General features: G+C 32.4%; 31 protein-coding genes and 2 non-coding genes across 66 annotated transcripts; 15 read left to right on the top strand and 18 right to left on the bottom strand.

Moving 5' to 3' along the window:
* Positions 1 to 3,627: 3,627 nt before the first annotated feature.
* On the bottom strand, positions 3,628 to 11,466 carry LOC137832356 (putative pentatricopeptide repeat-containing protein At3g47840). Of its 6 annotated transcripts, none has more exons than XR_011084561.1 (6): positions 9,959 to 11,466; positions 9,747 to 9,872; positions 9,216 to 9,351; positions 8,663 to 8,855; positions 5,031 to 7,974; positions 3,628 to 4,848 (listed from the first exon to the last, which is right to left on the bottom strand). XR_011084561.1 is itself a non-coding variant. In XM_068640482.1 (6 exons), the coding sequence occupies exons 5-6, from the start codon at positions 8,751 to 8,753 to the stop codon at positions 5,912 to 5,914; spliced, it is 2,154 nt and encodes a 717-aa protein (XP_068496583.1). In that variant the 5' UTR covers positions 8,754 to 8,855; positions 9,216 to 9,351; positions 9,747 to 9,872; positions 9,959 to 10,044; positions 10,977 to 11,460; the 3' UTR covers positions 3,628 to 5,911. The 6 variants fall into 6 exon arrangements, 4 of the variants coding, with proteins under 4 accessions (XP_068496583.1, XP_068496586.1, XP_068496582.1 ...); XR_011084560.1 differs by having other exon boundaries at positions 3,628 to 5,250; positions 5,509 to 7,974; XM_068640482.1 differs by having other exon boundaries at positions 3,628 to 7,974; positions 9,959 to 10,044; positions 10,977 to 11,460.
* On the bottom strand, positions 9,000 to 10,019 carry LOC137833567 (uncharacterized). Its single transcript, XM_068641908.1, has 5 exons — positions 9,954 to 10,019; positions 9,747 to 9,872; positions 9,629 to 9,649; positions 9,216 to 9,351; positions 9,000 to 9,109 (listed from the first exon to the last, which is right to left on the bottom strand). The coding sequence occupies exons 1-5, from the start codon at positions 10,017 to 10,019 to the stop codon at positions 9,000 to 9,002; spliced, it is 459 nt and encodes a 152-aa protein (XP_068498009.1).
* A 7,023-nt stretch (positions 11,467 to 18,489) lies between the features above and the next one.
* On the top strand, positions 18,490 to 25,409 carry LOC137832355 (serine/threonine-protein kinase PBL27). Of its 3 annotated transcripts, none has more exons than XM_068640480.1 (6): positions 18,490 to 18,610; positions 18,813 to 19,206; positions 20,033 to 20,235; positions 20,458 to 20,647; positions 23,621 to 24,012; positions 24,331 to 25,409. In XM_068640480.1, the coding sequence occupies exons 2-6, from the start codon at positions 19,059 to 19,061 to the stop codon at positions 24,937 to 24,939; spliced, it is 1,542 nt and encodes a 513-aa protein (XP_068496581.1). In that variant the 5' UTR covers positions 18,490 to 18,610; positions 18,813 to 19,058; the 3' UTR covers positions 24,940 to 25,409. The 3 variants fall into 3 exon arrangements, with proteins under 3 accessions (XP_068496581.1, XP_068496580.1, XP_068496579.1); XM_068640479.1 differs by having other exon boundaries at positions 18,502 to 18,718; XM_068640478.1 differs by lacking the exon at positions 18,490 to 18,610 and having other exon boundaries at positions 18,752 to 19,206.
* Positions 25,410 to 26,473: 1,064 nt separating this feature from the next.
* On the bottom strand, positions 26,474 to 37,787 carry LOC137832354 (ISWI chromatin-remodeling complex ATPase CHR11). Its single transcript, XM_068640477.1, has 25 exons — positions 37,411 to 37,787; positions 37,005 to 37,133; positions 36,814 to 36,917; positions 33,031 to 33,134; positions 32,007 to 32,104; positions 31,661 to 31,840; positions 31,346 to 31,567; positions 30,556 to 30,690; positions 30,184 to 30,466; positions 30,015 to 30,088; positions 29,656 to 29,876; positions 29,485 to 29,572; positions 29,304 to 29,397; positions 29,028 to 29,216; positions 28,889 to 28,920; positions 28,688 to 28,764; positions 28,495 to 28,584; positions 28,341 to 28,410; positions 28,182 to 28,236; positions 28,038 to 28,096; positions 27,794 to 27,959; positions 27,356 to 27,534; positions 27,041 to 27,256; positions 26,864 to 26,959; positions 26,474 to 26,771 (listed from the first exon to the last, which is right to left on the bottom strand). Exons 1-25 carry the CDS (start codon positions 37,633 to 37,635, stop codon positions 26,754 to 26,756), a joined length of 3,204 nt encoding a protein of 1,067 aa, XP_068496578.1. The 5' UTR covers positions 37,636 to 37,787; the 3' UTR covers positions 26,474 to 26,753.
* A 1,808-nt stretch (positions 37,788 to 39,595) lies between these two features.
* Positions 39,596 to 44,744, top strand: LOC137832353 (lipase-like). Of its 2 annotated transcripts, XM_068640475.1 has the most exons (11): positions 39,596 to 39,844; positions 39,985 to 40,056; positions 40,218 to 40,297; positions 40,877 to 40,942; positions 41,085 to 41,132; positions 41,221 to 41,288; positions 42,048 to 42,120; positions 42,193 to 42,354; positions 43,604 to 43,798; positions 44,060 to 44,148; positions 44,285 to 44,744. In XM_068640475.1, exons 2-11 carry the CDS (start codon positions 39,990 to 39,992, stop codon positions 44,505 to 44,507), a joined length of 1,071 nt encoding a protein of 356 aa, XP_068496576.1. In that variant the 5' UTR covers positions 39,596 to 39,844; positions 39,985 to 39,989; the 3' UTR covers positions 44,508 to 44,744. The 2 variants fall into 2 exon arrangements, with proteins under 2 accessions (XP_068496576.1, XP_068496577.1); XM_068640476.1 differs by lacking the exon at positions 41,085 to 41,132.
* Positions 44,745 to 47,035: 2,291 nt separating this feature from the next.
* LOC137832350 (E3 ubiquitin-protein ligase MIEL1) lies at positions 47,036 to 50,435 on the top strand. 2 transcript variants are annotated; one of them, XM_068640470.1, is made up of 12 exons: positions 47,036 to 47,247; positions 47,499 to 47,586; positions 47,680 to 47,736; positions 47,838 to 47,870; positions 47,966 to 48,043; positions 48,197 to 48,240; positions 48,338 to 48,378; positions 49,154 to 49,236; positions 49,355 to 49,446; positions 49,538 to 49,607; positions 49,744 to 49,785; positions 49,973 to 50,435. In XM_068640470.1, the coding sequence occupies exons 1-12, from the start codon at positions 47,198 to 47,200 to the stop codon at positions 50,096 to 50,098; spliced, it is 804 nt and encodes a 267-aa protein (XP_068496571.1). In that variant the 5' UTR covers positions 47,036 to 47,197; the 3' UTR covers positions 50,099 to 50,435. The 2 variants fall into 2 exon arrangements, with proteins under 2 accessions (XP_068496571.1, XP_068496572.1); XM_068640471.1 differs by having other exon boundaries at positions 47,054 to 47,247; positions 49,562 to 49,607.
* A 715-nt stretch (positions 50,436 to 51,150) lies between these two features.
* On the bottom strand, positions 51,151 to 53,632 carry LOC137832351 (CASP-like protein 1E1). Its single transcript, XM_068640472.1, has 2 exons — positions 53,266 to 53,632; positions 51,151 to 51,658 (listed from the first exon to the last, which is right to left on the bottom strand). The coding sequence occupies exons 1-2, from the start codon at positions 53,514 to 53,516 to the stop codon at positions 51,325 to 51,327; spliced, it is 585 nt and encodes a 194-aa protein (XP_068496573.1). The 5' UTR covers positions 53,517 to 53,632; the 3' UTR covers positions 51,151 to 51,324.
* Positions 53,633 to 55,718: 2,086 nt separating this feature from the next.
* Positions 55,719 to 58,587, bottom strand: LOC137832352 (protein mago nashi homolog). Its single transcript, XM_068640473.1, has 2 exons — positions 58,058 to 58,587; positions 55,719 to 55,999 (listed from the first exon to the last, which is right to left on the bottom strand). The coding sequence occupies exons 1-2, from the start codon at positions 58,451 to 58,453 to the stop codon at positions 55,940 to 55,942; spliced, it is 456 nt and encodes a 151-aa protein (XP_068496574.1). The 5' UTR covers positions 58,454 to 58,587; the 3' UTR covers positions 55,719 to 55,939.
* A 1,359-nt stretch (positions 58,588 to 59,946) lies between these two features.
* Positions 59,947 to 61,768, top strand: LOC137832349 (CASP-like protein 1D1). The gene is made up of 3 exons (XM_068640469.1): positions 59,947 to 60,419; positions 60,888 to 61,014; positions 61,138 to 61,768. Exons 1-3 carry the CDS (start codon positions 60,085 to 60,087, stop codon positions 61,360 to 61,362), a joined length of 687 nt encoding a protein of 228 aa, XP_068496570.1. The 5' UTR covers positions 59,947 to 60,084; the 3' UTR covers positions 61,363 to 61,768.
* A 782-nt stretch (positions 61,769 to 62,550) lies between these two features.
* On the bottom strand, positions 62,551 to 64,151 carry LOC137832348 (divinyl chlorophyllide a 8-vinyl-reductase, chloroplastic). Its single transcript, XM_068640468.1, has one exon. It carries the CDS (start codon positions 64,005 to 64,007, stop codon positions 62,772 to 62,774), a length of 1,236 nt encoding a protein of 411 aa, XP_068496569.1. The 5' UTR covers positions 64,008 to 64,151; the 3' UTR covers positions 62,551 to 62,771.
* Positions 64,152 to 64,930: 779 nt separating this feature from the next.
* LOC137832347 (uncharacterized) lies at positions 64,931 to 67,760 on the bottom strand. Its single transcript, XM_068640467.1, has 8 exons — positions 67,431 to 67,760; positions 67,023 to 67,195; positions 66,835 to 66,928; positions 66,283 to 66,393; positions 66,084 to 66,173; positions 65,662 to 65,747; positions 65,429 to 65,493; positions 64,931 to 65,221 (listed from the first exon to the last, which is right to left on the bottom strand). Exons 1-8 carry the CDS (start codon positions 67,674 to 67,676, stop codon positions 65,115 to 65,117), a joined length of 972 nt encoding a protein of 323 aa, XP_068496568.1. The 5' UTR covers positions 67,677 to 67,760; the 3' UTR covers positions 64,931 to 65,114.
* Positions 67,761 to 69,405: 1,645 nt separating this feature from the next.
* LOC137832346 (probable serine/threonine-protein kinase At1g54610) lies at positions 69,406 to 74,943 on the top strand. Its single transcript, XM_068640465.1, has 7 exons — positions 69,406 to 70,407; positions 70,783 to 71,067; positions 71,179 to 71,496; positions 71,680 to 71,907; positions 73,470 to 73,570; positions 73,864 to 73,975; positions 74,198 to 74,943. The coding sequence occupies exons 1-7, from the start codon at positions 70,069 to 70,071 to the stop codon at positions 74,447 to 74,449; spliced, it is 1,635 nt and encodes a 544-aa protein (XP_068496566.1). The 5' UTR covers positions 69,406 to 70,068; the 3' UTR covers positions 74,450 to 74,943.
* Positions 74,944 to 80,429: 5,486 nt separating this feature from the next.
* LOC137832345 (inactive beta-amylase 9) lies at positions 80,430 to 83,458 on the top strand. Its single transcript, XM_068640464.1, has 3 exons — positions 80,430 to 81,092; positions 81,727 to 82,212; positions 82,317 to 83,458. Exons 1-3 carry the CDS (start codon positions 80,859 to 80,861, stop codon positions 83,193 to 83,195), a joined length of 1,599 nt encoding a protein of 532 aa, XP_068496565.1. The 5' UTR covers positions 80,430 to 80,858; the 3' UTR covers positions 83,196 to 83,458.
* A 1,492-nt stretch (positions 83,459 to 84,950) lies between these two features.
* LOC137832344 (tubby-like F-box protein 3) lies at positions 84,951 to 90,223 on the bottom strand. Its single transcript, XM_068640463.1, has 6 exons — positions 89,451 to 90,223; positions 87,207 to 87,294; positions 86,966 to 87,095; positions 86,697 to 86,876; positions 86,026 to 86,510; positions 84,951 to 85,450 (listed from the first exon to the last, which is right to left on the bottom strand). Exons 1-5 carry the CDS (start codon positions 89,730 to 89,732, stop codon positions 86,039 to 86,041), a joined length of 1,152 nt encoding a protein of 383 aa, XP_068496564.1. The 5' UTR covers positions 89,733 to 90,223; the 3' UTR covers positions 84,951 to 85,450; positions 86,026 to 86,038.
* A 9,738-nt stretch (positions 90,224 to 99,961) lies between these two features.
* On the bottom strand, positions 99,962 to 106,789 carry LOC137832342 (uncharacterized). 17 transcript variants are annotated; one of them, XM_068640445.1, is made up of 14 exons: positions 106,576 to 106,778; positions 106,367 to 106,411; positions 106,052 to 106,154; positions 105,299 to 105,385; positions 104,840 to 104,886; positions 104,345 to 104,402; positions 104,033 to 104,146; positions 103,070 to 103,192; positions 102,333 to 102,444; positions 102,019 to 102,101; positions 101,112 to 101,210; positions 100,749 to 100,954; positions 100,368 to 100,566; positions 99,962 to 100,200 (listed from the first exon to the last, which is right to left on the bottom strand). In XM_068640445.1, the coding sequence occupies exons 3-14, from the start codon at positions 106,131 to 106,133 to the stop codon at positions 100,148 to 100,150; spliced, it is 1,263 nt and encodes a 420-aa protein (XP_068496546.1). In that variant the 5' UTR covers positions 106,134 to 106,154; positions 106,367 to 106,411; positions 106,576 to 106,778; the 3' UTR covers positions 99,962 to 100,147. The 17 variants fall into 17 exon arrangements, with proteins under 17 accessions (XP_068496546.1, XP_068496553.1, XP_068496550.1 ...); XM_068640452.1 differs by having other exon boundaries at positions 102,333 to 102,420; XM_068640449.1 differs by having other exon boundaries at positions 103,070 to 103,186.
* Positions 106,790 to 108,111: 1,322 nt separating this feature from the next.
* On the bottom strand, positions 108,112 to 111,536 carry LOC137832341 (vesicle-associated protein 1-3-like). The gene is made up of 8 exons (XM_068640444.1): positions 111,223 to 111,536; positions 111,084 to 111,154; positions 110,929 to 111,010; positions 110,716 to 110,831; positions 110,497 to 110,625; positions 109,928 to 110,113; positions 109,090 to 109,167; positions 108,112 to 108,529 (listed from the first exon to the last, which is right to left on the bottom strand). The coding sequence occupies exons 1-8, from the start codon at positions 111,269 to 111,271 to the stop codon at positions 108,416 to 108,418; spliced, it is 825 nt and encodes a 274-aa protein (XP_068496545.1). The 5' UTR covers positions 111,272 to 111,536; the 3' UTR covers positions 108,112 to 108,415.
* A 3,662-nt stretch (positions 111,537 to 115,198) lies between these two features.
* On the top strand, positions 115,199 to 117,981 carry LOC137832339 (acyl carrier protein 1, chloroplastic-like). The gene is made up of 4 exons (XM_068640443.1): positions 115,199 to 115,496; positions 116,522 to 116,635; positions 116,977 to 117,099; positions 117,662 to 117,981. The coding sequence occupies exons 1-4, from the start codon at positions 115,440 to 115,442 to the stop codon at positions 117,785 to 117,787; spliced, it is 420 nt and encodes a 139-aa protein (XP_068496544.1). The 5' UTR covers positions 115,199 to 115,439; the 3' UTR covers positions 117,788 to 117,981.
* A 1,204-nt stretch (positions 117,982 to 119,185) lies between these two features.
* LOC137833566 (sugar transport protein 12-like) lies at positions 119,186 to 120,949 on the bottom strand. The gene is made up of 4 exons (XM_068641907.1): positions 120,939 to 120,949; positions 120,751 to 120,896; positions 120,353 to 120,672; positions 119,186 to 120,265 (listed from the first exon to the last, which is right to left on the bottom strand). Exons 1-4 carry the CDS (start codon positions 120,947 to 120,949, stop codon positions 119,186 to 119,188), a joined length of 1,557 nt encoding a protein of 518 aa, XP_068498008.1.
* Positions 120,950 to 124,345: 3,396 nt separating this feature from the next.
* Positions 124,346 to 132,910, bottom strand: LOC137832338 (serine/threonine-protein kinase RUNKEL). 3 transcript variants are annotated; one of them, XR_011084558.1, is made up of 12 exons: positions 132,704 to 132,898; positions 132,506 to 132,595; positions 132,253 to 132,305; positions 131,906 to 131,981; positions 131,553 to 131,614; positions 131,377 to 131,455; positions 131,233 to 131,292; positions 129,438 to 131,096; positions 128,336 to 129,202; positions 126,046 to 127,167; positions 125,897 to 125,966; positions 124,346 to 125,643 (listed from the first exon to the last, which is right to left on the bottom strand). XR_011084558.1 is itself a non-coding variant. In XM_068640442.1 (11 exons), the coding sequence occupies exons 1-10, from the start codon at positions 132,749 to 132,751 to the stop codon at positions 126,052 to 126,054; spliced, it is 4,110 nt and encodes a 1,369-aa protein (XP_068496543.1). In that variant the 5' UTR covers positions 132,752 to 132,899; the 3' UTR covers positions 125,843 to 125,966; positions 126,046 to 126,051. The 3 variants fall into 3 exon arrangements, 2 of the variants coding, with proteins under 2 accessions (XP_068496543.1, XP_068496542.1); XM_068640442.1 differs by lacking the exon at positions 124,346 to 125,643 and having other exon boundaries at positions 125,843 to 125,966; positions 132,704 to 132,899; XM_068640441.1 differs by lacking the exon at positions 124,346 to 125,643 and having other exon boundaries at positions 125,843 to 127,167; positions 132,704 to 132,910.
* Positions 132,911 to 136,926: 4,016 nt separating this feature from the next.
* On the top strand, positions 136,927 to 143,204 carry LOC137833564 (uncharacterized). Its single transcript, XM_068641906.1, has 5 exons — positions 136,927 to 137,507; positions 137,557 to 137,731; positions 138,670 to 138,864; positions 139,229 to 139,486; positions 143,103 to 143,204. The coding sequence occupies exons 1-5, from the start codon at positions 136,927 to 136,929 to the stop codon at positions 143,202 to 143,204; spliced, it is 1,311 nt and encodes a 436-aa protein (XP_068498007.1).
* LOC137832337 (uncharacterized) lies at positions 141,208 to 146,444 on the top strand. Its single transcript, XM_068640440.1, has 3 exons — positions 141,208 to 141,395; positions 141,813 to 141,933; positions 143,103 to 146,444. The coding sequence occupies exon 3, from the start codon at positions 143,286 to 143,288 to the stop codon at positions 146,175 to 146,177; it is 2,892 nt and encodes a 963-aa protein (XP_068496541.1). The 5' UTR covers positions 141,208 to 141,395; positions 141,813 to 141,933; positions 143,103 to 143,285; the 3' UTR covers positions 146,178 to 146,444.
* A 590-nt stretch (positions 146,445 to 147,034) lies between these two features.
* Positions 147,035 to 147,106, top strand: TRNAP-UGG (transfer RNA proline (anticodon UGG)). Its single transcript has one exon. It is a non-coding gene; the product is annotated as a tRNA-Pro (tRNA).
* A 488-nt stretch (positions 147,107 to 147,594) lies between these two features.
* TRNAP-AGG (transfer RNA proline (anticodon AGG)) lies at positions 147,595 to 147,666 on the bottom strand. The gene has a single exon. It is a non-coding gene; the product is annotated as a tRNA-Pro (tRNA).
* A 358-nt stretch (positions 147,667 to 148,024) lies between these two features.
* LOC137832336 (uncharacterized) lies at positions 148,025 to 155,934 on the top strand. 3 transcript variants are annotated; one of them, XM_068640438.1, is made up of 8 exons: positions 148,025 to 148,325; positions 148,434 to 148,772; positions 149,454 to 151,822; positions 151,905 to 152,174; positions 152,807 to 152,887; positions 153,192 to 153,303; positions 153,380 to 153,446; positions 155,600 to 155,934. In XM_068640438.1, exons 1-8 carry the CDS (start codon positions 148,238 to 148,240, stop codon positions 155,646 to 155,648), a joined length of 3,375 nt encoding a protein of 1,124 aa, XP_068496539.1. In that variant the 5' UTR covers positions 148,025 to 148,237; the 3' UTR covers positions 155,649 to 155,934. The 3 variants fall into 3 exon arrangements, with proteins under 3 accessions (XP_068496539.1, XP_068496540.1, XP_068496538.1); XM_068640439.1 differs by having other exon boundaries at positions 148,109 to 148,325; positions 149,439 to 151,822; positions 151,905 to 152,117; XM_068640437.1 differs by having other exon boundaries at positions 148,109 to 148,325; positions 149,439 to 151,822.
* A 1,553-nt stretch (positions 155,935 to 157,487) lies between these two features.
* Positions 157,488 to 161,418, bottom strand: LOC137832333 (uncharacterized). Its single transcript, XM_068640435.1, has 7 exons — positions 160,783 to 161,418; positions 160,177 to 160,326; positions 159,870 to 159,995; positions 159,600 to 159,662; positions 159,070 to 159,186; positions 158,484 to 158,950; positions 157,488 to 158,286 (listed from the first exon to the last, which is right to left on the bottom strand). The coding sequence occupies exons 1-7, from the start codon at positions 161,291 to 161,293 to the stop codon at positions 157,675 to 157,677; spliced, it is 2,046 nt and encodes a 681-aa protein (XP_068496536.1). The 5' UTR covers positions 161,294 to 161,418; the 3' UTR covers positions 157,488 to 157,674.
* A 918-nt stretch (positions 161,419 to 162,336) lies between these two features.
* LOC137832335 (uncharacterized) lies at positions 162,337 to 166,865 on the bottom strand. The gene is made up of 8 exons (XM_068640436.1): positions 166,532 to 166,865; positions 165,223 to 165,621; positions 164,793 to 164,913; positions 164,004 to 164,319; positions 163,685 to 163,757; positions 163,173 to 163,263; positions 163,004 to 163,083; positions 162,337 to 162,687 (listed from the first exon to the last, which is right to left on the bottom strand). The coding sequence occupies exons 1-8, from the start codon at positions 166,583 to 166,585 to the stop codon at positions 162,553 to 162,555; spliced, it is 1,269 nt and encodes a 422-aa protein (XP_068496537.1). The 5' UTR covers positions 166,586 to 166,865; the 3' UTR covers positions 162,337 to 162,552.
* Positions 166,866 to 172,731: 5,866 nt separating this feature from the next.
* Positions 172,732 to 173,616, bottom strand: LOC137833160 (uncharacterized). The gene is made up of 2 exons (XM_068641520.1): positions 173,081 to 173,616; positions 172,732 to 173,006 (listed from the first exon to the last, which is right to left on the bottom strand). The coding sequence occupies exon 1, from the start codon at positions 173,562 to 173,564 to the stop codon at positions 173,085 to 173,087; it is 480 nt and encodes a 159-aa protein (XP_068497621.1). The 5' UTR covers positions 173,565 to 173,616; the 3' UTR covers positions 172,732 to 173,006; positions 173,081 to 173,084.
* Positions 173,617 to 176,567: 2,951 nt separating this feature from the next.
* LOC137832332 (probable 1-deoxy-D-xylulose-5-phosphate synthase, chloroplastic) lies at positions 176,568 to 180,612 on the bottom strand. The gene is made up of 10 exons (XM_068640434.1): positions 180,338 to 180,612; positions 179,925 to 180,053; positions 179,618 to 179,782; positions 179,361 to 179,511; positions 178,666 to 178,937; positions 178,305 to 178,578; positions 177,885 to 178,192; positions 177,503 to 177,784; positions 177,125 to 177,409; positions 176,568 to 177,027 (listed from the first exon to the last, which is right to left on the bottom strand). Exons 1-10 carry the CDS (start codon positions 180,557 to 180,559, stop codon positions 176,878 to 176,880), a joined length of 2,238 nt encoding a protein of 745 aa, XP_068496535.1. The 5' UTR covers positions 180,560 to 180,612; the 3' UTR covers positions 176,568 to 176,877.
* Positions 180,613 to 200,960: 20,348 nt separating this feature from the next.
* On the top strand, positions 200,961 to 215,648 carry LOC137832331 (squamosa promoter-binding-like protein 7). The gene is made up of 10 exons (XM_068640433.1): positions 200,961 to 201,652; positions 201,806 to 201,981; positions 202,278 to 202,492; positions 202,589 to 202,663; positions 202,769 to 202,876; positions 203,225 to 203,339; positions 203,760 to 203,895; positions 207,383 to 207,545; positions 213,460 to 214,017; positions 215,227 to 215,648. The coding sequence occupies exons 1-10, from the start codon at positions 201,198 to 201,200 to the stop codon at positions 215,512 to 215,514; spliced, it is 2,289 nt and encodes a 762-aa protein (XP_068496534.1). The 5' UTR covers positions 200,961 to 201,197; the 3' UTR covers positions 215,515 to 215,648.
* Positions 215,649 to 220,876: 5,228 nt separating this feature from the next.
* Positions 220,877 to 224,803, top strand: LOC137832330 (sugar transporter ERD6-like 16). The gene is made up of 18 exons (XM_068640432.1): positions 220,877 to 221,307; positions 221,525 to 221,587; positions 221,669 to 221,758; positions 222,029 to 222,088; positions 222,179 to 222,244; positions 222,377 to 222,442; positions 222,539 to 222,614; positions 222,714 to 222,778; positions 222,869 to 222,961; positions 223,053 to 223,133; positions 223,222 to 223,306; positions 223,402 to 223,448; positions 223,539 to 223,601; positions 223,697 to 223,756; positions 223,859 to 223,912; positions 224,016 to 224,075; positions 224,266 to 224,380; positions 224,491 to 224,803. Exons 1-18 carry the CDS (start codon positions 220,996 to 220,998, stop codon positions 224,604 to 224,606), a joined length of 1,572 nt encoding a protein of 523 aa, XP_068496533.1. The 5' UTR covers positions 220,877 to 220,995; the 3' UTR covers positions 224,607 to 224,803.
* Positions 224,804 to 226,860: 2,057 nt separating this feature from the next.
* On the top strand, positions 226,861 to 233,316 carry LOC137832329 (LEC14B homolog). 2 transcript variants are annotated; one of them, XM_068640430.1, is made up of 10 exons: positions 226,861 to 227,094; positions 227,538 to 227,933; positions 228,094 to 228,213; positions 228,591 to 228,668; positions 229,283 to 229,456; positions 229,808 to 229,885; positions 231,447 to 231,622; positions 232,211 to 232,366; positions 232,682 to 232,742; positions 232,825 to 233,316. In XM_068640430.1, exons 2-10 carry the CDS (start codon positions 227,553 to 227,555, stop codon positions 233,044 to 233,046), a joined length of 1,446 nt encoding a protein of 481 aa, XP_068496531.1. In that variant the 5' UTR covers positions 226,861 to 227,094; positions 227,538 to 227,552; the 3' UTR covers positions 233,047 to 233,316. The 2 variants fall into 2 exon arrangements, with proteins under 2 accessions (XP_068496531.1, XP_068496532.1); XM_068640431.1 differs by having other exon boundaries at positions 227,091 to 227,206.
* A 4,615-nt stretch (positions 233,317 to 237,931) lies between these two features.
* On the top strand, positions 237,932 to 246,384 carry LOC137832324 (nucleoside hydrolase 3-like). 4 transcript variants are annotated; one of them, XM_068640422.1, is made up of 13 exons: positions 237,932 to 238,267; positions 238,963 to 239,148; positions 239,526 to 239,705; positions 239,935 to 240,045; positions 240,315 to 240,650; positions 241,189 to 241,374; positions 241,479 to 241,766; positions 241,878 to 242,003; positions 243,659 to 243,856; positions 243,938 to 244,191; positions 244,368 to 244,569; positions 245,324 to 245,629; positions 245,991 to 246,384. In XM_068640422.1, exons 2-13 carry the CDS (start codon positions 238,996 to 238,998, stop codon positions 246,282 to 246,284), a joined length of 2,634 nt encoding a protein of 877 aa, XP_068496523.1. In that variant the 5' UTR covers positions 237,932 to 238,267; positions 238,963 to 238,995; the 3' UTR covers positions 246,285 to 246,384. The 4 variants fall into 4 exon arrangements, with proteins under 4 accessions (XP_068496523.1, XP_068496525.1, XP_068496524.1 ...); XM_068640424.1 differs by having other exon boundaries at positions 237,934 to 238,267; positions 244,431 to 244,569; XM_068640423.1 differs by lacking the exon at positions 237,932 to 238,267 and adding an exon at positions 238,599 to 238,724.
* A 1,122-nt stretch (positions 246,385 to 247,506) lies between these two features.
* On the bottom strand, positions 247,507 to 249,575 carry LOC137832328 (histidine-containing phosphotransfer protein 1). The gene is made up of 7 exons (XM_068640429.1): positions 249,316 to 249,575; positions 249,059 to 249,145; positions 248,780 to 248,910; positions 248,392 to 248,460; positions 248,083 to 248,154; positions 247,851 to 247,923; positions 247,507 to 247,758 (listed from the first exon to the last, which is right to left on the bottom strand). The coding sequence occupies exons 2-7, from the start codon at positions 249,116 to 249,118 to the stop codon at positions 247,696 to 247,698; spliced, it is 468 nt and encodes a 155-aa protein (XP_068496530.1). The 5' UTR covers positions 249,119 to 249,145; positions 249,316 to 249,575; the 3' UTR covers positions 247,507 to 247,695.
* Positions 249,576 to 250,717: the final 1,142 nt, after the last annotated feature.

Raw genomic sequence — 250,717 nt, 5'->3', positions numbered from 1 at the left:
ATAATTGATTGATATGTGCATATATATAGAAGTGGATAAATTTGCCTTCGAATACAAATATTCTCATTCTAGTGTTGTTCCATCAACATGTACACGTAATTCATGTGTGGCCTTTCGATATGCTTCTTGGCTATATATAATAGTATAAAAAAAATTCTGAGATTTTAAATTACTTTTTATGAATTTAATTTATATTATCTTTGAATGAAAGAAAAGTTATAACTTATAATACAAGAATGGATCGTTCTTTGTTTTATTTTTTAATTTTAATTAGGATATTTTTATTATTATAAATAATTTGGTCGTTTATGTTTATGTAACAAAAGCTTTAATTGATAAAAAAAAAAAAAAATCAAAGGCAACCCAATGAAAAAAAAAAGGATTATTAGAGACATTTTCCTCGTATTCTCTAATTGGAGTCATGGTATAGATTTTTCCTCTCTTACTTTCTATTACTTTCTACGAGCTCTATGGGCACAAAGAGGACTAACGGGTAAAAATATGTCATTCAGACATCATTAATTATATTAAATATTTTTATTTATTATTTATTCTTTTTTTCTGATAAAAAGAAATCAAGTCTAACCTCAAACTTTAAATACTAAATCCTAAACTCTAAATCCATCATAAGTCTTATTTTCTTCTTTTTTTTTATCTTTTATTTATCTATGTGAAAGGAAAAGTCTTTTTAATCAATTGTGACGTAACTTGGTATTCTTTATATAAAAGATTTAATAATTTTTTTAAGTTTATGTTTGTATCTCTTTTTATTGGAGATTTCATACAGACTATATAAGCTTATGCAAATTTTACTTTAATTGTGTAAGGTTGAGTTAGACTTAAAAGCTCACTTATTAAGATGGTATAAGACTCATTTAGGGCCTAGCGAGAGTTTGTTGCATTTATCGTTATCGAGTCGTTATTGAAACATCTATAAATATATAGTCTCACGCATTAGTTGGAGGGTCTCAGCGTGAGAGGGGATGTTGGAAATTTCACATTGAATAAAGATAAAAAAAAATATTCCATAATATATGAGTGAGTGCAGACCTCGTCTCATAAATCTGTTCGGTAAAGTAAAGTTAAGTTAGGCTTAAAGTCAATTTCTTAAGACTTTTTTTTTATTCTTAATATTTGATGAGAATGATTTTCGATTTCTTCAATTAGTAAATGAATATTTTCTTTATAAATGTGTTCTAAGATGCAAATCTAAAGTCATTTGATGTTCACTATACCATAAGACGTTTGAAAGTTTAATTACATTGCTTAAAAAATTATAATTACACTACAAGAAAAGTTTTAATTAGCTGCCAAAAAAAGTGAGGGTCAAGTAAGGGACATTATTAGTGTCCCCAAATCCTACATAATTGAAACACAAAATTAAATATTAATTATAGTGTGGACAAAGAGGTTTTAAACGGACACTAAAATCATAAAAAGAAAATAGTTGTGTCCCTTATAGTCCCCACTAATTCATTAACAACTTTTGGATTAGTGTCAACTTAATAGGACACTAAACTCACTCTAAGTATCATTTAGTGTCTCCTTTTTACTTTTTGTGTAGATTTTTTGGGGAGGATAATATTATTATTTCTTGTAGTGTTAATTTAAATAATTAAGTAATTTTGGCTAATAAGTTGATGTATATATGTTGTAATTTATAAATACCGGATATAACTTTAATTCCAATTAATAAAAAATAAGTATTGTATTTTTTTTTTGTATAATGAATAAAAACAAGTATTGTATGCAAATAATTTTGGAATCTCATTAGATTTAATTTTTTAAAAGTTTTGGAATGTATCGTTAAAAATATTGGCGTGATCTTAGATATTAGTATTAAATAGGTTGCGAACAATATTAGCTTTGCAAAAGAGGAGTTATTGATTTGTAAGGCACATATTGTCCTTTCTCCAACAAACCAATAACGATAATGTTAAAGATTCTCATCATCTTTTTCTCTTACATTCTTCCACGAATCAAACTAATTATACTTCAATTATTCAATAACTTTTCAAAGTCACATCTCTTCCATCAAAAAGTGAAATATAAATTTCATGACATTTATTGGTGCACTGAAAACCCTATCCTCTTTTTTTTTATTCTATTTAAAATTTTATTCCTAAAAAGTTATCAACTATCCGTTGCCTTTTAGTTTTTTGATAATTTGTTTTATATTTATATAACAATCTCAACAATTATTTAATAAACAGCTATAATTAGACTTATATGATATTTTTCACTTAAAATAATAAAATTTAATATGATCAGTAGTCTAAAAAACTCGTTAACCCAAAAGTAAAGCTTTGAAATTATCTATAATACTTTTTTTCAAGGAATAAATGCATATAATAAAATGGGCATTTAGAATATTTCAATCCTTTTATAGGAATGTCATCCACAATACATTCTCAGTATTTTTTTTCAAGGAATAAATGAATATAATAAAATGGGTATTTAGAATATTTCAATTCTTTTATAGGAATGTCATTCACAATACATTATTAGTATGGTATAACGAGATTTTCACTGTTAAGTGATTTTTATAGGAAGATCCTATCACTTCAACAAATGTTTTTAGTTATGGTTAAAACTGTTTCTTATTTTGACGATAGTTTATATCATCATTATATAGATAAAGAATAAAATGATTATTAATAATAAAAATATTATTGTAGATAAATATGAGGTAGTTGATGAAGAGATTTCGACTCAACATATGACGATAGTTTTGACGACACTGTCATTGTTTGTGGGTTTATAACAACACTTTCTCATTATTTCTCTTTTTCTTTTTTGATGTTCTGATTTATACTTTCTCTCGCTTGATAATTAAGCAACAAATATTTAACATATATTGTACAACCAGCTAGAATGAATAATATTGTATGAAACCATAAAAAAAATATTACAAATGTCAAGTCTGAAAGCTTTAAAACAAAATCCATAAGTGACAGGTAAAATTACAAAAAAAAAGTTTATAAAGTATTGTAATATCATATAGTCTATTGTAAAAAATGATAAAATAAGTTGTCTATGGGAATCTCACGTACTTAATGGATTTATAATCGAAACATGCATGAAATATTACAACAAATAATAACTTTACAACAAATAATAACTTGAATTACTACATAAAATAAACATAACTAGTTTAATTGTGAATTAGTTAAATAATTACCTAGACTTATCCTCTTTCAATGTCAACTTAGATGTTGTCATCCATTGCATTACTTAATATTCATACTCATAGACTTTAGTTTGTTTAATACACTACAGTTCACTATAAGCATAATTAACATATTCAATTGATAAACAAAAACAAGCAAACAACTATATTTTGGCAAAAATTAATTTCCTTGAGGACCTGTTGAATTAATTCAATCTTGATCTGTATGTACATTATATAATCTCCGTGGCTCTTTTAACTGCTGCTTCAAAAGCTGTACTTCCAATGTTCTTTCATTTCTAAAGTTATCTACCTTTATATGAAGTGTACAATAGTCCTGCACTTTCAGCAACTTATTTCATGTGAATAATGTTTCTTGTTTCATTTCCAGATTGCTTACCATTTTGTGAGTTCTCCAAAGAAAGAAAAAGTTATGCCCAAGCTAAGGAGCATTCCCATGTCATGAACATTTTTCTTTAATGAATTAGGAGTTCGCTTTTACAATTAATTACCAAACAGGACATTTGGAGAATGTCTCCTACAAACAATCAAACAAGCGCATCTTCTCTAAAGCCTCATATCAGATTACTCCCTGCAAATAATAGTACATATGAAATGAAACAAGAAACAAAAAATTTGCATTTCAAACCTGTACTAACTAAAAAGCAAACACGTTATCTTCAGTATGGGCAATCTCCTCTGGTTTCAAACTTCCGAGACATGATAGATAACAGCACCCAGCGTCATCGTCAACTCATTTGATCCAACAGTCGTTTTAGCTTTGCATGCATATTTACAATTGAAAAGGTAAGAGAAGGTAGTTATAGAATACAAGAGGACCACAAAGTAACAACAATTTGTGGAAAAAGTTAGTGCCAGGAACAAAGCACGAAAATTAAAATGCTGAATGCAAGAAGACATGATACTCAAAGCTGCTAGATTTACCAATTTTCGTATGCAAAACTACTTTATATATTAGAGTAGCATGCATATATGTTAGAGAACAATGTCTTGTTCGGAACATGAAGTACCACCTCTCCAGTCATACACTCACTGCAACAGTTTTGTATAATTTTACCAGGATGTATGAACAATGACAAGTGAAATGCCCAAATTCCACGACTTAGCTATATAATGTTCAAATACTCATTCAAATTCTTAAGCATACTGAAGAAAAAATGACAAATCGAAACCATTATAATAATGCCAGTTGAAAACCATTTTGGTATGAAATTACTCCCTTTTGCATGACTGATAAGATTGTATATAATCAGCAAAAAGACTTAAATAGCCAACCCCTACTTGACCATTTGCTGGTGAGTATATATACTCTCTTTCCAAATGACAGAATTGATAATTCATAGATTAAATCCATTTTCCAGTCAGCAGCATCCCTATTTCATAGTCCACTGATAGTTTGGCAGACATTAGTAATCAATAATAATAAAATATTATCACCTGCATTTTGATTTCACATTTATTCCCTTTTTGTACAGTTGCAGAGACACGGAAAAAAAATCCATCAGAGCTGAATCTGGGCTGGGTTGCAGGCTTGTGGCTGTGGTCAGCAACTATGAGTGACCTCAAATGCAGTTACCTAAGCCCATTGTTCAGCTATCCATTGAGCAATGCTCGAAATAGGTTGATCCTTATGCTGAATATAGAGATATTACACACATCTGGACAATTTATAATGACCAAAACTATTAGAAAAACAGGGAACGGAAAGATAGATGCAATTTGAGAAAAATAGGAACCTTGTACATTGAAATCATCATAAAAAAAATGTTTAGATCATTCCTCTTCTTTTTAAGTGACTGCCACCTTTTGGCATTAACAAATTATCCGCATGGGTCCATACCAAAATATACTTCACATCGGCACAATTTTCTTCAATATTGACCAATCCAAATCAGTATCAATTGCATGCTCTAAAGCTTTGCAGTAATGATTGTCAGAAAAATGAGGGCTTTCTTTGGATGAAGAATCTGAAGCTGAATCCATGGTAAAGTAATCCTCACTCACAGCGCACTTATGATATTGAAGGAGAACATGCACATGACCTTGAACTGAGCATATAACTGATTGGCAATGAAAAAAAAAATATATAATTGCAATTGCTAAACCAACACCTTGTAACACACTATACTTCTGTAATTGTAGATGAATAAAGTTGTCCAATTGAATGGAACACTAGAACAGGTTATGTAGCCTTTATGGAGTCTCCTAGACCAACATTATTAAGAGCATGTTGAATGTTCTGTAATGCAGGAGGGTGACATTTTAAGAATGAATTGTTGAAGGATTTAAAAAATGGCTCACTTCCAACTGGTACATACCCAATGTTAAGTCCACCATTGAAGTTGTAGAAAGTGAAATTCTTCCTTCTTGCAATGGCCGAACACAGTCATTAATTTCAGCAAGCTGCTCATTGAGAATGGTAACCCTGGCCTCAATTTCAGATCCAATAAGTTATCTCAAGCTAGACTTGTAGCATCAAATACTGTTTTTTTTTCGTAAAAACAACCTTTTTTCATTAATTTGCTTTTTCAAAAAGAACTTGTGATCTTCTGAATAATGTCTAACTCGGTTTTTGGAGAACCTGTATTGAGCTAGATGTTTTCAAATGATGAGAACATGGAAGCCAGTTCCCAATATAATTTGAAATCTAAGAAATATGGAAACTAACCAAAAACAACTATTTTTGAGCATTCCCATAATGAGGCTGAATGTAGCCATCTGCTAATCCACAACATCTTCATGAAGAGATCTTATTTCCAGCCTAGCATCTCCTATATTTTCCCTCAATAATTCCAGAATGGTTGTGATATGTTCACTTTGTGGATGAGCCTGATCCCCAGCAACAAATGCATTTAATTGATCATTAACATTAATCCAAGACCATCCTCGTTCCTTTATTACTCCCTTTGACTTCATTAACTTTCTTATATCTGCAACTTCCTTCCATCTCCCCTTGGCAGCATATATGTTAGCCAGAGTAATATGAGTTCCAGCTGAATTTGGATCCAACTGAAGCAACTGTTCAGCTGTCCATCTTCCACGATCAACATCTCCATGCTCTTTACATGCTCTGAGTAAGGTAGACCACACAACATCATCAATACCGAATGGCATAGTTCGTATCATGTGCTCAGCTTCACTCAATTGTCCTGCTCTGCAGAGAAGATCAATGATGCAACCATAGTGTTCTTTTGAAGGACTAATCTGGTACTCATTAGTCATTTTCAAAAAATAGAAGACACCAAGATCAACCATTCCAGCATGGCTACATGCTGTCAGAACGCCAATAAATGTCACATAGTCTGGCATTAAACCAACACTGGAAATCTTCTCAAACAAGTCAATGGCCTCTAGGCTATAACCATGTTCAGCATATCCATTAATCATGGCTGTCCATGATATAATGTCATTCATTTGCAAACCGTCAAAGACTTTTGACGCTTCTTGTACACTTCCACATTTTGAATACATACTAATAAGAGCACTATGAACCATTGCTTCATGATCTACGCCACTGCACAGTAGATGTGCATGCACCTGTTTCCCTTGCTCAAGAAGTGCCATGCTTCCACAAACACTCAGTATGCTAGCAATAGCGAATTCATTTGGTTTTGGCCCTTCCCTTCTCATCCATGATAGATAGTCAAAAGCTTCTTTTGCATAACCTCCTTGAGAATAAACCGCAATTATAGTGCTCCAAGATATAATATCTTTTCTAGTTATACCACGAAACACTAATGAAGCTGAAGTCAACAGACCACATTTTGAATAAAGAGTGATGATGGAATTTGCCACTGACAAAGCATCAACCAAACCAAGACGGAATACATGGCCATGTATTTGTTCCCCCCATTTAGCAATAGCAAGATTTGCACATGCAGAAATTATGGCTGCAAAAGTGAATTTATTAGGAGGGACATCTGATTTTCTCATTCTTTTAAATACTTTCACTGCATGTTCCTCTTCACCCATCTGTACATAAGTTGTAATAAGATTTGTCCATGAAACTACATCTGGCATCCTCATTTTTTCAAACAATCGCACGACATAATCTGGTTTTCCACATTTATTATACATGGTTGCCAGAGTATTAATCACAAATGAGCTCTCATCAAATCCTTGTTTTATTGTCTGTGTGTGTATAGCTTTCCCATGATGTAACAAACTCGAATCAGCAGAAGCTTTTAGAGCAATGGAAAATGTATGTGAATCATAGCCCACTTTTGATCTCCACATTTCAGAAAAGTACAACAGTCCCTCCATATTGTAACCAGCATGTACAAGCCCCGAAATAATGGCAGTCCATGATACTACATTTTTAAACATCATTTTTTCAAAGACTCTGCAACCTTGTTCTATTTTGCCTACTTTCATGTACATATCTATCAAGGCACTGCTGACAAACACTGAGTTTATCAAACCAGATTTCACTGAAAATCCATGTAGTAATTCTCCAAGGCAAATGTTGACACCAAGTGCACATGCCTTGAGTGCAACACTAATCATGAATTGGTCTCTTTGAAGTCCAGGCTGGACCCACATATTTGAGAAAAGGAACAATGCTTCATATGAATCTGAGGCATTGACATAACCGGATACTAATGTAGTCCACGAAATCTCATCTCTGTGATCCATTTTCTCAAACATATCCCTAGCTTTACAAAGTTGTCCCTGTTTCACTAATTGCTTCAGTTCAGAGTTAACTTCAAGCATATGATAAACAGGATAGACAGTTGGAGCAAGTTGTTCTCGTTTTGCTTGCTGGATCAATTCAGTGGCAGTTCCTGAAAATAAAATTGTTAGAAATACGATTTAAAATCATTCATGTCTCCTTATTGAACAGCTTAATCTTTTGGGGTTAATGGCCTAGTGTGATCCTTATCACAAAAGTTGAATTTCAGAAGAAGGAAAGTGGGTCTGTGCATTGTCCACAATTCAAGCTCAAAGGGCCCTTGCCTAAGAGGTCATACTAGAAATATAACAAAATCATTCATGTGCCTTCATTTAATGGCTTAAGCTCTTGGAATAGCCTTTTTGTTTTCTATTGAAAGAGGTTGTTCAAGAAGAAACAAAAACTTAAACAAGCTTGAAACTGGATAAAAAAACACAAATACTTTTGAACTACTATTAATTCACCATTGATGTGAGCAGTCTAGATTGAGAATCTTAAGTCAGGTCACTATTATTTCATTATTATTATTACACACAAAAAATGGCATAATCAGAAACATCAAACAAGAAACCTTCATTCAAAACCACAAATGCTGTTGAACTTGATCAATGCAAATAATCATGCTGAAAACAACAAGCTCATCTAAATGCTCCATCTCAAGACTAACTGTTATATAAGCAGAAAAACCCTATAGTGTTTTCCAATAAGGGGAAGATCAGAATGATCGAAGAAGCTTTCTTCTTTTCACATTTTCCGATTAACTTTGCGGAATTACATATGCATTCATATCACGAACAAACCTGAGATGTAAGTGCTATTGGAGAAATAAAAACTCCGATTACGAGTCATCAGTGCAGTCAACAGAGGGCGAACAGGGTAATGAAAATTCATCAATCCAGAACGGGGGTTCGTAGGCCGGCGACGAAACCGTGTGAAACCCCGAGCGGTACACAACAGATTCTTCCCTATGCAGACCTCTGCTTCGATTCTATCCTGGCAGCAGAAATACAGAAAAGCTTGCATGAAGATGGAAATGAAGGAGAAAATGAAGCAGAAAAGCTTGATTTTACATATTGCATGAATTAGATGACACTGGAGTTGAATCCTGGAAATATACATATAGGCATGTAAACACACTCAGTTCCTGTACCAGTATATAATTGTCTCATTTTGTGGGTTAGGTCCATAAACCTTGATAACAGTGGGTTTCAGGTGATTCTCCCCAGAATCTTCTGGTTTCCTATAGTCTATATTATCAACAAAAGATAACAAGTTTAAACCAAATCTCAACAACTGCATCTGTAGAAGTTTATGATGCTACTACACTCCAAACAAGTCTCGTAAAAACAATACCCTTTGGCACAGATGTCTGGTCAGGACTGTCCACAAAGCTCCGCGTCAAAGGGCCAGGATTCATGATTGATATTGTTCGAATTTCATGACGAATAGCATCTAGTTGAGTCATTGTGTCGTGCAATTCCTTATGAACCTAAGACGAAATAGACCAATACAATAAAAATTAGTTTTTCATCAGAACCAAGTCTTAGCAAAGGAAGAAGATTCCTCAATGAAGCATAGATATTTCGCTAACTTTTATGTTCATATTTGACATTTTTGTCCAAGAAATTCAAAGTAAACCACATCTTGTTAAGATTATACAATGCCAAATTGTCTTTTCTTCAATTAAACATAAGACATTTACAATCAATATTATGACTTGGTCTGTGTTTGGTTTTCTGTAGAGAAAGTGCTTAATGCGTATTTACCTGAAAGCAACTAGTTATTGCCTTCATGCAACAAAAACACACACAATCTATAAAAACCCAATGAAACTAACTCCTGTGGGTTTTATAATAGTTTTTGTAACTTGGAAAATGGGAATACCTGGCGAGCTTGGGATTGCTGCATAACATTTTCAAACTGACCACGAGCCAATTGTACATATCCAATAGCTCTACCAGCAAGTCGACCTGCTGTTCTGGATATGATTGGTAAATCCTTTGGACCTACCTATCACACATAAGAATTAACATTTCTACTATAAATAATATAAATTTTGCATATGATAAACAGATGTAAGAATAACATGACCCAACCTATCAGAGCAGCAGTGGCTCCAAGCAACAAAAATATTTCTCCATATGAAAAGCCCAACATTGTTCACTGTCTTCTTGAAGAAAAACTGAATTCATTCGAAACCTTAGAGAGTTCAAACAAAGGGCAAAATGGAAATTATAGACTAAGCTTTCTAATCTTGAATCAAAGTTTTTCCACCTTGGTTTAGTTCACCCTTCTGTATTTGAGGTACTCTTTTGGAATTAACTCACATGAGGTCTACTTGTAGATCAGGACAGTTACAATTGTGTTCTAAAAAATAAATGCTGACGACTGTTTATTCATGATTGTTCAGTATTTATGGTTGCATATATTTCCTCTGTTGTCCAGTTGTCCCTTAATTATTTTCATTCATATTGAATCTCACTACTTTTAAAAATGCCTTGTGGTTTATTTTTTAAGACCTTGATGCTATCGAATATTTAACTTAAACTGTATGTCCTTTGTTTGCATGATATAAATATGTATGCTCACTGATGTAAATATGTTCAGTGCGCTGAACATTCACATTTCTTCCTTTGGATGAGAATTCTAATCAAAATACTCATTCAAACCATTTAATTGAATTTTTTTTCTGAGATTCTGTATCCATTGGTTTGGATACTGTCATGACTCATTAGTATGTATAAGTCATATTTGACATGAAATTGTTTTTGGAGCTTTGAACAGCATAGTTAGTTCTTCAATTTAAATGAGCTTTGTACGTATGAAAGTAAACTTAAGACATAAATAGCTATTCAGCAGGGGATATATGCGGGGTATTGCTCGTTGTATAGCAATGCTAAAAGCACTTCAAGAGTTGTCAAACTCGCGAGTCAACTCGTTGACTCGTCCTAGTTTACGTTTCCACATACACTTACCGAATTCACTGAGTTAACTCGGTTTTTTAGTAAACTCGGCAGACTCGGAGTGAACTCGGTTAACTCGTTCAGTTGGGTTTTCCTTTTAACCCAAAACGGTGTCGTTCTGAATGGGAAAAATTAAATGGAATAAACTCACTTTAGGGTTTCGCGTTGCTTTTTGGTTTCAGTCACATTCGTTGCGTCTTCTCTGGTGCGGAGGTGGTGCGTCTTCTCTGAACGAGTGCGGCGGTGGTGGCGATCAAGCGGAGCAGGTCGCGCGGTGGTGGCGATTGGGCAGAGGACGTCGCGCTGTGGTGGTGGTTCGTGCGTTCGTGCAGTGGTCGCGGATTGCAGGTCGACGGTTGTCTCGGTGGTGCCGTTGGGTGTTGTGGAATTAGGGTTGCATTGTGATTTAGGTTATTAGGGTTTTTTTTTTATTATTGGACTGCATAATAGAAGATGAGCTCCAAATTTGATTTGTTTTAATTAATTGAGGTGCAGTTTTTTTTTTTTAAATGCTTTCTGTTTTTTATAATTGAGAAAACTTTGTTTTGCCATATTGAATTTGGAGCAGTGTATTTTTAAGGAATGTCTTGGAGTATTTTTAAGGAATTTCTCGGAGTAAATCAAATTCAACTGAAATCAATTTAAATATATTATACTTTTAATAGAAGTAAAAATCTAGAAAGTAGATCAGATATTAAATGAAAGTATGTGATAAATATTAATGGACATAATTAGAGAACTCGACATAAAAAAATTTATATTTATCTATTTTTAATTATTCAATTTTTATTACAATCTAACTTTTTATAATATTTGTATGAATTTATTTATTTGAGATATTTTAAAATTATATATTTGTAATTGACTTTTTTTTTAATTACTTTGAGAATAATTATATTATTTTAAAAAAATGATGTAATTTTTTAAGAGTTTACCAGTCGAGTTTAAAAACTCCTACAAATTTAGATAGACTCTTAGTTTGACAACCTTAAATAAGAAAAGTGTTATTATTTTTCTTTGAAAAGGTAGATAAACTAATATTTAATATATTCTTTTTACACAGTAATTGGAATAATGGAATGGAATTCCACTTATCTAATAAAAAAGTTATATAAATATTATAAACTAAAGTAAGAAACATATATTATTATATTATTGTTATTATAGTTAATCATGATATTTTAGATATTATTAATTTGGAGTTTCATTATTATGATTTTTTCTTTAAAAGATCTATAATTTGATTGGAAATAAAAGAATATATAAATTATTTTTAACCTCATTCATCGGTGTCTAGTTTACGATGTATTTAGAAGTCTCCGTTCAAACGAGTATTTTACAGAGAACCGACAAAAAATTCCTTTAATAACTTGCCGTTTTGATACGTGAGACTATATTAAACGCGCCTGAAACATAATTAACTTTGTTGGATGATTGAAAGAGCAGAAAATTTGATGTGTGGGAGGAAGAAGTTAATGTTTGAACTCTTCTGAATTGGAACTTTTGGTGGAAAATAGAGATGATGAATTAACAGTGGAGGTGTGGTAGTTAATTCTCATCTATATATAAACAGGGCCTCAAATCTCACTATCACACATAAAAAGGTTGGGCCTTTCTTAGGTTTTGGTCCAGCGTTAAAATGAGCTTATGTCTCCCAATGCTGCTTCTTGAAAATATTTGGATATTACTACTAGCACTCACCATATTGCTATTCAAATTTCTACCCCTTCTAGAAATTTGTTCTTTTGACAAAATTATCCTTAGCATTTCACATTGGAAACAAGTTATCATTTGTATATCTTAATAAGATTTTTTCATGATATACAAGAAAAAAAACATGTTCCCAATGCGTATCTAAATATCTATCAAAGACATATAAAATTTAAATACTATTTCGTATTGTTATAAAATAATTATGTTTTCAATGTTATTTGTATGAAAATGATTGGAAGATTTAAAATTATTTTTTCAATTTAATTATAGCGAATATTTTATTAATTTTTACAATTAAGTAAAACGAGGATGACAGTATAAATTGTATGAAAAGTTGTAACAATAAAAAAAAAAGAAAAATTAAATGTTTAATCTGCAGGAGGTCAAAGTTAGTGACGCATATGGAGCCGTCTTTCGTAATATTTTACTTGAAAATCGTTGACCCTAATTTTTGTTAATATTGTCTTTTTTGTTAATTCAAACTAATTCTTTAAGACTCAATAGCATATGGAAACAAAACGCGATTTATTTTATATATTATTTGATCTGGATTGAATATAACATTCCTATCAACCATATAATAAGGTTATAAATAGTATGTTATTTACAATTACTTAATGTGTTTTAATTAGACTAAAATATAATATTTTAGGGACTTTGGAGTTAGAGTTTTGAATTTCAGACCAACTAAAATCAAACTATAAATTTTATAACAATAAAATTAAAATTGTTTTAGATCAAAAATACACCACTTGACATTCTCGCGTGAGTCAAAATATTTACATGAACTACGACAACCTAAAACTTCATTAACCATGTTACCACTATGTTAATTTAATTATTCATAACAACAAGAATAATGTATTCCTTCATTTAATTATTTTAAAGATATATATAGAGTTAAATGGTTTAAGCATTGGATTATACTTAATGACGTTAGATATAGATAGTTTATAGAAATTTTTTTAATAAGTGAATATGACTTATATCACGACAAACAATTATATAGCTCATTAATAAATTTTATGATAGATATTAGTTTGTGGATCCTAGTATTTACTCGTTGAATCATTGAATCTCTTTTTCTGGTTGTTTTCATTTTTTTTTTCTTTTGATCGTTCGTCGTTTAAGTAAGTGTTCGATATTCGGATACAATAAATATTGTAATAATAACATACAATTATCTTGATTGCAACACCTAATTATAATATCTAATGAAATCTTTTACTATTAGGCATTGATTAAGATGCGTCGTCATTAGAACTCACAATACCTAATTTATACACACGATTTAATTACTGTTAATACATATTTTAATAAATACATATAAGTTATATGTCAAATACATATAAGTTATATGTCATTTGGTCGGTACCGAATACCAACACACATAAATCGTTTGGTCCGATAAAAAAATAAACTAAATATATAAAAATAATAATGATTAATATATTTGAACATATATTAATTTAGACGTAAGAATTGTGTTTCTATTTTAAGATTAAACCCCAAAATTTAGCATATAATTCCAATTTAGTCCATAGAAATTAATATTTTGATCAAAATCAGAAAAGGAAATGAACTCGCATTAGCCAAAATATATGCATGAGTGTCTGTTACACGTTTTATTAAGCTTATCTTTTAAAATTTATTAAACTTAGTTTATATATTTTATCGTATTCTTTAATATATATTGACATTGTTTAAAAAATAAATAAAAGAGAAAACTAATTATTAAAAAGGATATAAAAATAAATAAAAAGTGGTTACAGATATACATTCTTTCTAAAAAATAGTGCAACTAATATTAATTTTATATATTTTTGTATACTTGTGATGATTGGTGATATAGATGCAATCTTGTTGATTTAATATTCGAAAATGAAAGCCCAAAATTGACTTTAAAACAGTAGCAGGAAAACATGTCGGCATGATCTTGGGCTTCGTTAAGGCACTGTTTGGTCTAAATATTCACTCTTTCTTCTCCATTTTCCTCTTTGGCTGCTCACAGCTTCTCAGTTCAATTTAGCTAAATTTCTTTTTTATCATTTTGGCTTTTTGCTCTTTATTTTATTTCTATCATTTTTGTCTTTTATTATGCAACTATTAAGTTATGGTCAGCCTTTACAATAATATATTATACATAATACAACATATAAACAAAAAAAAAAAATCACATATTAAACAAGCACATTTTTTTAAAAATGTTTTCATCTTAGGTATCATTATGTAACGTGGCATCTTAGCTAGCTAAACTGACACTTCAGATAACAACAATCATCTATCATCACATGAAAAAAAACATTATTAAAAAAAATACAAATGATTAAGTGAAAACTCATATTAAAAAAACGATACTCAACATAATTTACATATTACTATTATAATAATAATAATAATTATTATTATTATTATTATTATTTAAAGTCTAGTGTACTTAACCTACCCCTAATAGATGAAATAAATATTTATTTTATGTAGAGATGATAATGGGATGTGTATTTGCTTATAACCAAATTATCCTACCTATATTTTAAGAAAAATAAAGACATTTAAGAATAATTAGTAGGAGGTGATTTGGTATAAAAGTTTTTTAATAAAAAAATAAAGTCTTATAAAAAATTATGTATTGAATATTAATTGTTCCACTGTTACTGAAAATTCAATTATATTATATACATTTTACCAAAAGAAATATAGATCACATTATAAAATATTAACTTTCTTCGAAATCTATAAAGAAATATATTAAAATTGGAAATTTACTATATCAAGGCATTAAATCTAGGTGTGCAAATCAATATAATGAATGAGAAAGAAGAATTAGAAAAATATCATTTGAATATAAATGATTCTTAAACAAGAAAACTTCTCCTTACGAGCTTTAAATATATTTTTTTTAACGATTTAGCTTATTGATGAAATGTAAAAGGTGTTTTTGAAAGAGAGAAATTTGAATAAATATTAAAAAAATTTAAAAATGTGCATCATGTAAAAATTAATTTTTTATTTTTAAAAAATTCTTATATATATTCTTTAAAAAAATAGAGTAAATAGAATATTAAAAAACATGATCTTAACAAAACCACTAAATATAAGTAATAAGGATAAAATAACTATTTAACTAAAGATGCAGTAAACGGTATTCATATAGTAATCATATATAAGTGTACAAAAGACTAATATATATATATATATATATATATAATTGTCTGCTTTAAGAAAATAATATTAAGTTAAGAAAATAAATTAGAAACTCTTAAAGGTAAACTATTTAGAATACTTATCGAATACTTTTGTATAAATAAAATCACTTACAAATTAATAAAATAAACTAGTCATTAATTTATTGATCTTATCCAACACACTTTACATCAAATTAAAGAAACTTAATTAATAAATAAATTGGACCATAAAAAAATATTTTTAATTATATTATTTTTTATTTATTTAATTCGATTAGCTCATCATCTACAGTAATCACACATTAAGAACCAAAGGTTAATTATTTTTAAAAAAGTAAAACAATCACTTTGAAATTTGAGGAATAAAAAATACTCACAGTCTAAATTTAGAGATGACAAATATATTTAAAGTTAAAAAGTTTAAAAATTATATATATATATATATATATATATATATTTAGGCAAATTATTAAAATGGTGGCATATATATAATTTTGATAGCAAGAGAAGAGGGAAATGAAGCATTCACAGCTAGCTAGGTTAAGTAAACAACTCCGTGATTCACGTGTGGACTCCTAATGCAATACGCGTTAACAAATTTATAAACAAAAAAAATAATGAAAAAAGGATTTAGCATGAAAAGATAACTCAAATAAATTAGGTCACCCACTCACTCACTCATTTTATGGTAACAAAAGCAAAAGGTTTCAATAAAAAAAGTAATTCTCAATTCCATTTCTTAATTAATATTGTGACCATAAATTAGCCTTACACCCACATTCATGCTCAGCATCAATTCAGCATTTCAAACCTAGACATGAGGACTGGTCAGCTACTCATTCAGGATTTGAACTAAAAAAAATTAAAAAAATCATACATATAGATAACATTGTTCAAAGAATTTAGTTTTATTTTTCATTTAGAGTATATGATAGAATTATGTCACACTTCTTTTTACTAAATTGTAAAAAATATAATAAAAAAATATAAAAATGTACTGTCGAGATGTTATAGACATCATCGACAATATTGGACATGTAAGATAAATATCACTTAAATAAGTTGTGCACAAAATTTGTAATTGATGTCAAATTAATACAATGATTAACTTGTAATATTCATATTAATATAGGTTAAGAAGATGAGTTACAACACATACTTATAACTAGATTGATCAATTATAAATCAATATACATATTTAATAATATTTATTATTTTCAGACATCGAATTTTAAATATTAATTTGAGTGTCTTAAATATTAACTTGAGTGTCGTAAAGACCTTTCTCTTTATTAATAATACTCATGACCAAACTCTAAATACGTGGATGACATTTTCAAAAATAAAATATTAAAACACTTAAATTTTATGAGATATGTGACTCATAAAATACTTATTTTATACTATAATTAAAAGATTTATTCTTTTGAAATTAACATTTCTATTTGTGAGTTTTGAGTGTAGGAGGCATTAAATCAGTACATGTCTTAATTTAATAGAAGAAGATATCTCTGAAATTACACATTTGGATTTTGTGAAAATAATTTACTCCTTTAAAAAATACATGTACGAAGAATTTTGATTCATCTATGTCTAACAATGATTATAGTTTTAGCTTTATATCATAAACAGATCATCTATATAACAAAAAAAAAAAAACATGTTAATTAGAAAACAAAATCTCAAATTAGACTTTTAGTTTTAATAACAACACAAAATTTTGTGTAGGTAAAATAAATATGAAAACATGATTTTAGTTATTAATGATAATAACCTATGATGAGTTAAAAAAATTGAGATTGAATCGTTTTAGCATATTAAAACACACATATTTTAGTTACATTTTCTTCGTTATTATACATTACATTTATGGAAGTGTGTAAATCAGTGTAATCAAGAGTTATCCTGAATATTCTTCACATTTTCATTATTATAGAAAAAATATTTTGTTTCCAAATGAACCACTACTCAATTATATTCCTTCTATATTTGAAAACAACATATTTAATTTTTTTATTAAACTCCACATTAATTAAAAATAATGTAAATTCATAACATATGAATAAGTAAAAATCTGATTTTATGAGATTAAATTAAATTTAAAATTAATTTCTTAAAATTATATAAAAAAATTTATTATAATTTTTTTTATCATCGGATACTATAATAATCGCACTTATTATATTTCCATCCCATTATATTTTTACAAGAGAATATTAAAAATTCGCATATCAATTTTAAATTAAAAAACTAACACGACACTCCTATATTACTTTTTAAAATGTCAATTTAAATTTTCAATATTACACATATAATATTTTTATTTGAATATATTATTTCTATGGTTTTTTCAATTTATTTATTTTATTACAAATTATGAAAATACTCATTAGAATAGTACAGTTTTGGTCTAGTGGGTAGATCAACCATTACCTGTTGCCCCCATCCTTTTCTTCTCTCTCCTCACTGGTTGCTTCTTTGAAGAAAATGGAGACCAGTTATTTATTTTATTTTATTTTATTTATCACAGTTAAAAAGTTAAACTAAATAACGTACATAACTTATTTTAATTTAAAACCCAGGAAAAAATTAGGAAAAAGATTATATAGTATTGTAAAAATTAAAAATTGAATAAGAAAAAAGAAAAGAAAAAAATGAAAGGAGTTGAAGAAGTATTAGCAATGGCCATCACACATGGTAAGGGTGGGACCCAGTACCCGACCCGATGATGATTATTTAAAACTAGAAATGTAGATGTACATGTTTGTAATTATTGAGAGTTGCAGGGTGAAAGTGAAACTTCGTAGGAACACGGAAAATCCAATGAAAACCTCGTAATAGAGATTGTGTAACGCAATTGTTGAGTTGCAACTGTGTTCCCTAATTAGTAATTACCACCCCAATAATAATTTCCCATTTCCACTTCAAATTTCCAAATTTAAAATTTCCCTTACATTTTTATTTCTTATTATTGTTATATTATATACATAGAAATGTAAATATTTGGCCTTTATTTTATTTTCTGTTTATTTTGATTATTTATTATTTATTATTCTTCCTTTACCTTGTGCTGTGTTTCACCTCACCAGTTTCTTCGATTGGTTGATCTGCTTTCTGGGGCATGTTGGTGTCGATGAGGATCACGTTCTGAGGCATCCACTGTGAGTTGTAGAAGCGGAAAGGGCAGTGCTTGGTGGCGATTTCTGAGATTGGTCTTGTGTGGGTGTGAGTGTGAGTTGGACTGTGTTGTAGGCTTTGGAGGGGTTTGTTGTTATGAAAGGCATTATTCCTTGGTGGGTTTTGTAAGGGGTGGCTTTGATTTGCTTGGATTTGATATGGGTGGGTGTTTTCCTTGTTTTGGATCATCCAACAAGGAGGACAGTGGTGGGGTGAGGGTCAAGGAGGTGCCCAACAAGGATTCTTCTTTTAAGGAAGCTGCTTCTCTTGTTCCTCAGTCTCATCACCCCAGCAGGGCAAACACAGGTTTGGCTCCTAATTTTGCAACTTTCCTTCTCAAACTTCTGTTGCCCTCTTTGTTTGAACCACTGCTTCCCTGGCTTGCCTTCAATTGTCCTCAATTTCCCCTTTTGTGTGCCTTTTCATGGCTTTTCTGGCCATGTTCTTCAATCCAAGTTATTGGTTGCTTTGATCTGGTTCATCCGAGGTTGTGCTTGTATTGTTGCAGCCAGTGAAGTGATTTGATGGCAGTGGATATGTTTTAGCTTCACTCAATTGAATTTTGTTACTACCAAAGGCTCCTAGTTACATCTTTGGGGATCTGCCCTTGCCTTTGGATGTGACTAGTGTATCACATTGTTTCATAACGTTTTCCTTTTGCCCTTTTGACAATTCTGGGATACGAAGCTGATGCCGGGTCCAGTCCAATTGCTGCATTTTCTGTAGATTGTTCAATGTGGTAGTCTGGTAGCTTATCATAGAAATTTAGTCTAGATGATTTGTACAGAATGCCACTGTCTGAAGAAACAATTAGTTCATTCAGAAGATAGGTACTGAAAACTTTACCATTCAGGCCTGGCATTTATGCTGCTGGACGGATGGGATTGTCTGAACTAGTTGAATCACATTCTAACTGATGGCAGGATCCGATGCATGATTTAACAACGGATACCTTTGTCATTGTGCAATTCAAACTTCAACCTGTGAAACTCAAGTTGGGTTTAAGTGTTAGATGTAGTTATAAGTTTAGCAGTATAATGCCGTGATACCTTCAGTACATATTTTAATTCTCTAGTTTATCAGATGTTTTTCTGTTGCTTTTTCTCGATCTTATCTTTGATTATCTATTTAGATAAATCGAAATCATCGCGGAGTGGCACAGATGCTAAGAAGGAAACGTTGGTTCCAAAGGATGGCCCAACGCCCCATATTGCTGCACAAACATTTACATTCCGAGAGCTTGCAGCTGCTACAAAGAACTTTAGGCCGGAATGTTTATTAGGTGAAGGAGGTTTTGGACGCGTTTACAGAGGTCGCCTCGAGAGCACAGGACAAGTAAGTTGTGACATCTGCTATGAAAATTTTAGATTTCACAGATACCGAAGCTTAGCATAATGGCTTTCATGTAGACAGGATTCATCATTTTTCAATTTGCATGTTCAGCTTTCAAAGGTTGCCTGTCCACTGTCGCTTTTCCATTTGATTTTTGCACCGTCACTATAACCCTGTCTCTTTCTGATTTTTGCTGATGATATAATGAAATAATTCTCTTTGCAGGCAGTTGCTGTAAAACAGCTAGATCGAAATGGTCTTCAAGGAAATCGAGAATTTTTGGTGGAAGTTCTCATGCTCAGTCTCTTGCATCATCCGAATCTTGTGAACTTAATTGGTTATTGTGCAGATGGTGACCAGCGGCTGCTTGTTTATGAATTTATGCCATTGGGGTCTTTGGAGGATCATTTACACGGTCAGATTGCATTCTTTTTAACTGTCACCATTGCTTCCTGAATTATTATGCTTTCATATTATAAAACTACTAAATATTATATTTCAAGTTGCTTCAATCCTTTTAATCTCTTAAATGTCAAAAAATGCCATAACTCGTAGGATAAAGTAGAGAAGGGAAGCGTAGGATTCTTTGTTGGATGGGAAATTCTTTCATTCTATGGTTTTAAATTCACTGTTATCAAACAAAAAGAATTATGTCTGCGTGCTTTGACTGTATAGTTTCTAATTAAAATAGGGGGAACTGTATCTGTCATGAAAGCATGGAGAAAACAAATAAGATTGTTATCACATGGTTCAAACTACAAGGGATGAAGTACATGATTCCAGAGGCTTCGAAAAGGAGAGAGAGAATGCATTATATGTTTCAAATCAATTTATCTTAGGAGTTAGGAAAGTTACTGTAGTTTGTGAGTAGAAGGGCTAGACAGTTAGAGGGGATTTGAGAGGTAAATAAATAGGAGGAGGAGGCAAAGAGTAGCCGTTCTATTCTATCCTGTACCATTTGTAGATTGAGCTTTCGCTCATTGTGAAAGGATAAATTGTTCGTGAAGGAAAACCAGTTGAGACATCTCTCTCCTATTTTGTTTTTATTCAATTCAAAAATATTTCTTCTCTTCCCATTTGGCACCTAACAATTTATCTTCTCCTTTAGCCGGTGAAAGTGTGTTATGTCAGGAGATCATATATAATTGAAAAAACATCATATATTCCAATTAGATAATATAATTTCCCTAGGAAGATCATAGATTATCTATAGGTACATTGAACTATGTGGTGGATGCTAATTTTTTTATTTCCTTATACTTATACTGTTTGAAAATTGTGGCTTGTTCACGTGATGTTGCATTGTTCAAATGGATGAGCAGTTGACTGTTATTATTGAGTAGACATCTAGGATTCAAGGACTAACATGAATATTTTTTAGTGCATCACTAGTGTTTATACTTTATGATTTATGTAGCAAAAACTTTAGACTCATGCTTTATGATTTTCGCATGGTCAAGCAAAAATCTCCGACGAATGGCTCTCTTCCTCGAACTAGATTGTTGGTGTAGAATTTTCATACTATAGTGGTGCTAGTTCTAGTAGTCAGAAGCAGAATCTTAAATTCCAATGTACAACTGTTGGAGTAATGAGGCTTTTAGTTGAATTTGGCTTCAATAATGGTATATCATTGAACTTGCTGGGGGCTTGGTCTCTCCAAAACTTGTATGCAAATGTAAATTGGACAATATTTGAATCTAAGTATTTCTGAAAGTATCACCCTATTCTCATCTCTGGAAGATACCTTAACAAGAGGTTAGGAGCACCTCTGTCTCCTATTCCTCTATTATTTTTGCTTCGTTTAAATTGCATGGGCAAAAATTACTCTTTCCCTCTCTATTTTTATATTTTCATAGTTCCTGAATTGAGTTATCTGGGCTATCTAGAGTGTTGCTTGGAACCTCATTCAGTAGGTTATTACACGGACCACTCCCTTTAAATGTTTACTGCTTAAAGCTCCTGAAATTGATTTTAAGAGCATCCACCTAAATATATTCACATACGAAACTTAACCTCTCCTTTACCTCTAAAAATGGCTAAGCATTTTCGGCAGCCAAGGAAAGGTTCATCAAATGTTCATGTATACTCCATAAAAGATTAGAATTAGATGACATCTACACTGGTAGTGCAGGGTACCACATGCAGATTTCTGCAGCTTTATCAGCATCTTCTGTTTTATGCTACTAAATTAAGTACTGTGTAACTAATACAATCTGATATTCAGAGAATGTAAGAAGCTAACGAAACACTTGTAAGTTGTAACTAATTGTGGTACAGTTAGAGTGATTAGGATTCTCTACTACAGAGGCTATTCTACTAGTGTGGATCACACTAATTGATATACACTAATAGTAACAAACTGTTAGGAAGCTGAATCTAACGAATCTTAGGAAAAGGATTCAATATAAAATATATTTTGTGAAAAGTTTAGATTGCCTATCATGGTTTTGGGATCAGTGACACTGATGAAAACTTAGCATATCAAATAACATTCTAAAGGATGTTCCTCGTTGGCCTAACTGATGACATGAAATGTAATTATGCATTTCCAATTTCAGATCATTCACAAGTACTAAGTAAATACATGATAACTCTACCATGCTCAAAGAGTAATGTGTGCGGACTGAAGGGTTTTATAACACTTTGGAGTAAATAGTTTGATTTTTATTATCAGCATAATCTACAGTGGCAACTTTATCCGTGAAAAATTGACTTGAAGTAATACTGGCATTGAGTAATGGTAAGTTAGCAGGTTTGTATATATGTTGAGAGGGGGAGGGTGCTCATATGAGATCTTCAATGACCTCTCTTCCAAAAACTTCAACATCCATGTAGTGGCACTTCGAGATGAGCAAAGCTTGTAACTAGTGATTTAAGATAAGACCTTTTATGAATATATTTGTCTTCAATGATTTTGTAGATATTAGCTGTTTTATAGTAAAATTTGATTCCAGATCTGAAAGTTTTATGTCGCTTGAGACTTTGCATTTCATCTATTTATTACAATCTTAGAAGTAGCAATTGAGCTTTCTATTTGAATATAAAATAAAACAGTATTTTTTTCCTGTATTGCTTTTTAGGTGTTGTTACTCGTTTGACTTAATTCTTACTGGTTATGTTGCAACTGCTAATACGACAATTTAAATCTGAACTGGCTAGCTGGCTAGGTGCCAATGTGCCATAATCCTCTTAATTTGTTATCAAGACAAGACTGCTGTTCCTGATGAACAGATCACTGATAAGTTCTTCAGAATCCCATTACATTGTTGGTTTGCATCATCAATAGATATTGCTTTAAGTCGTATCTTGTTATTAGACATTAATCCACGTAAATTTTCAGCCTAAACCTATGCAGTGGAGAAATTTCTTACTCTGACTCCCTTTCCAGATCTTCCTCCTGACAAGGAGCCTCTGGATTGGAACACTAGGATGAAAATAGCAGCTGGAGCTGCAAAGGGATTGGAATACTTGCATGACAAGGCAAATCCACCAGTTATATACAGAGACTTAAAATCATCCAACATCCTCCTAGACGAGGGTTACCATCCCAAGTTATCAGATTTTGGGCTGGCAAAACTGGGTCCAGTTGGCGACAAGACCCATGTATCCACACGAGTAATGGGAACATACGGCTATTGTGCCCCAGAATATGCTATGACTGGTCAATTAACTCTGAAATCTGATGTCTACAGTTTTGGAGTTGTCTTCCTTGAACTTATTACTGGGCGCAAGGCTATTGACAATACGCGTGCACATGGAGAGCACAATCTTGTTGCATGGGTAAGTATTCACATCTTATCATCCTTGTGGTTTTAGGCCATAAGAAATGCTAACAACACTCAATCACCCTTCTTTTTAATGCACCTACTGTTGGTAAAAGTTTATTGAAAACTACCACATCATGACTAAATGAGAACACGCACCAATTTTTTTAATTTCCGATAAATTCCAGTGAATAAGTAAGTAGTGTGTTGTTATCATTTCTCCCAAGTCATACATGATGTAATCCTGTTAGTTCACATTTTGATTCATTTCTAAATTAACACGACACATTTACAATCATTTGTCTTCATATTCTTGGGAAATGGAACTTTGTAGGCGCGGCCTCTCTTCAAGGACCGTAGGAAGTTTCCCAAAATGGCCGACCCTCTACTTCAAGGCCGTTACCCGATGCGAGGACTGTATCAAGCACTTGCAGTTGCTGCAATGTGTCTGCAGGAGCAAGCTGCTACAAGGCCTCTCATTGGGGATGTGGTGACTGCTCTCACATATCTGGCTTCGCAGACATATGATCCAAATGCAGCCAATCAATCCAACAGGGTTGGCCCCTCAACCCCTAGGATGAGGGATGACAGAAGGAGCCTGGCAGACGGTGTGGACAGCCCTGATCGGCGCCTTGGCTCCCCTTCCACACACAGAAACTCCCCTGACTTCAGGAAGAGAGACAGCAGGGATCCAAGCAGCGGGACTGAGTTAGGCAGGATGGATACGGGTGGTGGCTCAGGGAGGAAATGGGGATTGGATGATTATGAAAGGCAGGACTCTCAGAGAGACAGCCCTGTAAATTCTGCAAGAGCCAGAGAGACTCCATGGAACCGCGACCTGGACCGAGAGCGTGCAGTGGCCGAAGCAAAAGTCTGGGGCGAGAATGTGAGAGAGAAAAAGAAAGCAAATGCCATGGGTAGCTTTGATGCTACAAATGACTGAGCAGACACCTGAACCCCAACCATCTTGCTGTTCATCATGTATGGTTGAGTCAGAGGATAGACTGTGTTGGTTGTCTTGGATCCAACTTGGACTGTTCTCCCAGGTCATTCTGGTAGTTTGTTAGTCATTATCATGTGAAGGAAAACAGTACACAGTTGAAAAAAAAGAAAAAAAAAGGAACAAAAATAGGGGTTGGGGAGAAGTTAGTGTGGATTGGGGTATTTAAATGTAATGATGATGGTGCAGAATGTGAATTCAACAGCCATGTCTTTGTACTAACGATTTCTAGGTTCATGTTGCCTAGGGCAGCAAAGGCGCTTCTAATGTTTGGCCTCTCTTATTTGCTTGTATTGTATGATGGGGGGGAGCTTAGTGGATTGCTGTCACATGATGTACTCCTACATTGTCTGTTGTATGTCTGAGTCTATGTTTTCGGCTTATACAAAAAAAAAAAATTATTTTCCACTTCACTCTTTTATTATCTCCATCTCTTGCAAACCTCCAAACTTGTAAACAACCCAATATCAACTAGTTAAACCATTATTTCAGATTTTGCAGGCTGTTTAAAGAACTGTTACTACTTTTTTTTTTCTTAAGGAAAAGCTATACCGGTTTTTAATAGAATTCTAGTGATTAGTAACATACTAGCATGGAATCCCTGCTACTATTGTCAAGATTACGTTGATTTTTTAACATGCTTTAAAATTATGTGTATAATTAAAAGAATGATATTATATATGTTTTATAATAACCTTTTTTGGGCTAAAAGTAATTGTGGCAAATATAACAAAAAATTGAATATTACTAATGCAAACAAATTATCATAATCTTAAAAAGTAAAAAAGACTTGGGCGAAAAACTAATTACAAAGCAAGTGATTTTCATGATAAGTTATGTTTTATGCAGAATATAAATTTCATCTAGACATATTTTTGACCGAAAAATACAATTAAATTCTAATACAATCCAATTCATACCTAACAGTGTGGTTGGGATAACACGTGAAAAAAAATCCCACCCACCTATACTCAAATAAACAAAAAGGGTAAATGTTAAGCAATTGAGAGAATGACAATCTCAATCAAAACAAAATAGATCAAAAGAAAACAAATTGTATCCTTTTAAATACGATATTCTAATGATAAGAAGTGATTTACACTCCCACCCTAGCCAACATTTTGTTATAGCCTCAAATTGTATACTTCAAATTGTATCCTTGCCTCTTGATTTCAATGTGTATGCAGCGAATTTCTTGCCGATAATGACTCTCACCCATTGCAAAGCTTTGGCCACCGTTGAAGCATCAGCATTATCACTCACCTGAAGCTGAAAGGTCCGTGAACATTTCTAGGGCTTTTGAAGAACATTACGTTTCCCCGTGTGTTTAACTCTTACGAACCAAATCATAAAATTAATAGTGTAGAAATTTCTATTTTGTATCGTATTTGATGCTTTGTTGTCGACTATACATGTAGAAAACGTCATTTTGAAATCATATCGAAGCTTTCGGGTTGCAAATACAGAATTCCAAATGTTAGCTTAACGCAAATAAGAATTACATATATTTCATTGAACTAGTTCAGATCTAAGGATTTGTTTGTAGATTTTACATACTTACATTCTTACAACATCCGATTTTTACATGGTATTACCTAACTAGCCATACAAGTGATATTTGGAGCCTACATAAATCAAAAAGAGGCTGGTAACACGACCTATGGAAGGCAAGCCGCCAATTGTCATGTCTGGGCCACATCTTTTAAAACCCAACAAGCCTTTACTTATCCTATTCAATATAGAGAGCACATATCCATTTATTTTCTTCTCTTCCCCTGCCACAACAGTATGATCTGCTTCAATAAAAGCAATGCAAAACCTTCTATGTAATTCAAGATGGAACTTAACTCTTAGAAAGAATGCATACCGTGCTTGCGTAATCATCCATGGTTAACTGCTTCCGCTTCTTCAAAGATGGACTCTCTGTCTGTCTTGCCAAAGCACGCTTTGATGGGGTCATGTTCTGCAAGATTTGTTAAATGAGTATGACAACAATTAATATTTGAATTCTATACTATTTACACATAATATGAAGAAAACTAACTTTAGCAAGTTTCTTCTCTTTGCGAGCTTGTCTTTCCCTCTCATCATATTCTTGGTTTTCCTTTTCTACCAGACGAATGAGGGTGTCACACCTTCTCGCCAGTTCCTGAGTTGTGCGTGACTTAACAAACCAATCAAATCGAAACAAGGGTGAAGTTCGAAATGCCGCCTTTAACTCATCCCAATTCCCATAGCCAAGTTTGTGAACCATGCATATCTGGAAATTTACAGCAAAATAACTTTTTTAGAAACCAATAGAAGGATGGTGGGGTGGAGCTAGATCTAGAAAAAAAATTGAAAGACAAAAAAAGCGTACCATGAATCTGTCACATTCTTCATTGTACAACTTCCCTTTGTTTTGCCCATACTGTATCTTTAACTCTAGCCAAGGATTCTTGTAGCGGTCCAACTTTTTCCCAATAGCTTTCATGATCTCATCTTTCCGAGAAATTCTTGCCTCCCCCCTTTCAATGTTTTTAATAATTCTGTCATAATCTGCAGTGATTCAAAATGCACAAATCAGCTTACATTCTACACAAACTAATTTCCAGCTAAAATTGACACATCAATGACTACACACAACAACAAAGTCTTATCCCACTATGTGAATATCAATACAGAAATCTGCTGCATTTTACCACCAGGCATAAAATAAGTCAAAATCAAAATATCAATCACTCAAATAGCTGGGTATATGAAACAAGCAAAACTGATTTCCATACTAAAAGATTGTTCAATAGGCACATGGCTGTACCATTTAATTCCTTGTATCTTTCTTTGAAGACCTTCGCATATCTTTCAACTTCCTCCTCAGTTTTTCCTTCCATCTCAGAAGCAATACTTTTTATATCATTTCTGCCATATTTTTCACAGGCCCTAATGAAAGTATTAAAATCCCTCCGGCTCCAAGATGAAAATCCCTATATAAACAAAATACCAATGTTAAAAACAATACTACCCATGAAAGCTTAGTTTGCAAAAGGGGGGAAATATTTCACCTCTTCTAGCAAGCGCTCCTTTTCCTCCAATTCTTCAGCGGTTAATGGATCTCCCACCTCTAAACATTCATATCATCACAATTAAAATTAATGACATAAATGTAGAAAGGAGTCGACATACTAGTCTGGAGAGTGACCACGTACCTTCTGGTTCATCAACATCTATTGAGTCCTTTATCTGATTCTTCTGGTGTGCTTGCTGAAATTTTTAAAAATAATAATGCCACCAAACAATACCAACTCATTGAGCTAAACTTAAAACCTAAAAATGTGAACAAGCAAATTAATTTTGCCTACACCTACCATGAGATAGCGAACTTCCTTTTCGTACAGTTCACTCAACCTCTGTGTGTTGAAAAACTGGAAATCATGCCTGAAGGTCAAAGAAGAAAAGGTTATCAGTAAGTACATAACATAGGTGTGATGTTATGAAAAAAATAAAAGCGTAGAAGCTTACAACTGGGGCATCCTAGGAATACGGGGCTCTTTTGGTTTAGTAGGACCACCCTGACGCATTGTTTGCTTGAAGTATTCAGACTCTGAGTAGCTTCAAGAAAGAAACCCCAGAAAAAGAGAACCAGCACACCATGTCATAAAAACAAAATATCAAATTCAACATGGATGAGTAGAATGTAAAGGCAAATGCTTACTTGCGCTTCCGCTCCCTTTTTGGTGGTTCAATCCAGTTCTCACTAACAATTTTTTTAATATCAAATCTGTTCTCATCCTTCACACAAAAGGAAATTGACATGCCAATGTCAGTTGAATAGATAAGGGGGAAGGGGAGAGAAGAGAAGGTTAATATAGAGCAATAAAAAGTTTCCAAAGTTAAAACAAAGTGTGATCTTTACCTTCTCATCATCAAAATCATATAACTCAGCAGCTACAAAAAGAAAACATCAGTATTAGTAACTCTAAACTACAAACAGCCGAAAGATTAAGTGAATATGGTATTTTAAGCTTATGGATCAGTTAGTTGTAGGTACATACTGTCATCCATCTTAAATTTGATGGCATCTTCAGTAAATTTCTTCATCTTGGCATCAAGCTCAGCAGTTGCCTCCTCTCCTTTAGCAATAATTCTATCAATATCCTCATCTGTAATTGTACTATCCTTGGAACTGAAAACCATTTCAGCCCCAAATCTAACCATTTGAAGCAACTCATCTTTATTTACCGCTGCACATGAAAGCCAGTGGAATCATATTAGAAAATCCATACATCTTGAAGCAAAGAAACAAGAAAAATCATCCATCAGATCCTTACTCTTCTGCTCAGCTAATCTCCCTTGCTGAATCACCAAAGCATCCAGTGCCAGCTTTTTGTAGGCCCTTTCAATGACTTTTTCTTCAATTGTATACTGTACCATTATCATGAGGAAATGAGGTGTTAACAAATAGAGTGAATAACGAATTGAAAAAGCAAAATAAAGTTTAAAATTGCTAACCTCAGTACAGAATCGGAAAACTTGAACTTCCTTCTTTTGACCAATCCTATGAGCACGATCCTGAGCCTGCAAGTCAACTTGTGGATTCCTGTTGTAAACCACCAACCGTGTAAAAAAATTAGGTACAGATACAAATCAGATGGCTGCGTCATGACTATATGAAATACTGACCAGTCACTGTCATACAGAATGACAACATCAGCAGTAGCAAGATTAATACCAAGACCTCCAGCGCGAGTAGATAATAGGAAGACAAATTTCTCACTTCCTGGTTTGTTGAAAGCATCAATGGAAGCATCTCGATCATCACCACCAGTATTTCCATCAATGCGACAATATTGATATCCACAAAACATTAAATAATCTTCAAGTATGTCTAGCAGCCTTGTCATCTGAGGAGAAATGCAAAAAATTAGGAACAGAAAAAAATTTGAAAGGCATAAGTGAGAGCAAAGAAAAACAGATTGCAGAAAGTAAAACATTCGATCATCAGCAACAAGAATCCTATTTCAACAGTAAAAAGATCTGACCTGAGAAAATATAAGGACCCTGGAATCACGCTCTTTCAATTTAGGAAGTAACTTATCCAAAAGAACCATTTTACCTGGAAGCAAATTTTTACAACATCAAATAATCTCAAATTTTATGGATCAACCTAAAAAGAACTTAAGCACTCTCTTAATATAAGTAGGGGATTACCAGCATTTGTAATGAGATGATCTCCTGTTGTGTAGGGAGGGCCGGGTTCAGCACCTTGGAAAAGATATGGATGATTACAACATTTGCGTAGTTGCATAGCTATGTTCAGGAGGCGTTTCCGTTCACCACCAGCATTTACAACCTCAAGATCCTTCTGAAGTAATGCTCTATAATACTGTTTCTGCATCTGGGACATGCCTACTTTAAGAATAGTTTCTTTTTTAGGTGGCAACCCTTTCTCAACATCTGATTTCAACCTTCGAAGGAGAAATGGCCGAAGGACCTTAATATACATAGAAAATGAAAATGTCAATTATTTACCAGATTAACATTAAGGACTTTCAACAATAAAAAGAAGGTTCAGTAATTAACCTTGTGTAATTGTTGAACAACCTCCTGTTGGTCATTTTCACCAGAAATTTGAAACCATTCATCGAAAGTTTCAGCAGAACTAAAAATTTCGGGCAGAAGAAAGTTGAGAAGAGACCAGAGTTCATGAAGATTATTCTGTACCATTAAAAGAGATAATAAGCACCAGCAAATACATGATGAAACATACACGCAAAAACAAGAGACAAGTTTCAAAACAAAGCAAAAATAATTATATGATTAAGAAATATAAGCTTCTAGACAGTTGAAAACCAACAACACCAAAGAACATCACTAAAGTTTTAACCAATTCAAAGTTATGAACCATCCAACTCTTCAATCAGGTTAAATCAATCTTAATTGACTGTTAACAAAAAATCTTATCAGAAAACATAATGCCCAATGCACCATCTCTAATGAAATTTTGCTATACCATACATTAAAGGTTTCCCAGAAGAATAGCAAATTATATTTTAAATATTATTTTCTTACTCCACTAGCAATTTCCACAACTGATGTTAATTACTCCCATCCACAACTACAAAAAGACAAATTTAGAATTTCAACAATGCAGCCCAACCCTCCATCACAGTTAACAGGTTCTTTACTTGAAGCTTATTGAAATTACGATAGAAAACAAATGAGATCATACAAATTACAATTATTTTGAAAAAAACTGGCATCACACCACCTGCATGTTAAGAGTTCCTACAGACCAACAAATTAAATAAAAATTACAATGACAAAAAACAGTTGTTCAAATGACTAGTGTTGCAGATAGTACAAGTAATACCTGAAGTGGTGTGCCAGTAATAAGGAGACGATAGTTTGTACTGTAGAGTCTCATTGTTTTCGACAGCAGGGAATTCTCATTTTTTATTCGATGAGCTTCATCAATAATTATGTAGCGCCAACTAAATCGACGCAACACAGACTTCTCCTTGATTGCCATTTCAAAACTTGTGACACAGACATCAAACCTCCCAGCAACCAGAAGTTCCTCTTTTATATGTCTCTGCAGCAAAGACAAAACCAGGAAAAACAGGTAAAACTACGTGCCAACTGTAACTTTTCCCAAAATAATTCAACCCTGAAAAAATGGTCTTACCCTTTCATCAGGGTTGCCAAGAAACTTAATTGCACGAAGAATGGGACAAAAGCGCCGAATTTCATTCATCCAATTTCCAAGAGTAGATTTTGGAGCAACCACCATATGAGGGCCTTTTATTCCTCTGAATTCATGCAAGTAACCTAATAAAGATATGGTTTGCAATGTTTTACCAAGCCCCTACAAATCAAATTTATTTGTCATGACTTGTTTAAATCAACTCATCAGCAACACCCAAGCCTTACTACTCTGGGTAAGATCAGATATCAAATTAGTTATGACAAAGCAATTGCATGTAATACAGCTAATTCAGTTTGGCACAATTGCAAGCCGACCAAACACATACCATTTCATCAGCCAGAATTCCATTTATTCCATTCTCATACAATCGTATGAGCCAGTTTAGTCCAGCCAGTTGGTAATCCCTCATCTTCCCTTGGATGCCTGTAATAAATTAAACATAAGCAATTAACGTTCATGACACATGAGCAACCTTCCCCCCAACAAAAAAACATGTTGATTTAATATGTCAACAACAAATATGAAAGCATCTAACAGGAAGGGTGCACAAGAAAAAGATTCCATGATAAATTTATTTATATAGCACATGTAGGCCAATGAGAAATTCAGAGACCAGAATGGAGGTTGTCTACCACCAAAACACAGATAGAATAGAATGTATGGCATATCTTCTCTAGAGGTTTATTCAATCAATGCATCCTTATCCAGCACTATGATACAAATGCACATATTTAACCTATAGAAGTCAATATTATAGTGCAACAGCAGAGTCGAGGGACCCTGTGTAACACAGTTTTACCCTCCTGCAACATTTGTTTAGTGTTTTTTTTGGGTAAAATACTCCACAGAAAAATTAGGCTTTAACATCTATTCTTTCACACATTATCAGACGATTTTCTCTCATGTTCTATTTTTTCTTCTTTGTTTAGACATCCCACCAAGTTCACATTCTGCTAAATTTTGATAAAAAAAATTTCTATTAACTTCAACATAATTTTTTAGAATTTTCACTACATTCTCATTGCTCCTACATTGATGGTGATTGTGTGTGTAAACTGAGACTTATTTATCATGAATTGCTTTAACTTTAGGTTTCCTGTTTTGTTTTGATTATACGTGTACTATAATTATTTAGTTTGTAATCAAATGCTTCTAAAATAGCAGTCATCACTATCGTGATATTGCAGCATCAATGTTAGCCACTAGGGCATCACCATCTCACTATAATAACTACAATTCCAAACATTTCCACAAACAGAGGAAAAGAGGGAAAAATAATAATTATGTCAAACCAGGCAATTATAGAACCATCACGTCTCATGCACAATTTAAAAATAAAGAACACTTACATGATGGTTGTGTCATGAGACGTGTGCTGGCTACACCATCTTCTTCTTCTTTAAGGTATTCTTCATCTTCCTCTTCCTCAGTAACTTTCGATGCATGGCGACCCCTTATTACACAAATTAAATGTTAGTATAAACCCTTTTAAGCAACACAAAGTAAGTTTCAACTCTTTAGTGCTCATATTTGAAATCAGTCCCTCTATCATACAATTTTTCCTCCTCTTCAATATTAGGGGGGATTTGGTGGAGAGAGAAAAGGGAGTTAAAACTTTTCAACCGTAATGACTAAAATACCCTACATATGATTTGAAATTTGAAATTCCAAGAATATAAAAGTATAATAATTTGTAAAACCATTTCCCTTCAATTCCTCTTAGCCAAATATAATCTCTAATCAAAATTCCTACCCTGCCTCAAACCAACAGTCCCTAGAGAGCATGTTGGAACTATGTATCAATTACTTGTTTAGTTGATGCTAGTTTATCTCTAAAACTTCCTAGACAGCCTACTACCTACTACTGTACAAGAAGTATATATAATAAATACCCTTTAAAAGAACATCAAACATTGAAGCAATGGAGACAGACTTGTGAGATTACTCGTGGAATTGCACAATTACATGATTTCGCAGTCCAAAACCGTAACACATGTAGTTATGAAATGGCAGAACCAGTGAGATCAACATGCTAGCTCACAAAAACGGCAGGATTGTGCAAGTTGAGTGAGCACGAAAATGGTTCTATTTTTGACATCCATTAAATTGGGTTTTGGGTTAAAACCCAAGCCCCATGGCTAAAAAAATAGTCACATTCTGCAGTTTTTCATCTACATAAACGACCCACAAACGTATGAAACAATTCCCACATCTTCGTCAATTGCTCTCCCTTGACTCCTTGAGACCTTGACATCTTTTCTTTGCTTTGCACGAAGCACACATATTATTACTCTACAGAATTGGTTTGGACTGACTCAGTCTCCTTGGGTACTTGTCCTCTCTTTTCCTGCACATTCTTCAACTATGCAAACATTCATTTCAAACCTCTAGATTTTGTGTTGCTCAGGTCCCTTTCGTGATTCTGTCCTCTCTTAAATTCTACTGTTGCATCATCAACATGGCTTCTAATCCTCCTTCTACAGCTACCACTGTCAATGATGGCATTGCTAGTGCCTTTGACAAAAATTACTCACTCTAAAATAGTGCCAAGAAATTCTCCTGTCAGTAAAACAGATGTGGTTTGTAAGCTTGGCTTAAATCTTGGTGGTGATCCAAGGAAAATTCAATGCAAATACTGTGCAAAGTCTTAACAGCAGGGGTTTATAGCTTCAAGCACCACTTGGAGGGAAATCAAAAGGAGGTGCTTCCAAAAGCGTGTCTGATGAAGTGAAAAAAAGAGATGTTTGACATTGATGTTGATGTTGGCAGCACCAGAAATATTTTAAAAAAGAGGGGAATTAGCTCACAGGTCACAATTAAGCAAAGATTTAAGAGAGATAAAAGAGAAACTGCTTGAAAGTATGTAGCAAGTTTTTCAACAAAAATGTCATACCATTTCATGTGGCAATGAGCAAAGTGTTTGGGAGAATGCTTGATTTAGTTTCAAAACATGGCCCTAGATTTAAGTACCCTTTGTACCACAAGATCAGCATAAAATATTTGGAGGAAGAGGTTCAGACAACAAAGAGTGCTTCGGAAGTTCACAAAAATGCATGAAAAAAAAAACAAGTTGCATCATTAATGACTGATGGGTGGACTGAAAAGAGAAGGAGAACTAGACTGTGAACTTTTAAGTAAACAGACCAAGGGGAATTGTCTTTCTGAAATCTATTGATGCCTCTGTCTGATAAGTTATTTAAAGATGATGGAAAACATTGTTGAAGAGGTTGGTGAAGAGAAATTGTTCAAATTATGATGGACAATAAAGCCAATCACAAAGCTATTGGTGACATGTTGATGAAGAACGAAAGAAGTTCTATTGGACCTGTGTGCGTTGATTTGATGCTAAAAGATTTTGAGAAGATACATGTTCCTCATTAGACGATTCCAAAAGGTAGACAGATTACTACTTATATTTATTCTACAAAATCTCTGCTTTTCTCTGCTGCAACACTTTAAAATGGAAGAGATTTGTTGAGGTCTTGCCACCTCTCATTTAACATTAGGGTGTCTTAATGAGAATAAGGGTCCTTTAATTAGAATGCTTACAAGTGATGAATGAAAGGTCGTTTTGCAAGAACAAGGGATGGAAAATCTACTTGGGGATGTGGTTTAACATAAAGAGTTTTGGAAGAATATTGTCATTTGTTTGAAGGGTGCCTTCCCTTTAATTCAAGTGGTACGAATGGTTGATTCAAAAGAGAAACCAGCCATGGTTTCATCTATAAGGCAATGGATCAAGCTAAGGCGATGCGGACATCCAATTCTACTGTTAGTTCTGTTTGGGAATCATATTATAAGGAGAGAATAGAGAAAGAGTTTAGTGGGGTTAACTATTATTCCAATTTAAAGTATTCTTCTAGAGCAAGGTGAATTACTGAACTCTAATTTAAATTATTCTTCTACTTTTAGTTATGAAGATGAATGGAATATTATTGATGAAAGGTGGGACAGCCAGCTCCATGGGCCTTTCCACACTGTAGGCTATTTTCTCAATCCTGAATTGCACTATGTTCGTAATTTCAAAGTTGATACAGAAGTTAAAATTGATCTACTGCAATGTATAAAAAAGATGGTGGTTGATCCCAAGGAATAACGATATATGAAGCTTGAAGATTTTAAGAACCAAAACAAGTTGTTTGGTAATCCCGTGGCTGTTAAGGCCACTGGGAAGAAGACTCTAGCAGTTTGGTCGGAGTCATATGGGATGAAAATAAAGAACTTCAACTTTTTGTCATACACGTGCTCAGTTTAACATGCAGCTCCTCTGGATGTGAGCATAATTGGAGTGAATTTGAGATGGTGAGATTTTAAAATTTTGACATTTGAAATTAAAAAAAAAATACTTGATTTACTAGTATTTGCTTATATGTTTGCATTTGAAATAATTAGGTCCAAACAAAGAGAAGAGATTATTCAAAACAGGATACAGTGAATGATGTATTTGTCATGGTTAAATCCAAATTGGGTGAGGAGACGTTCAATGATGAGTGGATTATGGAAAATGGTGATGCAGGGGATGACAATGAAGGCTAAAATGATACTCCAAATTCAAATGATGATGAAGACTTGATCAAGCTCAAGTTGAAGACTAAGAGGATGATTTATAGTCAATGTGGGATCTCCAACAAAGTTGTTAAACTCTAGAGGATGTTATTATTGAGGTTCTTCATGAAGGAGAAGGAGCAGATGAAGATCCCTTGACTTTTGATTTTAATTTGAAAGATTTATATTAGAGTTGGAGGTTTAGGCTTTAGCCATCTAGTTGTCTTCATGGCCAGTATTCTTTTTAGGCTACTTAAATAATTAGGCATTTAAGTTTTTTGTTTTGTTATTTATGACTTCATGACTTATGAGTTGGGACTTATTAGTTATTTTATTACTTATTTGAAATGCTTTCTTTCTTATATTTATAATGGATTTAAGTTTGATTACTTATTTAAAGTGTGGTTTTATTCTTTTATTATTTATGCTGTTTTATATCCATGCATATGAATTTATATTATATTTGTAAGTCCAGTAAGATCTTACTCCACAACTTAGGACTTTGTGAGTCTGTCCCTCTCCTATTTGACTACCTTACTCTGAAGATATAATTTATGGCCTAGTTTACATGAATTCTAGGAGCGTACCTTCCCCTTGACTTCTGAGAAGAAGTCTGATCACCTTTTGCAAAATGAGCAAACAGTTCAGTCTGCTGCAAGAGATACTTAAGACGCCCCTTTCCTCTGTTGTTCTGCATTATATCATATGTTGTTCATTTACTTAACAATCACATCAATACACCAGATAAAACAGGAGTTCGATTATGAACTAGACTTGCCATATCAGCATCTATGGCTGCATTTTGTTCATCCAGTATCTCCTGGATTTTCTGTTTCTTCAATTTTTGCATTTCCTTTAATCTATCCTTCTCTCGCTTGCTAATTGCAGGATCAACATTGTCCTCGCCCTGAAGTCAGACAAAAAATGCTTAGGCTTACTCTCAAACTCTTACTTCAACAAAAAAATCACATATAAGCCAAGCAAAAGCAAGTTCAATTCGCTAGCACGCTCCTCTCGCTGTAGGTCTTCAGCATGCACCGCATTTTCCCGGACGCACATGGCAAGTAAACACAGAACTTCAAGTACAAAACAGTTTAGGAAGCAACTATAGTATGAACAAAGAAGAATGAAGCAGGAGAAAGAACTATAATCTACGGACAAGAACATAGTAAATGGAGTTTGACCTGGTCATCATCGGCTGCGGGATCTTCGTCGGAATCCGGAGGATTACCAGCGGCACCTTCATCGTCATCTTCGTCGGAACTGGCAGAGCGTGCCACCGCCTCGAGTTCCTCCTCATCTTCCTCTTCGTTGATCTGTTCGTTGACCAGCTCCTTTTCCTCCGACGAACTTGAAGCATTGGAGAGCGCTTCATCGGAAGATGAGTGAGTCTTGGAAGGTCTCGCCATGGATTCCAAAATTGATAACAAGGGTTTGATAGATAGATAAATTGAAAGAGGATTCTAAGTTTGAAGTAGCAGTGTAGTTGTAAGATTGGGGAAAGTAGGTAGTTCTTGGGTTTGTAGCCGTTGGATTAAGCGTAGATGTGCGATTACCGCACAGAAGGGAAATGGGAAATTTCCGCGCCATTGATATGGAAATGGACTTTGCCGCTCAGGCCCAACTACGTGAGGCCCAACCTGTGGAAAAAGGTTTGGAAATTTCTTCCTGCACCTATCCATTTTGACATACACCCTATCATTTTCTCAAATTCCAAAATTATCCTTATTCTGGATATGAAAATCCAGAACAAAGTAAATAAAATTCAAAAATAAAAAATACATTCCGAACAAAAATATCCGGAACAAAAAAATTAAAAATACATTCCAGATAAAAATTTCCAAAATTAAAAAATGTGTTCCAATATCAAAATCTAAAATATTTTCGGATTAAAGGTTCTAAAAGTAATTTTTATTTACACCCTCTTTTGTGTAAGGTTTTTCATCATTTGAAAAGAGGTTTTTTGTCATTTTCAATAATAGATTACTAAAATAATAACAAAAATATTAATAATTTATAGAATACTAAAAGTTAAAAGAATTATAAAAAAATTTAAAAATTTAAAAATAAAAAATAAAATAAATAAATAAAAGTAAATTATAGCAATAATAATAAAATTAAAATTATTAACTAATAATAAAATTATATATTTTTTTATTTAGTTAGAATTAATTTATAACAATAAGAATAAATTAGTTATTATATATACATATATTATTTTATATTTTTTAAAAATTTATTATATCTATTAAATTATTTTAAATTTTTCATATTTTCTTTAATTCAAACAATCTCACTTTTCATCATCATTATTTTTTTTTTTCAATTATTTTAAATCTATCTTTTAATCCAAAGAAACCATAAAAAATTATATAAATTATAATAACACTTTTTAATATTTCTACAAATTATAATTACTTTCTATTTTTCTACCACAATTATCTTCTTAGTTAAAAAGTCGTACCTATAATATTTTTAAAATTAAAGAGTATAATTATAATATTTAAAATTTAAAGAGTGCATGCATAATAAAAATATATATTTTTAAAACAAAATGAGATTTGTATACAACTTAAAAATTAGGAGATAAATTAATCAAAAGAAACTATTCAGTTACCCATACATTATTTGAACCATCTTGTTTTCATACATCTTCTAAAACGACTTGTATCTAACTATTTGGTTTAAGATAAATAAATAAAAGATATGAAAGATAATCAGAAATTTATACCAAAACTAAACAATACGATGCATCTCCTTTTTTTTTTATCTAAAAAAAGGGTTCAAAAACCCTAAAAAATTCCAATACAACAAAAACATGTTTATACGTCAATAAAATATATCTTACCACTAATATCAGATAAAATAGAAAAAATATGAAAAAAAAAATTCAATCATTAAATTATACTTTAAATATAACTCAACTTCATAATAAACTTTAAATATAACTCAACTTCATATCAATTTTTAAATTTATTTATATACAATAAAATATTTTTATTTTTATTCGATAGATTATATAACACACTTTCCATAAAAAATGTACTAGATGATGTAATGTAAGATTTTCAAAAAGTAAGGAAAAGAAAAAATAAAAGAAAGTAGTGTAAGGCAAAGAAAGTAGAAAACCTTACGGAATTATGTGATTTTCAAATAAAAAAACAAAATGGTGAGTGTGTGAAGAAGCAATATGTGCCAGGTGTCGCCACCACAATAAACCACGTCACCCAAATTTTGTATACTTTTATTCAAGTTTTAAATGTTTTTATTTTGATTAAAATAAGAATTGTTGTGTACCTGAAAGTGAATTCTATCTGTATTATTTATATATAAATTTACTATAAATTCCACGTCCACCGTTCCAATCTCATCCAGCGCAGTCACAACAGACTCTGTTCCTGTACGACACGAAAATGACGAAAACAACCCTTGCGGCGTCGTATTTGCCACTTCCCTCTCCTTTTTCTCCTCTTTCCTCTCTAAACCCAAATTATTGTTATGACTCTTTGACTTCTCATTCATCTCTTTCGCTGGAGAAAACCCTGTCACCGGAAAGCTCACCTCAGCCTTTGCGGTTTGCGATTCCGATCACCGTTCCACCGCGCCCCTCTTACGCATGTATTCAACTATTCAATTTCCCCCTTAATTTTGCCTTTTTTTTGGAACACGTCCTCAATTATTTCCTCCAATTTTCGTTGGTATTGAAGTAATTGGTCGTTTTGTTTATGCGGATTTACTTTTCTGTACTTCAATTGCAGAGTATATGGGGAAAACCACGTGGTTGATACTGGTTACCTTTTTGTGTTTGTTTGCATTCTCTAATGGTAGAGGTAAGACTTGACTCGTGTGTTAATGTTGTTATAGGGTTTACGATATTGGTTTTCTTGTGTCTTTTTGCTATCTTTAAATTCATTTAAATGTTTAGTTTTGTGTGTATTGTGGATCGTTAACGTCTATAACGCAATTATGCAATTCCCTTTTCCATTTGCAGGGTTAAAGGTTAGGCAGAAAAATCATCCTTACAAATACAATCATACTCTTGCTACAACATTAGTGGAATATGCTTCTGCGGTGAGTTTTACTTCTATGGGAAAAATACATGTTCACATTTTAAGATGTGTGCAGGCAGAGCATTTATAATTGTTAGCCTGTATTATATCTTTTCACGGGAATTGGAGGGTGAGTCATGACTTTTGGAATTGGTATTGTGATTAAACTTTCGTGTTTCAACTCCATCTCTCTCTTTCAAGGGGTTTTATACCAGTATTATGTATAATAGCAGTCTGATATGGATTTGTCATTCTTTACAAAATTTTTGAATTCCCAAGTATTCGAGACAGCTATAATTCAGCTACTTTCTTTTAGTGATAAACAAACTCAATGAGTTCATATCTGCTTTGCTGTACTAAGAATTGAGGTGCCGATCCTGATGGAGATATTCCCCATCTTGGTCAGGCTATGGTCAAATAGGTCAAAGTGGGACTTATTGTAGTGTATCATAAATTCATAATAACTTAGAGTTTAGCTAATTTCACTTGCCCGATGTACTGATTCTGAAGTTTCATTACACGCATTAGCCAATGTGTTTGTTGTGCTCTGGGAATTCTGCATGAATCATATAAAGGAATGACGTAGGTTTGGTTCTTGCAGGTATACCTCTCTGATTTAACAGAACTTTTTACTTGGACGTGTGCCAGGTGTGATGACTTGACCAAGGTGCTGATAATGTGAATAATCATTTTAACTGTACATGTTCACTTATGTCGTGGCGTGGGTGCTTTGAATTATTTATGATCTAGTGTCCTACTAATCTGTTTGTTTAAAATATTTGGTCTAAAGATCTTTAAAATGGAAACAGGGATTTGACATGATAGAGTTAGTTGTTGATGTCGAGCATTGCTTACAGGTGGGTGAAGTCTCTTTGTAGAAAAAAATATTCCAAAATTTTGTTCTAATGTACTTTGTTTTTATATAATTGTCACCACCTATTGTAGGCATTTGTTGGAGTGGCCGAGGATCCTCATGCCATCATCATTGCATTTAGAGGAACAAATGAACACAGGTGGACTTTCTTACCATATTAATTTTACTTTTATGGAATGTTGAGCCCACAGCTGTATAGGAAGCATTAAAAGGGATCTATAATTGTGCAACGTTGCATGTGATGCCTAGACACAGATGCTATTATGTTTTAGAAACAAAAATGTTTTGCTTTTAAGTTTGAATTTTGTGTAATGCTCATATATATGCTGAAATGAATACAAAGATGCATATGTAGTTGTTAGATAAGAAAATGCATTTAACTTGACTTATTTACTGCACGTGCAATGTATTATTGCCACAATGGTGTCTTCAATAATCAAACTATAGGTGGTTAAGTAATATATCTTGTTTTAATATTTATGTGTAGCAACATTCTTTTGTTTTGAAATACTGTAGATGGCAATCAATATGACCAATATTGTTCGAGACCTTGTACATTATAGATTGTTGTCTTTAAAGTTACATTTGGTCTCATATTTTATGTTGGGAAAGTGAGCATAATATGTGAAAAAAAAAGGCATGGTCAACCATGTTCGATAGCTTCTACATATAGATTTTTGTTTCTCAAGAGAGCATACGTTCTCTTATGTTGTTGACCTTTGAAAGTATTAGAGTGCATAGTTCATCTAAGAGAAAGCCAATAATTTCCCTATAGAGAAAAAAAATGGCCATAAACACATGTAAGATGGAAAATAGTTCCAAGTCTTTCAGCTGTTTGGCTCACTTTTGAGAGGATTCCAATTATTTGAACTGATTTCTTTTAACCACTTTCATACAGCTTGCAGAATTGGATTGAAGATTTATATTGGAAGCAGCATGATATAAATTATCCTGGCATGGATGATGCAATGGTGTGTAAAAGTTAGCCTTGTGTAATTCTCTGCATTGGTGTTAGTTTTGATATATTTTATCACCGTATCCAGGTACACCGTGGGTTTTACACTGCATACCACAACACAACAATACGCCCTGCAATTTTAGATGCTATAGATAGGGCAAAGAAGTTTTATGGAGATATTCAAATTATAGCAACAGGGCATTCAATGGGAGGGGCAATGGCTTCATTTTGTGGTCTTGATTTAACGGTAATTATAATTTAGCTTTCTTGGCATGACTTGGCACCATACACCAAGCTTTTCTGGTCTCAATCCCCTTTCAATTTTGGTCACCAGTATTGTTGTCTAAATTTTACCTCTGGCAGGGACTCTGAGTTTCTTGTGGAAATATCATATTTTGAAAGCATTTTTTTTTATTTTAAAAATTTATATTGCTGGTTCTTGGCTTGGGTAAAAGTGGAGTGTTATATTATGCAACCAGGTAGTTAATTTATAAACTTGTCAATTCATTTATGTTTTGGATCAATAATGTTGGAGCAAGTATCTTTTGAGGACAAAATGACAAACTTTCATTAGCATGTGAGAAGAAGCCAGCAGAAACTCTACTTATAATAATTTATAAAAGGAGATCAAGTGGAAGATATTACGAGGAGTTAAAAGCCTAAAAGCTTCTGGAGCAGCCATTATATGAAGGCTTTACTATAAAGCTGACTTTTGTTGACAATTTGGCATTTTGATAAATTGCACTGTAATCAATTGAATTCCATTCTGTATTACTCTGGGAACATTACTTTCTAGCTGTAGGTTTTTGACGAAAAGGAGTTATTTTCTTTAATCATTTTAAGTGATTGATGGATTAGAAGGTGGTTTTTGAACTTAATTAATCAAACGGATTAAGACAAGCTAAACTACTGTGCTGATTCAGTTACATTGAAGAATTTGGTTGATTAGTCAAACTGATTAATGCAACTTTTGGTTGATGTCATAATTCTAAGATAGTCCCCATTGCTAGGAATTGAACCACATCTAAACATTTTAACTCTTTGATATGCATGCATGATTTTTTCTCTCTATATTTTTGTTATTTGTGACGAGGGTTCAGTGCATTTTTTTTATGTTGCCTGTGAATTAGTTATTTGCGGATGTGTTTTCTATTAATTACACATTGATCATGTAAAGTGGGGAATGTGTTTATCATGGGTTCTTTTGGTTAAATTTGGTTTTGGAACTGGTGCATGTCAGATAAGTTCAAAATTCAATGTTAAAGACGAAATTGAATCAAATCAGCTCTTGAATATCAATATCTTTAATGATATATATATATATATATGTATATATTATTTTTATTTTTTTAAATCCCCTGAAACCTATTCAGATTAGTATCCAAAGTCCAAACATTAAATTTATGTTTTTTTTTTAAAAATTATTCATTTTTTAAGATTTCCCTATTTTGTTGGGATGGAGTATCAACTTTTTTTTCATTCTTTCATTCTTACAGGTAAATAAAAATGAAAAAAATGTCCAAGTTATGACATTTGGACAACCTCGTGTTGGAAATGCTGTTTTTGCATCTCTCTACAGCGAACTAGTTCCATGTACAGTCCGAGTCACAAATGACCATGATATTGTACCTCATTTGCCTCCATACTATTATTATTTACCGCAGAAGACATACCACCACTTCCCCAGAGAGGTAAGTCATAGCATGATGAAATGATGAAATTTGTATAATAAACCTGTTATATTGTTTTTAAATTAGTGTATGTTTGTCTGCATGTTTGTGGAAAGTTACGACCACGTCATCTGCTGTTTGTCCTTTGGTAGCCATTAGATATTTTTGTGAATATTGGAAATACTTTCGTATCTGTATTAATTAACATTGGGGCATTCAAACCTGCAACACTTGTTTCATTTGTTTTCATTGTTCAAGAACCTGATAAGTTACGGAATGCAGGTATGGCTTTATAACATAGGATTAGGTAGTCTTGTGTACAGCGTGGAGAAGATTTGTGATGAATCTGGCGAGGATCCGGATTGCAGCAGGTTAGTCTATTTGCTCTGTCATAATGCTGCCGAAAACGCATAGTGAAAATCTTGCCACTGTATGGGTGTGAATAAAATTTAAGTTTCCCTTAATTTTGGTGCTACGATGCAATGCTGATTTGGTTATTTTATGCAGGTCAGTAACTGGGAATAGCATTGCTGATCACTTGGTCTATTATGGCGTTGACATGGGATCCGATGAGCCTAGTTCATGCAGAATTGTTATGGATCCTTATCTTCAGAGTGCTAGCATCAAAGATTCAAGAGGAAACATTATCTTATCCAAAGATCCCGCCACCCCCCTCATCAAATTGAGTAGAGAGAGTGGCAATCAGAAAAATCCCATTAATGTTGATTGAATTGGCTGTGGATCTCTTACATATGATAGGTCCCAGAGGTTTGCCGTGGGGCACTATACTTCAGATTTCGGTCCACAAAGCTGAACAGTTTTATTGAAATTGACTAGGGCTGGAAGGAGTTTGTATAGTCTTGGAATCTTGTATATATGCATCCTTGTATATATAATTAATAATTCTTGATACTTTGACCTTCAAATTCCACTGATATCAACCCTCATTTGGGTGATAATTCTTTTACCCATTGTGTGGTTTCCAGAGTTTAGTTTTACTCATTTTCTGTTTCTCACCTTTATTTAAACGTCTATTCACATTTTTTTGGCCTATTTCATTTTATTTCCTCACCATTTCTTTGTCTATTAGGCTCTTCCCTCTTATATTTTATTTGGAGATGATAGTATTTTTTATCAACCACTTTCAATAGTTTTAAAAGCAAAATAAAAAGCTTTCATATTTTTCAAAATAAATAGTATTTTTTGTATTCCTTCCATCATCATACTTTCTTATCCTTTTTATTCACTAATAAATTTCCTCATTTTTCGCAAACCCTTATTTTTAAGAGCTAAATTATTAATGTTGAATGTTGTATAGTTACTATTTATGTTTCCACAATTTTTTAGATAATTGAAGTTTAAAGAGTTGAGAAAAATACTATGTTTATTGTATTATTTGCAGCTCCTCTTCCCTTTCTTCTTGCACACTTGTTTTCTTAGTTTCCACCTCTTCTTGCACATTTATTTTCTCATATTCTTCACATTATTTCATCATTCTTACCTTTAACACTTTCACCCTCTTTCCGTTCTACTTGCACCCCTAACCCACACTGTCAACATTGTTGTTATTTCTCTCTTCGTTGTTGTTTATGTCTTCGGTTTCTGCCCTATTTTCTTGGTAGCTTACATCGTGTATACTGAAGCAACATCATGATTTTACTTTCCACAACCCATGTCTTTGTTTATTTTTCCTACTTTATATGTGATTTGATTGAGACACTATGAAACACAGAAGAAATAGAGGAAGTTTGGGACAAAGGTTGGAATATAATATCTCTTTTATAAAAAAATATATGAAGAAGATATGATGATTTAAGATATGATGTTTTATTAAATAAAGAAATTATTTTTTATTTATTACAAATAAAATGATCCCATTAAAAGATGACAAGTTACCAATAATGTAACTATATATATAATAGTATAGATATTGAAGAATCTTGATTTGAAAATTGGATTCTTAAAGTAAAGTTTAAACTACTTCTATATGATATCACTTGCCAACACTTTTACGTTACTAAGGTACCACAGATTTGTTTCTTACGTGGAAAGAACATGCTTACTATCTATGCATTGAACTTGGATTATTTTCACCTATGAGAGTTCCAATGCAAATTTATTTGGGTGACTTATTCTATTAATATTTGATAAATTCTACCCAATATTCTTATTAATTAAAAAATTAAATGATATTGGGAACAGAACAGAACACTAGTCATCTTAATTGTAATAATAATAAATAATAAATAAATGAGGTGATTCATGTGTGCCACTTGATCAAGATTACATATGGTGCATGAATCTCGAAGCCAACCCCACCTACTCTAATAATTATCTTAATTGTGTTAAATTTTACAATAATTACCTTAAAAATTACATTAATGATATTTCAATTAACTGATACTGATTTATTTTTTTTAAAAGCAACAAATAACTTTTCAAACTCATTCTTAAGATTTTTTTTCCAATTTATACTCATTATCTCTTTTCTGGTGTAAATCTGTCTCTTATCTTTTTATTTTATCAGTTTTTTTACTATATTAAAGACTAATTCAATTCATAATACTGGAAATATCTTTAATTTAACAACTTTTCTCATATTACAAGATCAATTGTGAACCAATCAAGAAGAAGTGGATTTACGCATCATCACATTAAAATATTATGTGAGATTATACAATGATAGTTTAATAACACTTTACCTAGATTTTAACTAACTCTAATACCATATTATTTATAATCAACGTAAGAAGATCTCGTAACAACTATAAAAATTAGAGTTATATATTATGATTTAATTTTATTATATCAATGTATATTACATATAATGACTTTTATAATAGTCATCTTAAAATTTATATCCATTTATTTATAAAAGAGACGTTACACGTATTATAAATGAATTTTTTACCACAAAAGAATTTGGCATTTCAAACCTGAGTTGGATGTATCATGGTACTGCAACTGCTGTTAAATTGTTCCACAAGACACTGAAACACAGCATCATGACACAACACAACAGAATAAAACGGTTTTCCTGGTAGAGATGGTTGGTTGGCTTTGGTTTCCCATTGGTAGATCCAACGGTCACATTTCTTTGAGTTAATTATTGCTGTCACTCATCATCTTCTCTTCTGCCCATCACCACCTTATCCTCTCTCTTCCCAAGTGGATACATTCTATTATTCCTTACCATTTTTTGTAGCCAAAGATTTATTCTTTTTTTCTTTTACCTGCATTAGAAAACTACACCATATCATAACAGTAAAATAACCACAACAGCAATGACTTGCTCCTTCTTTCTCTTTCTTTCTCAATATCAAGACAAACCAAAACCAAAACCAACAACAAAAACAGAATCTTCCCAATTGAAGAAACTCCCATCTCAGCCTTCCCTTCGCCCTCTCTTTTCCAAAACTCATGGAACGTTCTGTCCTTGAACGTCTTGATTTTGGGAAGATGGGATACGGGTACCTCCTCTTATTCTTTCATGCCCTTTTCATTGTTTTCTTTCATTGGGTTTTGAGTCTCACCATTTTTCAGATAAAACCTATGCACAGTTTCTTAGATGATGTTTGTATTGTTGTTAATCAAAAGTGAAGTTTATCTTATTAATTCGTGTAGTTCTTTAATCCAAGATTTTTATGACATGAATTATCCAATTAAAACTAAGTTTTTGTCCTTTGATTTATTGCTTTGATGATGTTGTGGGCTTTTATAGGTGCAAGCATTACAGAAGAAGATGCAGGATTCGAGCTCCATGTTGCAATGAGCTCTACTCTTGCCGTCATTGTCATAACGAGGCAACGGTATTTCTTGTTCTACCCCCTTCGTTTTTTTTCTGCGTTTCATCCAAAAAAATTCTCCTTTTTCTTCTATCTCACATGGGTCTGACTCATTAGAGTATGCTGAGCAAACCTCTTGATCGCCACGAACTCGTTCGCCAGGATGTTGAACATGTAATTTTCCAACTTGATTTTCATTTTCCACACTGCCTTGTTGTTGTGCCATTAACACGAAATGATGGTGATATGGTTTTTGCATTGTGATGCCCTTTCAGGTTGTTTGTTCAGTTTGTGATACAGAGCAGCCGGTGTGTACCTAATACCTATTCCCAGTTTGATTTGAATTGAAACTGTATGCTTTTCTTTTTTATGATAGCGGTTTTCCCTTATTGTTCTTTTGAAGGTTGCCCAAGTTTGTACAAATTGCGGTGTCAGATTGGGAGAATATTTTTGCAGCATCTGCAAATTCTTCGATGATGAGGTAAGGGGTCACTGAATGAATCTGTAGTATATGATTCAATCTTTAAAGTTTCCTCATTATTATGATTGTTTCACTTTTACATTAGTTTCCTCATGTAACTTGTTTGAGATCTGGCATTGTTAATCCTAGTGTTTTCCATTACACATTATGCAGACCGGGAAACAACAGTTTCATTGTGATGATTGTGGGATATGCAGGTACGTTGGCTGTTTGTTTGAATAAATCCTTCCATAAGTCCTAAGTCATCCAAGTTTATGACATGCTACTAATTTTGGTGATGAATTTTTGGAACAGAGTTGGTGGTCGTGAGAATTTTTTCCACTGCAATAAGTGTGGTATGCATTCATTATCATGTTACCATTGTTTCTCTTTAGTTGCTTTTGTATAAGAATAGTCTTTTCCTTTTCAAACTAAGTTGTGCAAATTGTTTGTTTCAAATTGTTAATATTCCTTCCATTGCTTTTCTTGAACTTGGTATCACTATCTATTTCTGTAAGGTGCTGAAGAAACATTTCATACGATTAAATAATAGGAATTTGTAGAGTTTGCATGGTAAGTGAATATTCCATGATCTGAATTCTAAGTGACACCAAAAGATCAAGAACTCTGCTTTGTATTGACCAACTTTGCGGTCTCTGCTGTATTTTCCTACATTTCTTTACTTATTACGATTTTATTTCTAAGGTTATAAAGTTGTCTTATCTTTATAGCTTCCAAATAAATTTGTTATAGTTGGAATGGAACCTTGTTTTTTTCATTATGCGAGTTTCTTAGACTTTTAGCTCTATTTTTGTTTATGCTGAATTTTATTTCTTATTTCATGTGCTTGTTAATGCAAAGGAACTCATTGTCGTTTGATTCATATTAATAATTTCCTAAATCCAATTCATTATGTTTGCCAATTGAAAGAATACATGATAATGTTATCTCTTGATCTGTGGCGTCTTATAATTTTGCGAACAGTTTGCTTAATTTATGCCATAATTTGCTTTCAGTTCCTCTTGATGAATTTTGTTTCCTTTGGAATCTGGAGTCATATCTAATAAGCAATCATACATCAGTTGCTGATTTTTTTGTTCCATTAACAAATCAATTGCTGAATACTAATAGGGTCTTGCTATTCAACTACTCTGCGTGATAATCATTTGTGTGTGGAGAACTCCATGAGGCATCATTGTCCCATTTGTTATGAGGTGCGTGCTTTGTTCCCCTCTTTCCCTGTTTCGTGTTTTCAATCAAATTAGGAAATTTTACTTTTGTGTCGTTAGAAATACGAAAGGCTTCTGACATGACTTCATTTTGTTTGTATAGTACCTTTTTGACTCATTGAAAGACACTGCTGTTATGAAATGTGGTCACACAATGCATTCTGAATGTTACCACGAGATGATAAAGCGTGACAAGTGAGAATTTAACTATTTTCAACAATTCTTTGATCTACATAACATTATCTATGCTTAATCATTGAATTGACTTGGCAATGTTGTGGATCAGTTATTGTTGTCCCATATGCTCCAGGTCGATAATTGACATGTCTAGGACATGGAAGAGAATTGATGAAGAGGTAATTGGTTAAATTTAATTCTATAGATGCTTTCACTTCATTTCTTGGCTTTAATAATGTGCAATTATCTGCTAAAAATTATTTACACGAAGAAATTATCTACAATAATGATTTCTCACTTTTTTTGCTATATTAGATTGAAGCAACTGTCATGCCTGAAGACTATCAGAACAGAAAGGTAGAGTTTTACTCAGAAAGGCTTGTTGAATACACTCTACTTTTAATCTGCATTTAATTGCTTTATGTGAAAATCTACAAATTAGGCACGGAACGTGCCCTTTAAGCATGAATGCACCTTTTATAGACATGTATATATACCATGGTTCTATCAGAAGATTTAGAAAACTAAGCAGCTTCTATTGCAGGTTTGGATACTCTGTAATGACTGCAATGACACAACTGAAGTTTACTTCCACATTATTGGACATAAATGTGGTCACTGCAACTCATATAATACTCGTTCTATAGCTCCTCCTGTTCTTCCTCAATGACTACATTCTTTTGATTCTGGAGACAGATCTTGCCGTGCAGTAAATTAAATTTATGACTCAATTGTTGTAGAGCCTCATTTGATTCATCATCAAGATTTATGATGTATTGTGGCTTTAAATTTTCTTGGGTTATTCTTTCTCCACTGTTTGTAGTGGACTAGTGGCAATGTTATGAGCCACTAATTGGGCTGATATATAAACATGTGTATATAGGGCAATGCGTTTGGACGTCATGAGGTGCTATGCTAGTATTTGTGCTTGCTAGTGATGTATTGATGTTGGGGTTGGTTTATCTGTGTTGTTGAACTGAATCTAATCAACATAATACTGTTAGTAATTGTGCTTGGCTTGCCATTATTGAATCTAATCAACACAACTCAAGATGGTTTCTTCATTGCATGAATCATTACCTTCCATGTGATTGATTTGATATATGTTGCTTCATCTAGACTTTTCTACAGAGAATTTGAGTAGATACAGTTCCATTATCCATAAGAACAATCTCTTCCACGTCCACTGCCATGAGTTAATCTACATAAATACACAAACACTAAGGAGTGGATTAGCCTTTTTATGAATTATTGCATAGAAAACACTACAATTTTTAGTGGTTGAGTTTGGTTGCTTCTGCAATGTTAAATGAATATTGTTTTTCTTTATGAGAACCATGATATTGTACTGTCAATTGAATCTTGGATGCTCTTTTACTGCCCTGCATGTTTTGTTTAGTACTCTGCAGATAGAAATCTAATAATTCAAAACTACAATCCAAGAGTAAAATAATTTTTTGGATAAATTTATAATTTTCAAGTATTGAAAAATAATGTAACTATCTTTTGAAAAGAAACTAGTATTTTTCATGAACAAAATTGTTTATTCCTGGTTTACTTTTATTTTTATTTTGGGTCATATCTTTTTATTGTCTGGATTATCTGGGGATCACATCTACAATAATAATCATGCATTTAACTTAGGTTCACTTTTTTTTTCAAATCCTAACAAATAAAAGAGAATACATCTAAAAATATACATCATTATACTGAAAGGACAAATATAGAAAATTAAAATGGTTTTTGTTAACATGCATTAATAAGCTACAATACAAACCCATAAAATATTCTTAAATAAGTTTGTAACAGACATTCCAGTGAAATGTATGACTTACATTAATTCTCAGTGATGGAATATAAGGATGTGTAATTAAGCAAACTTATTGATTTAGTATCTTAGATTGTTTGTTTAAGTCTAAAAAGATGAGGAAGCAGCAGCAGGAAGAGGAATGCTATTGATCCAAGCAGTGATATAAAAAGAGAAGCAGCCACTTGATCACAAAATTTGCCAAATAAATTACACACTTTGTTCCAGTGGACATGTGAGTTTCCATGCAAGCCAAGGAGGCCAACTGCAATGGCAGCTCCATTGCTGGAGAAGAGCAAAGCCACCATTACTGTGTCAAACACAGTGATCACTGTCTCCATCCCTTTACGCCTGTTTCCAAGAGTCAACAAGAGAGACAATGTTGCATATGAACATGCTATTGCATTTGCCCCCACAAAGTACCTAATACATCCATCCATCCATCAAATTTGTGTGAATTTCTTTTCCCATACATGATTTTATTTTAGAATGTCTCCTTAAAGAGAGGGAAAGATACAAAATAATGAAAATTTTAAAATATAATAAATGATGTGATAGAAACAAATATAAAAACCACTTTCGCAAGATTTGTGTGTATATATTTGTTTGAATTGTGAGGCGAACTTTCATATTGGATGCAAATCTCACTTTACAAGTCAGTTTTATAAGATTAAGTTAGTCTTAAAGTTCATTTCTTAATATAATATTAAAAGCATATAAAGTCTATCATGACGAAAGTTTGTTGGGTTAAACAGGCCACCATCTATAAATATACAGTCTCACACACAGATAGACCGTGTGGAGGAGTTTGTTGGGATTATACATCGACTAAAAATAATACATTGTATAATATATAGGTGGGTGCAAATAAGAATGAGTTAAATTTAAAAGTTTATTTTAATAATATTATGTTATTAATTCAATATTATTAAGAAACTAAAATATAGGTGGATCCAATTTGTATTCATTGCTTATGTCATAACCATACATACCTGATGATGGGATAGGTATTAAAATAAATATAAGAATATATGGAAGATGGTATATGTGAAGTAGAAGTGCTAAGATTATTTATGGGCACAACATGCTTTGGCAGAAACATTTTGGATATTATTTTTATGATCATTCATTAATTCATTCCTCCCTCTTCAACATAATTCAGTTTCAGTATGGGCATCATTTAACGTATCAAACACCTAACATGTCAATTTTCTTCCATCTCTTTTTGTTTCTATTTTAGTGTTTTTGTCATTTACGTAATTCATAGAGAGAACGTTTCTTTAGCTTTAGATATTGCACAAACAGACAATCTTTTATTAAATTCTTCACACTATTTTTTTTTAATTTAAAAATTAAGAATTTTGTTGACCGAATTTTTATAAAACTACTTCAAAAAGGGATGATATATAAAGTATAGATAATTAACCTTTTTTTTTTATCTTGTAATGAGATTTCTCTTGTCCATTATATTAAAAATTAATTTTATATGTGATATTGTGAGTTTGCTAATAAAAAAATGTTTGGTGTATTGTAAAAATCAAACCTTACTTCTTCTATACATAATTCCTTTCCACAAAACATGATAGATATATGCTTAATTTTGAGGTGATATATAAACTAAAATACAAAAGTATACATAAATAAATTTCAATAAAATAGCATCTTAAATTTCATATTACTCAAAAAGATTTTATTTGTAGTTTACAGTTGTACTCTTTTAGTAATTTCAATTTTTTCAATGAATTTGATTCTCTGCTATTTTATCTACACACAACTTTGATCTTGACAGACAAATCTTAACACAGATATCAGTATTATTCTCTTCAATCAACATATAAGAACATTCATGCTAACATTACACTGTTACATCAGTATATGGGTGCTTCTACAATTAAAACAGTAAGAAATCAAATTTTAAAAACTATCAAATTCAAATGTGAACAACAATTATTTTCTAATCCACCAAGTCCAGTGTAATTGCATTGTTGGAATGAAGATTAACAGAAAAAGTGAGGAATGAGAGAACTTACACAAAGGCAGACAAGTAATGCCACTTAGCAGCAACAGGAACATACAAAGGTGGCATAGATTCCACAAGCTTGATTGGCACAATAGCTGTTTGTTTATCTGCCCCAATGACCACAGCAGCCACAAGGGTGAGTACAAAGGCCAAAATCCTCAAAACCAAATCACAAATTCTCACTACTGATCCACACCCTCCTTTGCCATTGCTCTCACTCCCTTCCATTACATTGAAACTACCCTTACTCTCACCATCCATTCTAGTAACAAAACTATGAACCCTTGTGGTGAAGTGTTGGCAAAAGGAAAATGTGACTTTAAATAGTGTGGAACTGATGAAGGGAAGTTGATAATGTTATACTAATAAAAGGGGTAAGGGGGTTTCATTCATTTACCCCATACATTTTGTGTGGAATGGCTATTAAAGTGTTGAAAAGTATGCAATTGTGACAGCATGGAGGAGTCACCAAGCATACCAAGAATTGAATTGGTGCATTTATTGTATATACTTGTATAACTCTAGACTCTGCATAATTAGATTTGTTTAATGTCATCAAATGGACAATATTATCAACAACATCCCTATAGCCATCTTCCACCACTTTCTTTACAACCCTTCTCAACCATATCATTGGAATTTGGAACTCATTCTCACATTATAATTTTATTAAAGATATGTTTGGATGAGTACTTTTGAAGTATTTCAAAAATGAGTTTTAAGATTAGGTAGAGTTATCTTTGATTAGAATGTGTTCAAATTCATTTTAATGCTATGTTTTACATCAAAACGTTTATACAGAAGAACTGATTTATTGTAAAACATTTCTTAGTTTTTTTTAATATTTTTGCAGAGGTGAGTTGATTGTAAAAAAATATATTTAATTCTTTATATCAATTTCGTAACTGAAAAAATGGATTATGTATTGGTTGTCATAATTTAGTATAGCCAAACATGTAAGAATTCAAAGATATCTTTCACCATATTTCAGTTATAGTGGTTCTAAAATTTTGTAAGAATCATATTTCAACACTAAGAAATAAGTGCTTTCATACATGACAAAACTCATGAATGGTAACTTAGCTAAATCATCAGAAAAGCTTTGTTGAATGGTGACTATATTCATCTGCCACATTGCATCATCTTGCTACTAAAATATAAGACAACAGTTCCACATACCATGTGTGTCACTCTGATTATTTCAAACAACAATGCTATATATTAATACTACTACCTAAACTTTAAATATGCCATAATATATGATCATATATGATATGACTTGTCAACTTAAAAAAAGTTTTTTTTTTTCTATTTCATCAAGCTATGTATCATATATTTATAGATTATAACGTAAGCACGTTATTCATTTATTTGGTGTGTGCAAGATTGTGGTTCTTGTTACTTCTGGGGATGAGGATCTAAAGTCCTAACACCTCTTTTGATGTCAAATGAAAAACTGAAAAATGCAACAACACTTTGTACAAATTTACATGCATTTCTCATGATTTTGTGGAATCCATTTAGTTATTTCTCTTTCTCAACAACATCATTTATGAGTTTTGATGGTCTTCCAAGCAAACAATATTTCATTGCAAAGCATTGATGAGCATGGGCAGAGGTGGATGAAGATCACCCATCCCCACAGATTCCAGTCACTCTCAAGTTCCGTGTGTTGCTTTTATATAATATATAATATTATTTCTTAAATTTAATTAAATTTTCTGATTTCTTATGTAAAATGGTTCAATTTCAAATTCTTATGTATATTATGTGTGTGAAAAATTACTCTTGGTTTTAAAATTAATTTTTTGAAATTAAATTAAATTCAAACATAATTAAGGAACATAAGGGGTTGTCAAACACAATAATTTTGCAACTAATTATCTATCAAATTGAACCAACCGCATCTATCACATTACCTAGGACATTTATAAATATAAATCGTAGTTAAACTAGAAATTATAAGACCTGAACCTTTTAAAAAAATATATAATTAAAATATGTTAATGTGACAAAAGAAAGACTTAAGATTCTGAATTTAAAAAAAAAACTGCTTATTATTTATATTAAAATGAAAATAAAAAATTATAAATAAGCCGACCTTATAAAATAATTGCATTAAAACAAAACTTGCAAGGAAATCTAGAAAATAACATGACTCACAAAAGGTAAAATAAGATCGATCGATGACCTTATTATTGCTGTAAACCCATTTAGAAAAAAAACGATAGATAATTATTTGAATGAACTCTAAAAATGAATCAGTTAAAATTGATTTTAATATAATGTAGTTTTAAATATTATTCAAACAGAATGTGTAAATTTCAACCGAAAAGTTAATAAAATGTATAAAAAAATATTTTTTTCATCTCAATAAATCCTGTTAAAAAAAATATGCATCCCATTGTATTTCCAATTTCAAATGTAACATTTCCTACTACCCAAACGTGGAAGCCAGGGACAGAAAGAATAACCAAGCCATGCATAAAACAATCCAATCAACACTTTGGTACAAGACTTACTCCTTTAAATCCAAAATTTGCAGTTCATGTAACCACCAATACAGAGCCAAATCATATTCATGATTATAAGTCACTCTATCACAGGTCAAACTCCATTCGAAAAAAAGTGATGGTTGTGACACAAGTACACATCGAGGATGAATGCATAATATTTCAAACATCTTATATAGGCTTGATCTTGAAGTGAAGAGAAATGAGAGAGAAGACAAAGCACTTCAAATCCTGCAAAACAGTAAACATGAAAAAAATAAACCAAAGGCAAATCTGGCATTCACCAAATTAATGAGCAGCTGCTATTATTTCCCGGAGTCTCCTCCCCGAAACTAAAGATCACGGAATAAACAAAATAATAACATATCATGGAGAACACGCATCACTAGAAAACATTTAGAAATATAGTCCGGAAAAAACTAGAACAAAGGAATTTTCAAATATCAGCTAAATTTTCATCCGTGCTGGTTATGCGGTGGCTGTCTGTCTTCCTAAAAGAGGTCCATAAGATGAGAACGTACCACCCAGATATTTCTCAAAACCAAGGTTAATATTTAATACCAAATGAACTTCAGCATGATACCTAGACGTCTTTACTTCTTTTACAAGTCAATGTTGACCATTTAATACATTAAAGTACTACAAATTACATAACCTAAGACTGTTGTCTTTTGATTGAACCACTTTTTGTTCACAGCTGCATAGAAACGTTCTTCATTTGACTACACAATTAAACATGTAAAATTGACACAAAGCAAAGTGCAAGCTATGACCCAGAACAGCATTCCAGAATGATTCATGATAATAAATTTTCTCAATAAAAAACGAATAAATAAAAGTTGTTACTCTACTATACTATTCTGCTACACCTAATAATTTCACATCACTTAAGACTCGAGGTTAAGGACAATTTAAATACACCTTCCTCCTTTAACCCTCTGAGACACCTACCTCAGATTCGGTGATTGATTCAAATAAAGCTACCTTAATGGACTTGAGGTCGGAAGATTGTCCTTGTCCGTGGGAATGAAAGAGTGGTTCCAAAGACGAATTCTCATTCCCTTAGCCCTCGACTGAGAGGCTTGTTCTAGTACATCCAATAGTCCCACTTGGTTAAGAGTTGAGACCAATTTCCTCCCTTAACCTTCTTAGGTGATTTTTAAGAACAAAACCATGATGAAACTCTAAGTTCCAAAACAGACAATATCTCAGAAGTGGTGATTGATCCTAAGAATGATATCTTAATAGACTTGAGGTCGGAACACCAACAAGAGTGTCCCATGAAAGCCCTAATGTGAATGTATCTGTTCAGAGGACTTTTTCTCGAGTTAACACATAACACCATTATTTGGTTTGTTATAGCCAAGCCACTAATCTAAACTACAAATGCTCCTGTAGTGAGCAGGGGTTACGTCTCTACTAGTCACTATAACGTCACCCAAAGCATGCTATTAAAACCTTGACAGAACCTTCAAAAACATGTTTCAGCACGTGGAATAAGGCTTCAGCTCAAAAGTTAGCTCTCCTCCTAAGGAACAAGATCCCGACATGACAATTTTAACTTGGAACAAGTGGTCGTGGCAGAAATGAAAATGCATTGGCCGGCTGATAACAAGTTTTGTTAACAAAGAAGGATAAATTGTATATGATACCAGTTTTCTTGCAATGTACCAGATTTTAAGCATATCCTTGATAAAATTCTGACAGTCTTATATTTGCTTTTCAGGGACACAGCCTAATCTATTGCACTTTCAGAAAGAAAGTGACATTTGAAGGCAGCCAAACAGACACACAGCATGTTTGTTTTTCCATTTGGAGGGAGTCTAATGTACATATGTTTGGAAAAAACTTGTTTCCTTCAAGCAAAAATCCTTTAGGCTCCCTCCCATAAAACAAACAAACAAAATCTTTAAGGTCTGATTGGATGTTCTTCTGCACAAGCAATTCTCACAAGAAAAAATACGAAGCTAAACAAGAGAGGTTTTACAAATTGGCTCATGCACAAGCTAGTTTTAGCTTAAGGAGAAGATTATTCCCTTTTTTTCTTCTAGTATAAGTGTTTACAGAGAAGTTCACCCAGGCAGGTCTTACTCTTCCACACCTATAACAGCCTATACAAGTAATACTATGTTTGCGTATAATATTCCGGTAACAAAGCAATTATTTAGCTGGCACACTAAATTCCATTTCACTTTTTTTTCCTACACATATCTATAATCAAATTTCACAAACTGCACTAAAACCCTAGCAGTAACAGAATGATACGAGAAAATGGGGTACGCGAGTGACCTGAACAAGATAGTAAAAGATGCGAAGGCCTTCTGGATCGGCACTGGACTGAACGTCGACGAGAGATCCAATCTTGGAAGTTGTGAAGGAAATGTGCTCGTTCCCCATGACAATCTCCAGCTCCTGGCGTCCCACACGGTCGGGTTCCGGCCAGTTGTTGTCGTCCTCCTTCATGATCTCGCTCTCCGCGATTACACGGCGGCACTCACACAAAACGGCGGGAGTGAGGTACACCTCCTTGCGGATTATGGTGTCGTTTTTGTAGTTGGAGTTGTTGGCATAACGAAGCTTGCCGTCAGGTCTGAACTCGAATTCAAGGAATTCGTGACCGAACTTCCCCTTGTGCCCCACGTAGTATCTCAGGTAGAATTCCCCTTTCTCCTCTTCGCTTCCCATTTTTCACACCACAAATTCGAACTCTTTCTTCTTCCTTTCTCTTCTCTGCTATGCTATTTTCTGCTTCCTTCCACAACCCAACATTTGAAAGAGTAGGTCACCCTCTACGGTGACGTTTTGGGTTTTTTTTTTCTTTTTTTCTAAAACTAATTAATACTTCTTCCGTTTTAAATTAATGACATTTTAGTATTTGATTATTTTTTTCTTACTTTTCTTATTTAGAAGAATTTATGGAAAAATATATTATTTTTTAATTAACTCTTATAAAATTAACTTGAAAACAAGGATTTTTTTTCATTTACACTTTATAAACATGAATTGAAACTTTTGTGTGGTTGAAGTGATAATGATTGAGCACTAGAATTTAGCCAATAAAATCCAAATTCATTATTAAATTAATTACAGATTTGACTATGAGCATCTATCTACTAGAACTCAGGTAAAAGCTAGGATTTCAAATCTAATAAGTGAAATATAAAATTGATATTCATTGATTTACAAGCTTTTGATTTATTTGCATAGCTTACACTTTCACACAATTAGTGAAGGTTAATTAATTCATTTGGCTTTCAAAATATACCATATATGTATAGGATGAGAAATAGATTCCTTCCATATCCATCTTGTTTTGGTATATTGATGAATCATATTAATACGATAAATATAGAAATAAATAATATTTAATTTTTTAAAATTAAGTATGTGAATGAGAATGTATATTTACATGTATTTTTTGTTTTGATTTTTTTGAATACTTTTAGTTTATTAGGTAATTAAAAAAAATATTCTTTTTTTTGTTTGTTTTCTTTTCTCAATTATTTTACTTATACAATATTCACATAATTTCTAATGTATTTTTATGCATATCATAATCTCAATTAAGTTTTTTTTTCCAACATGTGGTCTCATTTAAATAATGTGTTGTATTTCACTTGATAGAAATCTCTATTTCTGCAAATTAAATTATCTCTATTGGAGTCCACAAATGAATATATGTTGAGCTTAAATTAATCTGCAGCCAGCAGGATTTAATATAAAAAAATATTTTTTTATGTCTCTTCTGAATTAATTATTATAAAAAATAATAAACCTATTGACCATTTATGGCAGTAATTTTTTTATGTGCTTTATTTATTTTTAAAAATATATTAAAACATTTTCTTTACTTACCATTTTCCTAGGTTATTTTAAAGCTGAAGTGGAAGGTGACAGAACACAGACACAAGTACAGTCAAGATAATCTCCATTGTTAGAGTTGAATATTTTCCTAGCAGAGCACTTAACTTTGATTAAGCATTTGAAAGGAAGTTAAAACTAACATTCAATTTTCCATCAAAGCTGTTAAGAACATATGTGGACAACCCACAAGTGAGATATGTGTCATTTAAATAAAAGAGGATATTATATATAATAACAAAGAAACAAAATAACTCTAATTCATGTAAATACATATCCAATTTTGAAATGTTAATGTTATTACAGTAAGACTGAATCACACATGCACCAAGCAACTGTTGAAACCATATCACTTAGCCTGCAGGGAACTCCAACTCATTTGCTTTTATATCTTTTTGATTCAATTGGCTTCCCACAAAGGCCAAATCCATCTATATGTGTGTGTATATAAGGAAATGTATCATGTCATTGCTCAGCTATCTGCACCTTGCATCTTTCACAGTTGCAATTTACTAGTACCTGCCACTCAAATCACCTTCACTAGTCATCTTGCTGATAAGCACCACTTCATCATGGCTTCTACAGACCTTGAGTACAAATCATCTTCAACTCCACCCCTTCCGGCCGGAGTGGATTATTTTAAAGTTGATGTGATCCTCAGATTTCTGTTGTTTGCAGCATCAGTGGTGGCACTTGGAGTGATTGTCTCCAGTGATCAAACAGAGCTTGTGCTCTTCCAAGGTAATCTTGTACCACAGCCAGCCAAGTTCAAGTACTCACCAGCTTTTGTGTAAGTTTAGAAACATTCAAATTCTTTGCAGATTACTATTTTTGTTTATTTGTTATATGATATCAAGCATCTTGATACAAAACAAGAATCAATGATGAAAATGAAGCATACCAACCTTAAGATAAAAGTTTCCCTTCACTGCTTGAACTTTTTTCTTCTGCGAGATAACTAGAGGTGTAGGAGTACCAAACTTTAAAATAAGAATGGAATATACTGGTCTTGTTTAGTATGAACTTTATTGCAAAAGTAAATAATTGACGGCCCTGCACAGGGCAAATTTTTTTCCTTCCTTTTTTGAGTATACTTTTTGTTTTTTTCTTTCTCTTCAACAATTTTGTTTGTATTTTTAATTTAAAGGTCCAAAGTCTACATTCACATACATTTATTTCTTCTCTCTTTTTTTGTCAAACAAGTCTTCTAACGACCACTTACTGAGAATTTTACCCCGAGAATATGATATGCATGCAGATATTTTGTGGCTGCATTCAGTGTCTCTGGCCTTTATGCCCTTGTTTCTGCTCTAGCCTCTATTGCTATCATCCAGAAGCCAGAGTTCAAACTGAAGTTCATCCTCCACTTTATCTTCTGGGATGCAGTAATCAATCAATTAACCTTTCTTTCCACATTGCTATTCATCTTGTCTCCTTAACTTTCTTGCTTGACATACAGAATCAAAACAAACAAATTATGATAAGTTGTTCACCATGACTTGGTACAGCTAATACTGGGGATAATAGCCTCAGCAACAGGAGCAGCCGGAAGTGTGGCATATATTGGTTTAAAGGGAAACAGTAATTTGGGTTGGATAAAAGTTTGCAATGCATACGACAAGTTCTGTAGGTATCTTGCTGGCTCCATAGCTGTGGCTTTGTTTGGCAGCATTGTGATTGTCCTGCTCATCTGGCTTTCAGCTTTCACCATTCACAGTCGAGTCCCCAAGTAGATGTAAGGAATACGGACCATTCAGCATATATATATATGCACTCAAGAGCCACATTGTTCACCAAATCAGTGTGTCAAGTTAATATTCATAGTTTGGTCTGAATGTCTTTTGTTTTTTGTGAGTATTTCTTCTACGGTGTTGATGATATGTGAAAAATGATAGTAACACATTCTTTTCACATATTCTGTGTCATTGAATGAAATTCATGTGATGCTGGTAGATTCCATATTTAGAAAGTTTCATATGAATTCCATCTAGTAATAAAGAGCATTTCGAAACGTTGTTTCAAGTAATATGCTTCTAGGATTTCTCACGTGTGTGAAGTGTAAACGATGTCTCCAGGGACCCAGTTGTATTTTTCATTTTATTTGTGCTGAAAAGAATTATCCGTTTATCTTTCTCACTCAAGCAAAAAATGTTTATAACTAATCAATCAAGCACAGGTAATATGGTAAATGCTTTTATATTTAATTGTGCAAATCCTACTCCCCCTAGCTTGCTTCAGTACATCAGGAATGAGAGCATTTTTGCACAGGAAAATCAGAAAAAGCAAGAGCACAACTAAATTGGCAAACATGACTAAATCATTCATCAAAACTGAAGAAGGTAAGGATTGTCTTCTTTTCATTTTATGAACCGTGACCTGATGCTGAAAATCAGTTGTTGAACTTTGATATACCAGTTAGATGGACTCCAAACATGTCATGCAAGGAAGAAATTCACTACAAGTTAGCAGGACAATGAGGACACCTAAATAGGACAGCATTTGTGAGTTCATCACTTAGGGTCTGTTTAGATGAGTTTTTCCTTAAGGACTTGCAGTACAAAAAAATATGAAAAAAAATATACTTTTCCATAAGTTAAAAAATTAACTCAAACACAGCTTGAAAATAAAATTTTTGGAAAAATACATGAGAGCTTCTACACATTAACTTCAACACAAGATAATTTTAATTTATGGAAAATTCAATTTCTTTTTTATATAAAAATCCTTACAGATTCGTCTCTTTGGCAGGAAACTTCGATGGGTTATAGTTTCTCATTTTGAACAACCAAGTGACAACAGTAATTAGGCATGGCGTATTTATGTAGTTGTATATTTAATGAAATATAACACTGTATTCATATGCACTCATCCAGTTCCTTGCAAAACTAAAATGAACTTGGTTTTAGGACATCAAACTCAGCTGCCAAAATCAATAAACGATTTATTGATATGGGAATGATAGTGCAATTCAACTTAAGAATGAATCTTCAACAATTCATTTTCAGAGACTTGAATTTTCTTTCAACAATGCCTGAACTTTGTAAACATTACAATGACTCTAGCAGAATACATGCATTTACAGAAACAAAACTGGTGTCACCATTTGCCTTATTGTGTTCATACATATCTAACCACAACCGTCTTAAAATATTGTTTGCTCACCTAGCTCTTGACCAGCCATGCCCTCCCTGAGAACCGTAGCAAAAAACTCTTCCAATGTATCATTCCCATAGCTAGGTGTCTTCTCAGCACTATACTCTCCAGTCTCAGGATCCAGAAGCAACATACTTTCCGCCGCATAGTACCTTCCAATTTTCCCAAACTCAGCAGCATCTTCCAGTGAAGGAAAGACTTTAACCAGAAAGTCAAGAACCCCAATGGCAAAATCCATTATTCCTATTGGAACTTTCAAGAATTTTGGCTCCTTCCCCAAAAGCCTAAACAAGATCTCCCCTTGTTCCAGTGGAGTCAATGCCTTTCCAGGCCCTCCAATTGGCAACACCTTGTTAATCTTATCCTCACTAAGGACACAATCCACAATAAAAGAAGCCAAATCTGACTCACTTATTGGCTTACAAGCACACAGTTTCCCATCTCCAAACATAACATATGGTTTCCCATCCTTCACCAACTCAACCTGACCCCCCAAACTCTTGAAAAATGCTGTTGGCCTCACTATGCTATAGCTGAATCCACCATCCTCCTCAGCTAACTTCATCAACTCATCCTCAAACTTCAACTTGGCACGCTGAAACTCAAGGAGGGGCTTCTGCACACATATTGCTGAAAGCAACACAAAATGCGAAGCCCCTCGTTTTCTTCCAGCAACAAGGCTATTCCTTGTTGCCTCATAATCAATCTTCCAAGAGTCCTTCACCCCTCCATTTCTACTAGCAAGGCATGACACCACAACATCAAAAGAATTCCCCAAGCTGTTCAAAGACCCTTCCAAAGCATCCAAATTGGCCACATCCGAGAAACACACATTGGCCCCTCTTAACTGATTCAACGTCTGATCCTTATCAACACTACCCTTAATTCCACTCCTCTCTCTAGCAATGGCTGTGACGTTGAACCCTCTCTTAACCAACTCTCTCACCACATACTTTCCAATGTACCCAGTTGAACCCACCACCAAGACGTTAACATCTTTAGGACTCTTGCTCCTATAACTTGATGGGGCGGTCTCAATGGGTGGTGCTGGCGTCAGAGAGGCAACAAGTTTGAATCTTTCTGTCGTGAACTTAATGGGGTGGTGTGGTTTCCGATGCTTAACTGAAAAAAGGTTGATGAAGCGAGGAGAGTCCGAAGAGAAGGTTAAGGAAAGGCTTTTTTGATGGTTGAGTGAGATGAAATTGGAAGTGTAGCAGAGGGACATTTTGGAACTTAAGGAGCTAACAGAGAGCTTGAGGAGCAGAAAAAGAGTGGAAAATAGAGTGAAGAGAATTGTGAGGTGGGGAATGAAGGAGAGAGGAAAGTGATGATGGTGGTTAACTTTCGTAATGAACTGGTTAGAGAGGAAGGAGAATCCAAATGGATGGTGCCGATGAGATGACGTGGCTTTCCCAGTTGCATCCACTGTCCAATAGGATTCACTCTTCCAATTTTATTTGAGTTTAGGATAAAGTTTTTAAAAAAAATTGGTTAATTTGAACTACACCAAGTGATAATAGAGTGTGATAAAAAAGTATAGTTTTTAAGTTTTTTATTTATTTTGTACAATTTAAAGAATATATGTCTAAAAATAATTTTATATTGTTTGGTCCTAATTATTATTACTAGTGGAGCTTGTATGTTTAGTTTTTTTATGATAATAAAAATAATGAATAAAATTTGATATAACTATTTTTATGAAAAATTGCTAAAACATAAAAAATAAAATTTTAATAAAGTATGTAAAAATAGTAATTATAAAAATAATTTACTTTTTATTAATTGTTATAGTTATAAAAAGAAACATTTTCAATATTCCCTTATATCACTCCTTAAAGGATAATTTATCGTAAATAATAGTTAGTTAATGAATATAAAGATGGAAAAAATAAATAAAAGTAGTAAAAAGATATATAACAAAAACATTTAAGAAAATCTCTATTGTTAATTGGTATAAACAATAAATTTATTTATTCTTTTATAATATAACTATTCGACTAAGCTTTTTTTTAAATCACAATGTAGGAGGAAATTCCTCAAACAAAAGAGGAAATTAAATTATAGAATATTATAGAGATGTTTTTTTTATGAATGACAATCAAATTATTCATATTGTTAATTACCAGAAATTGTATTTTTCAATTAGGATGAATAATAAAAATTAAATATTATGATTTACATATGTTTTTTATTTTATGAATATTTATCTTGATTTTTTCAGATTACAAAAATATATTAATATATATTGTGTCTGGTGTCCTATAATTTGTATTTTAACCGTAACCCGTGCCAGTGTCAACAGTATCCATGTCTATGCTTCATAGGTGATGAATCAAATGGTCTCAAGGAAATGAGCAAAGCTAGAGTACTTTGGCTCCCAACCTACTTCCTGGCGCGTTTTGGAGTTGTTTAATCTCTTGCCTAGAGGATCATCACTTCCTGCAAAGAAAATATACAAAGGCTAAAAATGCTTTGACAATGATGAGTGACATAGTGACAGCATATCAGCTAAAAATAGTTAGAAAAACAGGTCTTCATGACTACCATTTGTGTATTCATGCAAAGATTATATGGTTCGTTAATCTACTACTGGTTTTCAATCTTAAATCAACCATTTACAACAAAAAAGAGTAGTTATTTATTTACCTGTAAATTTCTCAAACTTTTTAGGAAATTTCCCACTTTTGTAAACTAGATCCATCACTTCTTGCCTGACAACACAACATTTAGAAAGGGTCAGGGAGAGAAAGGAACATATGTTGGCATCGCTACCTAACACAGGGCAATTGCAAAGGTCAGGAACAAATCTCAGATACGAAGAAGCAATTAGAGTCTCCATGATATTAGTTGCATACTCAAGGGATAGCATGTAATGTAACCTGGATAAGGGATGATTATCACAACCCAAGAAAATCCGCCCACGAAATTGTTTCTTCAAAATTGCAACTGCGAGGGAAGCTGCATCCTGGTTCGAAAAGCACATCAAACAACCTATTCAACTTTCCATATTAACGAATACTGAATGACCATAAGAAGATAAGAAAATGCAATGTTTTACTTTGTTAAGGGACTCAAATTGGTCTCATATGAAACAAAAGATGTAAGTGTGATGGGAAAAGAGAAAGCACGTGAATGAAACATCCATTGGCTTAGATGATAAACCCAGATACGATGAACTTCAATACCTTAATGACTCGATATATGTTCAAATAAATTAAAAATGCAAATTTGGGAATATAGATAAAAGAAAACCACTATCATGTTAATTTACAGAAAAAATAAGATGTACCGAAATTCTGACCTCATAATGAATTAGATTCAGGATGTGATCAGGGCGAGATTCAACAATCCCCTTCTCTAACCAATAAATATGTGGACCTTTATCTACTTTGTTTAAAATAATGTTAAGGTTGGAAGCAGACAATAGACATAAACATAACAAAGAAATAAGCACGTATGGGTAATTGGAACCCTGGTAAACAGAATTCTAAAAAGGATATATAAAGTCCAGACAGTCTTAAAACAGAACCACCAAACTCCAGAACTATTTTTTCAGCTTTTAGAAGGACATCAGTCCTAGGGCTCCTCCCTATAGGCACCACTGGACTATCCTGCACATAAAAAAATATCTAGCCTCATGAACAAGATATATTGTTGACGCAACCGTGCCTAAAACATGGAAAACAAGGAGTTCCACAACATTCACTGTAAAGCACTCTATAAGTGTTACAGAGTGTTAGCATTTCTCTTCTACAATGTTATGCACTTAATGATGAGGGAAACAAGTGATGTAGTAGAGAGTGTGTTAGTATTTTTCTCCTATAATGTAGTGCATTTGAAGATGGGGAAAACAAATGATGTGTCACGGAGCATGTTCACATTTCTCTTCTACAATGTTAAGCGTCTAAAGAGGAGGAAAACAAGTGATGTGTTACAGAGAGCACTAGTTTTTGTCTTCCGTAATGTTATGCTTCTAAATATGAGGATCAATGGCACAAATTAAGCTATAAAAGAGTGAGACAACGATCAAACAAAGAAATTTTTCGACCAACCTCATCACACAATCCATTATCGTTACAATCATAAGGAGCAGAGCTTGATGTAAACAGCAAAGAACCTTCACCATTCCAGCATGATGCAGCCAGCCTGATTGGTAGACAGTCCACCACATAAGTTCAGAAGAAAACAACAACTCGTAAACATAAATAATAATACCCATTTCAATGACAAGATTGCTAACCTAAGATCACCAAGATAATCTGAGGATTGGTAAGGCGGGGCACAGAAAATGACATAGGGAAATTTGTGTGAGTCTTTGGTCCATTTCAAAGACGGATTAACACCAATTTTAGACAATTCCTCATGATGATTATTGGTTGCTGTTTGTCCATAAACTTCACAACCTGGATATTCCTGCTTCAACAAACACATGTTATTGTCCATACACTCATGAATATATCAGAATACACAATCATCTTGCTTTCTAAACTTGAAGATATTGTCATATTAGTTTCTGAACCGACATAAATTAATAAAAAAAATCTGAAATTCACCATTAAATTACTCTTAAACTCAATAAAATTGTAAGTTTATTGTTAACCGGAAATATTTGCACCAAAATCTAGATAGTCCGAACGTCAGTGATAACCTGGCGCCAAATTTGGGCGACCAAACGACCAAGAATGCCTGGACCGACGATTAAGAGGCGGTGCGGTGAAATTGGAAGAGAAGGAGAAGCATCGGAGAGTTGGAAATGGGTGGCCATGGTGGTGGTGGTGGTGGTTAGGGTGAGAGGCGCGGCGAATATAGATAAGGAGTGGTGGTGGTGAGGTGTCAGTTTTAGCGTATGGTGCAACTGCATGGGAGTGAAATGATTTGATAAAATCAAATGCATTGATTGATTTGATGATATGATTGTGAGAATGGTGTGAGGGACCAGTTCATATTCTTGCTTCTCTTTCACCCTAAGTTAACACACTTCTCACTCTCATTCATTCACACTCTTTTCATTTTCTACAAAACTCAATTTCTCTTATTAGTTTATAATATTTACTGTAAAATAATTAAGACTGTTTTAGTAAAAAAATAATTAAGATACCATTTCAAAATAATCTGTTTCAAAATTAGTAATTGAGACAGCTATATATATATATATATATATATTAGTAAAAAAGAAAAAAATATATGAGTGAAAGCAATGGTGGGTGGATGTAGGAGTTTTCATTTTCATGGTGGGTGGATTATTAGATGCGTAATTAAAGAAATTATAATTACACGTTCTTATTGGCACAAAAACTTCTTCCGTATGCATATTTGTTTAAGCTTCTTCCATCTAAATCAAGTGAAAATATTTTTTTTTTTATAAAAGCTTTAATGTTAAGAATCATTATGCAACTTGACATCTCAGTTAGATTGATACCTCAAATAACAATAATCATCTGTCATCATATGAAAAAATATTATTAAAAAAATAAATAAAATATGGGAAATTAGATCAAAACTCATATGCTAACAAAAACGATACATAGATAGACTATATCTCTTTATAAAGAATTCTAAAAACAGATTAGATGAACGCCTATTATACATTTATGAATAAATCCTAAATTAGCAAACTTATTAAGGTTCCCTCCATAGTATGTATAATTCAATAAAACTTAGCAATCATAGCAATCTAATCTTCAAGAAATACAGAAAAAACACCAATAAACTCTTTCACACTCCCACGAAAAAGATTTAATTCTTATACTTTTAATGTAATTTTAAATAAATTATTCATTTTATCTTTTTCAGTTTTATTTTCTAAAGTGTTTATCAATCCATAGTAAAAATATAATGGTATAATTGAAAAAATATATTACATTAAAATTTTAAAAATAACAGATAAAATAAACAACGTTTTCTTGGGAAAACAATCACTACACAGGACACACGTAGAGTTCCACCTAACAAAATTAATTTATTTTAAGATATTTATGCGACGTTGACTTCTAAATTTATTTTAAGATATTTTGACTTATAAATTTGTCTTACAAATTTGATTTAATTAAACAAATAAATAAAATATGAAAAAAAATTATTTAACATCCAAAATTAACATCTAGTTTAGAAATGATCTTATAATTCAATCCATACAATGTAAAAAATAAATTTAATGATGTTGTCATTTCAATATAAAATAAATTATCTTTAAAAAGGTACCTACATTTTTGTATAATAAGGTCTTTCTCATTATAGTACTGATATAAAAATTAAAAGAAAAAATGATTGGTGCAGCTAGAAATATATTATAGTATTTGTTGGTACTATTATTAAGCACATGCTTTGATCTTCCTTTATTTTTATCATAAATCTTGACCAACTTCTCAATCCCATTTTCTTTCTGAAAGCAATGTTCAAACCTCCAAGTTATAAACCACCAAAACAGGCACAAAAATAAGATAAAATGTAAGTACATAGCAAGTTTATTTAGCAACTGATCATCACTTTTACATGCACACCACCAATAATATTTTTATTTTATATTTTACTGTATGCAACAGATAAATTCGTTAATTAACCACTATCAAAGTTAATTATTAATTGACACAAACATCTTCATGGTACTTGAACCTGAATTCTGTGTCTTGCTTTGATTGGACACTATCATGGAAGCTTCTTCAACTTGATAAAACACAGTACTAAAAGGGTTAAAAAGAATGGAAAAAAAAACTTAGGGCATAGAGACATTGACACACCTCACCCATAACTGGGTTATTATAGGTACAGAGGTCTTTACTAACCTTTTGGTCCTTCTTTTAGTCAAAATAAATACAGAAACCATCATGGGTATGAGAGAGAAGTTGAAAAGGAAGGAAGATCCACTCTCACATCTTTTTCTCTCTTTCTCTCTCTAAAACATTCTTTTCTTTTCACTGATCTTTGAATCTGGTAAGACTCAAGTTCAACTGTTTCTGTTCAACTTTGATCTTCCTCCACATCACAGTACCAAAGGGAGAAAGAAAATTTTAAAAAGACCACCCTAAGGGGGGAAAAAGAAACAGTGGTTTTGTTTTCTTTGACTGCACCACAAATTGTGGGGTGTCTCCAAATCATTGCTATCTCGCTTTTGTCTGCCAAAGTTAGGGTCTTTAGAATTAGCGTTTGCTTGCACAGTCTAGCTTTTCAAGATTTATGATTAGGGTTTTGGAGGGGTGAGTGGTTGTGGGGGGTGTTTGGATGGCGAGAAAGTGAGGAAAAATGTGGCTGGTGGTAGTGGGGGGAGAGTAAATGAGAAATTTTGAGAGATGGGGTGTGCGTTTGGGAGAGAGTCTTCGAGGGAGGAGAGGAGAGAGGAAGTGAGAGAGGCAAAAGCTGAGGTGGGTAGAGCAGAGGTTGTTGAGAATGAGAACATTGAGAAAGAGAAGGAGAAGGAGGGTGGAAGAGAAGAGAAGAGGACAAGGGCAAGGGGAGAGAGGAGGCGATCTTCGAAGCCGAAGCCGAATCCGAGGTTGAGCAACCCACCTAACCATGTTCATGGTGAGCAGGTTGCAGCAGGGTGGCCTTCTTGGCTCTCTAAGGTTGCTGGTGAAGCCATCAACGGATTGACGCCTCGGAGAGCTGACACCTTTGAGAAGCTTGATAAGGTAAAGAACATCTTGGACTCACTCAATATGGTCTTGCTGTCTGGATTTGATTTTTGACAATGTGCTAGCTCTTCTTATGTTCTCCATTGCATTTTTCCTTCAATGGAGGTGTTGATGTTATTGTGTTTCTCTTTTCTGTTTTAACATAGTATGAGGAATTTCGCACTTAAGAAGGGTTTTTGGTTGATGTTGTTTGGTTATTTTTATGCAAACAAGGGCAACTGCTAAAGTAGTAATTTGGAGTTTAGCCTTTTTTCTGGGGGTTGGGATTTGTAAATTGAAAAACCTTCCAACAAATCGTGTAAAAGTTATTTCTCCTGGCTACTTGCCTCACAAATATTAAATCTCTTGTTGATTTTGCTATCTTTCAATCAGATCGGGCAAGGTACATACAGCAATGTTTACAAAGCTAGGGATTCTTTGACGGGAAAAATTGTTGCCCTAAAGAAGGTCCGTTTTGACAATTTAGAGCCTGAAAGTGTGAAGTTCATGGCCAGGGAGATTTTGATTCTCCGTCGTCTAGATCATCCCAATGTCATCAAACTTGAAGGCTTAGTGACTTCTAGAATGTCGTGCAGTTTATATCTTGTATTTGAATACATGGTGCATGATCTGGCTGGACTTGCCACAAACCCGGCAATTAAGTTCACAGAATCTCAGGTATTGGTGTGTTTATCTGTAGTTTTAAAATATATGATTCAAAAGTCTTTTACATTTTCTGGTTACTACTTGAGCTGGACCTTATTATTTGTTTGTATCTGGGTATTTTAGGTAAAATGTTATATGCATCAGCTATTTTCGGGACTGGAGCACTGTCACAACCGTCATGTCCTGCATCGTGATATAAAGGGGTCAAACCTTCTTATTGATAATGACGGAACACTTAGGATTGCTGATTTTGGATTAGCTTCCTTCTATGATCCTAATCACAAGCACCCTATGACTAGTAGAGTGGTTACATTATGGTATCGACCTCCAGAACTTCTTCTCGGGGCCACTGAATATAGTGTAGGCGTGGACCTCTGGAGTGCTGGCTGCATTCTTGCTGAATTATTGGCTGGAAAGCCTATTATGCCTGGTCGAACGGAGGTAATCTTTATGATGGATAGATTATATAGGGTCTGTTATTACATCTTCTGAATGCATAATGCGTTCAGTTCACTAGTCTATGTGCAAGATTTATTGTCCAAGGCTTCTCAATTTCTGCTACTTGTTTGTGAAATTTGTGCTTAGGATTTTACTAATATAGTTAGCATGCTTCATACGTTGTAGGTAGAACAACTACACAAGATATTTAAGCTATGCGGTTCTCCTTCTGATGAATATTGGAAGAAATCAAAGTTGCCTCATGCTACCATTTTTAAGCCCCAGCAGTCATACAAGAGAAGTATTGCAGAGACATTTAAAGATTTTCCTCCATCATCCCTGCCACTTATTGACACCCTTCTCTCAATTGATCCAGATGAACGTTTGACTGCCACTGCTGCATTGCATAGTGAAGTAAGATAATTGAATTACGTAAATGTTGTAAAGTCACCTAATTTCTTATGCTTTTATAATTTTTCTTCTTCTAAGGGCATGCTAGAACTTTATAACAGCACACCTTTTGTCATATTTATATTCCAATGCTAGAATAGAACCATGAGTATTTATTCCATAATATACCAATAGAGGCCTTCTTAGATACGTTGGGTTGTTTTTCTTCCTTTCCATATTGCTCATTCTTTTTCTTAACATGTTTTTCTTGTTACTCTTAGCTAGAACAAAACCCTAAACATACTATCGAGAAAGAAGAAATTTATTAAGACAAATGGAAAAAAAATTAATAGAAGGGAGATATAGGAGCACACCTTATCACTTTCAAAGAAAGGAATACACCTTATCAAGAGAACGAATAAGAATCAACAAAATAATGAGAAAACATATTCAAAGAAGCTACCCAAGCCTTCAACATACCTTTTAGTCATGCCCGTTAAAGCTATGCACCACCCAAATGCAGCATAGAGTGCTCTATGCGCATCTTTCTGCTAATTGTTTAATTAACACTCATGTTATGAGTGTCATAATACTGGAAGCTCTGTAATTTTGCTCCATAACTATCTTCTTTCCCGAACATGTGTTACATGGTTTTATGAAAAATTTAGTCTTGTAAGTGTATGATTTTGGAAATTTTGAACAAAGAAACAAAAGAATCTTCCAGATTCTACTTGCAGTCCAAATTACTTATTTAGCCATGCACTAAGGTTTATGTTCAACTTAAACTCTGAAAGTTGTGTAGTGTTCATGTTCTAGGTAGTTCCATTCTGTTATTGATTTGTCATTCGGTCTAGTTAGTAGTTAGAGTATAATATTCCAAAAGTATTGAAGAATGGCTTAGCAATGTCATAAACTGGTGAATTATAGGATTCACAATTTCCTCTCAAAATGAATTTGCTTCCTTAGTAACAAGCTTCGACTTCTCTCTAATCCTGGTTTTGAACCACTCAACCTCCTGATTTGCTCTAGTTTCCTGTGTCCGTCTGTTGTGCTTGTGTACTAATTTACCAAACCTGGGGTGTAGAATCCTTATCTAACTCAAGCTTACTTTAATAGAATGGATCACTTTTGCTTTGATTATACCATAAAACTAGCAACTATAGTTTTATTTCTATAACATATATTCCTATGCACTTGTAAGCGAGATTATTTAACTTTCTGAGTTTCCTTTGTTTTTGGTTGTTAAACAATGATTATTGATTATGTAAAACTTGGTTTGGAAATCATGGTATACTAAAATTAACATTTTGATGTCTGACTGCTGAACTACACTTCAATCAGTGGAGTGTTGAGTTGACACCCCCCGAACAACTGTTTTTTATTTTTTATCTCCATACTGCATTAGAAAGGGGGTTACTTCCTTGTCACAGGAAATGACAGCAATAATTAGAGTGCTATGTACTGTCAATTCAATTGTATAAAGTTTATAATTTTAGACGAATAAATTTGTGCTAGTGATCCTTAAAGTGTTTCTGTAATTGAATATAATGACCCTAATTTAATGTTATTTGGTTCTCTTTTTGCAGTTCTTTACAACAAAGCCATATGCCTGTGACCCTTCTAGCCTTCCAAAATATCCTCCCAGCAAGGAGATGGATGCAAAGCTACGGGATGAAGAAGCTAGAAGGTCACTTAAATTACTTTTGGCATCTAAGTGATAATTTCATCCACAGTTGATAAAAACCCTTATTTTCATAAAAGTTTACCAAAATGCAAGCATGTTGGTTAGGTCTTGACCATCTTCATTTTTCTTTCTATAATTGAGGTTACTAGGCATCTATACAACTTGAACACATATTTAATAACACTCCATCTTTACTTGCTCTGCCTCGTGATATTTGAGGGAGCAGAAGATATATATTTTTTGTAAGACAATAGAATGCACAAAAATCAGTATTTAATTTCAATGTCATCTTGTAGATTGAGAGCAGCTGGTAAAGCTAATGTTGATGGTGTCAAGAAATCTCGTCCACGTGAGCGACGGGGAATTCCAGTGCCAGAGGCCAATGCTGAACTGCAAGCAAATATTGATGTATGTTTGATAAGGCTCATCTCTCTCCAGCTAGTATTTCTTATTGCTTTGCTTGAGTTATGATTAAGTGATGAATTGATAATTATCAATTAGCTGCAATGGTGTAGGTTTTAACTTAACAACACATCAATATCCATTTCTTATTTATTTTTTCAATTGTCTGCAACTAATCTATGTGGAAGTTTGTTAATAAACTGTGTTAATGTTTAACTCTTACTGTAGAGACGGCGGCTGATCACCCATGCAAATGCCAAGAGCAAGAGTGAGAAGTTTCCTCCTCCCCACCAAGATGGAGCTCTAGGCTATCCACTGGGTTCTTCACATCACATGGATCCAGTTTTTGATCCTCCTGATGTTCCATTTAGTTCCACAAACTTCTCACAACCTAAAGCAAATATCCAAACATGGTCCGGTCCATTGGTAGATTCTTCTAGTGTGGGCGCACCAAGGAGAAAGAAGAAACATGGAAAGTGATGCTCATCATATACCATCAAATTCATCAAAGGAGGACTTCAAAAAACAAGAATGCTTTAAGAGTCAAAGAAATATTCTTGTAGTATAACACCAATCATTTTTTAGAAGTATTCATGATGAAGCTGCAAATCTTGCTGACATGATGTCTGCCCTCCAGTTGCTAAAGCCAATGGCATTAGAGGTAAACCAAATTGTATTTTCCTGCTCCCATTTCTTTCTCAAATGATCAGAGGTTTATTCTCTTTCTTGTATATCGTGAATTTTTTTTCTTATCAAAGTTCAATTAGGTTAGGTGAACACCTAATAAATAGGTTTTGGAACAGTGTTTTCGATTTATATTTCTCCCTATTTTTTTTCATTTTTTTCTAATATCCAGAAGCCTGTGAACTGTGCAGTACTTGTACACAGCGTTCTTTACGATCTTTGTTTTCTTTATACAATTCCCTATTACAAATTTTGTTTATTACCTTAAAATAAAAATTGTGATTCTCTCATTTGACAACGAATACTGATATGGTCTCTGGTTGTATCAGTGAAAATATTTCCATTTAGTTTGGTGGTGCTTTGGAAGAAACATCAATCAATCATATATCTACTACGTTTGCATTTGAATAACTGGATGGACGTGGTATGTAATCTAAAAGTAAAATTGGAATTAAATGAGAAAATTTCTCTACCTTTTGAAAACGAATTGTCTGCTAAAGTTTGTGTTTTTTCATATGAGATCAAACTTCCTTTTGAAAATATGAAGCAAAGTCTATGGTAGTCTCTGAACTCCACTAAATCTATGTTGAATTGGACCTATATACTATGAAAAATGCAATAGTAATGGTTTGTTCGACTAAATTACACAATATTAAAGAAACGGTGATGGATTATCTACAATCTATATACAGTGGAGAGAAATCAAGAGTGTCACATTAGAGATACAACCGACACTATCTCACTTTCTTTTCCACATTTGAATCGCTTTATTTTCCTTTACCCAACTCATCATCCTACCTCCCTTCCCTTTATGTGGGGTTCGTTGGTCAAATCATTGCCCACTATTTGAGTTGGTGTGGGATGAGACAAGGAACGTGCCTAGGCGAGTTCAGCTGCCCTTCCACGTCAAGTTTGATCAATCATCATGCTCATCTCTTAACTTTTCTATACCAAACAAGTGTTTCATTCATTGCCAAAATTTGTTCCCATTTATAATTCGTGTCTCCCCCTACAGAAAAAAGGGTAGGTTGAATATCAGCTGTGTCTGAGTGACAGTTAGACTCCACTTTTTCTTTAAAGTGTTTTCAGAACACTATGGCAACAACCAATCAAATATTTTGGTTTTCTATGTATAATTTGCTGAATGTCTAAGATCCTAGCCTGTCTTTTCCTTTAGGACCATTTTTAAGTTCGTGACATCCTCAACAATAGTAAATAGTGTGTGTGTGTGTTTGGTTCATCTTCAGCTAGCAAGGTAAAAATGAGACGACCAGAAGAACCTGGGCCTCCGGAATTTCCATGTTCATGTCCTGGACCACCTTCGGTTCTTGGCAACTTCTTCAATGGACTCTGTAGTATCATATTCTCTTGGTTGGTAACATATTTCTTCTCTTCATTAAGGCCTACACTCCATCAATAACAACTAACATTAAATAATATTAAACATTATAACCCTTTTTCTTTTCTTCCTATTTACAATTCTAAGAGAAACAATAGCAATGTATTGCACTTTCGTGCGGAACTCACCACTAACTTACTTCACTATGCATGCATTAATAATGGAGTGCTGCTTTCACAGTTTCTATTTAGTATGCTGTTGCTGGTTGCTACAAGACTGTTTTGGCACACCACCTACCAATTGGAGTGGGCTGCTTCTTCCTGCACCTCCATACCTTCTTCTCTCACCTCCATAGATTTTCGTATTTCCAAAAATGTCCCTCTGTAATATTCTGGATTACATAATCTGGAAGTTATTTTTCAAATTTGTAATTACCTTCCGGATTATATAATCCGGAAGTCTTTTTTCAAATGCATGATTACTTTACAGATTACATAATTCGGAAGTCTTTTTTAACTTCTGGATTATGTAATCCGGAAGTCTTTTTTCAAATGCGTTTCCGAATTACATAATCCGAAAGTTATTCTTGGGGGTGGCACAAGAAGGATAAAAATGTATTTTCATGTTGTGTATGGAGGTGCCAGAAGAAGATATGGAGGTGCAGGAAGAAACAGTCATTGGAGTGCCTCCACCACCAGCTCCTGAGCCTTTTCGGCCTCTAGTGGCCCACCGGGCTCCTAGTGGCCCACCGGGCTCTCCTCGGGGTAGCCCACCAGGACTTCCACCTCCTTATTAAGAGACTGTTTCTTCCTGCACCTCCATATCTTCTTCTGCCACCTCCATATACAACTTGAAAATACATTTTTATCCTTCTTGTGTCGTTCCCATAGATTAGTTTCTGAATTGTGTAATCCGGAAACTTATTTGAAAAAAGACTTCTGGATTACATAATCCGGAAGTTAAATAAGACTTCCGGATTATGTAATCCAGAGAGTAATCATGGATCTGAAAAAATAGCTTCTGGATTATGTAATCCAGAAGCTAATTACACATTTAAAAAATGACTTCCAGATTACGTAATTCAGAATATTGTAAAGGAGTATTTTTGGAAATTTGAAAATTTATGGAGGTGAGAGAAAAAGACTGTTTCTTACTACACCCTAACACTGCACCATCATTTTCGAAGGAGACTGTTTTACCCTTTTTTAAAATAACTTCTGGATTGTTCTTTCCGAAACATATTTTTTGGAACACATTTTATTTTATTAATTCTGGATTTACCAAATCATAAATTAAAAAAATTATTATGGAAAGAATATTCTAGAATAAATTTTTGTCTTTTGGATTTCCTATTCCAAAAACACTCTTTACTTATTTATGTGAACTTTATTCCAGAAACATTTTTTACTTGTGAAAGGAGGCAAAGAAAGAAAAATAAAATAATTTTATTCGTATTGAAATGATTTCTAATCTTAAACTATCTACCATTGCTTAAAATATTTCAGGCAAAGTAAGAAAAATAAAATAATTTTATTAATTGAAATGATTTTTAATCTTAGCTATCTACCATTGCTTAAAATATTTTATGCAAAGTAAGAAAAATAAAATAAAATTGTGTGGTGAGGTGGAAGTCATAGTCTAGTGATGTCGCCTTCACGTGAATGATTCAGGCTTTGAATTGTATCTATGAATATATGTCCTACACATCACGGACACTTGTCCAAAACAATCACACTTATTAATTAATTTAATATTTTTAATATGTCCAATATTTAATGTGCTTATCCCATTTCTCACAACCAATATAATTCACAAAATAAACATTCATTTTTCAATTAATGCAGAAATATTTTATACAAAAGTATTATTTAGAAAAACAATTATACATAAAGTATTTTATTTTATTTTTAAATATTTTTCAGTAGAGTATAATATCAAACAACTTTTTTAAATACTATTGCTTAATTTTAATTTTTGTATTTAATGTAAAATTGAGATAAAATAAATCTTAGAGAAAACCCCTTTCTTTTCAAACCTTTTTTTCCTCGTACTCAATGAACCGATTAAAAACAAAGGAACAAAAAAAAAAACAAGTTTATCATTTTGATTCAATCAATTTAGCAGTCAGAAAATTACAAGACACTCTTCAATTTTTTCGGCTCAACGTAATTGTTCCTCACAAACTCATAAATTTTGGAATAAAATAAAAAGAAAAAGACAAACTAAACCTCATCAATATTTTGTTGCCAAAAACCCTTTTTCTTATCAACTATCACCGATTAATATTCATATAAGCGTGTACGTTTTATTTTAGGATTTGTGTCCCCCTAACACATTTCTATTATACTTATTTCACAAACACAAATTGTTTCATTATTATAGATGATCATAATTTGGAAAAATGAAACAGATTGCAAAAGAATCAAAATTGTATTTGCTAACAGATTAAAATGAAGATTTATTTTGGAAATTATTCAAATCATATATCTCTTTCTCCTTGTCTTTCTTTTATTAAATAATACTTTCAATGGCAAATTGATAACTCAAATTAAAATAAATAAATGACAAAACAACCCAAAAAAAACATATTTTTCTCAACAAAAAAAATTATTTGTAAAGTACTATTTTCAAGCGGAATGAAAAAAAAAATCAAAGAGGTAGAACAACTGATTTAATTTAAAGTTTAATTAAGAATAAAATCTTAATAAAAAAAATACAGGATCCGTTTTATTTTATCTACTTCATTTTATAAAAAAAGAGATTTTTGAATAAATTTAATGTAGTTAATGTTCTTACAAGGTCGGGTTCCTTTTAGAGTGGTTTCAGCAATCTCCGTCTTCTTGTTCTCACGACTCTGGTGTTTAGTGTCTTCTTGTCCTCCAAGATGAACGGGGTGGGGTAAATGCACTCCGACGCTCAAGTCAGTCCGAGTATAATATGTAGGTACATTAGGGATCAGAAAAATTACCTCTGACATTGGATCTCTTTTGATATTTATAGCTTTGTATTAGACATCAGTTGTCATGAGTCTGCTTTTGAACTCAGATGAAGGTCCAAACGTGATATAATCATAACTTATGATTAAAGTGGCTTAATTATAGTTAATCATAATTTTATCGCTTTTTTTCAAGTTCACCTGATCTTGTCAGCCATTCAACCTCTCGACCATCCGACAGTACAGTTAACTAATACATGTAAAAAAATAGTTTTTGTTTGTATAAACCATAAATAATAAATAACAGTTTGGTTACTTAATTAAATCATATAACTAGAAAACCTTATACAACCTCATCACAACAGATCATCATCACTATACTCACCCCAATCATACATCTCTATGATCATCACCATTATCCTCAGTAGTTTCTAGTACACTTCCCATCATCATCATCATCACCTTCACCTCATCCACAATTCAAAATCCAAGAGGGTGCTGAGGAGGATTTCCAGCATGCAAGCTACAAGGGCCACGTAAAAGATTCTAGTTCAACTTGTGTCACAATATATAAAAATATATGTAAATAAACAAACACAACAACATATGCAATATTAAGGTACATGTTTGTTTAACCAATAAAATGATACTGTGTCTACTTGCAACCAAAGCATCTTTTATCCACTCTGATCTGAGTCATATAGGAGGAGAGATCCAAAACCAGAACTGCAGAAACAGAAGCAGATCCTGAAACATGGACCAATCAAGTGAATCTGATTCTGAAACTGAAGACCCCACACGACATGTTCCAAACCACACCACATAATACGATACATGAGTCAGCACACACGCAGCATCGCCCTATGTTTCATGCCAATCCACAACCGATACCTACTTTTCAACCAACCAATTCCCTCTTCCCATTTTTTCTCTGCAAACTCATAATTAATTAAGCCAATAATATTCAATCAACAGTTAAAAGTGCATACATAATATAATCTTTATGTCCCCCTGTTGCTCCCAAACATCATTTCTCTACTATTTTTATTTTATTTTATTTTATCTTAAACATATTACCATTCCAAATACAGAACCAAGGACCACAAATTAATAATGAAGTTTCTTAATAATATATTAATCTGCGTGTGTTAGCCTCACATCTAATATTATCCAACTAATCTACCATCTTTTAGAAATATTATTATGTTTCTGTACTATTTTATACAGCCTCAAAATAATTTATCAAGTTTTATATAAAGTTAATTATGTAAGAAAATTTACCTATAGTAAATTTTTATCTGATAATATTTCTTTCGTATACAAAACTCAAATCTCAAATGTTATCAAAATTCTATTTAAATAACTTTTTCATAGTCATAAATCAACATTAGTTTATATATAGATTATTTCTTTGCAGAAGTTAATATAACTTTTTAAAAATTAAGTCATAAGTAAACTATTTTATACTTATAAAATTAATTTATGTTAGTTTCTTCTTTTATAAGAGTTGTAAACTGATGATGATTTGTTTGGGGTCCTTAATATTTTGATTTTTTTTTTTTTATATATAAAAAAAAACCAACAATACTATTATGCGGCTCTACTTTGGTCTCCTATCAAGTGGACACGTGGCATCTGTTTTGCAAGGTTTGTTTTTCTTTGGTTTAATCAATGGTCGCAAAAGAAAAAGGAAAAAGAAAAAGCGTTTTAGCTTCCACATCCTTATATATGCATATTGCCCTCAGCTACATTTGCAATCTTCAAAATCTCTCCTTTCCTTGAATCCCATTATTTTCTCCGCGAATTCAGTGGGAAACCTTAAATAGATATCCTGAAAAACTAGATTTTTTATTCGTTTGGTGAACGAGTATTTTGGTGTGATTATTACGGTTTTCTTTTTCTTCTTCTTCTTCTTCTTCTTGTTGTTGGCTATGGAGGTTTCGGTGATTGGAACTTCTCAAGCGAAGCTGGGAGCCTCCGATTTGGCATCTAGGGAAGTGGGTCTTTGTAATTTGAAGACTTTCAAGGTTTTGAGCGACAGAGTTAGTTTTGGTCAGAATAATCGATGGAAGAAGGCTGGGATAAGCTTCACTTTGAAGGCTCTTCGGACTGAACCCGTTAGAGAGGAGCAGAAGCGTTCTGGGCCTGGAACGAAATCCAAAACGGTGAGTTTTATGTTTTGTTTTTCTATGTTGTGTTTGGTTGAAGAGAGACTGGGGGAAATTGGGAATTTTATTTTGTGTTCGTTTCCTGTTTCTGAAGGAAACGGTTAATTAATTAATTAATTAATGATTGTTTTTGTAATTAGTTTGACTTGAACTTTTTGTCTGTTAAAATTTAAATTACATGAAAATATCAAGGATTTCTGAATTATTTTGTTCAGTTACATAGTTGGGGTAAACAATGAAATCAATCCTTGAATTTATCATCTGGTGAATTTGTGTAGTTTTCCCTTTTTGTCTTGGAAGTGGTATTTTGGAAAAAATAAATCCTGATCCTTGTCATTCTTCCTGGGAAATTTCCTTAATAATGCATAACCTAATCATCACTGTTAAAAGAGATGAGTTATTTTTTCCTTGGTTAGCATCTGAAGGGGGTTTACATGCTAGAGGTTTTCTAAATTCTAGATGTCAGTGCTAGGTGCTGCATCTGTCTTAGTAACAATTTATTATTCTACTTCATTCGAATCTCATGCAGCTATAATACATGTTAGGTAGAAAAGTACACTTAGTTTTGTTATATAATGTCAAGCTGGAGGCATTAGAAAGTATTTGACATGTTTAAAATAATATGTTGCAGGTAGATGGTGTTAGATTATTTGTGGGGCTGCCCCTAGATGCAGTTTCTTATGATTGCAATTCAATAAACCATGCTAGAGCCATTGCAGCAGGCCTAAAAGCTTTGAAGCTCTTAGGAGTTGAAGGTGTTGAGCTCCCTATATGGTGGGGAATTGTGGAAAAAGAAACCATGGGAGAATATGACTGGTCAGGCTATCTTGCTATTGCTGAGATGGTCCAGAAAGTGGGTCTCAAGCTCCATGTGTCTCTTTGCTTTCATGGGTCTAAAAGGCCAAATATCCCCCTACCTAAATGGGTATCCCAGATTGGTGAATCCCAACCCAATATTTTCTTCACAGATAAGTCAGGACAGCATTATAAAGAATGTCTATCCCTGGCAGTTGATAATCTTCCTGTGCTTGATGGAAAGACACCAATCCAAGTGTACCAGAGTTTCTGTGAGAGCTTCAAGTCTTCATTCTCTCCATTCATGGGCTCTACGATTACGGTAAATCTTTTGGATTCCAGAACCAGATGTATGCCAATAGTAACATGCTCTTTCATTCAGAATATACATGACTGACAATTTCCTCATTTGTTGCCATATTGCAGAGCATTTCCATGGGTTTAGGACCAGATGGTGAGTTACGTTATCCTTCTCATCATCAACTACCTAGCAAAACTGAAGGAGCTGGGGAATTCCAGTGTTATGACCAAAACATGCTTAGCTTTCTCAAGCAACATGCTGAAGCATCTGGAAATCCTTTGTGGGGGCTTGGTGGTCCACATGATGCACCTACCTATCACCAGTCCCCATACTCCAGTGGCTTCTTTAAGGATGGAGCATCTTGGGAGTCCACATATGGGGACTTCTTCCTCTCATGGTATTCCAATCAGCTCATAGCTCATGGAGACTGCCTTCTATCATTGGCATCTTCTACTTTTGGTGACTCTGGACTGACAATATATGGAAGAATCCCACTTATGCACTCTTGGTACGGAACTCGATCTCATCCTTCAGAGCTAACCGCAGGGTTCTATAACACAGCCAACAAGGATGGCTATGAACCAGTTGCACAGATGTTTGCTAAGAACTCGTGCAAAATGATACTTCCCGGCATGGACCTTTCTGATGCGAAACAACCTAAGGAAAACCATTCTAGCCCTCAGTTGCTACTTGCTCAAATCATGGCAGCTTGCAGAAAGCATGAGGTGAAGGTTTCAGGTCAAAATTCCTCCGAGTCTGGTGTTTCGGGGGGGTTTGCACAAATTAAGAAGAACTTAGCTGGAGATAATGTATTGGACTTGTTCACATATCACCGAATGGGGGCATCTTTCTTTTCTCCAGAGCATTTTCCTTTGTTCACTGAGTTTGTCCGGAGCCTTAAGCAACCAGAATTGCATTCCGATGATCTACCAACCGAGGAGGAGGAAGGTGCCGAATCCACGGTTTTGAGCCATGAATCAAGTGTGAGCATGCAAGCAGCCTAATGGTTGTAAATTTGTAATGTATGATAATCATGTATATAACAATCAGTTATACCCCTTGCATCACAGTGCATGGGATGAGATTGAGGAATGTTTATTTTGTAAGCACAATGATCATATCAGAGGATCCATTTTCCTGGTTTATCCTCAAACAGAGACCTTATGGTTATTCCTTATAATGTAGCTAAGGTGGGTGGCAAAGATTACCCTTTTGTCATTTGTGCTCATGTGCACATTTATGTTAATATTACTACTTAGCTTCATAACCATTTGTTTTAAACATCTCCTTTCAAGATATCAGTTTATTAGAATTTTAGATAATTGTGAAAGATATCAAATGTCTTCAGTACCTCTTAAGTAATGTTGCTTAAAGATAAGTGTTTCAAACGTGAAAAATTAATGGAAAATACATTTTAAGCATTAATATGAATGAATTATACAACTTTCACATTTAGATTCATCCAAAGAAAAATTTAAATAAGGGGAAAACCAAATATGCATCTCAAATTAGATTCATATGAAGAAAACTTTAAATAGAGAAAGGGAAAACCAAATATAAATGTAAAATAGACTTTTTTTTATTTAAAATAAAAATAAAAACTTACGTAAGTGTCTTTCCAACTTCTTAAAAAAGTCATTGTATGAAAGATGTAAAGACTTGTTTTTCAAATTCAACACTTTTAGAAAAACATTTGAAACATGTGTCATATGTGATGTCGATATCGAGCACAAAGACACAACATTAAAAAATCATTTAGAATCTTTCTTCTCATAATCCACCACCAGCTAGAAAGGTCCTGTTTTTCCATTAGTTTATCAGTAAAAATAACTAACAAATCATTTACATCTATCTCATTCTATGAAAATAAAGTACTTATGTTAAGTGTAAGAAATAATCTTGTTTCCCTTAATCAAATTTTTAAAGTAAATTTTTTTACAGCAATTAATATTTTGTCTAATATGATATATATTTATATTAATATCTTTCCAAATGCTGTTGGTATAGGTTTTTCTGAAAGATCATGTATTGTTGGGTCTTTGTTTAGGCTCGAGGTAGATAACCTACATGATGATATGTGCCCTTTGAACTTCGTGGAATTTTAGCAACTTATAAGAGTTGTTTTTTTTTTCGTAAATTAAAATTATTTTATTTATGAATTAAAAAATAAAAATATGATCTTTTTGCAGTTAAAATTATTTTATTTTCCCAATGCCACTCTTCTCTTTCAAGGTGTTCTGTTCAGTTAGATTGAATAAAATGCATATTCAAAGTATCAAGTTCCATTCATCGCAGCCAAAACATTTATTTTTCTTTCTTTTTATGTAAAATCATCACAATTTATCACAGAATAAAATACTACTCTCAAATTCACCTTATTTCACAATCTTAACTAATAAATCTTCCACTGCTTGTAGACTATGCCTTTTATAGGAAAAAAAAGTTTACAGTATAATAATATACAGAAATCTACATCAAAAGAAAAATTTAACTATATATTACAACAAAACTTTTACTTGGAATAGTAATTTTTGGCTCAAATATTTTAAAAGTAACTTCTCTACCCATGTGTGGCTTGTACAGCTTTTAAGCAAGACTTCCAAACAGAGTATGTAAAACTTGTGTTTAGCACATGGCGGTTTTAATTTGTAAATACCTATGTGGGAATGAATTATTCATCGTGAGATGCACTATTAGAACATTGTGTTACTACAGTTTTGGAAAGAGAATTTTCAGAGTGGATTACGGAAGGAAAGGAGTTGCACATAACAAGTTGTTTGCTCGTGTTCTTGCAAGTAGTCCAACTAACACAACATGTTCTAATCAAAGGATAAGTTGAAAGCTAGCTATGGTGTTTTGTCCCATAAACAAAACATGTCTTGTGGGGAACACGTTTTAAAAAAGACTACTATAATACCATAAACAACCAAACAGTTGTTGAAAGACAAAAATAAATGAGAAATATCATTTATGTACACGGGAGACAGAAGAAAAGTATTTTCCACTTTTGCACTTTTTGTCTTGTCTTGTGGGGTTAGGGTGGAGGAGTTTCAAATAACATTCCAAGTTCATGGTATCTTCTCAAGAGCTGGTGAATTGTGATCCCAGAAACTGAATGGATCTTTAAAATTCAGTTCAACACCCCTTCCAACCAATCTTATATTACCAAACACTTTTCATCTTTCTGCTTCCCAACAAGTGCGTTCAAACCATACTTCTCTCAGAAGTAAGAGAGATAGCTATGTATTCTGGATTGAAGCTGGCATAGACAAGAATCAAACATGGTCAATTGCAAACTGAAGAAACAAAAAATGGAATCAAACACTGGTCAGAAAATGCGAGTTCATATATAATTGTCAATATTTTAGATAGAGACATAATAGACATACACAGCATGAGGGGTAACATATTTAGAAGGATGGTCATATGAATATGGCAATCATTATTAGATAATAGAAACGGGGTTATACACTATAAGGCTCCCACCAGCTCCAGAAAACTTACAGGCAAAACATGGTAAGGATTAAAATAAAGTAAGTTTTTTAAGTTCCTAATGTGATGTCAATATTGTATTTTCCATTGAACATTTCCAATTATTTGATTCCTTATCATGAGATTTTGAAAACTCATTACTTGGACCAACATTAAATATATAGCCTTAAGTTCTATCATGACACTGCAATAGGGTAAGCTAAACCAAAATGTCATTTCTCAGTGATCTAACAATGTAATTACTATAAACACCACGCAGCTTCTATTATGAGCTTTTTATTGATCAATGTTTTTTCCCCGGCTTGAGTCAAATTTTAGAATATTGAACTTTCAAATGAATACCTGTTTAAACATGTCATTCACAAGCAATCTTGGTATCAAAGCTGCTGAGGCACATGGCAAAGGCCTGAAATGCTGAAATAGGGTATCGGTAATCCATTGTAAACAAATCCTTCCCAACTTTTCCAAATTGGAGGATAATCTTATCATGCTCTGGTCCAGCAGGTCCATTTTCTGCAGAAGCCACCAGCTGAAAGTTTTTAACCGAGGCAATTGTCACCCGGCCATGAAAGTTTAAGCACCAACACTGGAGTTGCTCATGCCACCTAGGAGCCTTGTTTTTCAACACGAGCATCCCATCCCTTTGATCAACCAGGGGTCCAGACATGGAGTTTTCTACACGATTTGATTTTGATCGGAAGAAAGGGAATGAAGGAAACATATCTATGTTGTTAAGAGAAAACTCAGTTTGTGTAGGAGCTACTCCTCCAGCTTCAATTGCAGTGGCAGGAATAGAATCCATGACACAGTGCATTCTCCTAGGCCCCCTGCTCAGGGTATATACAGATTGTAAGTATCACATGGTAAGAATATAACTAAAAGTCAAAGCATCTATGTCCACCAAAGGAAAATCTACCAATGGAAGGTTAAAAGTTTATGGATATAAGTATAACAACTATGAACTATTAGTTAATTTCATGCACAAAGCTCTACTTATAATATGTAAAGCTTACCGGGAGCCTAGCACATTCAATTCATATGAGATGTGGGCCACTGGATAGTTGCCTGTAGGGACCTTAGGTGAAACTTGTTTTAGATTCACCAGCCTTGTGGAGCGACTTTTCATAATCCTTGCACCTGAATGAGGTGGCTGGCTGTCATAGATTGTGAACTTTGTTCCAAGAAAATTTGATCTGGTTAAAAAGGGAAAGAAAAATATGTAAGTCAATGCACTGATAAACAAAGACAACAAAAATGGCCACAATGTCGAATTACATCACACCTTAGTTTCCCAACATAGGAGTTGCTTCCCTTTGACATATCATCTGCATCAAGAGAGATTATATAATCTGTGCATGTTGGACGTCTGCACTTGCGTGCAGCCAGAAGGAACTTCCCATCTTCAGCTAGAGCTGAGTTGAAGAACACACTCCGTTAGGATTAGAAGCTAAAAATGGTGGAAAAAACAAAGAAACTAAAGTTTTAGCAGGAAGATTCAACCACAAGTTATATTATATACTCACTATTGGCTAAACTGAGAAACAAATAGTACGTTTGGGTGGACCGGTTGCGCTTTATAAAGCACCGGAGGAGATTCTCCCTTGGACCAGGCTGCCAAAATTACTCACGATAAAAACATGTCAAATACAAGAGGAGGAAAACAATGCAATGAAGAAATAAATAATAAAAGACAAGAACAATAGTCATATTCAAGCATCACGACTTTCAAGTGTACAAGGGAATCTTTAGAGCAATACCATGGAGAGTGGGGAAATATAAACAAAATCAAAGCATTACACACCAAAGAGGCACCTTCTGGTACCCACTCTGCCCAAAAGTGTGACCTTATTGGCCAGTATATTATACAACAATGGCCACTACCCAACCAAAACATAATACATCCCAGCTAAATTAGAACAACTGAGCAGCATAAGAAAACAAGGCTCGATGTAAGATGCACTAAGGATGCCATGCCAATAGTAACAGTGACAATACCCAGATGCCACTTTGAGTGGTCCTTTCAAATTGTCGTGGGAGGTATTAGTGACTAAATGGCCATATAAACTTCATAATAATTAAAAAATTGACATCAGTACATAGTGGTCCCTGCCTCCCAAGTAGTGATATTGAACATTCAATCCTAGTTATGGAGGGGCAAAAAGAGAATCTAGTGTTACGCAAAAAATATCCACAAATATGGTGGTCCAACTAAAATCACAATTTTCCACTGTGATAAAAAGAACATTCCAGGGATTTATACAGAATAAGCAGGAATTTAGCATTTTCTTTTTCCCAGGAGATACTGTTAAAAAACACCAAAAAACAGAATCTGTCAGAAACAATTCACCATTAGTCTAGTTAGATGGAACAACTATGAAGAACAAAATTTTCCCTCAAAATATTTAACGGGATTGCATACTTAGATCTCAAACTTAAGATACTAATTACGTTGAAACAACCCCACATCAGATTATCCATACAATCAGCGGTAAATTACAGTTTTATTTAAAATTTTAAAAATTGACATTAATTACTTTTCAAAAACTACTCTTATGAAAAAGAAGAGAAAAACAAAAGCATTGAAATGTCATGATAATTAAAAGGACAGAAAAAGACATTGAAAAATTACAATAATTTTAATACTCACAAGGAGGTTCAGTATATTTTAATTCATGTACTATATTCCTATACGTCACACAAAAAGATAAGAAAGAAGCAATGCACGAACAGCTAATTAATATTCCAAACAAACGAAGTTAATAATATTTAATAGAGTCACACAGTGAAAGTGAAAGACCCAAAAAAAATGTGTTAATTGGTTCAACTCTACCCATCAGCTCACAATTACCTTCGCCCTTGCCTTCACGACACAGGCGAGTTGCATCAATGTTTTTATTTTTTTTCAACCATAAAACAATCGAAGCACAACTCAGCACAACATCAAGACAAGATTATCGTAATCAATCTTCACAAAAACCAACGTTAGGAAGAAAGAAACCAAACAGTGGGCAACACAAGAAAACCTCGTTGCACTCAATCAAACAATCATGCTACTATGAGGAATAATACCAAACCCAATCAATAAAATAATCCCAACGCCAAAAAAGTACAAAATACCCTCCCAACTCAACAAAAAAATTAATAGAAAACTAAACGAGCATACTTTTTTTTTTAGAGAGTACATATTTAACTGAAGATAAGTAAATAGTGATGCATGCACTTGTACATAAACATTTTATTGTAAGTTTATCAACTTTTGCAGTAATTATATTAATGTAATCCAATCACAGACATGTAACTCATCGGATCCTCATGTCATCCAATCACATCTTAACTTTGTTTTGATTCCTACCTCAACTGCGACCTAATTCTGTTCAGTAAAACTGTCAGAATTTTTTTAACAGTTCGAATGCAAAAAAAATTGTTGCTAAAGAGAATTTCTGGCAATTATTCACCACCGGAACATTTTGGGCCATATTACACTCCAATTTCTATTTACTGATGTGTTGGTTAACAGAGTCAAGACACACTTGACTTCAGGAACCAAATCAAAAGTACAGGTTTGAAAATTAAAACACGCTCTAGAAATAGACTGATACGTAAAAATGGTTCACAGTTAATAACCATCTTTAAAAAAGTGGTATCAACTACTATGATCTCTGGTTAATTAATAGTGTAAAATTATGTGCAGTGCATGAAGTAAAAATTGAACTTTGAGCAAATCCCACAGAAAATTGAAGGGAAGGGAAAAAGGGTGGTGAAGAAACCTGTTTAACAGAAATGGGGAAGGTGATTTTTGAGGAAAGTTCGGGTGTTTTGACAATGTCTTTGGTGATTTGTCTCCAGCTGCGGCACACGCCGGCGCAGGCGACAACACTCTTCCGCGGCGGCCACATGTCCTCGGAGGCCTCGATTCGCAGGAGAACCTCTCGGAGAAGCTCTTGGGGCATGTTGGCCCAACAACTCTGTCTCATGCTGTCACCAACACACTCTTCTTGCTCCTGCACCACGCGATGCGACCTCGATCTCATGCTTCTGATTATGCCCATCTAGATCACCGATTCCGATTCCGATTCCGCAAAAGGTAAAGACTTTAGGAGGAGGAGGAGGAGGAGTGCGCGCGTGTGAGAGAGAAAAAGAGAGAAGGAAGAAGGGTAGTAATTTAAGCGTGTTGCGTTGATTGAGGGGGAAAGGCGGATTTTTTTTCTCAGGGGGATTAAAAAATTGATTCTTTTTTGGTGGGTTTGGGAAGATAAGAGAAAGGGTAGGACAGATGCAGAAGGGAGAGAGATGGGATTCTGATAAGAGAGAGAATGGTGAGTGGTTTTGTACTTTTGTGTTGTTTTGGAGAGAGAAAGGAAAAGGGATGGGAGATAAAGGGTTATGCAGTAAAGTGAAATGCTATGTTATGCTCTGATCTGATCTGATCTAGTGAGAGGGTTGGTTCTAACTGAGAGAAGAGAAGAGAACAATGGGTAGCAATATAGAGAGAGGAGTGTTGGCCACATGCTATGGTAGGTAATAATTGTTTGGTGGTGGTGGTGGTGGTGAGAGTGTTTTTGGGGCTTTTTGGTAAATTGGTCTTAGCAATGGAGAAAAACACAATGATAATGATGATGATTTGGTTGAAAGGTTAATTTTTGTTCTTCTCATTCAATGTAGGGTAAATACAACACCCCACCAACAAATCTCATTCATCTACATTGTAAAACTATTTATTAGTTGATAAAGGAAATGTAACTCTTAAATATTCAATTTGTTTGAACTTAATCATGTGGAAGTGTAACAATATTTATTACAAAGACTTTAATTCTAATTTAAATTCATAAAACCGGTTCATGGATCAATGTTTATCGTAGTGAGTGTTTGTTAGATCTATCGTGTCATCCGCTATCAAACCGTTATCGGATCACCCATAATATGTTATCTCACGCATGAGTTGTCAGTTTCGATGTGAAGAGTGTGGTGAAAATCTCGATTAAAGATTAAAATATTTTATTATATATAATTAGATCTAAAGATTAAAGAGTGTTGAATTAGATTTAAAATACATTTTCTAATAATATCCTTATCCTTAAGAAATATGTTATCAGATAAAAGGTTTGTGTTCACTTAACTACTTCGGTAATAGTAAAACAGCTCACTGTATATCATTTAGTTATATCCTTAATTACTGGGCCATTTATTATTTTTATTGCTGTAATACTTCCTCTTTTACATAAAGTACTTGTTATTTAGCAGTATTTTATATTAATTGTAATATGTTTTCATTTCAATTTGAGTATCTGATAAAAGTTTTATAATAAATTTTTTCATAGATAAAGAAAAAATATTCTAGTAAAATTTGTTTCCTAATAAATGTTATTGTTATTATTATTATATTAGATATATAGTATTTGTATTAAAGTTGTAACTTGTGAGTTTATGCATAATATCTCTGATAAGTGCTTTTTTTCTTTTACAGTGAGCAATTTTTAATTTTAGAATCATGAAACTTTTCACTTTATCTGCATTTTTTTTTATGTTTTTTTTTCTTTTTTAATTGGAGTGTTTAGGATATCACAAGATTGCCCTTATCCAGGAATAATCCCTTTTATATATGCGATATTTTTTCTTTCATAATATGATAGGCATTTTAGTTTTTTTATTTGTATTAAATGATAAAAGATTTAATTAGTCTATAAGGTCAATGAGTAACTTGAGATAATTTTGTCTTTATGAAAATACATGACAGTTTAGGCAGCATTTTAAAGAAAATATTAAGTTTAAAAAACAAAGTTATAAACAGCATGTAGACATAAATACAAAGATATGTATAATCTTTAAAAGGTAGGACACGAAGATACGGATTTATATATTATATAATTATGAATTATATAAATTGATAATAAATATTTATATGTACAAATATATTTTAATTTTCTTTTTCTTTTGAAACATATAAATTTTCTCATGACTAGTTTAAAAGGATTTGTTACTTAATTTTGTAATCATAATAAAAGTTTATACAATAAAATTTGAATTTTTTAAAAAATTAATGTATTTTGTTTTTTTAAATTGTGTTTGAACGTGTTAGAATTGTCAGAAATCCAATAAATATTTTTTTTAAATTTGACACTTAATTAATACATGTCCTGCAAGTGTCATACGAGTGTCGGTATCCGTGACACCATTTAAGAGGTGCGTCCGAGACTCCTATTATATCACTCCTAAATTAAATTTATGAAATAATATTTTTATAATATTATTCTTTTAGTTTTGTATTATATCAATTACTTTCTCGCATTTTTTTTTCTTCCGTTTTAGATTTCCTCTTTGATACATAATATTTTCTACAAAACTTATATACATCTACCGACATTCCTTAAGTGAATCACAACTTCAAATTCTTAGAGTTCTGAAAATATAAAAAATTGCCATTACTAAAATGGAGTTACTTAAAAAAAGTTAATCATTAATTAAATTGATGAATATTTTATATTTATACAAACATATTTTTGTTAAAAATAATCGTTGATCAATAAAACTATTGTTTTTTATTATCAACTTCACAGATCTCCTTATTAGAACACGTATTGTAGTAAAATCTTTAAAGCACACGTTTCTTTCGTGAATAAATAAAATAAAATATTAATATGTTTCTTTTGAAATAATAACTTTCATGTTATTGACACTATACAACTTTAACATCTTATGCCAAAAAAAAAAATTGGTTAAAAAAGCAAGAGTAAATAATTTCAACTAAAATGTATAACTTTTAATTATTACAACTAAATTTCAAGTACACTTTCATTATTACTTTTAATAAAATATATTTAATAATAAAATATTAAATGATACTAAGAAAAATATCTTTTTTCTGTCAGGGAGTGCCAATTATTTCTTCTCTCTAAATTTTGTTTCACCAAATTAAAAAGATTGAAAAAATAATTTCACAAAAAATTTGCAAAAATATAAGAATTGATCTACCTGTAAGATTATGCATGGAAAAGAGTTTTTTAGCCAGCAATGGTGAATAAGATGAATTAAATTTAGAAGAAATTGTTTATAATCATACAGAAAGATTCCATAGAAACCTCATACAATTTTAAATTAGGTGTTCAACTTTAATAGTAATTAATAAAAAATTTAAGCATATGGTATAAATTCGTTATCTATTTTGATTTAACTTTTTTTATACAGACTCATATCTTTGTTATTTTTTGGAAAAAAAATAGAGTGATATGATAAATCAGTAATGTAGTTGTTAGGCATATATTATTGTAAATGATCATAGCTTTAACACTGAATCCGTACTAAACAACATATCATCAATTATCATTCCATTTCACATCTAACACACATTTTAATATCACCAAAACTCGACAACTGCAGCCAAACAAAACATTCAACATTGTTTACTTCTTCATCATCAACTACAATGCAACATCATTTTTCCTACTTATGTGTTTATGTTTCGAATGAAATAAAATGTTATTATTTATGGTACATTCCAATTCTTATTCTTATTCAGTTTGTTTCATTTTCTGTTTAATCAAATAAGTTATTTCTATCTCTTCTTATTTTTTCCTTAATTAACAGTTTGAAAATATTATCTCATTTTGTATTACTATTTTTTTTTTAACTTTCATTCTTAAATTTGAATTTAGTTTTATCTTGTCCACAAATTTAAAAGTGATTAGTTATGTTATCCTTATTAAAAATAATAACGCGCTTTGTTTAACGTATAAGAAAATGAAAGTGAAAAAAAGTCAATAAAAATATAAAAAAAATCATAAGAATTGAATAATTTTTTTTTATTTAATTAGATAATTGTACTGACATGGTCATCAAGATCTTAATTAAATATCCAGTTTATTGACCGACATGAACAACAACGATGTTAATTAATAACTCAACGTTTTGTTAATTTTCTTTTATTAACATCATTAATTACAATGAATTCACAATAATTATATAAATTAACACAAATTCGAGAACAATAAAAAAATTATAAAACATGTCGCATTCACATAAATTTTTTGTGAAAATTTTAATCTCCTGATAAAAAGTAAGAATAACTACTTTAAAGTTAGGAGGACAAAAATAATTTTTTGAATCATGAGAAAAAAAAAACAATATTTTGGCCCTAATTACTTAGAGTGGCTCATGTGGACAAATACATCATCATACATGATCAATCACTCCTTGTTAGTGGTTGTTGTAACATTCAATGTTTTAATAGATTCTTTCCCTTTTACCAAACTATTTTAGACTTGTAAATGATGAGTAATAGTATTGTTATTGTAGAATTGATAGAAAAAGAAGAGAAGAAAAATTGTTTCCTTATCCAAATATGGTGGATGAGTTTAGTGGCACTGTTCTTAGCATTCCTACCACAACTTAGCAGTAGGTAGAACTCATCATACCCCACCATACTAATATCTATACGCAAAAACTATGCTTTTTCTGCATTATTAGGGTTCATTCTATCAACCACTTCCATTCATTTGCTAACCAATTTTTCCTTTTCACACCATCAAATACTTATTCATGTCAACACTCCCTTTTACCTGTACAATTAGGTTTGGATTTTTTTTTCCAAAACTTCTCTTCAAGTTAGGCTAATACTACCAAACATTAACAACATGCTACACTTGTTTTTCATTCTTTTCCTCATAAATTTTATTTTTATAATAACTATTTTAGAAATATATTGCCGGCTGTTACTAGTTTAGAGTACTTTCTGACTCTGTCCATCATTAATTAAAAAAATAAAATCTGCTTTATTAATAATATTTTTTATACATGAAACTTGAATTTCAATCGAGTAGTACTCTAACCAAACTCTTGCTAGTTGTTAAAGTAATTTGTGATTGAATGAAGTAACCTTCACAAAACTTCACCTTTCACCTTCAACAATAAAAGAACATATTTCTTTGGATCTATTGGGTAAATATAAAAGCTTTAAGCATTGTACATGCTAAAACCCACCGCAACAGTAATAAAAAGTTTTAATTAGTATAATTTAATTTACTAAAATAATAAAATTTTAAAAAACTATTGAAATAGTTAAATCGTGCTAAAATGTTATAAAGTCAGATTGTTATAATGCATTCATCTTAATAATTTTTAAAATCATATCTATTTTATACGAAATTATAATAGTTCAGTAAAAAAAAAAAATTAGGTGTCAAATTTTTTCACTTAAAGTCTCTGTTAACACTTAAATTAAATGCTGTAATACACCGTTAAAAAGGGGTTTGTGATGCAAGAGATAGGGGTGCTTTGCAAGTTTCCAAATAGGACAGTGTGAAGGATCGAGAAGAGTAAGATCTAATTTCTTGTACAATATTATGAACATGGTTTCTTGCGTTTTATTTAAAGTTTATGTACTATGTGCTTGGACTGCAACATTTGAGGAAATTTAATATTGTAATAATAAACTAAACTTAGAATATAAAGGAAATGATGCACAAGAGAGTGAAGAAAAAGAAAAGAAAAGAAAAAGGAGAGGAGTTCTGTTATCTATTTTATTCTAAATGATATGAGAAAAAGTTTTGTTTTAGATATTTGTTTAGGATAAATAAATAAAAATTGAGTTGAGAATTGGAAGCGCGCTAATAAAACCAAATGTCGGACTATAACTGCTTGTCATTTTAAAAGACCAAGACTTACAATCCTAAAGGCGGCTTATATAACTTTTCATTTCTATTAATTCATTCAACAATTCCTATTATTCTATAATACTGTAATAACCTACGACCTATGCTTAATTTAGCCTTTCTTCTAATTAAAAACTAGAAAAAAATGGACATGTAATTTGGGGAAAAGGCAAAGCAGAAAAAAATTATATTTCTATATTTGTGATGCTTAATATGAGATAAGACGCAAATAGAAGAAAGGAGAATTGTAAATATTAACGTTGTTTTAAGTAGTGTGTTAGCAAAGGATGACGCAATGTTATTTATGTATATTCGTAGAAGCTAAATGTAGATAGATGGTAACTGGAGGAGTAGCGAGTGCTTAAGAGAAAAGAGAAAAAGAGCATGTGGGTGTAGAAGGAGACAAAACTTTATAACTATTTCTGCAAACAAAAAGAGATTATAAGTGAGTCATACTACCATTACCTCACACTACTCACCTCTCGCCAAATCCATTCAAATCATATCAACTCAAAAGGTAATGCTTTCAAGTCAGACAAAAATTAGTTTAAGTTTAGGTTAGACAATTAAATTGAGATTAACTTGACTTCAAAAAAATAGTAACTTATCAAGTCCATAAAAGAATAGGAAAAGGGTAGAATGACCTCACAAAAACCAACTGCAAAGAGAAACTAGTGGCGCACCACCTCCCCACCTCCAGGGTACGAAACTTTATTTTAGCAAATATCTTAATTAATTTCATAAAATAATGATTTAATCTAATTCCATTCAATAATATCTTATGTGACCTCACCTCCAATAAATATAAATTAGAAAAAAATAGATCCAATTGAAAATACTTACACAAATATTTTGAAATAGAAAAAACCATTACTTTAATCTTATTTTCAACTCATCATCTTGTTTATAAAAGCATATTGACCAGCAAGTTAAAAAAATTAAAAAGGTAAATTAAGTATCAAAATAGAAAATACTTGAAATTTAGTTATTTTATTAAAGATACATAGAATAAATATCTGACGTGAGTCAAAATACAATCAAATATGTTTGATTTTTCCAACAAAGCATTAGCCTAGTTGCAATGAGTCTGAAGCAGCACGTGGTGTGACATCATGTATTAGAATTTGCTGATTTTGTTCATAAAGGAAGAATATGCTTTTAGATATTTAGAAGATATGAATGGAGTGCGACAATTCCTAACACAAGAGACAAATAGCAGGGGTCTATGTCTTGGGGTCATTTAGGATGTACAGAACACCAAAAATAAAATAATATTTCCTATTCATAATTTACCACTTGCCTCACAAAAGGAACAATAACTAGTTTCACCGAAATACTCAATTTCATAAGTTGAGCACCGGATTCTACACTCCCATGGAACCTTACACAGGTAGGCTAAATGTGGTGAATATTCATATCATTCATGAACGTGCTTCAATTAAGGGTGGTCATGGATGATTGGATTTTTCAAAATTAGATCCAATCCACGGATTTAAAACCCATATCCATTTTAACTAAATAAATTTAAATAGATTTTTTTTAAATCCAGGGGATTAAATCGATCTAAGCTCGGACGACGTGACATCAGTTTGGATTCGGACAATTCGATATCGGTTCCAACCCGCTCGCCTTGACATCGGACTGGGCTCTCGACTCGACATCGACATGGGATCGTTCAACTTGACATTGACCCCTCAACATTGGCTCGAGGCGGCTCAACTCGACATTGACCAGGGCTCAATCAACTTGACATCGGCCCGAGCCCAGGAGACTTGACATTGACCTGGGCTCGTTTCTCTCGACATTAGCTCGGGTTTGCTCAACTCGACATAGGCTTAGGCTCGCTCGGCTAGACATTGTCCCGGGCCCGTTCGGCTTGAGCCCGAACAACTCAACATCGGCCCGAACCCGAACAACTCAACATTGACTCGAGGCAACTCAACTCGACATCGGTTCGGGCCTGCTCGGCTCGACATTGGTTAGGCCCAATCAACTTGACATTGACTCGAGCCCATTCCACTCGACATCGACTCGGGTCTGGGAGACTCAACATTGGCTCAGGCCCGATCGACAGGACATTGGACAGGGCCAATCGACTTGACATCGACCCGAGCCCAGGGGACTCAACATTGACCTGCGCCCGTTTGGCTCGACATAGGCTTGGGCCCGCTCGACAAGACATTGTCCCGAGCCCGTTCGGCTTGAGCCCGGATGACTCAAGATAGACTCAAGCCCGCTCCACTCCACATCGGCCTGGGCCCGTTCGCTCGACATCGACCCGGGCCTGGGAGACTCAACATTGGCTCGAGGTGGCTCAGCTCAACATCGGTTCGGACCCGTTTGACTCGCCAATGGTCAAGGCCCAATCAACTTGACATTGACTTGAGCCCATTCAACTTGACATTGACCCGGGTCCGAGAGACTCAACATTGGCTTAGGCCCGATCGACACGACATTGGACAGGGCCCAATCGACTTGACATCAGCCCGAGCCTAGGAGACTCGAAATTGACCTGGGCCTGTTTGGCTCGACATCAGCTCGGGCTTGCTCAACTCGACATAGGCTTGGGCCCGCTCGACTAGACATTGTCCCGAGCCCGTTCAGCTTGAGCCCGGACGACTCGACATCAACCCGAGCCCGAACGACTCAACATCGGCCAAAACCCGAATGACTCGACATCGACACGAAGCCAGAACTCTCGACATCGGTCCAAACCCGGACGACTCGACATAAACCCAGGCCCGCTCCACTCAACATCGACCTGGGCCCGTTTAGCTCGACATCAACCCGGGCCCAGGAGACTCAACATTGGCTTGAGGCGGCTCAGCTCAACATCGATTCAGGCCCATTTGACTCGACATTGGTCAGGGCCCAATCAACTTGACATTGACTTGAGCGCATTCCACTTGACATTGACCCGGGTCCGGGAGACTCAACATTGGCTCAAGCCCGGTCGGCACGACATTGGCCAAGGCCCAATCGACTTCACATCGGCCCGAGCCCAGCAGACTCGACATTGACCTGGGCCCGTTTGGCTCGACATTGACCTGGGCCCGTTTGGCTCGACATTGGCCTCGGCCCGGGAGACTCAACATAGGTTAGGGCCCGCTCGGCTTGACATCGACTTGGGCCTGCTTGGCTTGACTTTGAATAGGGCCCAATCGACTCAACATAGACCCAGGTTCGCTCCACTAGACATCGACCCGAGCCCACTCCACTAGACATTGACCTAGGCCCGTTCGACTCAAAATGGGCTCGAGCCCAGACGACCCAACATCGGCCTGAACCCGAACGACTCGATATCAGTCTGGGCTCGAACGACTCGACATCGATTTGGGCCCGGAAGACTCGACAATGGCCTGGGCCCGGACGACTGAACATTAGCTCGAGCCTGCTCACCTTGACATCGGCCAAGGCCCAATCAAATCGACATAAACCCAGACCCACTCCACTTGACATTGGCCTGGACTCAGGAGACTCGACATTTGTCAGGGCCCAATCGACTTGACAACGACTTGAGCCCATTCCACTCGAGACTCGAGTCCGGGAGACTCAACAATGGCTCAGGTTCGATCGATTCTACATCAGCCCAGGCCCGGGAGACTCGACATTTACCCAGGCCTGTTCAGCTCGTCATCAGCCCGGACTTGCTCAGCTCAACATTGGCATGGGCCCGTTCGACTCGACATTAGCTCGGGCCCAACGACTTGACATCAGCCCGAGTTGCTCGACTCGATATCAACCTGAGCCAGCTCGACTTGACATTGGCCCGGGCCAACTCAGCTCGACATCGACTTGAGAATGCTCGACTCGACAAAGGCCCGATGGATTGTCTTAGCTTAACTTGGATTGGGCCAAGTCAAAATCTATCCCAAAATGCAATTTGGATAATCCAAAAATGTATGCAATTTTATCTAATCCATGTCCAATTAAATGGATTTGGATTTGGATTAAAACTAATATGGATAAGGATAATTATGAATTGGATATTGTAATTTGGATTTTTTTTCCACCCTTAATTTTATGCATGGAATTGCTCAAAAGGACAAAGTGCTATAAATTTACTATACTCCAATTGAGCATGTGGCCTCCAATTTCAAAAATACCCTATTCCTCCTAAGTTACTTCAAAAATCTAAATTCAAACCTACATTATATAATTGCCAGATTCCTCTTAAGTACCATAATGCGAGAGGGGAGTTCTTGGCAGGTTCAAAATAAATTCAAAAAGAAAAACAACGATTTGGGAATCATATAAAATGAAAGAGAGGTTCCAGTTTAAACAGGAAATACAGATCCGTGACTGATTGTTAATCTACGTTTACACACAACAGTCACTATCCACAACACATACCTGACCAAACAAGGAATGAAAAATTTTCAGAATCCTGCTAGAACATTGTGGTAATTAAAAGTTTTGCAATTCTGCAAATGTGATCCTGGATAATAAAAGCAAATTATCTACCGAAATAAATTAAAGATTTCCCGAAAAAACTGGAGAAACAAGCTTTAGTCTGATTATCATCAGATCATATTGTAATATCAAGAACGATGCAAGCTGCTATGCAATGTTGACCTTGTAATAAAGTTCAGCATACATAACAGAAGATTAAGTATCAAGTTGAGGATGCTGAGTGTATAGAACTAACAATTTCTTCATTTCCATCCAGTCATATAACAGAAGTTTCATGTACAAAGCAGATGACAGGATACACAATTTGAGTAATTTACTTTAACAGCTTCAAAAAAGGAGCTAAATCCTAAACTCAAGTATTGGTTACCTGTACCTTTTACCAACCCAAAAAAATTCCACCAAGGTCACTAAATAACAGGAACACTCCCATTTGGTTGCTGCATTGTTCTCAGTGAATTTCCTACAAAAACAGAACAAACAACATTCATTAACATGCTACAGCTTGACGCTGAGGATCCACAATCAGTCATATAGTTAGCGACAGGAGTTTGATGATTACTTAGTTTTCTAAATTTAGCTTACACTATAAAAATAAAAAAACAACAACTCAATAACAGATTAGATTACCTGTGTTGCTAGCAAATGAATAAGATGTTGGAAGAAAGTTGCTTCTAGTCAAACCGACATGAGTGGCTGCAGACCTTGAAACATTATCAAGAAGAAACTGATTTGACAAACTACTACTTGGCAAGCCTCCTGCCTTTAGTAAGCAAACTTCTGAGCTTTTGGCATGAATATAATCAGATTTTTGAGCAGGTGATCGGCCCTATTTTTCAAAAACAGAGAAATACTCAAGATTCTGATGTATACATCTAAAGACATTCAATTTTGTCAGTCTGATACGTACATCAAAAGATTGAATTACATTCAAACTGCATAAAATTGGTCACATGATTCGACCTATGATTTTAAATGATCAGCCTTAAATACGAGTAAAGAATGTCATACCTCGTGCACATTGTCCATTTGATCAAATGAAGGGCACCCAAGAGATGAATCTTGGAATGCGATCATATCTGCATCTGATGTCTTTGAACACACATCAGTACGCAGCTGCTCATTTAAGTTCTGGAAGTAAAGATGACGAAGTCTGGCACGCAGTCGATTGGTCCTTTGTGAATAAAATATCTTCGTAGCAAGGGGTGCAGGAAATTCTAATTCAACAAAAATACGTGATGCACAAACACCCAAGTTGTATTAGAAAAACTCAACTGAAAAATTAAAGGAAAAAACAATTGAGGAAAGGTCTTCCATTTTACCAGTTGCCGAAAGTTAATGACTTTCAAAACTTAAATTATATATTTTTAATACCATTCTTGGTTGTGTTTGGATGTTGCACAAGAACATGCCCAAGGATTTTTTGGTTAGGATCTCCATGTTCTGAAGTAGTTCTTTCAACCAAATCCTTGCCTAAATGGAATCCGGAAAATTAATTAGGTGATTTATTCCATGCCCAGATCCCCAATCGCCAAAGAGTTAACAGCATAATACAGTAAAAGCAATAGCACAGTTGTCAATAATATCAGACTAAACATTACAAACACCAAGTGTTCACTGTGCATACCTACATATAAAAAGTTGAAAAGAACACAGTCACAAATAAAAAAGTACCAAGTTAATTAATATCTTTTAACGTAGAAAAGGATAAAAAAAAGCTCTGCTGGACCAAAAGTCATTTCCTAAGGAGACCCACCTTTGGTGGAATAAGAATATTATGAGAAAACTACAAGTAGTTTCTCAAAAGTTAAACATCCTTTAGTGTCCAGATATATAGAATTTTAGAAGTATGAAAAGAACTTTCACACAGTTTTCCTATTTGATGGATACACATTTATTATTGAAGAAATCTAAATTTAAGCATAAATGGAGATGAATAATAGCTTGTGTACAATTTTAAATTTATGAATGCAGATCTAAATTTAGTTAACGCTATATTTATCTAATTGTAACTTTCCGAAAAGGAAATTTTAGCATCAATGTTTTGGCATTCGACATGCCTTCGACTGCACACTAGGATATTTTTAGAATGTACATGCCCATGTTCTAGTTCACTTTAAAAAATGAAATATGATGGAACAAAATTAATAAATGTGTTTTCACATCATGCAAAGAATTTTTTTTGAAGTTAGAGTTTATAAGCAAAAATATAATAGAAGAAACTCATTATGGTATGTCCTGCCAGAACAAATTATATCAGCACGTATAATTGCACACTTACAAGTTATTCCATCATTGAGAGTTTTGGTCTCTCCAGAATCTGTTCCAGCGCTTTCTAGTACAGGTAGGTGCGTGTTTGCTCTCCTTCAATAAACATAACAGATTCAATACAAATTTACGAGGGATGATTAAAAACTCCAGTAAATGGGAATAAATATTGAATTTATGATTATTTTCTGGTAGCAGAGGCACACAAAATCACAAGAAGGCTCCAAATATCAATATATTATCTAAGCCACAAAATTAATGACAATGATATCAAAATAATCATACTACAACTTGTGTGTGCACATCAGATGAACCAAGAAAGCATACAATTTATGACGTTTTGTTGGAGGATGCATTACAGAAGCTGGGTGATCCCTATTTCCAGGATTAATTCCAGCACCATCCACCATAGATGCTGCATCGACATAAGTAGAGTGTCCTAAGAAAAATGGAACTAACATGAATCAAGTTTTCAAATTGATTGGTAAACCAATAGCTTAGGGTACGGAAAAATAGATATCTGTATCCAGAAACTATAATAGTACTCCAATCCAGCAACATAGACTTGAGACATACACCAAACCATATTCCAATAAAATAAGTAAAAAAGATCAAATTTGTCTTAACATAAGAAATTACAGTCTAAACTATCATCAATCAACACCGTATAATATTTCAAATCAATCCATGTTCAGCAATATAATGAAAGGTTTTGAACTAAACCAGTAAGCCAAAGAGAAACAAAACAAATATCATATTCCCATATGGTCATGAGTAAAATGGTAGAGGGAGTGCCAAATTTTAGTTCAATAAAAATAGTTGCAAAGCCACAGCCAATGATATTTGGTTGTTGAAGAAAGTCAACAACACAAGTGATAGAAATGGAAAACCAAGATGCCTTAAGTGTTTGAACAAATAATTTTATAATAGATTCAATCTTGAAAAAAAATTAAAACAAGCAGCAATCCTGGTAAAAAGGAGTTTATAAGAAATGTGCATAAACTTCTGTGTAACAATTCCACCGACATTGAAAGATAAAACTTACAAAAAAACTGGGCTTTTACCTTTAACCTTGTTTGAAAATGGAATCACTCTCATTTGACTACTCAGGTGGGATTGTGACAAATCCGAGTCAATATTATCCATAGACGCAGACCTTCTCTGATTCCCAACTGGTGAAGCTTGGTATATGAGGGGTTATGAAGCACAAAAAATTAATGTTACAAAAACCTATCATTAGAATGTATTCAGAAAAACTAAAGGACTCCCTTAAAAGAAAAAACATACAGAAGAAATCCAAAATATAAATTTCAGAAAGGCTTAAATATGTTTCTAATCAACCAAAAAATTAAATAAGTACTGATTTTCGCCCCTGTAAAGTTTTTTCTTTGTTTGTGGTCCCTCTAAAATTACAACTTTTGATCTCTAGTATTACATGACAGTAATTAACTACTTGTGTTGAGCTGATAAAAAAACTACTTATGTCTTGAGTAAGAGATGCATACTACAAGTGTTGTAAAGCGATGTCACCATGCCACCTAAAAAAACTCTAAAGATTTGTAAAATAAATATTATTCATCTATCTTAAAATAAATACAAGGGACTAAATACAGTGATTTAAAATTTTGAAAGGAAGAAAATCAAAGAATATTTTACAGAGGCTAAAACTAAAGTTCACACAATTTACAAGGACCAAAAAGAGTAATTTAATTTTATAGGAACGGAAAAAAAATATAGAAACAATCAAAATTCGTTAATTTTACAGAGACTACAAATATATTTAACCTTTCAGAAAATATTATTGTTATATACCATCTATAAAAAAGATTCAGCAGAAGATTAAACTACTGAATACTAAACTAAAGTTATACTAAAAGCCTTTCAGAAAACATGATTGTTATATACAATCCATTAAAAAATCAGCAGAAGATTAAACCACTGAGTACTAAACTTAAGCTATACTAATATAGTATAGTAACTAAAAATGTATTTGCAATGCAACTCACTAATTCATATTTTAAGGATACTAGGACAATAAGCTGGTAACTTTTTCTTTTCCTTCCTAGGAGGTTTCCGATTCCCGGCGCTGCCATCAAGCTCCAACGTAGTTTGATCTGTGAGCTTTAATGACCTACAAAGTTCTGAAAACACAGGGAGAGGGTGGCAAAACAAGGTTCAGCACTGGTAACCTTTAAAAAAATGGTGGCAAAAAACGAAAGCTGGTAGTAAACTGGAGAGCAACATTTGCAGGTCAATGTGTAACTGAATAAATTTGAAAAGCCTCACATACAAAAAAGGAAAAGAAACTTTCATTATAAATACAAAAGAAGCCACCAAACCTGTATGAGCAGCAAATTGACTTTCCTTAATTGGCTTCTTGCAATTGTTGCAGCATACCTCAAAAAGGATATCAAGCAATCAGTTAGATGAATTTCTCTAGATTATACTTTTGAAAAACTAATGCCTGCAGATGAAGATAATTACAAGTTATAACATCTAAATCAATTCTATAATTTAGAAAGTTGAAATAAAATGCATAAACTGTTTCCAAACTATGCCAGATCGGCTACTGTGTGCCATCCTGGTGAACAAGGCAGTAGAAAAGCAATAAAAAAAAAACAATAATTACTGAACTTAAGGTTGTACTAAACTATAGGAAGCAATAACAGGTTATAAAATATTATGCCATAGAATATCTGCATGAAACCATATACTAACAGGTTATACCAGTAAAGAAACCACATGAAAGTTTCAGGCCAGAGACTTGGGAAGAAGCACACGAATACTAGTCCACTAGCAGACAAGCAGAAGTAGCAACATGAGGCAAACCTTACCAGCTGCAAGGCATCAGTCATGGGGCTCTCACCATAGACATGCATATCTGTGATATAAAATATGTGGAGAAGCATTTTAAAAATTCCCAAAAGAAAATGACAATTGTACAAAGACCAAAAAAAGCACTTGTCCCCGTTGGCCCTAAGAAAATATTTACATTCAGACTCTGTTAAGATAATATTCTTAATGAAAACTTAAAAGAAAATGAAATAAAAAAGGTAATACAAAATAAGTCGTTCCATAAGTTAAAATTAGCTTAATTATCTAAGAAGTTTTTTTTTTTCAAACAGAGCCTTGTTGATTTTCAGTATGTGCCAATCATTACCATTCATTCTTCTACCAATTAAAATCACATTGAAATAAATAAATAATGATTACAATACATTACTATCTACCAAGGAATCCACAGATTGTACTACAAAAATGCTGATTAACAAGACAAAAACAATTTAAACAACCTTCTTCGTGAAGCAAATTTGCTTCGTCTGCCTCACGTAGTTCTGTACAGATATACTCAGCAGCCGTCTTCTGATGGGCAAAGTCATCTTCCAAGCCATGCACAAACAAATGAGGTTCAATCAGATATTGAAAATGAAAACAAACACCATAAATTAAATAGTTTAACAGACATGCATTGTCTGTGTAAACTACACAATCAATCGATCAGAAGTCAAGGTAAGTACAACTTTTTAGATATTTATGATAAAAAAAATGGCTCTATGATTTGTGATTAGATAACAATATAAAAAAAAGTATTTACACTGTCGATGCCTACACTCTATAATCCATAATCTATATCTATAATAATTAAGGGAATACAATGTTTTCATATATTATGTATACATTCTTTTAGACCTTTTTACCCATCAACTGATTTTCTTTTAGCTGAACTTCGTAAATTCCAGAAGCCACTAAGACATCTCTCATCTGATTTTCCCCCAACTAATTTATCTCGTAACTATACAACTTCTGCAAGCTGCTCTCAATTATTGTTTACTTTCTTCTTTATTTAACTTCTCCTTTATCTTTTTTATTTATTCCAGGAGAATAAATGAAGGCACTTCTTGTACTAGTTTATTCCAAAAATTAAAAACTATTTGTTGCGAGGTATTATATTATATTAAGTATAAAATATGACGACCAGAATCCAGCAAACAGTGTCAGGCACAACATGCAGCTAATAGGCACTGAAAGGTAGGGTCTCCAAATACCTGCCACTGTCTGAGAGAAACTCCCAGAAGCGAGAAGCCTTGCCATGACTTCCATTCTCCCACCTCCCGGGGAACATACCATTGAGAGGAAAAAACAATGCACCTGCAAAACCGATGAACGAGGGATCATCATCGTCATCATCAATCTAAGAGCAACACACAAAATTGACGCGACAGAGAAAAAGAATTGGAGTCAAGATCGAAAAGAAGGCTGAATAGGGAACGTGAGAGAGATAGCAATGAAGGAAGGGTGAGAAGAGTGAGAGTAGCATTCAAGAAACGTAAGAATAGATCGCAAAAGGAGAATAGGCATACCTGGAAGCGAGAAATGGCGGAATCGGTTAGAGCGCGACGAGAACCCTAAAAAAGAGAGAAAGAAATGAGGGAATCGGAATAGAATTGAGGAGTAGAGAGGAGGAGAGAGCAATGCCTGGAGAGGAGAGTGAGTGAGAGGTGGTGATGAGATTGGCAATGGCGGAAGAGAAACCCTAGAAGACAGAGAGAAGGAGAAGAATGGGATTCACCTTGTTTCTGTTTGTTTTATAGTGTTGGGGAATATGTTAGGGTTCTCCTCTTCTTCCCTTCTTCTCTTCTCTTCTCTTCTCTGCGGAGAAGGAGAAGAAGAGAAGGCAAAAAATAGAAAGAGGTTTGAAGAAGCGAGTCCAAGGGTGCGTGAATGCGTTTTTCGTATAAAGCCTTCTTCTGCATCACACCGTAACGTAACTCTACTGTACCGTCACTTCCCTTTACTTTTAATAATAATTAATAATTACTCTCATTTCTCCACGACCATCTCAATTAAAACAATACTAAAACATTAATGGTTTTTTCCCTAAGTATTTAATAATTTCTTTAATATTGCTAATAAAAAAGTTATACTTTTATGAAACTGTGACATTGCTTACATCAGCACATTTATGAATAATAAAAACATTGGTTATGTCATCACTACGAATCACACGTTTCTCTTACCATATATTACCTACCCTACTTCCATAACATTAACACAAAAACATATATTTTACCCCCAAAAACTGTTATGCCTATTCTTAGCTATAAAAAACAGTTAACAAATTCCAATCAAAACAAATTCCAATTATTTATATTATTATGGTTCTTCAAACTCAAACATTACACCCCTGTCTGTTATTCCATTTTTTTTCTCCTATGTCTCAGTAATGCTCATATTTTGTTGAACTATAACATATTGTTTTATATTATTTTTAATTAATATTTTTTCACATAACTAGATATAATCTTTTAACTTTTTTTATTTTTCGTATAATGAAAGCTAAATTAAACTCTCCAGGATAACAAAATTATAATTTTTAAATTTTAAATTAATTTATGTACACAAAAAATGAAAAAAAAACAAAGAATTCAAATTCAAATGTTCCATTTTTTTAAGTTTAAATTCTTTGTTCGAATATAATCTAAGAGTCTTTCTACGTTTATTTTAATTTAGCGTTTTTATTTAATCTTCTCTTTTTAATTAAAAATCTATTCATTTTCAGTTTGTTTATAGGTTTCAAATATTGATGTAAAAAATACATTTTTGTTATTTAATATCGGAAACACATGCAATATTGTAACTACGTATCCATTTTTTTATATTATCTTATTTTAATATAAAAAAATCTGTTATTTTAAAAAACTTATAGGGTGTAGTTAACAATTATGAAGTGCAGGTAGCAACACCCAATTGTTAAACACAACCTTTTTTCTCAATTGTACTTGCTTTAGTACTTTTTTTTTGACAAATTTCCTCACATAATGTATTTCGTTTTGACTGAGTGTAATTTTCCAATGCAAAAAGGTAACCATGCATTTCCATTATGATGTTTTTTTAAGTTTTTACATCAGTTGATTCCAAAATTTGAAAGAAATGAGAGGGTAGAGGTTAAAACTACAAACTTTTCTTTCTATTTCAATTGAGCAAATATTAGTTTACTTTTCATTTCTTCTGTTATTATTATTAAAGTGCACTAACATACTATTAGTTTTTTTTCACACTTCCTTAAGAACCAAATAATATATTAGTATCTTTGTCTCTTCTCGCCTTTGTTAAATCCACCCCCCTTTCATTGATAACCAAACTGTTCACCGAACGTAACCAGAACATTATGAACAATAATATTGAGAAAATGACCTCGTTCTGCTCTCTGATTTTGGCTCCTAATATCAGAGTCGCATATTATGCTTCTCCTAACAAGTGCAGTTCATTTCACAAGCCGAAAGGTTCCCACGTATCACATATTAACATTGGTTGAGGACAACCATTACAATTAACAATAGTCATCTACCAAAGCATTAAGGATAACACCATTTTTTTGGAACCTCAGCCATTATACACAATTTCCCCCCTTATGGATGAATATAATATCCGACTGCCATACTGACAAGCGAAACCACACAAACAAACAAAAAGGGGAAACCCTCCTGAGCTCTTTTAATTTTGATTTTCTTCTTCATCATCTCCTAACAAAAAGAGGAAAAGGATGTCAAATATAAAAAATGGTCATTCTGCAACTGAACATTAACAATAATTTCAAACATGCTACACTTCTTCCAAGCAACAGAGAGGGATGAGCATTCCACAGAAACCATCTTCTAGATAACTATGTATACCATAACTAAATTGTTTAAGAAGGTAGGAATTATTGTCCATTGAAAGAGAGTGAAAATTTGCTGGTCCCTTTAGTATGTTGCGGACACAAGCGAGAATGTGTTTTAAAAAGAGTTGTAGAGATGCTTCACAGAGGTTTGGAGTTGCCGCATCTTGTGTTGATGTTGTGCTTATAACAAAAAGCACTCACCTTTTACGTTTACATCTTACATGGCAAGTAAAATGGTGTGAGATGATTGCAAAAATCTACCAACCTATTGTTTGTTATTCCCTATTTTTTATTATGCTCATCAAGATTGTGTCAACTGTTTCCATCTAGTGTATAAAAGGGGCTATTGAAAATGAAAAATGGAATTCACGAATTTTTTATAGTTTATTAGGACGTAAAATAAAAAATAAAAAAACTACCTACCAGCTCTTGCTTGAGCAAATTTTTTTCTCGGGTGTTCCTGCACTTCTCTTCATTCAACTTCACGATGGTTCCTTCGGCCTGCAAAGATAATAACTACTTGTTGATTACTTCCATCTTTAAGGTTGAAAATTATTCGAAAGGTCAAATTGTAAACCAAGGAACTGATTCAAGGAATGTATAACTTTATGCTCATCATTGTGTAAGGCAATATGGTACTGCATAAACATTTTACATTTTTAAGCACTTGGCAATAAGCAATCGTGAGTACACTAGAGGAGAAAAAACATATTTTAAACGTAATGATAAAACATGCACTTTTTATGTTTTTTTTATAAAGATAAAAGTTTAGGTGAGTTGAAATTTGGAACTCACCAGGCTAGAACATGTCTCAGAGTCGGTTGGTACTTTTATATTATCTCACTCTTTAGCTCTATCTTTTGTAACAATAAGTAATTACTCCAAGTTGTATTTAAATCCTCCCCGTCAATGAGTAGGCGTATCTAAGGTTTTGCGGTCTATCATATTTCTGTCTAAAACATGTTCTTTTATGTTATGTCACTCTTGTTTCTTTTAAATTAAGTAAAATCCCAAGTCATCACATGGTACATAGCTTGAACATAATTTCCCTAGTCCAAATTGTCCATGGATTCCCCTTGAAGATCGTAGCCCAATTCATGTTCAAAATTCAAATATTTGTCACTGGAAGCAATATTGTGAGAGGATAATATTCTTGTTAAACTATAACCAACAAACCAACCAACCAACAGAATACGAAACTTAAAATCAAAGCAACTGTGAGATAACTGCTAATCTAAGTCAAAAACTACTAATGACTAACCTCTCTTAGCTTTGCATCCATTATACTCAACCTTGACTGCAATTCCTTGAAATCCTTATGAAAACTCAATTTCTCAATATCATTTACTTGTTTCATGTCCCCCTCCTTCTCAACTAGTCTTGGAACAGTACCCCTGTCCGTTCCATCCTCCTCCAAACCCTGGGTCACTTCCAAACTTTTTTCAACCTGACAACAGAAGAAACAATTTGAGAGCAATGTTCCTCTTTCAAGATAAATGATTAGTCTCAGACAATCTCTTGTTGACATGTAATTAATTAAGTTACTAACTCTTGTAAATTAAAAAAAAAAACTAAAACACGTCATATTAGTCAAGACTGTAGACACATGGTGGTCCAGAAACATATAATTAATATATTAGATGGTTTACAATTATCATGGTCCAAAACAATCTTCAAGCGACATATAATCAAATTTTGTAAACTCACTTCTTAAACTGAAAAACTCAGTTACACGTGACATAAAAACAAGTCGGGATTAAACAACACGTAGTGATCCAAGACCACGATATAATTTGTGATGAATGTGATATATAAGTGGGAGAAACTCACTGTAAGGGGGGAAGGCATTTGGATGGGTGGATCTTGGCTCAAATCTCCATTTTCAGGGGAAGAAGATGGGGTAACGAGGACCACCCTCAGCTTCTTCTCCTCGACAAGCCTTCCACTATCTTTCACAAACTGTGAAAGCGAAGAGGGAAGGGATTATAACTGTAACTAAACCACGTGACAAAATAAGCTGAATAACATAGCGTAATAAACATGACTGACCAGGTCAGAGGAGATGTCATCCTCGGTTGTTCCAGCGGGGACAACCGCGCTTTGAACGAGGAACTTGTCTTTGCAGTTGAAATCTGGTGGGGCTGTGCGCTGAGCCTGCATAGTAACTACCTCCAAAAAAAAGGAGCAGAACAGAAGAAGAACGTTAATCATTAACTGTAACAGGTTACGGTAATTGAAAAGTAAGAGCAGCGTAGTAGATACCGGTGAAATCAGCTGTTCCGTGGGGTTGGACAATGCCGACGGTTGGCCTGACGCAGTATTTCTTGGGCGACGTCGTTTTGACCTGAATTGCAAATCATGAGAAGTGAATATCGTGGAATCGGGATGAAAAGTTATAGGAGTGTATGAAGAAGCACCTTGAATGCAACATAGTGAGAATCGTGGTTGGTGAGACGAACGACGCAGCAACTCTGTTTCTTCAATTCAACTGAAAGAGAGAGAGAGAGTGAGGAAACGAAATGAGAAAGAGAGAGAAAGAGTGAAACGAAAACTTACAGCGAAAAGTGATGTGAGAAGGATGAATTAGGAGAAGGTCCGTGGCCATGTGAAGGATGCAGAATGAGAATGAGAATGAATGCGGAGAGGTTTAGAAGAGAGAAAGAGAGAAAGAGAGAATGGGAAAAAGAGAGAGTAAAGGAGGCATAGCTTTGCATTTGCATTGTGGTTGTGGTTCTGTTGTGTTGGTTACGTGGGTTGGGGGGGACGGTGTGGGACGGTGTGGGACGGTGTGGGACTGCGACACACTGCTTGCAACTTAACCTCTCTCCTCTCCGCGCCCAACTTCTCACTCTTCTTTTCTTTCTTTTTTTTCAAATTTTCAATGTCATCTTCTACCAATATTTTCCTATTTAATCACTATTTCTTAAAGGTTATGTAATAATGTATAGATTCTAAACAATAATCTATGTTAACACTTTCTTTTTTATTGCTTCATTAATCTATCTCTTAATTACAAACAATGTGTATTGTACTTGTGTGAATGATGAGGTCTAACTAATATTGATCCACTCGATACACAATTCGTCGTCGATGGTCTCTGAATTCTTCAAACTTCCTTCCTTTCTTCTCGTGCGCGTTCCACCGGTCGGCGGGTACCTGCGATTACACTTCGACGCTCAAGTTAGTGCTAGTGATTAGTCTGTTCTCTTAGAATATAAAAAACGTACGTTTTCCTCCTTTAAGAAATCTCATTTATAGGTTGACTTGGACCTCTTCCCGTGTGGATCAGGTAATTGGTTCACTAAGATGTGTATAGTGGTCACCAGGTCATGTGTGGTGGTTCCCTCACAGGGGCGGTGTGTTTTTGAAATAGGTATTTTTTTTTTATCCGTGACCATTTTAAATTAAGTGCTGAAAAGAAGTGACAAAAAAAAGTGTTAACTTTTTATCTCTATCTTTATCTTTTTCTCGTCACCACTTTTCTTTTGGTGATTGGAAAATGGTGGGGTCGAAATTTGTAAGAAAAAATAAATAGGGGGAGAAAGATGCAAAATCATTATTAATTAACTTTGCCATCATTACTTTTTTTTATTTAACTATTGTTTCCAGAAACTAGTCCATCTGAATGAAAATGAATTTAAATATTTTAAATAAAGTTTTTGAACTTAAGGATTGTAAATGAAAAAAATTAATAAGAAAATAAGCATCACTAGAGAACGTAAACACAGTGACAAAATAAATAATAATAATTAGGTGAAGAAAATGTGGCATGCCCAAATGCTGATATCTCTATGAAATCTCAACCGTCGATTCATTGGCAAGAAAGGTTGTGTAGCTTTGAAAGAGGTTGTTGATGAAGCAGAAAATGGGCCATGAATGGTGTGTTGACGGTGCATACGAAGTTTGTGAATATAGTAATCGATGTTCTGGATTTAGGAAAAACCCATGTTCACTTGGTCGGAATTTTTTCTTTTATTACCAACTAAATATTTAGTGTAGGGATCCATACTTGTTTAATCTTTTATATTTGTAAAAAATAAAAAATAAAAAACTTAAGATTAATATAAAAAATATTCGATATAAAAATATTATGGTCCCTTAAATAATAATGTAGGGAAAATCCAATAATAAATAATGAGATATTACAAAGTGAAGGAATAAAAGTGTTATAAGGGATAAAAAAGGAGGATCCACCACAAATTCTACAATCTTTGAATAGAAAATTAAATAGCAACAATAATTATGTGAAGTAAGTTGGTGATAGTCGTTGATGGATGAGTTGTTGGTGAGTTAAGGATTCTATCACTTTATTAATTAACCAATTTTATAACACTTATCCTACCAATAAATTGTAATTAGTGCATGTATTACGTACACGATAAATTCTGCTAAAATAAAAATATTTATTTGATAGCGTGGAAACTTAATTTAACATTATGGAAGTAACAAATGGTTAAAAAGGTTGAAATATAAAACTCAAGAAAGTCTCTATTGTTAGAAGAAGGGTCACGAAAATAAAGCAAGGAAGATAGAATGGACCCTATAAGGGTTGCGAGCAAGAAAGCGGAAATCACGATACCAGTCAGATATTACTGTCACGTGCGTTTTCACTAATTGAACACTCTTATGAATATTGTGTAATTATATGTGAATCAAGTATCATCATAGTAACAAAATAATTAACTATTTATATTATTTCATATCTGTTTAATAAATGTTCAATTGTACAATACGTATTGAATTTCATGAGTTTACATGTTAATTGTATTTGGGAACCTTATAATAAATTAATGAGGTAATACATATACAACTTGAAAAATATTTTAATACAGTGTATGATTTTTTAAGAACTATTTAAAAGATTGAAATTAAATATTAGTGGTTAAGAAATACTAGAGTTGTAATCACAACAATTTTACCCACAACAAATTTACATGGTAGAAATACACTTCACACATATATAACATGATAAATTCTTATAACTTCTTGTACATAGTTTTTTTTTTCCACAATGTAGATTAAATCTCTTTCTACTTTTTTTTTCACCTAATATTTATCTTTACAAGTCCCATAGTAAATTAAAATCATACTTTTTTTTTTTTTTCATATCCCATTCAATACTCACTTAAACTTCAAAATGTAGTATTTTCTTTACAAATAAGTATATTTTCAACCTATTATACATCATAATCATAATATCACATGCTCTCGTTCATATGCATTTTATCTCAATTCACATATAAATAGTAAATTTATCATTCATTTTATTATAATAATATTTAGTATAATAGATTGATAAAACATAACAATTTTAAAAATATACATAAATATTAGTATTTACAAACATTTAAAAAAACATTTTAACTCTCATGACCAAAGTTATCAAATTTTTAAATAATTAAATTTTAAGAATTTTATTCATCCAATTACTCTATCTAATTCAAAAATTATACATAATATATTTAATAATCTAATTGATTCAAACTAAATTTTTTATTATTTTTATGTTTAACTTAGTCTTTAGTGTAAGATTTAACAGAAATATTGTATCTTTCATGTGATCACTGATGTAAGTTTTTTATATAAGAAAAATAATATATTTTTTCAGATTTTTGAAGGTGTGGGATAAAAAGTATTTTGGAAAAATGATAATTTTTATAAATAAAGTTTGAATAATTATATTTTTCTATTTATGAAATTTTTAATTTAAATAATAAACCATTTATACTTTTAAATATATTAATTGGATCTTTACTAAATTTACTTAGTCAACTTCAACTTTCATCCTATTTGTTGGCATGAGCAAAACTGTTATTACTTGAACCATTCCCATTCTTTGTTTGTTGTTTGAACGAGGCAAACATCAACAAATAAAAAAAATAGTTACAAATGATTAAAACTCAAATTTTAATTTTAACTATCAACGAATTAAAAAAATAGTTACAAATGATTCAAATCCAAATTTTATTTTCAACTATATTTCATATCACATCATATTAAAACAAACCTTGATCTAATATTACATTAATATTAAGTTCTTGAACCTTCATCTAAAACATAAAAAATTAAATTAAAAACCAGTTTTCATATTCCAAAATTAGAGTTTAACATTCAATACATACCATGACATAACATTTTAATTGTATTATCCCAATATATCTTCAATTCACTTGTACAAACCCAAAATAAATAAATAAATTCAACCATTCAAACCTTTAATGCAAGTCTACCATTTAAATATTTTCTATTTTGAAAGTAAAATAGAGGTTTTTTTAATTATAATTAGTTAGAGGAGACAAATGTCTATTATTATCATAAATTTAATAAATAAAATCCATGAGAAGAGTACAATATTTCCAATTCATTAGTTAAAACGTATTTAAAATAATAAAACTAAAATAAATACTGATTATAAACTATGTGAGTCAAAGTAAATTTTTCTATTTTTTATAAATTTGAAAGAATTAAAAAAAAATGGTCTTAACTTTTTGTGTATTACTAGGTGAACCAAACAAAGAAAAAGGAAATCCAGATTGGTGGAGGGAAAAGTATAGAAGGAGAAACAAACAAAGAATGAGGTTCTTCCAACTCCCACGTGCTCTTCCTCGAAAGTAACGAAGCGAGGTTTAAACCCACCACAGTTAACACTGCCTCACATGCTCTTTCTATAAATACACACATCACATTCTCACTTTCTTCCATCATCTCATACACAAACAACAAAACCTTCCACTTCGTAATCTACGTCCTTCTTCGATCTAGATCACTCTTCCATGGCTTCCATCATGCAATCTTCCATGTCCTTCGTCTCTGTTTCTAATCAAGCACTGGTATATATATATATATATATATATTCAAATCTTCTTTCAATTCTTGTTTTGTTTCACTTGTATTTAATCTGTTTGATTAATTGATTACTGTTCTGTTATCTGTTTCTTTCATTTATGTTTGTAACGTCTTCCTTTTCATGTTACATCAATTGCGCTTTTCATCACCTTCAGAATTCATCGACGATTTTACATGTCGATCCAACTTCCAATTGAAGGGTGGTCTGACTCTTGTTTTTCTTGAATACTCTTCACTTTTCTTTTCATTTATTTGTTATGCAAGTATAATCCTGGACTTCTGGCAGCTGCTTAAACGCTTGGTGGTTTTTTTCTATACTTTTTTTCAATAGAAGATTTGTTTTTTTATGCATATTTTTGGTATAAAATCACGTTGAAATATAACCTGAAGTTATATCAGGTAAACATGTTTAAATGTTTGTTTTTATCGCTTCATGAATTGATTTTTTTGGCAACTTTTGTGTTGGATAAAAAAAAGTTATATTGAGTTTTACTGCTAAAGTTGTACATAGAATAAACGCATCCAGAGATCACTTCACTACAAAACCAATTTCAACCAAAATCATTTATTTTTGCTAAAGACTACTCCCGATTTTACAGAAACAACTCATATTCTAAAATGGGTATATATTTTCCATTCACAAGATTCAAAATACCAGATTCTGATTAAGAGGGCCAAAGTTATATATCTTTATAGCAATGCGATGCTAGCTTCCTGGTGCTTTTTTGTTTTTTGAATATGTTTATTTGTCTAAAACCCTTTTTTGAACACATTCTTCTTGCTTTCAAGTCAAAATCTCTTTCGACAACCCAATCTGCGCTTGTAAATAAAGTATTTCATTGCTTATAAATTTCAGTTATACATGGTAGGGACATACTGATTTTATTGTTGACTTCATTATTTTTTGCTTTATGCTAAAAACTAAACTGGTTTTGTGTAATATTTTACAGTTTCTTCTAATTATTATTATAATGGCTGGACTCATTTAGTTCTTTTTGGATAAAAACAGGTCTCTGGCACCAGGATCTCCCATCCAAGTTCAGTTTCCCTTTCCATTAAGGGCAGAAATTTTCCATCCATTACATTGCAGCCCAGAGGACGTCGGTTTCAATTTAGATGCGCGGTAAGATTCTGCCTCCATTTCCTCAAAAATGGAATCATTTAACTTAATTTACTCTGTTTTTTCAATCTTTTTGTTTAATATTCTGAATGCTTAAACAAGTTTTGGATCGTGGAGAATTCAGATTTCACCCTTAGCTTCTTTTGCTATTGAAATTTGAACTTGTACTTAACCCTTCTTTGGGGCAGAGGCTGCTGTTAAGTCGTCAATATTCACAGTATATCTTCAATATTGAATTATCCATGTTGCCTTATGCTCGTAGTTTTTAATTATGTGCTTAAAATTACAGATGTCCATAAAAAGGCTTATGTCGCATGAAACCATCTAAGTTTTTTGTAATGCAGGCAAAACCAGAGACAGTGAAGAAGGTGTGTGACATTGTCAAGAAGCAATTGGCACTGTCAGAGGATTCAACTGTTACAGGAGAGTCTAAATTTGCTGCTCTTGGAGCTGATTCTCTTGATACGGTACTTTCATATTTCATATTAATCTGTGTATTTATGCCTTGCTTTTATATGAAATCAAACTGTTGATTAATAAATATATAAATTTGTAAGTTTTCTCTGTATCAATCACCCTGTTTGCTATTTTCAACTATACGCATTTCCATTTGAGATCTTACTTTCTCGTTTTAATGCTTTTATTTTATTTTTTTGTTATCTTTCTCTGTAATTACATATGAGCCTACATATTTTATCACTGCACATTTTAGACATTTCAGGATGTGTATGAATATCATTCCTTTTAAGTACTTGCTGATCTGTTCAATGTTAATGATAAAAAGCCTGAAGTTGTCTATTTAGTTGTTGCCCAACTATTGTTGTATGCTTCTTTGAACTTTGAAGGCCTGAGTTTGTTTAAGCAATTTAGTTTTGTTTATCATTGGTAGCCTTATTCCATTTTTTCTTCAACATTATCTAAATGTCATGCTAAACTATGTTCTTGTGTGATTCATCGAAACACAAGTATCCGTGGCTTGAGTCTGATGACATTTCACTTTATCAATTAAGACTTTTTCAATTTGTGCAGGTTGAGATTGTAATGGGACTCGAGGAAGAATTTGGTATCACTGTGGAAGAAGACAGCGCCCAGAGCATCTCCACCGTTCAAGATGCAGCTGAAATGATTGATAAGCTTCTTGAAAGCAAGGCTTAAATTAGTGAAGAGGACATAGTATCCGTTTGGAATTTTTTTGCTATTTTGATTGAAGGGGTTTATATATGCTTTAGTTTTTATCTATGGTACACGTTGATTGTTCTTGAAGTAACTGTTACTTCTTTTCTAGACGGTATTGGGATTACTCTAATAATAGTTCCAAATTTATATAAAGTGCACTATGTTGTTTTTCAGTTTTGGATGATTGTTGTCTTTTCTGTAACAAGTTTTTGTTACTGAACTCGAAAAGAATACTTAAAAAACTTTATAAAAACATAAAAATGTAAAATTTTATTTTTATTATCTATTCTTGTATATAAGAAGGAAGGGTGAGACTATTTTATCATTTCATATGAATTGTTTAAAAGATAAAAAATTTTAAAAAAATTATATACAAACTAATTTTTATTTTTATTTATACACTCTGTTTTAGTATGTTAGAGTATTTTATCATTTTATATTTTATATTTAAAAGATAAAATTTTTAAAAGAGTTTTTATTACAAACTATTTTTTAACTCTTTTTATTTTAAAATAATAAATAAAATAAAGGAAAAGAGAGTATATGCTCACGAAACCAATATTTATTAATTTCTATATTAAAGTTGAGAGGTAAATGTGGATACAATAAAAGGAATTATTAAATAAATAATTTTTAAAAGTGTTAAAATATAATTTTTCAACCAGTGATGATAGATAGTTTTACTATTCAACTTTTTATATAATCATCTTACAATTCATTTTATCATTTTTTATTAAATAATTAAATTTAGATTTTAATTAAATATTTCAGTTCATTTAGTATTAACAGTATTTATTATTTGGTTGTTTATATAAAAGTTGCTTGTGAAAGTATTTTTTCCAAAATTTATACCACCTTTATGATACTGTATAAATTGTGCGAACAAAAAACTTTTTGTATAAAAAATATTTATATAATTGTGTGCATCAATAATATTTTGTATGGTATGGTATTAATAAAATCCATCCCTATTAAACATAAAAAAGATTTGAAAACGTCAATTTTAAATAAAATAAAAACGGTTTCATATGTATATTTTTAAATTTGATCTGTGACTTCAATTCTCCAGAATCAGTTATATATATATATATATATATATATATATATATATATATATGAATATTTTCACTTTTTTTCAAAATAATTAGGAGGCAATAATATAAAAAAATAATATTTATAAAAACTAAAAATTCAAACAAGACAACTAAAATTGAAAAGGCTGGCACTAAACAAAAATTAAGTCCTCTTTTAGGTATACCAAACTACCAACAATACTCACATATAAAAAAATAAAATAAAATAATATATATATATATATATATATGAGTATTGTTGTGTGTAACAATAGTTTCCTAAAAAATTAAACACAAAAAACTGCTAACACTCGTCACTAATAGGTCTCACATCATCAGGTTTAACAAATTTCTTCCAATAAGGATGAGTCTGCCACACAACATGCATTTCTTCAATGGGAACTCCTTTGGTCTCTGGGAGAAACTTGTAAATGAATGTGCTCATCACAATCACAAAGCATGCAAAGAAAATGAACAATCCAAACTTCATGTGACAAAGCATTGCTGTGAAAATTTGAGCAATAGCAAAGGTGAATATCATGTTCACTGAGACGTTAATACTTTGTGCAGCTGAACGCACTTCAAGTGGGAAGATCTCACTTGGAACCAACCACCTTAGAGGACCCCATGACCATGCAAATCCTGCCACATACATACATATCCCACATACAACCACTATAGCATACCACTTTGGCAATATTCTTGGGTTTCCATCAAGTCCAAATTTGCATGCAATTGCTATAGTTATCACAATTTGACAAATAAACATTTGTATCCCTCCTTCTAAGAAAAGAGTTCGTCTCCCGAACTTGTCAACTGTGAATATGGAAACAAGGGTGGCAATTGCATTGCAACCTCCAGTGATCATGGCAAACATAAGAGAAGCAGTGGCTCCAAAACCAATGGTTTTGAACAAGACAGGAGCATAAAACACTATCACATTCATGCCAGTGAGTTGTTGGAAGAAGGGAATGGCTATGGCAAATGTGAGTTGAGGTCTATATTGTCTATTTAATAAAGAGGTCCAAGGGTGTTTAACTGCTTTTGAAGATTCTCTCGCTGCCACCAGATCCCCAAACTCCTCCTCGATATCTGTAGTTCCTCGAATCTTTATAAGTTCATTCTTAGCCTTCTCATCAAGACCACGTTCAATCAAAGAGCTTGGTGAATCGGGAAGAAATATTGCACCAATGATAATCATGATAGCCGGGACTCCTGCAAAACCTAAGCTATAACGCCACCCTTCTCCATTCTCCATTTTGGCAAAAATGTAGTTAAGAACATTGGCCACAAAGATGCCAATAGTAATTGCCAATTGGAACATCATGTTAAGGGCTCCTCTATATTTGTATGGAGCAACCTCAGACACATATATCGGCACAGACTGTAAAAAAAAACACCATGTAAAATTATTATATATAGAATAAGTAATATTTTTAGAGAAAAAATAATATGAATATAAGTATATTACCTGATTGGCACACCCGATTCCAAAACCAAGTAACATTCGACCAACAATGAGCATCCAAACATGTTCAGCAAAAGCATTCAATCCAGCACCTGCAAGAAAGAGCACACCTCCAGAGATCATGGTGATGCGTCTTCCGAATACTCGAGTGACAGTGGATGCTAACACTGACGCAACCAAAGCAGCCAAATACAGAGATGATGTGAACAATGTCTGGCTATCGAATTTGCAATACTGATTATCGGAGGCCTTTACGTTGTTCTCCTTCTCATACACTTCTGGAAAGAACTTATTGAGAAAGGGATCCATGGATGTCACACCACCTACAAATGTTGTTGATGTTGGTGTCATTAATAAACAAAACAATGATCCATAGATAAATGAATAAATATTTTACATACCAGATATGCCAAGATCATAGCCAAATATTAAACCTCCAAATGCAGCCACCAAACATGTTATGAAAACTCTAAATGTCAACTTTTCAGGATAATTCTTTGTTCCAGATGAACCAGCTGAGATGAAACTGTTGGAGATCCCACATCGACTAGAGATTAGAGTCTTTCATTGTATATAAGTGGGTGCAAACCTCAACCTCATGAGCCGGTTTTATGGGGTTGAGTTAGGCTTAAAGTCCACTTCGTAACATGGTATCAGAGCCATTTCGAGCCTCTCCTAGTGAGTATTTGTTGGGCTTATCAGGTCACCCGCTATCGGGCCGCTATCGGACCACCCATAATATATAATCCCACGCACGAGCCTCTATCTATCACTCTCGGCGTGAGGGGGGTGTGTTGGAGATCCCACATCGACTAGAGATTAGAGCCTTTCATTGTATATAAGTGGGTGCAAACCTCAACCCAAAATTGGTGAATTGTTGAAGTGGTGATGTTAATTTATAACCCAAAGGTACCAATGCTTCCGTATTTTAGTTTTATCTTTCTTTAATCATTATATCTTTAATATTATCTTAAATGTACTTGAGAATATATATCTTTTTTCTTATTCTCTCAACTGATCATCAAAAACAGTGGTTTGTTTATTTTTTTCTTTTTCTGTTACAAATTTGTTTATTTTTTCTCTTTTTCTTATAAATTTAAAGATGATATAATGATAAAATTTTCATTTCAACTCTAAAATATTATTATAATAATTTAAATTTGAAGTTAAAAAAATAATTTAAAAATAATATTACCAAATTAGTTATCCATATTTATTGTTTTGGATTCCGAGATTGAGCATATTTTACAAGCAAATATCTTTTTGATTTATCTTTCATCTTTTTATCTATTGAAAAATAGAAAATAAATACTGAATTATTTTTTGATATATTTTTTATGTTTAGATATGTAAATATGACAACTTTTATTTTGGGTACCGAATAATTTTTTTCTTCAAATTAAATATTTAATAAATTTAAGATTTGGATTAAATTTTTATCTCCTATATATTTCCATCATTTTTATTGTCGAAGTTTATGTTAAGCTGTTATACAATCTGAACTATTAAATAATATATTATATTAAGTCATGTTCACATGATGAGTAGTTGTGATAAAAACTAAAGAATGAAAAAAATTAAAGTATATTTCAATTAACTAAACTAGATAAAAATATAAATAAATATATCTTTCTGGTACTCAATTAAACAATAATAATTTATTAATTAATTAAATAAAAAATTATTGGCAACTTGAAATACGTTTAATTCTATATCTAATTTTCAACCATTCATATAATATAAGTATGTCGTTAATATAACAAAGTATAATTTTGGGTCACTCATGATTAATCCTTATTATGTTTTCTTATATATTCTAAATCGTAGAGAATCTAATTTAATTAGTTTAATTTCAGTTATATTTAATAATATATATATTTTGATATTATATTTTTTTATTGGATTGCCACAATTTTCTTTCTAGTGTTATTTTCGTAATGGTGATTTATCCGTTTATATACTGTTTGTATACTATTTATGTACCAAACATTTTTAAATTTCTATTATTATTATTTTTATTATTATGCTAAAAAAATTGTTTATGCTATTTTATTTTTTTTAAAAAGTATATTATAAATATAAGATAAGTTGAAAAGAATAAATAATTCATAATTTCATGTGAAAAAATAACTAAATATTAATATCAACATCTCTATCTCTTAAATCAACAAAATAATTAATAATATGTTTATATTTAGTTTTATAACATTACACATTAACAACAACATTTCTTCAACATTAAAAAATCATTTATTTTACATCCTTATTGTTAATTTTTTTTTCTATCCTCTAATATTAAAATAATGATAAACTAACAACAACAAATATAAGAAAATGTAATAATATATTAGTTTGAATATACAGTATTTTTTTAATAATACATAAACAAATGAGATAATAAGTTAATATTTTTTTATTTAAATATAAAACTTGATTGATATTTTGTTCATAAAGTATTATTATTTTTAATTTTGAATATTCATAGCAATCACTTTCACCGACACAGTCTTAATAAGATGATTATTTAGTTTTGATCATAATTTTCAAAGTGAAGTCGTGTTAGTTATTTACAACTTTTATACGAAAGAATAAGTTATGTAGGTCAAATACAATTTTAATTACGCTTAATTTTTTTTGTATTTTTATTTTAAATGTTGTCATGTAGGGTTAACACAACTTTAATGTAATCTGATTTGAAGAAGTGAGACCATTTTAATTGTTTTTATATTTCATTGAATTTGTAACGTGGAAAATTTCTTCAACTTGAGAAATAAAACTCATTAGACCTAGTCCATAAAATGTGTCTACTATGAAAATAAGATTATAATGTTTGTTTCTCTAACTCTATGAGGATAACACTCAATTTCACCTAATAAAGATGGAATACAATGTATCTTTAGTCTCTCACTATAGTGGATATCTATTGAAATGACAATCATTGAATATAATCAATGAATCAACTATCAAAATTCACCTAATTATGAATAAAGACTATGTGAAAGTGAATATAGAGTATATTTTTCATCTAATTGGAAGACATGGATAAGAATAAATTTTTATTTTGAGAAGAAAAACAATTATACTATAGTGAAATATTCATCCGTCTATCTATTTGTTACTTGTGCATGTTACTACTTTTGTCCAAATCATTTTTATTTAAAAAGGTCTTCTTTTTCTTCGTTAATCTAGATCATAATTTAACAAAAAAACTTAAATAATTTACTTATAGAGGAAGGGTAATTGATACTACCTACATATATCCATTCCATGTATTTGTACTTTACAATTTTTTTCTTGTATGCATTGTTGCACAATTTTAGAGTCAGTATATAAGCTGGGCTTTAGACTTAAATATGTAAAAGGAATTTCAAGTATAAAGATGGATTTCAGAATGAGATTGGATAGGTCGATTATGTTATTAAGGTTGGTCCAAACAGTATTTGGGGTGTATTCCATTTTATTATATTTGTTTTTTTTATATATAAAAAAAGTATCTTGTCATGGAGTAGAAACAGAAAGTTGGACACATGAAGACAATATACGTTATTATGATATCCAAGGAATAAGACTGCAAAACCAGACCAAACAAGATTACCTAAACACTGTACAGTGACTTTATTATTGAAATTTGCCACTAAATTTGGCAGCATGCAACCGATAATTGCAGGAAAAACAATAAGAAAACGCTGGATTCTTACTGATTGGGTGTTTGCCACGTGCACTTCAGTTGCAACTTGGAAAATATTGGCACTTGCTGAAACCATGTGCCACCACCTAAATTTATTACATGCAAACCTGACTAAGGCAAATCAACCTTACATCTTCAATCTGAACGAGGGTTCCAGCTATTTAGTGAAGCTGGAAATACAAAAAGGCTCTTAAAAAGTTCAATCATGGGCCTCTGATTGGAAAGGTAAAGGATCATTTAACATAATACAGAAACAAACAAATCAAACAAAAAAAAAAAGAAGATAACCTCAATTATTGCACCAAATAAACAGTAGAATCAAGAAATAAAATTTGATACTATTGGGGGAATTATTCTCAAGCCAATCAAGAAGAACCACGGTTTATTACCCTTTCATATACTACAAGGTAAGAATGAAAAATTAACTTACAAGAAAAGGGAATCTAGCCTATAACAATTGGAACCTGGCACATCCCAAATCAAAATCACTCATACTATCATAGAGTGAAAAGACCAGTATACTGCGAAACCTGCAGAAACAGTTGTGGCTAGACTACCAACTATGATTCTTCTCGGGGCATTGGAGGAAGCCTGCATTGATCCAAATGGTGAAAAAGCAGAAAGAGGTCCAGGAGCTATTTCGTCGTCTGGGTTTGGAGGGCTTGGATTGGAAGGAATAGTGGGAATGTCAGAGCCAGTCGGAGTTGGCAACAAACCACCAGGAGAAGGCAACAGTGGAGCAATGTCTGGGGACAATTCTTGGAAAGGGGATAGTGAAGATGGAGGAGGATCTGTTAGTGTTGCCGGTGAAGATGAGAGTGTGGGAAGTTTTGGAACAGGCTGTGAATATGATGAATGCAGAGGTGAGGGCATGAAAGTCAAGATGATCATGAGTGCTAGATAAACTTTGTGTAATGCCATTCAGAAAGGTGAAGAAAATCCAACTGACACTGCCTGAAAATGGATATAATTGTGTAAGGAATTTTGAGGGAGAGGGAGATGTGTGGGCATTTAGTGGGAATAATTATGGCAAGGCTTTTAAATCGTCAGGCTCCTAAGTCTGCAGGTTCCCATCTCTCACTCACCTCCTACCTAAGACTAGGTGGGACAAATGGGGTACCACGTGGCAACTTTCTATTGGATGATGATAGGGGATATGGTTTTTTACCCCGAGGGAGACAAAGATTGAGAAAGGTTTCCATGTGATGCGTTTGATGAAAGAGAATCCTTTTCAGCCCGTGACATTTGGTGCATTACAGCTCTTGATTTTGGGTTGATCCTTAAAGCTAATTTGTTAATTATAGCAAACACGAAAACGGACTGTAGTCGTGCTTTACGAAATTCACAATCATAGTGCCTCATCTTTCAAAGGTGATTTAAAAATACCCGGCAAACAAAAAGAAAGAACCATAATGATTCAAAAAAAATTGCGTTTTCTATGACCGAATGAGATGTATTGTCTCCATGAAACTATGTTGCATGATAGATGTAATTTTTATAAAGGAGGCAGGGCTGGACCTTTTTTTGTCGCTTGAACATTATTTAAATAAACCTTCTAACACATCTGACAGTCCTTCTGTCTTTGGAAGTATGTGTGCCATGGTACCTATCAAATATGAATCTCAATCATATTCATGCAGTTTCATTTGTGTTTAATTTTATACTTTTGTACAATACGTTACCACGGTACAAATCACAAAGGAATCGGAATCACAACTTACTTCTTTTAGTGTTTAACTTGCATGGATATTTATAAAAAAAAACGGAGAGAAAACTCTAATCTAAACAATTTGTAGAAGAAAAAATACAATGAAAAATTTCGTTATATTTTAATGTTCAGAGATACAGAGTACACATACTTTACATAGAAATACAGTGGAGCCTGAGTGGAATTCACGCTCAACTTTATCTGGAATTTAGCAAGGCCGCCTGAAATATAAAGGGTAAGCAATGAACTAGAAAAGTTACAGGTTCTAATGAGAAGAACATGGCATAACATGATACCTACAATTATTCAAATGCAGCGAGGCAACCGCTGCAATTCCAAGGCTGCTAGCGCAGCAGTTTTAGCTAAGGCTGGTACACCTGAACTTTTGAGTTCAGAAACAACAACTTCAATTCTTGAAATCTCCGGTTTAGATATTGACAATATCATTGCATGCAGTAAGTATTGCTTGCAAGCATAACCTAGAGAATGAAGCATTCGCTGCACCATCAAGTGAGGAATGCCTCTATTCCAGCTCTCTAGGATCACAGTGACCTTGGGAAGATTGGTTAGTATACCAGTGGTGGCTTCTCTAGGAGAAGCCTTGAACAGTAAAACAACACATTCAGAAGCTATATCAGCAATACTGGTTTCTGCAGAGGCACTCAACTCTAGCAAGACACCAAAATTGCTTCCAAAGTCAGCGATATCTTTTATGCATTGCTGGGGATCCACAGCACCACCACTCAACTCGGGAGGACAGTCACCTAAGAGAGTTGGTTCTGTTGTGCTGCTCAAGCCTTTTGTACAGACTGAACGTGCTATAAAAGCCCTACACAACCCAAGAGTTGGTTCCAGCAAATCTTCCATGCCCTTTGCGTGTACAAACTCAAGTAAGTTGCCAATCCTCCTAACCACCTTTAAATGAGAGAGTAATTTGGACTCCATATCAGGAGCAGAAGCTAGAGCAAGACACAGCTTAACATTATTCACATTTGCATTCGAGAGATCACCAAGCAAGAACTCAAAGCATTGTGAAATTGTCTTCATGTGTAGAATGTCTGGAATTGCAATAAAACTGAACTCCAGCAGCATAACAAGAAGCTTCTGGGCATAAATAGGAATAGGATCTTCATCTTCAATCAAGGTTGGGTAGAGAGGAAGAAAACGGGTATTTGATATGAATTTCAGATCCTTTAATCGTTGCTCTTCGTCAATTGGTTCACTCAAAAGAATGATCATCACATCAAAAAGAATTTTAAGGCACAAAAACCTGGCGTCACCATCCTTGTTACCCTTGTAGAGAACTGTCAAACTAGGGAGGATTTCACGTATGAAAATGTCAGCATTGCCAAGAATTATAGGAGATTCCTCTGTGAGAGACTCGAAAATTCGAAGAAGGGTTATTTGGAAGTCATCTCTTCCCTGAAAGACAGTAATATCAAATATCAATTATTACATCAAAAACAATTTAACATCCAACAAATAACAGCATGATTCAATGGTAAAATCAGTGAAATAATGGTCATCATTTTAAGAGAGATTAAGTAGCCAGACAGTGTGAAAATTACGTAGGAAATGAATCAAACACCACAGTTCATTTGAATTAAGTTAAAGCTTAGCGGAAAAAATATTAAAAATAATAATATCTTAAAATTTATACCTAAAATTAAATATAGACTTTATATCAAGGGAAAATTAATGTCAAGACTAGACCATTAAGAGGAAATGTTTAATCTTAAGAAATGAAAAAGAGATGTAATTGGTAGTAAGAGCCATACAATTTTTCTAAAGACAAATTCTGGATTAAAACTAACTTTACTGAAAGTAATACCTGCGTATGAGAATAAATATTCATTCCCAACTTTCATCTTAACTTCACGCAAGTGCAAAAAGAAAAAACGTTTTGTTGTTAATACCCAATGCGAATGCTTAAGATTAAATAATACATAATTAATCGCAAATATCTTCTTTAACTTCGTAAATCTGGTATGAAACTTCTTTAACTGACGATTACCCCCACTCAATGAAAACAAATATCGTTCAACTAAGAAAATACGATTATTCACAATTTTCTCATTTTCATGTATCGAATGTAGTATTCCATTTGTTAATTATTCATTGAAAACAAATAATTGCTTAGACTTATGAAAATAACGTTTCTGACTTTTAACATGCTAAAATAATTTTCATGAAACTTTTGGAAAAAATTTAATTAAAAAATACTCTTTATAAAAAATAAACAATTGGCCTTAAACTTTTTATATTTTCAGCTATCAAAAAGCAATCTCGTGTTTTTAAAAATTCAAGTATCGGACGACTATATCTCAGAACAACGTTTATATTTAAAATTCATGAAATCATACAAATAAAAGTAAAAACAAATGCTAAAGAATATTCTATTAACACCTTTTAAATTATTATGTGAAACATAGGTGTAATTCTCTAAAAAAAATAAGACACCATAAATAGGGCATGAGACTCATTTAATTACGCAAAACCAACTCAATTAAAAAGAAAACTTGTTTGTAATGTATAGAGATGGTTTTACCATTTCTCAGAAAAGGAAATATACAATGGGTGAGTCACGTACCTGAAATGGTGTCTCGACGAGTTTAATTAGATTCGCCAATTGAAGTACGACTTGTGGTGTCACGACTTTGTGCTTAAAAGTTGAAGTTCCAAGAAGATGAAGGACAACAGGAAACAAATGAATGTTGGCTTTTGAAGATCTGCTGGTAAGGGCAGAGATGTGTCCATGGCGCCTTCCTCCCATCATTTGCTGGACCTCCCCTGTTATTATATCCAATAAACCTGGAATACTGGATGCCACAATATGCACAAATGCATCCAAACACTGTCTCACATAGGAATCTTTCTCTTTTCCCAGTCTATCCACCACAGAAAGCAACTTTTGACTACAAAAGAAGTGTGGAAGCCACCTCCTGCCATGCTTACAGAGGAGAGCCACAAAAACTAGTGCCTTTCCTCTTAAAACTTCACTACCTTGCTCAACAAGAGACAAAAGACTTGGGATCAGATTTTTATCCTCGGCAAGTTGTACAAGGTATCTTCCAATATTTGTGAACAAGTGACTTCCAAGCATTGCTATGTTAAGAAGATTTAAGCTGATTTGCTGCTCTCGTGGACTGCCCTTTACAAGAGCAGAAGCTAGGTCCTTGAATGAGAGTTTCTCAACAACAGACTGAATGCTAGTAGGATTAAAACGAACAAGGCGCACCAAGCATGATCCTGCAGTGAGCCTCATACTCTCTTGTTTCCCTGCCGCCCTATAGATATAACAGAGATTACTAAAAACATCTTGACTGGTCAATCGCCCCACCCAGAACCCTCCTTGACTGCAAATATTCTCTATTGTTCTCAATGCATACAATTGAGTTATATCATCCTCGCCCTTCCTCAACATTGATGACACAAGTGAAATTAACGAATTTGGAACCTGCAGCAAAGTGGAAATTATTTAAGCATGAAAAATGTGCACAAGAAAGCAGGCGAACAAAGTTAAAACAGCTGACAGGATAACACGAAATTGACGCAAAGTATATTATTACCATCTGGCAACAACTTTATTAGGAAATTTTAAAACTTTGTATACCAGTAATAGGTATGTCAAGCTTTAAATGGACCAGACAGATGAACAACAAACATAGTAAGCAACAAGCTTGGAAACTAACCTGCCAGCCATATGTTGCCCTGTTGTCCTTTGATGGAGATTCAAGTTGATTGTTGTCCCTGCAGTCTGCATTTTGAGTGGATATATAAAATAGCAACTCACCCAAAGCGGCCATGGAAAACCTCCTTACTTTTTCCTGCCTGTCTCTAAGGCCATCAGTCAGTGCACCTAAAATTCCAGAATTAGCTAAACTGTCATCAACAAAAGTGGAGTGCCTAATCAACAGACCAATCAGTGAAGCAAGTTGAACACGCAAAGCTGATGCCTTGGATTGCCGAAGCAATTTTACAAGCATGAGCATAATTGGCCCATTGGTCAAGATATTAGCTGCATCAGCATTAATGCTCAACATCTCAAGATACCTAATCACATTTTGTTTCTCTCCAATGCTGGTATTTCCATTCAAAATGGTTAATATTCGGTTGTGGACTGCCTCCAATTGCTCTTTAGGCATCTTAACAAAATCAGACGCTTGCAATGCCTCAAAAGGGAGTGAAGGAATGACTTCTGAGACTTTATCAACTTTTCTGCTAGGCATTACAGGTCTGACTGAGAGATCAGATGGATGCCAAAGAACCTCGGAAAGGTTGTTAGACAACCTTGAAGAATCAGAGTCAAGGCCAGATCCTGTGTCTTCTTTAGCTCTATGCTTTTTCACCTGAGGGCTCACACTGGGAGAAATACCAGATATGTCAGGATGGTCAGGAGTTGATTCATGATCAAATGACCTTGGATCATCTGAGACTGGAGGGTTAACAGCAGATGGGGTATCCAACTGGTGTGTATTATTTTCAAGCTCCTCTGTTTGTCCCTGATTCAGAAAATGATTATCTATCTTCTCATCGGGCACAGAAGTTGTTTGTTCATTGCCATCAGTTTCTTCATGTGTATCATCTTCAGTATTCTCATTAAAATCAAGTTCCATGTCAGTGTTCTCAATTTTAACTTCAGAATCATTCTCAGAATTATTAGGCAAGGGGCGTCGATAGTTTTCTTTCTCATTTTCCCTCTGTAAATTTGTTTTCGCTATTCTTGACAATCTCAATAGATTCACACCCTTCTTAACATTGGAATGGTCTTTCTGCTTTACCTCATTTGTTCTGCTTGATCCTTTTATCTGAGTTCTAGGGCCATTTGGTGTTGCCCTTGTTGGTGTCTCAGTGCCTCTAGATCCTAAAACAGAGTTCTCGTCCTTCTTCAACACCCCTTTGACATCTTTTTCACGATATTTGGGAGGTGTCCGGTTATGAGAAGATTTATCTCCATTTCGTTCTGACAAGCAAGGTTTAGTATGTAGCTCTATCATATCATCAAATGCAGGTTGAGAAGGCAGAGACACCAGAGCAAGTTTGGTCGTCCAAAAGGCATGTCCACAAAGCTCAGGCCACTGTATTCTTTCAGCTGGATTCTTTACCAACAGGGAATTAATTAAATTAACAAAAGGTCGACTTGGATTACCAGGGAGAGGTGGAGTCGGATCTGAGATGATGGATTTTACAAGCTGAGTGAATTCTCTTCCCACAAAGGGTGGCCGCCCAGCATAACATTCATATAGTACACAGCCTAGTGCCCAGAAGTCAGAAGCATAAGAATGAACTCCACCATCTTCAAAAAGCTCCGGAGCCATGTAAGAGGGTGTTCCACGTTTTGCCCGTGGTAACTAAAAAGGTATACAAACTTAGTAGATATTAACAGATAATTTAATTCACGGAGAAAGTGGCAAAAATAAATTTAAGTAATTATCCATCTATTTGTGCGTAAAGATGACAGAAACTGCAAGAGTTACTCAAGCATACCGAGGAAGAAGGAGATTTTGATATATCTTTCAACTTCCTAGCCAATCCAAAATCACATAGCTGCAACAATCAAGAAAAAAATGCACACTTCATTTCAAATTAGATTAAACTAATCTAAAACAACTCAACCAACCCATCAGGTACCTTTGCGCATCCATTTTCATCAAGTAGAATATTTGATGGTTTCAGGTCGCAATAAATTATTCCATTTGAATGTAAAAACCTGTATATCATATCACAGATTTAGTTCATATAATAAGAATAAGAATAATACAACCTAAAAGTAGGAAAACAGACAAAACTAAGACTAGTGAACCTACTGCAAAGCTTTCACTAGATCATACGCAAGATCGTGAACAGAGTCTTCGGGAAGTTTACTATCCTGCAATTCATCCACGTAGTCAATACCAAATTAATTTTGCACAACATAGCCCGAAAATTCCTAAGATCTACAGATTAAAATTCACAACGGCATAATTATATTAGATATGAACAGTATAGAGTAGGATGAGGGTGGGGAGGGAATCAGAACATGCAAAAACGAGGAGTCGATCACTTGAGAATTTTACAAAACTATGCCTAACAGTAAGTATGATTTCCAGCTTCAAATGAATGAATGAATGAAGGTACAATACACAGGCTAACAAACAACAAGCAAAGAAACAATGTGTACCTGTCGTAATATGGAAAGCAGATCCCCTCCGACGCAGTACTCCAAAACCAACCATAGGTGAGCAGAAGTTTCGTACCTAAAAAGCCATTATTGAACCACACTTTAGAAAACCCCTAAAAGCCGTAATTAAGAAAAATAAAGAAGTGTTTGAGACAATTCCCAAGAAAAGGGAGTCTAACACAATAATTTATAATCACTTCAGTATTCATGATTCAGACTATAAATCTTACTAGTAGGATTCCTAAAATTTCAATGGAAACTTTTTTTTCCTTTCAGAGCAAAGTTTCTTAATAGGATTTCCTAATTCTCGGATTCTTTCAAAATGTTCTGTGAAATAATAGCATTACCAATCATGAAACTTCAGCACATTTATATGATCCAACGTGTGAAGAATCCTGACCTGCAAAAGGAGAAAGCTGTTAATTCAACAAGCACAATACAGCTCAAGATCTGCTAGAAATAGTGCGATGCGAGAAATCACATCACAGATGCAAGTAACAATAATTAACAATTAATTAAAGAGAAAACAAGTTAAATCGTATTAAATGAACTACACTTGTGCACTAGCCTGCATAAGTTTTTCAAAATCGAATGGCCTACCTCTTCAAGAACCTTAGTTTTCTGCGATTTATCGACACTCTTGATGGCGAAATACTCGATAGTCTTCTTCTTCCTGCCTTTGTAAACGGTCTGCTAGTACTCAAAAAGAAAGAGAGAGAGTGATCGTGCGTTACAACACATATCAGAGCTTGAAAGATAAAGCAAAAAATGGAGGAGAGAGGATTGAGATTGCGTTACGGAGTATCTGCCGCGACCGATGGCTTCGTAGATGTGGTACTGGTTCATCTTTCTAGGGTTATTCGTCGCAGATTTCAAACGTTGTGAAGAGGAACATGAGAGAGTGAAACAGAGAAAGAGAGAGAAAGAAACTGTTTGGCAACGGGCGGGGGATTTCAAAAATCAAAAATTAGGGGGTTATGTTATCTGAAGGTCTAACTCAGAAACATTCAATTCAAATTTATAGACATTATATTATATAATAATAATATAATATAATGAATTCTTTGTTTGGATCCAAATTTTCACTCTTAGTTTACGGGGAAATGGAAAGAAAAATATTAGAGGAATACTAGAAAACACAGATTTTTATCTATTATTATAATATATTTTATCCACAAACTGACATGCGATAGGAGAAATGATGATACTCTTCTTCAATTTTATTTTTTTTAACACCCTACAAATTTAGTATTTTAAATATAAAAAAATTGTGTAGCCGAATTAGAATGAAAAATAACTTGTAATTAATATACAATTTTTTTTATATGTTTTATTTTTGTTATTCTAAATGAAATATAATTTATAAAATAAACGCAGATATGCGTGTGTGCAAATGATGCCATCAAAACCCTTTCCATTTAAAAATGAAAAAGAAAACAAAACTAATTTTATATTTATGTAAATTGTACTTGTTTGGTGAGAAATATTTGTATTATTGTGATATTAAAAGTATTAGTTGACATAAATAGTAGTGACTATTACGTGTTACCTGTTATCTTCTACGTATTACCTGTTATTTGCTATTTGTTATCTGCTACCAGTTACTTAACTTGTTACTTGCTACCAGCTATTTAACTTGTTACTTGCTACATGCTCCCTTCTACTTGTATTTGTTACCTATTACCTGTTATTTGCTACTTGTTACATGCTACTTGACTTTACTTGCTACCTGTTATTTGTTATCCGTTATCTGCTACCTTTTACTTATTATTTGCTACCTTTTACATATTAATTGTTACATATTAACTGTTACATGTACCTGCAACCTACCTGATACTTATTATATGTTACTGTTACCTGTTATCGGTTATCGATTATTGGTTATTTGTTACTTGTTACTTATTATTTGCTACATTTTTTTTTGTTACCTATTACCTATTACCTATTACTTATTACTTGTACCTTCAACCTGCTACCTGGTACTTGTTACCTGCTACCTGTTACCCGTTATCTGTTATTTGTTACCTATTACTTGTACCTGCAACTTGCTACCTGGTACTTGTTACCTGCTACCTGTTACCCGTTATCTGTTATTTGTTACCTATTACTTGTACCTGCAACTTGCTACCTGATACTTATTACCTGCTACCCGTTACATGTTATCTGTTACCTCTTTTATTTGTTACCCGTTACATGTTATCTGTTACCTGTTACTTGTTACTTGTTACCTGTACTTGCTACCTGGTACTTGTTACCTGTTGTCTGTAATCTGTTATCTGTTGTCTATTATTTGTTACTTGCAACCTGCTACCTGGTACTTGTTACCCGTTACCTATTATATGTTACATGTTACTTGCTACCTTTTTCTGCAACCCGCTACCTGCTACTTTTTGTTTATCACCTTGTATGCTACATTTTACTTGATACATGTTACATGCTACTCGTTACTCGTTACCTGTTATTGGCTAGCTTATATCGATTACCCCTTACTTGTTATTTGCTACATTTTATCTGCTACCTATTACATGTTACTACCTTTTATCTGGTACCTTTTATTTGGTACCTATTACATATTATCGGTTAACTGCTACCTTTTACCTGCATTTGCTACATGTTACTTATTCCCTACCTGCTACATGTTATTTGTTATCTGCTAATGTTACTTGGTACCTGGTACCACCTGTTACTTGGTACCTGGTACCACCTGTTACTTGGTACCTGGTACCACCTGTTACTTGGTACCTGATACCTTATACCTGTTACCTGTTATTTGTTATCGGCTACCTACCCTGTTACTTGCTACTTGCTCCCTTCTACCTGTATTCGCTACCTATTACCTGTTACTTTTCACTTGCTACCAATTACCCGTTATCTGCTACCTTTAATCTGCTACCTTTTACATGCTACCTGTTACTTGCCACTTTACATGCTACTTGACTTGTTACTTGTTATCTGTTATTTGTTACCCGTTACCTGCTACCTGCTACCTGCAACCTGCTACATGCTACCTGCTACCTGCTACCTGCTACCTGCTACCTGCTACCTGCTACCTGCTACCTGCTACCTGCTACATGCTACATGCTACATGCTACATGCTACCTGTTACCTGCAACCTGCAACCTGTTACCTGCTACTTGTTACATGTTACCTAGTACCTGGTACCTGCTACCTTCTACCTGCTACCTGCTACCTGCTACCTACTACCTGATACCTGTTACCTGCTACCTGCTACCTGCTACCTGTTACCTGCAACCTGTTACCTGCTACTTGTTACATGTTACCTAGTACCTGGTACCTGATACCTGCTACCTGATACCCGCTACCTGTTACCCGCTACCTGTTACTTGCTACCGGGTACCTCCTACATGCTAAATGTTACCTGTTACCTGTTACCTGCCACCTGCCACCTCCTACCTGCTACCTGTTACCTGTTACCTGTTATTTGTTACCTGCTACTTGTTACCTGCTACCTGCCACTTGCCACCTGCTACCTGTTACCTGCTACCTGCTACATGTTACCTGTTATATGCTACCTGTTACATGCTACTTGCTACCAGTTACATGTTACCTGTTACATGTTACCCGTTACCTGTTACCTGCTACCTGTTACATGCTCATGCTCCTGTTACCTGTTACCTACTACCTGTTACCTGTTACCTGCTACCTGTTACCTGCTACCTGTTACCTGCTACCTGTTACCTGCTACCTGTTACCTGTTACCTGCTACCTGTTACCTGCTACCTGCTACCTGCTACCTGTCACCTGCCACCTGCCACCTGTCACCTGCTACTTGCTACCTGTTACCTGCTACCTGTTACCTGCTACTTGATATCTGTTACCTGCAACCTGTTATCTGTTACTTGCTACCTGTTACCTGCCACCTGCCACTTGCCAACTGCTACCAGCTACCTACTACATGTTACATGCTACCTGCTACATGTTACCTGTTACCTGCTATCAGTTACCTGTACCTGTTACTTGTTACCTGTTACCTACTACCTGTTATCTACTACCAGCTACGTGCTACCTGCTAGCTGTTGCATGCTATCTGTTACATGTTACTCGTTACTTGTTACCTGCTATCTGATACTTGCTACCTGTTACCTGCTACCTGCTACCTGCTACCTGCTACCTGCTACCTGCTACCTGCTACCTGCTACCTGCTACCTGCTACCTGCTACCTGCTACCTGCTACCTGGTACCTGCTACCTGGTACTTGCTACCTGCTACCTGCTACATGCTACCTGCTACTTGTTACGTGCTACCTGTTATCTACTACCAGTTACGTGCTACCTGCTAGCTGTTGCATGCTACTTGTTACATGTTACTCGTTACTTGTTACCTGCTATCTGATACTTGCTACCTGTTACCTGCTACCTGTTACCTGCTACCTGCTACCTGCTACCTGCTACCTGTTACCTGTTACCTGTTACCTGTTACCTGTTACCTGTTACCTGTTACCTGTTACCTGTTACCTGTTACCTGTTACCTGTTACCTGTTACCTGTTACCTGTTACCTGTTACCTGTTACCTGTTACCTGTTACCTGTTACCTGTTACCTGCTACCTGCTACCTGTTACCTGCTACCTGCTACCTGCTACCTGCTACCTGCTACTTGCTACCTGCTACCTGCTACTTGCTACCTGCTACTTGCTACATGTTACATGCTACATGCTACCTGCTACTTGTTACATGTTACCTGCTACCTGCTACCTGCTACATGCTACATGCTACATGCTACATGCTACCTGTTACCTGCAACCTGCAACCTGTTACCTGCTACTTGTTACATGTTACCTAGTACCTGGTACCTGCTACCTTCTACCTGCTACCTGCTACCTGCTACCTACTACCTGATACCTGTTACCTGCTACCTGCTACCTGCTACCTGTTACCTGCAACCTGTTACCTGCTACTTGTTACATGTTACCTAGTACCTGGTACCTGATACCTGCTACCTGATACCCGCTACCTGTTACCCGCTACCTGTTACTTGCTACCGGGTACCTCCTACATGCTAAATGTTACCTGTTACCTGTTACCTGCCACCTGCCACCTCCTACCTGCTACCTGTTACCTGTTACCTGTTATTTGTTACCTGCTACTTGTTACCTGCTACCTGCCACTTGCCACCTGCTACCTGTTACCTGCTACATGTTACCTGTTATATGCTACCTGTTACATGCTACTTGCTACCAGTTACATGTTACCTGTTACATGTTACCCGTTACCTGTTACCTGCTACCTGTTACATGCTCATGCTCCTGTTACCTGTTACCTACTACCTGTTACCTGTTACCTGCTACCTGTTACCTGCTACCTGTTACCTGCTACCTGTTACCTGCTACCTGTTACCTGCTACCTGTTACCTGCTACCTGCTACCTGCTACCTGTCACCTGCCACCTGCCACCTGTCACCTGCTACTTGCTACCTGTTACCTGCTACCTGTTACCTGCTACTTGATATCTGTTACCTGCAACCTGTTATCTGTTACTTGCTACCTGTTACCTGCCACCTGCCACTTGCCAACTGCTACCAGCTACCTACTACATGTTACATGCTACCTGCTACATGTTACCTGTTACCTGCTATCAGTTACCTGTACCTGTTACTTGTTACCTGTTACCTACTACCTGTTATCTACTACCAGCTACGTGCTACCTGCTAGCTGTTGCATGCTATCTGTTACATGTTACTCGTTACTTGTTACCTGCTATCTGATACTTGCTACCTGTTACCTGCTACCTGCTACCTGCTACCTGCTACCTGCTACCTGCTACCTGCTACCTGCTACCTGTTACCTGCTACCTGGTACCTGCTACCTGGTACTTGCTACCTGCTACCTGCTACATGCTACCTGCTACTTGTTACGTGCTACCTGTTATCTACTACCAGTTACGTGCTACCTGCTAGCTGTTGCATGCTACTTGTTACATGTTACTCGTTACTTGTTACCTGCTATCTGATACTTGCTACCTGTTACCTGCTACCTGTTACCTGCTACCTGCTACCTGCTACCTGTTACCTGCTACCTGCTACCTGTTACCTGTTACCTGTTACCTGTTACCTGTTACCTGTTACCTGTTACCTGTTACCTGTTGTTACCTGTTACCTGTTACCTGTTACCTGTTACCTGCTACCTGCTACCTGTTACCTGCTACCTGTTACCTGCTACCTGCTACCTGCTACCTGCTACCTGCTACTTGCTACCTGCTACCTGCTACTTGCTACCTGCTACTTGCTACATGTTACATGCTACATGCTACCTGCTACTTGTTACATGTTACCTGGTACATGTTACCTGGTACCTGATACCTACTTCCTGATACCTGCTACCTTCTACCTTCTACCTGTTACCTGATACTTGTTACCTGTTACTTGTTACCTGCTACCTGGTACATGCTACATGCTACCTGCTACTTGTTACATGTTACCTGGTACATGTTACCTGGTACCTGATACCTACTTCCTGATACCTGCTACCTTCTACCTTCTACCTGTTACCTGATACTTGTTACCTGATACTTGTTACCTGTTACTCGTTATCTGCTACCTTTAATCTGCTACCTTTTACATGCTACCTGTTACTTGCCACTTTACATGCTACTTGACTTGTTACTTGTTATCTGTTATTTGTTACCCGTTACCTGCTACCTGCTACCTGCTACCTGCAACCTGCTACATGCTACCTGCTACCTGCTACCTGCTACCTGCAACCTGCAACCTGCTACCTGTTACCTGCTACTTGTTACATGTTACCTAGTACCTGGTACCTGCTACCTTCTACCTGTTACCTGCTACCTTTTACCTACTACCTGATACCTGTTACCTGCTACTTGCTACCTGCTACCTGCTACTTGCTACCTGCTACTTGCTACCTGCTACCTGCTACCTGCTACCTGCTACTTGCTACATGTTACCTGTTACTTGTTACATGTTACCTGGTACATGTTACCTGGTACCTGATACCTACTTCCTGATACCTGCTACCTTCTACCTTCTACCTGTTACATGATACTTGTTACCTGTTACTTGTTACCTACTACCTGCTACCTACTATCTACTACCGCCTACCTGTTACCTGCTACTTGTTAACTGTTACCAACTATCTGTTACCTGCTACCTGTTACCTGCTACTTGCTACCACATACCTGCTACCTGTTACCTCCTATCTGTTACCTCCTACCTGCTAACTGTTACCTGCTAACTGCTACCTGTTACCTGCTACTTGCTACCTGTTACATGTTACCTTCTACCTGCTACCTGTTACCTGCTACCTGCTACCTGCTACTTGTTACCTGCTATCTCCTACCTGCTACCAGTTACCTGCTACTTGTTACTTGTTACTTGTTACTTGTTACCCGTTACTTGTTACCTGCTACCTGTTACCTGCTACCTGCTACATGCTACATGCTACATGCTACCTGTTATCTGCTACCTGGTACCTGTTACCCGTTACCCGCTACCTCCTACCCGTTACCGCTGCTTGTTACCTGCTACCTGTTACCTGCTACCTTATACCTGCTACCTTATACCTGCTACCTGCTACCTTATACCTGCTACTTGCTACCTCCTACCTGGTACGTGTTACCTGCTAACTGCTACTTGTTACATGTTACCTGCTACCTGCTACCTCTGCTACCTGTTACCTGTTTCCTGCTACCTGTTACCTGTTTCCTGCTACCTGCTACCTGCTATCTGCTACCTGCTACCTGCTACCTTCTACCTGTTACCTACTACCTGCTACCTGTTACCTGCTACATGCTACATGTTACCTGCTACCTGCTACCTCTGCTACCTGTTTCCTGCTACCTTCTACCTGCTACCTGCTACCTACTACCTGCTACTTGTTACTTGCTACATGCTACATGTTACCTGCTACCTGTTACTTGTTACCTGCTATTTGCTACCTGTTACTTGTTACCTGCTATTTGCTACCTGGTACCAGTTACCTGTTACCGGCTACCTGTTACCAGCTACCTATTATCTGCTACCTTTTTATCTGTTACATGCTACTTTTATTTGTTACCTGCTAATTGCTATCTGTTATCTGGTGCATTATAATTTTATATTTTATTTATTTAATAAATAAATACATAAGAAAAAAATATGTTAAAATATTTATATCATAATTATTCTGTTTAAATAATTTGCCGAAGATTTGAATTAAATATTGTTATAAGTCTGGTTAGGAATAAGATTTCATTATAAATTAGTTATCGATTGCAACAAAAAATGATAAATGGAAATAATGTAAATATATAAGATAAAAACATTTTCTCTCATGAGCTATGAGTTTCAACATACAATTTAATAATAAGTTACAGTCAAAAATATATTAAACAAATTTAAATTTACAACACAATAAACGAGATTTACAAATCACTAATCTTGATTGTAACTAGTATATAAAAGTAAAAAAATGAATAGAATAACGAAGAAAAAAAAAAAAAATAAGATGAGAAACTTGAGTAACAAAGTCTAAGAAAATATTTATTTTCTAATCTCTTATCTGTTCTCCTATTGGGTACACATCCATTTTTTCTGTTAACGCCCACATCAAAATAAATATGTACCTTTGCAAAAATCTAAATATGCTTTATATTTAAGTAACAAATTGGGATATTCAGCCCTATCTTCTTCCTGCACTTGTTGTATGAGCGAGAATGAAAAAAAAGCAATGAGTACATTTTTTTTTGTGGGATATATATTCATTTTTTGATGTTTTTCTTTTTCCGTTTGAATCACTTTTTCTCACACTTCTCTCAAAGTTTTATTTCTTTTGCATTGTAACTGAGCGAGTTAAAGTAATTATGCATCAAACCACATTTCAATTGAAAGTTTTAATTAACTAATTCTTTTCAAATAAATGTAATGTACGTCAAACAATTTGTTTCAAATTTATTATTATTATTTTTAATTTAAGTAATTATAAAATAACGAAATAATCAAAATAAAACAATAAAATAAAATATTGATATAAGAATAAAATAGAAACAAATTTGTCTATAACAAAATACAATTATAATGAAAAATTCTTTTTATATATCGGTATATACAATAAACACATTGCCACTTTTTTTAAGTTTTAGATTAATTATTTAAATTTTCAACAGTAAATTTTAAAGCACATGTTTCCCATATAATTCATACAAATATTGTGTGAAGTATTATGTACCAAATGAGATGAAAAATATATGTATGTGAATGTACCAAGATGTCCCTAAGCAAAGAGATTTGTGAACCGTTGGATCAACCATCTCCCTGGGTCAAACAAGAATGGAGAGACCCCCTGCACATTAAGTAAATTACAGAGGAAACAACCTTGGAAATTAAAAACTGAAGGGGCAGTATGAGAAGAATGCAATCCTAAGAATAAATAATCATAATATTAGTTCGGGGTTCCACTAAGAGCAGGTTTTTGAAGTTTGCTCCTTATTTTGGTGCGGCATCTCTGCTCTCATCTCTCAACTCTCAATTACTCTACAGGTTAGTGCACACTGCTTCATCTCTAAAACCCTTTTTTTTTTTCCTTTGAATTTTCATGGTTTTTCCACTATAGGGATTTAATCATTTCTGCCCCATATGCATATTCAAGATTGTTGAGTGCATTAACTTATTCCCCCACGACTTAAAAAGCAATGAGTGCCTCCATTTATTGTAAAGGTTTTTTTTTTTCTTTCTGGGAAGGGTTTGTTAAAGTTTCCCTGATTTTTGTTTTGGAAAAATGATTTCTTAATTCTGTGTTTTTGGTTGTTAGCTTTGGAGTAGATTAGGGTTTTTCCTGTCTCCTTCCTTTGGCGTTAGAATGTTGCTTCTGTTTGTGGCGGCCTATGGCACAGTAATCTCGTTCGAATATCAGGGTTTTGTTTATGTTAATTTATTTTCTGATTTGTGTTGGCGCAGGTTTATAAATGGTTAGCATTTGTCGGGCTAGTTTTTTATGTTGTATTTGAACAGCAAGATTTTTTGTTCCTCGGTGGAAGTTTAGCGTGGGGGAGTGCTACACCAACCCCATTCGAACCAGGTATGCTGCAACCCTACGCAACAAAGTACATTTACTTCAAGCTTGTTGCCTGGCACTTCAAATACTCCTAATTGCATTTTACATTTCTAAAAAAATTCTCTGGTCAAAATAAATGCAAATATCATGATAATTTGAAAAATAAGTACAATTTTATTATGTTATAATGATTTTTTATGCATAATGTATGATAACTTTTAAAATATTGATTTTCTATTTAGATTTATTTTGTTTTAAAGTTAATTTTATAGTTTATACTAATTTTATTGTTTATAGTTCCGTTATATTCTGTATTTATTAAAATTTGTCGTTTCTTATAAATTTGTTCATATTATTGTACATTTGTGGACTCTTCGTAAACTTGTTGTATCTTCATCTATGTATTTGTCATATCCGTTCCGTGTCGATTTTGTTCTAGAGCCTTTGTGAAGGCTTGGGCCTTGTTTATTTACTGTTTTCTTAAATTTATTTGACCCTTGAACGCATTTCTACTTCCAAAAGTCTGTCCTTTGAACAGAGCATTTGAAATAAATAGGAAATGATGGTTGTTTCTCTTTTATGTTTTCCAAAACACTTGTATCGGAAAGAATTTTCAAAAGTAGATTTTAGATGAGAATTTGATTGTTGATCAGTGGGAATTTTCAAAACTAGTGGGAATTTGATTGTTGATTGTAAATTGTTTTATAAAACTATCTTTGTTGGCTGTGAGAAATTGAGAATCAGACTTCAAGCTTAGTATTTTGATTAGCAGAACCTACCCTGGGTGGATGAAATCATGGAAGCATTTTTACAGCTGTCTTTTTAACACTTCTTTTGGTTGTATGTAATTTATGCATATCCTGCCTGGTCAAAAAATAATAAAAGAGAAAGCTAAACAAAAAGAGTGGGAGAAAAATTTGAAGAAAGCACCTTATCTTTGCTTATACCTTTTTTCCTTAGTTATCCTGTTTCTTTTATGTGACAAGTTCACGCACATAAAACTATGGTGATCTGAAAACTTTGTCGTGGACAGTATAGTGTTTCTAGTACTGATTTCCTAACAAATTGAAAGATCTGGTTCATCTACCGAGGCATTGATTTTATGTTTAGAAATTTGTTTGTGATATCAACAACTCCATTTTTAAGATTTTTTACATGGGATCTTATAATTGCATGTTATACAATATTTGCAGGGTCAATCTGAATGTGCAGACTGTAATCTTTTTGGTGATTGGTGGGGTCTTGGAAGATTTGTTCACAATTTGCATTTGCATCTCGGTAGTCTGTTCTCATAGCAGTTACAAATTAAATGTAGACTGGTTGTCAGTGTGCTTGGTCATAGCACTCACTTTTAGGTTTTGAAATCTGGATTTTTGATGGAGTGCAATAAAGAAGAGGCCGTAAGGGCCAAGGAAATTGCTGAACGGAGAATGCAAAACAAAGATTTTAATGGGGCTCGAAAATTTGCTCTTAAGGCTCAGCAGCTATATCCTGATCTGGAGAATATTAATCAAATGCTTATTGTCTGTGATGTGCATTGCTTTGCTGAGCAGAAATTGTTTGGCAATGAGATGGACTGGTATAAAATTCTTCAAATTGAGCTGATGGCTGATGATACAACCATCAGGAAGCAATATAGGAAGTTCGCCCTCCAACTTCATCCTGACAAAAACAAGTTTGCTGGCGCAGAAGCTGCGTTTAAGCTGATTGGGGAAGCTCAAAGAGTTCTTCTGGATGGAGAAAAACGATCTAGGCTTGACATGAATCTGCGCAGGGTTCCAATGAACAGAACTACCGTGCAATCTCATCATCAGCAGAATGTTCAGATGAATTTTAATCCTGTGATGCAAACCAGTGTTAGGCCCAATTTTACAAACTTAAATCCCCATCAGCAACAACAGTCTGGGCAGACATCTCAACAGGGGCCTAATGGTGGCCGCCCTACTTTTTGGACTATGTGCACATTTTGTTCTGTTAGATATGAGTATTATAGGGAAGTTTTAAACAGATCTCTTCGCTGTCAACATTGCAATAGGCCCTTCATTGCATATGATGTTACTATGCAAGGTAGAGTACCAGCAACTAATTCAAGTCAGCAAGCTTTTGGTGTGCAGAACTATAGTCAGAATCATGGCACTTTCAATGTTGGTGTTGGATCTCAAGGTAATTTTGATACCCGCAGATCAAATATTGAATCACATGAAAACAAAGGTCATACTGTGGATGACCCTGTGAAGCCACGTGGAAATAGAAGAAGAAAGCGGGCAGCTGAATTCAGTGAAAGTTCTGAATCTGTGGGGAGTACTGATTCTGAATCTGAAGAGGTTATTCATTATGACAATGATGGTTTTTCTACCCACAGAGAAGAGAATCCACGTAGATCTACGCGGCAAAAGCATCAGGTTTCCTACAAGGAAAATGTGAGTGATGATGAAGGGACTGAATCTCCATCTGGTGCTGGTGAAGTGGAGCATGGAGGGGCAGCCAAAATTAATGAACAGAATGGTTTGGCTGCTGATAAGAAAGATCAGCGGCAGGTAAAGCAGAAGCAGAGCTTTTATCCTAAAGAGAGCGTTTTAAATATAAAAGAGGAGCTTAAGGAGGTGAGGGAAAAAGAGGCAGTGGGTATCTCAAAGACAGACAAAACTTCAGAGCATTCACTCTCGAAATCAACAAATCAACCAGATAATTTTGTTTATCCAGATGCAGAATTCAGTGACTTTGACAAAGACAAGAAAGAGGGGTCTTTTGCTGCTGGGCAGATTTGGGCTGTTTATGATACTGTAGATGGTATGCCTCGATTCTATGCTTTAATCAGAAAAGTTCTCTCTCCTGGATTCAAGTTGAGGATAACATGGTTTGAACCAGATGCAGAAGAGAAAGATGAAATCCACTGGATAAATGAGCAATTGCCAGTTGCTTGTGGGAAACATAGACTTGGTAATACAGAAAACACTGAAGATCGACTGATGTTTTCTCATCTTATTGTTTGTGAAAAGATTGGCCGCGGGACATATAAAGTATATCCTAGAAAGGGAGAAATTTGGGCTCTCTTTAAAAATTGGGATATCAAATGGCATATGGATGTGGAGTCTCATCGGCAGTATGATTTTGAATTTGTCGAAATCTTATCAGATTACATTGAAGGTGTGGGAGTAGTTGTTGCGTACTTGGCTAAGTTGAAAGGTTTTGTGTCTCTCTTCACTAAAATGGATGGAGGCAAGCATACAATTCAAATTCCATCAGCCGAGTTATTCAGATTCTCTCACAGGGTTCCATCTTTTAAAATGACTGGTCAGGAAAGAGTTGGTGTTCCTGTAGGGTCTTGGGAACTTGATCCTGTATCCTTGCCAATGCATATGGAGGAAATTGCTGTTCCTGGAGATTTGGATGTAAATGTTGGTCATGGTCCATCCAGTGGGAATGGCACAAGGTCTTCAGATATGTTGAAATTTGCTAGGAAGGTAGATGTCTCTACTGCAAAGCTTAATGTGGAAAGAAACAATTCTTCAAAGGAGAACAAGGATCCCGTAGATTATACTGGTAGTGATCCTTCAGCCTCAGCCGCAGATGCTTTTGAAATTCCAGATCCTGAGTTCTACAATTTTGATGCTTGGAGGTCCATCGAAAAGTTTCAGGTTGGTCAGATTTGGGCATTTTATGGGGATGAGGATGGACTGCCAAAATACTATGGTCAGATTAAGAGGATTAGGACTAGACCAGAAGTTGAGTTGCAAGTTACTTATCTTACTAACTGCTGGCTACCGGAGAACAGTGTTAGATGGGAAGATAAAGACATGCTTATTTCCATTGGCAGATTTAAAATCCAAACGGGTGCCAGTCCCTGCACTTATACTGACACCTATTCTATTTCACATCAGGTGCAGGCTATTATTGACAGTAAGAAGAAGGAATATGAAATTTTTCCAAGGAAAGGCGAAATTTGGGCATTGTACAAGAATTGGACGACTAAAATAAAACGTTCTGATCTGGAAAATTTGGAGTATGACGTAGTGGAAGTTGTTGGAGAAAATGATTTGTGGATGGATGTTTTACCCTTGGAGTTGGTAAGTGGTTATAATTCAGTTTTTAAGGGCAGATCAAATGCAGGATCAGCTGGGACCATGAAAATATTTTGGAAAGAGTTGCTCAGGTTCTCCCACCAAATCCCTGCCTTTAAATTATCAGAAGAACATGGTGGCAGTCTGAGAGGCTTCTGGGAGCTTGATCCGGGAGCACTACCCGTTCATTATTTTAGCAGCAAATAATACAATCCTAGGGCTCCTGAACAGAACATGAATAGGTTTTAATGTATTTACGTATAACCCTTTTGCCGGGAAGCAAAATTTGCGGTCCTAATGGCATTTTTGGACTCAGTTCTTTTTACTAGTTGTTCAGATTTACATTAGATAAAAACAATATACTTTCTGTGTCAATGCAGTTGTAGTAGCTCCTGCATGATCACAGTTGATATGACATCAACCTTAAGATATTGTTCCAGCTGTCTCGAGGTAAGGAGGTATTGCTGGTTCTCATTTGCATTCTTTGCTTTGTTTATCTTCCGTTAGAATTTGAGTTGGGATTGGCGTTCCTATGCAACCGCATGTGAGTGCCTTGGATTCAGGTGTATGCAATGTATCTTGCATTATGTTTGGTTATGTTTGGTCAAGAGCAATGGAATCTGCACTATTCTGACTTCCCAATCTCAGAGGGGACTAACCCTGCCAGTTTCCAGATTTTAGGCACCAAAATTGCTATCACATTTTCATAATGAAAATTACATAAGTTTTCCAATTTGTCTCCTTCGCATATATGCATACTGAGGGTTTAAGTAGGGGGCGACTTTAATGATGATCATTTATATTAAAAATAATCAATTTTTATAATACTTGTAAATTTAGTTTTTTTATTGGCTAAATGCAGTATCAATTTTGATTTCAATTCATGACCCTTTTTATTATTTATATTTATACCACAACGAGGATTACATTTACAATGCTCATTTATTTTTAACAGTTACTCCCCACTAAACTTTTATATAAATTATATATTAACATGACGTCATAACAATTGTCTTATATTATTATAATTTATATAAATATTAAGAATGAAAACTTCTAAATGAGGGCATTTGGTCTAGTGGTATGATTCTCGCTTTGGGTGCGAGAGGTCCCGAGTTCGATTCTCGGAATGCCCCCTTTTTTATTTTTAGGTTGTTTTTGTTGCACACATTAAAATATATTAGGAAAAACATTGCTTTTATGAAGTTGTTTAAAAAAAAATATCAAAACTATTTCATTTAACCTTAAAAATGCTTTTATTTCTTAAATAAGGTAATTCTTTTGAAAAATAATAATCACAATATACATTAACAATAAAACATTGGTTTTATTTCAAACTTATTTCTGAAGTGTAACATTACCAGCTAATACAAATACATATACTAAATTATATGTTTTGCAGAAATATAGTTCTCTCTTGATTTCCGCTGGAGATTGATTTTCCTTAATTCATTAATTATAACAATATACTATGGAATATTCATTTTTTTATACATGGTGGGTAAATAGTGCTGTACTAACCGATTTTCAATATTTTGAAGTAAAGTATTAAAATATAAATAGTTCAATAATTAAAATAAGAAGAATATATATAATAATAATGGCACAAAATGTATCGATTATAGGGGCATTCCGAGAATTGAACTCGGGACCTCTCGCACCCTAAGCGAGAATCATACCACTAGACCAAATGCCCATTTTGTTTACAATTTAATTAAAATAATTTAATTAAATAGATACATCATATATCATTTTTAAGATTATAAAAAGTTTAAATAATAATTTATTTATATATATATATATTTTAACTTTATTTCAATGTTTATATAGTAATCAATCTATTAATATGTTCTCCATAATTACAGTACTGTGAAATTTTTATAATCATGTTTTTTTATTAAATTTAGTTTAAAAAATAAATAAAGTAAATTACTTGCATTTACAATTAAGGAACTAAATTGTAGGAAAAATTGAATATGTAAATAAGTAATCAAAAGTAATTTTTATTTATTTGAAAAGTGAGTACAAAACGGTTACATAGTAAACTTGTTACTAGCACGCACTAAGAGAGAATTGCAAAAAATTTTAGAACCCTAAAATGTGAAAAAGTTACCAATTACTATTGTTTCAGACCTTTTTGTATCTACATTGTTCTTTTAAGCGTTCCACTCCAAAAACCCGCCACATTTTCCCTCCAAAAAATTTCTGGCTCTTTAATCCTTTCTTATCTGTTTCAGTGCCCTAATCTCTGGTAAGGGTTTTAAGCGATGAGTCCCAATCATTCCACCGCTAAGGATGATCGTGGAATCCACGCAGATTTTGACTACGTTGACACTCAACCATTCGACGCCGATGGTATGTACTTATTTTCTTTAATTCAATTTCTTTTGTATCTATCATGAGATTGAATCCCCTAATTTTGCATCAAATGTAACATTTTTGTTTGTTTTGTTGAAATCTCAGGTGTGGAGGACGATGATTGCGATGACAACGAGTGGCGGTACTTCGAAGATACCGTGCCTTTCGACGACGACGGTGTTTTGGATACCGAAACGTTGGTTCTTGCTGGGGAAACTCAGGTATTTGATGAAGATGACGACATTTTGGAAAACGAAGCGATGAACCTTGCCAGTGAAACTCAGGCGTTGGGCGATGGTGAGACTAAGTTGCCGGAGGAAGAGTGTGAATCGGATAGAACGCAAATTTTGGAGAATGTGGATGATGATGAGCTATCTGTTGACAGTGGCAATAGTGAAGCCGTGGGCAGCAGAAAGGATAAATCGTGTCAGCGAAACAGTTCTGGTGAGTGAGTGATTCAATTCGGATTTTTGTTCTTTATTTTTCTTTTTTCCTTGGGTGCATTACACTGTTTCAGCTGTCATGGCTTTGTTTCTTGTATGTGAATTTAGAGATTTCAACAGTTGGATTGGTGAAAATAAATGGAAACAGCGAACTGAAAAGTGGTGTTTTGAAGTGTTCTGTGCTTTGAAGTGGTGTTTTTTAATAATGTCCATTTTGTTTGTGGCTTATTAATTCTCAGGTGTTTAATAACGTGTATTGGCAATTTTAGTGATAATTGAAAATAATAATAATTGTGGAAACTTTATTTGTCTATACCCATTTCTTGCACTAGTAGGCATGCATGCTGGAGAAGAGAAAAGTTGGCTGACAAATCATGAACTTGGGATTATCTATGACTTTCATCCCAATATTATGTTTTGATTAGCTTGCCTTTGGGGTGAAATACATACTAATTTGGTTGGGTGGGATGATGATTTTTTTCATATTCTTTTAGGAGAAGTGGCATCTCTGTTTTTCTACAATATTTTGTATCTGACTTTACTGTCTTAGCTTTCTCTGTAGGACTAAATACATTGCCAGGTTGATTATTTTGTAATATATTCCCCCCCCCCCCCCTGAAATGTAACATGTGAATGTGTTTTGTTTCATTTGACTCTCCTATTAAAGTTTATATATTCTCAGGTTCAATGCCACCGCGGTTTGCTTTTCTCCGTGTAGAATCTTTGCGGCAAGCTGCTCTTGCCATTCACAAGGTGGATTTTAAAGAAAATCAGGATGTGACCAATTCTGTCAAGGGTACTGGTCAGAAATACCAGGAATCACTGGTTGTAAAAGATAAAGGGGAGTCCTTTCTTAGTTGTTCTGAGAAGGTTGGGGGAGTTGATCAGGAAAATGATAATGGGAAATACAGTGTGGAAGTTGGGGGATTTAAGGGTAAGGTTGCTAAGTCGACAGTGAGAAAGCTTTTCAGCGATGATATACCTGTTGAAACAAATGGAACTTGTCTTAGCGGCAATGTTTTTAATGAAGGAGATGACCTAGACAAGCTTCCTATTTACCATGGTGAATTGGAAGGGTTAAGCTACGTCAACTCTCAAGAACCTGGAGTATTGTCACAGATCAATGCTATTGACTTTGTTGATAGGTTTCTTAAAGATAATATCACAGAGTTTGATCAAGAATCTAATTGTGTTAAGAATAGGGAGGAAAAGTCCAAATCCATTCCGAGTACAAAATGGCAACACAGTTTGACCAAGACCGTAAATGATAAAGGCAAAGCTGGAAGAACTAGTATTTATGACTGGGATGATAGCCGTGAAGACGAGGGTGGGGGAGATATATATCTAAGGAGGAAGAACGATTTTTTTAAGGGTGAAACACATAGGCCAAGGTCGTTGCCGGGATTCCGGAACAGGAGAGCATGTGGAGTAAATCTAAATGATGATAAGGAAGACGGGAATATTCCTAATAAAAGAAAGAGTGCAGTTAAATCTGATTCAAGAGTAGGGATGAATATTCTGAAAGTAAGGGACAGTGTTGTACCAGAAGCAACAATAAAATTAAAACGGAATCTTGCTAAGGAATTGGATGAACAATTCGACATTGATTTCTCTAGAGGAGAGATGGAGCCCGTTGCTAATGCAGGAGAACAGATGTTGGATGTAGGACCAGATACTCAAATGGCTGCTGAGGCTATGGAAACATTGTGCAATGCCAAGGATATTGTTGATAATGATACTGCTCATGTTACTAGAAGTGGTTTAAATTATAAACTTAATAACTCTATTGGAAAAGTGGGGCTTGTTTCGTCAAAGGAACAATTGGCACAATGCGACAGGAAAAGGAAAGTTGATGTTAAATCATTGTTGCAAACTTCAGGTTTATCAAAGAGAAGCACTAAAGAAGTCACGCAACACAGAAGGGACAGTATAATGACAAGATCAAAGAGGAGTAAGTTAAATGCAGAAGGCAACCAAACCTCCAGTGATAATGAAAAAAATGGTAGAGTATCCTTGTCTCCGATAATTGTGCAAAGAAAGTCAGCTAGAGCTTTGAAAAGCAACCAGCTTGATGAGTTGAATAATCCCGATGGCAATAATGAAGAAAGTAGAGGTAGTTTGGTCAACAAAAGGGAATTGCATAATGGTGTTTGTCATTTTTCACCAATTGCCAAAAGAACTAGACGATCCTTATCGGTAAATCAATCAATAAACCGTGATATACCACCCAAGAGTTTGAGAGATGGAAATATAGGTATTGATTCCCTTGAGAAAAGCAGTGGAATTGGCCTACAGGCATCCAAAACATTGAATTCCAAATCTACTACAGGATCTTCTGATGACTTTGAAGTAGGTGATAATTCCAAATTGAGTCACTTGGGGACTTCGGCTCTGAAGGCAAGTGTTGGTAGTTTCAGTGACAATGTTGAATTGGATATAGTAGATTATCCTAAAAGAAGGAGATCTCTTAGAATTAGGAAGTTGTCTGATCATGATTTAGGATCTGAAACATTAGTTTGTTCATCCAAAGCATCTGCAAAACCTGAAGATACTGGGAAATCTACTGCTAGGAAGAGAAAAATGAGAACAGATTCTGATGTCAAATCACATGTAAATTGCAAAGATCACTCATCTTCATATGATGGTTCAGTAATATCTTCTGTTGATCGAAAACAAGGGAAAATATCAGAGCTAAATTTAGATAAGGCAAACCCAGGGGATAATGTTAATAATTCTGAAGCCAGTTCAGATGAATCGCCAAGAGAGAGGAACAAGGTATCTGCAACTCCATCAAAGTATAAGAGGCCTGTGAATGATGCATCACCTGTTTGTGTGGGTGACGAATATTACAAACAATCATGCAATATAAATCCGACATCATGCCTTAAAGTATCTCGAAAGGAGCTCAACAGGGAACTTCAAAGCTTGAGTGATATCAGACCTGAATTACTTACTCCGTCTAAAGATTCAAGGAAGAGGAGGGACATGACTAATGTTCGAGTTCTTTACAGCCGCCACTTGGACGAAGATATTATTAAGCATCAGAAGAAGGTATCATTTAATTATTTTTTGTAAACTTCTATTAGTAAGTACAAATGTGTGGTTTTCAGACATATTCTGGTGCTCACTGCAGATTTTAGCACGGCTTGGAGTTTCTGTGGTATCCTCCATTGCAGATGCTACCCACTTCATAGCTGATCAATTTGTACGTACCAGAAATATGTTGGAAGCTATTGCTTTTGGTAAACTGGTGGTCACACACTTGTGGATTGAGAGCTGTGGACAAGCTAACTGTTTTATTGATGAGAGAAATCACATATTGAGGGATGCAAAAAAGGAAAAGGAGGTAGGTTTCAGCTTGCCAGTTTCACTAGCACTAGCAGTTCAGCATCCTCTATTAAAGGTAATATATGACATACATAGTGAAATGAGTTTGGAGTATTATTTAATTCTTGGATTATGGATTTGTTGTCACCAACAGGGATGGGATTATAACAAAGTCATTTGTTTTTAGAAGAGATAATGCAAATTTTTAGTAATTTCTAATTCTGACTATCTATTCAAAGAATCACGGGATTATTAGACCCATCTCTCGGTCTCACACCTATAAATTGTTTTCATCATGTCCTATATGTATTTGTGTATATGGATAGCCTACCCGGTGAGATAAGGCTTACTTTATCACTTTTATTTTGACCCCTCTGGTTTTAATTGTAACAGTTGTTCCCATAGTTTTCAACTTTCTATTGAGTCCCCTGGTTAGATTATTGTTGATGTGAAATTTTTCTGCTGCTTCATCTATGTAAGAATAGTCGTAAACTAGTTCATGTCATAAAATTCAGTGCTACAACTTAATTTCTCATTATGAAACTACATCAGCTAAACATGGCTTACGGGGGATAAAATCCTACACCAAAACTAAGTGAACCAGAATTTAACTTTTAGGAGGTATAAAAGAATAATTAAACCTTTTTTATATACAAACATGCATTATCCTCATGTTGCTCCTAGTAAAATGATCATAATTTTCTGTAGGGTCGAAGAGTATTGATCACCCCAAGTACTAAACCTAGTAAAGAGATTCTTTCAAATTTAGCAAGAGCAGTTCATGGACAGGTATGCATCTTTCTCCATGTATATTCATCAATTGCACATATATGGTTGAAGAAAATTATATCTTTACAATTGTGATAGTTCCTTCTTTTCATGATTTTTTGTGAACAAATCATATAGACTAACAATCAAAGTAATTTTTATTTGTATAATCAGTATAATTCTTATTATTATTTGTATAATCAAAGCAATTGAGAAAACATATAGACACTTGTCCACATCGAACAAATCTTTCTTTTGGTTCAATTTTTCGAAATTACACTTGATCTATCTCAATTATTATTTTTGTCTGTAACGATTTGCCAAGGTTGTGGAGAAAGTTGGAAAATCCGTTTTGAAGGGCCACACAGTTCCAGACGATTTGCTGATCTTATCCTGTGAAGAAGATTATGCCTTTTCGGTGCCTTTTCTTGAGAAGGGTTAGAAACTGTTTCACTTTGCTTTGAAAACTTTTTCCATATGCAAATTTTAAAATACCATTTTTTGCACCTGCAGGGGTAATGGTGTACAAGTCAGAACTGTTGCTGACTGGCATAGTTACACAGAAGCTGGAGTATCAAAGGTCAGATTTTTTTTTTTCTTTTCCTCGTGTTAAGGGTAAAAAATCCAAATTTACAAAATCCAATCCATAATTATCCATATCCATATTAGTTTTAATCCATTTAAATAGATTTATTTCAAATTCAAATCCATATTTTTGGATTTTAAATCCAATTCATTCAATTGGATATGGATTAGATATACATTGGATACATTTTTGGATTATCCAAATTGCATTTTGGGATGGATTTTGACTTGGCCCGATCCAAGTTAAGCCAAGACAATCTAGCCAATGTCTAACCGAGCAGTCCCGGGCCCATATCAAGCCGAGCGCGCCCGGGCCAATTTTGAGCCGAGCCTGCCTTGGCCGTTGTCGAGTCGAGCAATCCTGAGTCGATGTCGAGCCGAGCAAGGCTGGGCTGATGTTGAGTTGTTGGGCCCGGGCCGAACGGGCCAGGCCAATGTCGAGCTTAACGAGCCCGAGCCAATGTTGAGTGGAGTGGGCCTGAATCGATGTCAAGTGGAGCGGGACCGGGTCGATGTTGAGTTGATTTGGCCCGGGCCAATGTTGAGTTGAGCGAGCCCGAGTAAATGTCGAGTCTCCCATGCTCGGGTCGATGTCGAGTTTAACAGGCCCAGGTCAATGTCGAGTCTCCCGGACCCGAGTTGATGTCTAGTTGATTGGGCTCAGGCCGTTGTTGAGCTGAATGGGCCTGAGTCGATGTCAGGTTAATTGGGCCTTAGCCAATGTCGAGCTGAGCGGGACCGGGTCGATGTCAAGTTGATTGGGTCCGGGCCGATGTCAAGCCTAACGGGCCCATGTTGATGTTGAGTCTCTCGAGCCCGAGGCGATGTCGAGTATCCCGAGCTCGGGCCAATGTCAAGTCTCTCGGGCTTGGGTCGATCTCAAGTCGAATGGGCCCTAGCCAATGTCGAGTGGAGCAAGCCTAGGTCCATGTTCAGTCAATTGGGCCCTGGTCCGAGCGGCCCCAGGTTGATTGGGCCCAGATCGATGTCGAGTCGTCTGGGTTCGGGCCAATGACAAGTCGTCTTGTCTCGGGCCGATGTCGAGTTGATTGGGGCCTGGCTAATGTCGAGCCAAGCGGGCCTGGGCCGATGTTGAGTCGTTCGGACCCAGGCCGATGTCGAGTCGTTCGGGCCCAGACGGATGTCTAGTCATCTGGGCCCGGGCCGATGTCGAGTCATCTGGGCCCGGACCAATGTTGAGTTGTCCGGGCTCGGGCCGATGTCAAACTGAGTTGGTTCGTGTTCTGGTTGAGTCTGATTAGGCCCGGTTCGAGCCAAGTTAGTGTGTGACCATAACAAAGTGAAATGAATTGAATCCACTTTAAATGGATTTAAAAAAAATCCATTTAAATTTGGACTGTTTCTTCCTGCACCTCCATATCTTCTTCTGCCACCTCCATACATAACATGAAAATACATTTTTATCCTTCTTATATCACCCCCATATAGTAGTTTCCGGATTATATAACTCGTTTGAAAAAAGACTTCCGGATTACATAATCCGGAAGTTAAATAAGACTTTCGGATTATGTAATCCAAAAATTAATCATGTATATGAAAAAAGGCTTCCGAATTATGTAATTCAAAAGCTAATTACAAATTTAAAAAATGACTTTCGAATTACGTAATCCGGAATAGTATAGAGGGGCATTTTTGGAAATTTGAAAAAATATGGAGGTGAGAGAAGAAAGTATGGAGGTGCAGGAAGAAACAGTCTTAAATTTGATCTAGTTAAAATGGATATGGATTTGGATTGGATTTTCAATCCATGAGCACCCCTAGCTCGTGTTACTAATGAATTTGAATCACTAACGTTTGAGTTTTATTTCCTTATTTAACTCTGGTGTCCAGACAGACGCATCATGTGTTATGGCCCATTTTCACGTTATTACAAAATTTCTCTTTTCTCTTTTAATAAAGAATTGAATCTCTCTTTTAGGAAGAAAACTTTCATTAGATGCATATCTTATTCCCTCAGGTAGTGGGTTGGAGGCTTTGCCATTATTATGCTAGCCAATTTCTTAGCAAGAATTTTGTACTCCCAATTTTTTTTTATGTCTGATTTAGTGCCTAGAAAATTGTATCTTCTAAATGATGGGTTTCATTATCTATGGTAGTTCAGTCCTGATGTGCACATTTTGGTTGCAGGCATCGACTTTTTGCAGACCATGTGAAGAAAACTCGTTCCGCCGTATAGTTGAAAAGAGACAACGGAACACTTGCACCTGTGACTCAATGTAGAGTGGTTCCATTTCTACTTTTCCTCTTTATAATGTGTAGATTAGGTCATGTAGATATTTTCTAACACATGTATTTATTGTGTAGAAATCTTAGAAAGGTGGTTTTGCTCGTCTTTTAGTTAAATAGTTCTTTTTGTGACAATTGAGTGATGCAGATCGAGGTTGTAAATCTTAGTGGTAGTGTTTGAGATGAAACAACGTTGTATGTTGCTCTGGTGGTATCTCATGTACTTTATGCCTTCACATTAGCGCTACAAACGGGAGAGAAAAATATAAAGTGCTGTAAGGGTTATAAATAAGGGTTTTGAAATCTGCAACCATAAAATTTAACTGCATCCCATATAATTTAAAAATCTATTTTTACTCTTTTAAAATTGTATTCATATTCTATATTTTAAAATTTAGAATTTAAAATACAAAATATGTATTTTGAATTACACATTCTGGAATACATTATTTTTTAGATTTTTTTAAATATATATATATATATATTAAATTAATTTCAAACCCAATTAATTTATTTAAAGGCCATTTTTGAATTTTAAAACAAGTAATTTATTAATATTTACAAAAGTAAACATTTTGGAATGATAAAAGTATCTTATATTAATAATTAAAACTTTTGTACAATATTATTGTTAAATTTAAAAATACATAACCTAGCTATTAGATGATGGTCTCTATTGGCTTTCCATTACAACATGTTGACTTTTGGTATAAATGATCTCATGCATGAAGAAGCTTTAGCAATATATCTTGAGTATATGGCTATCATCTCAAACGGTCGAGTAGGCCAATGTTAACCATAAGAATTCTAGAACACCATAAGAATTCTAGAACACCGTAACATGTATACGATTGTCAATTTCTATGCACAACGACATAAAGACACCCAAGAGAGGAACTCCTATAATATATCCCAAGAGAGGAACTCCTATAATATATATGACTATCACCTCAAACGGTCAAGTAGGCCAATGTTAACTATAAGAATTCTAGAACACCGTAACATGTATACGATTGTCAATTTCTATGCACAACGACATAAAGACACCCAAGGGAGGAACTCCTATAATATGTGGGAGTGATATCCCTAATTCTCATTCCTGATGTGTTCATATATCCATGTGTGATAATTATGAACTAAATTTAATTGAAAATAAATATAAATTGTTAAAATTGTGTGTATTATTTACCTTAAGAGTGTGATATAACCTTATAGTTGTTTTCTTTATGTAAAACAAGCATCCTCAGCTACTTAAACATGTGGTTGAGTGTGACAATTCGCATGTGTACAACAACAACTTATTCCCTATTCCTTCTACATATCAACGTCAACAATCCACCTTTGGTTCTTACATTCTAGAATGTATTTTCAGATCCGAAAATCAAATTACACACAAAACCACCAAGAATAAAAATACACCATAAATACCTACCTCTTCAACAACTATGAAAGACGATAATGAATGTATTTTCAGCAGCCTCTCCCACTCACGAAAGAAGGAAGACGAACGAAGAAAATTTGAAAGGGATGCAGGTAGGGGGTGCAGCTAACTTTGGAAGAAGTGGAGGAGAAGAAATGAGAAGTAGGTTAAATATAAGTATAAGGAGGGGTAGTTAGATATTTTGAGAAGGCATACAGGGATGCAGAATGCATAGCCCTATAAATACTATATAACTCAATAATGAGGAAACAGTAATGTAAACGTCCATCAAACCACCCCCATTAACTAACAACATAAGCCAACAGCAGTTCTAGACTTCCAATAAACAGTTTGACTGCTCACTATCAGTTAATAAATATGTATACGTAATAGATACATTAATTAGTGTGAAATGAGATTTTCAAAATATACACTTCACAACAAAAGTGCTTATGGTAATTGCCTACAAACAACCAATTAAATGAGTAGTTCAAAAGTGTTAGTTAGGACAACAATGTAGTGCATGAAATTGTAAAAAGTAATAATGATGATGCATTCAGGTTGAATGCACTTTATAGCAGCGCTGGGGAACCTTCCTTATCATAGCCGAGGACAGATCAAAGTAAAGAGGGAGTTGCACAAGTGCAAAAAACGACACAGGTAAACACGTAGCAACATATATGGGATAAACTGCAAATTTGAGCTCATCTTCAACTATAAAGAAATGCCCTGCACAGAATGAGACCAAGACAGATGCTATAGATGTGAAGAGTGTGGTCAATCCCAGAAGAAGCTTTCTGGGTAAGTCCAAAGCAAAATCCTTTTCTTGGAACCGAGACGTGAGTATTGAAAGAAATAAAACAAGGGCTGTGACAGAAGAACACAGTGCAACTATTGATGTTATAGCGAAGATGTTGAAAGCAGGTCTTCCTTCCAGTAATGGATAACCTGTGCGTTGATCAGGACCACCTGGTATAGCTGTCGAGGTTGTGAATGCAACAGTTGCAACAAGTGCTGCTACCAGTGAGCATGATTCTGAGGTTTTGGTCAGCCATTTCCCACCTTCTTTTGCAAGTCCTTGGTGTGTATTAATGAAGAGCTGCTTTGCCGTTTCTCCCTTCTTATTGTAACGTTCAAAGAAATTTGGTGGCATGGAGTCCTTAACAAGCTGAAAAGCACAATCATTTCTTTCAAATGTATAGATTAAAACAGTTTTATTATAAGAAAAAGCCATGATCATGTCATGAAAACTTTTTCCTTAACAGTTAAGAAGTTAAAAGAAGTAGATTTTCCTTAACAGTTAAGACCACTATTGATTTGTGAAAACTTTTTGAAGTTGTTATGAGAGATAGGAAGAATATTGACCTTATACCACTTGTATTCCCACTGCATCTGCATTGCAGCACCAGGAAAACGCCAAGGCTTATGACTCCTATAGGTGGCAGCAAGATGTAATGCACTGTTACCATAGTTGTCTACTTGTCGAAGTGCAGTTTCCCTAATCAACCTTCTCTCATTCAACAGGTTGAACACATGAGGTTGCCTGTTCTCTATGGCCAAAAGAACAGCACTCTTGTTCTCAGAGTCTACCTCTTGGATAGCCACTGGGTCTGTGTCAAGGATCTTTTCAACCACTTCCTTCACTCCCATCTTTGCTGCAATTAAAATAGGTGCTGCCATTCTTCTACTTTTCTCACTCCCTTGAATACTCATTCCGCTATAATCACTCTTGTACAAAGAAGAAGAACTACGCTCGATTAGTTCATTCATCACTTGCTTAGCCCGAGTGTGTTTCACCTTCTTTCGTTGAATTTTACCTATCCAATTTGCCCCTGCATGCGTTATCAAAGTCATGCTGTATGCAAATAATCGTTTCATTTTAAGAAAGTGATGCAACACTTGACATTTTCTCAGTGATTTGGACTAACAATGAGTAGAGAAATATATTTACCAACACCGAAAATGATTAGCAAGAACTTCATCATAAGAGTTAGGAATTTGATCGCTGCTCCCCAATTGGGAGGGAAGCTGTAAAGTTTCATTTCTCTTTTCTTTGCTTGTTCTTCCTCTGCATCAATAAATATTGTATACATTAGTGCTTTCAGCAGCACCTAGTGTTTAATAACATGAATGCTACAAAATATGTTTGCATGGATGGATGGAGACAAAATAAAATAAGGACCGAATAAGATTTGAAATTTAAATTGAAGAAAAAAGAGAATATAAAGTTTTTGTTGGAAATCTCATGTCGACCATCGGATAGTATATAATTATGTACAAAACTCATCTTATGAGCTGATTTTATAAGATTGCGTTAAACTTAAAATGTATTTGGAAACACTTCCTAACATAGTAAATGAAATATAGGAATGGTGGATTCTATAACATTTGAAGAGACTTGGTATATACATGTTTATACTCTTTGACTGGTTTTAGAGGGTAGGAGTAGCATCACGAAATACACACAACAGGGAAAATTACCAGATTTTTGCGAGACATTTTTCTCTTCGTCATTGCTTGCAGCTTTGTCATCTTTTCCTATTGCTGTAACAGTGTAAAAGATATAACAAGTGAAACAAATATGAGTGGATATAAATATCTAATTAACACTTAGAAAGAAAAAGTACTGAAATATAATCAGTGATATGATATAATTAATAGTTATAAAAAGGGTGTTCATAGATTCTAAGATATATGGAGTATCCACACATCATTACTCTGACATGATATATACTAGGTAGAAGGACGTACTAATACTCTTCAACAATGAAAAGAAGGTGGTGCATGTTTCATAGTTCATTGGGCAGTGGTGAGTTTCATCTTCTCCATTGTAACGTACATCATCTGTTTCCTCAATCTCATCATCAACAATCGTACCTGACCAAAACAAATCACCCATTAACAGTAGTGAGCACTTTAGTTAACGTGAAAATTTAGATTATTAGATCATATGAATGTTCCTTAGATCCAACCCAGTGGCATATTCTGTGACGTGACTTTGAGCGAATAATTGTATTAAAGTTAGAAAATCCTTGGAGTATGAAAGTCATGTTCTTACAATTGTAAATAATACTCTGAAGGAACTCCATTCGCGTGCTACTTTTGAAACAGTTAGGCTTCCCAGCCAGAATCTGCAGAGGTGATAACCCCTCCTTGTTCATAGAATTCACAAGCTTTGGATACAGCTTAATTATTCGAAGCGCCAAACCTATCAAATTCATTTTTTTTTTATGGAAAAACAATTGAACTCGAGTAAGATATTTACAGCAGAATGAGCTATGCCTATTAACACATCAAATTTATTGTCTTTATTAATCATTATACTTAACAAACACTAGCAACAAAATATGTATAATACAACAAAACCTTTTTTTTGCCTCGTTTATGTTTTGTTTCAGTTTAGTTTTTCGAAGTTAAAAAATGTTTCGTTTTTTAAAGTGTCTTAGATTTAAATTAGACCTTCTTCCTTCCATTTACTACTCTACCTTGTTAATGACACATTGGTAAAAATACATATTTGATGTAAAGCTTGCATCAAAATGAAACTTTTAAACTCAAACAATCAAACTAAATACAGTTAATGCAAAAGAAACTGATAAAAATGGCTGTATGACTGAAACTTCTAGACTCAAAGAATGAAACTGAGAAAATAAGACAAACTAACCAAAGTATTCACTGGAGATGGCAGAATGGAGAATGGTGTCGCCATTGCTGTTCCTAACCAAGGAGTCTTCCTCATCATCATGGTTTTGTTTTAGGCTATGCAGACATAAGAAGGCCTCTTTTTTGCCATGAAGAGCAGCCAAGAAGAGAGGGGTCTCACCTTCATTGTTACGACCCCAAATGAGTTTGGAATCCCTCTTAGCCATGTTGTAGCACATGCCCACGTTTCCAACCTCTGCTGCCAGGTGCAAAGTGGTGTTTCCCTTCGAATTTCGCATGTGCAAAACGTTGAGACACACCTCTTCGTTGATGCCATCCAACACCTTCCTCACAAACCTCGTTTGACCAAAATACACTGCAAGATGCAACACTGTGTCTTGTGCTTTTGTGATCTTAGCCTCCAATGCACCATGGTTTTCGTTGTAGGCCTTTAAAACTTCCCTGAACTGCCCCTTCATGGCATAGTGAAAAATACTTTCAACATCAATCTCAGCCATGTCAATCTCAGCCATGTCAATCACAACTTCAAAACTATAAAACTATGAATTAATTATGTATATTGCAAGTAAGGTCTGTAAGCATTTTCATGTCTATGGAGGAGACTTGGATTCCAATTTATTTGTATTTGGAAATCCTTTTTTGCCATTTTTTAGGACTGCCTTTATCAAGACACATGAAAGATCTACTCGCATTTATTCTTTGCTCCCATTTGTAAATTGTAAATTGATGCTTGTGGCTCACTTTCGAGAAAAGTTTTGTTTACACTGTGAACAGTAAAAAAAATACATTTAATACTGTTTATAATAATATAATAATATTTTTAAATTAAAAAATAAAATAAAATAAATAAAATATTAATTTATTAAGGTGAGAAGTATAAGTTTTTAATTGAGAGTGTTGATCTTTATAAAAGATAATGATACATTATCAATTTTATATAATCATATTACGACCTCCAATATTATTATTTTAATATTTTTTATATAATTTAGTTACAAATTTATTCATTATTATATATATTTATATCAAAATTAATAAGAATTATATAAAACTCTTAAAAGTTGGGAATGAATAATTTCCAATACCTATGTGAACAGTAACAAACACTTGTGTTATTTTTTAATTTAAAATATTAGTGTCAAAGAAATCTTTTCAATGATTTGACATCTATAATATTTTATTTTAAAAAAAAGTTTTCTGTGATTCACACGGTTTGTTGAACCAGATTACACTCCTTAGTACTTGTAATACAGATATAAACACCGGCATACACATCTGCGGTGATTTTGTTTCGTCTTATGCACCTCTTCCTATAATAATGTCACTTTTTTGTATTTTTTTCTATTTTAAATTTCTGAAATAACAATATACACATACAATGTTTAAGTGTGAAAAAACAAGTATTTACTTGCTCTCATGCAGCATTGGTATCTTCAACGGATGAAAAATGTAACCAGGGAAGATGCTTGTCATCAGTTATTTGCAAAACCAGAAAGCTTGCCTGCAATAGCAAGGAGAATTTTTTGTTGCTTCTTAACTTTCTCACAGAAAAGTATTGGGTTAAATAAATTGATAACTTCATAGAAAATTGTAAAAGATTCTGTTTTCCTTGCTTATACATTTTCATGATATTTATTTGGAAAAAAATATACTACATGGTAGTGGTATTGATTGACAAACAAAAGGTTCATAGTAAACATTGTGACAGGTCATCATGTCAGTAGATACAGAGAAAAAAAAATCCATGAAGCTGTTTCTCTTGTGAGGAGATTCATACTGGGTGATCATCATGAGAGACTTGAAGCCTCCAAGTGACAAACTGGATATATGCGTAGTTGATGGTCATAGCAATTCCAAAACCCAAAACTGATGAAAGTAGTATGGCATATATGGCCATCAGATGCAACTGCAACAGAGTCAAAAAGCTTTAGCATATCAAAGGTACACCTGAGTCAGTCAAGTAATCAACTAAGGATCTGGGATATAGTTTTTTCAATCACAAAGAAAACATCACTGTAACTAGATTCTGAAATGTTTTTGATGGACTGCTAATATCTACTACTACACATAATTTATATTTCCTTCTACAAATTGTAAATTTTTTTCTTTCCTGGTATTTTTTAAAAGGGAAACATACATCTTCCTGCCTTCACATTTCAGTTGATATTTCATCTGGCATCAATCATGGGAAATGAACAAGAAATTTCTACATTCGTACTCACCACTGTATAAAATAGATGCACAGTTAAAGCCACAAGGGCAAACTCGAGAGCAGCATATGTCCATATATACTCCTTAATTGCTGCAAACAACACAAGTAGTACAGATACAATTAAAATTCAAAAGAAAAAATCATTTCGTAAAAAAAAAACAAAAAAAAAAGGTTGTTACCCAGGATGACTGCAAAAATAGAAGCTAGGAGGCCCAAGGTAAAGGCAAATGGTGCCGAAATAATAATAGCTTGAGTCTTCAATTCAGGAAGCTACAACATAGAGCAAGCAATATTTAAACCAACTATTATTGAACAACGAAATGTCAGAAAAAGAAAGAAAAATTAGAAACACCTCATAACAACAAACATTCTAATACTACCTCCTCAGTTAGCCTACTTTCTACCAGTGAAAGGGTGTAACACAACTGAAATTATGCATGAGTAGCTACTGCTCATTTTTCTGTTACCCTAAGTCTTTAGTAAAATATATATTGGAAACATGTTGAGTTCCAAGTCTTGGCTCTGTTCTATACATATGAATTCTATGCTTTAGATGAACCTAATGGGTTAAAAGAGCAAGAAATGTCCAAAAGTAAGAATAACCTTCAAACCATAAAGGAGATAATACACACAAGGAAGATTTCTTCAATGATGGATGTTAGAAGTCATTTGTCAAAGGAAATAGGCATACCAGTAGCTGTTCAAGGAAGAAAAAGTAGCATATTGTGCTGATCAGGACAAGCACCACAAAGTCTTGCCATGCGCTGCAAATAAGTTTAAGAAATTTAGCCAAAAAAGACTGAAATACAGAAACAATCAAATGCTTATACAACAATACAAAAGGATTTCACTAGATGAGGTCGGTTTCATGAATGACGGGACGTCATCTGGCTCAATTGAAGACACCTAAAGTGTCCATGCTAAATAATACAGTTACCAAAAAATAAAGTGTATGGTAAATAATGGAATATAATGGATTGCTTTATTTGAGAAAATGGTTTTCAAATCACCTTATTGACTCTGGATGTAGGCTCTGCTGACCTTGCGTCTGTCTGTTTTGTCGTTGAATCGAGCTTGTCACACGAAGCAAAGTTACAGGTAAATTCTGAACCTCTTGCCTACATACATCACATTTCTTGTCTCTTTTTGTGCTAAACCATTTAATTAAACATTCTTCATGTACCAGTCTCAGGTCACCTTTGCAACTGCATTCCATTTTAAAGGTATTCCTTTCATCACACACATCAAAACATATCCTGCACACTGCTTCCTCTTCAGGAATTTCCTCATCGGAAGTAACTTCTACTGGCACAGGAGTTATTTGATCTAATTGGCCAAGTATAGAAAGTTCCTATAAGTTTCAAATGTGATATGTGCTACAAAACATGTAAAGTAACTCCAGTGTTAATTACACTTCAATGGTTCAAAAAATAACAGAACTATTCCCTCATTCTGTCAGTTGTCAACAAACAACATTTTCACACTTCGCCCACGGATCAAGAAAATTTCTACCCAATAGAATGATTATGATAAGGTGTCAAACCCTTGACTTGAATTATTTGTTTATGATAAAAGTCAATTAACAGAAACCTTAACATCAAATAATCCACTTTAAGAGACTTTTAAACTCAAATCCATCAAACAAATGAACATGGTGATGTGGGGAAATGTCACTGGAGGTGGGATTTAAAAAAATTTCAAACTTCAGAAAATTATTAGATATCTTCAAGCTTAATAATGAAAAACGGAAAAAAGTAGGACTATGAAACTGTAATAATAGAGTTTACGGCATAACATACCATCATTTGGATCTTGTTGCTCCTGTTCACTACGAGTAGAAAAAGAGACAGATCTTACAATAACAAGATTTCGTCCAGGTACAGAAAGGGACCTTGAAACCTTAGAACGATCAACCTCTTTCTGCATACAAAATTACAGATAACAGGCATTTTCTTTATTCTAATTTTTTTTATACCAAAGGCAATCCTTAATTTTATGCAATCATGCATCTAAAATATGCTAAAGAAGGCACTAAACATGACTTTCAATTTCATGCTTTATAAAATACACCATTGAAAATTTCTTTGATAGCATGTTCGAACAATATCCTGATTCCTGAGGGTAATATAACCTTTAAATGTGATTCTCTTTTTCTATGGCTACAGGTACAGTTAGCACAAAATTTCATCTTGAAAATATTTAAATAAAGCAAACTAGAAGATAACTTACATGTGGCTTAATTTGTTCAGTATATGTCCTTGCAGAAATGGGTGTAGCGACTGAAGGAGACAGATTTGATGCAGGTGTAACAGGAAGAGAAGTGCATCTTTTCCATGCAATTTCAGATATGGAGGCCATATTAGAACTGTCTGCAGCTGTCTTGGGGTCTGAACTAAGTAGGCTGCTTCTTTCTCCATCCACTACATTTCCTTTTCTTTTGAAGCTCAAGGCCCGCAAGAAGCCTCTTGATGATGATATCCCTTTAGTGAAACTTTGAGAATGATCCAGAGCCCTCACACCACTAGTGCTCCCAAACCCTATAGGTCTAGGAGGAACTTGAAGTGAAATATCAGGGCGCCTACCACCGGGTCCACTATCTGAAACTTCTTTGTTTCGCAGTGGGACAGCCTGCATGTAACAAGGACACTTTAACAAAAGCTTGTGCCAGGCTCCCAGCAGTTTGGCATAATTTAGCAAAGAACAGCGGATAATATAGCAAAAATATTACGAAAAGCATCAAGAATGCAATAACTAAAATGCAAGCACATCAAAAGTTCGCACTCAAATCTAGTTCCATGATGAATAACTAATTATCTTTATCAAGTTGATCATTACTAGATGTCCTCTTCTCACACGGAGATTGAACAATTGAATCAAGTGCTTAAACCAATGAAACAGGCAAAAACATATAAATTGCTCTACACAAACTGGTAAATCAAAACACAGCAAGATGTCAAAGAAGTTAAGAAGAAAAGGTCATATCCAGAACCCCTTTTGCAAACGACATTATCCGTCAGAGCACATAACTGATGCATCAACTTCAAGGATCTAAAAAATCTTAAAATCAAAACTTTCTCACCACCGGTTAGAGCACATGCATGTTCTCCCTCCTCTTCTCCTTTACCCTCATATAATTGAAACAACAAAACCAACAAGTACAGCACATACACACATGTTGACATGCTAAAGATCCCGATCGAACAACATTCTAAATATTGAAACTGACAAACGTTTAAGGAAAACAATTAAAAACACGGGCTTTTCAAGAACAGTCTTAAGTAGAAACAGCAGACTAAGCTAAAATTAGAAACCCCTTAATTGGATCAAAAAATCAAACACCAGTCACTGCATGGCATACCCATCAAAAGACATGAATGGGAAACTAACAGGGAGATAATCCAGTGCCATATGAAGAATCAAAATAAAAAGGGGATATAAAGAAGAGTTGTAAAATCAAATGAAAAAGGCAAAGGAGAAACAATAAAGTGAAAAAGAAAAGAACTTGGCATGTTAAAGATGCAAGATATGGTAAGAGAACCTGATGGGAAATCTCGGGAGCTTCATCAGTGAGTGATGGTTGAGGAGCTTGCATTATAGCTAGTTACAAAGATCAAAAAGCGCAAAATGAGGGGAAAAAACCAAAGAGAAAAGCATAAGAAGAAAAAAATAAAAAGGAGAGAGAAAGAGATAAGTGAAGGGAATAGAATCCAACAAAGATTGAACAAAAAAAGAATCAAGCAACTATTGAAGACTGCAGTTCCTTCCCTTGAAATTATTTTACATTATTTCTGTAATTTTTACGTTATCACAGTACGGAATCTTTTTCATTCTTGAATTTCTGCGTCACTTTTTCTACCTAGACTTTTAATATTAAAACATTCGAATGTACTTTTTTACAAAAATAATAAGTTTGTGTTTAGGATTTTTTTTATCAGCAAAATGTCTTTAGGATAACTAATTTTAAATAAAAAAATCGTGTACTCGAGTATTTGTTTAAATTAAATTAGGTTTTTTTTAAATCATTATAAGCAACACAATTCTAGTGTTAATTTTTCTTTAAAAAAATATTACTTTAACAGCATTATATTTAAAAATATTTTATTTTCAGTTTGTGATTGTCATAAGATAAGATGAAGCACGCAAAAGCTGAAAAGCTTAACTCTGAAATTTAAAGAGGCATCAAAAGCAAAGCAATGCCAAATACAATGCTCACTCTCTTTCTTTTGTTTCTTCAACAAACTTCTCAGATTCCACAGGAGAAGACACAAACGCAAAACATTAACGTTCCTTGTTTTCCGCTCTTGTGTTTCTCAAACCCCAAATGCTTTTATTAGTTAATAGTAACGCAATTGTTCACAGTAATTTACACTAAATGAAATTTAAATTTACGCTCCTACAAAACCATAATTATTTTATCATAGTTTTAAAATGTTTTCAAAAAACAAAATAAGTTTTTAATAAACATTACACTCATAATTTAGGTAGGAGAACTTTTTTTTTTACAATTTACGGAAATGTAGCAGTCAGTACGGACAAGTCATGTTATTCGGTCTCGCATTAATATACATTAAATATGTTCAATAAATGACAATAATAACAATTATGGAAACTCCTTACGAATCATAATTCCAGATAACATCTCCGATAAATCAACTCACACTAATTTAGTGAAATATATTAATTTATTAAAGATATTCTTCAAATATACCAATATTCTAACATACCAATATTTCAATATATCAATATATCTTCTTATAAATCATGAATTATGCTAGAAATCAATTAACACTCAATCCATCAAAACGAAAGACTCCACAAAGGAGTAAGGTATGTTTTTGTTAGCTTTACAAAAATACACTCTTCATTAATATTTACTTGGTCGTAGTATCTTTTTCAAGTTAATCCAATTAAGCACTAACAATTAAAAAATAAAACTTAAAATAAAAAATAAGAAAGCAAATAATTCAACAATTATACAACTAATTTTAAATATTATCTAGATCCCTCCTTACTCATAGAAATAGATACAACGTAATAACAGAGTTGGTTTGACTGTTTAAGAAAGTTAGAAACAGAAATTGTGAATTTAAAATTATTAATTAAGCTGAAAGAGAGACGAAGGTTGAATTGGAAAGAGTAGAAAACACTCAAATAATAAAAGGAGAGTAGTTTCGTGAGTCCGGTTCGTTGTAGGGTCTGATAAATCCGGTCCAAGTCCGGTCATGGAAGGAAGATGATGTCAGTTTGTTAAGAATGTAGAGAATTAAGTGACAGTATAAAAGGTTCTTAGATCTTAATAGTAAACAATAATAAAAAAACAAATTAAGTTTTGTTATGACATTGATTGATGTTTCTGATACGCAATTCTGCGTTGCTTCCAAGTTCCTTCCAATTTCTTATCTTTGTTTCCTAAAGTCTCCTAAGTCCCAAGATTTCATTTCCTTAAACGTTTTAATGTCAAAGTCTACAACTCTTCTTCTATTTTTCATACAACTTAATGTAAAAGGATTTTTTGAGTTCTTATTAATTAAGCTCATGGAGTAGAAGCCACAAAATGTGATGGGAAAGTGTTAAAAAAAGAGTTAAAGCAAAGTAGGTAGATGAATATAAAATAATTATTTGTAATTAAATAAATAAAAAGTTGATAGCTGAAATTTTCTTATCCTGCTCTCAGTTATGACAAAGGAAGTCAACTTTTATACTAGTTTAGGTAAATTTATTAAAACAAACTGATATATTCGCTGAAAATTTAATCTAATCATACATTCAGTAAAAAGCTATAAACAAGTAATTCAATGTCATTGTCATTATATCATTTAATAAAAAAATTAATTTTAGTGCATAGTTAATATACATTTTTTTATCTATTATTTATAAATTATTTTAATTTAGGTTTAAAACATTATATTAAACGTCACTGTTATCTAAAAATTTACAATTTCATTTATAGGTTTTTTTAGTTTACTGCTGTCATTGGTAAAAAAAATATTATTTAGTTTTGTTTTATTCTTCAATCACAAACTAACGGATATAATAAGATTATTAACTCTTTTTTTTTTTTTATAAAAGTTTTCATGTTAGGCATCTTTATGCAACTTGACATCTCAGCAAGGCTGACACCTCAAGTAACAACAATCATCTGCCATCACATAAAAAAGTATTATTAAAAAAAAGAAAAAGAAAGAAAATACAAAAATATGGGGGACTATACCAAAACTCACATGTTAACAAAAACGATACATAGGTAGACTATACCTATTCATAAAGAATTCTAAGAACATACTAGATGGAAGTCTATTATACCAATGAAATGATTCTCTATGAATGAACCCTAAATTAGCCAACTTATCAGCAAATGCATTCCTCTCCCGAAAAATATGAGTAACCCTAAACCTGATTGTCCCACAGTAAGTAAGACAAGAATTCCGTCGATTACGAAGCATCCACGGAACATTAGTCCTAGCAGTAAACGCGGCACAAACTAAGACCGAATCACATTCAAGCCAAACATTAGTAAGTCTCATCTTTTGAGTTTCCTCCATAGCATGTATAACTCCATAAAACTCAGCAACCAAAGCAGTTTTAACTTCAAGAAACCCTGAAAAAGCACCAATAAATTCTCCCATACTCCCATGAAAAATACCTCCACAAGTAGCAAGACTAGGATACCCCCTAACAGCCCCATCCGTGTTAATTTTAACCCAACCTGGTGAAGAAAATTCTCATCTAACAGGAAGAGGACGAAGAACTTTCCCACTACAAGTCTTAATACCAAAAAACTTAATCACGTTGAAATCCAACATATCATTCTTCATTGAAGCTTTAGACGAATTTTCCACTAGACAAGTTAAATCTTTAATTACCGAAATAGCCTTAGAAACTTCAATAATTCCTCATACGCCATATCATCCATATAGAAAAGGTTGTCACAGCAAGCTTAATCAATTTAACCAAAGGACTACCATCACTCTTAATAAAAGAAAGAAGATCATCCTTATTAGAGAAATGAGAAGTAAGAAAAATCTGTCGAACCCAACTCCAAATATGTAATGCAGTAGAACATTCAAAAAATAGATGTTGAATAGATTCTTCATGCTTTTCACAAAGCGTACACATAGAACATATATGCAAACCCTTATTTTGAATATGCTGATCCGTAGGAAGTCGCCCATGAAAATTTTTCCAGAGTACTAGAGTTTTGGAAGGCGGAATAGATGAAGACCAAGTGAACTTACCCCAATCACATGGAACTCCTGGTTCCAAGAAAAAAGAAGATTATTGACTTTAATAATAATTCTTTTAAGGATTATATATTATATTTATTTTAATTGATAAAAAATTGTTTTACTTATATTTTTAGCTCATAAAATTTAAAGTAAATTAAGTTTTAGTCCTTTAAATTTTAAAATAACTATTCAATATTTTTAATTTGAAAAAACAATTGAGACTAATATCATATTTTTTTATAATTTTTTTCATATAATTTACGAGACTAAAATTATTCATTTAAAAATTTAACAGAGGATTTTTTTAAAATTTTAAAGACGAAATTATATTTATTTAAACTTTTAACGATTACAAAATAGTTAATTTGTATACAAAACATATAAAAAATAAAATCATATTCAGCAGAGTTGAGAAAGAGGAAATCACCAATTTGTCATAACATAATGATGTTTGCGTAGTTTTTTTCTCGGGAAAAAACTTAAAGTTATTCTAAGGATAATATATTTGAAGATAAAAAAAATTGTTGGAAAAACATTATAAATTTCTATTCTCTAGGTGCCAAAAACAGTTTTCTTTTTAACAAAAATTCAAAATGTGTTTAATATCCGTGCATATACTTTACACGAAAATATGTATAACTTTTAAAATATAGGATTTGAGAACATAAATCTATATAATATAATTATAAATTATATAAATTGACAATAAATATTTATCTGCAAAAATATGTTTCAGATTTTTTTAGTAAAAAAATATTTTTTATGATTAGTTTAAAATGATTTATTTTTTATTTTTATAATTATAATAAAAATTTATACAATAAATTTGAGTTTTTAAAAAATAAATGTATTTCTATTTTTTAAATTATGTTATTATGTTAGAATTATAAAAAATCTAATAAATATTTTTTAAATTGGACACTTTATTAATATGTGTTGAACAAATATCGGTGTCGACAAACCATTTAAATTCTGATAGGTCCAATGTGATAGAAATTTATAAGAAAAATCTTGAAGTTTTAAAATATAACTAAAATGTGAAATTTAAAATATCTCAAAAACCCTTTAAATATTTAACCAATTATAATAATTATAAATATACATGTGTATTTGACTCATAAAATAATATATTTTGGAAGCATGTCTTCGACATAAAAAGAATAACACAGGTATAACGACTCCGTCTTAGGTTGTTCTGACATCAATGAATGTTGGCTATCAAAGAGAAGAAAAATATTAAAATCCTTAAGTATAAATTTGATGGAACACAATGATTATGTGAAATTTCTGTTTTAGCTTCTTACATATATATCTACACTATCTCACTATTTACAACATTGTTATTGTTTTGATGAGGTGTCATGTTTCCTTCATTCTAGACAAACACGTGATGTTCTCTATTCAACTTACAAGGCATGAAAAATATATATAAATATAATTTAAGATATAAATTAAAAAAATAAAAAATAAAAAGTTTACATCTTATGAATATGGTGTTATGTTATGTGGCCCATTTAGGTCTTTTTCAATTGGTTGGACATTGACACTTCACCCACCATCTCAATTCTCTTTGCCTTCTCCACCTCTAATTCAATTTTGGGCTTTTATGATTATATAATAAATTAAATTATTCATTCAATTTATTCTCTTTTTATGCTTCTCTATAGTTGACTTTGGTCACCTCAAAGTCTTTTTTTTTTCTTTCTTTTTATGTATGTATATATACAATTTAGTAAAAGATCTTTCCATCAGTGATTTATTTCTCCACAATTGAATTTGTTTTCATCTTATGCTTATTTTAGTGATAAGTTTATGTGTGTTGGAAAAAATATTGATAATGATTTTTTATTTAATTGAAGAAAAAAGACAAAGTACAGAAAAAGTAATTTTAAATTTTACTTTGCTTTTATCCTGTTTTCTTCTCTGCCAAATTTCTTTCATCTATTGTTTTTAGTAAATCAAAAAATCTGGATGAAAAAATATATACTAATAATAGTAATCATGCATTAGCATTATTTATATGTATTTGAGAGTGTCTATTCTGATGATTTGATCGAGTAAGAAGAAAGATTTCTTTTAAGATTACAATTAGATATCACTTGCTTGGTATGAGTTATCATTAGAGCTTTTAAGACATGCAAATAAAGAGCATTTAGAGCAGTGATGAATTAACATAGAAAGGAAACCAAGGAACAACAATTTTTCTGCAAATATCATCACTTAGGTGGGAGATGCAAATCAGTTTTTTCTTTTATCGGTAAAAAATAAATAAAATAAAAATATTTAAAAAATATCTCAATAAAAATATTAAATTAAACATTTTTAAAAAAAAAAACTCTTTACACAAATCAAAGCTCATAAAAACAGAAATTCTAAGACAACTAACTATAAAATTCTACCACTAGACTTCATTACTCAACCAATATAATCAAGTAGAACCAAAAAGATGATATGTACCAACAATTTAAGACACCAATTAAAATATATGAAAAACTTACAAAAGAGATCTTTCAAAGTTATCTTTCACCAAACCTTCAATAGAGATGCAAATATCTTCTATTATTTTTGTAATCCCATAGATCTTTCAAAAGAGAAAATCATTTGAATTTAAAAGTTTACAAAAGATAGTAGAGGAGTGAGTTGCCTTTATCCTTGGATCATCAAAAGCAATTCTTATACAAGCACTATAGTACAACAAATTGTGTACAGAATTCTCTATCAATGTGCAATATTCTCAACTGAAACACTGAAATAATCCTTAAAACTATTCAGTACCTGCAAAAGAGACTGGAACAGGAAAAGTAAACATGTGTGTATGTAACCTTTGGTCTATATGAACAAGCTCTGTGAAATGAACTTACATATTCAAGGGTACCCTACTGCCATGCATGTCTCCCAAAATATTTTATCTTCAACATCATTCACATTCACTTTCACAATCCTTGTTTCCACTTCATCTTCAACCACCAAAGGAGAAGAGCATTCTACTTCCAAGGATGCATCTGACAGCCACATGGTAGAGTTGCTCCAACCTGAACCACATCCTTCGTCTTCATCACCGCAAAATTCACCATACCCGTTTTCATCTTCACCACCTTCACCATCCCCACATAGGCCACATGTACCAGCAGTGTCACGGGTACAAGATTCAGCATCATCCTCATTGTAGCCAGTGTTAGCAACTATGTTGTTAGGGTATAAAAGACTAAAGAAGCCAGTGTCTCCTTCAGAATCTGCACTGTCCTCAATGAGCAACCAAGATGAAACATCCACGCCTTTCATTTCTTCCTCAAAGAAAAATGAGCTACAAAACTTGTTGTCACCAATGTGCTCAATTTCACCCATACTTAGCACTTCATGATATAATGAACAAGCTGCTCAAACCATGTTGGTAAGATTTGTTGCAATTACATGTGTCATTTTGTAGTTAAAAGAAATGTTAGGTCTCAGAACATTCGTTCCTTATCAGTTCAACACACGTGCCAATAGTGTCGGTTGCTGGTCGGCCAAAGACTAGAACCTTATTAGATTTCGGGATATGAACAGAAACATGTTTATCCACAGTGATGTTCACTTCACAGTACATCCTAGGATCTGCCGACGCTGGCATCAACATCAGAAACTGACTAGTGAGTGTGGATAATGGACATGCATGTGGTGTCAGTATTATATTTGCTTGGCCTTTTTTCTCTTCAATTTTTACACACCTTTCAGCATTATACTAGACTAAAAATTAGAGGACCAAGTTGACATTAGCACTATGAATTATGGAAAGTTTAATAATTATGGGTGTTTAGCATAATCAATGATCAAATCATGGTATATCTGTCACTGACAAGCATGGTCCTACGGTCATCTTGTACCTTCCTGACATCCTTGTTACATCATAAACTAAGAACAATTTTTAGTTGTCTAAAAAAAAGTAAACATATATACTCAAGTACCCAACAAAATCTTCTTCAGGTGAAGAAGATGAAGATGTTTATCCAATGAACGGCATAAAGGAGTAATTATCTTGATGTAAAAATTAGCAAACTAATACTATAGAAAGATAAGTTACTTGGAGGTGTCTTGTCTGTAACCTAACATATTTATGCACAACCAAGGGATGATTGTAATATAGAATGGGTTTCAATAATCATTGAGTGATTTGAAACCCTAGTACTAGAAAAGTATAAGTTGGTGTCTTTGATTACCTAAAAAAATGTCTAAAGAGATTGATCTGTTTGAGATTATTCTTTTTACTGCTCTAAAATTTCATAATTGCTTTCGTTCTCAAAATTTGTCGAGAAAAAGTAAATTTGAAATCGAAAAATACATTTTGTATGTTATAGAAATTAAATTTTGGAATAAATTGAAAAATCAAAACTTCATTTTAAAAACACAAATCCAGCATATAAAGAATAATACATTATGAAAAAAATTATCTAAAACAAAATCCAAAAACATATTCTATAAATGGGATTTCAAAAAATAAAAATTTAGAAAGATTGTTCCAAAAGGTTCTAATCCGGAAAAGTGTTTCAGAAACCCAAATTTGTAAATATATTCAAGAATTTCAAATACAAAATACATTTTGACCTACACACCCCATTCATATTTAAAAATTAAAAAGGACATATTAGTTATTTTGCGTCAGTGATAAGTACATGTTAAAATTTTCTTGCGTGCAGGAAGCAATTGTCTTGATATTTCCATGAAACACGCTTTCATAAGCCAACTAATGTATATCGGACTTGAATGATAAAGTGAGTTTGAAATTTGCTACTCACACCCCTTAGAATACTAACTGAACGACAAATCAATAAAATAAATACTTGATCCACATCATCCAAATTGTCATTTCAAGAAATATATATCTTAAACAATTTATTTTTTTAACATGAGAACTTTCACATCTAACAATAATTCAAATACTCACACAACCTCCACATAAATTTTTAGATTATAATTTTTTTATTCACATAATATTCCTATAATTAAAACTAGAAAAATAGTCGTTTTTACTGTTATCATCTCTTTATAAAAAAATTCTCAAAACTCAAATATTTAGAGAAATTTGTAAGTCGTTTCTCTAATTAACACATAATCAATTCTCATTAATGCATAAACACTTATTATTTCATAGATGACTGATTAAGCAATTATTACTAGTTTGTTTGTTAAGCATTTGATATACTTTTAACTTTATGAAACAAATCATTAACAACCATTTCATTCATAGAACAACTCCTCAATTATATAGGAATAATTATTACTTGAATTGTAATCTTGTATGTACTTAAAATTTATTGGTGTATTAAATAAAAACAACAAATTCTCAAGGTTTTTACTCATGAAGTTTGAAGTTGGTATGTGACTAACATATGCTTAACTTCAAAAAGATGTTTCCATGCAGAAACAAGAACACTTGTAAGGTTGATACTGAGTGAAGAAAAATTTGCTTGAGATTTCCTGATCCTAACACACATAGTAGCACGTCTATTGTTGATTACTAAAGGTATAGTTATTTTTCATCTGAGTTTGTTTATGATAATTAAAATAAATTAGTTAAAAAATTAGAAAAACTTTAATTGTAAGCATTAAACACTCAAATTCTTATGTTGAAACCACTCTACTATTTATCATTACATTATCGCCTTCTCTTTAAAAATTAACAACCTAATCTTGAAAGAAAAATGTACAAAGCAGTTGGCATGTTGATTTACAGTTAAATTAATTATTTAAATTGAAATAAGTATATATTTAAAAAAATGATTTTTTTAATAGGCAATTTTTTTTAAATAATTAAAATTCAATAATCTTTATCTATGGACGCATTATAAATAGAAAAATTAAAGAAATTGTAGTGAGAAATAATTTTCTTTACAATGGAGGAAAAACACAGTCAAAGTATTTTTGTGCGACAACATTCCTTATTTGTCTCTATGGATGACCGAACATGTTTGCACACTTCTTCAATCACCAATAATCTTCTCAAGACCTTAACATCCACTTTTATATCAGTTATTTTATTCATTGATTAATGAGCTGATGTAGAAAATATGAGAATTTTAACATTATTTAATAACCCATGTAAATTTATCATTGTTTGTATTATCTCAATAGTTGTCCATTTAAATTAAATTTATATTAGCATAAACTCGCATAGAATTTTCTCTATTTTGAAAGATTTTAATTTTCATACAAAACTCATTATATAAAAAAAAAATAGCAAGTTATTTTCATGACTTATTTTGTTGAAAACAGTTTATAGATATATCTCCTATCATGAAATAATTTTAAATAAATTGTTGAAAACAGTTTAGTAAATGAGTTTTTCTAAAATGAATATGAATAATATAAAACTTCATTGGCAACAATAATTGATAATAAAGAAAATGGCATGATTGAATGTAATTGGTTTGGTTCGCTATGATGATATGATTCGAGTGAGATCCAAACCAAAGTTTATTGGTTTGATGGTTTGGTTGGATTGTGAAGTTGGTCAGATTCATTCAAACGAACGACTGAACACACTCCTAACCAATAAACACCCGTAATGCATCTTCCATGCGCATTATTTTTATACAAACATACTTGTATTACACTAGGTGAATCATGCTACTTTTTATCCTGGGAAAATGAAAATTTGAGTTGCCAAATCCTTTGCATTTCTTCATGTCATGATCTCTAGTGCCTCTCTTGTTTGTCCAAGTAAATTGAACACTGTTGCTGCTATGTGAGATGGTGTGAGACCAGCTTCCTTCAATTGGTCATCCCGTGATCCATGGTCAATATAACAATCAGGAAGAACCATTGGCCTCCACTGCAGTTGTAAATCAAAGCCACATGAGTTTTCAGCTACATATAACTGATAAACATTTAAAAAAAATATGTACATTTATCATGGATCACCATTTTACCTTCAATTTTCCATCAAGAAGGCCAGCAAGGGCCATGAACTGAGCAACATGAGATCCAAATCCTCCTACAGATCCTTCTTCCACAGTGATCAAAACCTCATGTGATTTTGCAAGGCTGCTGATAAGGGAATGATCCAATGGCTTGCAGAAACGAGCATCCGCCACTGTTACACGCAAGCCATGATGTTCCAACAAGGAAGCAGCAGCCACACAGCTCTGAACAGCTGATCCATAGCCCAACAAGGCCACTCTTTCCCCTTCAATTAGTATCCGACCTTTCCCAATCTGTTAAAATGTCACAGCACAAATTTTAAGCTGGTTTGCACACTTTGTGTTCTTAATTATCTCCTTAAGGGTATCTCTTGAATTCCAACTTACCTCAAGAGGAATGCCTCTATTCCCTGGTGGTAGTTCAACACCAATACCATTTCCCCTCGGATATCGGAAACAACTGGGTCGATCATTAATGGCAGCAGCAGTGGCAACCATGTGAACAAGCTCTGCTTCATCAGAGGGAGCCATAACCACCATGTTAGGGAGGCATGCCATAAATGTCACATCAAATGCACCACAGTGTGTTGGACCATCAGCACCAACGAATCCGGCTCGATCAATTGCAAATCTTACTGGCAGCTTCTGCAAATCTACATCATGCACCACCTTGAAATGGACACACAACACATCTTTAGCATTGATAACAGTAACTCATCACGTTATCTGTGACTGATAAAAGAACACCAAAATTGTTAATTATGCTCACCTGGTCATATCCTCTCTGGATGAATGATGAGTAAATTGCAACAAAAGGCTTCAGACCTTCGCAAGCCAGACCCGCAGCAAATGTAACAGCATGCTGTTCCGCTATCCCCACATCAAAGCATCTGGTTGGGAAACGGCGAAGGAACATATTCATACCAGTTCCACCACCCATTGCAGCATGGATTCCAACAATGTCTTTGTCAGCTTCCGCTTCTGCAATCAAAGCCTCTGCAAAGCATGATGTTATTGATTTGGTGGTTTCCTTGGCTTTGAACTGTTTTCCAGTTGCAGGATCAAACTTGGCTACTCCTGCAAAATCATGGTGATAGACAGAAAGTGTCCAAAGTGACAGATTAGACTTCATATCTTTGTCTTTAAGGGCTTGGAGGTATTTGGTCCATTCAAAGATAGTCAATTTTACCATGGTACTTGTCTACTGCTCTTTCTGCATATGGATATCCATGACCTTTTTCAGTGACAACATGGATCAGCACTGGACCAGTTGTTTTAGTACTTTTAACTTCATTAAGAATGGCAACAAGATCATCTATTCTATGACCATCAACAGGACCTATGTAGTAAAGTCCAAGCTCTTCAAAAAGTGTTGATCCAGAACCGCTGATCATGCCACGCGCATATTCATCAACTTTTGCAGCTATCTCGTGCATTTGGCCACCAATTTGTTTGGTGACTCCCTGCAAAAAGAAAACTCATTTTGTACATAATCAGTATACTTTGCAGCTGCACAAGTCCTTATAGAGACATGTGACCTGTATTCTCACCTTAGCAACCTCTCTCAGTTCTCTGAGAGGTCTGTTTGACTGTAACTTACTGAGAGTACTACTCAAAGCACCTACAGGTGGTATGGGACCATCAAGATCAGCAGTTGGTAGGGAGACCTGCTTGTTGTCATTTAGAATAACAATCATGTCGGAATCAAGATATCCAGCGTTGTTCATGGCTTCATAAGCTTGACCAGCCGTCATGGCCCCATCACCTATAACAGTAACCACGTTGTTCTTCTCTCCCTTCAGATCCCTCCCAATAGCCATTCCTATTGTTTATGCAGAAAAAAAATGTCAGATGTTATAGCCTAAACACAAAATCCTATTGTGCATATGCATAAAACCAAGTCATAGGTCTGTAAGGCTCAAGAAGAGAGATTATTTCTGACTTATTAGACTCAACTAAATGAACTGATTGATTGAATTATTTGTAGTTAAGAATACTAGTAAAATCTTTAATTTCATATTCAGAATTGAAATTAATGAAATAAAGAATGACATTCCCTTGTGATGTTGAAAGAAATATCTATAAAAATGTGAAATTTATAGAAATTATGCTCGATCACATATTCCCAATTAAAATTTAGGGAGTAGATATAATTCATATAATATTTTCTTTAACTAATTGTTTGCCGAGGCTAAGTCCAGAAAAAATTGTTTGGTAAAACACTGACAGGAAATAGAAGAACTACCCAGTGCTGCAGATATTGTTGTAGAGCTGTGACCAGTGCCAAAACAATCATGCTCACTCTCAGAGCGTTTGGTAAACCCGGCTAGTCCATCTGCTTGTCTCATGGTATGCATCATATCTCTTCTACCAGTGAGTATCTTGTGTGGATAAGACTGAAAGATTCATGCAAAATTGTTTAATTGATCAAGTGTCAGCCCAAAGAAATGCAGTTGAAGTTGAAGTACCAACAAAAACACCAAAGAAGATAAAAAACAAAACCTGATGACCAACATCCCACAAGATTTTGTCTTTGGGAGAATTGAAAACATAGTGAAGGGCAATAGTGAGTTCTACAACGCCAAGACTTGATCCCAAATGACCACCAGTTCTAGAAACATGGAAAATAACATCAGAACGCAGCTCCTCCGCAAGCTGGTTCAATTCCTGCATAATGCTCAGATTATAAGAATCAAGTTTTCACACACCTATGATATTTATCTTCCTTGTTGCACAATAAGCAGCATAAGTCATACACGCATAAATATAAATATAAATATAAATATACATGTGCTTTCAATCACGGTACCTTGTCAGAGAGATTCTTCATGTGAATAGGATAGTTTATAGTGTCCAACAGAGGAGTTGGTGGTTTCTGTGAATGATACTCTCCCGTCTCTGATAGCGAAGCACATACCCCATGTCGTCTTTTCCTCACCTACAACAATCCAAAACAAGACCAGCATTTCTGTCAGCAAGTCCTGTTTCAATTTTGATTCTTGAAAATAACAAAACAGGAGAAAAAAAAAAGAATAAAACAAAATAAGACAAAGCTGATAAACTATAGCCAACAACCATATCTCTGCAATACAAAAAAAAATGGAAATGGTGGAGGAACAAGAGAATGACTAAGCAGAATTGAGTTGATTAAAAGCTATGATACTGATACCCTTTAAGCACACAAGGATTGCTTGCATGAATAAAAGACATGCATGTGCTAACCTGGGTGTGTCTGCGTGAGGATTGTGTGAGCAGATCTACACTGAAATGAGAGTGGGAAGAAGGCAAAGGCAAAGGGGTTGATGCTTTTGGATCAGATGTTGTTTGTCTGAGATGAAGAGGGAATGATAATGCAGAGAGAGCCATGAGAGAAGGTAGAAGAGAAAGAGTGTGTGAGTAACAAGGTGGGAGAAAAGAGCAGCACACTTCCCAGCAGTAAGGCATTGATGTATAATGACGAATATAAATAGGAGAACTACGTGGTTCTGCAAAAGTGCGGCCACGGGAATAACCAAATGGAACCTTATTTTTTTAATTTTTTTTTCTCTTTTTATAAAATTTCTTATTGTTTTATAAAATGTACTTAATTTCGGTAGGTATAAGTATGGTTTTCTGAACAAAAAAAAAAGTGTTCAATTTCCCACATCCAAATTTCGATGTGTCTGTCTATTGTGTAAGAGTGGAGGCAATCGCTTTTCTCGTTGGGCCACGTCAGCAACGGATATGTCATAGATAAAACACTCTAAACCGATAGAGGCAATATATTTTTTATATATACAGAATATTTTCTTATTTATAAAAATAACCGAACCCTTTTTATTTACTTAGGTATATACAAATATATTCATTGTATTTTGTTTTTAAATCAGTTATCCATTACATTAACCGATGTCTTACTTTGTGTATTTTTTTTACATGAAGAATTTTTTTAATTTCATATTTTTTTGTTTAATTGGTATTTTAAATAATTTTTTTATTTAGTGAGTATAAATATGTTAATATTTTTATTTATTTATTTATTATAACAACATTGTTTTTGGAGCAATTTTTTTTATATTAATTTTTTATTTAATTTTTTTTTTACTTTTCATAACAATACTTTTATAAATTTAATTTTTTTCTCAACATCTTTTTTCTAAATATTCTTTTCACTTAATTTTTTGAAATTCATTTTGTCTGTGATTTTTTTAAAATAAATATAGTGATGTTTATTTATTTAATTAATTAGTCATAATAATTAACTCTATACATAATTTATTTAAATTTAACTAATTTTTTAATAAAATTATTGGATTTCATAATGTGTACTTTTTTTTAGAAAAAAAGTATAATAAATAAATATACTCGTTAAAAATATGGATTACATTTAGATTAAATTAATGACTGTATATTTAATAATATGAATATTTTTTATTTTTTATTACTAGTTATAATTTTTGAATGATTTATTTGGTTAAACTTCCAAATAGGTGAGAACAAACTTTTTCCAATAATTCAAATGTTTATATATGAGATGCTTTTTTTTAATCACATTTTGCTAGATCTATTTTAGCGCATTTTTTGAAATTATTTGAACAAACTTATTTGTTCCTGATTAGTTTTAGATTGAGTGATGTAGTTCTCTACGATGAGATCAATAATATTCATGACTAAGTTGTTAAAATCACTTATCTATACTTAATTATAAATATGTTACAATATGTATTACTTATCTATACTTAATTGGAAATCTATTACAATATGTATATTGTATTTGTGCAAAGTGATTTTGGTGAACATGTTTGTACCACACTAGTAGGACATAATCAATCATTGTTTTTTCTTTTTATGTTGAATCCTTTTTTCACAACAACAAAATGTGGATAATGTTAATTGAACTTAACAACACAATAATTATTTCATTATGGGTAGTATATTTTAATTTAGTATTTTACTATATATTTGTACAACTATTATTTTATTGTTAACTTAATTGTTTTTTTCTTTGGATAAATACTATATTATGTTTATTAGATTGATATGACAGGTATATTTATTGATAAATCTCTTATATTTTTTAAATGTAATTTATTGTTTTTGTTAGGTTACTTATTTCCATCCTCACCTCCACCATCTCATGTAGGAGTTCATTAGTTTTTGTGAATAATGTTGAGTTAATCAATTCAATGTTTACTTCTAGATTTGTTTCTTGATATATTATTCTAATAATTAAACCTAAACTCTATCATATCATAAGTGAAGTTGAAATAAATCAACTTATTATTGTATAAAGCCTTATTTGCTTTCAAAAACAAATTCTATCAAAACATGTTTTAATGATAGTTAGGAATTTGGATAATTTATGGTATGATTGTTTCATTTTTCTCATATAAATCTTTAGTTGTATTTTACTTTGTCATCCATGCTTATAAGAGACAACTTAACCTTTAACACTTTTCATATGTGCTATCAATGTTGGATTGAAATTGATGGGTCACTCTTCCAATGAAAAAATACTTTTATTGATCAATGCATATCTAAGGTTTACCTGATCCAATGTGATAAGAGTGAAAGAACTTCTTCTATACCATCTTTCAAAAGAAACTATTTAGATACTGTAAAAAAGTTCAACAATCTACATCACACCAAGAATATAATAACTCATTTATGGCATAAGTGAAGGATATTTTAAATTGTCAAACAAATTATCTAAATGTTATCCCCAGATTCAATGGTCAAAATTGCATTGAGAATGAACTTGGGTCATTGTCTAATGACAAATATAAATATTACTAACAAGTTCAACTATTTATCTTGTAACTAAACAATCAAAATTCATCATTAAATAATTAAAGCAATGAAAACAAATATTATGAATATTTTTATCTAAAAATAAAGAATATCACATAAAATTTAAATAGTAGTTAGAAAATTATGTCCATAACTAAATAAGAAACTTAAGTAAAGTATTAACATACCAAAAAAAATCATAAAAAATTATTTAAAATGAAAAAAAAAACATTTTACATGTTAAAAAATACAAAATAAAGAATCCAATTAATTGGTCTTTTAAAATAACAAAAATGAAAAGTGGGTTAATGAATATTTGCTGTTATATTAGGTAAATAAAAGGTGAATTGGATAGTTATGGTAAATAAAAAATGGTATGAAAAAAAGTCACAGGGTAGAGGAAAGTTGAAGATTGATTTAATGAGATAAAATAAATGGATAGTGTGGTTTCTTTAAGTGGAAAAATAATGAATTTTATTAAAAAGTATATTGATAGATGTGGTTGAATTGATTAAATAAGTACTATCAAAACTACTCTTAAGTATTCTTTTACAATATAGAAATATTTTTTGGTTAAAAAATAGTTGAAAAAATAAAAGGATTATTAAAAAAACTAATTATTAATTGATAATAATAATTACAGGAAAATTTATTAAATAGACTTATTTTTTTTAATTTAACAAATAATTCTCTCAAATTTATTATTTCCTCCTTATTTTATATATATAATATTCCTTTCAAATCATCATATATCACCTAAATTAAATAGACACAATTATAATCATTATTAAGTGTGGGCAAATAGCAGGTTGATTCACTGCGGATTGACGGTCATTTTTTAGTTTTTTATTATTTTTATAATTTATTTTTATTTATATATTTTCTAAAAACAAATCTAGTTATGTTAATATTTTTTGAAAAAAAATTAATTGAATATATTAAAATTATTATTTTTATATATTAAATTATTCTATTATAATTAATAATTGAAATTTATTTATAAATATTAATTATGTAAGTTATAATATTATTACTTACATACATCATATAAATAATATAAAAACTATCTTTTAAATTATTTTTTATTTTAATTTTTTAAAAATCACAAACTATAAACAAAATCCAATTTTTCAAATATTAGCACATTGACGGATAAGTCCGTAGACCAAAATTTACTTTATCATATTTAGATAATATGTTCAACTACTAACAATTATGTATAAATACTAAATCATGTACACTAGTAAATGACACCAACATGATTAAATCATGGCAAATATTTTCTTTATCGTCAATAAATAAATTAAATTAAACCTGATTTTACATAGCAATGATTTTAGTGTTACCTTTTTTTCCCTTAAATCACATCTTTAATTTAAAATAAAATTATCATATTTATTCACTTTTAAAATGTTAAATTTATATGTAGTTATATATAATCCTTAGCTCATAAAAGCAATATAGCATGAATAATTATTGGTGATAATAACATATTATTTAAGGACATTAAATATTTTTAATTTGTAAAAACAATCATAATAAGTTTTTGTTATATATTTTTAAATTAATTAATAGATTAAAATAAATGTAATAACTTATATATATATAAATGTATTTTATATGAATTGTATATTTATCTATTAGATAATAATTTCAGTATGAATATTTTTTACACACAAAATTGTATGGGGTAAAATAAGTAGTTCTCCTTACCTACAATAAAATTATCAAATAACAACTAACTTTAAATAAAAAATAATTAATCAATATTAACTAAAAAATTATTAATATTTTTTATTATTAAAAAAATTATAAAATAGTTTTCAAATTGGTATACCAATATATTAGTTACTAATATTTTAAATTTTAAATTATTTTTTAAAACTAATAAAAACTAATTTAAAATATAATAATTAATAATTAAAATTTGGTATTTATAATTAAATATCAATTTAAAAAAATATTCTATAAATATTTATTAATAATAGAAAATATTTTAAATATCAATATTTTTTTAATTTATAAAATATTTTTTTAATTTTAGTTAATGTAATAACTAATTATTTTAATATTTAAAATTAATTTTTATTTAATAACTTTTTTGTGTTGGTAATAAACTATTTTTGCAATAAAACATACTTAATCATAAATGCATTAAATGAAATAATTTATTGATAATTATTATTTAAAATACATTTAATGCTTCTATGCAAAAAGAATTTAATATTTATCATTTTTAACCTTTACATTGAATGAATGGTAGAGATGTACGGTTAATATTTTCTTTTTTTCTTTGTCTTTTAATTTTTTTTAGAAAATTTTCATGATTTTAATAAAATATTTTGTAAAGTTTTTTATTTTATTTTTTCATTTCTAGCCACAATAACAGTGGATGGAATATTTAGCATGTTTTTTTCCAATAATTTTTTTATTATTGATTGAAGTTTTTTGAGAAGTACAAAGTTATGTTAATTTTTTTCTTATTTCATAAACATTCCTCACAATTTATAGTTTTCAATAAACTTTAACCAACAGTAAAATATGTAATATACAGTAATTTTTTTTTTAGTTACATGCACGTCAATAATAAAACATAAATTTTTTATATATTACATAACTTTAAAATCTGCACATGTAATAATTTTAAAAGTGATCATTTAGTAACTCTTTGAGTGAATTACAATAAGATTTCCTCATTTAATAATATCTTTTCAGTATAAAAATATTTTTTTAGTTTTACAATGTCATTATTCCTGTAGAAGCTGTGTGCTTATAGTATATATATATGAATGAAAAAATAAACAAATAAAAAAAATATATATGTGTGAAAAAAATACAAAAATTATACTAAACAGGTTCAATCTCTTTGTGAATGGAACAGGAGACAAGCTTTAAGGAAAAAAAAATAAAAAAACATTGCTTGTTCTTGTTAAACTTGCTGCACTTTTGTCATTGTCTTTCTTCTTGTCTATGTGGGGATGTTCTTGTCACAACCATGCATATATGTAATAATGTACTTGTCTCCTTCTCTTTCAACAACTCATCAATGGTTTTACTTCTCCATTTTGTTTATAATTATTTCCCTAGCCATGCATGATCTTACATATATATATATATATATATATATATATATATATATATATATATATATATATATATATATATATATATGTGTGTGTGTGTGTGTGTATTTATCTATCTATGTGGTCCAGGTGCACATGGACAGTCTCTGGACAAGCTTGAGATGGTAAGAATACATATCTCCCTGTTCACATGTTGTAGATAACAATCCCAGTAAATATAAATTCAACATTTTTAATAGAGTTTTGTGAGCAATAAATATAAATGTTTTATTTTTTTTCTATCAAAATAAATAAATAAAATAAAATAAAACAAAACAAAACAGGATGTTCCAATTCTTATAAAATGTTTTAATCACCTCTTTCTTCTCATAGTACAAATGTTTTATTTGTTGTGACCCCTAAACTTATACTTAAAAATAAGTTTTAAGTAATCCTATTTAAAAGAATTTAAAAAAATATTTATGATATTGATTCGTATTTGTTATTAAAAAATATTAAATAAAATTAATTTTAAAAACAAAAGTATTTATATTTAATTATCTATTAAGATTTTAATTTTTTTTTTAAAATATAATAACTAATTACTTTTTTATTTTAAAATTAAATTTTATTTAATTTTTTTAACTATTTATAAAAATATACTTACATGTATAATGTTATTGTTTTATTAAATAATAAATTTATTATTGTTCTTGGTTAGTGTAACAAAATTAACTTACAGTTATTGGAAACAGAAATAGTAATAAATGTGCATAATGTTTATAATTTTTATATTTTAAAATACTAATTACATCAGTATTGAAGCGTTATAGTAAAAATATCTTTTGAAAAATATATTTTCACACTACATTAATATTTTTTATTAATATATTATAAAACTTGATAAATAGAGTACCTAAGTGTAACTTAAGACAGATAATAGTAATTAATTTTAATTTTTAAATTTATAATTAAATTAGTATAAAAAATATATATCACAAGAGAATTATCAGATACTATTAGAAACAAATATAATTAATTATTATATTAACTAGATATTGTTTTATAAATTAAAAAAGTTATTATTATTTAAAGTAGTTTTTTATTAATAAAAAATTATAAACTAGTTTCAAAATTAATATCTAACATTACCAATGTTTTAACTACTAATTATTTTACATTATTTTATAATATAGAGTAATTAGTAGTTAAAATTTTGGTTTAGGGATTAATCTCTTTTAGTTCAAGATTTTAATGACGTGTTTAAATTAATGATAGGACTATGTGAAGCATGTTAGATTATCCATGTTTTGTTTAGGAGTTTGAGTCTTTTGTAAGTATTTATACTTCTAATCAAGTAAGGTAGCTAATTTTATATAGTTTGGTATTTAAATGTTGATTATGATGTTGAAAAGGTTTTTGATGTTGTTGAGTTATGTTATGAATTTTTGAAGTTTGAACAAAATTGAAAGTTGGTTGTTTGAGTTTGAATTTGAGTGGAATCCTGTATATTCTGACATATAAGTTAAATGGGAGTATAAGTTAAATTATAAGTAACCTAATAGCATATTGATATTGTAGGTTATATAAAACACAAATTGAAGTATTGATTTTGGAAGGAAGATTTGAAATTTAGTTGGTTATGTACATTTTTTTTTTCTGATATTTTCACTCAAACAAAAATATAACATGAATTTTTTACCTTTCAAATGTCTATTTTCGCTAAGCGAAAATTAAGTAGAAAATATATTATCCTTAAGTCTACTTCCACTCGAGCGAGATAAATTTCGCCCAAACAAATATAGTATTAGAACTATACTTAGTTTTGGTCTTATTTTCACTCAACTAAGACCATTTTCGGTAAAAAAAAAAATAACATTTAAAACTTGTTTCTAAAAGACGGTTTGATGGTTGCTTATTTTTTAATTAAAAATTATATGTAAATTTTAATCATACATGCATATGAAACAATTATTTCATGTGTTTGTGTGTTTTTCTTTGATATTTTGAATTGTGTTACAGATGTAAATTTTCGTGTAATTGAAATATTATATTAATGTGTGATATAAATTATGAATCATATGAAAATATGATCAAGACATAGTATTTTCAGGAGAATAATACGGTGTTGAGATTGTTATCATATGCATTGATTAAAAATTCATTTAAAATGATGTATCCTAACTCTACTGGTATATCGAAATAATATAAATGAAAATGATAAAGTGGTCAGAGTTGGAGGAGATTCATATGACTAAGTTTGTGGATTGAAATATAATTTAACTGACGAGTCATATGGATTAACCATGTCATATGAGATGAATCGATTCATATGTAGATGTGATTGTATATATAGATATAACAACGAGGATAATATAATAGGTGCATATCTCTAAATCTAAATCAATGTACGAGTCTTTCGAAAGTAGAGTTAAGTGTTAATATATTTAAATAGGTTTCTAACATAAGTGATATTGAACATGAGATATTTGTAGACACTTGACTCTTTAGTACATTAAGATTGATGAAATGTGATGATTCATATGTTTATAATTTATAGTTATTTGAATTTAAAGTTATATTCAAAGTTTTAAAAATATTTAACTTATCATATTTTCTTATTTGTATTTGTTTTAGAATTTGTAATAATCGTGTGTTAAAAATGAAAAAAAAAAATGTTGCTGGTGGTATAAGTTGATGAAGTTTTTTACTCTTCTTTTTGTGTTTTGTTATCACCACCAACAATTTATCTTGAAAATTCTGTCAATAATAATTCCAAATGTAGTTACCATATTCACACTCAATTAGAGTTCTTTAAAATTTTTGAACTAAAACAAATTTGTAATAATCAAAAGTGAATTAAAATTTATCATTCTGAAAAGTATACAATAAATTATTATTTAAATTTAAAATTTAAAATTGAACTTCTATTTTAATTAAACTGAATTGTAATTTATAGTATTAAAATATATATTCTAAAATAAAATATTAATGAGTAATAATTTAAATAGTTGATAATAATTTAAATTATAGAATGATGATGAATGTGAGTTGTGGATACAAAATTAGAATAATGAATGGATGATAAGTTAGGTTTGTTTGGGTATTCTTCAATCTTCCAACAACACCTCTCCCCCATTATTTTGCATAAGACAAATTATATATAGTTCGTATCATTTCACAGTCAAAAATATTTTTTGTAATAATAAAAATACATGATAATCAATTATGGATAGAAAAAAAAAAGAATTATAATGATTTTTTAATTAAAATTTGTACTTATAAAATAATTTGATATGTTAATATATCAGTACTTTTTGAATAATGTATATTAGCTATACTTTTAATTCATGTTAAACACAATTTCCGGTTCTCTTTTTAATAAATGTATGTCAATGTTATTTATTACCTGACATTAGTTAGAATTATCTCCACATTTTAGTTACTTTTAATTGATATTAGCTATTTTTTTTATAAATAACTATACTTTTCTAGTAAATATTTTTCTTTTGACTATTATAATTGTTATAGTTAGTGTTACTATTTTTATTTTGTTTATAAAAATGGGTCAGAATTTCTTTCTAATGCTCTTATGATCATTTTGACCAAAGGTTGGTTGTTAAGATTTTGTATCCTGACACCAATAGAAAAATTGATATATGACAAAATAATTATGGTTAGCCTTCCTCGTAATAACATCAATCAATGTCGCAAAATTTGGTTCAAAAACAACTTCCTCAAACACTATTTAAAAACTTCACCAAATAATATTTTCAATAAGAAAATTGAAATGTTTTATTTCAATAAGAATATTAAAATTAAATAAATTTATCTTATTTTGTTAAAAATATTTTAAAAATTAAAAAAAAATAAAAATTTAATGTATTTTAATTTTCAGTTAAATTTATTATTTAATGAAAGAAAAAAATGAATTTCTAACTTTTTTTTAGAAACAACTAAATGTAGTAGAGATAATTATTTTAAAGTACTATATTTTTACTCTAAATAAATAAATAAATCACTTCTTATCAATATATTTTTTTGGCACAATCAATCAGACCCATTATTTAAGAAATGTACTTTTTATAACTTGATAACTAAAATATTATTAAATAAAAAATAATTTTAAAAAATAAATAATAAATATTGTTATATTAATTAAATTATATAATATTTTATAGACTAAAAAATTATTGATTTTTAAAATTAATTTTTATTATTGTTAAATAAAATTAATTTAGAAACTAATATTTTTTATAGGAATGAATATGTATTCAGTTTAGAATAAAATAATTGTATCTAAATAGGTGTAATGGTACATTTTAACATTCAGTTGACATTATCTCATATATTTTTTTAATTTTTTACTTTTTTAACATATTATATTTTTTAATTTTTTATGTTTAAGTTAATAACATAATAGTAAAATATATTTAGAATGATAAAATGTGGGAAAAAAATAATTTTGATACTTCACTATATGAAAATTTAAAACGGTTATGAATAGATTAAATTTTTTTCTTGTGTATATATATCCATAAAGGAATCCTATGCCATAAAAAATATACAATTTTTTTCTAATTGAATAAACTACATGTTAGATGCATTGATCCATAAATATCACCTGGTATTCGTTCCAAAAATATAATGGTGATGATTTAATAATTAATTTCCTTTTTTTTACAAAAGAATCTTACAAACTTTAATCAGTGTTCATTAGAGTTCATTCAAAATTTTAACTATTTTTCATAATAAACTCGACATGACCTAATTGATCATGTAAAAAAGTTGAATTTATTTTAATATAATATTTTGGCATGTAATATATGTAGTACATCTCATGAGAAATACAAATTCAATACATTTTTCTCAAAGACAAGTCAATTAATTAAAAAAATCATATTTTTCTTTTCATTATTTATTTTAATAATATTGTATCCATTTATATGAATATCATTAAAATTTTAATAAGTCTATGGAATATAGAAAAATAACATTCAATTAGATTTGTTGCACCGGATATAATACTACTACTGATGTATCAATATTCGTCCTTTAAACATTAATTAGAAATATAAGCCATGTTTTATAATATAACCTGCTATGAAAATATAAACTTATAATATAAAATAGATAAGAAAACAAGAGAAAATAAATGAAAAAACTTTTCGGTGAATTAAAGAGTTGAGCAGTGAGGGCGATCATTCCAATTTGGTAAATGCTTTTGTATTGGTCATTGTTCTGTCTCGTGATTTCTTTTTCAAAGTAGAAAAATAAAATTTGTAAACATGCATTTGATCATGTGTCTCTGTCAATTGATGTGCATTCACTTCATCTTGTTCATAACAAAATTGGTTCAACCTTATATTTTTAAAAAAATTAAAAAAAAATTGATTTTAATTTTGATCATGTTATTCATTCACAGGGTGGTTAATTTAAGAGCAATTAATATTGACACACAAATCAAAGTGACTCTCCTTTCGGAAACAACCAATCTTCTTTTTGACCACAAACTTCAATTTCTTAATTGTTTTGACCACAAAAAATAAACTATTGGATCAATATTTTGATGGATGCTTTTATGCAGACTAGGTTTCTTTTTCTTAATTACTATGATCAAATATTTTCAGTGTGTCAGAACTTCTGTGTGATGAATTCCAAGATGATTTTGAAAATGGATCACTGCTATTGGATACTTTTAATTGATGCGACCTCTCATCACACTGATAATAAATTTTAACATTCCTGATCTTTTTGGTTAAGTTATATACTAATGAAATATACTGATAATATTTAAAATTAGTAAAATAATTTAAAATTTAGATTATACTGATTTTAATATTTAAAATTTGTAATTTGTTATGTTTTAGTGTTATTTATTTATAGAGTTTATTTTTTTTTTGTAATCATAACAATCAAGAAATTGAAGTTTGAAAAGGGAGAAAAAAATTTGGTTGTTTTGAAATGGGGAGTCACTTTGGTTTGTGTGTCCATTATTAATTGCTCTTAGATTAACCAACCAAGACCAGAACTAAAAACCAGTCTGAATCAAGTTCCTTTTTTTTTCTTAAAAAATAACAAAAATGAAGTCATATGTGATTATACAATATCATTGTAAAATAATAACAAAGTTTTAATTATATTATTTTATATTAAAATTATTTAGTTATTATATTACTTTTACACTAAGTCAGATTCAGATTCAGGTTGAGTCAATTAGGTTTGAGCACATAATCAATTTAGGAGAAGATCAAGTTGATTCAACCTGGACCCAGTTCAAGTCAATTTAACCTAGGTTCAAGTTGAATCCAATCGAATCATGTCCAAGTCAAGTTGATTCGGCTTGGACACACTGAGTTAAGTGAATCCAAACCTAAGTTGAGTCGATTCAGCCTAGGTTTAGTCAAAGTCTGTCTGATCTCAAGTCTAGTTCGAACCCAAGTTGAGCGGAGTTGACATAGTTCCAGATAAGTCTAGTCAATCAATCTCAGGTCAATTCACGTTGGTTGGTCTAAGTTGAGCAAAATCAATTTGTGTCTAGATAAAACTAAGTGGGCGTGTGTACAACTCAAGCTAAGTCATTCCAAACTCAAGTCAAGCTTTCTTAATCTATGTTCAAATCAAACTCAATTAATCTTAAATCAAATTAAGTGAGTTTGAGCCTAGATCAAATCAAATCGGCTCGAACTAAAACAACTAAAGATCAAAATCAAAACAAATCGATCGAGTCGATTCAATTTAAATCCAAGTCAAATCTCTTCTCACGATAACAATAAGTACAAACTCACTATTACTCATGTAATATATAATAAACACTCTTAAAAAAGTATATATTAAAAAGTATTTTTAGTAACCACTACTTTTGTCTAACAAATAGAACTCGAACATTTTTTTTTTTAAAGTGATTGTTGATTGTGAAGGCATTAAATTGAAAGTTTTCATGAAACACATTTCACTCCAAGGTTTGCCTCTTCAACACTGTATTCAGACACATATTTGCTGTCAGACGGTCAATTATTTGACTAAATGAATAGCAAAAACGTCTTACATACACACACAAGTAGCCATTGTTGATTTCAGAATATAGACTCAAATCTAATCACATGTCACACAATTGTGTCTTGTTCCACTCATCTGGCACCTAATATAAACATTATACGTAACATTTTCTTTAAATCCTTACCTATCCTAATCCATAAAGTTGTTATAACATTTGTTTATAAATAAAAATATTAATTTTATTTATATATCATATTATAAAAGGGCAGAAAGCACAATTGTTCAACAAATGGGCTGGGCTTCATTTTTTGGTCCTGTGCTTATTTCTTCTGTGGATATTTCTTCCTGTACCCCCATTATTTCTTCATACACCTCATATTTTTTAAAATATCAAAATTATTTATTTTGAATTTTGTAGAATATAAAATACAAAAAATCACAAATTTTAACCTCTTAGATTAGAATCTAAGAAGTCTACAAATTTCACAGTTTGATAGTGGTAATAAAAAATATTAAAAAGTAATTTAAATATTTTTCGAAATATGAAATATAAGAAGAAATGCATGGACAAGCAGGAAGAAATCCCCTTTCTCTGTTTCCCATTACTAACAAGGGCACTGCTATTTCTATACAACTATATAATTAACGTACGTTTTATAGTCACATTTAATTTAATATTTTCATTAGATAAACTTATTTTTTAGAATTGTACATCATTATATAAAAATATATTTTTTAACGATCTTTGTTGGAATTTTTAATTAAAAAAATTGATCTTTTAATAAGTATTTTCTTTATTTAACAAAAATATACAAGTACACAATTTTTTCCCTTAATTACAACTATATAATTTCTCCACTTAAAATAAATAATATTTTTTAAATTTAAAATCATTCTTTTAAAGTATATATTTTTTAAATTATATTGTTTGATTTAAAAAAATACGGACATACAACTGTAAAAGTACATTTTATACTAGTACAAATAAAATATGTTTACACACAATTTACCAAAAATATGTTTTTTTTTTGTTTTAAAAAATAGTAATAAAAAAATTATTGTATTTTTCTTTCTTTATCTTGTCAAATTATTGATTTTTTTATGTTTTTTAATTGTATTTTTTATATAATTTCCATTTTCAAAATTCAAGAGAATATTAAATATCCTTTTATGATTAATATCCTTATTTTTCAGTTAAATATCAATTAGTTTATATATGTTATGGTGTAGAAAAAAAAATAGAAAAGTATATAAATATTTTATTAAAATAAAATAAAAAAGTATTACATTTGTTGATTTTTCCAGAAAAAATTTAAACAACAATTAGAAAAAAATAAGTATAACTTAATAAGATTTTGTTTTGATACACAACTAAATATATTTTTATTATGTTATGGAGTGTCAAATATTAGGGATATTTTTGTCATTTTTTTTAAGATGGGGCGTGCTTTAAAGCAATTGAATATGTATTTACCAGACGTAACAATTTACTTTTAAAATAAAACAATAGGGTAAGAAAATTTATTGGGTATTAAATAAAAATCCAAATAATAATTGGATGAGAAAAGAAGCAATTTGAAGGCGGTGAGAAGTGGTAACGGAAAATACACCAATGAGAAAGTTTCTTCCTGCACCCCTACATTTTCTTCTGCATTCCTATATTTTTTTTTCTGCATCCCTACATTATTTAAAATATAGAAATTATCATTTCACAGTTTGGGTTATTCTAGAATAGAGGTTCCATAAGTAAAAAGTGTTTTTAAAATAGGATTTCTATAAGCAAAACGTGTTTTCATAATAAGAAATCCAAAAAACAAAAAATCATTCTAGAATATTATTTTTGAAATATATTTTTTTGATTTCCTGATTGATAAATCCGGAATTAATAAATTTTTTTCTGGAATATATGTTCCAAAATATTCCAAAAAGAGTAATCTGAAAGTTTTTTTAAAACGGATAAAACAATCTTCTTAAAAAATGATGGGTGCAGAAACACATTTAGGGTGCAAGAAGAAACAACCTAAAGTCTTCTTGAATAAGAGAGAGAGAAAAATTGTGTTGGGTAACGAGTGATGATGTTGGGCCTTATGTTAGAAAGGTAAAAGGTCGTTTCTTCTTGCACTTCTATGGTAGGGAGTTTCTTCCTGCATGCTTACATTTTTCTTCCTGCACCTCTATATTTTTTTAAATACTGAAATTACCTTTTCATAGTTTTTGGTGATTATGGAATAAGGATTCCGTAAGCAAAAAGTGTTTCAAAATATCATTTTCATAACACATTTTCTGATTTTCGAATTGGTAAATCCATAATTAATAAAATGTGTTTCAGAAACTATGTTCCAGAAATATTTCGGAAAGAATAATCCAGAATATATTTTTAAAAGGGGTAAAACAATTTTCTTAAAAATTGATGGGGTGCAGGAAGACATTTGTTAGGGTGCAGGAAGAAATAGCCTCTATAGTTTCTTGTGGCACCCCCAATACCTTTTAAAATATATATATTGATGTTTTATTTTATTGATGTTTTTTTCATTTTAGAATGAGTGATTTGGAAAAAATTTAAAATATAGAATTTGGAAGGTATATCTAAATTGAAAATACTTCCAAATTCTATAATTTAGAATTAGTTTAAAAAATACATTTCAAATTATAAAATCTGAAAAGTAACTTTAAATCTAAAAATATGTATTTTTAAATATATATATTCAAAACTAAAAATACCTTATAAAATTTATAAAAAGTGTGAATAGAACAAATATATTTCGAATTGTAAAATAAAAATATATTTTTTAAAGACAGAATAATTTTCTTGCCTAAACTATAAGTTCCAAAGAAGTTATGGGGTGTAGGAAGAAATAACCCTAAAAATTATGTATTGTCATAAATATATTATGAAATCGTTACTTTATTTTAGTACAAAGTTTTATTTTATGTCAGTCGGGTTCAAGATTCAAGATTGATAGATTATATATATCATCACATGAGTTAGGTTAATATTCATAATTGCTGTATATGTCATAATTTAAAGTCGATAAAACAATAATATACAAATCAAAACAAACTCTTAATCGAATAAACCATGACTCCAAATAACCAGGAGATGTAAGATTTATTTAATAGTATTTAAAATTAATAACTAAAACTTTAGAGTAGTGAACTGTAATATACAGATAAATTTTAAATATACCGATTTTAAATATAATCTCTAAACACTTTTTAATGAAACACCTTCCATTTTTTAAAGGTTGTTTTCTTAATTATCTTTTTTATATTGTTTGTTTATCTAATGTAATTTGTTCTCCCTGTAAATGAAAGATTCAATCAACAATGTACCAAAATGAATAAAATATATAAGTAACATGATGAAAAATAATTAAATTGTTTTTTTTTTCAGTTTACCTTTTTTACATGTGGGATTGGGACATGAATTTGTGGTGAGTATGAGTTGATTTGGGATTTGAAAGATGACGTAGTTGATAACCAACAATTATGGGCTTTCATTGTTCAAGGGATTCAATCAAAAGATTCCCTTCTTCACTATCCACCATTTCAACACCCTATCCTTTTCATTTTCATCTTTATGTTCAAACACACTCTTGTGCCTCATAATTATATTTTTTAAACTTAGTCAATGTTTTATTCTTATCACAATAGTTATTTCATTATTTGCCATCAATTTCATTCCTTATTTGTTTCTCGTTTATTGTTTTAAAACATTGTGGTACAAATATGATTAAGATAATTAATGTTGTCTTTAATTTTTAACTTTTTTGAACTTTGATAGTGAAGATAAAAAAAAAGTACATATCAAATGCTGCTAGGGTCAAGGGCAGTTGTGACTTATACGAAATGTTAGGTTCAATTATTGCATTCATTAGGATTGTAATTATATTATTCCACAGGTCAAGCTTCTCCAAATCACTGTTTCTTCTTTGAGAAACAAAATTATGAGTTTTGTTATGTATTAATGTAATATTAATTTAAAAAGTGACCACTTCTACTGTTGAGAAAGACAAAGGGATTATCGTAGTATTCAAAGGAGAATACAACGTAAAATTATGATGACTGTATAGCTCCTGCTATTAACGGAATAATTAAACTGTGTTATTATATATATTTTAAAATATAATTACTTTAAAAAATAAATATTTTTTATTCTTTTATTCCGTTAACAAAACAGTATGTGTTCACTTGATTATCTTATTAATGATACTTGCACCTCATATTGATGATTTTGTTTGAAAAAAAAAAGTATTCAATTTTTATTAAGGAAATGATATGTTTCTTAGTGTTTTTTTTATTGTTTGTACCATAATTTGGTGTGTGTTTCAAGTAATTGCTTTTATTAGATTTACAAATTGTTAATTATTTGGAAGAGTGATTTCAAATAGTGGTTGTTTTTGTCTTGATTTAGTTATATTAGTGTTTTTTTTTAATGAGATACTTCAAAATTTTAGTAAGAAATTTAGTTAAGGTTATTTGGATTAACTCGACGTAGAGTAGTAAAGAATTAAATGTATAACTATTGTGTTTTTTTGGGTTTTATTTTTGTTCATTATCTTAAAGTTTTTTATTTAATGTTGCACTTAATTTCTCTTATTATCAATAGTTTTTTTTAAATCCTTAAATTATTTAAAGGTCATTTTTTTTAACTAAATCACCTCCTTTTTAATATATTCTTTAGTCGTTTTTTTTTCAACGATATAGATTTATGAAACTTTTTACATATTATTTGTAAAAAAAAAAATCTTTCAATTGGGTCATGAATAATTTTTGTTGTCATTAACTAATATTTGTTGGGTACAAATTATTCTTCAAGACACACAAGCAAATTGTTTAAAAACTCACATCCACTAGAGATAAAAATATTTCATAATATATAAATGCAAACCTATAAGCAAATTTTATAAGATTGAATTAAGCTTAAAATTCACTTTTTAATATGATATTAGATTCATTTTTAACCTATCTTAACAAAAGTTGGTTAGACTTATCAGGTTACTTGTTGTCGGGCTACTATCAAACCATTCGTATATATAGTTTCACATAGGTCTTGACGTAAGGGGTGTTAGAGATTCCACGTCAACTATAAATGCATACATTTTATATGATACATTTTTTAAGGTTGAATTAAATATAAAATTCACTTCTTAATACAATAAATAATACTAACTTTATGTTTAATAAAATTTTACATTGTACTTTGTAGTCTTCAACAATATATATTTCTACCATTATTAATGATATATAAAAATATTTTTTGAATTTTTATTCATAATTAGTAAAAATTGAATGTATATTGAAATTTAGTAGCATTTTTTTCTATATAATTTTTAAAATTGTTTGTCACCTTTAGTCGTTATTTATCGTTTCTCGAGCTTGATTTTAATTTATCGTCATTCTTATTCTTTTGAGTGAGTTAACTATTATTGCTATAGTTTCTTTTGGCAGAATAAGAATCGTCAAACTTTTGATTGTGTTTTTTTAGGGATTCATTTGGTGAATTCGATTATGTTTGATAATGATTGAATGTTTGATTGTTCTCAACAAGAGTTCACTAGGTGAATTGAACATTGGTTGAGAATGCTTTAATGCTTGATTGTTCTTGGTAGGGATTCATTCACTGAATTCGACCTTGGCCGATAATGATTTAATGCATGATCGTTATTAAGAGGGATTCACTTGGTGAATTTGACTTTGGAAAAAAATGCTTTAATTCTTTATCATTCTTTGCAAGAATTCACTATGTGAATTCAACCTTGGCCAAGAATGCTTGATCGTTCTCGAGAAGGATTCACTTGGTGAATTTGACCTTGCCCAAAAAGGCTTGAATGCTTTTTCGTCATGGGAGATGATTCACTTGGTGAATTCAACCTTGGTAAACAATTTTAAATGCTTTTATCGTTCTTCACAAGGATTCTATTGGTGAATTCAACCTTGACCATGAATGCTTGATTGTTTTCAATAGAGATTCACTTGGTGAATTTGACCTTGGTCGATATGTTATTAGTTTAAGGTTTGGAGAAAATGTCAAATGTATCATACAATTACCGTCTTCTCTTGTCTTTATATAGCATTGTATCTATAGTTATGTTAATCAAATGATATGATTTTTTTTCACTTCTTTGTCTTTTGTCTTTCCCTTCATGGTATAAAGAGATAGTAATAATTAATTTTGAATTTTTACATATCTTTGTATCTTCATCTTTCTAGTACTAGACGCTAAAAAAAATAAGCTTGGATTTGCATTTTTTAATTTGTTTTTGCGTCATATCTATTTACAAAAACTAATTCAAATGAATACTTGCTCACTCAATATTTTTACAACTGAAGTGAGCGTCTACAATATGATATACAATCTATTAAATAGTCTGAACATATGTAACATATATTCATTAGATGGTATGATGAACAAATTGAATGCACTTTAGTTTTTGAATAAAAAGTTGAACGAAATATTTTGAGTATACATATATGCTATATATGCATTCAATCAAAGAGAGTGTGTACATAAAAACGTCAAAATTTGAAATCGCAAAATCACTTTCATTCTTATTTTGCAAATATCTCCGATGTTTATACTCTCTTGAACAAATTTGATCAAATTAATGTTTGCAGTTGTCTTTTACCATGCTTGTGTATCTTTTCTACACATAAATATTTCGAACAACTGAAAATCTTTAATGTCTTGTTTTAATGTTACGAAAAATCTAGAATGAGAAGATTGTCAGTTTAAGTTTTAATTTGTTTTTTTTTACCAACCCATATTGCAATTACTTTCAAATTATTTTTTGTAAATAAATTCAAAGTAAAAACAAATTGAAAGATTGAAAATCCAAGCTTTCTGTTTTTGAGTCTCTAATATTTGAAAGATGAAGATATAAAGAAATGACAAAATCCAAAACTAACCATTATTGACTCCTAATACCATGAAAGGAAAGAAAAAAGACAAATAAATAAAAGAAAATTCATGTAATTTGATAAACATTAGTATAACATAAAAGATACAAAACTATATAAGGACAAAATAAGACGAGGATCATCTAATGCATAGAAGACAAAGACTGTTTAGTCAGCTTGTTATTGTAAAATATCTAAACATCATATCGTGTAGTCTCTTTGTTCTTACCATACTAGTCTATCGACAAATCTTATAGACCGTCTTGTTTATACCAAAATTTATAGTCTGTTTGTTCAATGTTATAAACAATATAGTTTAGATAATGAGATTGTACTTTATTTTAATTGAAACAAAGTTGTAGGTGTTAATGACAATTTCAATGTAACAGTAATACACATACGCCACTTTTGTGTATTATTTTTACACTAAATTCATCATAATCCTTGACGACTTCATCTTAAAAAAAAACTTAATAGCAATGACTAACGTTAAACAAAGTTGTGCTCAGTGGAACCTCTTAAATTTTTTTTGTTAAATCAAAATTATGTTATGGTATAACAACTTGAAAAAATTTGTGCGTTAAATTGAAATGATATTTAAGAATGACGATTTCTTAAAAATTAATTCAAACACAATTTATCCATTTACGTATTTTTTTTAAAATCTGTCTATTTTGATAATTTTTATTCAAAATTACACTATTATAGTAAAATTTATAATGAATACACAAATTATATATTTAAATATTTCTGTTTTTAGTATACCAGTTCTAAGACATAAATGGCATCACATTATATTTAAAAATTTGAAGAATTTTTTTTAATTATTTAATTGAAGGAAAATGCTTATATTGGTTTTGAATATCTAACAAGTCACAATTCAATTCTAAAAGAATAATTTTTTTGATATTGCTAAAAAACATAAATAAGTACATTTTCCAGATAAATTTATTATTAAAAAGTTATGTTCGAAGTTCCGTTTAATCTTAAATTGTATTTTTAAATTTAACGAAAATTAAATTAAAAAAAAATCAAATATTAAATTATACATAAGGGATTAAAATAACAAATACTTCTTTAATTTAATATATTAAGAAGAAGAAAAAGAGAATGGTAAGAAACAAAGCGCGCGTGAGAGAAGAAAGCGCGTACTTGAGAAAACTTGCAAATGTCGCCACTATGACCCCTCATCATCGCTCACCTGTTAGAACTTCAACCCACTGAGACAGAGAGAGAGAGAGAGAAGCCGCCGTTTCTTCCATTCTCCGCCAAACATCCAACCACCGCTAACTACCACCCAACAACCACAATCCAATTCAATTGAATTAGGGTTTCCACTTCGTGCCCTTTCCATGGAACCCCAACAATCGCTTCCTCCCATGGACGATTCTGAAGACCCTTCCTCCATTTGGGACTTCTCCTACCTCCTTGATTTCAACATCGACGAAGACCACACCAATAACTCTCTCCCTATCTCTTCTCCCTTCAACGACGCTCCCGAGATCCCTAACGACCGGGTCCGAAAGCGTGACCCCCGACTCACCTGCTCCAACTTTCTCGCGGGTCACGTCCCCTGCGCCTGCCCCGAACTCGACGCCAAGCTCGAGGACGAGGGTTTGCCTGGCAAGAAACGCGCGCGCACCGCGCGTGCATCCTCATCCGCCCGATGCCAGGTCCCTGGCTGCGAGGTCGATATCTCCGAACTCAAAGGCTATCACCGCCGACATAGAGTCTGCCTCCGCTGCGCCAATGCCACCACCGTCATCCTCCACGGCGAGTCCAAGAGATACTGCCAGCAGTGCGGGAAGTGCGATCCCCCTTTCATTTACTATCTTCGCCGTCGTTTGATTCAATTACCTCGCTCTGTTGTTAGTTATGTCGTTTGAGATGCGCTTCGATTGAATGCTAGTCTCGCGATTGTGTAGTCTGTGTTGTCGTTTTGACGGTCAACGCTTCGCAGGTTTCATGTTTTGTCGGATTTCGACGAAGGGAAACGAAGTTGCAGAAGGAAGTTGGAGCGGCATAACACGCGAAGGCGGAGAAAGCCCCTGGTGGACTCCGGATGTGCTTCTGTCGTCGAACTTGAAGCTGTTACACAGAATGAGGAAAGCAATTATGATCCGGAAGCAGGAAAAGGTTTATGTTCAGTATTACAGTGTCCTGTTAATGGTTTCATTAATATTTTTTCGTGTTTTTCCTTCATATGACTTGTGATTTTATATTTTTTTGCACTGAGTGGGAAATATAAAAGGCTATGTTTGGATGAACTCTCTGTAACCGCTTACAGGAAAAGAAAATAATAAAATAAAATAGGTTTCTCTGTAAGCAAAAACTAGTTTATATATAAAGTTTAAAACCATATAGACTGTGTTACAAGAATACTGTGTGTTAAGAATGCTCACTGTCTGTGTAATTGTGCATGCATCTCACAGATTGTTCAAATTTGAGTAATGAGATCAACGCCGTAGTAGTGTTGCCCGATCATGAAGATGAGCCTGTTCCGATTCTGAGATCAGCTCCTGATGCCCAGAATGTTAATAGTGATAGTGTTGTGTCTTTTCCTGTTTCGGGTGAAACTCGAGTGAATAGTGGGAACACTTCTAATTCGCCTTCTTATTGTGACAATAAGAGTGTCTACACGTCTATGGTGGGTTGCCCTTCTTGTTTATTGTTTTTGTTCCAAATGTATGATAGTATTGTGGAAGAAATTGTTAACTTTTGCTGATTGAAACTTCACTTGTAGTGCCAAACAGGTCGTATTTCGTTTAAGCTTTATGATTGGAATCCTGCAGAATTTCCTAGAAGGCTACGACACCAAGTATATTAAAGCATTGTTATTGCAGTTTAGTATTTGAATAGTGACAATTCGTTCTGCTGTATACGTCTTAGTAACTGATTAACAGGCAGCCAAATGCATTTGCAGATATTCCAATGGTTGGCAAGCATGCCTGTAGAGTTGGAGGGTTATATCCGCCCTGGGTGCACGATTTTGACCAGTTTTATTGCAATGCCTGACATTATGTGGATAAATGTAAGGGCTCACCTTGATGTTCTTCAATTATGTGTTCCTGTGCATGTTTAAGTGGTCTTGTTACAGGTTACCTGCCTCAATATTGGACTCATTAACTGTATGATTCTTAGTTCTGCTCATTATTCTGGGCAATTTTTGCTAAGTTTTATTGATTGAGATTTATTTGTGCTTTAATTTACCATATAGTATCTGATACGCACTCTCTTTTAATTTGATGACTAGAATTTTATACTTCAACTTAAAAAAAAGGAAAAATTGTTTCCCCTCAGTTTTCAAGTTTTCACTGAATTCTTTTAATATTTTTTAGTGTTTTCTGATTTCATTTTTCTCTTGTTGTGAATCAACCAGTTACGGAAAGACTCTTTGGAATATGTGAACAAACTTGTTGCTCCTGGAAAGATGCTATCTGGAAGAGGGAATGCACTAGTTCATCTAAATGGCACAATCTTCCGTGTTATGAAAGGTTTTTGTTCTTTCGTTTGTTCACTATGTATGTATGGGTGTTTTTATATATTCTTTTTGGTTCATTCTCTTTAGTATTTTATAACCTGATCCTTATTACAATACTGACGGTTTTATAGGGTATTTATCCTCCATCTTGCAGATTTGCATTATTCCTCTAATTTTTCCAAAACAAATTAAATAATACCAAGTTTCTTTTGGATTAGTTTACAAATTTCTTAATTTTTCATGATCTGTTGCTTTATTTAGTTAGGATTTTGAACTATTAATATGTGTGAATTTTATTGCTTTATGGTCTGTAACATACTGGAACACATCGTATCATATCAAGTCAATATCAATTTCCATATATTCAGTCTTTGTTATTTTTTTCTCCCTCATGAGCTCTATCATTTCAACATGCACATTTCAATTGTTACAGATGGAACTTCTGTGACGAAAGTCGAGGTAAACTTGCAGGCACCTAGACTTCATTATGTTCATCCTACATGCTTTGAGGCTGGCAAACCTATGGAGTTTGTTGCTTGTGGAAGTAACTTACTGCAGCCTAAATTTCGGTATGTAATGGACACCTCTTCTAATAATTTATAGTTTTTTATTGCACATAATTATATAATAGACATAACATAATTGAGCATGTTGGTCTACATTTATGCTAGTTAAGTTTAGTCTAGTTTTCAACCAAATCCAATTAAACATCATTGGGTTGGGTTTGTCTGTTTTTATTTAGCAACTCAACCCAACTATAATTGAGTTAGATTAGGTTAGGTCATTGACTTGAGTAATTAAAAAACATTGTTACCTTTTTAACTCTTAATAAAAGTACATTGGGATCAGTATTTTTAATATTATAAGATGTTCAACAATACTTAAAGCATTATTATAAACAATAATTCTTAAAATACTAAGATACTAAAACAATTATCATAAATTCAATTTAGAACTCACTAAATGCGGTCCTATGTGAGCATGTAAGGAATGGGATATTTATTCTAATAGCATGTGTGATATGAAATGTTTACTCATAATATTCATTTGATGAACTACAAAATCGTTTGTAATGTAGTATAACTACTGTACAAATAATATTTTTACTGTTTATTTATTATGTAATTGGATTGGGTTGAGTTCAAAAGTTTGAAATTCATAAATTTGTTACCTTTATCCAATTCTAAATTGGTGCACTTAATGAAACCCAACCCTCAAAAAGTATAATTGGATTGGATAGGGTTGGTCAGGTTTGCCAGTTGTGTATAACCTGCTTACACTCTTAATTTGTGCAATATATATGGTTTTAGCAATGTTGAGGATCTAAAGTTGGGGTTGGATACTTGAGAAAAAAGGGTGTGCGAGATGTGTAATATTTTGGAAGAGGGACTGGAGCATACTTAGGTCTCAATGAACCCAAAATCTAAGTATTTTTTGTGTCCTATATTCAGAAATACTATTAACTTGAAATTGGGTTCACATGTAATTGGTCGCTGGTAAATTTGTAACATTGTTTTTCTCCTATACATGTTTTAGGATTAATTTGCCTTTATATTTTTTAAAAAGTGGACTTGAAGTCTAACTCAATTTCACAAATTGGCTTAAAAGGCACTTACATGTATACTATAATTTTACCATATCTCAATTCAATGTTGGATCTCCAATAGACCATCTCACGTCAAGGACTAGACATCTTTAGAATGGGAATAAGTATTTATGGACGGTCCAATAGCGAGTAACATGATAAGTCCAACAAACATCCTTAGGATAAATCTTGGCATCATCTTAAAAAGTGAACTTTAAGCCTAATTCAACTTACAAAACTAACTTATAAGATAAGGTTTTCGTCCACTTATATACTATAATTTGGTCAATGTAAAGTAACCATTTCATGCTATTGTCTCATCCTGGTTATAGGGACTGTTTTAAGTTACAGGAAACATACTTCTTAAAATCAAGATCAGGAAATCATTACATAGATTGTTAGATCTTACAAGATTCATGAAATACATATATATGGTATACATTCATATATAGATGTATATAAAGTAGCATAAATAAGAAAATAGGACCTTATTCAACCTTCAAACACTTAATTGAACTTAAATTCAAAATCATAAGAAAGTAAACCAACACAAAGAGACATGAACAAAGAACCCCACAAACCTAGTAATTGCAGCAAACAGTGAAGCCACAAGATAGAGAACCCAGGAGATTCTTGCTGTTGCATTAAACAGAACGAGATGGGTGTGACAACAAACAACAAAAAGAGGTCACAAGCTTTGCAGTTGCAGCAGTTAGTGTGAGAGATGAGAGCAAGATGAAGTGGGCGCGAGGGAGATGAAGGGTGATTCAAAGAGATGAAGCCAAGGATTAATTTCAGGAAGGAATAGAGATGAAGGCACATGAATTTGTTCAATGGAAGAAGCCATATGGTTTGTGCTTTATTTTTGGTTTAACATGGGTTTTATGATATAGGGCCATAAAACCTGACCCACAAGCTAAAAGAAAACTCACAAAAAGGGTAAATTCCACGGTTGTGTTTTGATCTTCCTTGATGATCCTTAGTGTTTCTGCAGTTTTGATCCTTAACAAAATTGAAATCATAAAAGGGGCTTGCCTTCAAAAAAGTGAAGTTTGAGCTCATTTATAACTTACATATTTTTCCATTTATGAATTCGTTTTTAATTAATATTTTAACTTCATCAATGCTTTTCTGATAATCTACAAGCAGAAATGTGTTGAATATGTGGTATGTGGAGTAATAAATAAAGAAATAACAAAGACTACTAAAATCTCCATCAACAATTTAAATAAAGGAGTTATTGATAACATATGACACAGGGATATGACAATTTTTTTGAAATATAGGATATGACAATATTTTCAAAATATAGGATATGATACGTTAACAAAAGTTGATAAAATATTTTATATGCAGAATATTGGTAAAGAAAAAGACGTTGATTATTTCTCATTAATTCATAACCATGGTGATCACAATTTGTAAAGATATTTGTGATCATAACAAAAATACTAGTTTCTGCCAATATCATAACCAACCTTGATTAAATGCATTAATAAAAACATCTTGGATAGAATTCAAAGTAAGCATCGTTTCTGTACAATAGCCTATAATTCCAAAGCATCATTACTAAATAAATGTTTTATGTTAATTGTACAATTCTCCTTTTCCCATTACCAGTATTGAGAAAAAAAAACTTTGGTTCATCAAGAGACAACACTGTCAATTCAAGAAGTCTAAAACCATCATCAAGTGGATCATGTATATCTTTCTTTTCATTAAAGTCAAAGATTGGAATGCACATAAACCAAATCTTGTCTTTTTCGGATCCATTTTGTTTCTCTTCAAAGAATGAATAAAGAAGGAGTATGTACTTTGATTTCTTTTACAAGAGTTAGGAAGGGCTTCGTTGAACAAGAAGCTTTGAGACAAACCTTTTGAATACTTTTCAGATACAAATCCGAAAATCCCAGTTTTTATTTTAAAATATGAAGAATGGATTCTTTTTCTTTATGTATCTGGAAGTATTCAAGGAGAATCGGTGTCTAACACTGGTATCACAGTGATACTTTTCCATTTTTTGAGTATATGGGCTTCATAGTTCACAGGCTATCAGTGTAATGCCTGAACTTGTCTCATTTAAATAATTGAACCCAATGTCAAGCTTGAGTTTGTTTATCTAATTAAACAAACGAGTTTGGTTGAGCATTTAACAAATCAAATTTGAATAGTTCACAAATAACCATTTATACCCCCTTATATATTTTTTATTTTGAAATCTAAGTTGTGTATATGGTTATAGCCCCAGAGTATGGAAAATGTGCAGTATGTGGCACTAACCTTGTTACGACAGTTTTTCTATTTTTCTCCAATCTCAATTCTGTTAGCAAATGTAATGTGATATGCTTTTACACTTTATTTTATTTTAGTTGATATATTCTTATTTTGTATCATCTTTGTACAGCTAATTTAGATTATGGTTCATTTATCTATGCGTTTTTTTTATAGTATTGAGGTTCTCACTGTGACAGGCTGCTTGTATCATTTTCTGGAAAGTATCTGAAATGTGAGTATTGTGTACCGTCTCCACATAACTGGACCGAAGAAAATATTTCTTGTGCTTTTGACAATCAGTTATACAAGATATATGTCCCTCATACAGAGGAAAGTCTCTTTGGGCCTGCATTTATTGAGGTAGTAATTGATCTATCTTTCTGTTTGCTTTATGTGTGTATATCTGGGTTGTGCTATAAAATCATAAAAAAAAAGGAAAATATATTTTCTCAAATATTAGGGTAGAATAGAACTATTTTATTGCTAAGAGAACATCATACACACACACAGAAGATTGGAAAACTAATTTTGGAAATATAGCAGCAACACTTAATGTAATCGAATCCTTATGTTTTAGGGTTATTATATAATCAGATCCCTATTATTCAGGGATATAATCATATACCTATTATTCGGGATATATTCAGATCCCTATTATTCAGGGATATAATCAAATCTCTAATATTCAGGGACATAATTTTTTCCCTATGATTCAGTGATATTTACCTTATACACTTTGTTTATAATCTGCTAAATATGTTGTAATAAAATATGATTGCTGACACTCCCACTCAAGCTTGTGAATATGCATTTTCCATTTTCAGCTTGGAAACAATCCTTTCATAGTTGTTGCTATTCAACCCCTTTGTTAGAAGGTCTGCAAGGTTGTCTTGAGAGGAGACATATGGAATGCAGATTTGACCACTCTTCAATTTTTCTTTAATAAAATGCTGATCAATTTCAATGTGTTTGGTTCTATCATGTTGCACATGATTATGTGGTATGCTAATAGCAAATTTATTATTACAGTAAAGTCTCATTGATTCATTCCACTTCATTCTGTCTTCCAAGATGATTTTCAGCCATAGTAGTTCACAAATCTCTTGTGCCATTGCCCTGAACTTTGCTTCGACACTGGATCTCGCTACCACATTGTTTTCTACTCTTCCAAGTTACAAGATTCCCACCAAGTAAAGTACAATACCTAGCAAGTATATCTCCTATCCACAATTGACTCAACATAGTCAGCACCTGTATATACTCCAAGATTTACATTCCCATTTCGTATTGAACAAAATTAGCTTGCCTGGAGTTCCTTTAAGATATTGTACAATTCTTAGTGCAGCCCATAAGTGAATCTCCTCTGGTTGGTGCATGAACTGGATGACTAGGCTCACTGCAAAGTTTGAGACAAATATGAGTATGCCACCTAATTTTTGGTACATTTCCTTGGCGACAAAGGTATCTTCTTATGCAAGGTTACTTCAATTCCCGAAAAATACTTCAATTCCCAAAAAATACTTCAATTTTCCCAAGGTCTTGATTACAAACTCCTTGGCTAGATTCTGGCTTAATAGTTGCTGCTCTTTTTCATCATCACCTGTCACTATAATATCATCCACATACACTAGTAACACTGTTACTCCCCCTTGTGTTTAACAAACAACATGTAGTCTTTTTGGCTTTGTTTGAAGCCCAAACCTGTCATAGTTTTAGTAAACCTTCCAAACCATGCTCGTGGTGATTCTTTTAGTCCTTACAATGCCTTTTTCAGTTTGCAAACAATATTGGTAGCATTATTCCACCATATCCACATAACAATTCCATGTAAATCTCTTCTTCAAGTTCCCCATGAAGGAAGACAGTTTTTACATCAAATTGTTGCAAGTTCCTACCATAATTAGCCGCTAGAGATAATATCACCCTGACTGCATTCATTTTTGCATTTGGAACAATTTTTTCCAAGTAATTAACTCCATAAGTTTGAGTGAATCTCTTAGCTACTAACCTTGTCTTTTCAATGGATTTGTCAACCTTGTATTGTGTTTTTATAGTATTTGCATCCTACTAGTTTTTTTTTTTCTTTCATTTTGGTAGAGTATCCAATTTTCGAGTATCATTGTTTTCTAGTGCCTCCATTTCAAGTCCATGACCAATTTCCATTTTTTCTCAGTCAATGCCTCCTATAGAGAGATAAGGTTTTGTTTTAGGGTTTAGGCTTGTAAATAAGGCTTTATGAGAAGGTGATAAGTGTTTAAAGGATAGATAAGTGGTTATTGTGGCTTGGTGGTAGATTTTGTAGTCTCTTTCCTAAGGGCAATTTGAATGTCTATAAGTTATACACAATCAAATATTCTTGGAATGAGTTTATTTGATGTAATCACATTGGGATATGAAGAAAGACAAAACCTCCATATAACATTTTGAGACTATAACACTAGAAGATAGTCTATCAATTAGATAATATACAGTAAGAACAACCTCCCCAAAAAGATTTATGAACCTTATGTCAAAATAGAAGAGTCCGTGTTTGGTCAATTAAGTGCTCATTTTCCTTTCATTAATCCCATTTTGTTGGGGTTTTTGACATATAATGATTCATGGATGATACTCTCCTTACTACAAAAGAATTTAAGTTCATGATTAAAATAATCTGACATTATCTGATATAATCCTCTTAATGCTGACACCAAACTAATTTTTTACCATTGAAAAAATCACATTGAACAATAGAGTTGACTTCAAATTTTTGTTTTAGAAGGAACAACCATGTAACCCTTATACAATCACCTTTGAAGGTAATGAACCAATAAGCATATTTCAGGACCTTACACATTAGTATGAATTAAATAGAAGAGAGAAGTGCTCATTTTATTATTGATTGGAAAAGGTACACACTTGTGTTTGGCAAGTTCACACACTTCACAATGAAGACTCTCCACATCTAATTTATAAAGGGAAGGAAATAACAATTTTATGACTCTATAGGAAGGATGACCAAGACAACAATGTTGCAGAAGGACCTTTTCTCTGGTAGTCTTTATTAAATTAGAGGAAGAGAAAAAATGGCTAATGTTGTTGTGTAGTTTTGGGGGAAGATTTGTGTTTCCAAATAATAGAGGCCATTCTCTAGCATGTCCAATAATCCTCCCCAAATGCTTGTCCTACAACATACAAACATTATCATAAAAAACAACACTAAATGATAGGTTTAAAGAACATTTTTCAAGGTTATAGATAGGTTTGTTTTAGCTTCTCCTTGTCTTGCTATAGTGATGGAAGTGCCATCTATTGTGAATATTTTGTTATCATTGGGGCAAGGTGTAGGAGGAGAAATTTTTAGGTAGAGGTGTCATGTGATCAGTGGCACTCGAATCCGGTATCCAATTTTTGTTATAAAATCTATCTGAGACACTGAGTCCAACATCAAAAGGAAAATTTTCAAATGTACCTAAATATGAATATGTTAGATAACAAATATCTGTTGGTTTATCAAATTTTTTGATGAACAATATCATTTTCCTTATTTCATCTTGATTTGGTTGTATCAATTCTCTTATGTTTTCTTCCTTAGTTTCAGCTACTATATGTGCATGTCCTCCCTTTCTTATGTTGTCTCCTTTTTTCCCCACTCCTTGTCTTGGTTTTGGGGGGGCTCAATCTCTACTAGGTGGCTTTCCATGTAGCTTCCAACATTTTTTCACGAGTGTGACGATGTTTGTAGCAATAGGTACACCACACTCCTTCATCTTTGTTCTCCATCTTGGTTATTCCTCTCTTTTTCCGTTTTACCATCTTGGTTGTGGCCTCAGTGGTTATCATGGCTGAATTTACACAACTGGAGTTTTTAGCATTAATTCCCTTATACTTTCTTCACTTTTGACCATAGGCACACTTCATTAATTCTTGGAACTTTATTTTTTCCAAGTATCTGAACCCTCACCTGATCAAAATCAAAGTTAAGCCCCACCAAAAAACCGTAAACTCTATCTTGCTCAATATATTCTTTTAGCATTACTGAATCTGCTGGGCATTTGGGTTTTTTGACCCGGTAATGCTCTAACTCCATCCATGATGATTTCAGTCGATTGGCATACTCTGTATTAGTCTTGTTTTGTAGCCACAATTTTCACCTTCACCTCATATTTGGGCAGCATCTTTAGCTTTGGATATGTCTGCTTTATAGGATTCCATATTTCTTTTGCAAATTAAGAAACATGCAAGTATCACTTATCTTTGGGATCATTGAGTTCCATAGCTACACCATGATCACAGAATCCTCTTTTTCTCATTTTGTAAATTTGGGATCTTCCTCGTTTGGGGCATCATCACTGAAGTGGCTAGCTTTCCCTTTTCTTTTTAAAGTGGTATGAACAAGTTGAGACCATTTTAAGTAATTTTTTTCACTCAATTTGTATGTAGTGTTAAGATTCTAAAGCTCTCCATGAGTATGGGATTTATTTTCCCCTATTTCAGTTGTGTCAATTGAGTTTGCATGGCTGCAACAAGGCCAATGTAATGAATGACGAGATAAATCATGAAACAATCAAGGCTACCTTCAAAGAGATGATTGACAACAATGAAGGTTGTCGTAGTGTTGTTAAAATCACAAGTATACTCGCATACTCGCACAATTTAGTGAGTTTGGAGGCCAAGCTGAGGTGACTCGAGCGACGGATCAGAATCGGAGGGAATCGGAATGAGTTGCCGTGCGGCCTTGGAGGATTGCTGGAGCTTCTCGATCCTCTGCGTGATTTGTGAATGACCATTTTTGGTAAAAAAAAATGGTGCTTCGTGGCCCACTTGTCCAGAATACAACCCAAAACGTAATCCTCTGTTAGGTTAGTAAGAAATTCGAAAGGAAACCCACAAACCTTCACTCGCTCTCGCCACCACTTGTTGCTGCTACCGTCGTTGTTACCCTCGTGGTTGCCGTAGTCGCACTTCGCAATCGCGTTTGCAAATGTGCTCGTGTTCACAATTGCGTTTGCACCTATGCAAAGCGATCTTATTCGCAATTGCGTTTGCAACCGCCGCTTGCTCTCCTCGCCGTTCGCCGTCGCTTGCTTCGTCGCTCGCCGCTGGTCGCTTACCGTTCTCTGTTACGTTCTTCTCTGACCTTCTACTTCTCTCTGGTAGCCTTGTTTTATAATGGGAGCAAGCGCTGAGGGTGCAAGAAAAAGATTTCCTTGGATAATTAAGTGTATTAAACATTCCTGAATTTATTAATTATTTTATATATCAATATTTTACTAATTATGAATCTGTTTTTAGTTGTGTTGTAACTCTTACGACTCGAATTATGATCCTCGAATTACGATGTTTTATCTCCTTTTCGATCCTCGAGTTTAACAACGTTGGGTTGTCGTCTAGGATTTTGGATGTGCAGTTATAGGTGGCTCTCAAGATTTGAACTCTCTGATACCATCTCAAATATTAGAGTAGAAAAGAATGATTTTATTGCTAAGAGTACGTCATATATATATATATATATATGCAAGATTGAAAAATTAATTTTAGAAATATAAGAACTGCACTTAATGTAACCCCTATGATTCAGGGAGATCCCTATGATTCAAGGATATTTACGTTATATACTTTTATTATAATCTGCTAAATATGGAATAGTAAAATATGATTGCTCACATATTTTTTAATGACCACAGCTGGGTACTTTGAGCTTAAAAGATCTTATAATTTGTTTTCCATGTTTGGTCGGTAACTATTTTTGTTTGTACTTATTTATTTTTCTGATAACTAAGTTGCGGAAGATCTCCATACCAAACTTACCAAACTATATCATTCTTATAGAATCCCTCTCTGGTGTTGAATTCAGCACCGTTATATTGGTTCTTTTTATTAGACTAGTTGTGACTAATGGCTACAGTGATTAGGAGAATTATTGATCAATTAGGCTACACTGATTAGGAGAATTATTGATCAATTAGGCTATAGTGATTAGGAGCTTTGAAATCCAGAATTTTACTAATGCTTTATTGATCAATTAGTGATGTCACTTGATCTGCCAATGTAAATCTCGCCGTTATATCATGGATTATCATTTTCTTGATGATAATAACATCAAATTAAGATAAATTGTCTTCACCTTTGATTTAACGTAATATTAATTGTTGATTTGTTTACAAGTTTGATTAATTTTCATTTATAAATGCTTCACGTCAACCTCAAAGAACTTTTTTTAAATTGTTGCCTTTTTGTCAGTTCATATTTCTTACCCTCTTATGTTTTCTTATGATGCTTTTGCCTTTTGTAGGTGGAGAATGAATGCGGTTTATCAAACTTTATTCCTGTACTCATTGCGGATAAAGAAATTTGTTCTGAAATGAAGACACTGCAGCAAAAATTAGATTCATCTCTCCTTTCTAAACAATTCCGGTCTGCATCTGGTGGTTCTATCTGCAGCTCGTGTGAAACATTTACACTTAGTCACACATCGTCAGACTTACTTGTAGATATAGCATGGTTGCTTAAGGACACCACTTCAGAAAATTTTGACAGAGTGATGACAGCTTCACAAATCCAAAGATATTGTCATTTGTTGGATTTTCTGATGTGCAATGAATCAACAGTCATGTTGAAAAAAATATTACCAAATTTGATAATCTTGACAGAAAGCATGAAATCCAATTTTTTGATTAATAGGACGAGTTATGTTGATACAAGGCAACTCCTGAATCACATACATGATGCTCAAATTGCCATATATCAGAAACATCAGAAAAATGGAAGTATAATTACGCTGCCTGAAATGGAAAGCCTTAAACTTGAACAAGGCTGCTCCCAAGATAGCAAGATCGCAACTAACAGTCAGGTTAGGGCTAATAATTTCCTTCAGGTTTTTCTCCATGATGATGAAATATGAACGCATTTTGAAGTTTTAGATTAAGATGCTTTAATTTTACTTTATGATCATTTTCTTGCTATATAATGAAAGTAAATTGATGCACCTGGTATTAATATAAGTTGGCTAACTCTTGTGCTATAAAGTAGTGGCAACTGCAATCGAATTTTTAAGAGACTTTTAACTGTTTAAGTTGAGTAAAATTTGATAACATGGAACTTAGAAGTTGAGGTGTTGGTATGTTTATTTCATTGACAAATGAATTTATCGTATTATTAAAGAGGTCGCAATGATTGTTAGTAAGAAGGAAGTTGTTAACATGTTAAAAGTGGCGAGAACATGGGTAAGATTGAAAGAAAACAAAAGGGAAAGAAGACCGAAAAAGAAAAGGTGAAAAAGGAAAAGAAATAATAGTCAGGGTTACTCATTGAAATATAGAAGCAATCAATGATCACCACTCTTTTTTTGTTGGTTAACTAAGGAAGCAGAATCAGCTCAAAGAGTGTCGCTTTTGAGATTATGTTTAACTTATTACATTGCACCCTATTATCATCCATTTATCCTGAATTTCTTTTCTTTTAACTTGAGCTTTAAATTCATTTCTTCCATGTGATATGTTTAGCTCAATGATTAGACACGAATGAATTACTGTGTCAGGGTGACATGACATTTTTTTTACAAGGCCCCTTAGCGTCGTGTTCCAAATTGGAAGGGTGTTTTTATTGAATAATGTTAAAATAGTATAGTAGGAACTTAGTAACTGAAGGGGGAATGAATCTTTCAACCTTTTCACTTATTAGATTATGTTGGCCCTAGATCAAATAGCTTTGAAGAAGAGTAGACCTCGATTCCCATTCCCCAAACCTTAAATTAGATTTACGGCTTCTCAAGTGCTACATTATCTATTAAAAAAATGGTTTTATGTATGCGCCATAACATTTTATAGAGAACTATGACTTCAATTCTAAGCTAAAGAATTGTCTTGAAATCAATCAGTTCTTTCTGATTACTTCAAGTCCAAAGCTAATTTTTTATTACAATTGCAACATATGTCATCAATATTCAGCCGATGTGGCATTTTATCCCCACTTGGTATTATGACTTGCGATAGTTTGTAAGATCAAGTGACACTGCACTAGCAACTAACATACATTTGCTACATGGATTTTTGTTTTGCAGGGAATCCTGTCAAGAGCAGATGCAAAGTGGGGAGTACTGAAAAATTTAACTTCTAATGGCAGAAAAGAAAGAATACCTCTCTTGAAGAGAGAGATTATAATGAATGTGGAAGAGTTGCCTGAAAGATATGGTCGTGGATGTTTAGGCAGAGGGTTCTTAACACCTCGACCAGCTATTTTTGTGATTGTTTCAATTGCTGTTTGTCTTGGAGTTTGTGTAGCCGTCCTTCATCCAGGAAGGGTTACTGAGTTAGCAGTATCCGTTAGAAGGTGTTTATTTAACTATTAGTGGAAGCTTCAATTTTTTTGTACTCCTAGTTCGTACATATTTGTTGTAACACTGAATAAATATACATCGGAATCAGAACAATTAGGTTGTTTATTGCGTTCCAATTGAAATCCAAGGTTTCTAATTTGTGATTACCACCAATTTTTTTTATATATGCTTAGTTAACTTTTTAATCTTTGTAATGAATAATTCAATTTTGTTAATGAACTATTCTCTTTTTAATTGAAGGGATTTTTCGTATAATTTCTGCTCCATATATAGTACCTATAGCAACATTATGTGTATAATTATTTTAATTTTGAGTAGTTTCAGAACTAGTTTGATTATATCTCAGCATTAATGATTACATAAAACAGTTCAAACATCTATTCTATTTCATTAAGGTTTAAATATGTGTTTATTCTTATAATTTTTAGTCTCTACAAGAAAATAAATTATGAATTTTAATTATCTGATAATATATATATATATATATATATTTTTTTTTAATCCTTATCATTAGTTTATGGTTATTTTAATGTTAAAGAGGACTAAAAAAAAAACTAAACTAACAAATTTTTTTACCAAGACTAAAGTAAGACACTTATATTAAAAGACTATCAAATTGAGTATGTCAGTCTAATATATTACTTTAGTCTTGGTAAAAAAAATTGTGAAAAAAAAAGTCTAATATATTATCTATATCTTAGGATTACTTACATTTTATTAAGTAAACTTTTAAAATATCTAAAATTTGCACTTTGTCCTTTAAATGGAAATAATCGCGTTATTATCAAAAGAATGGTTAACATTTGTAAAAGAAAAAATAGAAAAAAAATTTCAAGAAAATGTAGTATGTTGGACAACCACACCTAAAAAGGTGAGGAAGTCATTATCAACTTTTTTTTCACTAAAACTATGTTTAGATTCTTAAATTAGATAAAATTCCACTTATAAGATTCTTATATTGTTATATAGTACAAGGATATGTTTTTTTAGTAAAAGGAGGGTGAAATTCAATACACTTGTTTTGCAATTTAGAGTAAAAATTTGTCAAAGATGTTTGTAAAGTGTCTAATGAAAACAAATAAATAGTTTTTGGCTCCAAATACCTAAATGCCAACATTTTTCCCCCCAATGATATGTTATATCTTGTAATAGATGACTAGGTCATCTTCTAATACAATAATTCGAAATATATGAAAATTTGAAAGTTATTTAAGTGTAGTTTATGATATATTGCTAATTGCTTATCTTTTAGATCCAAGGTGCATAATGGACTTGCTAAAATATTATTTTAAGAAATTAAATGATATTATTATGATTTGGTTGTATTAGCCATGTGTTATGATTTGGTTTGAGAATAACAATAAAAAAAAGAAACTTCTTATAGTTCTCTCACCATTGGAGGCAAGAGATCATATTCACAAAGACACGAGTGAATTTTAGTGTTTAATGCTAAAAAAGATAAAACTTAGTTTATGAAATAGTTGGATCATTAAGATAATTTACAAATTAGAATGTATTTTCATATTTTATTATGGTGGAAACTAAATAGGTTAAAATATCTAATGGTCAAATATTAAGTTCTCTGATACTAAATTTTTATTAAAGATGTTATAAGTTTACACTAATAATTCCTTCAATTTCTTTTAAATGTGGTCTATGTTTTTTTAAATATTCTTAAAAAATATAAATGAATAATTATAAGATTCTCTATTTTAATCTTATTTATTTATACCCATAATAAAATGATTAAATATAAATAATAATAAAAATAATTATTGTTATATTGAAATTTAAAAATGACATTTAAATATAAATATTTTTTTTAAACTGATAGTTAAAAAAACAAAGAGAAGTAATAATGAATGATATACTTAACATATGATATACTTAACATATATATAAATAAATAAAACTATTCTGTTATTATCAAATTGTCCCACATACTATATTAATATAAATTAACAATGTTTATAGCAATAGTTTAATTTCATTACATTTTTCTCAAGTAATAATATCGTAGAACGTTGAGTCTTCATGGAAGAAGATGCATGTGACTTTATCATCCTAGTTTGAATCTTCTTATTTTCCACACATTAATAATTAGTTATTAAATTAATGTTTCAATAATTGATAGCATACTTACAAACACTGAATAGCAAATCAGACACAGTACATTATGCATAATATAATACACCTAAATTGTTGAAGCACAATTAGGACCATTACCTTTGACCATGTCCTTGCCATAGAAAAACAACAACATAAGATACATACGAAGATCCTCGACAAAACCTTCTTCATATTTCAAATACTTAATTTCAGACACATGATGTAAACATTACTTTATATCACTTTCTTGATGTCCTAATACATTTAAAATTCTCACTTAACAATTGAGGTTAATAATAATGTATAGATATACTTTCACTATTTTAACCTACCAAGTAATTTTTAAAAAGCTACTATATATAAACTATAAAATAAGAAATATAATTGTCTTAAGAATACTATTATTCAATCCTAGTAAATTGTTGTAAAGAATTTGAAGTTGAAACACATAAAATCATAAAAAAGATATTTAGTTATTTAAAATTGGACTTCAAGTTACAAGGGTTAACCTTGTGAAATGTTTGGGTAGTTTGCGCGAAATCTTGTATTAAAATTTCATGTTATTATATATATATATAATAATAATAATAATATTTAAATATAATAATTTACATTAAGAAGTTATTGATTAGAATAATATTGAATTCTGTTTTTTAAATGAAGTGTGTATTTAGATCTCATAAATAAATAAAAAAGTAATTGAATCGGTATGAAAATTGTCAGCAGTTTGTGAATAGATATTAGTTATACACAAAATCACTAATTATAGAATTATAATAAATGTAATAGTTTATGTTGAATTTTGTGCATTTAAAAAATAAAGGGTTAAGAGATTAGAATGTTAAAATATTTAATGTTATAATATTATAATATAATCAACATTTGTCATATAAAAAAATATTAAAAATACTCATATTAAAAGTTTCTTAACTACAAATATATTGGAGATTTAAAATTTGTATTAAAAAAATAATTTCGCGTTATTATACTATTAATTTAATTTATGAACTTTGTAATGAGACGAAAAATATATCTAATAAAAAAATTAAAAATACGTGTAGAGTAATACCTTATACGGTATGAAGTTAATAGAGTGGACGTAGATGAAGCAGTGCAATTTGTTTATTCATTTGTGCCAAAAGTTCATTATTCATGTACAGCTATAGTACTATTAATTTAATTTCTGCAATTGACACGAGACTTTGTCTTATATCACAAGTGCATGCATGCATAATAAAATTGATACTAAAATATAAGAATATTAATAATAAAGGGAAAAGTTATATGACTCTCAATTTCAGCTTCAATTTTAGTCGTCGGGCTTAATCATTGATGATATAAATTAAGCATAAACATAATTATTTATTTCCTTTTTTTATATAATTAAAAGTTTTTTTAAAGATATAATATTTGTTATTTTTAAATTACTTACGAGATTTTTACTTTTACCTTTTTTTTTTTCATTTCTATGTCACTGTAATAAATGAATAATATTATAATACTCTCAACTATTAAAAGAACATTTAAATAAACATTTTTTTTCAAAGATTTGTTAGTTAAAAGGTTACAAAGAGAGTTCCATTCTAAAGCAATAGTTTTATTAGTTTTTTTTTATTTATATAAAAAAGCAGGCTCTTTATATTTTTTTTAAGTAATTTTTTTTCAACAATAGTCCTACATTACCATTTGATTCAAAGGAAATATAAAAATAGTTGAAAGACTGACTATATTTATTAGTTTCTAAATTTGGTAAAAAAAAATTTGGTTACTAATTAGATAAGAAACTATTTAACAATAATAGAAACTAATTTAGAAACTAATTTTTTTTAGTTTCTAAAATGATATCTAATTAGTTATTATTGTAACTAATTATTTTGATATCTAAAAATGAGTTTCTATTTCATGATTTTCTTGTAGTGTATAAAACACTTTATCCTTGTAATATAAAAAATACTATATAGTTGAATTAATATGATTTTGATCTCTTAAATTAGAAAATTTTTTATTTTAAAAATTAATTTTAATTTCTAAACATAACATTTGAAAGACTAATGTAATTTTTTTTAAGTATATCAACAGTACATTTGACAACCATACTTTGCTTTTCAAATATATTAAATATATTAAATTTTAAAAACTAAAACAAAATTTATTTCAAATTTCAGATTCTAAAAGAATTAAGTCTTAGTTTCTCTCATCGAACACTTTCATTATTAATTTACATTTGGGATTAATTTAGAATATGTAACCGTTAAAAATGATTTCTTAAACTTGTTATAGTATGAACTTTACATAAAATTTAATGAGATATAAAATAATGTAACTTTTCCATTCTCTTATATCAAGATTTTTCAACTTATGCATGAAACTATATATTTATGTATAGTTTCACAATGATCCAATAGCAAGTAACACTAGGTTTAATATAAACTCTCTCGTTAGGATAAGTTTTAAATGATTCTGATACATTATTAGATCGTGAACTTTAAGACTAACTCAATCTTACAAAATCGACTTATAAGATAAAATTTATACTCATTTATATACTATATTCTTATCTATTTAATTGACATGAAATCTTCAACATTAACTTAATATTTTTAGAAAAAATTACATATTTATTAGATATAGATATGATTCATAATTGAAGATAATACAACATTGAGACATTCTTCTCATTGTAAAATGTAACCATTGAGATATGGTATGAGTTTTAAGACTTACATCTTTAGTAGAAACAATTTATGAGTTATTCTATATATACTTTATAATTGAAAAATATAATTCGTAATTTTTGTTAGATTACATTATAACATTTTTAATTTTATTCTAACTAAAACAGTTTTTAAAAACTTTAATCAATTTACAATGTTATATTTTAATATTATATTATTATTATTTTAATGAGTAAAATAATATGTTTAATTGTTAAAGTTGAATTATTTAAAAATACAACTCAGATATTTTTTAAACTATTTTGAAATGTTACGTAATACTTTTCATGAGTTTAAACAATCCGAAATAACTCGTAATGATATATTAAATATCCAATTTTTTTATACATCCACTTTAATACTATTATTTTAATATTTTTTTTATATTATTTTATTTTAAATTTATCTTTTATTATATATTTATTTATATATATAAGTTCCATCCGAGTAGGATCCACGTAAGGTGTGATGAATAAAGAAAGGGCAATCATAGATGTAACTTGTTTACTAATCCATTACCCAATATAAACCCTCAAATTTGTTCTCTTCTGAACGCCACTTCAGTGACAGCTTCATTCCCACATGCCCTTAACACACCTCTAACTTCACACGCTTCTTCATTTTACCACAATTGTACCATGACAACATTCCAAACATCTGTCAATGTTTCATGCAATATAAGTACCCTCCAACACAGCATGCTTTTGCATGTCCTCCATTCACACCATTCTGCTCTCTAGCTTATTCCTCTTGTGTTGCCACTGTTCTTCTGAGGCCATTTTTCTATTTGTTTAAGAATATGGCAATTGAGGATGTGGAGAGTGGTGAAGCCACCAAGCTCCAGTGTTTACAAGAGCCCTTCATTCAACCAGAGGAGGCTGCTACTTATAAAGAAGTTGGCTGTGCGGAAAATGGATCCATTGGAATGGTTTTGCTTAGCACACTTGTTGCTGTTTGTGGCTCTTTCACATTTGGAACTTGCGTAAGTATATATCTTAAACCATATTGCAGTTGCCACAGTCTATGTTGTATTGTATGTTTACAGTGACAAGACTATGGAAAGGGGAAATAAAAAGAAAATAAAGTGGAAATTTCCGAGTATGAGTTGAGAAAGAAACATTCTAAATCAAACCAAACATACAGAACAAAGATGAAGCTTTCACCTTTTTTATGTTGGGCTGAAGTCATTATTTTGGCAGGTGGGCTATTCAGCACCCACTCAAGCAGCTATAAGGGAAGATCTTAATCTATCTCTTGCTGAGGTGAGTGTATTCTACTTTTCCATCCACATTCTCATTTATATAGTATTCTCTCTTCTGATTTCGTCTTTTTGGGATTTGTAGTTTTCAATGTTTGGTTCTTTAGTGACCATTGGTGCAATGCTTGGGGCTATGACCAGTGGCCGGATTACAGATTTCTTTGGCAGGAAAGGGGTATGTGAATTCTAAATGCCTAAAAACAGAATCTATATTCCGAACCATGTATTGTACAACATATTAGTTATTACTTTTTGAATAAATAATATATGTATAGATAGTGTGAAAGGACTTAGTATTTTTACATTGTTATTCAATTATAACTGTTATGTATGATAAATTTCTTGACTCTAATAATATTACTTAAAGTTTATATTGAAGATGAGTTTTGATTCACAACATAAAACACATAATGCATATTAAACTCTTATTGTTCATGCGAAACAGGCTATGAGGATTTCAACAGGATTTTGCATTGCAGGATGGTTAGCTGTCTTTTTCTCTAAGGTATTCTCATTTTCTGCACATATGTGGTCATATGAAGAAAAGTTGTTGCAAAATACTAGATAGGTTTTTATTCTTTTCTATCTATTGCAGAGTTCTTGCTTCCTTGACTTGGGAAGATTTTCCACTGGATACGGCATTGGAATTATCTCATACGTGGTAAATAATTTTGATAACCATGAAACTTTCACTTATTCCATTCATAAAGTTTAGGCTTACTTAAATATGTTTCTTTATTCATATGCCTCTTCACTGTAATATATATAACAAAAATGTTTTAAAATGGAACAGGTTCCTATATACATAGCAGAAATAGCACCCAAAAATCTTCGAGGAGGACTTGCTACAATAAATCAGGTGAGGAAATATTCAGAACTTTCCTATTTTGCTCTTTATTTAAAATTTAAAAGTTAATTACAAGTGAGCTGGACCATGACTCTAATTGTTTTTCAGCTTTTGATTGTTACTGGAATATCAGTTTCATTCTTCATAGGAAGTGTCATAAATTGGAGACAGCTTGCACTAGCGGGTAAGTACATGATAGCTTTAGTTTTGAATTGTAGTCTAAGGTGTAACAAATTATGGATAGAAAGGTATAACTATCATTTCCTTGGTTTGAACCGTGCAGGGCTAGTACCTTGCATTTGCTTGGTGGTTGGTTTGTGTTTTATCCCTGAGTCCCCAAGATGGCTGGTAAGCATTATTCGGCTACTAAGGACCAGATTAATACACTATTTTCTTCTTAATCTTGAAATGAAAATTAACTTCTATGTATATTTTTAGGCAAAGGTTGGCCGTGAAAAAGAATTTCAACTTGCTTTAAGGAGTCTTCGGGGCAAAGATGTGGATATTTCTCATGAAGCTGCTGAAATTCTGGTACTTTCCAAGCTGATTGAGAACCTTCAGAGAAATTTCTAAACAACTTGACATGTTTGTGACCTTAGCTAACTTTTTTTTGGCTAAATAGGATTATATTGAAACTTTTAATAGCCTTCCAAAGACTAAGCTGTTGGATTTGTTTCAAAGAAAATATGTGCGCTCTTTAGTTGTAAGTAACACACTTCTCTTGCAGAAATTTTGTCACAATGAACACAATTGCTCAAAAGACCTAAATTGCATTTTTGTCACACTTTCAGATTGGGGTTGGGTTAATGGCATGTCAACAATCTGTTGGAATTAATGGCATAGGATTCTACACGGCTGAGACTTTTGTAGCAGCTGGTAAGTGAGAAGAGATACATGCTGGTTTTGGAAAATCAATAGAAACCAGTTTCTTCGGTTTGTCATATTTATTTCTTCAACTGTTGAATTTGCAGGACTTTCTTCAGGAAAAGCTGGAACCATAGCATATGGTTGTATGCAGGTAGTTTATCCCTACCTATACTAGTTTCTCAAAAATCAAAATGTGAATGCATTATTGTGTTTGAACTTCATCTGTTGCAATGAGTGACAGATTCCATTTACTATATTGGGAGCCATTTTGATGGACAGGTCTGGAAGAAGACCTCTTATAATGGTAAATCTATTTGCAAACACTTATTTATCAAGACCAAGCAAAATTAAGTGGAATAAGAACTTTGATGCTTAACAAAAGTTCTTGTACACATGCAGGTTTCTGCAAGTGGGACGTTCTTAGGTTGCTTTATAGCAGGAGTTGCTTTCTTTCTCAAGGCAAGTCTTCAGTATAAAATGTATTATATTTCAATAATTTTATCAACACATGGTCCTTATATGTGTCTCTATTCTAAAATTCTTCATGACTTGATGGATCAGGACCAAAGCTTATTGCTTGAGTGGGTACCTATATTAGCAGTTACTGGCGTGTTGGTGAGTTTTCTTCTGCAACATGAATTCCTCCCCCCTCCCCACGTTCTGTCAAACTCTAGTTTGACCTGAAATTGTCCTATCTTTTGAATCTTTCTGTGATCAGATCTACATAGCAGCATTTTCAATTGGAATGGGACCAGTTCCTTGGGTGATAATGTCTGAGGTATGTATCATTTGACTCCAATACTAGACTCTTGTAGCATATAGCCAAAGAAGGCTAGTGCTAGGCAACACTGAAATGGAACACATCAATATTTGCTTAAAAAATGTTCTTTATAAGAGATGAAACAATTTTAAAGGGAGTGCTGTGCTAGAGGTAGATGTTGTATCTAATGTTACTTTTGATATTTCAGATCTTTCCCATAAACGTGAAGGGAACTGCTGGAAGCTTGGTGGTTTTGTTGAATTGGTTAGGAGCTTGGATAGTTTCATACACTTTCAACTTTCTTATGAGTTGGAGTTCTCCAGGTAAGAACACTACATTCTTATAGAAACACAGTTCATTAGCATTCTTTATTTCTTGTGCCCATCTCACTATAATTATGAAATGAACTTATATTGTTTTTTTCTTTGATCAGGTACTCTGTTTTTGTATGCTGGATCTTCCCTCTTAACTATTGTATTTGTAGCAAAATTAGTCCCAGAAACCAAAGGAAAAACTTTGGAAGAGATTCAGGATTGCATTAGTTCATAGAGAGAAAGCAAATTATCAAATTCTTTTGGATCCATCTAGGATTCTCAAGTTATCAAATTACAGATTGTACCATATCCATTTTTTTGCTGCATAGTAATAGCTTAGTATTTCCTTATTTGATAAGAAAAAAAGCCATATTCTGTAACACTCTGCCTCTGTCTCTTCTGATATTTTTAATGGATTCAGCTTGTGAGTAATTAATTGCTTCCAAAATTCAACCATGCTTCTTGATTTTTTCTTCTTGTTGCAGTAGTGACCTGAAAATTTAAATTTAAGAACCTACCATGTTCTTCATCATTAATTTACTTTTTTTTAGATGGATGGTAATTATTACCTTAACCAGATACATCATAAATTCACTTTTACTTATGGAATTCTGATCTAAATTTAATTAGAGAATAGTAAGTTTTGTTCTTACTCAATTGCTTTGTGTAATCCTCTTAAACTCGAACGTTTTGTTTTGTATTAGATTTAGATTGAGGTTCACTATTACTCCACGTTATTGTACTAAAAATTGTAGAGCATACAAATTAAGAAAAACCATTCATATTAATATTTACTTAAAGTATTTTTAGTAATATTTTATTCCTCTGATTTAATAATTTGATATTTCCATACTATTATTCCTTTATCTTTACATATTTAAAATTAAAATAAAGAAGCTCTTTAAAAATAATAAATAAAAGAATAATGGAAGTAGTATAAAAAGGAAAACAAAATAAAAGAAGGTTATCAATTTTACCAAATACACAAGAAAAGTGTATATTATGTGATAATTAAAATATTTTCCTTTTGTACGACAATGATTTGGAAATATATACTTTAGTAAATGCATAATAATAATTTGATTATTCAGTAATGCATAATATTTCATTTAAGAAAAATTCTTAATTGTAGAAACAAAATGGCGTTTCTAAATATGTATAAAAAGATAAATCACATACAATAAATTTTTCGTAAATATCTTCAGCAAATTTCTAAAAAAATGGCCTATAGTGAAAGGAATGATGAAAATGTTTAGATCTTAACACTTTTATTTGATGTGTGCATAATTATTTAAGGAACTTGGCGTACTTTGAAATCTACTTATCATATTTAAAAAGGAATTTTATTTGAACAAGAGGTTTTTTTTAATGCATATTGTACTCGGATCCGGACGATCGAATCAACCGCAACGAGTCGGTCAGGAACTCGACCATTTAACCAATCAATCAAAATGAGAAGGTCACTTGACGACATGTGACCGACCGACTCATGACGACGAGTCAAGGTTGACCAAATCAGCAAGGTTAATCAACAATTAATGGTTGTTTAACACAACCCTAAACATGAACCAACCCCTTAATTCGACCCACTAACAAAGGTCCATTAAGGTAATATAAATAACACAAACTCTAAGAACATGTACATCATTATCTACAGTACTCTGACACCCGAATGCCGACACCCTAACTGACTTGAGTGTTGGAGTACCTTCTGCAAGTACCATGCCTGCCTGTGAAATCAGGCGACCAAGAGGAGGAAGGCGAAACATAAAACTTAAAGTGGTAGTAACCGACGAAAGATATAAGCAAAAATAATAGTTCTTTAGATTCCAACACCCATTCGAGAACACATATTTCTATATTTCTAGTGAAAAGGACGAATAAGTGTTTGTTGATGTTGTGAAGATTCATGAACAAAATCTGGTGTAGAAGTTGGTGAAGTATTTCATTTGAGCATTATTCTATGTTGAATTAGGAAAAGTGACTTTTTTATGAAAGTTGTATTTTAATTGTTATTTAAATAACTATCGGTGGATTTTTGTGTATATTTTTATTTATTTATACTTACTCACTCAAAGCTGTACATACGAATTTCTTTAAAATAATTTTTAAAATTAAATAATATTTGTTTTTTTTTAATTCTAAAAGGTATCTCTAGTTTTTTTATTTATAAAAATAAATGAAATAAAATTTAGATTTTCATTAATGATGAAAAATATATATGAATTTGTTTTTTTTAAAATGCAACTACTTTTTACTACAATGTTATCTTTCACTACAGATAAAATAATTACTACAATTATGTAAAGTTCCGAATAAATAAAAATGGTGTTTTTAGAAAGATAAAAGGTATTTCACGAAGATTAAAAAATTTAACAACTGTCATTTTTTTTTATTCTATTTTTAATATATTTTTAATGTGATTTTTAATTTTAATTTTGAATAAGAAAATTATTGATTATTTTTAATGTTAATTTAAGTTAGAGCTTGAGAGCTTGAGACCTGGGAGTCTGTATCACCTTCTGTGTGTACCTTACGTGTGCAGATAGCAATTTTTTAGAAGAAACCAAGCAAAGCCAAGGAAATTAAGGACCTTTGACATTTTTAATTTTTCAATATTTAATATTCATTCTTCCCAAATTACATCACTCACACACTGTAACACCAAAATCCAAGAAAGCAAGTGATTCAATTCAAGACTTCACTTCTTGTTCAAATCAGAGGTTACCTTCAATCTTTAATAATCCCTTTGTGAATTTATTTATATTTCAATTTTCACTTCAACTGTTTGATCTTTCGCTGCTGTGCACTGATGCTCAATCGAGTTGCATATTGGTACCCAGATATTCGTTTTCCTTTGAATTATCGTAATTGGACTAAAGTTCCTTTCTTTTTGTTCAATTAATTTTTTCTCCTCATTTCACACCTACCCTTTTGCTGCATCCACCAAAAAGGACCGCAAACGAAAAACTTTTGGTTCTGAGCAACATCTTGTTTTTAGTTTATTTCATTTCATTTGATTTGCTTCTTCACTGTGTGAGACTGAAAGGGGTTCTCTTTGGCATTGAATGTTGAAAATTATAGGATTCTCCGTTTGTTGTTGTGCATTTGTGGCTAAAAATTTCTATGACTCTGGTTTTCTTACTGGACTTGATACTTTTTTCAGGATATATAGAGAATTATGAGTCGGTTGAACAAAAATAAGAGTACTTGTAGTGATGGTGGTGCCAGTAATGAATCTTCTGCGGGTGGAATAGCTGGAGAAAGGGATAATCATCTTGATCATGAAATTGCACAGCTCACAAAACTTAGGTCAAGTCCCCATGACCTTTTGGGCCGGGCTGTTCCTGGTAGGATGAGGTTACCTGCATCTACTGTGAGAATGTTAGTTGGTAGAGAAGGTAATTTTTCTGGAAGAGGGAGATTTTCATCAGCTGATGGATGTCATGTGTTAAGCCGCTATTTGCCTACCAAAGGTCCTTGGATTGTGGATAGGATGAAAAGCCGTGCCTATGTTTCACAGTTTTCTGATGACGGTTCTCTTTTTATTGCTGGATTCCAGGTTATTATTTTCATTATCATTATCATTGTAATTAATGTGATTGTATGTTTAAATTATGTTTGAAGATGAAGATGATTCTGTTAAATTGAAGAGTTTTGTACCAGTACAAAAGGGTCACTAGATCTTCATTTGTAGTTGTTTGTGCTTTGCAATAAAACAGGGAAGCCACATCCGGGTCTATGATGTTGATAGGGGCTGGAAAGTTAAAAAGGACATCTCTGCTAGAAACTTACGGTGGACAATTACTGATACATCTCTCTCACCAGATAAACACTTTCTTGTAAGTTTGAGTTGATTGCCAATGAAGGCAGTGTTCATGAATATTACTAGGATTAAGGATTTGATATTATATACTACCACTTTTGAGAGTCCAGATTCTTTACTGGTCTTTTGGTACTCTCCTTCTGTTGTGCCTCCAAATTACAATGAATTCGATATATTAAAAATACTTTTAATGTATTTAAAATATCAAAATTAATGTAACTTGAAGACACGGTAGAGGGACAATACGAAAAAAACCAACAGAGAATCCAAATTCTAATTTTGACCATGGCTTGTGAAGGCGAACACCTTTCTTATAAGCCTGAGCGGTTAACCTCTTTGTTTCTTTTAACTTCTTGCTGCTCACATTTGGAAATTTTTAATTAATTATTGCAGGTTTATGCCAGTATGTCACCAATTATCCATATTGTTACTGTTGGATCTGCAGCAACAGAGTCAATAGCAAACATTACAGTATGTACTGAACTTTGTTCACTCTCATTCATTATAGCCAGTCAAATATAGTTTTTATAGATTTCTAATGTTGTAGAGTGGTAAGCAAATGTTTACATTTACAGTTATTTTCCTAGTTGTGTGAAAATTATATTATTTTCATTAACTGTATTCTGTGTTATTCTTGTAAGATCAATCAGTGGCTAATGCAATAATTTGTCTCCTTATTCTAAGCAAGTCAACTCTGTACAATAAAGAAAGGCTTGTTATAAGATGCAAAAAATTGTAATGTTCTTTGTTAAAGATGCAACCAATCTTTTATTTATTGTTGATATTATGTAGCATACACAGATTTGTTCTTATGCTTATGCATTAAACTTCCAACCTAAAATATTTTTTTATATCTGTAACGACAATAAAGAAAATACCCTATCTTGGTTTATATTTCACTGCTTATTATGACTGCTTTTATTTTTCTCATTTTCTTTCCAACTTTTATTCTCTATCTTCTTTCAATTAAAATCCAGGCAATGAGTGCTTTTTTTCCACCAGTAAATGTATATATGCATCTGTCTATATGCACTCACATTAAATAATTGTTTGCTTTACATTTGGGAACCTTGCTACTATTGCAGGAAATTCACCATGGATTAAATTTCTCTTCCGATGAAGATGATGATGAATTTGGAATTTTCTCTGTCAAGTTTTCAACGGATGGGCAAGAGCTTGTGGCTGGAACTAGTGACAGCTCAATATGTGTATATGATCTTGCAGCAGATAAGCTTAGCCTTAGAATTCCTGCTCACCAGGTATTATACACTATTTGGTATGACTAGTTGCTAACTTTGAGTAATTAAATAAAAAACTTGAAATATATGAGGATAGTGATTAAAAGTTGGCTGATTGCTTAAAATCTGAATAATAACTGACACTAAATTAAGATATTTTTTCCTGAACCAGTCAAAATTCAGTCATGGTTCATTTTGGAATAAAGTTGGGGATTTTGGGAAGGCAACCAAATTTTGAGCCCGAGAATCTTCTCTGCCTGTTCTTTCATCTTTGTAGAATTTACTATCATAGTAATATAGTGAATCAAGGTGGATCTTTATCTGTGAGCAGGGAAGGTGGATCATATCTGATGTGTCTTTTTCTTGTTGCAGTCTGATGTTAACACTGTCTGCTTTGCTGACGAATCTGGCCATCTAATATATTCTGGAAGTGATGATAGTTTCTGCAAGGTAATATTCATATTTTTTTGGTTAAAATGAATTTGATAATTCTGCTGATTTCTTTGTTTGCAGTGATATTTTTGTTTACAGCATGTCTTTATTCCATTATTAGTGAGTTAAGTTTATAGTACTGATCACACCATTAGAGCCATTATCAGGAGTGGTTTGGACTAGTGTCTCCACAAGGACCTTTATGAAGTAAAATTGACTTTCGCATTAGTTAAAATTAGTTTATGAAAAAGTAATTTTTTTTTTTGGAGAAGCTATGAGAGTTTCTACTAAGCTTGTGCACAAGTTAATTTTAACTTATGGAGAAGTCAATTTCATTTTTTTCTTGTTTCCTCTCCTAGAAGTCTTCATGGAAAAAATTGTCAAAACAGACCCTTAGACTGTTATGGGGAAAGTGTAGTTGATTTAATTTGATCTTAGTAGATGGCAATGCAATTAGCTTTAGTTTATTTTTAAGCTGAGGATATAGGTTTTGTTGTTTCATCTTTACTAAAACCAAGTGTGTTTTTTGTAATCATGAAGAACTGAAGATATCAACGGAGTAGTCTGTAGCAGAGCAACACTATATATAAATGTGTAGTAATTTTACTCTTAAATATTAATTTAATTCATGTCATGGGATATCTGAATTTAATTCTTCTGTTTCTTCTTCCGGACCTATTTCAACTATCTCGAAGACTGACATGACATGTATGTGTTTACTATGGGGAATTTAATGTTTTAATATCAATTTATTTATTTTTAAATGTTTCCGAGAGAAATTTAATATGGGGAAGGACCTTTTACTATAAAATAAATTAACTTTCCCGAAGGTGTAAAATGAACGAGGATTTAGGTGTTCTCCAAGATTAAGGGTTTCTTGAAATTTTTTTCTTCACAATGTAGTGGTGCAAAATACATTGGTGTTTTCCAAGGTTAGGCTTTGGAATGTATTTATTTTTTCTTTGAAATTAATCAAATTCTGCAAGTTCATCTTTCCTCAAAGTGCTGTCTGACGTTCTTAAGCCTTCGTGCTTGTAAGAGTATTCTTCAAACGCTTAGAAGTTTTTATATGGGTGATTTTGGGAAAAAATCGTAGGATTTCTATTGCTTGTGATGTTAGTTGAGATGTGGCTATTAGTATATTTATTTTAGTCATATTATTTAATTGCCAAAAAGAGGAACATGTTTACCAACATTTAATGTGGTAACTGGTTAGGTCTAGATGAATGGATACGCTGTCAAAGACAAGAAACAGTTTGACAATATAGAGAGCCCAATAGTTGGACAATATTTATGCTACTTGTTGGTTGTTGTTTATAGCCAAGCTTTGCAAGAAATGGGTATCTTTGGTTGATGCTGCATACTAAGGAACGAGCTTTCTATAATCACATTATATATAAAATAAGTATATATTTATGAATGCAGTTGCATATCAAGGTGCAAGCACAAGGACAGCGTTCTTTGAAGCTTGGACCTGGCTCATAACTAATGACTTGAAGATTTAATGTTAACTCTCAAGTTGTTGCTCATTGCACTATTAATAATTTTCAATATTCATGGCTGTTGTGACGTTGTGCAGGTATGGGACAGGCGTTGCTTTGTCACCAAAGGACAACCAGCTGGTATCTTAATGGGACATTTAGAAGGCATTACATTCATTGATAGCCGTGGGGATGGTCGGTATTTAGTTTCGAACGGAAAAGATCAAACTACCAAATTATGGGATATAAGGAAGATGTCTTCTAATGCTATAAAGTAAAACTTTGTTATCCCTCACTTTGTTACGTATATTCAGAGTTATGCCAATGAATTTTATAGCTTCTCTCTGTAACCTGAATTGCTTTGAAGTAGAAAGAAGAAAGAATACAGAGACAAAAAAACTGACAGTAATTTGAAAAATAAGATCTAAAAAGAAAAAAGATAATAGTAATTTGAAAAATCAGATCTACAAAAACATATAGTATTAATTGAGCTTGGAAGTTACATTGAGTCTGATTGATTCTATTGCTAAACCCCTTGTAAATGTTATTCTGGTTCTGAACTGCGATGTGAACAATTGGACTGAGAATTCTGTAGTTTATTGATGCTGCATGAATGGAACTTACTCTTTCAATTGTTATTCATCTTAGTTATTGATAATTGTAAAGCCAAACTCTTCTTCCATATGATTAAGTCTGTACGCATATACTCACCACTACTTGTTATGAATGTTGATCTGGAATGATATTTTATGTTGGGGCCACTTTGGTTGAAGAAAACCCAAAAAATGTGACTCCCTTTTATTTTTTCTACTTATAGTCTGTGATGTGTATTTAAGAATTTTGTTTTTTCTTAAACCAACAGTCTGGGTCTTGGAGATGATGAGTGGGACTATCGGTGGATGGACTATCCTGAATACGCAAGAAATCTAAAGCATCCTCATGATCAGTCACTGGCAACATATAAGGGTCACTCGGTGTTGCGTACTTTAGTGCGCTGTTATTTCTCTCCTTCATACAGGTAACTTGTACTTTTGGAACTTTCTTACTTTGGTGCACCGTTGCTGTTGCTCTTTAACTTGATATAAGATTCTAACTTATCCAACATAATTAGGTGCTGAAATCGCTTGATGTTTTGTATATGTTGTTTCCATGTCAAAAAAAGCTATATATTTTATAGTAATGATCCAAATCAATGGCTGTTACTTCAGAAACTGGAATATGTTTCACGGAGTGGCTAGGATGTGGCTGTGTTGATGATGTTGTTCCATGTTCTCTCTTGTCCTTCCTTTGTTTTTTTAAGAATGTGAATGACACTATGCATTTCTTGTTGCAGCACTGGTCAAAAGTACATTTATACCGGGTCTAGTGATTCCTCTGTATATATATATGACCTGGTAAAAGAAATTTCTCAGATATTTTATCAAAAGTTAACTGCATTTGTATGAAGATTTGACTTAATAATTTTATATTTTTTAGGTAAGTGGTGCACAAGTTGCAAAACTTGATCATCATGAAGCACCTGTACGAGATTGTAGTTGGCACCCCTTTTATCCAATGATGATCTCTTCAGCTTGGGATGGTGACATTGTTAGGTGGGAATTTTCTGGGAGGGATGAAGGCACTGGGAGTGTTGAAGCCAGTGCTGCTCCAAGTAAAAGAGCAGGCCGAATTCGTCGGAGAAATTTGCTTTATCTATAGTTCATGCTCTTTGTACATTGTGTCTCTTTGGATCCATGATATATTTTGTTAACCATATGGAAGTTATGTGTCTTCGCTCTTCTTTCTCTATTCTCCTACAGTTTTAGAAAGGGTCCCAAAAATTTGTTAAGTTTTTATACCTTCTTCAAGTTTTGCAAGTCTATCAGGGATGAACATGTAGGCTTAGTTATTGTATAATGTTGTCCCCTAATGTATTAAACGAGTCCCAAATCGTTACTGGGCTATTATATCTTCCTAACTTTACCCTTATCAGTTTCTCTTACATTTTTTAATTTCGAAGGGTGAAATTTTTATACAAGATGAACACAGAAGGGAAACATAATTTTCCTATAGATTCAAGGAAGGAGAAAACATCTTTGTTTTTGTTTGGTAGAGAGGAGATAAAAATATGCCCCTAAAGATAGATGAAAATAAAATAGGAATTAAAGGTATTTAGTTGAAAAGAAATAGAAAAGAGATAATGAGAAAGAAGAGTAACAATAAGAGAAGTAATATAATGTATTTTTTTTTCTCTTTTACACTAAATATACAAAATTATTTCCGTTATTTTCTCTTTCCTTAACTAAACAACACTTCATACATGTTTTATCCTTCGATGTTATATGTATATATATATATCCAATTCAACTACATAATCAATAAAACATGTTTTTTATTCAACCAACTCTTATTATCTACAAGATTCTGGCATAAATGGACTCCCCTTCCCTTGAATTCCCTTTAAATTCAAGAAAAAGCAAGTAACTTGGAAGGCCAAGAATCCAAAATACCAACAGGTTTCTAACTTCAAGAACAACCAAAACGCCTATAAAAAGGAATTGTAGAAGTTAGTTGAGAGAACCAAAAATATTAGAAAACAAAAGTGAAGCTACTCTGTTTCAAAAACTAATAGGATAAATATAGTCATTAACCTGCTACTGTCGACAAGGTAGGATCTGATAAAAGAGATAATGATTGGAGTCAAAATCAGAGATAGAAGGGAAGAGCTAAAGAGGGCAGAAACAAGCATGCAAAACATTTGTTTTGAAAAGAATGAAGATGGCAAAAAATAAATTCTTTTGGGTCCATTATGCATTGTATACATGAACATGAAACATTTTTGTTTAGACTTTCAGAATCCGCTGCAATTTTATCAAAGAAAACAATCGCATTCAACAAAATATCGGTTTGCTTGAATGAGAATATAGTGCTAGAAAAATTACATGATTTCCTATTGGTTATCCTCAATCAATAATATAACAATATTTGAGTTTTAAATATATAATACACGTGAAACGTCATCTTTATCCTGCTAAATATGTATAGTCTCCTATTAAATGTGCTTAGTCTCTTTTGTTACACACGATTCGGTCTCAGATGATAAAAATAAAGTATCTACAAAAGGTATTTTGATGTCTAAGTTAAGATTTCTTATAAGATAGGTAGAAACAATAAATACTATTTAATGATGTGTACTTTTATCTTGAATGTAGTATATATTTATAAGATCATAATGAGTCACTAGTTTGACTTGTATTAGGATAGGCCGCAAAGCTAATCTCGATATTAAAGTAAGAGTTCATACCTTAAATAAAACTAATTGCACCTTACATAAAATTAATCGTTGGTTTCCTAACAATTGAATTCAACTATATCATCCATAGACTATTCGACCACATAACCAATAGAATATTCGGTCATGTCACTGAAATGACACTGGATCATTTATACCAATGATACAATAATATATATATATATATATATATATGATAATTAATGTTTTTATCACTAATCATATTGGGCTTACTTTTTTTTTCTAAAATATGTAATGGGTCTCACTTTCTGCTGGGATTCCAAGGCAGCAAATCCTGACAATTGACCTTAATTAACAATGACACGTATTCATTGTTTCCAAAGTGTCATCTTTGACTACTGAAGTAATTCATAAGTATGCCTTAGCCTAAATAAGGATTATCTGCTCAAAAAAGTTATCCAAAGTTTAAGACTAATAATTTCAGCTCATCAATAACTGCAACATCATAGCATGCTATTGGTGGTTAGATATGACTTTTTATGTCAATTTTGAAAATGAGTTTGAACACTGGCTTATATTATGAGTGCACCAAAAACGAATCTTTATAATAATTAACATGATTATATATGAAGGGTTGAGTTTTATTTGCATCCTAAAGTGGATCACAAGAGATATATATGTGTCATCCTTATTAAAAGCTCGTGTGCATTCAGGTTCATGATTTTTTTAGGAGTGCTTCCTTCAGATTAACTTTAACCTCTCTGTTGTGTTGTGCAATTATGATTTTTATAGAATATTGGGTGAAGGAGTGTGGTGCCCGTACATTCAACACCTCATCGATTAAACTGATGAAAAGAAAGGCTCATTGGATGAAGGGAGCTTCATGAATCATGAAAAATAAGAAACAACATAAGATGATACACAAATCAATCTTTTCATCCTAAGCCATTTTTGTTTCTGTAAAAGACTTTATCATTAACTTTTGGATATTTAGCAACACCAAGAAAAAAATTATTCATTTTTTGGGGGATAATCTTGTTCTTAAATTTTGATCTTAATTTTGAACATATGAAAGGACATTTATTGAAAGAAAAAAAAAGAAGGAAAGTTGATTCTTTCAATGGATCTTACTATTTTAGAAAGGATTATCTCTAAAGTGAAAAAATCCATGAAAAAAAAGAAGAAGAAAAGATGAATGTTTATACACTTTCACGTGTCCAAAGTTTGTGAGAGTTTGATGAAGGACGAAAGCCCAAACTAAAGAGAGCCATTTGTCGAAAAAAGCATAACATCTTTTGCTGCATAAATTACCCAAAGTAGTTTCTAACATCTTTATTTTTCTACTTTTACAATTTCTATCTTTTCTTTTTCTAAATCAATTAATCAAAATATTCAATTCATGATTGTCAAATGAGTAAAAAACCTGTGGCAGGTTTTGTAGAAAACAAATTCTCTAAGAAGAAAAACTAGAAAAAGAATTTTTGTGTACAAGTAAAGTAAATAAAATAAATTTTAAATAGATGGATTAAATATCCATCCATAAAATGTTATTATGAGTAGATGAGTTCAATGTTTGTTAAACAGTAAATAAAATTAATATGTTTTTATATTAAAACGTGTATTTTTATTTTAATTTAATTTAGTATTATAAAATCAGTCTGTAAGATGTTACTTGATTTAATCTTACTTGTAATTATGTAAGATCTCTAATATATGAAGTTCGAACACTTCTTTTAAATGGTGTGTCCGTGTCGGACACCGACATTCGTATAACACTTGTAAGACACGTATCGGTGAAGTGTTTAATTAAAAAAATATTTGTTAGATTTATGAGAATTCTAGCACGATTCTTATGTAATTTTAAAAAGGATAAATACATTAATTTTCTAAAAACTCAAATTTATTGTATAAACTTTTATTATGATTACAAAAATAAGGAACAAATCATTTTGAACTAGTCATGAGAAACATCTGGTAAAAAAAAATTGAAACATACTTGTGCACATAATCTTTATTGTCAATTTATATAATTCATAATTATATAATATATAGATCGGTGTGTTCCCGCATTCTAGATTTTAGAAATTATACCTATCTCAGTATCCATGTCAGTGTCTGGACTACATAATCTCTAATAGATACTTTCATAAAACATGAAATTATATATTTATGAATAATAAATAATATAATATATTTAATAAATATCGTAAAATCTACTCTTATATCATATTAAAAAATAAACTTTAATTATAATTTAATCTCACATAACTAGTCTGTAAATTGTAATATGAGATCTATATTTATTTATATATTATAATTTAACTTCATTTTACTTATTCAGTCAACAGACTATAAAATTCGTAAAAAAAAAAACCGGAGTTCTTTAGATTAATCATGAACTCTCGTGTTTAAAGAAAATTAAAAAATATACAAGCAGAATTTTGCTAAAAATAAGAAGAAAAGTTTTAATAAAGACAAAACTAACAAATGAAACGCTTAAAAAATGTCACAACTTTTGAGTTTTCCTTCTTTGGAGGATTAACCTGAAATATATAGATGAGGTGAAGATTCCAAGTCAACATTGAAGTTGTGTGCGCATCTACTTTTGAATGAGCCACTTCGATTCAACTTAAAATATTTTTTTTTAAGTAAATCAATTATTTATTTTAAGCAAATCATTTATTAAAACACAAAAAATTACATACTTTTACAATAAATAAATTAGACAAACACTTAAAAAACTTGAATATGCTTATTCTAGTAGAAAATGTTTTTTTTTTAAAATAATAGACTCTAAAAGCTAACTAAGTAGAATTTAGGTGGAGCAGAGAAAAGATGTTGTGTGAAAATTGTATATGTAGTGGCGAGAATATGCTAATTAGTGGCTGTGCCCCATTGCATCTATAAAAATACTTCACTTTTTGACCAAATTATAAAGACACTTCTTTTCTTTTTCTTTTTTCACTTGAAAAATTATACACATTTCCTCTTTCGGAAAAGTCATCCACATTAATATACACAATTTCATTTTTAAAACTATATATTATACCCTCATTTTATAGTCGCTCAATAGGAATATAGTTATTGCACTATGATTAGATTCAACACAACTTTTTTTTAGATTTGTATTATTTAGTATATGTCGAAATTTTATAAATGATGTTCAATACAGAGTCAATTTTCAGTTTAGGTTTTAACATTTTTCAAATATTGTGTATCTACTCCAAAATAGATAATATATCAATGATGATTTGTCAATGATCTCAAGATATTAAATTTTTATAATTTATAAAACAAAATTAATTAATTACTTACATATAAAAATTAATACAACATCACTTGATAATTTCTGCAGCAGCACGCTCCAATGGATTATCTCTTCTCAACTAAATTTTTTTACTTTTTCTCTTTCTCTCTCTCTGTCAACTACACTGAGGAACACTCTTTTCTCCACACCAAAACATACATACTAACTTAACATATCCACATTCTCTGAATTATTCTTCAACACTGAGTAAATTATTCTCCAACAATAACCAAGTCCATTCTCTGTTTTCCTTTACTCAAAATCATGGAACTCTCTATCTTTAAGCCGCCACCAGAGATCACAGCACCTGTTATTGTAGCAGAAAACAACCTCTCTGTATCCACCTTTACAGCACCAAAGTTGCATCTGTACATGCCTTGGTAACTGCTATCTGCCTCATGTTCTCATCATCCTCTTTTCTTATCTATATTTATGTTATACTGTTACTTTTTTCATTTCTCACTGTTTATTTTGTTTGTCTTTTCTGTTTTTTTTATCAGTAAGTCAAAATCATTCCCTAGCTTAATCCAACAAGATTAATCAAAAGGTAAAAAACAACACAATTTAAAAAAAAATGTTTTTATTATTTTTATTGTCGTCCTTGTTCTATGGTGTAGACCAAACAGCAACAAGTACACTTGTAACGATGTTATTCATCAAAGAAATGGAATAACAGATCTTTAAAGTTAACCACAAGTAAGATCATGAGTCACCCCCAATCCTACTATACTATACTCTTTTAGCCTTTAGTTATTTTTCATAATTAAGTTATTCTCTTTCTGCATCTTCTTTATCCTTCTCTTCTCTGTGGATTGTCAGAATTGATTAATATTGCATGTATGCTATTTTATGCACTACAAAGCCATGAACATCTAAATTAAATTTTTTCATTTTTACTTTTCTAACAAGCCTATTACTTAAGCTGCTTCTACTTCTACCTCCTTGTAATTTATTTACGTGCCTTTCACTTCCTCCACACAATATTGAATTCTCTCTTCTTTACATGTTACTTTATGTTGATGAGAACTACTTTTGACTATTTGACATTCTGTACTGCATATTTTGTATGTAACAGAATTCTTGGTTAAGAAGAGAGAGAAGGTTTCCAATGAAGTTTTGTGTAGCTGTGGTATTGATTATGTTGGCAACTACTGTGGAGGGCCAACATCGTCGAATTCTTTTGGATACAGATGTTGATACTGATGATGTATTTGCTCTGCTCTACCTTTTGAAGCTCAATAGATCAGAGTTTCAATTGGAGGTTAGTACACCAGAGCAGATTAAGCAACATATGGTGTATTGCCTTTATTTTTTTTCTTAATTTTGTTATACTGTCATTGCTTTGATTGACTAAGTTGGATAATTTACTCCTTGGTTGAAATCATTTTTATTTTTTAGCAAAAGGATCTGTTATAGTAAAAAGTGTGTACTTTTTCCTTTTTACTGGATAAGCCATAAGTGGTATTCTATTTGTTTTCATGTGCTGTAAAGCTAGCTAAATTTGATCTTATGAAGATGACATTGCATATTTGGCATGATTGAAAGGATGATAATGTCATGCACCATTTTGAGCATTATTTTACCATTTTGGATTTTGGAACTTTGTGATGGTTTAAGTCTCCATACATGTAACTATAGGGAATCACAATTAATGCAAATGCTTGGACCAATGCCGGACATGCTGTAAATCAAGTTTATGACATACTTTACATGATGGGAAGAGATGACATTGCAGTTGGAATGGGAGGAGAGGGTGGAATACTCCCAAATGGTACCATTCTCCCAAATGTAGGTGGATATCTTTCAATTATAGAACAGGTAGGTGTGACCTTTTCTTTTCTTTTTATACGCCTCCAAATACCTAGAAACACATGATAAGACAAAACTTAAATATTTATAATCTGTGTCACTAAGGTAAAACTCTGATTTTGATTGGTGAATAACACCAAAAGTACTCATGAAACCACATTTAAGTTTTATAAAACATCATATTCATATTCATGTTCATGATTGAAATGTTAGATCAAATGAAATTTCATTGAATTAGGGAATGACAACAACAGGAGGTTGCAGATACAGGCAAGCCATTCCTATGGGTCGAAGAGGGCACTTAGATATTGATACTAATTATGGCATACGAAAAGCTTTCCTTCCACAGGTAAAATATACATTGTTAATTACAACATGCTACGTACTTATAGTATATAATCACTCCTTACCATAATAGAAAAAACAAGTACTAAACTCTCCAACATTCTCCTTTAATAATGAATTTCAATCGTGCTTCACCATACTGCTGGTGCTTTAGCAACTTTCCTTTGAAAGTGCTTAGAATTACATTGAAAAAGTAAAGTGATTCATTTGTTCAAATATTTTGTAATCTATATACTAATACTCATTTTCTTGTTGATTCCATCCTGGAATTAGGGGAGAAGAAAATATACTCCCTTACAACAACCAACTGCACAGCAAGTGCTGATTGAAAAAATATCTGCAGGTCCCATAACTTTGATTGTGATAGGGGTGCAAACAAACATTGCTATTTTTCTTATGAATAATCCACGCTTGAAGAAAAATGTGGAGCATATTTACATCATGGGTGGTGGTGTAAGGTCAAGAAACCCAACTGGTTGTTGCCCTCAAAATGCTTCCTCTTCCTGTGTTCCTAGGGAATGTGGTGACCGTGGCAATTTGTTCACAAATTATGAAGCTAATCCTTATGCAGAGTTCAATATATTTGGTGACCCTTTTGCAGCATATCAGGTCGGTCTCAAACTATGTGGAGAATTATTAATTATTAATAAGTTGAAGTGTGTTAGTTATCATCACAGGGCCCTCAAACATCTGTTAGTGGCATTGATGTTTTATTTATTTATATTATTCACAAAACTTATATGTAGTTCTTAATTATAGTGTATGTTTTTCTTCAATTTGAATTATAGTTTTATCTTAATGATTTGTGCGATAAATATTTGCATTATATGATTTACAAATTGTTCTCATGCTATATTAGACCATAAAATTATTTAAATACATTCTGAACAAATGTCATTGTTAAGTAAGTAATAGTCATCATTGTTTAGTTTTCTCTCCACCTCAACTAAGTATTAAGCCTTTTCAAGGTTCATGTTATTTTGAATAAATGTCATTGTCAAGTTAACAATGGTTATCATTTTTTAACTATCCCTTGATGCCAACAGTAATAATTTCAGCATCATGTCTTTTCAAGGTCTAGATTTATATATATGTAAAGTTAAATTCATAAATATGATTTGATTTTGACAAAAAAATGTTGTTTTAGGTTATTCATTCTGGTATACCTGTTACCCTTGTCCCTCTTGATGCAACAAACACAATCCCCATCACTGAAGAATTCTTTAATGAATTTGAGAAAAGTCAAGACACATACGAGGCACAATACTGTTTCAAGTCCTTGAAAATGGCTAAAATGGCTCGTGATACATGGCCTGACAACCAATTTTACACGGTATAACATCTCAATAAACAATGCTTGCATATATAATATGTGCCTATAATGTTTCTTATTAAACACACATTTTTCTTATACTGATAATGACTCATTGTTAACAGAGTTATTTTATGTGGGACTCTTTCGCATCTGGTGTAGCAATCTCAAGCATGAGAAACTCCAATAAGAAACATGAAAGCAAAAATGAATTTGCTGAGATGGAGTACAAAAACATAACTGTAATAACTTCAAACAAACCATTTGGAATATGTGATGGCTCCAATCCATTCTTTGATGGCCTGAAAGTACCTAAATTCAATCTAAAGAAAGGTGGGGTGCATAGTGGTCATGTTCAACAAGGGCTTAGAGATCAATTTTGCTTTGTGAAGAATGGGAAAGGTAGATGTCAGGTACTTGCTTTTATCTTTGGTTTCAACTTTGAGATTATGCAAATACTTAACCATGCATACAGCAAAATGCTTGTGTTTATTCATTACAAAATGTGGCATATATATATATAGGATGGTTATACATCTGATGAGGTGGATGGTGCAAACTCAGTGAAGGTACTTATTGCCACTAAAGCAAAGCCTAACCAAGATGTTAGGAGTCCACTTGACAAAGAATATTTTAAAAGCTTCTTAAATGTAAGTTTGCTTTTATTTTACTTTAACCTTTTTAATAACTCAGTGAAGGATTTGTGTGTTAGAATACACTAATTAAAAAATAACTTTGTATTATGCCCAAATATTTATTTAAATTCATTATTTAGTTATTGTAGACACTTTTAATATTAATATTTATTAATGATGTTTTTATTCAATTATGAAATATTTACTATCTTTCTATATAATAAAATAATTGATATTTACTTTCGTATTAAATATAATCATATTGAATTTAGACAATGATTTTAATAATATCATTAAGAAATTAGCTTAGGAAAAGGACTTGATCATAATAGTACATGCTCCATTTCTTAATATCGTATTGGCATGACTATGTTAGGGAAACCATTTAAACATAATAGCCATTTTTAATTTGGTATAAACTAAAAGGGTCATATATATTTTTAAGAAAAAAAAAAGAACTTAAGAAAGTTAACATGAGATACATTATAAGTACCAATATTTAGTTGTGAAATTGTGAAATTATTATGAGAATAATGAAAACCTATGACATGCATATATAGAAAACAAAACATTAATTATTTTTTATTACTTCTATAAAAATTATTATTATTATGATTAATTATATTAATAAAAACAATATAGTTTAAATAATTAATGATGATAACAACATACATACATACATACATATATATATATATATATATATATATATATATATATATATATATATATATATATATATATATATATATATATATATATATATATATATGGTTGAAGGTCCATTTCTTAAGTTTCCAATCATTAATACTTAACTACTGTATATTACACATGTTATACTACATGTCATCATGCACATGTATTTTCATAAATACTTAATATAGTAGAAAAGGTAACATAAGTTCTTCATTTTGAATAATTCAAATTCAAACTTATCAAAGTTTAATTACAAGTCACAATAACTTTTTTCAATAATTTGTTCTTGGATCTTGATAAATAATTTAAATTGTATTTTTTTAATAAAAAATGTTAACAATTTATTAAAGTTAGTAAAATCTCCATTATTTTTGTGAGGGATACCATTCTTTACGAGAAGTTTTATTACACATAATTTATAATGTGATAGATTTCATAACGAAAATTTGGTAATGGACGAAAAATCTTTCATAATAATAAAATTAAATTCGTAATATTCTTTATGTTGAAAAAGAAGAGTCAATAATTTATAGTATTCATCCCAAACTTCGTTATTAAAATATATTTATCAATTATGTGACTACATATATAACGAACTTTATAGCAATAGAAAATATTTGTCATAAAATCCATCACAAATTATAGCTTAATTGAATGTTATAGATATTGTTAGAGATTTTCTTCTGTCACAGTTACTAATTTTAATTTTTGTGTAAAATAAATCACTAACGAATTTATATTGTTGGATCCATAAAATAAGATCTGGCTATATATATACTTTAAAGGATAAAGTGCAATAATAATCAGTAATTGAAAAATCAATTATTATGACAGTAATTTAGTTTACATTTTATTATTTGTAGTTGACATTATCAGAATTTTGAACCTTTCATGTTCTATTTGACAACTCTTAAAAGCCCTCATCACTTTAGTTTACAATATCTGAATTTTGCTTTGATTATGGTGGTTTGCAGGTTTTAAAGCAACCACAAAATGCTGGGAGGTTCAACTTCACTACACAGTTTCCTTACTACAAAGAAGTAACTTACATGCCAAATTTTGAAAACAAAACACTGGGGAAACCTGTTGTGTTTGATATGGACATGAGTGTAGGAGATTTTCTTGCTCTATTCTACCTCCTCAAAGTTGATGTTGAAGTTCTAAATCTTAAGGTACATTAATTGCTATTCCATTAATTTTTTGCAGAGCTGAATTAAAAAGACATGTAAAGTGACATATGGTTTTGGTTTCAGGCAATAATTGTGAGCCCAACTGGGTGGACAAATGCTGCAACAATAGATGTGATTTATGACTTACTACATATGATGGGTCGTGATGATATCCCAGTTGGTCTAGGTGAAGTTTTTGCAATGAATGAATCAGACCCACTTTTCCCACTTATTGGAGATTGCAACTATGCTAAAGCCATTCCCCATGGCAATGGTGGACTTTTGGACTCTGACACTCTTTATGGACTTGCTCGTGATTTCCCACGTAGTCCCAAAAGGTGCTTCTGTTTATGTTATCAGCATTCTCATGCATAACAAATTCTCAAACCTTCATGCTAATTACAAGGAAGAATGAATTAGATATGCTAAGAAAGTACAAGCATCTGCATGATCAGTGGAAAATTGAAAAGGTTACACAGAATGTACACTAACAATTTGATATGTGCCTGATTAGGTATACACCTATAAATTCTATGGAGTTTGAGGCTCCTCAAGATACTGATCACCTTAATTTCAGACAACCATTGGCTATGGAAATTTGGGAGTCTGTATTGCAAACAATGGAACCTGGATCTAAAATTACAGTATTAACCAATGGACCCTTGACTACTTTGGCAAAGGTTGTATCACAGAAAAACATTAGCTCAAGAATTCAGGTAACTTATATTTTACAATCATCTCAGAAAATAATAGTAATTTAGTCTTTTTAATTTAAGTTGTGCATGATTTCAGCCTCTTCATAATTGTAGTAAACTAAACCTTTTTTATTGTTAAATTTTAGAAATTTTGATTTCTTTATCATTTGTCTTCTAGCTAGTTTTTGAATTTGTGATGGAGTTGATATACGAAATAATTTTACTTTTTTTAAGTAACAGCCTTAGAGAAATTTATATCAAGTTTGACGGATTTTATGCATTGTGATATTAGGGCTTGGATGGGGAAGTTTTAATTTATATTTTTTTGATGAAATTTATTTATTTTAGTTGGTAGACTTTAAGTAGAAAGTCTTTAAAATAATTTAGTTCATTTAACTTATTAAGCTTTAGTTTGAAAATGAGAATTTAACAGTTTTAAATAGAAGAAAACCAATCAATAAAGCAAATTTACCTGATTTAAAAAAAAAATAACTTACTTCGCATAAGTCAAATTAAAGGCTCGTGGATATACTTAAGCTGTAATTTTATGAAAACAAACAAGAACACTGGATAACTAAAACATATGTAAGAGTAGTCTTTGAAAAGTGGATTTTGATGTCATTCTGATGAAACAGAGATTTTAGTCCTAAGTAAATCCTAAAATTGACTATTTTAACTTTACTTTGCTTAGCATTCTGTCATGTTAAGGCAAAATTGTAGCTACAATATTATAATTTGCAGTAATGACATAACACAGCAATTTTCTATGTTTCAGGAGGTTTATGTAGTGGGAGGACACATCAACAACAACGTCTATGACAAAGGAAATGTATTTTCTGTTCCTTCCAACCGATATGCAGAATTTAATATGTTCTTAGATCCTTTAGCAGCCAAAATAGTGTTTCAATCGGAAGTTAACATCACACTCATTCCCCTCAGTGTCCAACATAAAGTAAGTTCGTTTTCACACATTTTATGTTGGTTGCGTAGGATTGAACAGACACCTGAAGTTGTGTTTTCCAAGCGTGTTCTATTAAGGCTACAACGTCTGAAGCAAAGCCACCACAGATATCAGCATATGGTATAACTTCAATGTATGACTTTTAAGGAAGCTATTTTAAAAGTCTACACACTTTTCACACAATTCAATTTGTGAACGAATAACCCTTTACAGAACAATTATTGTTTACTCTATAGATTGCATTTAATCTTTATACAAGGTATAGCAAAAAATTTCACACTATCAACAACAAATCACACTAAATATTTCGTCGTTAATGTCAATTTGAAATTGAATCACAGCATTAAGAAAATTACAGTCAATATATACACTATTCCTTAGTATATTGAGTTTAATCTCTATATCATATGATACTATGTTAATATTACTGTTTGGTTTTCTGTATTGTTTCTGCTACTAACGGTTTGTGTTTACAATGTAGGATACATTCTTAGGAGAAATTCTTGGTGCTGTTGTCATAGCTGACAACCATTCAAATCTAAGTGAAGAATTTGAGGTGAAGCCGGTTAAAGTCTTGGCCCAAGGAGATGTGTCCATCGATGGAGAAATGGTGGTGGATGAGGAAGATGGAAAATTAGTCAGAATTTTAAGCCATGTGAATGCCAAGGCTTATCATGAGATGTATGCAAACAGGCTTGGTGACTGGAACCAATCGGCTAAGGTAGGAAGCTTTGAAGATCAGAGAAGGAAATGGAGTCGTCCACATTCCTCATGATAAAAGCTAGAGTAGAACATGTTTTCCCTGTTAAAAGAAGAACATGTTTTTTTATTCTATACACTGTAGTTTTGTTGTGTGCTTGATTCTGATTTTGGCTATCATCTTGTAATTACCCTTTAGATTAAACAGTTTACTACAATACATAATAGATTTAAAAATTGCATGTCTCAAACACGAGTATAATATTGAAAGTTTAAAGATTCTATAAATCATCAGTAGCAGTTGTCTCTAGCAGAATAAAAATAAAAATATGGCGGGTATGTAGGTAGGTTATGGTTATTTATTTGCCATGTTTCGTTGTACCAATCAACAGAAACGAGGAAAAATCTTGAGTGCATGTGCATGAGAGTGACAATGGTGAGTTGACACCGCTGTCGGGTTAGCATGTCTAAGCTTGCGGATAGGCATCCTAAGAATATCAACATCAAATTTAAAAAACGATTTTGTTTGGTAATATGGCCTATGGTCATGTTGGGCATTCATTTCCTTTTGTGATTTACTCCACTAAGGAGTAGACAAAAATGGACATTGCATTCATTTCCTTTTGTGATTTACGCCACTACATCATGATTTGACTTCTAAGGAATCATATCTCCTCAAGATTCTCTTATCTTCCACACCAATTTTTAATACTTTTTTTGCCGTCCTTGCCAGTTTCTTATTCCAAAATAAAGTGACATTGCAACTCCATTGGCTTATAAGTTATACCCCTACACTCTTTCAGCCAAGGGGTGACAACTGTCTTATATTCTTTCACCCTAAATACTGCTATTTGATGCCATTACCGTCCCCAGTTCACCCCATCTCACTTCAGGTAAATAAAGAATCATGAATCATTCTCCATGGCCAAACATTTTGTTGAGAGTGAAATTTTGTGTAAATCCAATGATAGTTTACATCTCGAAATAGAAAGAACTGGTAACAAGTGGAGAGAAATATAAAGTGCGAAATAAACTTGTACAATTAAGGTATTATTCAGGCATCATTCTTGCAGTTATTATTCATATATGTTCAAAGGATTGCGTTTTGTTCAAAGGCATCTAGAGTATAGCTGGTGTTCAAAGGCATCTAGAGTAAGCTGGTGTTCAAAGGCATCTATCTAGAGTATAGCTGGTGTTCAAAGGCATCTATCTAGAGTATAGCTGGTGTTCAAAGGACTGCGTTGTGCTCTCACCACTGATTTTCTTTCTTGTTCTTCATAGAAATACAATAGGCAAAGTTCATTTAATGGTGCTATCATCCTTCATTAAAGCATGCAAGAGATTACAAATTATGAGGAGCTTTTTGGTGAGGAAAAAGGTACATTGAATGGAAACAAAAAACCATACATTCACCATGGACTTAAGATAAAGGATAATAATTTAACAAAGAGAATCAGTATACAAGAATCTCTCTACAAACCACCCAGTCACCCACTGAAACTCAGTTCCGTAGGGATTGACCCTCCAGCTGCCACAATCTGTTGCTCAATCTGCATCAAGAATCCATAAAAGAAATATAAATTACAAATCCAGAATGTAAATAGAATGATATTCAGTTATAAGTTTTTAATCTAGTTAATACCCTGAACAGTGTTTCAAGTTTATTCTTCACAAGGCAGTACTCTTGCTTCACTTGTTGCAGACATCTGAGGCACCTGCGGTAATCAGAAACTTTCCATGATCAGACCATGAAATCAGCCAAACTAGCACACTTGAGCACTTAAAAAGCCCGAGTAGCTTATTCATTCATCTTGTGCACTTATCCTTCAAGACGCCAAAACTAGTAAACAACTTTCTGAAAATTAACAACTCACGCATCAGTGTTCTGCTCCTCACAGAAGTTGCGGAAAGCAATGCAGGCATTTTTCACCCTTTGTGCACCTATGCTGTGGACCAGACAAACAAAAACAAATTTGCCTCAGCAAACCAAGACAGCATAGCATAGCAACTGGTTTCTCCTATTAAGCTTAACTTATCCTGAGTTTTAAAGAATAAAACTCAACGTTTCAAAAGCATTGGAAGTACAGACCCAAACCAACACAGGTTAGTGGCACAAAAAGTCCAACTTATTCGGATTGCATGGTATTTTACATTTTTGGTTGGCTTTTAATAAAACCCCATACCTTGAACTGCTACCCTTTAACTGGTGAACATGAGCATCAACTTTTTTGAAGTCAACGCCATTCTGATCTCTGCACAGGAAAAGCCCCAAGAACATGGAAGATCAAGCACTTTTCCAAATTCATCACTTGACATAAAACAATACTAACACACAACATTGCAGTAAGTTTCTCAAACATTCATCCAATCAAAGCTTTCACAACCAAGTGTAGATTTCCCGCGGTAACAAAAGGTGACAGCATGAAATCCAACCCATTAATTTATAATAATAAAATAAAACGTAACTCAAAAAATTACAAACCTCAGGAAGTTGTTTTATTTAAATGCATGGTCCATTTTTAACTCTGGTTTATTAAAATAAAATTGGGCATGGAAGGAAATGGTACTGACAGTGCAAAGGTGAGATCTTTGAGAAGCCTTTCAGAATCTTCGAAGAAGAGAGAGACGACTTCGACGACAAAGTCAGGGTTGTTCTCGTCTTGAAGCTGCAGAAGTTGCAGAAACTGACCATCCAAGAACCCCTTCTCTCACCATAAAAAAAAAAACAAAAAAAATCAAAAATTGAAAGCAACCCAACAACAGATCTACTACTAGCAATTTAAAAAGGCTGGAAAGGGAATAAAAGAAGACAAAGACCAAGAGGGTGTGTGTGTGGAGTGGAGGGGCTACCTCGACGAAAAGGGGTTTGGTGTAGTCGATCCACTGTCTCTGCATCTGACCCACGTCCATGGTTTATTGGGCGCGCTCCTCTGTTGTCTGTCACACAACACAGCAGAAAACAGAAAGACAGTGGTGGTTGTTATGTTATATTATGTTGTGTTACAAAAGAATCAGTGAATGAGTGAGTGAGCTAATATTTGTATTTATTTATTTATTATTGGTGAATGAAAGAGTGTGAGAAATGAAATGAAGGGGAGAGAGTATACCTTGAAAGAGAGAGAGAGAGAGCAAAATATTTGAAGGTTTGGGTGTTGGTGTCTGCTCTATACACTGGATGGCCCCGGGAGAAAGGGTTTTTATTCTTCTCCTTTCTCTTCTCTTCTCTTCTCTTTCCCTTTGCTTTCTTTGCTCTGCACCATTTGGGACCCCACTTCCTCTTTCTCTCTCTCTCTCTTATTTATACCATTCATTCATTCCTAACATTTCCTTCCATATTACTCTTTCTCTCTCTTCTCCACACTCAAATCTTCTCATCATTTTTATTACACAAACAGAAAACAGACAAAGTAAAAAACCAGAACAAAAATAGGTAAATAAATACATGCAGATGTAACACATTCTTGAGTTACAAGAGTTTTGCTTGATGGTAGATTGACGAGTTTGACTCAGAATTTGCATTAACTAAACCTTAGTTAGGGTTAACTCACTAAATGTGAACTTATATGGGTTAACCAAATTCAAATGATGTAATATTATAACTTAAAAATCACCAATATGTTTACAAAGTTTTCAAGAAAGATTATACATTATAAAAAAATAATTACTCATTTAACTGTATTTAAATTTCATATTTTCGTCCTCATTCAAATTCCTTCATTTTAATCTTTACACATATCATTTTAACTTTTTTAGTTCCTACGCATATTTTTTTAAAATTTCTTCAAATTGTTATCATCAACTTATGTAGACTAAAAATATTAAAAACAGTCAGTACAATAACTAAAAGAAATTATTTTTGACTGTAGAGATTAAATAAAATTTATTCAACTATTAAAATGAGCAATTAAACAAACAAAAATTCATACACTAGCTAAAAATATTAAACAAACAGAATTATTTTACTAGTATGAGTTTTATTAGATCAAAGTTAAATTAATTTGTGTTAAGGGTGTTCTTAAATAAACTCATTCGTGAAATAAGAATGTAATTAATTAGTGAGTGTAGTGGTAGCTGCAATGCACTTAGAATCTGTTCGGGAAGAGAAGGACCACAAAACATGCTCATCTTTCTTTCATTTCATTTATCTGATTTGACACCATTCTCTCTGATCTTTGCCAACCTCACCATTATAAACTCTTCACTAACCACTCCTTCACATTTGGAAGCCCATGCTCCCACCAAATGTCCTTATCGTTAATTCACCATTTCCTTTTCTATTCTTCTCTTATACTTTCCACGATACTTTTGTCATTACATCCATAAGAGTGCTATAAATTTCCAGAATTTTGTTTTAAATAAAATAGTTTTAAAATTATATCGATAAAATCAGATGTATACATGGTTATAAAGTAGTGTTAATAGTTATAAAATAATATTTTCCTATCCATTCATAATACAATAGCATGCTTTTACCGTCTAAAAAACCATCCATTCATGTCTAACACCTAA

This window comes from Phaseolus vulgaris, chromosome 6 (assembly GCF_000499845.2).
Source record: "Phaseolus vulgaris cultivar G19833 chromosome 6, P. vulgaris v2.0, whole genome shotgun sequence".
Classification (NCBI taxonomy): domain Eukaryota; kingdom Viridiplantae; phylum Streptophyta; class Magnoliopsida; order Fabales; family Fabaceae; genus Phaseolus; species Phaseolus vulgaris.
The sequence above is the reverse complement of the archived record's forward strand: the minus strand, read 5'-3'. Positions and strand labels throughout refer to the sequence as shown.

Bases quoted from the DNA above. Each gene is read 5' to 3' on its own strand.
- LOC137832356 (XM_068640485.1), bottom strand. From the start codon at position 8,753: ATGAATTTTCATTACCCTGTTCGCCCTCTGTTGACTGCACTGATGACT. The intron at 7,975-8,662 runs GTTTGTTCGTGA...TTTTATTTTCAG, and splicing joins CAATAGCACTTACATCTCAG to GAACTGCCACTGAATTGATC.
- LOC137833567 (XM_068641908.1), bottom strand. From the start codon at position 10,019: ATGTTGGGCTTTTCATATGGAGAAATATTTTTGTTGCTTGGAGCCACT. The intron at 9,873-9,953 runs GTCATGTTATTC...TATGTGTGATAG, and splicing joins CTGCTGCTCTGATAGGTTGG to GTAGGTCCAAAGGATTTACC. The intron at 9,650-9,746 runs GTATTCCCATTT...TGTTGCATGAAG, and splicing joins AGCAATCCCAAGCTCGCCAG to GCAATAACTAGTTGCTTTCA.
- LOC137832355 (XM_068640480.1), top strand. From the start codon at position 19,059: ATGGGTGGGTGTTTTCCTTGTTTTGGATCATCCAACAAGGAGGACAGT. The intron at 20,236-20,457 runs GTAAGTTGTGAC...TTCTCTTTGCAG, and splicing joins GCCTCGAGAGCACAGGACAA to GCAGTTGCTGTAAAACAGCT. The intron at 24,013-24,330 runs GTAAGTATTCAC...GGAACTTTGTAG, and splicing joins AGCACAATCTTGTTGCATGG to GCGCGGCCTCTCTTCAAGGA.
- LOC137832354 (XM_068640477.1), bottom strand. From the start codon at position 37,635: ATGGCGAGACCTTCCAAGACTCACTCATCTTCCGATGAAGCGCTCTCC. The intron at 28,237-28,340 runs GTAGGTGTAGGC...TAAAAATTTCAG, and splicing joins AGGAAGTTCGCTATCTCATG to CAAGCACACCAGAAGAATCA. The intron at 26,960-27,040 runs GTTAGTTTTCTT...CAAATCTTGCAG, and splicing joins AAGAGAAGAAACTTGCTAAA to AACATGACCCCATCAAAGCG.
- LOC137832353 (XM_068640475.1), top strand. From the start codon at position 39,990: ATGGGGAAAACCACGTGGTTGATACTGGTTACCTTTTTGTGTTTGTTT. The intron at 41,289-42,047 runs GTGGACTTTCTT...ACTTTCATACAG, and splicing joins AGAGGAACAAATGAACACAG to CTTGCAGAATTGGATTGAAG. The intron at 42,355-43,603 runs GTAATTATAATT...TCATTCTTACAG, and splicing joins TTTGTGGTCTTGATTTAACG to GTAAATAAAAATGAAAAAAA.
- LOC137832350 (XM_068640470.1), top strand. From the start codon at position 47,198: ATGGAACGTTCTGTCCTTGAACGTCTTGATTTTGGGAAGATGGGATAC. The intron at 47,248-47,498 runs GTACCTCCTCTT...GGGCTTTTATAG, and splicing joins TTTGGGAAGATGGGATACGG to GTGCAAGCATTACAGAAGAA. The intron at 47,587-47,679 runs GTATTTCTTGTT...CTGACTCATTAG, and splicing joins ATTGTCATAACGAGGCAACG to AGTATGCTGAGCAAACCTCT.
- LOC137832351 (XM_068640472.1), bottom strand. From the start codon at position 53,516: ATGGATGGTGAGAGTAAGGGTAGTTTCAATGTAATGGAAGGGAGTGAG. The intron at 51,659-53,265 runs GTAAGTTCTCTC...TGGATGTATTAG, and splicing joins CATTACTTGTCTGCCTTTGT to GTACTTTGTGGGGGCAAATG.
- LOC137832352 (XM_068640473.1), bottom strand. From the start codon at position 58,453: ATGGGAAGCGAAGAGGAGAAAGGGGAATTCTACCTGAGATACTACGTG. The intron at 56,000-58,057 runs GTCACTCGCGTA...ACTGTTTTGCAG, and splicing joins TCTTTTACTATCTTGTTCAG to GATTTGAAGTGCTTTGTCTT.
- LOC137832349 (XM_068640469.1), top strand. From the start codon at position 60,085: ATGTATCATGTCATTGCTCAGCTATCTGCACCTTGCATCTTTCACAGT. The intron at 60,420-60,887 runs GTAAGTTTAGAA...ATATGCATGCAG, and splicing joins AAGTACTCACCAGCTTTTGT to ATATTTTGTGGCTGCATTCA. The intron at 61,015-61,137 runs GTAATCAATCAA...GACTTGGTACAG, and splicing joins ACTTTATCTTCTGGGATGCA to CTAATACTGGGGATAATAGC.
- LOC137832348 (XM_068640468.1), bottom strand. From the start codon at position 64,007: ATGTCCCTCTGCTACACTTCCAATTTCATCTCACTCAACCATCAAAAA.
- LOC137832347 (XM_068640467.1), bottom strand. From the start codon at position 67,676: ATGCATTTGATTTTATCAAATCATTTCACTCCCATGCAGTTGCACCAT. The intron at 66,929-67,022 runs GTTAGCAATCTT...TCTACCAATCAG, and splicing joins GATTATCTTGGTGATCTTAG to GCTGGCTGCATCATGCTGGA. The intron at 66,394-66,834 runs GTTGGTCGAAAA...TTTTATGTGCAG, and splicing joins ATAATGGATTGTGTGATGAG to GATAGTCCAGTGGTGCCTAT.
- LOC137832346 (XM_068640465.1), top strand. From the start codon at position 70,069: ATGGGGTGTGCGTTTGGGAGAGAGTCTTCGAGGGAGGAGAGGAGAGAG. The intron at 71,908-73,469 runs GTAAGATAATTG...CTCTTTTTGCAG, and splicing joins CTGCTGCATTGCATAGTGAA to TTCTTTACAACAAAGCCATA. The intron at 73,571-73,863 runs GTCACTTAAATT...GTCATCTTGTAG, and splicing joins CGGGATGAAGAAGCTAGAAG to ATTGAGAGCAGCTGGTAAAG.
- LOC137832345 (XM_068640464.1), top strand. From the start codon at position 80,859: ATGGAGGTTTCGGTGATTGGAACTTCTCAAGCGAAGCTGGGAGCCTCC. The intron at 81,093-81,726 runs GTGAGTTTTATG...AATATGTTGCAG, and splicing joins CTGGAACGAAATCCAAAACG to GTAGATGGTGTTAGATTATT. The intron at 82,213-82,316 runs GTAAATCTTTTG...GCCATATTGCAG, and splicing joins TCATGGGCTCTACGATTACG to AGCATTTCCATGGGTTTAGG.
- LOC137832344 (XM_068640463.1), bottom strand. From the start codon at position 89,732: ATGGGCATAATCAGAAGCATGAGATCGAGGTCGCATCGCGTGGTGCAG. The intron at 87,295-89,450 runs GTTTCTTCACCA...TAATTTTGGCAG, and splicing joins TCCCCATTTCTGTTAAACAG to CCTGGTCCAAGGGAGAATCT. The intron at 86,511-86,696 runs GTAAGCTTTACA...TACCCTGAGCAG, and splicing joins TTGAATGTGCTAGGCTCCCG to GGGGCCTAGGAGAATGCACT.
- LOC137832342 (XM_068640445.1), bottom strand. From the start codon at position 106,133: ATGGTATGTTCCCCGGGAGGTGGGAGAATGGAAGTCATGGCAAGGCTT. The intron at 103,193-104,032 runs GTATCCTTAAAA...AACCCCTCATAT, and splicing joins GTTACCAGCTTATTGTCCTA to ACCAAGCTTCACCAGTTGGG. The intron at 102,102-102,332 runs GTATGCTTTCTT...TGTTTATTGAAG, and splicing joins CCAACAAAACGTCATAAATT to GAGAGCAAACACGCACCTAC.
- LOC137832341 (XM_068640444.1), bottom strand. From the start codon at position 111,271: ATGGCCACGGACCTTCTCCTAATTCATCCTTCTCACATCACTTTTCGC. The intron at 111,011-111,083 runs GTGCTTCTTCAT...TTTGCAATTCAG, and splicing joins CTCACTATGTTGCATTCAAG to GTCAAAACGACGTCGCCCAA. The intron at 110,114-110,496 runs GTGAGTTTCTCC...TTCTGTTGTCAG, and splicing joins AAATGCCTTCCCCCCTTACA to GTTGAAAAAAGTTTGGAAGT.
- LOC137832339 (XM_068640443.1), top strand. From the start codon at position 115,440: ATGGCTTCCATCATGCAATCTTCCATGTCCTTCGTCTCTGTTTCTAAT. The intron at 115,497-116,521 runs GTATATATATAT...GGATAAAAACAG, and splicing joins CTGTTTCTAATCAAGCACTG to GTCTCTGGCACCAGGATCTC. The intron at 116,636-116,976 runs GTAAGATTCTGC...TTTGTAATGCAG, and splicing joins GGTTTCAATTTAGATGCGCG to GCAAAACCAGAGACAGTGAA.
- LOC137833566 (XM_068641907.1), bottom strand. The intron at 120,673-120,750 runs GTATGTAAAATA...CAACATTTGTAG, and splicing joins CTATGATCTTGGCATATCTG to GTGGTGTGACATCCATGGAT. The intron at 120,266-120,352 runs GTAATATACTTA...TTTTTTTTACAG, and splicing joins GAATCGGGTGTGCCAATCAG to TCTGTGCCGATATATGTGTC.
- LOC137832338 (XM_068640441.1), bottom strand. From the start codon at position 132,751: ATGAACCAGTACCACATCTACGAAGCCATCGGTCGCGGCAGATACTCC. The intron at 132,306-132,505 runs GTAGGCCATTCG...CTCCTTTTGCAG, and splicing joins AAACTAAGGTTCTTGAAGAG to GTCAGGATTCTTCACACGTT. The intron at 131,293-131,376 runs GTACCTGATGGG...TGATTGTTGCAG, and splicing joins ATGAAAATGGATGCGCAAAG to CTATGTGATTTTGGATTGGC.
- LOC137833564 (XM_068641906.1), top strand. From the start codon at position 136,927: ATGTTACCTGTTACCTGTTACCTGCCACCTGCCACCTCCTACCTGCTA. The intron at 137,508-137,556 runs GTACCTGTTACT...ATCTACTACCAG, and splicing joins TTACCTGCTATCAGTTACCT to CTACGTGCTACCTGCTAGCT. The intron at 138,865-139,228 runs GTACCTGATACC...ACCTGCTACCAG, and splicing joins TACCTGGTACATGTTACCTG to TTACCTGCTACTTGTTACTT.
- LOC137832337 (XM_068640440.1), top strand. From the start codon at position 143,286: ATGGAGTGCAATAAAGAAGAGGCCGTAAGGGCCAAGGAAATTGCTGAA.
- LOC137832336 (XM_068640437.1), top strand. From the start codon at position 148,238: ATGAGTCCCAATCATTCCACCGCTAAGGATGATCGTGGAATCCACGCA. The intron at 148,326-148,433 runs GTATGTACTTAT...TTGAAATCTCAG, and splicing joins TCAACCATTCGACGCCGATG to GTGTGGAGGACGATGATTGC. The intron at 152,888-153,191 runs GTATGCATCTTT...CGATTTGCCAAG, and splicing joins CAAGAGCAGTTCATGGACAG to GTTGTGGAGAAAGTTGGAAA.
- LOC137832333 (XM_068640435.1), bottom strand. From the start codon at position 161,293: ATGGCTGAGATTGACATGGCTGAGATTGATGTTGAAAGTATTTTTCAC. The intron at 159,996-160,176 runs GTAAGAACATGA...TGTTTTGGTCAG, and splicing joins TCAGAGTATTATTTACAATT to GTACGATTGTTGATGATGAG. The intron at 159,663-159,869 runs GTACGTCCTTCT...ACACTGTTACAG, and splicing joins TTCATTGTTGAAGAGTATTA to CAATAGGAAAAGATGACAAA.
- LOC137832335 (XM_068640436.1), bottom strand. From the start codon at position 166,585: ATGCAAGCTCCTCAACCATCACTCACTGATGAAGCTCCCGAGATTTCC. The intron at 164,914-165,222 runs GTAAGTTATCTT...TTTTGTATGCAG, and splicing joins CTGAACAAATTAAGCCACAT to AAAGAGGTTGATCGTTCTAA. The intron at 164,320-164,792 runs GTATGTTATGCC...TTGGCCAATTAG, and splicing joins GCAACAAGATCCAAATGATG to ATCAAATAACTCCTGTGCCA.
- LOC137833160 (XM_068641520.1), bottom strand. From the start codon at position 173,564: ATGGGTGAAATTGAGCACATTGGTGACAACAAGTTTTGTAGCTCATTT.
- LOC137832332 (XM_068640434.1), bottom strand. From the start codon at position 180,559: ATGCCTTACTGCTGGGAAGTGTGCTGCTCTTTTCTCCCACCTTGTTAC. The intron at 179,512-179,617 runs GTTTTGTTTTTT...TGAATCTTTCAG, and splicing joins TGTGGGATGTTGGTCATCAG to TCTTATCCACACAAGATACT. The intron at 178,193-178,304 runs GTAAAATTGACT...ATGATTTTGCAG, and splicing joins AGCAGTAGACAAGTACCATG to GAGTAGCCAAGTTTGATCCT.
- LOC137832331 (XM_068640433.1), top strand. From the start codon at position 201,198: ATGGAACCCCAACAATCGCTTCCTCCCATGGACGATTCTGAAGACCCT. The intron at 201,653-201,805 runs GTGCGATCCCCC...AACGCTTCGCAG, and splicing joins TACTGCCAGCAGTGCGGGAA to GTTTCATGTTTTGTCGGATT. The intron at 202,877-203,224 runs GTAAGGGCTCAC...TGAATCAACCAG, and splicing joins CTGACATTATGTGGATAAAT to TTACGGAAAGACTCTTTGGA.
- LOC137832330 (XM_068640432.1), top strand. From the start codon at position 220,996: ATGCAATATAAGTACCCTCCAACACAGCATGCTTTTGCATGTCCTCCA. The intron at 222,443-222,538 runs GTGAGGAAATAT...ATTGTTTTTCAG, and splicing joins GACTTGCTACAATAAATCAG to CTTTTGATTGTTACTGGAAT. The intron at 223,757-223,858 runs GCAAGTCTTCAG...TTGATGGATCAG, and splicing joins GAGTTGCTTTCTTTCTCAAG to GACCAAAGCTTATTGCTTGA.
- LOC137832329 (XM_068640430.1), top strand. From the start codon at position 227,553: ATGAGTCGGTTGAACAAAAATAAGAGTACTTGTAGTGATGGTGGTGCC. The intron at 228,214-228,590 runs GTAAGTTTGAGT...TAATTATTGCAG, and splicing joins CACCAGATAAACACTTTCTT to GTTTATGCCAGTATGTCACC. The intron at 232,743-232,824 runs GTAAAAGAAATT...TATATTTTTTAG, and splicing joins CTGTATATATATATGACCTG to GTAAGTGGTGCACAAGTTGC.
- LOC137832324 (XM_068640422.1), top strand. From the start codon at position 238,996: ATGAAGTTTTGTGTAGCTGTGGTATTGATTATGTTGGCAACTACTGTG. The intron at 239,706-239,934 runs GTAGGTGTGACC...TCATTGAATTAG, and splicing joins ATCTTTCAATTATAGAACAG to GGAATGACAACAACAGGAGG. The intron at 241,375-241,478 runs GTATAACATCTC...CATTGTTAACAG, and splicing joins CTGACAACCAATTTTACACG to AGTTATTTTATGTGGGACTC.
- LOC137832328 (XM_068640429.1), bottom strand. From the start codon at position 249,118: ATGGACGTGGGTCAGATGCAGAGACAGTGGATCGACTACACCAAACCC. The intron at 248,911-249,058 runs GTAGCCCCTCCA...TGGTGAGAGAAG, and splicing joins CCAAACCCCTTTTCGTCGAG to GGGTTCTTGGATGGTCAGTT. The intron at 248,155-248,391 runs GTATGGGGTTTT...TCTGGTCCACAG, and splicing joins TTAAAGGGTAGCAGTTCAAG to CATAGGTGCACAAAGGGTGA.